This window comes from Cricetulus griseus, chromosome 3 (assembly GCF_003668045.3).
Source record: "Cricetulus griseus strain 17A/GY chromosome 3, alternate assembly CriGri-PICRH-1.0, whole genome shotgun sequence".
Classification (NCBI taxonomy): domain Eukaryota; kingdom Metazoa; phylum Chordata; class Mammalia; order Rodentia; family Cricetidae; genus Cricetulus; species Cricetulus griseus.
Genome location: NC_048596.1, coordinates 112,899,133 through 113,187,490, shown reverse-complemented (window position 1 = coordinate 113,187,490; position 288,358 = coordinate 112,899,133). Strand labels below are relative to the sequence as shown.

Genomic DNA, 288,358 nt, shown 5'->3' with positions numbered 1-288,358 from the left:
CCTCCTCCTCCTCCTCCTCTTCCTCCTCCTCTTCCTCCTCTTCCTCTTCCTCGCTCTTTCTTGCTCTCACTCTATGTGTATATGTGCCTGTGTGAGCAGGTACATATAGATGCCAGAGGTCCGTATCAGTGTCTTCATTCATTGTTCTTCACCTTATTTCTGAGAGTTTCCCACTGTATCTGAAGCTTGCTGATTCAGCTAAACTGGCTGGCCAGCAAGCCCTGGGAATCTTCCTATCTCCGCCTCCCCAGTCCTGGGGTTACAGGAGCAGACAGCCATTCCCAACTTTTAAATGTGGCTTCTAGGGAATCTGAACTTAGGAATTCATTCTTAGACAACTAGAAATTTACCAACCAAGCCATCTCCCCGGTCCCCCACTTCTTCTAAATGTAGCCATGTCAGAATGTGATAACACTATCTATTCCTTCAACAGCTGTGGTAGTCAATGTCATTGGCTATTACAAGCCCAAACCTTTGGCCCCATTGTCCCCAGTATGTGGAGCTGTAATGCTGTTCTAGGAAGCTGATAATTTCATTGCTTGGCCAAGTGACTTACTCTGGTAACAATTTTAGAAATCAGGCTATAGAAGACCACATTCTTTCCTGGTCGTCCCATGAGACTAAAACACTGAAGATATAAACTGCTTCTCCATCCTGGATTCCCAAATGATGTTACCCACATGAAGCCAATCCACAACCAACCCATCATGGACGTACAGCATGAGTCATGGGTGAATTTATTGGTTTGTTATACAGTACATGTAATTTATCCTAATTGCTGCTCTACCCAGTGGGCATATGCTCCAACCTGGCTTTGTAAAGCCCTCATATAGACATCTTTAAAGTGGAACCCAACAGAGTTAATTTATTAAGGTGATAGAGTCTGTTACACAAAGCTCTGGGGGCTTCCCATTTTCATAAATTGGAGAGGAATAAAAGTGTGGAATTATAAAAGAGAATAACTGATAATAGACAGGAGAAACAGGGAGTGGAGAGAGAAGCCTTAGAGTTGACAGGGACAGCAACACTTTAAACTAATGTCCGGCTTAACTCTCTGTCTTGTTTTCTGGAAAATGGAGGAGATAGCTGTATCTTCCTACTCATTGAGGAATTCTTTATTTTGTTTTGATGAGCAAATGCCCAGAAGGTGCTTAAAATCATACTGTATAACTTTAAAGTCTCAATATACACTATCATCTAATTTGCTTAGCTACATTTTGTATCTAGAGGCATTTAGATTGTTTTCAGTTTTTCACTATTATAAATTATTTTTTGTAAAATAATGAACATTTGTGGTATGAACATTGTGTTTCATCCAGTGGTCAATGATTTCTTCTTTGAATTATTCCATTTATATTTTATGCATGTGAGTATTTTGCCTGCATGTATACCATGTGCATGAAGGGCCCACAGAGGCCAGAAAAGGACATCACATCTGCTGGACCTGGAGCTGTTGACAGTTATGAGCCACCATATGGGTGCTGAGAACCAGGGTCCTCTTCAAGAGCAGTAACTGCTCTTAATCACTGAGCTATGTCTCTGGTCAATCAAATGATTTCCTTAGAAAAATACCTGAAAATGTATTTGCTTGGTTTACTGTTACAAATAATGAGTACTCAGTTTGGCATTTGTTCACAACCTGCTTTCTAGAAATACTGTACTTATTTACATTCTCATTAATGTGTGCTCATTTATCAAAACCCTTTATTAGCACTGAATGCTGCCAATAGTTTCAATTTTTCCAACGTTACTTAAAAAACACGTTTTCCTATTTGTATTTATTGCATCACCAGAAAGAATGGCGGTTTTAAGTCTTGTTACTTGAGTTCTTGTATTGTAAATTATCTCTGGCTCTCTTCTCCTCCTTGTTTTGGGTGTGGAGGTTAACCTACCTTTGTTTAATGATTATATGACCTTTGCAAATTGTGTTAAAATGGTGGCCTATTAGGGTTGCCAGAGAAGATACAGGATCACCACTTAACTTTGACATTTGGATACACAGTTTAATGAAACAGTTCACACTAAAAAGTAACTTGTGAGCCCAAACATGATGACTTGTGCCTGTAATCCTAGCAAGCTAGAAGCTGACACAGGGCGATCATGATTTCAAGGACAGTCTCAGATGGCCAACTAGTTCCAAGCCAGCCTGGGTCACCCAAATAAAAACCAATAAATTATGGTCTATCTGAAAATAAAAATTAACCAAAGGATTGCTTTTAAAATTAAAGTTAGCAACCCCCTGTATGTGTATAGTAAATATTTTTCCAGCTTATTTATTTTTCAATTTTGTTTACTATGTCTCTTTATATAAAAATCATTTGGAATTTTTATGCTGGCATCTATCAGCACTTTCCTTTATGGTTTTATGATGTATTAGAAAGGCTTTCAGAACCCCAACTTCACAGCAAATACCTATATATTCATGACTTGGCTTCGTAATTTTTACATTCATCATCTGAGTAATCTATAATCTATTTCTGGTCTAGGGAACTACATAGGAAGCATACTCCTGCCTCCTGGTTATAACTGCAGTCATTCCAATATAATTTACTTTAAAAGTTCACTTGGTCCACTCACTGAAGTACCACCTTCTACCCTGAATTTTTCCCTGTATTTCTACTTGGGGTAGGGGATCTTGCTCCAGAGGTGGTCCTCTGGGCTTTGCCATGACATTATAATCACTGTTGCTCTGTAGGCAGAACCAAGGACTGTGACAGAGATGTGTAGACTCCACAGGCATTACTTTCCTGACTCCTCTTTTCTAGCTGTGCAACCTTGGATACATACTTCCATTGCTTATCTGTGAGTGGCAACGATGCCATTGTCTGCTTCGTAAACTTGTAGTAAAGAATAAAATGCACTAATGCCTATAAGGCACTCCCGAGGCAGTAACACACACACATACCACTTCACTGTGATATCCTGCAGGACTGCTTTCCCGTCCTCTTCTTTGTCCCCAATTTGTTGATTGTTCACTTTTCCCAACTGAGCCCTAAAATCACCAGGTCAATTTACAAAAAAAAAAAAATCTTTTTGGAATTTGACAATAATTATGTTGGAAACACAAACACGGAGGATCTGATTGGGTGACAGGGTTTCTGTTTCTTGTCCAAGCATAAGGCTTGTGTTTTAATAGAGTCAAATTCCTCTGTTCCTCCAACCAAATATAAATGGGTCCCCAGTATGATGTACGCTCCCAGATAATGTTACCAAGGAAATTTGGGTCCTTTCTCAGGGTTCTTAGTTCCATTAATAAAAAAATTTTAAAAGCACTTAGAAGAAAGCTTGAGGACGGCTTTGTTCAAGTGTGAAAGAAAAACCCCAGAACAAGTAGGCTACAAATACCGGTAACTGCTTTAGAGAAGGAAGGTGGAGGACAGAAAGCCATGCTTTCTGTAAGAGGTCAAATGGTGGACAAGCAGCCATATGGCAAGGGGTTACATCATGCCCCAGCTTTGACCACCACCAAATACAAAGAGATAGAATGAAGAAATGATGGAAATTGGGTTTTCTGAGTTCTAACTCAGAAAAACAGACTTTAGCAGAGTCACAAGGCATAGCTATGACTCTGTGAGAAACTCCAGGGGACTACGCTCTTGAAAGGAAAGACATTCTATCTCATTAAAGGGATGAGTATTCCTACCATTTCTTTTGCATGCCTTAAATTAGTCTTGCTGAGTTGTGGTCTCTCTACCAGGCAACTGATTGGCACTGCCTCTAGATCAGCTCTCCTGTTTTGAATGGCTTGGAATGTCAGGTCTCACCCAAAGTCAGAGGTAGATTCCATTCTTACCAGAAGGAAATAGTTTTCATTTATTGGGCCTCAACAGAACCCTGAGCAAGACTACTGTAACCGTGAGTTTATATCCCCAGGTATTTATGATTACTCTATTAGTGAAAAGAGATTTTATCATCCATATTACAATAACACTATGAGTTTGTTGTGTTTATATCATCATGACCTACCAGTTCATTGGGGGTGGGGGACACTACAATGTAACTGTTGTCGTTACTTTGGATTTTCCTAACACAATCATATCTCTGCAAACTGCAATTATATTCCTCCTGGTTCCCAGTTTAAACTCATGGCACACACTAAGACAAACTCAGTAACTTATACTTCATTGCCTTCTTTCCTCTTCTTTTTCTTGCCTGATTGCATCCAGCAGACATTACAAACCAGTCTCCCAGTCTCATCCCTAACTTTAGCGGGCATGTCTGTATAGGTACTGAGCATAAGGCAGAGGGAAGCTTCATGGTTTGGGGGTCTGGTTTTTGCTTTTCTGTCTTACAGAGGGATCTTTGCAAAGCCGGTGCGCCCTCCCCGAGCCGGCGGCACAGCACTAGGGGCCGAAGTTTCTCCCTGCGTTTCCGCTTGAACAGCGTCCAAGCCTCGCCTTTAAAATGCCAGGGCGGCCTCGGCTCTGCTCACAGCCGCTCTCGGCGGCTGCCCGGGGCTCACCGCGCCGCCGCCGGGCGCTGACTCAACCGCAGTCGGGCTGCTCCGCTGAGCAGGACCTCCGCGCCCGGAGCCGCGGGGGAAGCACCGCAGCGCTTGAGCCTCAGGCTTCTGGACCTGGGGGGACTGACCCGTTTGGGTCCCCTAGCTCACGGGACTCGCCTGGCCAGGTAAGACTGCGGGAACATCACCCAGCGTGAGCATCCTTCCAGCGGGGAGGGGGAACAGCACCGTTCGCCCTGCGGGAGATCAGTTCCAGTCCCAGGTAGCAGGAGCGAGCGGGATCTGCTAATGCAGTGGGGCCTGGCCAAGCACTGGTCGCCAGGAAACCTGGCAGGACTAGACAACAGGACCCCTTGGCAGTCCAGTGCCAAATTACCTTAGCGGTCAACCTGGAGGGCCAGTCCAGAGAGGCCGGTAAATGCAGGACTTGGGATGGAATGGCTCAGGGCTATGCTTAGCAGCAGACAGCTGCCCTGCCCGCTTGGGTCTTAACACCAAGGGAGCTGGCAATGCTGGGTTCAGATTCATCACCTCCCAATGGGAGGTCCTCCACCCTCGCCCTTTAAGGAATCCAAAGAGTGTGTTGAAACTGAATCAAAGTTACCAATTCTCTCTTGTCAAGTTCAGCGCCTAAAATTCCAAGTGCTTGTGGCTGCCAGCAGCAGAGAACAGATTCTCATCAGTGTAGTTGATGAAGGTCATGATTGATGGGACTTCTGGGGAAAGTTCGGTTGGTGACAGTCTTTCTAAAGAAATGTCAAGTTGCACTCGGATTTTTCTCCTGATCTATGTGAAAAGCCTGGCCCAAGTTTTCAATATTTTCCCCCATGCCAGTGGAGAATGTTTCATGCCATGCTGTGAAAAGTGTGTTATCGGGCTACATTTGATAATAGTGTCTTGATTGCCCACGGGGAAAGTTCTGGAATGGGAACTGTCAATCCAAGGCTATGCATCTTCTCACTGGCTTCACCCTGGGGTTCCAGTGTCATATGGATCTGTCAAGACGTGGCTGTGTACCCAGAAAAGAAGCCTCACCCAGCCTCCCCGCTGCCTTTCTGGGAGAGGCTCCTCGTAACCTCTTCTGCATCAGCTTGGAGGTTCTGCCCCCACATCCTTTGAGATTTCTCTGGTCTCCCAAATCCCAGCCAGGGAATCTAATCTTCTGCCTGGGGAGTATAAACACAAGCAATCTTGCTATTTTCCCCAGAGTGTGTTGTCTAGTGAATCCTGGGTCCAGCAACGAAACCCCTTGATTTCCCTCAGCAAGCCGCTTCCTCAGCAGGGCTGTAATAATCTGATTCGTTGCAATTCACGGTCTCCTGCAAAGCGGGTTTAGGAGATCATAAAGCCAAACATTAAGTCTTTGGGTGTGATTTTTAAATTGGACTTTGGTTAAGGTTATATTTTTGGAGGTAGCTCCTGATATGATATTGCTCCAACTTTGAGAACACATGGGGAGGGGTTGTGCAAGCAATCCCCCCTCTTTAGGAAAGTACCCTGTAGCAAATGGTCTTACATTTACTCCAACAAGGAACTGTTAGTAAGTTATTCATTTATTCTCTGTACTGTTGCATTAAGATACTCTGGTTCCAGGGAGTTAATTCTCTAATCACTTTTCGAGCAATGCCATTTATTATTTCTGAACAAAGTGCAGATAATGAATGCATGAGGCATCATATGTTTCTGAATTCACCTACGTGTGGAAAATCATAGCAACTTAAAGGGCAAACATAAGTTTGCAATAAGCAAGGTTAGGGTGGAAAGAGGATATGCATACACTTTTGAAAAACACCCATGTGGGTGCCTGAAAAAAAAAACAAAACAAAACAGAAATTCAATGGCTGCTTACAAACTGATTTAGTGAATTGTATATCTTTCCAGCCTGTTTCCTTGCTGAGTTAATGAAAGATTCAGTCATTCTGAATATACTGCCTCACGAGTTAATCTTTCTTTGACAAATATTTACACTGTGCGGGCACAATATCACAGCACAGCCTCAGAATCAGCAGCCCTGTGGTGATCCACGTATGGTATGGCTCAAATTCAACACTATTTCCAAGACTTAAATGGAAACTGAAACAACATCAAGGAAAATGTCCTCACATTATCCTGCCTGGCCACAGTAGAGGGAGCGGTGTTTATGAAACTGACAGGGTTCCAAGTCTCTGAGGTTAATGCTTCTAATAAGTTCAAATATGAAAGGGAGACGTAATGGCTCTGAATTTGGGCATCGAAGGGCTCTGGAATTGCTCCATGTCTGTGAGTGTTTTAGGTGGCTAAAGTTTGTTCTTTGAAGTGACATTTTGGAGTATTTGCTTTGGAAGGAAATACTCCTGATGTGCCATGTTTGCCTTCTCCCATCAGGGTTAGCAAATGGGAATCTTGTTTCCTGCTTACTCAGGGTGGGAGCTGTGAAACTCAGTTATCCTGGGCCCCTTGGGGAGAAAGCTCAAGGGTATGTGTATGAGAGGCACTGGTCAGAGTTTTGTTTGGACTGTGTAGCTAATCATATGACCTCAAGCAAGTGATGTTTCTGGTTCCCTTATTTATTAAGCTCTCGGACAATCAATACCAAGTCAGTTACACTTACCTGCCACACACTAAGTATTTTGTATATGCATCCATGTAACTTTCACAGTCACATTTTATATCTGCATATGAGTAGTGTAGCATTTGTGTGTGTGTGTGTGTGTGTGTGTGTGTGTGTGTGTCCATTACATGTGCAGGCCTGCATGTATGTAATAAGTACATGTAGAGTCCAGAACTCTATATCAGGTGTCTTCCGCAACCACTCTTCACCTTATTTGTTAGAACAGGATCTCTCAATAACTCTGGAGCTCACTGATTCAGCTGGACCAGATGGTCGGTAAGACCCAGAGATACTCCCATGTCTGCCTTACTGCTAGGACTACAGGCATGAGTCACCGAGCCCAGCTCTTAGATGGATTCTTGTGTTTCTAAGCAGACACTTTACCAACTGATCCATCTCCTCGGCACTTGGTGTCAGATTTTTATCTCCATTTTCTGATGAGGAAACTGATAATTAAAGGAGCTACCTTCATTAATCAAGGTTGATCAAAGATAAGAAAACTTGGGGTCCAAATTGAGATGTCTGATTTTGAAGATGGCATCCTTCTTCCCTGAACTGTACTCATTGCATGACGTTGCTTAAAGAAAGAAAAAAAGCCAACTCTGATAGAGTCAGCACTCAAAAATCATGATGGTGCACTTAGTGGTGATAACCAGTTCGGTTTTCTGAAGACTCAACTGCATGAGTTTTTTCATGTTTGGGGCCTCTGGACTGGCCCCTTTGCCACTGGCTGTTCGTTACTGGCAGTGACTTACCCATTATCCTCTGAAAGCTTCTGTCTGCCTCTAGGACTCAGTGTCTTTATTTATAGCCTAGGGAAATATTGCCTTCCTTACTGGGGAAATGTGGGAACTGGAACTGGTAATTTATGTGAATAAGTCCAGCACACAGCAGGTGTTTAACACACAGTGCTTAGAACCAATCTTGCTAGCTGGTCCCTCCTATAGTCTGCTCCTATGGTTTCACAATGGACAATCGTGGCCAACAGATTTTTGTGGCATGTCCTTGAACACAGACTTGTGTAGCTAGACATTCCCTGAAGCGTTCCTTGATGTGTTCCCTTGATTACAATGCTTCAAGGCTTTCCATTCCTAGAGTAATGTAGGGAGGTGGTGTCACTGACCAGAAGAACTAAGGTTGGGATACCTACTCCCAGAATCCCCCTGGAGCCCCAAGTTAGAAGAGTCTCCCATAGCTCACAGAGACTGTACAAATGAACATCCTCCAAAGCTCATGTAACCTTGGACTGCATCCCCTCTCATGGGATCCTGCCTGGTTGCTTGACCAGGATGTCTTCTGAACTCACCCCAGTGTAGAGAGCAAAGCAAGCCCTGAGTGAGCGAATCCCTGAGTGTGTGTGTGTGTGTGTGTGTGTGTGTGTGTGTGTGTGTGTGTGTGTGTGATATTGACACAGACAGGGCATCAGACCTATGGGAAAATGTCATAGCTTCCCAAATACCAGGGTGAGGCCCAGAGGGAAATGGCAAAGATTTCCTCTGATCCATGTGTGGATGTTGCTAATGGGTGCAGAAAATGTCCACCATAGCTTCCCCTGCCTGGCCCTGGCTGGGTATTTATAGCCTGAAGACTGCTTTTCTACAGAGACTGCTCCTACCAAGATTAGTTAAACCTGTCTCCTTGATCCAATTGTATACCATAGACCCTGCCTCCTTGTTCAGCCCTATATCATAAACACACTGCTCTTGTGTAGTGCTGCAGTGTCTCTAGCAGAGAGCTGAGACCACCTCCGCTGTGGTCCCCATTTTCTGTCTCTGTGTCTGCCTGTCTTTTCTTCATTCTCTTGCCAACACAGTCAGGTCCATTCCTGGAGCAATGCTATACAAGGCACCCCAGGTCTAGATTAAGAACAGAGCAAGTACCTCCTTGGCCCTCTCCTCGGGGTCTAGCCCCAACCTTGGCACTCAAGACCTCTCAGGATTTTTAAAGTCTATTCTTTTGTTTTGTTTTTAAGTGACTCATAATAGCTTCGGGTATTTATAGAGAGACTTTCAAGTGTTTACCACTCACATGGCAAGGACAGGCCCAAGCAGAGGAGTAAAAAGAAAGGTTGCCTAGCCACTTAGACTTGAGCCTCACAGATGTCTCTTCTGAAACCTACTAGTGACAGGAGATGTAACCCTGGATAGTCAGAAAGTGGCCTCAACAGCATTTCGTTTTCATGTAGAGTTTTCACTCTGACATTTGGGGAATTTCGTATTCTGTCTCTAAAAGATCTGACTCCTGGGTCTTGGCCCCATTAGAATCCCAAGGACTTCATTCCTGCCCTTGGGACAGAATGATGGGAGGTTGGAACAGGTCAGAACCGTGCTGCTGCTCCTGCAATCCAGACTGGAGCAGACAAGCTGCATGAAGTTCATTGTCCTTTCCATGGGTGTGAATTTTCATGCTCTGCGGGCATGATGGCATGTGTTTGTCATCTGGAGACTGACAGCTGACAAATGACCTGATACTGCATGTAATCCTCACACCTCTTTCTTGGCTCAAGTGGAACCTCGTGTGTTCTAGAAGACTATATATAAAAAATGATATATGTTTGTCACACCTCCATATGCCCAGAGCAGACATTGCTAATTGATCATGGTGCTGGCATCCTCCTCAAGAGTTCCCTAGAGTTGACTTGAGAAATAATCCCTAGTGGGGTTCCATGGCTGATAGGAAGCTATGAGGAGTTTTAAGCCAGGGGAACAATATAAAAGTGAAATTTCTGAACGGGTTTGCCCTTCCTTCCTGACATCCTTGCCTCTCCCAAGCCAAATGAGCATCATACAAAATCTTCCCCTGCACAGTCCACCATGCCCCAAGTGTCCACAGACAGACACATCCCTCCTAGGTTATTTGATGCTCTTCGGCTTAGCTTGATAGGGGTGTGTCCGTTTCCACCCTGGGCTACTTTAAATTATGTGTGACTCATAGAGCTAAGACATCTGGGAGAAGGAGACTTAAGGTTCAGAATGTTTGCACTTCTGAGGAGGAAGACTGCATCCTGGCATAACAAGGAGGCTTCATGCATGAGAACAGGGACCTCTGGATCTCTGAAGGGCTAGATGGTCCTGCCAGCCAGACCCTCATTAACACCATAGCCTTCATCTTCCAAGATGACCCCACTCCTGAAAAACAGTGTTGACCTCTCTTATTAACTGAAGTCTCAGAGGGGCCCTTGTCTTCCCTGGACCAATTGATTTGACAAATAGATACTCTGGGCCCAACTCCCAGGAAGGGAGTTCCGTTCCACTGGCATCAACCCTATAGCAAAATTGTTCAGTTGCCAGCGAAGCCTATGTCCCCTTCCCCGTGTCCCAGTTACAATATTAACATATTCATTCTTAGCTCTGCAGAAGAATGGAGAGAAGCTGCCACTTTCAGCAAGCAGAGCAATGAAAGCCGAGCTCTCCCCGGCGGCCACATCTCCAAGTGAACAAGGACATTATTGTTAATCAATATACATGCCCACTGAAATCCAGCACTCTGAGAATTCATTTTCTTCTGCAGCAATTCCCCTGATTTCTGAGACTTCATCTGAGAGAGACAGAGGATTTTTACACGATTGTGGAGAGGGAGGATTTCAGTACTGCTACTCCCTCACTGTCCCCAGGACCCTTGTACTTCACAATCAGAGGTGGTGTTCCAACCCATGATGCCAAGGAGGGAACTTTTTCCTCCTTGAGAAACCAGCAGTCAAAGCCTTAGCCATAACTTAACCCTTTAAATCTTCCAAAAGAAATGAGGTGTGCTTCTTAGAGGTCCCTAAGAAGTTCTGATTGTGAGGGGATGGGGGCAGGGTCTAAGAGAGCTAGCTTCCTACATGTGCACTCTTCTAAGATGGGGTAAAGATGGAAAGAGGAAAGATCTAGTTGTCAAAGCCCAATTTGGCATATTGACCAATTTCAGAACCATGTGAGTAATTATCCTGGAGACGCACAGGAACCTCTGTTGTCAAACTTTTCTGCTATGGGTTCAAATCCCAACTCCACTTTCAAGTGATGACCACACACACATCCTGCTGCTGCTGCTGCTCTGAGCATCTTTTTCTCCAGGATGAAATGGAGGCAGGAACATGGTCTCTTAAGCTTTAATAGAAACTTTTAGAGGACAATGTGTGACTTACCCAGCACCATGCCCAGGGAAGTGTGTTTGGCAAACTAACTAACTTCATTGCTAGAGTGCATCCTATCATGCTGAAGGCAGGAAAGTGGTGCCTCACAACACACCCAGAAACCTCATTGTACAATACAGTGATGAGCCCAATCCCGATTCCCCAGACGAGAACTTCCTGGTATAGAAGCAGTAATACACTTTTTTTTGGGGGGGGGGGGAGTTCGAGACAGCGTATCACCGTCTTGTTTTGGAGCCTGTCCTGGAACTCTATAGACCAGTCTGGTCTCAAACTCTCAGAGATCCGCCTGTCTCTGCCTCCTGAGTGCTGGGATTAAAGGTGTGCACCACCAAGGCCCCATGTAATACACATTTTTAACAAACTGATAAAGTCAAGTATGAAAGTCACTGGACACATACATCAGAGTTTCACACTTGCTTGACCTAAACTCTACATTTCCCCATATCCTAAGCTCAACATCTGGAGAGATAATTAGGTGCCCTGTTTCTCCTTCTAATTGAAAAGGAATTTGTTAATTTTCTGTTTTCCACAAAAGTCCTGACACCATCCGTTGTCAGCTGTGCCGGGACTAAGAGCTTCTCAGTCCAGCTGATGCAGCCCAATCTTCTTTGCTCCTGCCTAGAAAGATCACAGGACAAAGACAAGACCTGGATCTGGAGAAAAACCACCAGGCTTCTAGCTTTGATGATATTGTCTCTTTTACCACTTGCTATTGTGTAGCAAAAGCCCAGGATTGCTCCAGTTTCAATGTAGAAGTAGGGAGTCTGTCTTCATTTTAGGACTGAGGGTGTGTGTGTGTGTGTGTGTGTGTGTGTGTGTGTGTGTGTGTGTTTCCATCTTTACAGAAAATGAATTTTGGAATTACAGACAATGGGCTCCTTTGTGGGAACAATAATTGAATAGCTGACTTCTGTGGATTCACACAGTAAGCATTTACCAGTGATATTTTGTGGCAGTTATGGTTCGATTATGATGCTGCAGATTGAGCCCAGAGTCTTGTGAGGTTAAATGTGTACTCTATCACTAAGTACATAATCAGTTCCCCACTAGAATATTTTCTGGAAACCTTTTTTGGATTATACAAGATGTGCTACGTGGTGCTTTCAAAATATTCTGGAGAATATATAAAAAGAAGAAATAACTATCTGTAATCACAGATCTATGATCAGTATATCAATATTTCCTCCAGTTTTTGCCTCCTTTCTGTATCTTTGTAGTGTTTCTATATTACAAGGATCATATGATTTCCTTATGTGAATAGGAAGCAGAGTAAATTGCTCATAAGTGCTGAGACCCATGTGTCCGGGAACAACATGGGGCATGGAAAGGCAGACCCTGGAGAAGGGTCTATGCAGGTGGTGTGGGTCCCAAAACTAGGCATAGTGTTTCAGGTGGAGAGAGCAGGAGTAGAAGGGATTAAGCTCAGGTGGCTTCTTTGCAGTCACTCACCATGATGTAGAGGAGTCTATCCCCCTCCCCCAGACATGGAGAGGACCACTGAGGCTGCCTCCATAGGTCTGAGGAGGCAGAGGCTTCGCTACTGTTTTCTGGTCTCTCTTTGGACAATATTCTATGACTTTTGATCAACCATATCAGCTGCCCTGAAGCCACCATGTGGGGCCACATAGAGAACATGACACCTGAAGGACCCTAGCTGTGAATCTCCCCAGGCCAGGGTTTGGAGCTGTGAGTAAAGGGCCTTCTCCAGGACCCTAGCCTCAACCACCAATATGGCAAAACACACAGAACCACCCCCAGAAGAGTCCAGTCACCTCCCAGATTCATGATCAAAGTAATGTCACTATTTAAAAAATAAACAAGTAGCCTGGACAACTTCTTGGGAAACTGCACTTATTTTAGACTTGAAGTAAACAGATTGCTTAGGGCAATGTGCCTGGTGAAGCTGTCTGGGGACAAAGTGGAGAAGCCTTGGTGTTGTAGAATAGCAGGGTGACAAAGGCTCACCTGTGGAGGGTGTTTGATGACAGCCCTGACTTTAGGAGGTGGGCACTCTGGTCATTGGCTATGAGCATCCTGGAATCTGGGGCCAAACATATAAAGGGAGTCATTCCTCTCCTGGTGCTAATAAATGGTGAGACCATTTCTTAAAGCCAAGGTTTGGTTCTGTCCCACTGTCCACCCTGATAGTTGTTTCAAGTTAGGTGGAAGCTTCTGGTACACTAATGGAACACCATGTGAGAGTCTCAGTCAAGTATGAGGTGTCTGGATGGTGGGAGGTACTGAACATTCCTCTTCCCTTTAGGGAAGATCCAGATGACAGGCTTTGGGACCCATGGCAATAGCATTGCCAGGAAACTTCGCAGAGAGCAATTTCTAGTCATTTGAGTTTCCTTGGCTCCAACCTCAGAGAGTAGTACCTGGTTTGAACTTATGCCTGCTGCCAGAACTATCCAAACCCTGGCTGCACATGTTAGATTTGGTCAGAACAGCTGACTCAGAGGGAAAGTCATTAGAGCGGTGCTTCACCATTCCTGAATCTAAGACCTCTGCAACTGCTGTGCACATGAGCAGTCTTGCTGGATTGCCTGGCCCGTGAGTTTCCCGACCCAGCCTCCTTCAGCCATCCTGGGTTTGCTGGGTCAAGAAGGCTGTAAGGACCACTGCATCTCCTGCTGATTCTGACATATCCTGCTGCTGCACAACCCTCACTGCCTTGAGCCTGGGTATCACACACATACATTCTGGCCTCTGAGACTTGTTTGCTGGGCTCAGAAGGAAGAAGGTATTGTTAGAGGCTGAGCATGATTGCTTTATGTTCATCCAAAACTAGGTAGGCTTTTTTCAAGGACTCCTAGCAGTGAAAGGTAATGTGTAGGTGCTAGACTGATCTTTCCGTTTCTCACACCCTTAGTGACTAGGAGGTGGAAACAGAGATGAATGAGGATCAGACACAGGGGAACCTTGGGAGCCACACTCCTTTACCCTCTGGATGTTTCTTAAGTGTCTACTAGCCACTGCTCTGCCCTGGACACTGACAAACGGCTCTTTCCACTTGGACAAAGCACTCATTGTTCTACCTACTCCCACCAGTCTGTCAGTCACAGAGATGGAGTGTCACAGTATTTATGAGAAGGTTTAAGAGGACTCACTGACTAGTGATGGGTGGGCCTGGCCTCCAGGCCCCAACCCCCAGTCCAATACAGAACAGTGTCAACAGCACAAGGAGAGGGGCTCTGTATCTAAATTTTATAGGAAAGCAGGTAAGGAAGATGAGAATGGCAAAGAACCCTACTGTGTTACTCCCATTATTAGCCCTGGAGGGTAACTCTGGCCACTTGTGTAAGGCATGTGTGCATCCTGTGTGTACCAGCCAGTGAAAGACATTGCCACTTCGGGACTCAGCTCCACCCCTCACAACTCACCCCAAATCGTCGCCCATATTCTCCTTCTAGAGTTCTTCAGCTGATCTAAGAGATTGTACTGAGATGACAGTTGCCAAAGGAATCCCCAGATGCCCTGATCCCCATTGGAATAGCCATCATCTGGTATGCACCTTAAACCCCAGGCTCAGGGGGCATAATTTCAGTTTGTTTATAACATCCCCCATTCTGTTGGGCACACAGAAGTCCCTGGGGCCCCTTTCCCATAGCCAGGCCTGGCTGGCAGTACTGACTGGCATCTCTGGGTGTCAGGTTAGGGGAAAACAGCAGGTACTCTTGGCCTCACCTTCCTGCAGGAGAGGACTCTGACAAGTGGCTGGTGGAAGCTACAGCTTATGTAGCTGTCCAACAAATCTCTTATGAATCCAAGATTCCTGAGTCTCAGAACCGAAAAGGTTGAAGGCTCTCATTCCAAGCTTGCTCCCTGAAATCTGCACAAATCAGATGCCCGTGGAAGCCAGGCAGGTGCCATGATGCCTGAAGCAGACAAGTCTGAGAGACAGGGGATAGGTGAACCTGGAAAACAGTCTTAAGGCTGCTGGTGACTCAACTTCAGCTTAGTGTTGCTCCAAACTACAGCCCCAGCATAGCCAGACAATCTTCCCAAAGCAACACATTTCATGTAAAATCTTCCAGTTGTCAATACCTTCAAATGAAAACATCATATAACTTTGTTCCAATCAACATAACAACCACCATGTTGTGACCTTTGGTTTAAGTGCTCTGTGGAAATTGATTAGTGATCTGCAGTTACTGCAGATTTTCAAACTTGGGGATACTCTAATACAGAGACAAACCAGAACTCAGATGGAGTTTTAGGTTGGCTTCTCTCTCTTGCCTCACCGTGTCCAAATCCTGAGGCCTCTCCATTAACCTCTGCTCTCAGACAAATGTGGTACATGCCTGTATTTGCAACACTTCAGAGGTAAAGGTAGGAAAAATGCATAGTTAAAGGCCAGCCTGGGATACCAATCAAGTTCAAAGCCACTCTAAACTGTATAGCAAGACCCAGCCTACCTTCAAAACTGAGAGCTGGGGATATAGTTCAGTTGTAGAATGAGTGCATAGCATGCACAAGGCCTGCATTCAATCCACATCACCAGGAGAAGGGAAAAGGAAATAAAGAAAAATCTTGTTGCCCTAGCTCACTGGGCCCTCTTCCCCACTGTGAACCAGGTGTTGCTGCAGAATTCAGAGATTTGAAATTGCTACCAAGTCCTGAAAGCACAATGAAGGACATCTGCGGTGCAGAAACTCCTCTTAGACAATCTCAGAGCTGCTACCACACAGGTACAGGTGCATTCCCTGTCTCTCTAGATGCCCCAGGTCTTCATAGTCTTCATAACATGAAACATAAATAAACACAGTGACCAGCCCCAGGTCTCATTCCTGCCCTGCCCATCTCACCAGGGTGATGCTGGAATGAAAAAGATGGATATGGACTATCTTAGATAGGGCCTCGATTGCTGAGGTGGAACACCATGACTAAAAAGTGAACTGGGGAGAAAAGAGTTTATTTGGCTTACACTTCCAAATTGCTATTCATCACTGAAGGTAGTCAGGACAGGAACTCAAACAGAAGGATCCTGGAGGCAGGATCTGATATAGAGTCCATGGAGGGGAGCTATTTACTGGCTTGCTCAGCTCCCTTTCTTATAGAACCCAGGACCACTAGCCCAGGGAAGTCAGCACCCACCATAGGCTGGGCCCTCCCCCATTGATCACTAACTGAGAAAATGCCTTGTAGCTGACTCTCTTGGATGCATTTTCTCAATGCAGGCTTCTTCCTCTCTGATGACTCTAGCTTGTGTCAAGTTGACACACAAAACCCACCAGTACATGGACATAACAATGTTTCCAACAGGGGAGCCTGGTAGGAGAAAGGGCATGCTATCATTCTGCACATCTGTCTTCCTTACTTGTGGGAAGAGAAGACAATGACTTTGACATTTCTGTGCCTCCTTCCAAAATGCTTTAGACAAATTTCCTGGAGGAGGCCTGGCCTTGTGGTGTTTGGAATCCAGTGACCATCAGAACTCACGGCTTTGGCTAACATTGTGTTACCATTGTGGTGTGATGGAGAGGGAAAGCCAACCACAAGCTCTCCTTGCAGACACATACACCCAGGACTAGCACCAATGGGCACCTATGACTCTGCAGCTTGTTCAACTCTGTCATATGGGGAGAGAGGAAGGCAGAATGGCTACTGTCCTCATCCCACATAGTTACAAGAGCTCACTAATACCAAAGCAGAGAGGACAAAATTCAGGGTCCCTGCCCTCACAGCCGCCAAAGCCTTTTCATGTTTAATCATAAGTAACCCAAAAGGGAGTCTTCCATTTAGTCTTCCATTCTTTAAGATTTGCTTGGGTCTTTAGGCAGAAGGGCCTGTTGAGCAAGACATAAACGTGTGAAAACACACATTGTGTTTAAGGATTTCTGGGATTAGAGAATAACGAGTGAGAAGAGGAGATGGAGAAAGGAGAAGAGGGGCAGAGGTGAGGCAGCTCTTCACACCTAGAGGCACACTGCTCTTAGGACATGGAAAATTGGGATGCATCTTCTTCCACCTCCTTCTGCCCAAGCCACACTCACAGAGTGAGGTCACTCCTTAGTGGGACACATCCTCCAGTGATGCCCTTCTGAGGTTCCTCCAGCCCTGACTCTGAGGAGAAGCCAAGGTTACCAGTTACCCTACAAGTACATTCAGCCCTAGCTCCATCTCCTAATGGTAGCAGGTACTGTCCTGCATCTCTCTTTGTATGAGGACCACACAGCTCTCATCCTAAGTCTTCGCTCGAAAGTCCTAGTAAGAGCAGTATACAGAAGATAAAGCACAGAGCTCACAGCCAGGTTTAGGGTTTCAACATCTTTGGGGGTATCTAGTGTATCTCTGTAGGATGTAGGCTCCTAGTGGACTACTTCAGGATCTGATAGAACAAGATGAGAAGAGAAAGGGAGACAAGGTTGTCCAGGGGAAGTTCTAGGCCTCTAGAGACCCAAGAGCCTGGAAGGAGAGTCACATTGCTGCCCTGTTATCTCCAAGTGACAGTAACTGCTGTGTGTGTTTTTATTCATTAGGTTTATTTTTCCCTTTAAGTGGCATTTGCTCCTGATCTTTGTATCTTGTACAGAGTGTCTCCAATAAGCAGATGCATCTTCAAGAGTGCTTATCAATGAATCTGTGAGACAAATTAGCTTCTAAGATCCTGTTCCCCTTAACAGCGTGTCTGGAAAGTTCTCAGGACTTCCAGATGGGAGAGACTCAACTTCACAGGATGAATTGGAACTGACACAGTGGCTAAGAGCTGGGGATTGGGGAGGGTCAGAGCTACCAGCAGTAATGAGATGAGTGTGTAACTGAACAAGTAGAGCATACTTGCACCGCAGTTTAATAGCAGAGGTGAGCCATGTCCCCAAACAGTACACTGATTAAGACAGGCAAATGAGAGATGAAGAGAGAGAGAGAGAGAGAGAGAGAGAGAGAGAGAGAGAGAGAGAAGGCATAAAAGACATGATCTCTATTACACACAAAGGACAGAAGGCAGATGCAGGGTTTATGGCTCCTGAAGGTTATGTGATTTAGGAAGTCCTTTGTAATAACAGAACAAAAGCAAGTAAAAAAGACCAAACATTTGGAATGAGAAAAGTCACCGCAAATTACAAATAATAAAATGGTTTATTTTTATTCTTTTTTTTGTAAAAGGAAAAGAATATCTATGAAAATGAACAGCCATAACAAAGTCTATGAAAGATGAATACCTTTTGGAATGTTTCATTATTTATGTGTGTGTGTCTGCATGTGTGTATACATACATGCATGTGAGTGGCTGTGGAAGCCAGAAGAGGGTTTCAGATATCCTGAAACTGGAGTTACAGATGGTTGTGCGCTGCCTGATGGGGGTTCTGAGAACTGAACTTGGGTCCTCTACAAAATCAGTACACACTCTTAACCACTGAGCCATCACTCCAGCACCTGAGAATGTTCTTTAAACAGTTTACTACTGAATCTACTTGCATGATATTCTCAGAAATTCAAGCTTTATCGACTGAGCTAGCCATACACTTCACTTCCACGGCATTTAAAAACATTTTTTGGCTGATCTTTGATCTATTTATATTTTAACTACTTTTATATAATCATTTCTATAGAAAATGTAAATACTGCCAGTCTTCTTGCATAGTTGATCATACTTTATTGGTTTCGCTAAGAAAAAAATTAAATTCATAGCTCACCATGCTATGAAGAAACCCTGTCAATGTTCTTTCATGACCAGGCTGTAAGCTTTTTAGGCATTTCCAATTTTCTCAGCCACCGTGAATCTTAATGACTCCATGAATTGATGGCATTCATTAGCCGGTCATCTTGAGTGTCCACACTCTGTGAGATTGGGTGAACTGCCTCTTGTCTTCCTGGGAGTGAGTATTTCATGTCAAATAAACACCAAGTTAATAAGAGTTTCATGGATGATTGAGCCACTTTAGCTCAAGGGAAGAGAGTGGAAAGAGGCAACAAGTCCATGTGGGGCATCCCAGCAAGTATGGGGGGATGCGCCAAAGAAAATACATGGGAACAGGTGAAGGGTAGAAAACAGCATTAGATACTGGCATGCCTCTAAACACAAACTAGTCCACCTTTAATTAAGGAATCAGGGCCTATCGATAAGTTGCTGAGCATACAACAGAAAAAAAAAAAACTGTGTTCCTAAAACAGCTGACTAACAGAAAAACCAGGGTTCAACTCCTCCTTGCCATTAAATACCCTTGGAAACCTTGCTACATGTGAGCTCATTGTGCAAAAGCCATCTTGAACTAAATAAATATGTGGCTTTAAATCAACATGAAGTGCAGCCCAAATTCAACTTCTCCACACCCCGATCCCCCAAATACTGTAGATCCTCAAGGATCTGCAAATAGGAGCCCAAAGTCTGAGTGCCAGCATAATTCCTATGGCTCTCATCAATTGCATCCACTGTCTCTAAGTTGTAGGAATTTGCTGAAACAGGGGACCATGTGACCATACTCTTCCAGTGTGTGGCTCCTCAGACTTTAGAAGAGGCTCTTGCAAGTAGGGAGGTTGGATCTTAAGCTCCACTACCCTAATAGTAAAATGTACCTCTGTAGTGGAGTCCAGAAAGGAAGGCTTTGGAAGGAAAGGGGAAACATAGCCAGGCCTGCAGCCCCTAACCAGCAATGAGGATGCATAGTCCAGACATGGAGACTGGTATGAGAAGAGTTCCATGGGGTCAGGGCAGTGACCTGCAGTGGGCTTCACATGGACAGAGTCAGAAGCAAGAGAGCCCTAGATGGAGCTCTATGAAGAAAGCTGCTAGTAATGTTGCCACTGGAGATACTTTGTCTGGTGGTGGACACACAATAGAGAAGTGGGTAGTAAGAGACCGGAGACAAAACCCAGGAACAGAGGACCCTGGGCTCAGGTGAGACCTGGAACACAAAAGCTGAGTAGGGAAGATCCAGAAGGCAGAGCTCAGAGCCAAAGGCAGAGGTGATATGGGTAAGTGAGAGATGAAGAAGGTCCCTCAGCAACTTTCCCTGGCATCACTGTCTGCTCAGGGTGCCAACTTATGACTTGGAAGACAAGAAAGATGTGCTCACTCATTTAAGAAATGCTTATTGTAAAACAGCTAAATTGGATCTTTCAGAACCTATAAGAAGAATCAACATGGTGTTCTATAAAGGGCCAAGATGGAAATCTTTCAGAACGTGTCAGCCCTTTGGTCTTTCACAGTTACTCAGCATCTGAAACAGCAGCCACAGATGTTTGTGGGTCAAGATGTATAACTGTATCCAACTACCTATGGACATAGAAATGGAATTCTGTAATATCCATACATTTTATGGCTTTCATTTTTTAATGATATCTAACCATTTTAAAATGCAGAAGTGGTTCCTACCTCCTGGACTGTAAACCAGATTTGTCCATGAGCTGCCAGCCATCGCCTTTCACATTACCATGTTTTGGGAATCCCCATTGCAGAGGGCATGATCTAAGTGACTCTCCGCTCTCCAGGGAGCAGCCCTCAGGGAGCTCTCCATGCTACACCATCCAGCATGACTGCTATTATGTGACATGTTGTGTAACAATCTGAACCTGTGGAATTCTGGATAGCTCCCAGGCAAAAGTGGGCCACTTCCTGAGTGCACAGTGCTATGTTCACTGGGAGCCGGGTATGAAGCTACTGTCCTGATAAACATCAGCCCAGCTTGCTCCAGCTCAGGAGCACATTACTGTGTGTCCCATTTTTCAGAAGAGCAAGCTGAGGTTTGAAGGGATAAGGGATGTGCTCCCAAGTTCCTGGTTGGCAAGGGACAGAGCTACACATGATGCTGAGGAGAGGAAATAGGACAGTTATGTCATGGTGAGAAGGCAAGGAAGGGTCCTTGTCTTGACCACACAGTGAGGACTTTGTGGTGTCAGGACAATATCCAGGAACACCCCAGTGAAGACCTTCAGCTGTTGAGCTTCCTCAGGAGAGAGGCCAGGCTGAAAATGGAAATTGGGACTTGATTTCCCCTGAAGCTTTCCACAGTCTTGTTAGGCCACTCCCAGCATGCCTTCTGCCCCAGTCAGTGAAACCCACAACTAGGTTATACAAATGAGTGCAATTTAGGGTAAGTTTCTTATGTGATGCTGAACCAAGGAGGCCAGAATCCTGACCAGTAACCACATCAGGGTCCAGGTGCACTATGGCTTTGGGCTCAGGATACCCCTTTCCTGTACACTTCCCATAGTTTGCCTTAAGTGGTGCTTTGCATACTTAGAGGAAGAAGCTTGTTCCCTGGGCTAGTGGGTCTTGGGAACCTTCCAGGTCCTTGCTAGCACCCAATGGGGTGTGGAAGCCCACACACTGGCTCTGTCTCTTTAGCTGAACTCAAAGAGGTACCTTGTGTCTATCTGGCCAAACCAGTTCAAGAGTTTTTTCCTTTGCTCCAGTTGAAATCCAAGATCAGCTGAGAACAGAGGGAGAGCCCTGGCTGAATAGCACAGAGAGATCAGGAAATCTATCCAAAGTCACACAGCCACCAAAGGGAAAAGCCATTACTCAAACCCTGAGGTCTGGCCCCAGCCTAAGGCTCTCAATCTCTCACTGCTGCCCCCTCTTGACCATAGCTAAAAAGTAAGGAAAGGATGGTAGCAGGTGTGTGCTCAGAAGTGGCCAGGGCAAAGGTGCACTGTTGAATACCGAGGATCAGCCCTGGCTGTATGTGACACAGAACTTGACATTGGGGATTTTCCAAGGCATCACAGGGTGGAATGCTTGTGTTTATTTTTTCATAGTGTGCATACACCACAGCCCCATCTCCCTCTATCCCTGACTCTTATCCTGCCCTGATTCTCTACACCCTTGACTCAACTGTCTCACTGACTTAATGCACTTCTTAGATTAAGACAATGCATGAGTAATTTGTTTTAAAAGTTTCATATTAAATGCTCCCATCTCAGAGGAGCAACCTCCAAAATGTCAGCTTTCCATAATCCATATATGTGTCCCCAAAGCCTCCCCACATGAGGTATGCAAGTGCACTCTAATAAGGTGACTGTTTTCTTTATTTCTTGGCTTCTGCCTCACACCCTCCATACAAGGACACTGTCCCCCATTATACCACAGCTGATACTCGGAAGGATCTGCCTCATGACTCAGGGTCACCCAGCTTGTCCCCAGCAAGACCACCCCTGTTCTGAAGATGCATTTCCTCTGTTGAAGGGGATGGAGGAAGCGGCAAGGAGTTGTGATGGTGATTCTATTCCTGGCCACTTAGAATCCATGGACAAGCCCTGTGGGTTCTCAAGGGTCATGGGTGTCCAGTGTGGGGGTGGGCTGTCTGTCCCTGCAAACATCTCTACAGATGCAATGAAACGTGTTTAATAGACGCACACAGCCTCTGTGGCTGCTGCTTTTAAAGGACCATTAATTTCAGGGAGATTAATCACTCATAAGGCAGCCAAGCTGGTGGCTTACAGCTCCCTACAGTTGGTGTGAGTCATTATGCTGGGTGTAGATTTGAGACATTTTCCCCAGAATCTTCACTTCCATCATCTGAGCTGGTGCAGTCTGGTTCTTACCACCTCCATGCAGCCCCAGCTCCAAGCTCACTTTGAACAGGGTGATTGTGTCTTAGAGGACTTGGTCCTTGTGAGATGCCCCCTTGCCAGAGGAGAGCAGTAGCCATGCTGTGAGTAAAACACCACTGACAATAAGGTGGCATCATAGCTTGGAGGATGGGGACATCTTGTATACCTACAACCTGATTGGAAGACTGGACATCTACAAAAGGAAACAGCAAAAACAAAAACACAAACTGTAGATTTATAGTGTTTCTTTCAGACACCACCTCATTCCTCCAGTTCAGTAGCTTGCTTTTATGATTTCTTTCTTGTTGAGAATACCTGTATTTTAAACACTTTAGATCTGTGTTCTCCTTTATTCTTCCTGAAGACCCAGTGATTCAGTGGGATGTTACTATCCTACTGTAAAGGTAAGGAGACTGAGACTTGGCATTGCATGGCTGATGTAAGCCACATTGATGGCAGTCAATCAGCCAGCCAGAGCTGAGATTTTTTGCATCACAGGACATGTCTGCAAGGGCCAGGTTTCCAGCTTCCCTTGAAAAGGCCTTTGGGTTTAAACTGTGGTGGTGAGACATTACTGCTGAGTGTCTTTGGCTGTCTTCAGGAAAAGAGAAACTTGCTGCTGGAGCATTGTCAGGGATGTTTCTTGGGAGCTCTATGCTTGAGGTATTTGTGAGGATTTGAAGGGTTTTTATGAAAGGAAACCTTGGTCAATCGCTGCTACATGGTGCTGCCAAGAGGACACTCACTGCCCATCCCTGCCATTCAACTCAGTTTCTTGGTTAGAAGAAGAAAGCCGATTTTTAACATTTAAAAAAAAAAATCCATCATGGCCAAGTATGGTCGCTCACACCTGTCATTCCAGCACTCTGAAGGCTGAGACAGGAGGATTACAAGTTAGAGTCCAGACTGGGCTGCCAAGTGAGACAGTCTCAAGAAGAAAAATCAATTGAGAGCTACTTGCCAGGGTTTAGCGATGCAAATGGTAAATAATCACATAAAGGGCAGCAGATTAAATGGCAATCAGATTAGAAATGAAAATCCAATTTCCTCAAGATGCTTTTGGCCACTGGTTCAACATATTTGGAGACTGCCAAGATTATGAGCAATCCCTCTGAGACTCAAAGGGGAGGCAGCCACAGAAGCCAGGGCTATCCCTGTGTTCATAGCAGTTACCTTCCCTGCAATACCTTGCTGCCCTGCCTGGTTCTCAGCCCCCTGTCTTTCCTGCCTTCAGTGCTCTCCACATCCAGGGTCCACCCTATTCTGGCAGCCATGCTCCTGCCCCCCATTCATCCATCTTCCTTTCCAGTCACAAACTGGAGCTATGACTGATCCCCACAGCTCTGGCCCATCCTGACCCCAGAAGCTCCATGCCACCCAAAGTACATGAGATCTCCACAGTTCTTTTGAAGACCCATGATTGAATATTCACAAGAGCCCACTGTTTGCTCATGTTTGGTGACGCCATGAATCGAAGTCCTCTTCCAAAATATCAGTTATGGGCAAATGGCAGCCGCTGCTGTTCTCCGTGTACATACAGTTTTCCTGTGTGCTAAGATAACATTACAAAAGCTAATGTGCTCTTTATCATTACATGATGTTAAGTGCAGGTCTTTCAGGGAGAGGAAGAGAATGTGACAGAAGGCATGCAGGGGGAAAAATGACACGGGATAGTCAGAGACCAACAATCAAAATGCAATGATGCAGCAGAAAAACAACCATGGCAGTCAGCTTTCTCCCAAGAATCAACCTTCCGAACTCCCCTATTTTGCATATCACAGAGCAATGTATAGAACTTGGCTCACAAATCTCTCCCATGGTGTTCACCATCTTCACGCTCTTAACAAGGTGGCTTGCATTCTGGAAGGGGAAATTAAATCTAACAGGGCAAAGCAAATATGCAGAGGGAATGGGGAGAGGAGGTCAGAGGACTGTCTTCCAATCTTTCTCATTAGTCAGATGGGGGAGGGCAAGATGCAGAAGAGAAGTTGGGAACAGTGAGTCATTTGGCCATTGGAACTGCTGGAAGAAACCTTAAAGGCCACCGCCCCCAATACGAACAAGGAGCAAGAGGAAGAAGCAGAAGTAGGAAGATAGTTAGAAAAGTTCTAACTGTTTTGGAATCAAGCAACACCTTTAGGAGAAAATAACTGAGGACAGAAAACATTTGGAGCTTGTGGGTTACAGCTAAGTCATTGCTTTGAGGAATGTTTACAACTCCAAATGAGGACTTGAAAAAAGAGAAAAGGTCAAAAATCAATAATGAAAGTTCCCAACTCAGCAAGGTAGAAAAAGAAAAGTAAATTAAACTCAAAGAAAATCAAAGGTGGGAGATAAAATAATGACTAGAGCTAAACCAATGAAACAGAAAGCAAACAGCTGGGAGTTGCTGATGCAGGGACTGGAAAAGTTATAAGCTGGTATGAGAGAAAGGAGGTTGTGAACTGCCAGGCTCAGGGATGCCAAAGGGGCATCACTGTAGATTTGACCAACATCTTAAAATAGCAAGAGGGTTGTGTGAATGACTCCACAACACTAAGTTTATTGGTTTAGAAAAAAATGGATACATTTTTTAAAGCACAAAATATTGAAAGCAATGGTTAGTTAGAATGACTGCAACCCAATTCTGTCTCCTCTAGCTAACTCTTACCAGAGATGGAGAGGAAGCCCATCACAGGGCCTGGGGTCAGCCATTGGATGTAGAAGAGACAAAGGCTCAGGTTCTACAGCACATAAGAGCTGCTGGGAATACACTTCAGTAGAGGAGCAGACAGCAGGGCCTGAGTTGCCATAGCCAGTGGAATGGAAGCCTACAGGGCAAAATTCAGACAGACTAGAACTGTATCCAGAACCCACATGGGAACAGGTCACAAGCACCCAAAGACACCTTCCCTGACTGTCACAAGACACCAAGCTCTCACTTTCTCCTGTTCTCATTGTTGGACCCCCATCTTCAAGGCTTCACAGGTTTTTAGGAGACCATGGAAGATGCCTTCAGGTACTGAGTATCATAAAATCACCTGCTTAGAGAGAGTCTACTTCCTTCCTTTACAGGCAAAATAAAGCCACTACTTTGTCTCTGTGCATGATTAAATGAGTCTCAATTTTGACAGTCATGTTTCCAGGGACACAATTTTTGAAGATCTTAAATTACAACTCACACAAGTATAGTTTGAGCAACTGACAATGATTAATTTAGTACATTAATGAGAAAACTAGCAAGACTGTAAAGCTGATGCTATGCTCTGCTCTGTGATATCTGGAGACTGACAGCTAATCTCAAACTCAATAGTATTAACTGTTGGGATGGATTAGACATAAGGTGAAACTAACAGAAATGGGATTAGTACCCCTTTAAAAGACTAGTATTAGTCTATCATCACAACTACTTAGGATGCCGAGGCAGGAGGATCACAAGTTAAAGGCCTGACTGAACTAAAAAGCAAGAGCAAGGTCAGCCCAGGCAGTGTAACAAGATAACAAGACTGTTTAAAAATGAGTTAAAAAAAAAAAAAAAGGTTTGGTGGGATTGCTCAGTGACTGGGATCTCTGGCTGTTCTTCCAGAGGACCCAGGCTAAATCCTGTCACCACAAGAGGCTCAAAACTGTCTGTGACTTCAGTCTCAGATGCCCTCTTTTGTCTCTCACAGGCATTGCATGCACATGGTAGCCAGACATAGTCAGATAAAACATACATACATAAATTAAATTATTTTATTAATTAAACTTTATTCATTTTACATCCTGACTGCAGTTTCCCCTCCTTCTTTTCCTCCCATCCCCTCCCTCCACCCCTGTCTGCCACTCCCCTATCCACTCCTCCTCCATTTCTGTTCAGAAAAGGGGCAGGCCTCCTATGGATATCAATAAAACATGCTATATCAAGTTTCAGTAGGACTAAGCACCTGCCCTCCCCTTGTATTAAGGTTGGACAAGGCATCTTAGTATGAGGAATAGGTTTTCAAAATCCAGCATTAGGGACAGCCCCTGCTCCCACTGTTAGAAGTCCCACAAGTAGACCAAGCTACACAACTGTGATATATATATATATATATATATATATATATATTATATATATATATATATAGTCTAGGCCAGTCCCATGCAGGCTCCCTAGTTGTCTGTTTAGACTCTGTGAGCTCCTGTGAGTTCAAGTTAGTTGTTTCTGTGGGTTTTACTTGTGATGTTCTTGACCCCTTTGGCTCCTACAATCCTTCTTCCCTCTCTTCAACAGGATTCCCAAGCTATACCCAATGCTTGGCTCTGGATCTTTGCTTCTGTTTCCCTCAGTTGCTGGATGAAGCCTCTTATGGGTCTCAGGCTAGACCAGTCCTTGGTTGGCCACTCCCACAATCTCTGCACCACCCTTAACCCAACATATCCCATAGGCAGGACAGAATGTAGGTCAAAGGTTATGTGGCTGGGTTGGTGTCCCAATCTCTCCCTCCGCTGGAAGACTTGCTTGGCCACAGGAGATGGTCAGTTCAGGCTATGTTTCCACTATTGCTAGGAGTCTTAGCTGGGTTCATTCTTGTAGATTCCCGGCAGTTTCTCATGTACAGGCTTTTTATCTGACTCCAAAATGCCCCCCCAACAAGATGTTTTTTATTTTTCATTGCTCTCCACCACCATCCATGCCATCAGCCCAATCCCTCCTGTTCTCATCCCCCTGTGGGCCCCAAGTCTACCCAGGAGATCTCTTCTATTTCCCCTTCCCAGGGAAATCCATTCATCCTGTCCCTCTTTGGGCCCTTCTTATTACCTGTCCTCTCTGGTAACATGGTTATCCTTTACTCTACAGCTAATATCCACTTAGAAGTGAGATCATACCATGTTTGTCTTTCTGGGTCTGGGTTACCGCACCTAGGATGATTTTTTTCTAGTTCCATCCATTTGCCTGCAAATTTCATTATGTCATTGTTTTTAACAGCTGAGTAGTACTCCATTGTGTAAATGTATCACATTTTCTTTATCCATTCTTTAGTTGAGGGACATCTAGGTTGTTTCCAGTTTCTGGCTAATATGAATAATGCTGCTATGAACATATATGCCACTCTTGGGCATATACCCTAAGGATGTCCAATCATCCATAGGGATACTTGCTCAACTATGTTCAGAGCTTGGTCCAGGTAGATCAATTCCCAATTTTCTGAGAAACCTCTGTATTGATTTCCAAAGTGGCTATACAATTTGCATTCCTACCAACAGTGAAGGAGTGTTCCTCTTACTCCACATCCTCTCCAGCATAAGCTGTCATTAGAGGGTTTTTGTGTATGTTTGATTGTTTGTTTTGTTTTTTTTTGTTTGTTTGTTTGTTTGTTTTTCGAGACAGGGTTTCTCTGTGTAGCTTTGGAGCCTATTCTGGCACTTGCTCTGGCGACCAGGCTGGCCTCAAACTCACGGAGATCAGCCTGCCTCTGCCTCTGCCTCCCGAGTGCTGGGATTAAAGGTGTGCGCCACCCACACCTGGCTCATTAGAGTTTTTTTTTATTTTAGCCATTCTGACAAATGTAAGATGGAACCTTAGAGTCATTTTGATTTGCATTTCCCTGATGGCTATGGGTGGTGAACATTTTTTAAAGTGTATCTTGGCCACTTGAGGTTCTCCAGTTGAGAATTCTCTGTTTAGATTTGAAACACAGACATGTACTTGCACAATGGTAACATGCACAATGGTACTAATCCTCATTTTTCTTTTTCTTTTTTTAAATTTATATTAGAAACAAGCTCCTTTTACTTGTCAATCCCAGTACCCTCTCCCTCTTCTCCTCCCCTGCCCCTCACTGACCCCCTTCCCATCCCCTTTCTCCTCCCCAGGGAGGGCAAGGCCTTCCATCGGGGATCTTCAAAGTCTATCATATCATTTGGAGAAGGGTCTAGGCCCTCTCCCGTGTGTCTAGGCTGAGAGAGTATCCCTTTATGTGGAATGGGCTCCCAAAGTCCATTTATATACTAGGGATAAATACTGATCCACTACCAGAGGCCCCATAGATTCCCCAGACCACCAAACTGACATCCACCTGGGATTATTTCTTTGGGGCTTTTGTTTTGTTTTTGTTTTTGTTTTTGTTTTCTTTTTTATGTCTAGTTTCTTGACTTCCTTATACACTTTGGAAATCAGCCCTTTGTCAGATGTGGGGTTGTGAAGATTTTTTCCCCTTCTGTAGGCTGCCCTTTTGTCCTGTTGATAGTGTCCTTTGCCTTAGAAGCTTCTCAGTTTCATTAGGTCCCATTTATTAATTGTTGATCTTAGTGCCTGTGGCGTTATTGGTGCTCTGCCCAGGAAGCTGTCTCCTGTGCCAACATGTTTGAGATTATTTCCCACTTTCTCTTCTTTTTATTTTTATTTATTTTTATATATTTGAATTACAAACAAGATTGAATTACATGACGATCTCAGTTCTCTTCTCCCTCCCTTCCTCCTCTACCTTTTTGTTGCTGTTTTTAGAGACAGGGTTTCCCTGTGTAGCTTTGGAGTCTGTCCTAGAACTTGATCTGTAGACCAGGCTAGCCGCAAACTCAGAGAGATCCACCTGTCTCTGCCTCCCAAGTGCTGTGACTAAAGACGTGTACCACCACCACCCAGCTAAAAGCTCTTACCTATGTTACATAGGTCCTAGGTTCAATCCCCAGGAAGCAAAGACAGACAGACAGACAGACAGACAGACAGACAGACAGAAAGTGAAAAAGAGTCCCAGAAAGCTTCGTTTCTCTTTTCCTTACACAACATCACAGGAAAAATTGCTGCCTATGAATAACAGGTCTCATCAGACAACAAACCTATCTTTGATCTTGGATTTCCCAACCTCCAGAACAGGAAGCAATACATAGTAGTTGCGCATACACCACCCACGATGCTGTTGTTCTAGTAATCCAAATTGACCAAGACAGTGGTCAACAAAAAGTGTAGAAAGTGAATCTGTACAAATGCTGAGAGGGAAGCCAATAAGGTCTGTAATTTATTTTGCTACTGCATTACTACCCCAAGGTTAATATTGATCAGACAAAATTCTTTGTGTTGCTATCAGGCAATAACCATGTGATGCCTTTCTGCATTCTTTTAAGTTACCACTTCCCTTTGGAGCTATGTAATATTCTAACCAATAATGAATAGCAAGTTAAACAAAGGAACAGGACAGAGAATCAAATGACCTCAAAGCCACTAATCACAGCTGCACCTCAATAGACACAAGAAGACCTGTAAGCACCCTTTGGTTCCATCAAAAGCTTGGACACTTTTTCTTAACAGAAGTATGTGAAGAAGTGTGCTCACGTCTGTGACATTTAGGAGGTTATGAATATTTAAGAAATAGGAACTGAAAGTCCTCCTGCTTGCTAATGGAGGCGACACCCACATCAAGAGAGGCTTTTAGCGACTCTCATCAGGTCTGCCAGCCCAGCAGGTTACAATCTGCAATTACTTCTCTGCAGATACGGAAACAGAATTGATTTTGCCTTATGTAATCCTACTGATGCTAGAGGTCTAGGAAGACATTTTGGAAATGAGTCAACAGATTCGGGGTCTATTCAGGAAATAACTCTCAAGCCTAAAAGTTTAAGTCCTTAAAACAATTGTAAATATGATCATGAATTTCTGTTCTAGCATGCTTAGGCTGGATTAAGAAGGTTGGCCTCACAAAATGACATAGAGTTCTTAAAATATCCACTTTCACTTATGTCAAACAAAAGTTCTATTTTTTTATTTTATTTTATTAGTTCAAGTTAGGAACAAGCGTGCTTCAGATTGTCAATCCCTTCTCCCTCTGCCTCCCCTCCCCTCCTCCCAACATCCCACCTGCCCCTAGCCATCCCCCCTCCACTCCCCAGGCAGGATAAGGCCCTCAAAAGGGGCTCCCCAAAGTCTACCACATCATCCTGGGCCAGGCCTAGGCCCTTCCCCACAAACAAAAGTTCTATATCTATGTCATCAGTGTTTTCCTACTATGTGGGGGTTTATAGTCAAGACAAAATATTGCCTTTAAAATCCCAAATAAAGGGGACCATGGATGTTTTTTTACAACCATAATAATGTCTAGATCACGGTTTCTTCATTCTGTGAGAGAGTGGATGTCTCCAAGCTATCACCCGATTGTGGCTGCCCTGGCTTGTAACTCTAGAGTAGAATGTCATGCATATTGATACATCTCAAGCTTGCCAGGGAATGAATGCTTACTGTTTTCACTAATTTCCCACCAGTTGTGGATTTATACATGGTTAATTTCTGTTATCAGGACCCAACAGGCACTATGTGCAACCCACACAATACTAATCTATGCCATGTTCAAAGAGAGAGTGTCCCTGCCATACAGTTAGATGTCACTACGACAGTGGACTTCTTTAAAGGTTTCTAGCCTTCTCCTGTGTTTACTTCAATGTGAGCCTGTAGCAAGAGATCAAGGAAAGATCAGGCAGAAGATCTAGAAATCCTAAAACCCTATCCACCCCCATCTGGGAGACTTAGAGATTGAAGGAGGAAACAAAGCAAGAAGGTATTAGACAACACAGTCTCCTTTTTCAGCTTCACTCCAGTCCACACTAGAGGCTTTCAAAATACCCAGGTTCACATGAAGCCTTCAAGGGCATAAGACCAGGGTTCACTTACTGAGCACAGCACAGAGGATTCTGCAGGACTCTGGGCATACCCAAACCATAGTTAGCATGCACAAGAAGAATGGAATGGAGGTGATGGGTCAAACACACCTGAGCTCATGTGTTTGGTTTCATCTGCCTATGCCTAGTAGTCAGGGCATCCTGATATCTCATACAGTCATCCTGGAACATGCGATGGGAAGATAGCAAACTTCGATGTTAGGACAAAGGAGGAGCCTTAGTGAGGACTTAGAAACAGGGGCAAATGTTCCTCTTCTCCCAAAAGGCCAGATGGACCAGGCACATCCAACAGTCACCCTACCAGGGAACAGAAGCCAGTATGGGTCCAGAACATTCTGTGTGGGTCTCAAAATACTCATCCCTACAGTACAGAGGCATAATGACCCTCCATACACCCACACATCAGCTGCAGGAGAAGTAAGAAGGGGAGGCGGGACCCAGAACACCTGAAAAATGGAGCACTGAACTCATCCTGAATAAAAAGTTTAAAAAAACCAATCCGTGACCATTTAATCTGAAAAGAGATTTTTAATTGTGGAAGATCATGGATGACTTGATAAGGTTCCCTCAACAACCCAGGTGGGTGCCTCTAAACCTGAGAAGGGCATTAAGTCTGCTGCAGGAAGTGCAGGTGCTTTTTCCTCGGGCTTACTCCTTGCATACCAGCTTCTTGCTTTTTTCTCCATAACATTAAAGAAACTAGAACTTGGGAGTCCAGAGAAACATGGAGGAAATGATGCATTTCCCCAAACAGAAGTAAAATTTTAAAAGCATCTGCTGTGTGCATGCAATGAAACTCAGCAAGTCACTAGCTCCATGAATAAGATATGAAGAGCAGACTAGTTAACATGCAGAAGAGCCAAGAGATGGGGGCATCATGTTCGTTGCAAAAGAGTAATTGATAACTTGTTCCTTTTTCTGTCTTTACATCCTGAGGAAATAGGCAAATTAAGAAAATAATAGATGCAAAAGCTGAAGCAATGTTGGCTAACAAGTTAGGATGCTCTCTGGGGAGCTGCAGAGTCAGAGGAGACAGGGTTGCACTGGTCATCAGAGGTGGACTCTAGACTCCCATGTCAAAGGGAGAACCCCATCAGGAGAGGCACAAAGTGCTGTCCCCAGTAGAAGAACCACAGAGCCTTGGGTCAGAGTGAAAGATGTTTCAGTAAAGAGGGCCTGGAGCACTCTGCCTGGTGACAGGAGCAACTGAGGCAGTCCAGTGTTGGGATTGGTGCCTCTCAGACACAAAGGTCTAAATTATCCACTGTAGGCTCATGTGTCATACCACTTCCTGTTTGAACTAATGAGCATGCTCTAGGAGTCTCCTAACACAGCCAGAAGAGCTGGAGGATATGAAGGACAGTGGCTTGAGTCACACAGAAAACATGGAGAGGGGAGACCATTATTCAAAAAGAAAATGTCCAGGTGTCTTTGCTAGCCTTCAATGGAGTTATTGTCTTATTTCCTGCTAAAACATATGTCCCACTTAATATTAAATCCCTCTCAGGACCTCAGCATCTGGGGAGAAGTAATGCACACCAGAAAACACTTAAGAAAGTTTATAAAGCTCTGCCCGAAGCCAACCAGGCTGCTAATGGCTCAAGAAGCCACTCTCATCTCTTTTCTAAAGTAATCTGTATTGCACATGTGCTCACATGCACATGCATACATGGGGCATGAGTGTACCCACGCCAAGGTGCATGCCTGGGAGTTAGAGGAAAGCTTATGAGAGCTGATTTTAACCTTCTATCATGTGGATTCTAGAGATTGAACTTGGGTTGTCAAGCTTGATGACAAGAACCCTTCCCTACTCAGCCCCATCTTTATAATATATAAATATGTATTGTTCTACATACAAAAAAACAGTCTGTAAAATGTAAAACGAAAAAAGATATTACTGATTATATCAATGCTAGAAAACAAAACACCTTGGAATAAACAGAAAAAATAGTTTTCTTACTAATAAAATTATAGAACACAATTCGTTGACATGATTGAGAGTGTAAATAACTTCTTACGGATACAAAGACTTGATATCGTGTACATAATAATTCAGCACAAATTCAATTATAATTTCAATGCAAATCCAGTCAACATCTCTATAGAGTTCTTCATTGACTTAACAAGATCCTCCTAGCCTGTATGCAGTGAGGAGTTAGGATATTCTTGAATGAAAATTACAAGGGGGACTAAGAGCAGCGTGCTGCAAGATGCATGATAATGCCATTTTAATGCAACTCCAGACAGTGTGGAATTGGCTCAGATATGGACAGTAAACAAATTCAAAGTGATAAAGCATCCAGAAATGGACGCCTGTGGAGATATGAGCTGGAAATGGCATTATAAATCATGAAGGAAAGACAGAGTAGTCAATAACCAGAAGAGGCAGTGGCTGATGTGCATAGGAAGATGCATAGCTAAAGTCCTACGTGGAAATCAATTTCAGATGCACTATAAGCCTGAATGTGAAAGCCCATGTTTCAAAATTCTAGAATATACAAGTAGAAAACACTTAAAATATCAGGACAAGAAAGAAGTTTAAGAGTCCCAAAAGGCATAAACAACAAAGGAATAGATTAATTAAGCTTGCTACATAAAAGCTGTGAATTAAAATGACCTTACCTTTACCAAAATAATTTGCAGAAACAGACACACAACATGGTTTTAACAAGGATTCTCCCTGGACTTTGTCTGGGCTAGATTCTTGGAAGACTTGTTTCAATTTCCTAGACTTTTCCTTTGTGGTGAAAGCTTAATTTGTTACTATTCTACCCATAATGATAGAGAGTCCCAGATTGTGACTGGTATACAAGGGAAAAGAGAGAGAGGGATGGAGGGAGGGAGAGAGGAAGGGAGGAAGGGAGGGAGGGAGGGAGGGAGGGAGGAGGGAGGAAGGGAGGGAGGGAGGGAGGGAGGGAAAAGAAGGACAAGTTTTGTCTCTTGCATCATAGTGGTAGAAACTACCTTCTGTGCAGCTGGAACCAAGTCAAGGAAACCAAACGACTGAGTTGTCAATGTTGTGGAGAGTTGCTGCATCAGCAACCAGAGTCCCAGGGTTCTGCTTCCCTGTGGGAACATATGGGGATCCTTTATCAAGTCTCTGGCCCTGCCTGAGCCTGGTTCTCTTAAACTCTAAAACAGCCTCACTAGGTTGAATCATCTTATGGCTTCCAGTTCTATATGAAAAGATGGATGATTCGTAATCAAGGTCCACATTACTTTTGCAATGACAGTGAAGGATTGCTCATCTGGTTTACCCTGCTGCCACTTACCAGTTGTAAAATTTTTAAGGAGGAATGGTGAAGAGCTCAATGCATGAAAACAAATAAAAGATCATCTTGAAGAAAGAAACACCTCTCCCTAATCTGCAAAACTTTCGGCTTTAGTCCATTTACAGGAATTCAGAATCTCAATTTAGTTCTGCAGAGGAGAATCTGCATTAGTTTAGGGGAGGTACTATTAAAAAGACAGTATGGTTTTGCCCTGTGTCTTTTACGAACAAAGCCAGAAAATACATGCTCTGTGTAGTGTGGTGGAACCCTGAAGAACAGAGACACTCTACTAAGAGTTTTTCAATGAAAGCTGAGACATAGACAGATTTTAAAACATATCAATCTTGGTTCTGTGTCGATGAATGTACAAAGATATAGAATTTACCATTTCTTTCTGAGACATATACTTTAATGATCAGATCTTGGAAGATGCCAGAAATATCCAGCCACATACACCAAAGGTGCGGAGAACCCTTGAACATGAAGACTTAACTAATAGTCCTCTCTTGTCTCTGAAGGAATAAAGACATAGAAGTTTGCTTCTGTATCTTTGGTAGCCCACAGTTCCCTAAACAAAAGTCCAAAGGGAGGAAAGAGTCATGAAACCCGAGAAAGAAATCACCACAGGGAGAAGAAGTATTGATTGCTTCTGGCTAAGGAGCTTTGTTCTGAATACTTAATGCTGTAGGTTCTGGGGCAGGTCTGAATTCAGCCATCCTGAAAGACAGCTACTGTTCCAGCAATGCAGCCCAACTGGGTAAGCAGATTGATAGTACCGTGGCAATAGGACTTGTGGAAGAGGGCTAAAGAAAAAGGAGAATCCCAATAACACACTGAAGGTCCACTCTGCAGAACTATGGGGATGAGCCTGCAGCCAGCTTTGTAGTTGTTTTGCGAGTTTTGTCAAGCCAACCTTTGTTCTTAAGAGTCACTTCTCCTGGAAATGAACAGACCTTTGTTTATAAATAAGCAATTTGTGGTGCTTTAAATCATAACCCAAATATTCAAAATAGGATCTCTAGCGGAGTAACTCAGTGGAGATTCTAGCAGGAAATACATTGCTGTTGCATTAGGACCCACAGTGATGAGGAGGAACTTATGGATAGACAACCCCAGTGTTACCAGAACAAGAATGAGTGACCTTGATCCAGGGTTGTTCCAAGGGCAGCCCATGATCCTTGAAGGATGATGGTCAGCTTTGTGGACTTAGACTTGACTCACCTGCTGGTACTCAACTCATTTCAAAAATATACTCAGGGCAAACATTCTATATAGTTGTTTAATTTGGGATTTTCATTCAAATTTGACATTTAAGTTTTTTATGGAAAAGCATCGTCATTGAAGTTTCCCTGTATCTTGGTAGAGTTTTATAGAGAATCATCCCATTAGGGTTTTCATCACCCTAGTTTCTACGATTCTAGCTTATTTCCTTCCTAGGGGTGTGTATTTGGTTTTTCTCTTCTAGAGTAAAGCATCACAAGTTTATTTAGGTCCAAACTTTAACAAAGAACCTGCTGTAGGGCTTATTTTTAATTCTTCTGATTTGCTTTGTCAGTTATTAACTATCACCCCTAACTCATCTTCCAGATGTCCTTAACGCTGAATATACAACTTCTTTGGCTGAGTCTTTGTTTCACTGTATTTGTTTCCTCTTGTTCTATGACAAACATCATGATTTTTCTTCTGAGTATAGTCAACAGCTGCCATCCATCGTACCCCATGGGTTTTTACTATATCCTATTCTCACAGAATGATTTTCTAAATATTCTGTAATTACACTTTACCATTAATGCAATAATTATTTTAATGTTATTTAAATCACAAAGCTATTGGTTTGTCCAGTTGTTTAAGCCTTTGTAGTTAGAACGGCTACCATAAAATCTCAACTTTTTAGAATTTATGGATATTCTTATTGACATTATTTTTTATTTATTTATTATGTATACAACACTCTGCTTCCATGTATATTTGCACATCAGAAGAGGGCACCAGATCTCATAATGGATGGTTGTGAGCTACCATGTGGTTGCTGGGAATTGAACTCAGGACCTTTGGAAGAGCAGTCGGTGCTCTTAACCTCTGAGCCATCTTTCCAGCCACTTATTGATATTCTTATATTAAGTCATTGTTCTGTGGGTATCTAAACAAAATGAGTAATATCTATAGGCAATGAGAATGCCCTTTAGCAGGGAGAAAAGATGGCACATTTCTCCATCTCTAAGAGACTAAAAGGAAAGTCAAAGATATAGACAGACAGGTAGGTGGTGTGGAAAGATGCTGGACAAAGACCAGGTGGAACCCAGAATAGATGTTCAAGTTTCCAAAGAAACAATGAACTCTAACATAGAGCACTTGGCAACACTGTAGGAAATGGATGAGATCCTCTCAATAGGGTGTAAGCAAAAGAGCTCCCTGAGGCGTACAGTCCCACACTCTGTAAAACTATAGTTTAATATGAGAGACCTGATATCTATACAGCAGGCAGATGCAAATGGGATAATTGACATTATCTTCTAGTTAGTTCAGCAGTGTTGGAGCAAAGAGCCATCCTAAGAGGGTCTTACCATCAAACCAAGTCTGCTTAAATGAGAAATGACCTCTATAGGCTCAGATATTTAAATACATAGTCCTCTGTTGGTGGTACAGTTTGGATAGGTTGTGGGAATTTTAGTCAGTGGAGCCTTGCTGAAGGAATGGGCCCCTGCACATAGGCTTGGGGAGTTTATATCCTTACCCACTTCCAGTTCACTTTCTCTGCTTCACATTTGTTGTTGAAGATGTGATCTCTCAGCTTCTGGCTCCAGCTGCCTGCTACCATTCCTCTTCCACTGTTATGAGCTCTCCCCCTGGAGTGTAACTAATACAACATAATAAAGATGGCATATAGCAAACTGACCAGTAGCATGAAATGGAGGAGAAGTGGACTGGGAGTTGGGAACAGAGGGAAGGATGGGGAGAGGGACTGGGAGAAGAGACAGGAGGGGAACTACATCCAGATGTAAAATTAATTAATTAATTAATTAAAAACATCATACTCAATAGGGACAAAACAGAAACCACTTCCTTTAAAATTGGGAATAATGCAAGGATGTTCACTGTCACCACAATTAGTAGTGATTGAAATCTTGAAGAGAGACAACTAAGCAGAGCACCATTAAGGAAGAGTAAGCCTAAGTATCCCAGTTGGCCTATTATATGATTCTATACCTTCCAGACCCCACCAGAAAACTCTAACATTTGAATGAAACTTTTCAGTCAAGTATCAGAATAAAAGTAAATATGATAGAATCAGTGGCTTTTCAATACCCCAAAACTGTTTTTACTAAAACAAAAATAAGTAAAACAATTGTATTCACAACAGCCACAACAAATAAGATGACTAGGAAATAATATTATCAGTAGTGTTAAAGACTTCTAGAACACTGGAAACTATAAAACACTGATTGAAGAAAGAATTTGATGAAGACTCTAGGATAGTGGCTCTCAACCTTCCTAATGCTTCCACTCTTTAATGTAGTTTAATGTCGTGACACCCCGATCATAAAATTATTTTTGTTTCTTCTTTATAATAAAATTTCACTATTGTTAAGAATTGTAATGTGCATATTTTTAGAGACAGAGGTTTGCCACAGGGGTTACAACCCATAGGCTGAGAACCACAGAGGACCTGAGTTGGGTTCCCAACACCCACTTCAGGTGGCTCACAACTACTGTAACTCCAGTTACAAGGAATCTGACACCCTCTTTTGGCCTCCCCAGACACCCAAACACACATAAACTCATGCAGGCACTCACATACACACATTAATAAAAAAAAAAAACAATGAACTTTTTAAGTTACAATGAAGTTCTTCAAGGAAATATGAAAAAAAATCTTAAAATTTACATGTAAATACAGAAGACCCCAAATATCCAAAAAACTCAGCAAAAAGCAGTGCTGGAGGTATATCTGACTTCAACAATGCTACAGTGCCACAGCAGCAAAAGCAGTATGGCAGAAACTTATAGCGGACATGTCGGCCATGGAAAGCAGTAGATTGGAGGACCCATAAGCAAATCTACACAGTTACAGTCATACAAGTCTTGTCAAAGGTGCTGAAAACTTACATTGGAGAAGAGACAGCCTTGTGTGTCAGTAAAACTGGATAGCCACATGCAAAAGAATGAGACTAGAGCCCCGACTCTGTCCCCATATGAAAGTAACTCAAAATGGACCTTAAAGTAACACCTGAAACCTTACAGCTATTAGCAAAAACTGCAGAGGAAATTCTTCAAGATGTTGGCATGGGGACTTTCTGAAAAGAACTCCAGGAGCTCAGGAAATCATTGCAGGAGCTGACAAATGGGGTTCTATTGATCTAAAAACTTCTACTCAGCAAAGGAAATCACATACCAACATAACGGGAGAAAATCTTTACCAGCTATTCATCTGACAGGCAATTAATATCCGCAATATATAAAGAACTAAAAAAAGTTGAACACCAAAAGAGTCATAATTATGAGTAAAAAAAACAAAAAAACAAAAAAAAAGTGGGCAAGTGAACTGATGGGAACTCTTCAAATGAAATAGGTATGATTGATTAGAAAAAAAGCAATGATTGATCAATGCATGAAAAAATGTTCATTATCCAATCATCACATAAATGCAAAGCAAAGCTACACTGAAATCTGGGCATGGTGGGGTACACCTGAAATCTTAGCACTTAGAGGCCGAGGCCAGAAAGATCACTATGAGTTTGAGGCCAGCCTAGGGTAATTATTAAGTTCCAGGCCATATTGGGCCACAGAGTAACTCTGTTAAAAAATAGAGTAAATAAATAAATCTTACATTGATATTCCATCTCATTCCTGTCAGGATGGCCATCATTGAGAAAACAGAAGCAACACATGTTTTCAAGGATGCATGGGAAAATGGAATCCTCATACACTACTTGGGATTGTAATTGGGTGGGAATGCAAATTGTCCAGTGGCCATGCAAATCAGTATAGAGGTTCCTCAAACTAAATGAAAACCTGAACTACTACATTGATCCAATTGTAACACTTCTGTTTACATGCCTGAAAGGGCTAACGTCAGCATGCAATAGATACACTTGAATATCTAAATGTTTACAATGGACAAGATGTGAATCAGCCTTGGTACTCACATTTTGTCTCTTGTAGTGATAAAGGAATACAGAAAATGTAGTGTTTACAGATAACTAGAGTTTTATTCAGTCATGAAGAATGAAATTACTATGTGTAAGAAAATGGATGGAGATCATTATATTAAACAAAATAAGCTAAATCCTAAGTATCATAAGGATTTTTTCATATGTAGAATATAAAGGCAGAAAGGTCATGACAGTAAAAGGGGACCATTAGGGATATGAAAAGGGATGAAGCATGCAGAGACCAGGAGGGCAGGAGAGAGTAATGGAGGAGGAATAAGATCAAAGTAGATTGTGTGAACATATAAAAATGTGGTTGTGAAACCCATGGCTTTGTACAGCTAATACATACAAATAGCAGCAATATTGTATGTTAGTTTATTGATCATATTATTCAAATCATTGCTATCATTTACCAATGTTATAGTTAAATGCCTAAATAACTTTCACAATTTACACTCTTATAATCACATTTTAAAAGTAATATTCACTAGTATTATCCAATTATAAAAATATACCTAATGTCCTGTCACTACTCTCCCATAAATTTTTGTTATAATAATATTAAATTGAAGAGGCAAATTATTATGAAGCATGTTCAAGAATTACTTTTCACACTTATAGTATTAAACTATTAAAATTCCTTGCATGGGTTATTGCTTTATTGATTTTTTTAATTCTCTGCATGTCTTTACCTCTTTTGAACTCTTCAATTTGTTATTGGTAGCAGAAGTACCACTTAACAGAATTTTTTGTTATTGTTGCTATGAGTGTTGTGTCTGTCTAGAATGCAGGAGTATTTAAGATCCTCCACTGTCTGAACAAACGGGGTTTTGTTGCTCTCACAGCTGCACAGTCCCATTCAGTATCAAATCTTGTCCCCCAGTACCCTGCAGATGCTCTCCTCATCTAAACTGTAGAGAATCTACACTAGCCTAGGAATGAGGTCCTCCCCGCCCCCCTTAGATTACCCATTTCCTCTTTACTCTTTATATCCTTTTTATATATGACAGGGTTATCTTTGGAAATCTGCTATTTTTAAGAAGAATGAGTTTCTTTCCCTCTAAAGTATCTTGTATTTGCTTCATCTTTCTAAGCTAATGATGTGAGGCTTTCTTTGGCTCAAGGAACCATTCATTTTTCTAAGGTTCCTTCTATTTTTCTCTCTTCTTTTACAAATATAATTGGATTCTTGGGTAGATGATGGCCTTTGTTGTCAGAAGATATGTTTGCATCAGGTTTTCTTAACCAGGAACAGAAAATCTCTCCTTGGTGTTAAAGGTTGAAGGCATCAGATAAGAGCCAGTCATGGACAGGAATCAGCCTTCTCCTGTGTCATCAAAGGCTAGATGTGGAGTGAAGCTTTGTGGGGTCCTCTCCCTTTCAGTGGGTAACACTGGTGGGAATCACCATGAGCTAGCTACCAGAAGGATGTTCTTAGTAGGGCAACATGTAGGCCACGCTGGATCCAAGACTGAGGATTGAATGAGGCAAAATGGCATAGACTGTGTCGCCAGAGCCAACAAGAAAATCCAGATCCCTAGTTACAAACCAGTTATGTGAGACCAGTAGAGCAGGGGCCTCACAGCAAGGTAAATCCCAGAAACATAAATCCATGCTTGGTATCAGCCCAGGTAACAAAGCTCAACAAGAAAGCAGGCTCAGAGGAGACCAGCATGGTTGTCAAGACCAAACTCACCATAACTTTCCAGTGGGCATTCTGTTCCAAGGCTAATGAGAGACTGTGAGAAGATGTAGGCCAGGGAAATGATAGCTCTTCCTTTTTGTCTACACAAAAACCCCTTAAGATAGGCTTTCCTTGTTTTACAGACAGGGAGACTCACATTTTCTCAAGGTCCTCTACCAATGCACATAAGATTCACCCCCACACAGGTGTGTCTGTGGTGTATGTTTTCCTCACATGACACTGTGGCAAAATTATGTAGAATTACTCATTTTGTTTGTTTATGCCTTTATAAATGATGACAAGGTAGTGTCCATCTGCAGGACTGTTCAGTGCACCACCAACTAAAAGTGAGTATGTTCTATGTGAGAGTGATTCTGTAAGGAACAAATGTGGTGATATATTATATATGATCTAATAAAGCTTGCCTAGGGATCAGAACACAAAGCTGGCCACAGCCATAGAAGCTGGGCAGTGGTGGCACATACCTTTAATCACAGGACTCAGGAGACAGAGGAAGATGGATTTCTGTGAGTTTAAGGCCACCCTAGGCTACATGAGAGTGAATCTGTCTAAAAGAGAAACGGAGCTCATGCCTTTAATTCCAGCACTAGAATATAAGGTGCTCATGCAGTCTCAGGAGCAGTCTGAGATTTGGTGAGGAGCAGTGCAGTCTGGAGATGCAATCTGAGGTTTGGTGGATTACCCCTTAGGTTTGAGCATAGGTAGAGGTGAGATCTCTCTGGTGTCTTGGTTACTTTGCTTCTCTGATCTTCACCTTGAACCCCAATATCTGTCTCTGGGTTTTTAATTATTAGTGCTACAGACAAGAGTTCCCCAAGGATTCTTGGAGGAGAGGGTTTTTAGTGCAGAGCCAAGTATGATCATCACCTAGCTCTTCGCTCATAGTATTTCAGGGTTGTTCCTGGTGTTCTTGCTCTGGCTTCCTAATGTAAGGTAGAGCCCCACAGCCTGAAGCACCAGCAGGTCGGAAGGAGGGCCATGTAAAGCTGCACTAGCAAGCATCCATACCTTCACTTGGATGCTACAACCTCTGTGATGCCATAGTTAATGCTTTCCTTGCCTTTGTGTGATTTCTTTCTCTCCCTCTCTCCTGTTCTATGACCAAAATTGCCTGGCACAGCTCATGCCCAAAGTGGTCCTTGGTTCAATTCTAAGGTGCAGTTTTTCTGACCACATGCCAGTGAGTCATATTTATCTACCTCATAGCAAACACCATGCTTTCATGTGCCCTTGTCTGGATATTTCCCATTTCTCTGAGCTTATGGGGACAGTGTATAAATAACTTGTGTATTTTATAGACTGGACATGGGGATCTAAAAGATTAACCAGGCTTAGCTGCACAGTGATACCCTGTCCCAAAACAAAGCAGAACCAAACAGACAGTGGCTCTTCTTGTAACCACATAGAAACAGTGACAAATGGGCAGGGCTGGCTTTAAAATGAATGACAAATGACTACCACTATAATAGGGAAAGACATCTCTAAGACAAATTATTAAAGGTTATGAGTAAATATGCACTATTCTGAAACTTTTCAAGACTTCCTTATGAGTTTCTCATTGGCCCTATGATAAGTTAGTATGAGTCTGATGACTTAAAATAATACAAAAGTATTTATTTATGGTTATGGGAGTGCTGCATCTAAAATGCATCTTAAGGGATAAAAATCAAGATATTAGATTACTTCTGGAGGCTCCAAGGAAAAATCCATTCCTTTTCTCTTCTACTACTAGAAGCTGCCAGAATTTATTGGCTCCTGGCCACATAAGTCCTGGCTTGTGATCACCTTGCCTTCTCCTCTACTATAGCCAAAACTCCCTCTGCCTCCTATATATCAGGATACTTGTGATTACTTAGAGCCAAGATAACTCAGAATAATATATCCTTGACATAATCAAATCTTCAAAATCCCTTAATCCTAAAACATCCACAGCTTCCAAGGATTATAGTGTGAATTTGTGGCAAATAATTTTCAGCCTTCCATAGTCCACTCTCTGGTCCAAAGACTCATGCTGTTCATATGTACATCCATCCCAACATCCCCCAAACTTTCAGCTCATTACAGCATAAAATCAAGATCCCAAATCTCATCATCTCTGTAAGACAAGGGTGAGGCGTAAGTATGAGTCACCCCAGGAGAAATTCTTCAATGTCTATGGACCTGGGAAATAAATTGTCTTCTCCAGAAATGCAGTGGTGTGACAGGCAACAAACAGCTGTTAAATGCTTCCTCTTTTCAAAAGAGGAGAAACAAATGGGGGAAGAAAGCGGTCATGAAATTTCAAACCCAATCACAAGCACTTGACCTGTTTCCAAAGCCTGAGAGTCTGTGTACTCCTGATTACTTAGGATGCTCCCCTTTGCACCCACCTTCTCTGCACTCTGTGCTCGGGGACCCATCCTTTTTCTCTTGGCGGTAGCATATCTTTCACCAGCATGACAATTCCAGGAGCCAGCAGCATCTTCTCATTTCGTTCTGTCCATTTTAGTCTAAGTGGGCTAGGCTTCTGTTGCCATGGCATCTCAAAAACATGGTAGCTCTCCTATGACTATCATGGGGATTCACTTCACTAGACCTAAGGGTCTTGCAAGCCTCTTTTCTGGACACTCTCCTCTCTAACCCTGACTCCTGCTGAGATGGCTGAGGGCCTCCCTGAGTGGCACATCTAATTGTTTCAATATTATCAAAAGGTGGTCTAATCCCATCTTTGGCTTTTTCTCTACAGCATGATTTCCTTGTGTATATGTCACAATTCTTACATTTCTTTTTGCCACTTGGTGTGGTAGGCTGAAATGTTTCAGGACAAGGACTAGGTCTGATTCAAACTTAGTATCACAAACACATTATGTTCCTACAACTAGTTTTCTGTGGGAGATAGACATCTCAGTATGGGACAAATACAAGGAACCAATGTCTGTCTGTTTAGGGTCAGACCATCAAAGCAGGCTCTGAGATAATGAATGATGTACAGAGTTTAATCTTAGAGTGCTCCAGGAGAAACCATCATGGAATTGGAGGAAGCTGAGCTTACCCAGTAAACATGCAGTTTCGGGGAAAAGACATCCTTGACTCCCCGTGACAAGGTACTCTGATATCTAAATTATAAACAAAATTTGTTTCCACCCAACACTAGTAATTTGGATTACCTGAATTTACAGCATCCATCTTTAGCTATGGGCCACCCCAGAGTGACAATTCCCAGGTATGTTCAGCTTTGCACATGTTGTATATTAGGGGCATGAGCCTTAGAAACCTAATGAGCTGTTAGGAGAGAACCACTCCATGGTGGGAGGTTGTGTATATTGAACATCAAGGAGGACTCTGGCAGAAAAACAGCACTAGCACAACATTACAAAACCACATGGTAGAACTGGTATCGTGGTGCACACCTTTAATCCCAGCCCTCAGGAGGCAGAGGCAGAGGCAGGTGGATTTCTGAGTTCGAGGCCACCCTGGTCTACAGAGTGAATTCCAGGAGAGCTGGGTGATCCTGTCTCAAACACACAGGCGTGTGAGAGCACACACACACACACACACACACACACACACACACACACACACACACACACACACACTGGTGTGGTGGTTAAAAGTGTGATACAATGACCACAGCAGAAATACTCTGCTCTTACCTGAAGCAGTGCTGTGACATGCTACTTTCTTGCTTGGGCAGCTTCTAAAAGACCAGAGATGTCCAGATAGTGAAGTTAAGCCCTGACCAAAGTACTGAATTCCACTAGCTCCTCCACCCATGCTCTTGTCAGCCCTAATGGTTGTCATAGTTTCCATCATCAGTTACCATCAGTTACCACCTTCCTCTGACAGTCCAACTAAGTGTTCTGATAGAGAGTGAAGTGACCAAATACACACCCATAGACAATGCGATTGGTTCCCTCTGACCTGGGAAAATGACATCCACTCAACCAATCTATCAGCTGGGGAGGTGATTCAGATAGGTCACCTTCTATAATGGTTCTGCTCCTATTTATAGAACAACCTGATTAATGCTCATTGTCAGCCCTGATTCTTGTTGCCCTGCATGAATTCTTGATGTTACTGCAGCCTGCTGCTCATTCCTTCAGAGGCAAGTGGCATGTCCTCTTAATACCTTCATTTTCTGCCCTTGGTTCCTGGAGGAAAGAGGCCAAATATGAGTTCTTATCTGGAGGCCAGAAGGAGTGGACCCAGTCCTGGTGTTATGTGATAGTGCCCTCAACCCGCTCACTGCCTTGTATTAAACTCTGTCCCCAAGATCCATGTGCTGACAGTGTTTAGAAGGTAGGGTTTTAGGAGTAATTAAGATTATGATAGCTGACAATAGAGGCTCAGAACTGGTCAGATATACACATGGTACATGATAAGAAAAAAGGTTATTGGGGGAGAAACTACAGGAGGGATCTGGAGTAGCAGAGGTGGGGAGATTGGAAGAGGAAAATCACTAAAACATCCTTGGTTTGAAAATATTATAATGACAACTAACACCTTATATGCTAATTTTAAAAATAAAAAATATACAAAAATATTAAGTATGTCATAGTAGTGGGATCTCAATCTAATAGCAATAGTGGTCTTGTGAGAAGGTACATATACACCAGCGGTGCTTGGTGCTTCATGCCTGTAATCCCAGAACTCTAGGGTAGATTTAGTAGGGCAGCCTGAGGTGGCGAGTGAGACCCTGCCCTGCAAAATAAAGAAAAGAAGAAACAAACAAGACACACAAAAATATTTATGGCTCATTGTGTCTGAGTGGAGTAGAAGGAAGTTGATGTGAGCTTCTCTTACAATACTTCCTGATACTAATATGTGCTGTCATCTCAAGTTAACGTAAATCAATCCTTAGTAGTAACCCTTAGTACACTGTCTGGAATAATCCTGGACTTGCCTTGTGACCACATGGCTCCCAGAAAACAAGAGCAATGGTTAGAGAGCAGATAGAAAACACAACCAAAGATGTTCAGCAAAGTGGGCCATGACAGACTTGTACTTATGTGACATAATGGAGATGAAATTCTAGAAATGTGTTCTAAGTTCTGAGGACATTTTAATGTATTTGCACAAACATATTTCTAGCCTCCCAGCAGCAGCAGCAGCAGCAGCAGAGAGAGAGAGAGAGAGAGAGAGAGAGAGAGAGAGAGAGAGAGAGTACTAATGCACAGGTGTGCTCATGTATAAAGAGGCCAGAGGCGTCATTTCTCAAGGTTTGTCTACCTTTTACTTCTCTTCTCTTTCATTGTTCTGGAATTCACTAAATAGGTACCAGGCTGGCATGCCAGCAACCTTCACATCCAGCCCTTCCTAAGGCGGGGTTCTGGAGATTGAACTCAGGTCTTTCCTTATTCTTGTTGGGTACTGTACTGACTAAGCCATATCTCTAGCCCCTCAGTCAAGCAGATTTTGACTCTACAACTTTTCACTGAGTTTGAATTCATACTTACATGATTAGAAGCAAACAAACAAATAAAGTCTTACTCTGTGAGATATAAATTGTTGTGGTTGGCATGTTAATAAATGTTACCAATGCTATAATGAGTCCAACTGAGGTTCCTCTAAGGAAATGTCATAAAGTGAAGAGGAGGAACTGAGAGCCTCCAACTTGGTCTGGCGCAGTACGCAAATTTGAACAAACCCTGTATCTATCTACTTTCTCAGTTGTGATCACCTTATCTCTAGGTTTTTCTACACCTCTGACTCAGACTTTGCTCCCAGATTCTGCATTTTGTACTCTTTATTTCACACCTTGGCTTTCCCTGGCATTTGGCAGGATGTTTTTCCGTCTTGGTCTTCTACAACCCAACCATGATACTACCAGCTTTGAGCAGTCTGCAGGATCAACCCAAAAGCCTATTCTTGCCTAAATGTCACTTGTTCACCAAGGTCAGAGTCACCAACATTGACCCTTCTACCTGCAGCCAGAGGATGGAGGATAAACACTGGCTTAAGCCACTCAGTGTGAGAAGAGGATGCAGTTAAGTTGGAGCCAACTAAGCAGGTGACTGTGAAAGCCTACAGCCCAGTTCCCAGGATATAGCAGCTGAGTTCCAAGTTGAGTTCCCTCTCAGGTGTCATGCCCTCACTTTAAAACAGAGCTGTCTGGGACTTGTGCCCTCATAGTAATTAAGGTTAACGAGCATTCCCCATTTGGAGGGTAGCATAGGGGAATCTGCTCTTTGAGATCACATTCTTGGCACTTGCCCCTGGGCCAGGAGACACTGATCATATTCCCCCAGGGTGAACCTCCAAGATCTGGAGCCAAGCAAGATAGGAAGGGTCACAAGGTGAGTGTGCTGAGGTCTCGCCTATACAGTGTACAAACTATCTGATACTCACCTGAGGCCACTTGCCTGGGACTTCAGTCGGCTCTTGAAAAACCAGAGGACTTAGCTCTGCTTTGCAACCCAGGAGCAGAAAGCTCAGCATTTCTTCCTCTCAGAAAGCCACTCGGTGGTCATGTGGAGACCATGATGGCTGCAGGGCCTAAAGCCTGGGGAGGAGTAACAGAATCCTAGGCTCACCCCAAGTGCCAGTGTGACATTACTCTGAGATCCCAAACCAGCCCCGTCATTTCTCTGCATCCAAGTCTCTTTGTCTATGAAATTCTCAATTTATAAAAACAGTATACTTTTTCAAAAGAAACTATAAAGATGCCCAGGGAGATGGCTGCCCAGCCTGATGATCTGAGATCAGTCACAAACTCACATGGCGGACAGAACAGACTCCCACAAGTTGTCCCGCAACACAAGCCATGGGATGTGTGTGAGTGAGTACACACACTCACACAGAAAGTGTAGTAAAAACAAAGGAAACAAGGAACAGGTAGTGAATTCCAGTTACTGATGCAAATGCTGCAGTGCTCTGGGGTGAGATGGACCCCTGTCTGCATCTTACCTAATGCACATTCAAGAGTGGGAAGGACAGATAGACAGGTAGCTCACTAACTCTGTGCGTTACAAGTCTTTCAGTTTTTCTGTACAATTGTGAATGTTGTGCCCAGATTGCTGAACCCCAAAAGAACCTGCCCCCCAAAAACAAAACCTTCAGTAGTTGGGGACTTGAGTGGTTTTGGGGTTCCCAGACAACACACCAAATATTGTGAACAGTGAATACTGAGAAAAATACCTCTAGAAGATTACCCCCCCCAAATTGGCAAAAATATAAGTTTAAAAAGTGCTGGTCATGTAAGGAAGGACTGTAAGTCAACAATATACCATTAGATGCTTGCACATCCATAATTATTGTTATGTCATTCACAATAGCTAAGAAATGTGACCAGCTTAGATGTCCATCAACAAATGAATGGACAAAGAAAATATGGGACGCAGATACAAAGGATTTTATTTGGCCATAAAGAAAGATGAGCTCATCATCTTTTCAGGAAAATGGATATGACTGGAAACCATTATGTTAAGTATGTCAGATGCAGAAAGATAAATACTATGTGTTTCCTCTACTATGAGGATTTTAGTTTCATATATATGCATATACATAGGGAGTTTGGGGTATAGGACATAAAACTAAAAAGGGGCAATGGAAAGGAGAGGAAAGAGACCATAAAGAAGGGCTGGGAGGAGGAAGAAAAAGAATGTAATAGAATAAATGTGACATGAAATCACAATAGGGCATCTCTCCAGGGACCAGGGAGTGGGAAAGATCAGATAAACACAACAAAGTGAAATTTCATTATGAAAATTCCATAATGAAACCCATTTCTTTGTATGCAATTTTTAAAGACCAAAACTAATTTGGAAAGGAAAAAAGAAAGAAAACCCACCATGAGCTAAGAAGCCTGAGATATTGGACAAACAGTTTATAATTACTATAAGCCTCTGTGTTTATTTTGGACTAAACAGCTGTGGGACCAGGCAGGATAGAAACCTTCGTCTCCAGGGGAGTGTGTGGAGGGGATGTAGGGCACCCTTTCTTCCTGTCCAGCCATGGTCTCACATGGGGTAGAAGTCTCCAGAAACATCCAGTCCTCTCTCCTTCTGTTCCAGCCACCTACAGCTCTGCTCTCTGAGAAACCACATTGACTCACTGGCCAAGCTGTGATGTTCAGCAGTCCATCGTGCTCCCTGGAACAGCTCAACTTGGGGTCTTCCTGAAGTACTGACCACTCCAGCTGGCAGGTCAGTGGTCCAAGGAGAGTTGAGGACACAGAAGGTCTAACGGGAAATGAGGATGCTTTGATGTTGGGGTGTGAGATGCTGGCTGTCATTTATCTGCTTTGTTTCCATATTTACTAAATGAGCCTGTAGGGAGGGCTAGGCAGGCTCTTCTTATCTTCATGCTTTCTGCCCTGCAACTGGCCTTGCTGGGAACTGAGCTAGCCCTCCTCTCCTGTCCCACCCCCACAGTCCTGTGTCAGCCCACCTATTTGTTAACCAGCCAATCTCAGGGCCAGAGGTTGTGCTGAATTTTTTAACACAGGATCAATTTTATGTAATGCACAGGTCCCTATAAAGCAGGTATGCACTCAGCAGGGAGAGTATTGGGCCTGAAAGTCTGTAAGGCACCCCAGGTGTTTGAGGGTTGCTGCCAGACCTATTATGGCAGCAGAACAGGGCCTGACTGTCCCAACCTTGCACCTTCTGTCCCTAACATATCTTTCTAGGCAGGCTGAACCCCTGGGGAGTCCCTGGAAGAATGTGGCTCCCCTGCCTCCCACTGCTCTACAGCAGCAGCTCTTTTCTGCCTTTTCCTACTGGCTGCTCAGCCCTCAGTTTCTTTAGAAATCCAGGTTCCACTGAATTCTCAAGAAACATTCTCCATCCATTTTTTCTCCAGTTTTTATTTAAATTAGAAACAAGATTGTTTTACATGTCAATCCCAGTTCCCTCTCCTTCCCCTGGCCCCCCTCCCACTAATACCCTGCCTATCCCATACCATTTCTGATCCCCAGGGAGGGTGAGGCCTTCCATGGAGAGTCTTCAGAGTCTGTCATATCCTTTGCAATAGGGTCTAGGCCCTCCCCATGTGTCTAGGCTGAGGGAGTATCCCTCTATGTGGAATGGGCTCCCAAAGTCCATTCCTATGCTATGGATATAAGTACTAATCTACTACAAGAGGCCCCCTAGATTTCCCAGGCTCTCCACCCATTTTTAAAAGTGCTTTGATCATGCTCTGCCACTGCGTTTGCTGAGTGGAGAGTGTTGCCCTCATGACTTTCTGAAGGGCTTCAGGATTGGAGATAGCTACAGAGCACTGCCCTCAAGATGGTCCCTCAGCCCATTCCACCTATGTCCTGCTGAGAGTCACTGTAATGCCACCACCACCACCACCACCAGGGGGTGCATATTGCTGAAAACAAAGATTGCCTATAAGGTACCAGGCTGCAACCATGATTGCCCCTAAGTGGGATGTCCTTAGCAGCAAACTCTTGATCTGGAGGGTAACTTAGACAAGTGACCCTGACTTCCTCACTGACTGGCTCTCTTTACAGGGGTAGAAAATGGTACCAGTCAGGTCAGAGCCCTGGGAGCCCACAGTCACTGCTGCAGGATGGAGGAACCCACTCCTGAGCCAGTCTATGTGGATGTGGACAAGGGGCTGACCTTGGCTTGCTTCGTTTTCCTCTGCCTGTTCCTCATAGTCATGATCATCCGCTGTGCCAAAGTCATCATGGACCCCTACAGTGCCATCCCCACATCCACCTGGGAGGAGCAGCACCTGGATGATTGAGACACAGAACAAGTCACAGTGTCCCAGGATACACCTCGGCATACCCTGGCCAACATCCTGCAAGCGCTTGGAGGCTGGGAGTGGCTATGGCCACCCAAAAGATGGAGAAGGTTCACTTTATTGTCTCTCACATGACCACCAGAGAGAAATGCCAGCATGCTGGAGGCAAGGCAGCTTGAGGAAGCCTGGGGAGAAGAATGCTAAGCCATGACTTGGGCAAGTGGGATCCATCCTGGGACTCCGCTGGGAAACTAAAGGGTGATGGTACCCGCTGAAAGCCCAGAACTCCTACCCACAGCCTAGCAATCGACGGACAGAAAGGATGGAAAATTCAGGGAGCTTCTCCTGCAAATTCTCACAAGGCACACAGCTACTTCCAAACTTTTTTTTTAAACCAAATTATAGAGGGATATATTTTTCCTGTTAAAACTGAGATGTGCATTTTAGACACTTGGGAAAATGTAGAAGAAATACAAATATAATAAAAGCAAACTATAAATAGGAGGAAGGGAGGTGAAAAGCACTTATAATCCAACTTCCCAGAAGCCATCATTTTGATATATTTCTTCAAGTCTTTTTTACAAGAAATTTTTTAGTCATTCACACCATATGCATGATGATGCATTGATAGCTTGAATACTTTCTGCCTGTCAAGACATCACGGCTGTTTTCAGTGACTGAGGGTATACTGTGTAGGGCATGACTGAATGTAGTCCTTTTCTTTCTCTATTTTATGCTTTCACAATGTTCTCACACAAATTACTTCACCCAGTAACCTTCAGAAGCTCTGCATTCCAGGAGCTCCAGGCAAGACCTGGGTTCTAGTCCTGCTTCAATCACTCAAAGGCTATATATCTTGAGAAAGTCACCTCACCTCTGGGTGTCTCAGTTTCCTCATTGTAAGATGGAGAGGGGAAGTCTATCTATCTATCAGTGAAAGCAGCCATGCTACAGTGGGAGCCAGACTAGGCTGCTGGTGATCACTCTTGTCTGGTCTTTCCTCCATCCTCTTCTCCCACACATTGTCACCTCCATCTATGGCCTTGCTGCAAGGATTTTGGGTCAGAGCCCACAAGCCACCCCCACCAGCCTCAACTCCTGTGTTCTTGTTATATGACCCCTATAAATTAGCACCTGTGAGCTCCAATTTCCTTGTCTATAAAATAGGGGAGTAACATCTACCTCACAAGGTTGCTGTGGAGTTCAAATGGGAGAACATGAGGAAACAGGAGCATCCTTCCCCGAATCTCTCACCCTAGGAATAGAACCCTGCCTTCTGAGAGCCAGAATTCCCAGCCAGTATCACTGGCCAGCAAAACATTCACAGTGACCTCTTTTACACATGACACCACTGCATACAGGGTCTACTGATTGACATCATTGTCACAATTGTCAGTTTTTTCACATATGTGAGGTGCATCTATTGTGTCCTTCCAGGGTGGGACCTGCTACCCTATCAAAAGAGACCTGTGCTGTGGACCTCAGACCTCCCCCATCATCCACACTCAAGCCATGGGTCCCCATGTGCCTCAGGCTACCCAGGAGAAAGGTTTGCAATGCATTGTAACTACTAGGTGACCCGTAAAAGTAGACAGATGCTGTTGAGGTGACTTTACAGGATATGCCCAGTCTCTGTCTCTGTCTGTCTGTCTCTGTCTCTATCTCTCTCTGTTTCTGTCTCTGTATCTCTCTCTGTCTGCTTCTATCTGTGTCTGTCTGTCTGTCTGTCTGTCTGTCTGTCTCTCTCTCTCACACACACACACACACACTCACACACACACACACACACACACACACACACACACACACACACACACACACACACACAGTGGGACACACAAAGGGACAGCTGGCACAGGCTCCAAGCATTCCTCAGAAACCTACCTCCCACTTCTGTGGGAATCTATTGGGATGGGTTTACAAAGGGCCTGTCCCCAGCTATTAATGACAGAGTACAGGAAGGAGAAGAGATCTGAAAAGCTATGAAGACTTCCTTTTGGAGCTCCCTGGAGGGTTGCCCCAGGCTGTGCTCCTCAAACTGTCGGCTGAGGGCAAACCGCACCTGCACACAGGAGCCTGGTAGATGCCCATCTTCTCCTCCCCAGACCTACAGACTAAACAGACTAGAGTCAGACTAGGCAGCCTGGGCCCAGGAACCCACATTAGCCAGATCCCTGGATGACAGTACATCCCTGTTTGAGAAGTACTGTCCAGGGTGCCTGGTCTCACATAACTTCCCAAAGCTAGACCCCTTAGTATTTTTCACCTTATCTCTTTGTGCTGTTTTTATGGCAAGGGGAAATAACATTTGAGGAAAAAGGTGACTTCAAAATCTACTCCACCGCTCCAGACTCAAGCTTCTGACAAAGCAGTGGTTTCTATTTTGTGTCCAACCCCTCCCTTCTCATGTTCATCCTCTTGCAAGCTGTCCATAAGTACTTTTGGTTGTGTAGCTTCAGATACTCGTTCAACTAGAATCACTTCACATTCCACTTTTCGCATTATTGCTTCTTCTTGTTTGTAACATTGTGTGTGTGTGTGTGTGTGTGTGTGTGTGTGTGTGTGTGTGTGTGTGTGTGTGTGGTGCATGTACATGCTCTGGTGGATGAATGTGAGCCTGCATTTGCCACAGTAAATGTGTAGAGGTCAGAGGACAAGCTTGAGTGTTGGTCCTCCCCTTCCTTGTTTGAGAGAGTCTCTTCTTTATTGTTCATCGTTTTGTAGTCCATGTTAGCTAGTCCACACACCTTCAGGGATTCTCCTTTCTCTGCCTGGCATCTCCCACAGGAGTACTGAAATTACAGATGCGCACCGCTGCACTCATGGGGATTCAAACTCAGGTCCTCACACTTGCACAGCAAGCACTTTGCCGTCTGAGCCCATTTCCCAGCTTCCCCCATGTTTCTCATGTTTAAGGCCTGTTTGAAAAAAAAGGGGGGGTCTCCTAGTACATAGCAATGCAGACCACTACAGCAAATACTTATGCGGCTTTCCATTTCCCATTCTACTTATGCTGAAAAGAAATAGATAAAAGTGGCTATGCTGAGCCTGGGGATGGCTCATGAGGGGGAGAAGGCAAATTGATAGCACACCTCTTCTAGCAAGAAGGGATGTCCCATCTCTGTCACTTGATCACGTGAAGGTGAGAAAGGTGGAAGGGTTTCAAGTTTTCCTTCTCTTGTGCTCTCTGCTCTGAGGGACGAAGGAAGTGGTCCCCTAGAGACTAGAACACCCTCCTAAGTTTCGGCTGGCTGAGAGAAAGTCTCTAGGCGTGCATAGAGGCGGAAACACTGCAGCAAAAATATTAGTGCTGAAGGCTGGAAGTTGGCAGAGAGGAAATGAAGAGAGGCTGGATGAAGAAGATAGCTAAAGAGTCAGCTACAAGCCAGAGAAGAGGGCAAACTCTCTATGGCAGAGAATGGATGACAAAGTCTCCAGGCAAAGGCATCTGGTGGCTGGGTTCAACTTGCTGCCAGGATGTGCTGTGTGGAAGTCCCATGTGTTACCTCAAGCTCTCAGCAAAGGTGAATGCACAGTCCTTTCACACCTGTGTAACTGCAACAGCGGGTCCCTCTGTGTGGCAAAGGGCCCAGGTGTCCCGGAAACAAATAGGGTAATAAAAATATTTAGAAACAGGAAAGCCAGATGATAGCCACCAGGAGGAAGGTGGTCCCTGGACATTCTCAGAGGCTGATTGATGTTGGGACCCAGCTGCCCCATTGTGGCATATAAATAGCCATCACAGCCATTTTCCTTTCCGAATTAGTTTTCAAATGTCCACATTTTGTCTTGTATTGGTGGAGCTATCACATTGTCGGGTATGGAACTCCATGGCCTTTTATATGTGAGGCCAGCATTCTGTCATTGATATTTGCCCCTAGCCCTACAATATCCTTGCTGGGATGAAAAACAAGTGGCTCTCCACCCACAAAATTGCCCCAAACCCCAGAGGTTTCCAAAAGAGGTCAGTCCTGCTTTCAAGCACCAAGTGGAAACAATTGTAAATCCTTTTGTCCTTAAGAACAGGTCCCTCTCCCATGGCCTTGCAGTTGAGGACTGGTCCTGCCATGTAGGATTGATAATATGCATAATAGTCTCTGTAGATGATGGTCCAGGCCACTGAGAAGTGATCACATTGAGTTTCCCACATCAGTTTTGGAATAGATATAGACAGACAGTTTCAATCATACTTGCTTCTGCCCATCTATGCTGACTCCATAAGTCCTTGACAGTCATCTACTAAGACTTTCCCTCCTTCTCCCCCCCCCCCACAACCCCACAGGGAAGGTTCTCTGCAACTGTCAGTGGCTAGCAGGAGAGAGAGGTGCACTTGAAATATTAATAGAGTTAAAGAAAGTACAGTCACAGAGTTCAGGGAAACAGAATGGCAGATACCAAGGACAGCCCTCAATGAGACATCAGACTTATCTAGGCCTGAAATGACAAGGAAGGACAACTAGATCCCAGCAGGGGTTGTTGCATGGTTGAGTCCAGCAAAAGTAGCTGTGCCACAGGTACATCTAATACTCTTGCCTTGGGCTGAACTACAGCTCTGTGGTAGGACATCTGTCCAAGATGCTTGGGATCCTGGGTTTAATCCCCAGAACCAGAAAAAAAAAGTCCTTGCACAATTCCAGGCCAGTACCTTTTGCCTCATTTCTCAGTCTCCCAATGACCAAAAGTAATAGGCACCAAAGGGTGGGTTTACTGAATAATATGTCAGCACACTGGAGTAACTAACAAATAACCAGCACAGCCCACCACAAGCAACACTGAGCATCCATCATGAACTCTGCTAAGATGGGGAAGCAAACACTAATTCTAAGGAAACAGTCCTGTAGACACCATATTGCCCCAGACAATGTCAATGTTGCCCCATTTTCACCCATACCTTACGCTGGAATGTAGCCAGCGTAAGGTAGAGAGGCTAGCACAACCGCCTCTGTAGTGGTCATAAGGCTAGGATGGACAGCATTCTTGGTCTCGACCCGCCACATCCCCTGCATAGTCCCTCAGCTGTGGGGGCATTTTACCTCATTCAGAGAGGAGACAAATTCTTGTCCTGTTTTTATTGAGTTAACACATACCCAAAGAACTTAGAAAGAGACTTTGCAGGTCTAGACGGAAGCACTTTAGAACTCCCAGAAGAGGACCACAAAAGCTCCTGGAACTGTAGTCCCAAGACAAAGAGCATCAGAGTCACCACAGAACTAAAGAATTTGAACTCTAGACTTCCAGAATAGACACACAGGGCACCAGATGTACCAAGTATCCCAGTGATCCTTTGGGCTCTAAAGCGAGTCTCCTTTTCCCCTGTGGGGTAGCAGTAATGGCTTCTAGGGTATGGGAAAAATTGCCTGACAGTGCAGCAATCCCCTTACCTGTACACTGGTTCACCTAATACACCCACATGGTGCAAATTCATCTTCCAATTTATCAGACTCCCACCATGCTCGCCAGTAGAAGCATTCATTGAGTCACCAGATTCCCAACCCAGAAAATCTATGGTTATTACAAGGGTGAAAAACTCAATTTCATGAGTCACACCATTATCTGGAAGATATGTTAACACAGTCATGATAGAAACACCATGGAGGTTCCTCACAAAATTAAGACTAGACATGCCATATGATCCCACATTAGGGATACATCTAAAGGAAATGAAACAAGTATTTCAAAAGATACCACTCCCATGTTGATTGCAGCACCATTCTCAAGAGCTAAGAGCTGGGAAGCTTATAAATATTCATCAGTGGATGAGTGGATGAAGAAAATGTGGTACCTAAGCACAGTGGGATCTGATTTATCTATAGAAAGAATGAAGTCTTGTCATTGGGACATGGATGGAACTGGAGGTCATTTTGTGAAATGAGCCAAGCACAGAAAAACAAGTACTCATGATGTCACATATGGAGTCAAAAAAACATTGCTTCCCCAGAAGCTGAGAGGAGAATGGTGGTTTACCAGAGACTGGAGGAAGGGGTAGGGGACCTGGTCACTGTGTCCTATGTTGCAGTTAAAGAAATAAGTTCTGTTGTATTACTGTGCTCCAGATTTAAATGTGCTGTCAGAAAGGATTTTGAATGCTTCTACCACAAAGAAGTAATATTTGAGGTGATCTTACAGGGTTACCTGGACTTGGCTCTGTACAATGTACACACATATCAAAACATCCTATGAAATGCTATAAATATGTACAATTTGTGTATCAATAAAAAAATAAAATAGAAATGGGGTAGATACTGTTTGTTTTAATATGGCAGTCACTGAAATTAAGCCTTCCAAAATCCATTCTATCAGCTTTGCCAGTTGTTTCTGGGGATGAGAGGCAAGACAGATGGAGAAACAGAGTGTCCCCTGGGGAAAAGGCTGCAGCTTCTGCACTCCCTACAAGTTGCTGGCCAGAGTGGTGACTAGGGCACCGTAACTCATAAAATCTATTGCCTCTGCTGTAGGTTGTATGCCCAAAGTAGATGTTAAGTCTTTATTGTTGAAAACACCACATGTGCCTGGTAATAGTGGTGCACACCTTTAATCCCAGCACTTGGGAGGCAGAGGCAGGCGGATCTCTGTGAGTTTGAGGCCAGCTTGGTCTACAATGAGAGTTTCAGGATTGGCTCCAAAGCTACACAGAGAAACCCTGTCTTGAAAAACTAGGAAAAAAGCACCACATGCTTTGGCTAAAGGACCTTGAGAAACCAAGATGTGACTGACCTGGAGGCTCCCCGTATGAATGGGTTTTGTAGAGCCTGTAAGAAGCAAGACAGGCCTCAGAGGGAAATTTTTGCTGATTGTCCTCCTTGGTTATTGACCTAGTGCCTAGCATACCATGCTATCAACATGTCAGGCAAGATGTGCCTACTGGTACCATAGTGGAATGACTATTAAAAATGCAATCAACCATGTTCTGAATAGATTTAAGGCCTATTCCACAAGAGGGAACCTATGTTTGAAACTGTAAGCCAGAACAAATCCCAGCAGTTGGGGGTGGTGGTGACTGCTATTGTTTGTTAAACAGAAACATGTGCCTAACAAATTGTATTCTAAACATTTGTGCATATCCTTAAATTACTACAACTACCAACTTATATCATGGAGGGACTTCTTTTTCTTTTTGTAGTGGACAAGCATTATTATAGAATTTCATGAGGGGTCAAACTGGAGAACAAGTGACTATTGCTATCCACACTGCCAGAGAAGCTAGTAAACAAGGAGAACCCTAAGAGAGACATACATGGTCCCCTGGAGAAGGGGAAAGGGACAAAATCTCCTGAGAAAATTGGAAGCATGGGAGTAGGGGGGAGGGGAAGGAGCTAGGAGAATGAGAAGGGAAGAAGATGAGGGGTGAGGAGGACATGAGGGAGCAGAAAGGTTGAGTTGGGGAAGAATAGAAGAAAACAAGGAAGGAGATGCCATAATAGAGGGAGACATTTTAGGTTTACAGAGAAATCAGGCACTAGGGAAATGTCTGGAGATCTACAAAGATGACACCAGCTAACAATCTAAGCAACAGAGGAGAGGCTACCTTAAATGCCCCCACCCCCGATAATGAGATTGATGATTGACTTATATGCTACCTGATAGCCCTCATCCAGCAACTGGTGGAAGTAGAAGCAGATACCCACAACTAATCATTGAACTGAACTGGAATCCAGTTGCAGAGAAGGGCGAGTGATGAGCAAAAGGGTCCAGACCAGGCTGGTGAAACCCACAGAAACAGCTGACCTGAACAAAGGGAAGCTCTTGGTCCCCAGACTGGTAGCTGGGATACCAGCATGGGACTGATCCAGACCCCAGGAACATGGGTTTCAATGAGGAGACCTCGGAAATCTATGGGACCTCCTGTAGAAGTTCAGTACTTATCCCTAGCATAGGTGTGGACTTTGGGAGCCCATTCCACATAGAGGGATACTCCCTGAGCCAAGACACAGGAGGATGGGCCTACGTCCTATCCCAAAGGATATGATAGACTCTGATGACCCCCTATGGAAGGCCTCACCCTCCCTGGGGAGCAGAAAGAGTATTTGATAGATAGGGTTTTAGTTGTGGGGGGTGGTAGGAGAGGAGGGGAGGGAGAGGGAACTGGGATTGACATGTAAAACAGTCTTATTTCTAATTCAAATTTAAAAATATCAAAAAAACCACAAGTGACTGTTACTGTGATATAGTGGCCCACTTCTAATATATAAATGGAAGAAAATAAGAAGACATATATGTCATCCTCTCTAAGGCTCAAGGACCATTTCAGAAGAAGGAGGGGAGAGCTGGGGGAAGGTGTAGAGTGTTGTGTAACTATTTCCTCCAAAAAGAAGGGAGGGGTGAGCATTATGAGACTCAGGACACAAAACAAGGAGCTCAGGAACTCCTAAGCTCAGGAGGGCCAGAAAGTTACAAAGCTCATGAATGAATAATGAATGGCATTAATCATTAGCATGCCTGAATTCCTATTCACCTAGCCCAAGAAGAGTCATAGGTATCTTGTCCCCTTTTATCACTCAGAAACTGGACCAGGGCTACTGTGTAGAGTGGGGACAGAGGAACTCAGGCAGGGTTGCTTCTAGGCTCCAATGGGTATGAGGGAGAAAGGTGAACACCAGGACCGTTGCTCATCCTATCCTTGGCTCAGGTATGCACCTAGGACTTGGTTACATGGTGACAGCCACAGGAGAAAAGAGAGTTTTGCCAGATAACCTCACTACAGATTTGGAGCTTTAAGTCTCTATAATAGTGCCCCCCACCCCCGTGTGTATGTGTGTGTGTGTGTGTGTGTGTGTGTGTGTGTGTGTGTATGTGTGTGTATGCTTCTCTCCATGCACACACATGCATACATACACATATGCATGCACGCATGCACACACATTGGTTGTATCTTTCTGGGGAGTGATTAATACTTCAGGGGCCACCCTCTTACCACATCTCAGGGAGTACTAAAGGCCTGAGGTGGCCTCACACCTGGAAGAGATGAATTAATGACTGCCTCCATGGGAGCAGCATACACTGACCCACTGGAGAGAACCAAGGACAGAGAACTCTGTGGCATTTCCCACAAGCGAAATGGATTTATTCATTCTTGAATGAAGGGCAGCAGCAGCATGGTCCCTGGCAGGCAAGGCTGTGGCTTGTGGTTTCTGGAGCCTCAGGCTGGTGTGAGGGCAGGCAGCACTTTCCCAGCACACTGGCCAAAACCAACACGGTAGCCGTCTCCCTGGCAGTGACCTGAAACACAGTAGGGCATGATCAGCCACAGAGATACAAACTTCCTGGACTGAGTTGCTTCAAAGGGTGGACTTGGGCAGCATAAAGACAAAAGTGGCATTACTCAGGTTGGAAGCCAACCCATGGCTTTGTCTTTCATTTAACTCACTGCACACCCCCCACTGTAGTAAGAAATCCATGTGAGTCTGTTAAGGGGTATCAAGGATTTATTAAGCTATGACAAGGGGAAAATACACTCACCAATACAGGATATGGTAAATCCAGTTGCAGAGTCTCTTGGAAAGCTGTAGACCAGTCACATGCTGCTGACCTGGTCTTCACCACCCAAGAGAATGTGAGTCCCTCCCCTTTTCCTTTTAAGAGATCATGTCAGCTCAATGTGAGAAGGAAAATATGGAGAGAAATGAGATCCCAGCAGCCAGTGGAAGAAAGCTCAAGCATGGTACTGAGAAGACAGGAGGCCAAGAAGCCCAATGGCTCCCTGGACCCAGATGGGCAGCAGATCTTTGTGGTGAAGAATAACAGACACAGCGGCAGGTATGAGAGGCGTCACTATCACATGATTCTAGGAAATGGGTTTGTGTAACATGTTTCAGATGCCAAGACAAATCTCAACTAACTGTGAGCTGAAGGGCAGTGGGCAGAGAAGCACGAATCTCCAGGAACAGGTCGTTGCAGGTCCAAAGCAGAATGTCGGGTGAGGACAGAAGGCAAGGCTGGGGATTGAGGTCTGAAGCCACATGCCCAAACAGATGGTATTTGGTTACTTTCTTCTCCTATGTGGTTCCCTGCAGTGGCCATACTGGGGCAGGGGCCCAGGTTCAAATCCTGCCATTGCCTGTGCCCATCTGTGCGACCCTGAGTAAGGATGTGGATTTCAATTGTGGAGGGTATATATGAAAAATGAGGACTGGGTGCCCATGGGCACCTTGTACACATGTCATATGAACCACATGAGAAGCTACCACATACTCAGTCATCAAGGAGTGACATGGAGACTTGCCTCCTCATTGAGAAAGCAGAAAACAGGGAAATGACAAGATAAAGTCAAAGGAAGCCAGTAGGAAAGACCCAAAGAGAACCAAAGTGGGTCAAGCTGGAAGGCAGTATACAGGCCCTGGTGCCCCATGCCCCATCCCCAATGGCCAAGGCAAGATAAACCAAGGTGCCTGTGGATCCTGCTTCCCACAATCACACAGAAAGGGACTCTCCATGCCCTGTATGGTACAAACGTCAAGGACATCATGTGGCTGTCTGCCTCAGCCCCTAGGTCCTTTTTTCCAGGCCTGATAGCTGCCCAGACAAAACTACATTGCTAGAGGCAGCTTACTGAGGCTCTGTCACAGTGGCATCAAGAGAGCCAATGTCACTTTTTCTCTCTCCTCTCTTTTCCACATCTGCACTTCAAAAAGCAATTAAACTCAATCCACAGAACCACAGCAAGAGCCCGGGGTTGGCTGGCTGGTACTGGAGCAATACCAGACACAAAACTGGCATATAGCAGTTGGAGTACTTGCTTGACAAGTATTAGCCTTGGAGAGAGCAGCTCACAACAGGAACTGTATCCTGACTTTGTCATCTGTGTGATCTGCCATGATTCACCTCCCTTACACTCTCCTAGGTTTTTGACTTTGCAAAACTGACACATTTCCACAGGCTCTGGAGAGTAAAAAATGAAATCATGGAAGTAGACATACCTCCAACACAACTGGATTCAGCAGACATTTAATAAGTACAGTTGGCCAGGGTTAAGCCCCTGGGCAGTTTGCATGTGACCTACACATGTGGTCCCTACACTTCAAATCATCTAAGGGTGGCTTACAATGCCTAAGACGATGCAAATGTGATGTCAAGAGTTACACTGCGTGGCTCAGGGAATAATGACAAGAAAACTGGGTATTTTCAGTACAGACACAACCTATCTTAATATTTTCCCTCTAACTGGTTGGATACATGGACACTCAAGCATAGAGACCACAAGGCTGTAGCCCAGGGCATACCACACAAACACAGAATCCAGAAATGCCAGTAAGTGCAAGGGAGACAGATGGGTACTCTTGGCCTGTGGGGATTGGTGGTTCACACCTGTTATGATGACTTCATCGCCATCCAGCAAGAAGGTCCTGGTCTGCCCCTGGCCCAGATCGATGGCCTTTGTTCCCCTCCAGGACAGTTCCAGCATAGAGCCAAAGCTTCCAGGTTCCTTTATAAGAGAAAAGGGGGAGGGTGACATGTATGTATATCTTGGTGACATGATAGGTCAGCTCTAGTGTGGACAATACAGTGAGACACAGGGGCCCATAAAACCTTTGAGGCTACTGTGAATATGTCCTAGTGGCTCAGTAGGGTGTGCCTTCATTCTTCCTGTAAGCATGTTGTCTATTAAGGGTCCTCTGACCATAGAATACCCAGAGACCTGATTCAGTATGCCTTCTCATTCCATAGACTGCAGCTCACAACCCCAGACAGTGCCATGCCTAACAGTATACCACTGGCAAGAGACTGTCTCCTCCTAGTCAACATAGCCAGGATTGCACAGAGTGAAGTCAACCTATTCACCCCACATCATCATTTCCAAAGTTGTGCACCCCTCTCCCCAGGCTCACAGTGCCTCAGGGGTAGATGAGAAGGATGCAGCTGTGAGGTCACCTCCTAGGAGGGAACGGAGGGTTAGATAGCATGGCTGCTGCTGTCTAGTGAGACAGCTCTGGTTCTCACACAGGTCTCTCTTGGTCATTGTGTATCAGGGAAGCATTCTACCCCCAACTTGCTCAATTTGCCTGTCTTCTGTTTGGTGACCCACATGAGTAGTTTGAGACTCACTGATCCACTGATGGTTCCAGAAGCCAGGAGGTCTCCAGGTCTCAGATTGCATCCATTAACAGAGTGGTGTGTGAGTTGCTGCAGCATGGTCCAGTACATATTCTGAGGGTAGCGACACAGTAGGACATGTGTAGGTATCCCACTTTCTGGGCAGGATGTAGTCTACTTGCTCCATACTTTCCCTGCCCTCCACACTCCAAGCATCCCTATAATTATGGCTGTCTAGTTTCAGTTGAGCTTTTGCCTTCCTCTAGTCTCTCTACAGATGACCTGTTGTCCACCTGCTAAGGTTCTGACCCACCTTGTCTACCAGCTCTAACTTTACTTCCTTTGGAACCTCAGCTCTCCCAACCTCCTTTTCTAAGATGTCTGAAAGCTGGGCCTTCTCAACCCGTTCTGTCTGCTCAGGCCTATATGTTCATGACCACCTCAGGCCTGGGAGTTCCCAGAGCCATTCCTGGTGGATTGGCCTTCCTGCAGTTCCAAGGCCTGGCTGACCCCATTCCCTGCAGGAATTGGAACTGATGCCACCCCCATAGGTGAAATGATTTTAACAGAATGTCAGAGCAGGATGGCAATGACAGGGTGGGGCATGAGACACTAGGAGGTCATGCATGCCCAAGCCTGCACAATGACATGGTTGCCTGTGTCTCCATTCTACAGCCATACTGGCAGGCAACAGATCCCTCAGAAGTGGATCCTTCCCTTGGTTCCTCCTCAAGCTCCTTACTTCTTTTAACTAGAAGGAAGGTTATGCAAAACAAATGCATCCATTCACAGAGTCTTTAAGTGTCCAAAGAACATATGAAGAGGTACCTAGCTGTGTTAGCCATTATGGAAATACAACTGAAGCCACCATCCCCCAATAGCTGAGCTGAAAAGGCAAACACTACATGTTCATACATGAAGTAGCAGAATTTCCTAGATGGCAGTAGTGGGAGTGTTCATGTAATGGCTAATCTCAGTTGCCAACTTGATGTAATCTAGAACCAAGTGGGTAAGAAAACACTGAGAAGGACTGTCCAGATTCAGCTGGTCTTTGGACATACCTGTGAGGGATTCTCTTGATTAGGTTAATGGAGCTGGAACATCTCAGAAAGCTATTCAAAAGTATTCCTAGTTATGCACTCTGCTTTGTGGTGTGTGTGTGTTTCTGAGTGTGAGTGTGCATTTTGTGTGTGTGTGTGTGTGTGTTTCTGAGTGTGAGTGTGCATTGTGTGTGTGTGTGTGTGTGTGTGTGTGTGTGTGTGTGTGTGTGTGTGTGTGTGTGTTAGTTATAACCCAGCAATTCTATTCCTGGATATGTACCCAACAGAAATGTGCACTCCTGTACGCCAAGAGATGTGTAATTCAACATGTGACCAAAATATGGAAGCAACCAAATGCCCATCATCCACTCTGGAGCTGGCACAATTGCACCCTTTATAGCAACAAGGCAAACAAGTTCCTACTGCAAACACTAATGTGGCTGAAGCTCACAAATCCAGCAATCTCAGAGATCCTGAGATTTCATTGCCACAATGAAACCCAGCAGAAAAGACACACACTATAACCAACCCATATAAAACTGACAATGTCTTTATAGCAAGAGAAGCAAGGAGAGGTAGCCTGCCTTGGGGAAGTGATGGTGTAGCTGCAAAGAGGCAACAGGCTGCTGAGGGCGGGGAATTCCCCTTTCTGACATGGGCGCTGAATGCACAGGGTTGCTTGTTTTGTGAAATCTCCTCAGTCTCCACACTTACATCTTTAGCATTGCTGTATCTGTACTGTATCTGTATATGTGTATGCTATTGTTTCAAACAAAACAAAACATCTCTGCTCTTTGGTGGCACTGCACTTAAGAACATATACTTCTCTAGCAGAGAACCTGAGGTGGTTTCTCCTTACCCATGTTGGGTGTCTCACAAGCCACCGTGTAACACCAGCTCCAGGGGAACTCCATAGGTGTTTATACATGTATGTGCATACATACATATATGCACACACAATTTTAAAATAATAATAAACATTTTTAAAGGTTTGACTAAAAAGTAAGTGGGCTGCTGAGCTGTCTCAGATGGCAGAGCTTGCTGCACAGTCCTGAGGGCCCAAGTTTGACTGAGTCTCTATGGCCCACATAAAAATCTGGGTGCAGTATGTGCCTGTAATCTCATCACTAAGGAGGGAAAGGCAGGAGGATCTCTGAGATTGCTGGCCAGCTGGCCTACCCACTCAGTAAGCTCCAGGTTCAGGGAGATACCGTGTCTCAAAAATAAAATGGAGATTGACTAAGGAAGACACCCCCCAGTCAACCTCAGGCCCCCACATGTGAGAACATATAGCACTTTCATCACTCCAGCCTGTGAGGACATGGGATACATAGGCTGGCCCTTACCGGATGTGAAATGTGCCCAGAAAACTTTGGCCACATCTATGTAGAAGCCTCCATGTTGACAGGACTCTGTGATGTCATGCATGTCTAGAAAGGAACAGGGTCATGGAGACTCCAGGCTTTCAGGTTGACCTGTCATCTAGGTGGATGCTACTCTCCTGTTTCTGTCACTTTCTTCCCTTCCACAAAGCAGTCTACTAGCCTCCAAACTCACCTTAAAATTGGACCTGCAGATGGTAGCCGCCTGGCTCATTCCTTCTCCTGTCAGAAATTGAAAAGTGAGACTTATGAAGATTCAGTCCCATTGGTCAGAAAGGAAATCTTCAAGTTGCTTCCACTTGTCTGCTATGATTTCACTTAAGTCTGTGGAATAATAAGCTTAGAGGGTATCAGAGCTGGGATATGCCCACCAAGGCCATCTAGTCCAGGAAGGGCAAATATGTGCACCTAAGCTATTTGTTTCTTCTCCCACATCCATAGCAAGCACCACTGAGAAGCCTGTATGCCGCTGAGTCTAGACATGACTTCAGAGTACCTCTTCCTACGATGCTCCTAATAGCCACCAGGCCACTGAAGACAATATAGGCTGAAACCTACATGTGAGCTTGATCAAGCACAGCCTGCTACTCTCTGGGTAACTGGTCTACCTGTTACACTTCTGTAATGACAGTGTAGTAGCTCACCCTTAACGCCAGTAGTCCTTACTAAGCATTTATTTCATGCCAGGGATCAGCTAGTGCTGCCATCTTCTGACGGTATGAACTACTAGAAAATGCTTCTGCCCTCAAAACCCAGCCCTTCCCTTGGTGCTCATTGCCCCTCTACAACAGGAGGTGTGCTCTGAAGCCCCAAAGCAGGTCAGGGTGCCCACATTGCTGCTTCCCAACCCTGCTATCCTGGTGTCAGCTTGGAAACTCAAAACTGAGTTGAGTTCTGTACGTCTGGATGCTGTGATTTCACTCCCATCAGTGCCCTTCACAGACACAGGGAAATGCCCAGAACAAGAGCAAGATAGGAAGGTGTTGCAAGGACATGTCTGTGAGTGAAAGCACTACCTTGGAATTTACAACTCTTCCACTTAGTTCAAGCTGGCCCTAGCCAGCCCCATGACTCAGGGTAATCTTCCTCTCTGAGTCTCAGTTTCCTGACTTGAAACATGAAAGGATAGGACCAGCAGTTTCTCAGGAGGTGCCGCTGTGGCTCTTAGATCTTTTCTTGATGGAGTATCAAGCTACTCAATCCTTAAGAAACTCACTCTTGAGGCTAGAGAGATGGATCATCGGTTAAGAGCACTGACTGCTGCTCTTGCAGAGGAATCGGGTTCAATTGCCAGCACTCACATGGCAGCACACAACTGTCTATAACTACAGTTCCAGGGGATCTGACACCTTCACACCAGTACATATAAAATAAATTTTAGATAAATTGTTAAAAAAGAAAGAAAGAAAAGTGCCAGGCAGTGGTGTCACACACCTTTAATCCCAGCACTTGGAAGGCAGGTGGATCTCTGTGAGTTCGAGGCAAGTCTGGTCTACAGAGCTAGTTCCAGGACAGCTAGAGGTATTACACAGAGAAACCCTGTCTCGAAAAAACAACAAACAACAGAGAGAGAGAGAGAGAGAGAGAGAGAGAGAGAGAGAGAGAGAGAGAGAGAGAGAGAGAGAGAGAGTTTCCTGCCACTCGTGAAGGCTGAAACCCAGGAACTGGCCATAAGGACACAGCACACCCTGTGTGTAATCACAGACAAAAGAAAGAAATCCAGGGAACAAGGAGCCAAGTAGAATTTGGCCTTTGGGAACTAAATGTGCCCTCCAGGCAAGCTCTCTTCCATCCTGGACATGAAGATGATACCTGTCCTTTCCTAGTTACAGGTTCTGTTCTAGGTCTAGACCTGGGTCTATGGATCAGTTTCCTTGGTCATCACCAGTGTATAATAAAACCAATGCTATGATTCCCCTTTCACAGATGACAGTCTAGGGCATTACTTGGTAACTTGCCCAAGCCTCAAAGCTGGACAAGGGTAGAGTTGAGACTGGACCTCCATCAGGGCTTGCATAACAGGCCCCTCACACCAAAGCTCAGTCCATGGTGAGGCTTGGTGGAAGCAGACCATCAACATGGATCTCTGGGCTATTCAATCTGTGGCTCAGGACTGAGCCCTACTTCTCACAGTCCCATGAGCCTCTGAGATGAGGCTTTCAAACAGGTACTTGATGAAATGTACCACACATCTGATGTGCAGTGTAAGGTAGGTGGCAGTGACAGATCTGAGCAGAGACTAGGTACGACCCTGGCTGGAAGAGCAGAGTCAAACAGAGTGGAGGACCAGGGTTCCCATGTAGGACAATACTTCTAAACTGGAGGATGGCCCTCAAATTCTTCTTTTTACAGGAGTCCCACACAGGATCCTGACTGGAGCAGGTGCCTCTAGAGTTACCCAGTCAAAGCTCGGGACCCAATGGGGACAATGGCCCGTGCCCATGCCTGCCTGCTGAGCATGGGCAACACCATTCACCCTGCAACATACCTTTCAAGGCAACAGACAAGTTGATATCAAATGTGTACGGCTGCTTGTGGCAGAGATATGGCAAGGGCTTGGGGTCCTGGAGGGAAGAGCATATCAGAGAGGTGGCTATGGGGAGGGCTGAGTTCCCAGCAGCCTCTGCTCTCCAGCACAGACTGCCACATGGCAGCAGCATTTCTTCTCCAGAGACCCAGTCCCTGTGCACTGTCCATGGTTGGGCAGTAAGAATCAGGAGGTCACATGTGCTAGACTGGAGAAAATAAGCTGAAGATGGGGTGCATGAGCAGTTTAGAGGTCACAGGGCCAAAGGAACAATGCTGCAGGAAGCTGGGGGAGGGTAGGTTTGGGAAGGGACCATGGGAGGCAAGACGGTCCATAGAACTTGTAAGGAAAGGTTAGGACAATAGAGAGGACCAGGTAGGTGCCCTGGAAGGCAGAGTGCCTGGAAACAGTGAGTCTGCAGCCCTACTGGGTGCTGGAATACCTGAAGAGGCAGCTGATGGCCAAGCAGAGATGCCATACTTTGGGGAGAGGGGAAAAGCATTTCCCCGAAATGCAATACAAAAATCATTTAGCAGGACAAAAGACTACTCTGGGTTATTTGAACAGCTGTGTGCTTCTAATGGTGACAATGTGACTAGTGATGCTAGAGGGATTACAGATCCTTCCCAGTGCATGAAGGGTTAAGCCCAAAGTAACTTTAGCGTTACTTTGGAAAACAATGCTGATTAGTTGGAAAGGAACAAGAGTGGCAGCTATCTTGGGAAGGACAGAGGCAGCTGGGGTCTAGACAGCCCTGTGAAGATGGACCTGGAGGAAGGATGCTGAGGGAAGGTGTGGGTTACTGAAGGCAAGTGGCCCAATAGGTCCTGTGAGGACAGAAAAGAGGGTAGGGGTAGAGGGAGACAGACAAAAGGGAAGGAGACCAGCAGAGGGGAGAGGAGTGTGTTATGATGGGTACAGCTACAGAAGATCTAAGGAGATGGAGTACAAGCCTTGCAGGGACTTTTATGAAGGACCAATTTGCAGGGAAAGTCACTAAGGTTGTTCAAACATAAAATTACAAGGGTGAGTGAGGGAGAAATGCAGCAGCACACAGGTTGTTGAGACAATGCCAGAGAAAGTGTGGGGAGGGAAAGCAGAGAGCCCTGAGCAGAACCCTCTGGAGGAGAGTTGGACCCCAAGACAGACACGGGAGGACCAGATAGGCCATCTGATAGAGCCACATCTGAGAGAACATCTATGAAAGTTAGGGCCTGCAAGGTGCTGGCCATAAGGCCATAAAGGCAGAGTGACTGCAGTGAAGGGTAGGGCAGAGTATATTGTGACAAACTGTGGAGTGAGAGTGAGGGCCACTAGCCCAGTCCTGGGCAAGGGGGCTGGGAACAGTATGGTGAGATAATAACTTTTCCCTATACCCTCTATCCCAGATGCATTCTACAAATTAGACTCCAGAGGGAGCCATTGTACAAACCAAAATTGCGCAATGGGTCACTGTGGGTTACAGAGCAAAGGGAAAAGGCAGAGTTGTATGCAGTTAGGGTTTTGCCAGGTAGTTCCCTGAACTCAGACAACTCTGAAGGCAAGAAAACCGTGTTTTTTTTTTTTTTCCTTATGAATTGTGTTAAAGGGGAAGGAACCCCTGGAGCCACAGCTGCCTGGCCATTGCACCACTGTCCTCCAAGCACCACCACAGTCTCTGTATTTGCTCAGAGGGCAGAAGGAAAGGGCAGAAGCAGGAACTTAAGAGCAGGGCTTTCAGCAGAGGGGTGCTTACCTGCTCGGGGTTGGACACCACAAAGGGCATGAGAGCATCCATGGGCACCACCCATGGGGAGATGGTGGTCCCAAAGCTCTTCCCCAGAAATGGTCCAAGGGGGACATATTCCCACTGCTGGATGTCTCGTGCTATGGGAGAAGAGTAAGCATAGGGCTTATAATGGCTTACAGACTCACTCCAAGCTACTTCCTGCCCTTGACCTACATGGACCTCTCTATAGGGCTCTGGCAAGTCAGACCTCTGGGGGAATGAAAAGAAGGGTGTTCAGTGTGAAGACGGGGTCCTTGGAGGCACTGTGCCAGGCTACAAAAAAAGGGTAATAAGACAATTCATGAGTAGGGGGAGGCCTTCTCCTAGGATGTGTGAACCCATGTCCTTTTACACATGGTATTGGGGTACAGAGCTGGGACCCAGATGCTAGGCTGCTGCACTTTAAATCTCAGCTCAGTCACTGGCAAAAATCCCTCCATACTCGGCTCATCAGCAGCAGAATGGGATGGTGGTGCTGGCGACAGTGAGTGGAGATAGGTTGGGCTTGACAAAGGCTTAGGTACCCCCAGTGCCATCCTTCTATGTATGAGGAAGAGACTTAGGGAGGCTGTAACTGGCCTGTATCCTCAGAAGTCTGTGTGGCACCTCTCTTGCAGTCCTTGTGCCTCCTGCCCCGTTCCCAACCCTGTGTATGCTTCTCAGAGCATAACACCAGCTGGGCCACCAGGCATTACCACTCCAGTCGTTCATGAGGACCATCCCGAAAATGTGCTCGTGGGCTTTGGAAATGGGGATTGGCTCTCCAAATCTGTTCCCGGGGCCGACAAAGAAAGCCTGTCATAGGGAAAGTTGGTTAGAATCAAGATGACCTGTCACTCTGGGTCACTGTGGGTTACAGAGCAAAGGGAAAATATTTCCAAAGTCTAACCAGGAAGCAGGGCTGCCTGAGGACCTGGTACTAATTCACTGGACATTTAAGAGAGGAATTGAACTCATGTGCCTGTTTTCCTGCCAGCCCCATAACAGTTTCCTCCTGACCCTCAGGGCACCACAGGCCATTCTGCTCCTTCCTTTGTTCCCAGTGCTCCATAAGCTAGTATCTGACAGCTCTGTGATGCTTGTGAGAAACAGAAGCATCAGGTGTGGCCACGCCAGAGCACCTGACATGGTGGCTCACAGTCCAACCTGTCCCCAGACGAATGGCATTGTGTGACAGCCATGAACCAACAGAACCACCAGTCATGTCATGGGGTGGGGGGTGGGGTGCCTTCAAAGCACAGACTCAGCTACCGTCATGAAGATCAGCTCTATTTGTTCTGTGACAGAGTTGAAACAATGCAAAGTTTTCGTCAAGATGAAAAGACAAAAGCCCGGAGGCACAGAGGCACAAAGCACACCACCACTTTCAAGTCCAGGGGATCACCACCTCATTTCTCGAAACTACAAGTGGGTCTTTAGCACTTTCATAATGAAGTACTCAATCTAAATAAAAAGTGGAGCCTTGCTGGGAGAAGGGGGGGAAGGGAGGCTTTGGGTAACAATGATTTTAAATTATAAATAAGCATTTTTTTCAAAAGTGGACCCTTGGTATAAACGTGTTTCTGAAATGGTGCAGGCCCTGCCACAGGTGTAATGAAGTGGCTCTGGCCATTTGATGCTTGTTATTCATGTGACATTCCATAAAACCACCATGAATGTGAACAGACAAGGTGAAACAGTGCTTCCACCAGGAGAAAAGAGCTGGGTTTTCACAGCCACTGGCTACGGCACTCACCAACTGAATATTAAGTCATTTTCTCTAACCACATTTTACCCTTTTTTTGTTAACGATATCTGGTATAGAGTACTGGCTCATCAACAGTGAACTTCCCATCAATAGCTACAACTCAGGTATGAAGGAGGCTTTCCCAACACATATCTCTAGAAGGCAAACCATCCCTCTTGCAGTTCGCTAGGAGAGTACAAGGGCCCTTAACTTAGAGGACATTATAAATAACAAAATCAGCTCAAAATATACAAGATTGTGGAAAATATGGGGGAAAAAAAACAGACTAGAAAAGTAACACGTGTTTATAGAATGAGACCTGAGACAAGAAGACAGGGAGCCTGCTGTGACCTCAACTGGGGACAAGTGTGTGCATCAGAAGACTCAAATTTTCCACTTCTCTGTGTGGTCATGAGTTGTGTTAATATTTGGGTTGCAAATAAGTTTAGCCAGTAGGTGAATTCACAAACACAGAATCTGAAGAAAAAGCATCAACTGCACTCAACGGTCAGATGGGTTCACAGGGCTGCTATTTGTGGCTGGATAGGTGTGAACCGCTCCCCCAGAAAGAGAGCTTGCCTGCTGCAGGCCTTTGTGGATCCCACTCAATAAAACTCTACACATAACGCACCATTTCCAACTCCATGTCCAGGAGCTTGCTGGCACCGTACACAGGAGGCTTTGCTGGAAAGACAGCAGATAAGAGGAACCATCAACACCAGATTACAGAGCTCATAGAGACAGGGCAGAGCTGGGCATTGAACTGGCAGTGCCTGGATACTGGAGTCACTTACAGTTATCAGGTCTCATCTGTCCCATGGGCCTTCGGATTGGGGTGCCAGATACCACGATGGAGGAAGCTCGGCCATGGTATCCCACAGGTAAGTGGAGCCTAACAAAGAGGGTAAGAGGCCATGGGTGCCAAAGCAGTTACATGGTGTAAATCAAACTTCAGAAAGAAAGAGAGTCAATATACACTCATTATTCAAAAGTTGAAACATGTCCCCAAGTGTCCATGGAAAGGTGTATGGAGAAAACAAACGTGGCATATCACACAGGGGGAAATGACTCGGCTTTAAGAAGAAAAGGGGGCAGGGCGTGCCTGCAATTCCAGCAGTCAGAAGGCAAGAGACAGGAAGCGTATCACAAGCTAGATGCAGCCTGGTGTACATAGTACGTTCTAGGCCAGCTAGGGCTAGCTATATAGTGAGGAGGACAAATAAAGAACCCAGGCTTCTGTGACCACAGACAGAGTTCCGCTGCTTCCTTTGGGGGCCCTGTCTATCTCCAATACAAAGGAACCCTAGGAATAAATCATAAAGCTCAGAACAAATAGCAATCCAAGGCTGGGGAACACTGTAGGAAGATGCTTGTAAAACAAGAATATGGAGAGGAAATAAAAGAGTTTTCCCAAATATCGAAACACTACCAAGCTAGGTGGGGCCGGGGGAGGGGGTTGCTCTTAGATGAACACACAGAGTTACGTGATGAGAAGAGAGATATGATAAACACCAACGCTTGTTTTGAATAAAGCAAGAGGTTATGCCTGCACTGCAGTGAGTGGCAGCTCCCCCCAAAGATCTGTCTATACCCCCACCCCCAGAAAATGTAATTAATAGCCCTGGATAATCTGAGGGTCCCTATTTCCCAGAGTGCCTCTGTACAAGGTAGAAGACACAGAGAAGAGGAGATAGCCATGTGAAGACATAGGCAGGGGAGAGAGAGAGATACAGCTACAAGGACTGTCCATGGCAACCAGAAAATGGAAAATAAGGGTCAGACTTGGAAGATATAGCAGGCTGGGCCAGGTCTCCAGGCTCCTGCTGAAGGTGGGTGGATATGACAGACTGCAACCCTGCAGAGCTCCAGGTTGTGTTTATCCTCAGCCAATCAGAAACTGTCTGTTCTCATGACCTTAGGGAAAATTATCCAGCAGACAGTTTAGCCTCAAAGGAGCTGCCTGTCACCAGGGTGCCAGAACTCCTCTATCCAAACGGCAGGGATGAGGAAGTGAGGGGCAAGGCTGGGTGAGGAAATGCATTCCTACCCTCATCTGAACCGAGCTGGGGGAGCCACAGCCTTTGGCCTGCATTTCCTTCCCAGAGTAGGAACAAGAGGCCTTCCTTTTCTTGTGATGTGATTCAGAGTGGTGCTCAGTGTTTGCCTAATCACATATTCTTTACAATAAAGATAATACAGGTTGAGCCTCCCCTCTAAAATGCTTGAGACTGGAAGTATTTTAGATTTCTGATTTTTTTTTTCCCAGCATGCTCATGGTTAGAACATTGGCAGTTTGCCAACCAAAGAATCTAGAGATCAAGCCTCACAGGGAATCGAATCCCATATCTGTTCTCCAGAGGGGAGATGAAGGGACCTACCCACAGGCTCTGCCTCCACCCCTAAAGTCATGCTGAGGGAACCAGAAGCAAGGTCGGCTGTTTCCAGAGGCTGTAACATCATCAGTTCTAGTTTTTTTCCTAGGCTGCTTTGACCAATGAGGGTCTTTGCAGCTCCTGGGAAAAAGCATACTGTATTTTTTGTTTGTTTGTTTGTTTTTCGAGACAGGGTTTCTCTGTGTAGCTTTGGAGCCTATCCTGGCACTTGCTCTGGAGACCAGGCTGGCCTCGAACTCACAGAGATCCGCCTGCCTCTGCCTCCCGAGTGCTGGGATTAAAGGCGTGCACCACCAATGCCTGGCTGAAAAGCATACTGTAAAGAGAAAGATGATACTGAATTTATCTCAACATCTGGTCTAGGACATACCAATTGGGCATCAGCGCATTCTCCTTGCCCCTGAACATAATGCCAACATTAGTGGCATGCGGCCGAGAGGAGTAGAAGTCCGTGTAGTCTCCTGAGGAAGGAAGACACAAAACAGCCAGTGACCTAGATGGAGGAAGTCCCATTCCAAGAGTAGGGACTCACACCCTTCTCAAGACTCAAGGATCCCTTCGGAAAAAAAGTAAGCCCACACTTTCTGAATTAGACAGTGAAATTTAAGTATGAAATGGCTGCTACCACTCTCTCCCAACTTGTACCACACATAACTGCTGTGACCCCCATATGGTCAACCCTTGACATGCCTTTGCTTGATATATGTCTGCTCCTTAGCCTCACTCCTTCCTTACCTCTGCTGGTTTAAATCCTGGCAAATCTAAGGCACCACTACTGAACCCTTCTTTGGAGTGGGCTTCACTGTGCTCCATACTTGCAGATCTTCAAGAAACTGTCACTATTCAAGCTGGTCCCAGCTCAGCCCTTATTTCATGTGACTGGCCCTCAGCACCAAGAACAAGGCATCTTGTCTCTGTATTTGAACTTGTATATCAGTGCCTGTTGATTGTGATGAGCTGAACATGGAGGTTCATGAATCCAGGTGCTCCTCTCTCATATGTGAATGAATTACTAAGATGTACTAGAAAAGCCACATAGGGTAGTTTGCTTACTCACCTTCCTAAACCATATACCCCCACCCACTCACCCAAAGCAAAGCTAAGTACCCCAATCCCAGCATCTTGGACTAGAAGTGGAGGTGAAAGATAAGGACAGGAAACACAGTCTGGGCACCAGCTAAGTAAGGGGTTGCCAGCCTGAACTGTACTCACGACTTCCCACATTCAGTCCTAGTAATAGTGAATGTATTTATTACAAAACATGACCATAAAAACAGGAAGTCACAGCATCAATTAGCTAGAAAGGATGAAGGACCCCTAGAAGACAACTAGTTTGCTGTAAAAGCCTAGCACAGTCCTAAAGGGAAGTAAGGGATGTGCCCATCTTCCAGTCCACCTTCCACCTAGCTGTGGGCACTAGCATCTCTGCAAGACTTTGCCGAATGGAGAAACTGGTTCAGGAAACCCCATCCTTCCAGGGCAGAACTGTACAGCTCTCACATCACAGGCATCCCACCAAGCCAAGAGCAGATGCTCCCTCTCATGGCTGACATACAAGGATACAGCTTATGCCTGGCCACAGGCTGAAGGCCCCATCTCAGCTTCAGGCTATCCGGCTGTACTGACAGCAACTTGCTGAGTCAGTCAAATTAGATGCTTGGCCAAATGCATACATGAGCCCTGCAGGGTCCTCTGGCTTTCCTCAAAACGCTCTCTCCTGATAGCTCAGAATGCTCGCCCAACAACCTTCTGGGAAGAAGGAGCAAATTGTTGTACAAGGAGCTATCGGGCCAGTTGTAAACTTAAGACAGGCTGCTGCTTCTTTGAGGGAAGCAGGCTTGAGACAACCTGAGCCAAGGCTAACTGCGTGCTGAGCTTGATCATGTTGGGATCAGCTGGTAATCCTAACACCTTTGTCTCTCCACCAAGATATGAGGATCCAGTGCACCTGTCCAGCCATCTAAACCTACTAAACTACTCTGCTTGATATAACAGGGAAACAAGACTCACCTATGGAAGCAGGAAGGTGCATCTTGGCAGAAGCCTGGGAGGTGAATGCACTGAAACAGAGAATCAGAGGCTCCATCCAGTCTTCCAGGCCCAGAGCCCTCCCACCAACATGCAGCCCAGAACAGGGCTGGATGATGTTGGCCTGACTATACCAGGCTAGTCAGTCAAGCAGAAATGTATAAGGGTACTGGCAACTAGGCCAGCCTCATCTCCCTTGACATGTTCCTCTTTTCTTATGTATTCCTCACCGCTGTCGAAGCTCCTTGTCATCTCTGAGCCTGGCTTGGCTGGCAGACAGCAAGTTCTGCAAGGATGCTCTTGCCTCCTTCCAGGCAGCTTGGCCCAGGCCCATGAAGCTGTTGAGAGTTGTCTAAGACCAAAACAGGATTTGAGATGGTTATGCCTGAGAAAATCCTTTAGCTATCCCTCCTGCCAGAGTCTAACATCTCTCCATGCATTCACAAGTTGGGACCTTTGTTCACATTTTTGTCCTCTCTGCATAGAGCTAGAGAAAGCTGGTCACTCTTCTTGATGCCCTGGATATGCACCCCACAATCAATGCTCAAGAGCTTTTATGTGGACAGCAACCCACAAACTGCACAAGTCCCACTTATCTGGTGACAATACTGACTCTGTGCCAGAGGGTGGCCAGGAGAACTGACAGAGAGGATGTGTGCAAAGCTCCTGCACAAAAGAGGTACTCAGTAAATACCTTACCATGTGTCAGGAAAAAGCAGATCCTAAGAGCTGACCTGTGATGAAGGAGGGAAGTTAGACCCACCTCACACAGACATGGAGGCCAAGCTGGCTGTTTCCAGGTGCTACTGAACACCTAGATGACAGGGGCAACCATCCTCCATCGACACAAACAAAGCTGGATGCTCCAGGACTGTACCCTTGAAAGACTGAGCAACCATTCCCCATGAACGCACGGAGGCCAGGATGACTGTCTCAAGTTGTACCCCAAATCTAGACTGTAAGGCTCATGGCCCCTTTTCTCAAAGTTTTCCTGGGCCTTGAAAGACCAAAGCCTGAACAACCCAGTATAAAGGGGAGCCATAGTTACATAATATCCTCACCTTATAGGCAACTTGGTAAGACTCACTGGACTTAGGAGCTCACATTCTACTGAGAAACCACCCTAAGGTGTCAAGGCTACCTCCTCTGTCACCTGTATGTCTCAGAATAGCTCTCTCTTATCCAGGGATAACCTGTGATTAAGAAAAATACTAACTCATTTGTAGTAGGCAGTGGAATGAAACAATCCACGACATAATGTCCTACCTCATCAAAGACATGCTGGTGTTTGGAGAGAACAGGGCCAGTGAAGAGGTGTTTAATGACACTGAGGTCCAAGATCTGGTCACCGATAGCCACACCAATCCGTGGCTTTGGCTAGGAGGAGAATGGCACAGTCAGTTCTTATAGACCCAGCTCATTCACTGTAACAGCCACCCAATATTTAGGGACCCATGGGTTCATTTGGGACAACCGCCATAAAGAGAGGACTGAGGACCAGGATCCAGGACAAGAAAGAAGCTCTTGATGGAAAATGAACAGGTAGCCTGTGGAGGCAAAGTTCCCAACTTTGCTTACATGCCTCTAGTGATGAGCTGCTCACCACCTTACCAAGAATCTGAATTCCTTTTCATACTGGGCCTAGGGCTTTGCTCAGGCCATTCTCCCATGAGGCAGAGCAGTAAGTGCTCCACATCCAGAAACTTGGGAGTAACAGCTCTGTGGTAGCTCGAACTCAGGTTGCAGGGTGGTGCAGAAGCCACGGCGATCCACCCACTCAATGAATCTCCTTTATATCCCCATAAAAGCTCTGCATGAGTTCAGATGAATACAGTGGCCCAAATATTTTGTCAAGGCTGGTCTCTGGGCCCACAACACCAAGCATGTTGGAAGACTTCACCTCCTGGAACTCTGTCCTAAGCCAGGCTTCCTTGACACCTGAACCAGCAGTTCTTCCATTCTAGGAAATTCATGGGAGCTGAGGGGCAGAATTCTTGGCTGGCCCTGTCTCTAGTACCTGCTTTTTTCAGTGGGCTGCCAGGTAGCCTCTAGGAGATGGCAATAGACTGAGGTCACACAAGCCTGAAAAGCTTTGCTGAAGAAACCTAATGTCCTCAGCTCTGTATCTCCATGGGACTCAGTCTCCCCAATCTGCTTCAAAGAACACATAGCTGAGCTACATGGATCCAGGTGATAGTCCATTCAGGTGATGTACAGAATAGACCCTGGAGCAATCATCCTATGTCTTGCTGAAATCAAGAAAGAACCTCTATCATTGAGTCAGCTCTGTGACCTAATCATAGGTATAACTGTCACCCATTATCAAAGAAGATTCTCTTTTCTGCAGATAGAAATCATTATAGAGATCCACAACTGGTCAAAATGGAGAGAACAACTCATCATGGGTATCCAACCCTGTGATACATCTGCAACGCAATCCCGTCTCAGGGAAAATCACCAGAGAAGAAGCAAAAAGACAGTTAAGAGCCAGTGGTCCAGGATACCTGTTGATAGAGTATTTTCTCTAGCCATGGCCAGAGAAATGCACCTAGGAATTATGAACAATATAGTTGTCTTAAGACCAGCACAATGACACCAGTTAGCCTACCAATACCTGATGGGAAATTCCACATAGTTCCACCCTCTAGATGAAGAGCTACAGAAGGTCAATAATTGCCTCCAGGTTCAAACTCCTACATAGAATGTTCAATTCCAACCCGTCAGCCCTGGACACATGTACATATGAGCAAAGCTAAATGCATTCTGTGGGTTATATATACATATGAATATACATGTAACAATAATAAAGAAGAGATCATGAATTTGGGAGGGGGAAGGGAGAAGTTGGAGGGAAGAGTGAGAGGAGCAGGAATGATATAGATGCAGGGCTCATATGTGAAACTCAAAAAACATTACATTTTAAAATTAAAAATTAAATTAAAATTGTATTACTAACAAAAGAAGCTGGGCATAGTGGCACACTCCTTTAATCCTATATTCAAGAAGCAGAGGCAGGCAGGTCTCTGAATTTGAGGCTAGCCTGGTTTACAGATCTAGTTCCCGAACAGGCAGAGCTACAGAGAAAAACCCTGTCTCAAAAAACTAAAATAACGATAATGATGATGACGATGATTATGATGATAAAGGTGGTAATGGTCATAAAGAAACCGCAGAGTATGGTGTCTGAAAAACCTCTAGCCACAGATAAAAGGGGACTCCAGATTCCCTTGGGAGAGCAAGTCAGAGCTCCTTACTACACAGTCAAGTACTGACAATGTGCTTGTCTGCACAAGCGTTCCTGCCTAACCCACTGGTTAGGCTGAGAGCATCTCTGCTGAGGGCAAAGTACCAGGGGAGGCCAGTGGGAGTAATCTGTTTCCAGAACGTGGTTGGCTGGCACAGGTTAAGGCTCCACACATCTCCTATGTGGAAAGGACGACACATAAACTTTGTGTCCTTGCAACATCTAGTCATGCTTGGTGGTTGTGAAACTACCAGTTGACTCTTCTGACCAAGACGTTCTGCACAGGCAGGATACAAAAGGGCAGCCATCTGGGCAACAGATGTGGGGAGGTGGACCAACTACCAGGAACCCCTTCCTTCCTTCTACTGGTGCTTGCTAGCAAGCACTCTACCTATGCTACCGAAAAATTCTGGCAAAGATATTCTGACTCCTTTTAGGTGCAAGCAGCTCCTATTGCTCTATGGCTTACACAGCTGAATCAACAGTGTAAGCAAAAAGCAAGCACAAAATACCACAAACATTTCGGAAGGATGTGCTTTTCCCACCCAAGGAATCCTTATGTATTCGCTGATAACTCAGCTCCACTAAAACCGTTTTCAAAGATTTCTTTCTAACCAGACTATGAATACAAGTCAAAGTTCGTTTCTCTTGCCCCACAGGGCTTGTGATCAGTTCAGGGAATGCCTAGCAGTTCACACTAGAGCAGAAAGAATTTAGGCCAGAGGTAAAAGAACCTGGTCTCACAGTTTCTAAGCCAGGAAGTGCTTGCATCCTCGGAGTTGCTCAAAAATACGAGAGGCAGCTGGTACTTTTCCAGGTTGTAAGGTCAAGGACTAGCATTGAAGTGAATGACCACCCAGTTTCTTGGAAGGAAAAGGCCTGAGGGACTACGCGTCCGTTTCTGGGTCACAATAGTCGCAGGGGACTGCTGTCCAGGTGAGGGGTGATAGCTCCCATTTCTCTTTGCATCTAGTTCTCGCACAACCCCACAGAAGCTGAGACTGAATTTCAATATTGTGCACAGCTATGGTAGGTCATAAGCGGTTTTCGAGCCACAGGCACCTTCCACCGAGGCTCAGGAGAAACCGACCGAAGCTCCCACCTCCCCGCGCCCGAGCCCAAGCGCCGAAGCTCACGTGGCTTTGAGTGGAGAAAACGCCATAGGGCAGGTTTTGGATGGGAAAGTCGGAGTCCTCGGCCACCGGAATATAGGACATGATGACAAGCACCCAGCAGGAAAGCCCGTGGCGGGCAGGGGTTGGCTAGCGGGATCGAGCTTAGGACGAGGATCAGTCTAGCCTAGCACTCTTAGACCCAGAGACCTCACCGAACCCTGCGACTGTTCTTGCCGGAGGCTCGTTCCCGGTACCGCCTGGCAACACCCCTACCCGCCCCTCGGGACCGCCTCCCCACCACAGGCACCATTTTAGCACCGGTCCCCGGACCGCCCCGCATTCTACGCGCCTCCCTTACCTCCGAGCCCACCCAGCACCCGCCCCGGGACCACCCCATTCCCATGCCCCTCGACCGCCCCGCCTCTTTTCCAGGCCCGCCCCCATTAAGGTTCCCTTCCACCCCGGAACCTGCTGACCGTCCTCCCGTCCCCCCACTTCCCCCAGGACGACCGCATTCTTCTTTCCTGAGACCTCCCAGCACCCGAGACCACCGCACCCATCCCGCCTCATAAGACAGCCCTCTTTATCCGCCCCTGAAATGGCCGGAACCCCGGTATCGCCCCGCCCCTGAATCCCTGCCTCATTCACGCCCCGCCTTGGTCCTGCCCCCTCTCCATCCCGGAACCCGGACCGTTCCGCCGCTAAGTCCATAGGGCGCCCTACCCGGTCCAACACCTGGGTCCAGGTATTCGTTCTCACCTACAACGCTCTCGCTCTAAGGCCCCGCCCCTGTTGGTGCTTCATTGCCACTATCTCTGAGGCCCCGCCATTCTTCAAAGCAGCCCCGCCTCCCTAGGAGCCGGGCTTTTTCCCGGGCCCCACCTCCAGTTTGCACTTGGGGATCCACCCGGTGACTCCCATTCTTCTGACCAGGGTTGCTTCCAGCTCCTCCTTTTATAACTCTCAAATATGTTCTCATTGGATACTGCAGACGCCTTTGTCCCCAGCTCACCTGCTTGCTCTGGGCCGCAAAGACGCTTCCAAGGCTGTTGCTGGTGAAGTGCCGAGTTGGAGCCAACATCCGGAAAAAGTGTGATGCGCCTGTGTTTAACCTCTCAGGGCTCTTCTGCCTCCGCTTTTTCCCGTAAAATACTAGTGGGAGGTCCGCTACTGAGTAAATACAAGAATTCAATTAGTTAATGTTGGTTGACTGCCTTGGATAGTACCTGGCATACACGCTCCGCGCACCCGTGTGTGTGTGTGTGTGTGTGTGTGTGTGTGTGTGTGTGTGTGTGTGTGTGTGTGTGTGTGTGTGTGTGTGTTGGTGCAAATGCTTCAGGGCGCAATCTGATAAAATACAAAGGATTATTTGAATTCTTTTTTTTATTTGCGGAGACGTGCTTAGGGCCTAAATTGTGATCTATTTCAGGGAAAGTTCTATGGGCTGCTGAGAATGTGCCTAGCTGTTGGAGGATGTATTGTTTAAAATTGTCTACTTGACTATTGGATTTAGAATCACAATGGAAACACACCTATGCCTGCCTGTGTGTTTTGAAATGGTTAACTGAATGTAGGCAGCACTACCCCTTGGGCTGGAGGCCTTCTATAAGTGAAAGGTGCCAGCATTGATCTTCCTCTGTTTCCTGGCTGTGGATGCAATGTGATCAGCCTCTTCCCTCACTCCTTGCCATGCCTTCCCAGGTTCCTTCCCTCCACTATGCGGCTGCATCTCTAAACCCTTCTACCCTTAAGTACCCTCTCGTCAAGTATCTAGTCACAGCAACGAGAAAAGTATACAGATGCAATATTCTGTAGATGTCTGTTAAATTGGCTTCATCTAGGTTGACCTCCTGAAGTTTTTCAATTTTTATTCTGTATGACCTACCTACCTACTGATGAGCAAGATATCAAAGTCACCCAAAATTATTATATCAGAATTTATCTGATCTTTTAAAATCCATTGGTGTTTGTTCTATGAAACAAGAGTTCCATCCAAACTTGAGTGCTTATGTATTTATGATTGCTATATCTCTTCAGCAGATTCTTTTTACTAGTATGTAGTGACTTTGTCTCCAAGTTTTGGTTTGATGTCTTTTTTTTTTTTTTTTTTTTTTTGTTGTCTGAATAGTCATGCTGGCTTCTATTCTCTTGGTAAATTGATGCCAGACAGGTATGTTTGTGGAGGCAAGAGACAGTTGAATCTTGTTTTTTAATCAACTAATGTGCTTCTTTGAATTGAGAGTTAAAGATAATTTACTTCAGGTCATTCATTGTCTTTATCATTACTTTTGTTTTAGTCAAGGTTCTCATTCTGGTGCTAAGGCTGATCTGGAACTCACTAAGTAGTCCAGGTTAGCCTCAAAGTTATGGCTACCTCAGCCTCTTGAGTACCTAGAGGATAGGCATCACCATGCCCAGCAATTCAGGCTGTTACTGAGAGAGCTGTGTCAATTCCTAGAAATTTTGTTGTTGGTTTTCTGATTGATTGGGATGTTCATTCTTTTCTTCCTTATTTGGATCAGGAGTTTGTTTATTGTGTTGGATACAATGGGTTGTTCCTTAGCTCTTCTTTGCTCATGAAATTTATTCTTTACTGTGTTCTCTTGGCTAAGCCTATTTCTCTCTCTCTCTAGGATTCTCCAAGTACACTCTGTAGTGCTGGCTTGTGATCATGAATTGCAATATTTTGTGCTAGTTTGAAATGGCCTTATTTCTTAAAAGATAGTTGTGATATGTTGGTGGTTATTTACCTCCAGAACTTGAAATCTATCATCCCATGCTTTCCTGATGACGTTCAGGATTTCTGTTGAAAGGTCTGATGTTATTCTGATATGTTTGCCTTTGTGACTTGTCACTTTTCTTTTACTTTTGATGTTCTTTTGTACTTTTGTACACTATATAATGAAGTTCATTATGTCTGGTCATGCCGATTGGGGTTTCTAAATGTCCCTTGCACTTGGATTCTTTCTGTAGCATCAATTTTTTTTTCTCCTCTAATTTCTTTAAGTGCATGTGTTTTTAGTTATTTCAGATCCTTCTACCCCATGGATTCCTCGATTTGGTCTCTTGCCTAAATCTTGGAAGTTGTGTTATGTTTTTACTTTTTTTTTAAAGCTTGTCTTTCATCACAGTACTTGGGAAGCAGAGGCAGATGGATCTCTGTGAGTTTGAAACCAGTTTGGTCTACCTAATGAGTTCCAGGCCAGCCATGGCTACACAGTGAGATTCTATCTCAAAACAAACAATTCTCTTGCTGAATTTGTCATCCATTTTGCTTACTTTCTCATTTGTGTTGCTGACTCTTCTCTGAGTCCTAAATGGATTTCCTTCCTTTATCTGGTTATTTGTATACTCTTTGAAGACATTAATCATTCTTTTTTTGTCTTTGTTTTTGGAGACAGGTTTTCTCTGTGGCTTTGGAGGTTGTCCTGGAACTTGCTTTGTAGACCAGGTTGGTCTCGAACTCACAGAGATCCACCTGCCTCTGCCTCCTGAGTTCTGAGATTAAAGGTGTGCACCACCACCATCTGTCAACATTAATTAGTCTTTACATATAAACTTTTCAATTATTTTTACCCAGTTTTTCTGTCCTCTCCTCACATGTCCTATCCTCCCCCCACCCCATCATCTCTCACTGCTGGTTAAGAAGGCTCATCAAAGGGTCTTTCTCTTTTGTGGTATCTGCTAATTTTATTTATGCTGGTTTATTTCTGAACTCATCTGTTGCAGATATATTATTCTGCCAATATCATTCTTCATTATGGGAGCAATGTAGTTAAATTTTGAAGTCTGTATCAACTTTCACCTTGTGGCTTAAAAAAAAAAATTGTAATGGCTATTCTGGACCTTTGTTGTCATGTTGATGTCCAAAATATAATTTGTTGGGATTATTGTATTAGACTGAATTTACTAGTCAGAGTGGAGAGCAGTCTCTCCATCAATGACTATGGACCAGCTCTCATGTTCCATCTATCTTTGATTTGTCATTAGTTTTAGTCTTTTCCTGACATAAATCTTATACTTTACTAGACTTACAACTTTTTTGAAGGTAATTCAAATGATTAATTTCTTATTCAAAGCATTCTGGCTGGTATGAACACTGACTTGTTCATATATTGCAAACAACGTACTTGCTTCTAGTTACCAGACTTATGCTAATTCTTTTAGGCTTTCTGTATAGAGGATGTGCCATTTGCAAATGAATACAGGTTCTCTCTCCCTTCTCAATCTGAGTAGCTTTTCCTATTACATTAGTGGAGCAATACGAAATAGGATGGAAATGGGGGAACATTTTTGCCTCATTCTACCTCAGAGGGAAAGTATCTATGTTCTCACTTAGTATATTAGGTAGGTTTGGGGTATATTTTTCCTTTTCTTTTAATCTATAAAGTTTCTCTATATTTGTAGTTTCATTTTTGTCATGAATGGGAGTTGGGTTTTGTTATATTTTTCCTGGATCTGTCAATATGACCATGATTTTTCTTACTTAGACTGAAGTGATCTCAGATGTACAACTAGTTCCATAGACCAAGAATAAGTCCTGCCTGATTGTGTAGTTTTTAAAATACACCTTTAGGTTCTACTGGCCAGGTTTTTGTTAAGGACTTTCACACTGACATTTATGAGAAGCACTATCTATTATATCATACTGTATTTGGTAGAATATATTAGGAAGCAGTTTGTCAGGACTGGAGAGATGGCTCAGTGGTTAAGAACACTTGCTGCTCTTACACAGAATCCAAATTACGTTCCTAGCACCCATATAGTGGCTCACAACCACCTGTAATTCCAGCTAGATGACATGATGCCTTTGCAAATACCAGGCAGGCACAAGGTGCACATACATATGTGCAGGCAAAATACACACATGAAATTTGTAAATCTTAAAAAAAAAAAGCAAGCATTCCCTCTGCCACTGCATTCTACATGAGATTGCAGAGAATTTGTCTAATTTTTTAAGTGTTTAGACTCACTAGTTTACCTACAAGGGGGTGATTATACAATCCACCAGGAAGGATTATGATTTATTAAAGATTTCCTGAGGATTCAGAAAGCAAAGCCAGACTCAAGCTATAGAAATCAGGCAGTGGTGATACACATCTTTAATCCCAGGATTGAGGATTAAGAGGTAGACATGGATCTCTGAGCTCAGGACCACCCTGGGCCACTGGAGAGTGAATCAGAGCTCACACCTTTAATCTCAGGATTTGAGAAGTATAAAAGGTAGAGACATTCAGTCTTAGATTAGTCTCTAGCCACGTTAAAGAGAGCAAAGCAGTCTGTGAATCTGAGGAGTGGTGAAATGGGGACCAGTTTGAGGATCACCCCTTTGGTCTGAGCTGAGGTAGAGACAAGAGCCAGTGGCTAGCTGCTTTGCTTATCTCATCTTCAGCTTGAACCCCAAAACCAGTCTCTGGGTCTTTTATTTTTGATGTTACAGGAACCTCAGTTGAGAAAATGCCTCCATCAGATTAGCCAGTAGGAAAGTTTGTGACATTTTCTTAATGATGTAGGAGAGCCCCGCACCTATCCAGTTGTGGGCAGTGCCACCCTTCGGCAGGTGATCTGGGTCTGTATAAGAAAAGTAAACCAAGCAACTCACAGGGAACAAGGCAGTAAGCTGCATCTCCATTGTTTCTGCTTCAGTTCCTGCACTGACTTCCCTCAACCACTGATACCCGGGGATCTGGGACTTAAAAGCTAAATAAACCTTTTCCTCCCAAGTTGCTATTGGTCATGGTGTTTATATCACAATAAGAACACAAAGTGAGTTCCAGGACAGTCAGGGTTACACAGAGAAACCCTATCTCAAAACAAAGTAACAAGCTGGTTCATGAGTCCTTTCATGCACCAGCCCCAATTTCAAAATGGGGTCATCAAACAGCTTTATAATTAATTTTCCTTTTTAATACTCATCTTCAGTTAAAGGAAACATGATTAATCATAATCCTTGGTTCAGGACACTCAGCATTGGCTTAGAAAGCCTTCTTTTGCTTATTGGAGTATCTTAACCTGCTACCCCAAAAGCTGTCAACAGTCACCAGCCTATGCTGCCTGTCATCTAAGGACACAGCTATTTTGGATCACTATCCTTCTCGTATTAACTTCACTACAATTTGTAAGAGGTTCATTTTCAGACCCCACTTCCCCGCATTGCAGAGTACTGAACAGAGCCCCGAGCATGTTCTTCACTCAGCTGCACCCTTGCTCCTGTTTTACACATTGTATGGACCTCATGTTCTAGCCACCATTCTTCAGTAAGGACCTTTTCATATGTGTGTGTAGGGAAACTTCTGAAGAACAGGGTGTATTAAAAGCAGCTTTAAAAGGTATCAACTTTGAGAGTCAAACCAATGTTCACTAACAGCAGAATAGAAACCCTCCAACACTGCTACTGCTAGGCTTCAATTTTTGGCAAGTGATAGGTTATCTCCTTGTCTTGATTTGCACTGTAGCTTCTCGCACTAAGTAACCTGTCTCCCCATGTTCTTCTCTAAAGGTAAGTATCTTAAGGTCTGTTAGATGGTCTAAGTATTAATCTTTTTAACATGTTCTCTATAGTGTGAAAGGATCAATTTCCTTTTTCTGAACAACCATTTCATCCAGCTATGTTTCCTTTCCCTGAAGCCACAAACTATCTTTACCTGACACCAGAGTTCACTTTGGTCTTTTGCTAGGCAATCTAGTGTGTTCCATTGCAACATCAAGGTAACCGGTACTGTTCAGACACTACTGTGGAAGGATGTCCTCTGGTTTTTTCGTTAACAGGTATAAAACTGTGAAAACTGGCATTCTATCTTGCCACCTAACTAAACCTTAATTGTGTCTAGTGTTTCTGGATTAAGGTTTGCCATTTAAAAAAAAAAAATCATAAAATGTTCAAACCTTGAGCGCTGCTTCTGGCTCATGGTGTCTTGCACCGGTGGCTAGGATGTGCAACAGCACCATTCCAATACACAAAGTAAAATGACACCTTGTCTGGCTCACTTTGAAACAGTTTGTATTTTTTGGTAGACACTTGGTTTTTCTGATTGATAGCTTTTACACAGACATTATCAGCTTAAAGAAAATCCCTTCTATAGTTTTTTATTGTTGTTTCTAAAGATAGGGTTTCCTCTGTGTAGCTCTGGCTGTCCTGGAACTCACTCTGTAGACCAGGCTGGCCTCAGACTCACAGAGATCCACCTGCTTCTGTCTCCCAAGTGCTGGGGTTACAGACATGCAACACCACTGCCAAACCTAGTTTTGTTTTTATAAATTTACTATTTTGTGTATGTGGTCCATGAGTGTGGTGAAGGTCTCTGGAGTTTGGTTCTGAAACAGACTTTTGTGGCAAGCACTTTCATGCACTTAGCTATTTCACTGGCCCCAAGAAATCCTTGCGTAGGATGTAGGTCTGTAGAGTGCTTGCCTAGCATGCAGTCTGGGCCCCATCCCCAGCATTATATACACTACCTTTTATACCTCTCAAATATGTTACATATTAAATCCAAGGCTGGGACATAGCAGACTCTTAACCAATCAATCAAGCCCTTTCTAGTCGTGTTATTTTATTGATTATGAAAAGGGGCTCTTTTTCCCTTCCTTTTCTAGATAAATTCTCACTTTATTATCCAGGTCTGAAGTTTATTATATAGACCAGACTGGCCTTGAACTTGTAGTGATCTGTCTGGTAAGTGCTGGAATTACAGGCATACACCACCATGCCTGGCTGACTTTATTCAAATCTATGGAGACAGTCACAGTGGCTAGTCCTCATTTAAATCTAAATAATTTTAATATTAAACAATCTTATATACATTAGTCAGTAATTAAAATTAAGAATTTTTTTTTTGGGGGGGGGGTTTCAAGACGGTTTCCCTGTGGCTTTGGAGGCTGTCCTGGAACTAGCTCTTGTAGACCAGACTGTTCTCCAACTCACAGAGATCTGCCTGCCTTTGCCTCCCGAGTGCTGGGATTAAAGGCATACGCCATCAATGCCTGGCAAAATTTTACACCAAAGAATTTGTATTGTAAAGTATAGCCATAGTTTTTTAAATAGGCTAACTTCCAGAAAAGTTTGGAAACCAGAGGATAAATAGGTCTCTGGAGAGTTTATAATTTCTAGTTTATAAATCTTCTACTGATGCACAGTTTGGATGTCTTTAATGCTACGGAATAAAGAAGCCCCCCACTGGATGTTAATTTGGTGTGCTAGAGTGCAGGACAGTCAGATGAGGGCCAGAATATATGACAGCTCAGTAACCTAGTTTTGAAAAAATGCTAAGGTCTTCAACTCATAGGAATATAATTTGTCATAACAAATTAGCATGAATAGATGTGAGACAAAAAGTGTACTCTTACCAAATTAGGAAAGCAAAACTTACTGTAAAAGATTTAAAAAGAGAAAATTAACTATCAAAAAGAAAAAAAAACAGCACTTTTTTCTTGGTTTTCTTTTTTTATTTAATCAAAGACTGGTGAATAAACATAAATACAGCACAATGACTTCAGATCATCCTTTATATTGTGCACACACAGACCAATGAACAATAATCTGAAAGAAACTTGCAGTCAGCAGTGAAATGCATTCAGCTTCTCTTTCCCTTGCTTAAAAAAAAAAAAAAAAAAGGAAATCCCATAAATTTAGAATCTCATCAGCACATATTCTCCTGTAACAAATGATTCAGACATAAATAATGGGTGCAAAGAAACTATATGCTAACATATGTATAACCTCTGTTAATGAAAAACAAAACAAAACAGAAGCAGCCATAGTGATTAAGATACATTCAGTTACTGATAACTAGTTGTGCCCAGAAGGGCATTATCAAAGGGGAATCGTGCTGCAGAGAAAAGCTATATATACATACACAATGAGAAATAAACTGCAAGATCAACACATGCATGTTTAATACTGGAAAAACCACAGCCCTCCAGAGAATTTCTCCACATTTGTTATAAAAGCCCTCTGCACTCAACTAAAATTAAAATGATCTTAAAAGGATAATACTTCTTTTCAGCCACAGAAACTGCAATGGAAATAAATGTTCAGAGTCATTTTCAAAACAAAAACAAAAATCTATTCTTCTGATGACATGCATGATTCAAAGGTCTATGCAAGATACGGTGCTCTACATTCCCAAGGACTAGGAAAAAAAACCTCAAGTCAATTTTTAGTTTGCAGATGGTCAAAGGATTTTGTATTCCAGCAGGAGTTCAAATCTTCTGGATCTTTTCGCCAACAACTACTGGATTTTCTTTTCTGATTTTCTCAGCAGCATCAGCTTTGTAATTGTAAGAGCAATTGTGTACATCTGAGTATCGGTGCACACCACAGTAAACATTTCCACACCGGCATTCAAACCCTGGAAATGGATGAATATGTGCACAGCATGGGTTAGACAGGAGGGTGAGATGGTAAGTTCTTCCCACAGTTCATGCTAAGAAACACTGTATTTAAGTCTATGCAGAATCACTGTCAAGTTCCAGAGCTACATTCTCAGCTCACTAGAAGAGAGTTTTCTTTCTTGTTCTTATCTACAAATACATGTTTGAACTAGGGCAAGCCTTGATTGCTTCTCTACACTGGCTTCATCTGTGATACAGCCACAATTTCTTCCTATGAAAAAGACTGCTAAATTGAAAATAGATTTTTTTTAAAAACTGAAAACGCATAATTTAAAAACAAGTCCTGGGGGCTGGAGAGATGTCTCAGAGGTTAAGAGCACTGGCTGCTCTTCCAGAGGTCCTGAGTTCAATTCCCAGCAACCACATGGTGGCTCACAACCACCTGTAATGAGATCAGATTCCTTCTTCTGGTGCACATGAAGCAGAGCACTCATATACATAAAATATATAAACAAATATTTGAAAAAAGAAAACTGAAGCAAGCAATAGCCAAATTAGATGAAAACTATAGTCAAGAAGTCTAAAACTCTATGAAACTTTTAAAGGATGTGTTTGATACTAAATATGTTTTAAATTAACTTTAACATCATACTTTAGTCTCCTTCCTCAGTGTCAACCTATTCTTTAGCATGAAGTGATCCTAAGGCATCATTTTCTTTTCTATTTTTGTGAGATAGGATCTGATGTAGCATATGCTGGCCTTGATCTTTCTGTGCCCACTTCCCAAGTGCTGGGATTACAGGCATATGCTAACCATGTCCCCATCTGAAGCATAATTTTCACTAAAAATCTTACTCATCTTTGTCCATATTTCTGATTTTTATACAAGTATTTGGTACAATGCCTAAGTAAACAATCAGCAAAACTCTTTGTAGCTGTATCAGTTTCCAGTGAAGCCCAGTACAAAGCTTGCCCTGGCCTTTAGCCCATAGCTCCCTCATCAGAGAGGATGTTGCACTTTGCTTGACAGGCCTCCAATCCCCTTTGTTTACGTAAACTGATCACAGACAGCCTGTCCCCAAATGCCCAGAGCAGTCTGACTGCACTCAACATACATTCTTTGCTAAATGCTTCTCAATAGTCCCCTTTAACAATCTTGACAATTGAGTTACAACACCAGGTATGCACCAGTAATGTTGTCTACACTACAGTATGCTACTTTTCTGACTGACCATACATGGTCCATGGTCAACACCATTTTACATACAGTACTTAACAGCTTACCAAAGCCCCTCCAAAATACCATCTCCTTGAAGGCAGGAGACACCTCTGCCCATCACCAGCATTCGCCACATTGTCTTTAACTGTCAAACCCAGTTGACATGAATTTGTAATGCTTAAAAAAAATACAGAAGCTGACAGGCTCGTATCCACCATCAATGCTCACAGAGGCAGCAGCAATCTTAACTGTCTAGTAACAGTTCATATAAGTTAATCAAAACATGATCTTAACTTTAACTCATCCAAGGAGGCCCTTACCAGTAAGTCCTACTTTCTTCCTGCACATGAAACAGCGATTCTTTTTTTGTTTTGGTTTTTCAAGAGACTTGCTTTGCTCTTCGGATGGCTGCTGTGTTGTATCTGATACTGAAGCTGACAAAAACAGAAAGGTAGCAAATTTAATTATTCAGTAACATTTGGTGTTTGGGTGATGGTTAGCCCTTAACCCATACCATCCCTTGGATTTTTAATTTAAACACTAGCCAAGGAACTGATTTATAGGTCAGGAAAGATATTCATAAATATGTGCTATTTATAAAACATGACCCTCTTTTCATTAAATATATATACACATAGGTAGAAGGTAATATATAACACACAAATAGTGATTCTAAACAGTGGCTTACAGATTTTCTTCCTTTGGAATCTAAAGTGGGGAAGGTGAGGAGACAGAAGAGACAGACACAGACACTGATTACTTAGGAAGTCTAAGGGAATGTACAAGAAGAAAACAGCCGTATGAAAACTTAACCCTGTTCACGACTGGTCTACATAGACTTCTCAGAAAGCAGGAATACCAATGTTCTCAGAATGTTTCACAAAAAACGACTTAAGCCAAGTATTGTGGCACATGTCTACAATCCAGAAGACTGCTGTTTGAACCTATTTACAAAATAAAAGGCCAGCCAAAGCAACAAAATGAGACTCTTTCTCAACCTTATCCTTACTCCCAAAGCACTTAAAATGCTAGGAAAAACAATCAGACACAAGAAAACCTTAAGATTAAAACTAACAACAAACAATGAATTTTCATACTAAAATCAAGAGCAGACGCACTGCAACTCAGTTTGGGTCACTGTTACTAAACCCTGTTAATGTGCCCTTTTCTGTTACTTGTCACCCTGGCCCTCCTGAGTGTCCCAGAGACAGTCTGCAACCTTGCTCAATACACATGGCATCTAGCTTGAAAACAGTAAGTAGCCGACTTGCCCATTTTGTCACAACCAGGGCCTTTCCCAGGAGTCACCACTTTTCTGGCGCATGTCTGTAAGCTACCCCAAAAGACTTTCCCATTTCAACCACGTGTGTTCATTATAGTCACAATCCAATAACTTTCTCTCATCAACACTCTGTAGCTTTCCACCCTAAAACCCTTGCTTCATCTGTTGTAGGTGAAAAGCACATAGGTTAAAACATTCTCATGGTTCCCTACTATTCCAGGGATCCATCTTCACCATTCCTGTCACCCTCTCTCCCTGGTCACATCACATCATTCCTTAAGCTGCCACATGCTTGAGCCACACTGCAGTGACTGACTTCCTTTTTCACATCTCTATCAGCTGTTAGGCTCTTTTGAGGTCCTTGCTGTGCCTGATCTTTAGCAACTAACTCCATCTTGTCTTACCTGTTTATACTGGTGTATCCCACCCCTACAGTCTCCTCTCTATTCTGTGCTCCTATGGTCCTTTCTAAGCTCCTGTAACTGTCTATTTAACCTGGCTTAAGTGAATTCTTTGAGGGCAGAAACCTGTCCCATCATCCAGTTACCAGAGCCTATCATGATTCCTCTGTCACTCAAGGAATAAATAAATGTCTGTGGATCTGCATTAAGTCATCCATTGTACCTATGTAGGGCATTTCCACAGCCAGCCACTTATAAGCAGATACTCAAATACTTGTTAGTGGATTATAACTTACTTATGTTATAACTCATCTAATAGTAAACAAAATATAATACCAGACAAAACACCATACATTATTAATGAGTGGTGAATGTATGGTAATGAAGAATTTTGCAGCACAACTTCTCCACTAAACAAACTAAACCCAGGCCAGAGAAACTTCTACTAACACACACCCTTATTTCTCACAGCATCTGAGACAGGGTCTTACTCTGTAGCCCAGGCTGACCTCAAACTCATTGTCTTCCTGCCTGGCCAAATGCTGGGATTACAGGTGTGAGCCACCACACCTGGCCACATTGTATTTAAAAAAAAACAAAAAACAAAAACAAAAAACAGGGACACAAACTTTTTTATTTTCTATAAAAAGCACCCTTAGTATGTGAGCTCACTGTGGACAAGGGGGTGAATGTCTTGTTTTAGTCTTTGTCTCTAAACAGAGCTCAAAATAATTTAAACTGTAATCAGAAATAAGCCTGTACATTTATTTTCTTTAAAATCTGTAAGCCATGCATCTATCTGTTCTCTAAAAAAAAAAGGCAGTCAAACAAACTAATGCTTTGTTTATGTCAGTAACACTATCACAGATTTCTAAATGAAATTGGTGTAAATACTGGGAAATTTTGACAAGTATCCAGAAATGGAGAAGAGTAAAAATTCATGTCCCTCCTCTGAACACAAGTTGTGTCACACATCTCAAGAGAGAAACTTGCTGATTAGCCCCGAAGACTAAGGCAAAGTACTGATGGTAGATGTAACTTTGAAGTTAAAGACTAGTCGGCTGTCTGAAAAAGCACATAAGCCAGAGGTGAGTATCAGATATAGCCCGAGAGATGATGGGAGTATCTGCTTATCCCAAACTATCAGCACAAACTTAACTCACAAGCAATACATGAGTACTCTGTCAAAGACTGAGTGCAAGAAATTACTGTTTCCCTGGTTTATATGTGAGATTTAAGAGCACAGAATGCCTTATCCAATTCTGTTTATATGAATCAATCCCGAATAGAGCTATCTAGTAGTAGAGAAGCCAAAGAACCATAACTGAGTTTAAAGTTAAGGACAGTTTGTTTAGAACTAGATAGGGAAATGAGAATTAGAAATATACTGCGTATTGTTAGTAATTAAGAACAGGTGGACTGTCTATGTCATACCCACTGGTCTCTGGTGAGGCCAATGTAACAACATAAAGGCAGCAAAATCAACAGTACTATGCTTGCCAGCTAAACTGATAACTGAACTCTGACTAGACATAGTCTACTGGCCACTGTTGTTAAGAGACTTCTAAAGCACTGGACAGGTAAGAGTGGTTTAACTACCCACATGGAGGATCACATTCAAGAGGAACAAGGCCCTCTGCTCTGGGTCCTGTAAACAGAAAAAGAATACAAATGTAATAGTAAGTACACAACATGATTTAAACACTATCTGGGGCATATTCATAAACACAGTGAAAATCCAAACTGAATTCAGGACGACATTAACAGGTAACCCAAAACACTATCTTAATATATATGCCCACTTTCTCTTGGTGGTGGATACACTATCTCTATATACTATGATATATATTTTTTTCTCTCGAACAGTCTTGACAATTCTCAAGAATCAGATAATGCTTTTTTGGTGTGCAGCATTTGCAGAGCCCAAGCACGTTAAGACAAGCACTCTACCACGGAGTTCCAGCCCAGCGAAGGGTCAAAACTGAGGAGTGCAGTTGTTCTGCTTACTTCACTCTGAACCCCGTGCTGACACAGAACAGACTTAATGCAGACGGCTAAAACCACCAACTGGGATAACTTTAGTTTTCCTTTCAAAAGAGACCTCATTTTCTTATAGGTGGGTCTAAATTGAATGCAATTTAAGCTCCTCCCAGTAAAAATTCTATGTAAAATGAGAAAAAAAAAAAACCTCCAAGAGAAAACCAGACTAGCTCTGATACTAGCAAACAAAAGAAAGAAGTCCTATTTTTATTATTTTCTAGGAATCATATTAAGTAGAAACAGGCCTGGCAAGATGGCTCAGCAGGTAAGGCTGGCTGCTTGCTGCCACACCTGACACCCTGAATCCAATCTCCAGAAGCCACACAGGTGGAAGGCAAGAACAACTCCAGTTATTGCTCCAGTGAGCTCCAGCACCAAGCAAGGACATGCTTTTATTCTCTTTAAGAGGGAAGATGCTAGTTCAGCTGGCAATTATCCTTAACTTTTGAGAAACTCCAGACTGCTTTCCAAAGTATCTACACTATTCTGAATTTCCATAATGTACAAGTGTTCCAGTTTACACACACCAAAAGAACTTGTTATTGCTACTGCTTGTAGTACTCTGCGGGGGGCCATGTGTTAATTCATTATGAGTATGCTTTTGAAGTTCCCTTGTGACTACTGATTGTCCTTTCACTGGCTGTCAGTTTGTACATCTTTGGAAAAATATCTACTCAGACCCTCTGTCTATTTTTTTTCCCCTTAAAAATATCATATTTTATTTTATGTGAGGGTGTTTGCCTGCACATACTTTTGTGCCTTTGGAGCTAGAACTGGAGTGATAGATGGTTACAAATCACCATGTGGGTCCTGGGAATTGAACCCAGTCCTCTACAAGAACATCAAATGCTCTTAGCCACTGAGCACTGTTCTACCTATTTTTCACTGGCTTGCCATATTCTGCTTTCTTTCACTCTCTCTTTCCTTATTTTCATAGCTACCACAGATTTAAGCTAGAATCCCATGCATGCTGCCCAAGTGCTCTACCTCTGAGCTACATCCCCCAGCAGGAAATTTTACTTCTTTAAGCATTCTACTAGATACATGATGTAAACCATTTTCTGTGATTTTCTATTCTTTTCATGAAAACAAAAGTCATTCATCCATCCTCTTTGGTTGCTATTACTTTAGGTGTCTTATAGAAGGAACTTTTAATCCAAAGCCACAAAAATTACACTTTAAGAGTTTTTACAGTCTTGGCTTATTTTCATGTAGATTTTGGCTACATTATGGGTGAATTTTTACATCTTTTATGAAACAGGGATCTAATTCATTCTTTTGGTCGGACTTTCATGTTCCCACTGGATGACTTTAGACCTTTGTTTAATATCAACTGCCCTTAAGCTTCTGAATGTATTCCTGGACTATCAATACTATTTCATTGATTTGTGTGTACCTTCATGACAGCACTTCAGTTTGAATTATTGTATCTTTTAATAAAGTTTGGAACTGGGAACTGTTAAGTCTTGTAATTTTTTCAAGACTGTCCTGGCTGTTTTCACACACTCTTCAAAATCTGTTGAAATCCCTAATTTCTACACTAAATCAGCTTTCCTAAATAATAGACTCAAGTTATCCCAACAGTTCCTCTGACTGCTATGAATTACTGATTTAACAGCTCTCCTTAAGAATTCTGGTTCCTTCTGCTTTGTTTCTGACAGCTCAGCCCTCCAAAAAGTTGACTCACTCTACACTGGAAAGCTTTACAGTCATATTTTATTCTAAGCCTTCAGTAACTCTCAAATCATTTGGGTAATACACAAAGCAAGAATATCCTTTGTTTGTACAGCTCATTTTAAATGCCTCTAAAGTCTGAGATTAAAACGTAATGAAAATACAGTGCTGAAATGTTGTCAGAGGAGCATAAGATACAAAACCAGAAGCTCTATATCAACACCTCACCTTCTTTTTAGTCTGTACCACTCAAGACCTGGAGGGCTGCAAGGGCAACCAAAGGTCAGCACTATCTTCAACAAGGCAGCCAATCTAGTAGTGTAGAATGCACCAAAATGCATATGTACTTTGTCTTTAAGCTACTTTTTGTGAATTGTATGTATGACTTAGATTTTTCAGAGCTTGAGATACCACCATCTTTTTTTTTAATTAAAAAGGGTAGTCAAACAGCAAACATACGGCAACAAGCTACATTTTCATTTAGGCCTGCCTGAGAAAAGTTCTTTAGAGCCATGATGCCAAAATGAAAGCAGCACCTACTTGGTGGCATCATACTTTAATTATAAGCATAATACCTGCAGAGGAAATGCTATTCTGAAAGCCCCAGTGACACTGGAATACACATGGATAGCAGGCAGGTTGCCTAACAAGTAGGTCCGACCTACGTGGGGAGCAAAGGGGGCTGGACATGCCAGCTAGATGCACACAGCAAGTCCCAGACCATAAGCACTACACTGTCTAGTGGAGAGAACCATAATGGATGCCAGGTTCCAGCTCCCCAAATCATGTGCCTGTGGTGCAGGGGCCTCTTTTTATTCATTCAATAGATGAAAACAACATTCTCTGATTAGTCAGCATGGAAATTATGTGTAGAGGAAGTATGTCTATAAGTATACAATGAAGCATATTATATGTGTGTTGACAAAAAAGGAGAATATTTTAAATTTAAAATAAATAAAAACTGTTTTAAAGGATGCTGTTCTAGATGAGGAGACAGGTGTTTGTAAAGTGCTTGTTCTGCAAACATAAGGACCTGCATTTTACTCCCCCACACCCTATGCTTATAAAACAACTGGATCCAGTGGCACGTGCTTGTAATCACTCCAGTCATTTTACATAACTTGGTCAATTCTGTCCAATTCTTCTGAACTAAGAAAAGTGGTGGCAACAGAGACATCTTATGCTCTAGCCTCCACATGCACACAAACACACACATACGTCAAAGGAGGCTGTTAAGGGGCTATGAGCTAAAGCCTAATCCCTTCCTAAATTTAGGTGAAAGTGAAGCTTTTATTTGATTTGTCAAAGATTGTGTTACGCTGAAGTTATGAGTGCTAAGTCTTTAAGAACTTAAATAATACTGATCTACATGTCATTCAAAGCACACTTGTAAAAAAGAAACTCTAACTTTTAAACACATCACCCCCAGCTGCATCTTTAATCCTTACGAATTCTTTTCAGACAACAATCTAAAAGGTGTTCTGTTCTAAGACACATATAATTAACTTCTTGGGTAAGAAAGAGGCAGCCCTGTTCTCTTTTTTCTCTGCTAGCCTCCCTCTTCAAACCATTTGCCCCTGAGAACTCCTCTTTGGGGTGTCTACGGCTTGAAACTAGTCAGGATTGAGATAGATAACCCTGTTTTCTGTTCCACTGCTGGCTCATCTTCTTGCTTTGCTTGCAAACTCTCATTTTAGCAGCCTATATCTGACCTTCTAAATTTCTAGTACAATCCTCATTGCTTTTCTTCTACCTACCTACATTATACAAATGAGCTCTCTAAATTTTTAAATTTATCACGTCTTCCTCACTCATTAACATTTTCTGTAACAGGCTGGAGAGATGGCTCAACATTTAAAAGAACATACTACTCTTGCAGGGGACCCAAGTTCAATTCCCAGGACCCATAATGAGAAGCTCACAACTACCTGCAGCCTCCAGGAGGATCAGAGGCCTCGGCGCCTGCCCTCACATGCACATGATCATATGCATAATTAAAAATAAATATTTAAAGCCTTCTTCTGGAACCAATACCTTTCTCAGATTCCCTGTCTAAAGTAATCACACTACTGTCACTATTATAAAACTAAGCTTTGATACCACTATATAACTAGTGGATAACTCAATATTTTTTCCTTTTATGCATTTAAAACACCTCACACCCCTACTTTTCCTTAAAATTTTCTGTTTACAAGAATACTGTCCACTAATTATACTTTATAAATTTATAGTACTATGAGGGGTAGGCTAAAATATTTATGCTAGCCAAATAGCATATTCACATCCTGCAGAAAAATCTGCACAAACAGGTAAATCTGGTCAAGCACAGACTGGTCAAGAAATAAACCAAAGATAACTATCTGTATTATTTAATCTAAAATTCAACAAACTTCAAATTCCAGATCACCTGTTACCAGCATGCCCACACCACACATGATCCAGAGGCTAGTGTGCTATCTTAAACTCTGTCAGTGTCACACACCCCTTAACTTATCTCTGCACAGTACACGCCTTTAGATGACAGGATAATACAGCCTAGCAGAAATTAAGAACCTCCTAAATACCTTCTCACTGAGAATGCCTTCAGATAAATTTCTAAGAGTTCTTGGCCCGCTTAAATCTAAGGAACAACTGTGTGAGAGCATGGGGTACTACACTATGAATGCAAGCAGCTGGATATGACTCCTGCACTGTAGGTCACATGGGGAGAGAAGTGCCTAGCAACCAAGAAGAAAAGCCACAAATAATTAGTCAAAGCCAAAGATAGCTGATTCCTGCAAGCCAGTAGCCCCAGTGCTTGGAGAAGAAACTTTTTTACACTTAAATGGCCAAAATAACAGAACATATTATATTCTTCAAACAGACCTGAATCTTCTCTTTATGTTGATCTAATTATGTAAGTGGGAAATGGATCCCAACATTCTAGTCAATTAAATATTTGAGAATATAAAGGATTCTTCTCAAAACTATCAAAGCATGTACTTATAAGCAGGTACTTTTCTAGCACCCAAGTCTATGCTAGCACCTGGCATACAGAATTCAAATGTTAATAAATAAACACAAGCTCTATCATATGCAAACCTTGCAGGTCTTCTGTCTCGGATACTGCTTTGTCCACAGATGTACTGTCCACTTGGGAAGGTGCTACAGATTCTGATAAAAGTGACTGATTTGATACAGGGCTAGAAAAGCAAAAGATATTTTCATTTTTTTAACATAAAAATTTTTAAATTAATTCTCTTCTTTGGTTTTGAGACAGGGGCTTACTCTTCCCAGGATGGTTTAAAAGCCCTGGGCTCAAGAGAACCTCCTGCTTCCTTCAGGTGAATGCCATTGGACCCAGTAATAATTCAATTTGAAAAGATCATCTTCGAAATATCCAAATAAACTGAAGGGACATAGTAAGTAGTACTTACTATAGAACACAGAGACACACTCATAACCTAACATAATCACCGGGCCTGGAAACCATAGGCTAATTTGGGCTTGAGGGTTATGTTTTAGAAACCATATATCTTTTTGTACATCCTGAGTACCACATGAATGCAGTAGATAGATGCAGTCTTGCTTCAGAAACTCTTAAACAGAGTTAAGTGAGTATCTACTATGGATTTTTAAAAAGAAACCATAATGCAAAAAATTCAATAGCTTGCTTTGTAACTAAAAATATGGCAACAGGTCTTCCCCCCCCCTGCTCTTTCTCTTTGTCTAGAAGAGTCTCAAATTGGCTGTGTAGTTGAGCCCCTGATCCTCTTGCCTCTATTTCTTAAAAGTTTGAGATTATAGGCATGCGCCATGACTTTCAGAGGTTAAAACAGACTTCTGTATGCATTCCTCTATCTCTGATTTCAGAGCTCAAAACAAAACAAAAGTATTACCTCGTGATAAAAACAAAAAGTCAGAGAAAAGGTTCTTCTGATTCAAGGCACTAATACTTGTAGACCAAGGACTGCAATGTGAAGAACTAACCCAATATGGGCTAGTTTAAAGGAACTTCAGCATCAGGTCAGGATGCAATGTGAAGAATAAAGGAAAAGTAACTAGTGAGTAGCAAGTAGTCAAATACAGTTTTAGACTAGATACATTACAGACTCTGCAATGGTTTTAAAGTTTTCCCTAATGAAATGATTAAAAACAAGCAAAAGGTCAAAACTCTTTAGTGAGTTACCTTTCAGAAGGTACCTTACCCTGGTTGAAGAGATGAGGACGTAGACTCTAGTGCTGACTGAGCGCCTGCGACACTGCCGTCTGTGCACTGTACTGGTAAGGATTCCGACAGACTGCTGACAGAAGCTGCTACAATATAAGCACATTGCACATTAGTGATTCAAGCAGCCTGGTCTGGATCAATCTCCCACAAAACATAGTATATAGGTTTTCTTTAATTTACAACTTTGCAGTAATTTGCAGATGGGGGAAAACATTTGTGGGTATGCTAGGGGTTAAACTCAGGGCCTTGCACATGCTCAGGATGTGCTCTACCACTGAGCAATATCTGTATCCCCTACCTCGCATTTTTTTCTCTTTTTCATGATATGAATGTAGCATTGTAAATATTACAGAAAGTGAAAGGAGGTACTGCATATACACCATGAGCTTGTCATGAACACTACTTTATCTGGATTACTTACCAGGTGGGCTTATTCTACCACTGCTACTGTTCTGTCTTTGAAGATGTTCTTTATAGCATACTGAACACATGCCATTTGTACGAGGGTTTCCATAAAATCCGCAACCAGTGGAGCAAAGCATAGGTGCTTGGCTGTGATTAGTTTCTTGAGCCATGTTCTTCTGTTGCACACCTGAAATTTAAAGAATTGGTAAAGAATTCAACCACAAGACGTCAGTCTTACATTATACAAATCTGCTTTTTTATAATGAAGAAAAACCATGTATGTGCCCTTTCCCTAACCACTCCATGGCTATCCCTAGAAACACGACAAAAGTAAAGAGCAAAGGACACTTGCTAACTCTTACTTCAAACTACCCTATGTAAGCAGATCTATGCTGGCTCAGAAAATATACAACTTCCCTAGAGCAAAGGGCCTCTTTCTGAAGATACTGTACCATTCAAAGATTAACTTCAGTTTGGACTCTTACAATAAAAAGAAATCACTAAGTTTTGCTATCAAGTTATACTACTTAATTTCTAGCTATTTATAGTTTTGTTCCAAATCCACATTACCTTGTGATTCATTCTGTTTAAAAATTACCACTGACTCAACAAAGTTGAGTCTGGGCAATAGAGGAGAGCAAGAAAAGAGGTATCACAATAGAGGGAGCCATTATAGGTTTAAGGAGAAATATTTCACTAGGGAAATGTCCAGAGATCTACAAAGATGACACCAACTAACAATCTAAGCAATAGTGGAGAGGCTATCTTAAATGCCCTTCTCCAATAAGGAGATTGATGACTACCTTATATGCCATCCTAGAGCCTTCATTCAGTAGCTGATGGAAGCAGAAGCAGACACAAATAGCTAAACACTGAGTCGAACTCCTGGAATCCAGTTGCAGAGAGGGAGGACTGGTAAGCTAAGGAGTTAAGACCAAGCTGGAGAGACCCACAGAAACAGCTGACCTGAGCAAGAAGGGGGAGCTCATGGACCCCAGACTGATAGCTAGGAAACCAGCATAGGACTGATCCAGATCCCCGATCAGTGAGGAGGCCTTGGCAATCTATGAGGCCTCGGGTAGTGGATCAATATTTACCCCTAGTACAAGAATGGACTTTGGGAGCCCACTCCTCATAGAGGGATACTCTCTCAGCCTAGAAACATGGGGGAGGGCCTAGGCCCTGCTCCAATTGATATGACAGACTTTGAAGACCCCACATGGAAGGGCCTAACCCTCCCTGGGGAGCAGAAAGGGAATAGGTAGGGGATTAGTGTGGGGCAGGGGAGGGAGAGGGAACTGGGATTGACATGTAAAACAAGCTTGTTTGTAATTTAAATTTAAAAAATCTCTATATCTATCCCCCGCCCAAAAAAAATTCCACTGAATGTAATATTCATTCTGGTGACAATATGGAGAACTGGGCAGAATGCTGTTGGAATGAGAAATGGATTCAATCACTTTGGAAAGCAATTTAGCCATTCACATCAAGAGCCCTAATGAACTGCTTTCTGAATCAGCCATTTTTTCCTTTGGAATCATCTATAGAACATCTACAGTATGATTTAAAAAGGAACAAAGAATATACAAAGAAGTGCTTCATGAGGTATTTCTGATGTTGACAAACTGAAAACACCCTGAATCTCCAACATTATTCTAAACTACTAATGACAATATTAATGACAAAAAAATTCCAGAATCAGTAAAATTTTAAATGACTTACTCAGAGAGAAAATGTTGATAGTGAAAATGTACACAGTGAACTGTATATACAATATGCTGCTAACCGGTGCTAAAGGAGTAGTTATTGATTATAAAATAGCAATAGAAAACATATGCAAGAATGGCAATACTAAGTCTTTTCTGTTATATTCTTTTTTTATTAAACTTCAAATGAAGACACTACTTGCCTAATTAGGGAAAACTGACTTTTTGAAGCATTAGTAATTTTAAAGAGTAAAATTAAAATCTAATGGGACAGGGGAACTCAGGAACTGTTTGGGAACCACATGAAAGTGATGATCAATCAAAGCAGATGGGAGAACTTCACATGCTATTTCTCCCAGAAAGCAACTGGTTATTTGGCACAAACAACCCATGACAGCAAACAAGTAATAGCAGCAGGCTTATCAAAGCACAAGCAAGGTTACTAGAAGTACATCCTTGTGTATTACAGACCAAGAAGAATAAGATACACAAAATAGGAAACGCTTTGTCACTGAAATTGCCTTGATCTGGTAAACACCTAAGAGAAGCATTCACTGTTCACAGAAACCAGATTTTCTCTGTCTGAATGTTTTAAAGATCGTTGAGGGTGGAGATGTACCAAATTTATGAGCCAAGAACCATAAAGCCCTTTGGACTACAAAAGGAAGCTGTAGGCTTATTAGCTACCATTAAAAGTAAAATGTCCTAGCTGGCATCCTGGAGTACTCCTGTAATGCCAGCACTTGGGTACAGAAGCAAACACATTTCTGTGAGTGCCAGTCCAGTCTTGTCTGCATAGCAAGTTTTTTTTTTTTTTTTCCCTTAAGATTTTATTATGTGCCTGCGTTGGTGGCACACGCCCTTAATCCCAGCACTCAGGAGGCAGAGGCAGGCGAATCTTTGTGAGTTCGAGGCCAGCCTGGTCTCTAGAGCGAGTGCCAGGATAGGCTCCAAAGCTACACAAAGAAACCCTGTCTCTAAAAACAAAACAAAAAACACAAAAGAACAACAACAAAAAAGATTTTATTATATAAACAACATTCTGCCTCCATGTATATTTGTACACCAAAGAGGGTACCAGATCTCATTACAGATGGCTTGAGGCGCCATGTGGTGGCTGGGAATTGAACTCAGGACCACTGGAAGAGTAGCCAGTGCTTTTAACCTCTGAGTCATCTCTCCAACCCTTACATAGCAAGTTCTAGGCCAGCCAGTTTTACACAGTGAAAATATGTCTCGAAACAAACAAACAAATGAAGAAAAGAAAGAAATGTCCTAGCTGTGTGTGGTAATGCTACCTATAATACAGCACTTGGAAGGCTGAATCAAGAGGATCCCTAGTCAGCAATCTGAACTACACAGAATTCCAGGCTAGCCTGGGCTACCTAGAGTGACTCTGCTTAAAAGCAGAAAAACAAAAATCCCAAACAACAAACCTAAGGATGGTTTTTAGGTCTTTAGCCAGGATCTGACAAGCTTCTTTTTCACTCCATGACAAGTTCCTTCAGAATGCCATACTTGTCAGAGTGTATGTGTGAAGCATGTGCTGTGCCAGTCATCTCTCTGTTGCAGTCCTGCAATTCATATGCAAATTAAAAGGCAATTATAATGTAGAGAAGCTAGCATTAAAGTCTGATGGCAAGAAGTTCCCGAGGGACACTTGTCTATTGAATTCTCTTTTGTATGTGTGCAGGTGCACGCTCATTTTGTGTGTACATCTGTGCTGAGGCCAGAGTTTAAAATAAAACAGGGTGTCTTCCTCAGTCACTTTCTACCTGGCACTTAGAAACAGTGGTCTCACTGAACCGGAGTTCACCAGTACAGCTAAGACCGTCTGTGTAGCCAGTGCCAGGGATCCTGTCTCCACTTTCCCAGCACTGAAATTACAGAAGTATGATGGATGCAGTGTTTTGGCTTTTTATGTGACTGTGGGGGATCTGAACTCAGATCCTCATGATTGTGCATCAAACAATTTATCCACTGAACCATCTCCCTGACCCTGTGCTCACTTTTCATGTTTGTCTAGTTTTGTTATCAAGATGACTGCTCATCATTATGAAGTTAACTATGTAATAGAGCTAGAATACATCCAGGTAGCCTAGCTATACCAATGTCCAGGTTTTAAGCTAGTAGTTTTAAAAGTATAGCCCAAGAGCCCCTATGGAGGGTGGAGCCCAAGAGCCTCACCCTCGGAATAACATTAATTAATAAGTTATCTGTCTTTAAAAACAAACAAACAAACAAACAAACAAACAAACGAAACATGATCCTTAGTGGTGCAAAAGCTTCGGTATATTAAACATCCAAATCCTTTCAAGGAGCCAAACAAGCATCATACTACACCCAGAGCAAAAAGTAATTTACCCATTCAATTTTGCCCAAGCACACATCTTATTTTCCTTGAGGCTGGGTTTTCTGAGGTCACGGGCATGTGACATTATATCTTTTTAATATTTTGTGTGACCAAACTCGGGGGTGGGGGGTCACCTAGGAAGCATTTCTACATTCTGGAGAAATATAATTGTCTGAAGAAAAAAATGGATGTTCAACTACTTGAATTGTGAGGTGACTGAATTATCCTTTTAGTGAACAACTTCATTTTACAGAATGATCGATAAACTGGTTATTCAGATTTGATTATATAGCAGATATTTTCTTTTTTAAGATTTATTTATTATATATAGTGTTCTACCTGTATGTATGGCTTCAGGCCAGAAGAGGGCACCACAGCTCATTATAGATGGTTGTGAACCACCATGTGGTTGCTGGAACTTGAACTCAGGACCCCTGGAAGATCAGTCAGTGCTCTTAACCATTGAGGCAACTCTGTAGCCCTGGCAGACATTTTCTTAAAAATGAAGGTAGTGACTTAATTTTTTTCCATTTGTACTAACACACTGTACTAAATATGTAAGGTCTTATCTACGTGGGTTTGTTTACAAAAACTAATAAAGTATTCTCTAAATTAAAAAAAGAGAAAAAAATGAAGGAAGTACACCTGTCACTTCAAAACAACCACATTCAAGCATTGGGACAGAAAAGGGCTTAACAGGTCTCCAATATTTTGAGTGTTTTAGTGAAATTAGTGGTGTCATTAGTAAAATGTGATTAAACGATACTGAAACAACCTTTAAAGACCTCCTTAAATCAGTGAATCAAGTACCCAATATATGACAGCACAAAACCATTCATGAACAAAAGATCCATTTAAACTAAAAGGCCAACAGAAGAGACTTTAGGGCCAGGTGTTGGTGGTGCATGCCTTTAATCCCAGCACTAGGGAGGCAGAGGCAGGTGGATCTCTGTGAGTTTGAGGCCAGCCTGGTCTCCAGAGCGAGTGCCAGGATAGGCTCCAAAGCTACACAGAGAAACCCTGTCTTGAAAAACCGAGAGAGAGGGGGGGGGATTTTATATGGTGTCAGGGTCTAAGCCGCAACCATCCCTGAAGAAACTTTGGTGTAATATTAAAGAACACTATCTTTTATCATCTAGAAAGGTCATTACAACATTCTTTTTTCAACTACAAGAGCTCAGGTTTTCTTTACAATACTGTATATGTTAAATTCTCATCAGCCATGAGAATCTTGTTCTATTAAGCCTCTTATCACTAAGAAAATGTATAAGGAGGGGCAGATGAAATTTCCATTAAAACTCATTTTGAGTTAGTATTAAATTTTCCCCTCAGTTTTACTTGTCATGATAAATAGCACAAAATATAATATTCATGAGAAAAGCTTTTCATGGTATTAATTTTAGAAAGCCTAAGATTCTGGAACCAACATTTTGAGAGAATTCACTGCTACAAAATGTACATTTCTCAACACAGGCCACAGCACTTCAGGGCTAAAAGAGATTCTTCTGGGAAAAGAGGAACAAAACTGACTCACTCTTTTTCTTTTTTTTAATTTAAATTAGAAACAAGCTTGTTTTACATGTCAATCCCAGTTCCCTCTCCCTCCTCTCCTCCCCAGTACTGCCAACCCCTATCCCATCTCCTTTCAGATCCCCAGGGAGGGTGAGGCCTTCAAAGTCAGCAGGGCCTAGGCCCTACCTACCCTGTGTGTCTAGGCTGAGAGAGTATCTATGGATAAATACTGATCCACTGCCAGAGGCCCCATAGATTGCCAGGACCTCCTAACTGACACCCATGATCAGGGAGGGGGTCTGGGTCAGTCCTATGCTGGTTTCTCAGCTATCAGTCTGGGGTCCATGAGCTCCCCCTTGTTCATGTCAACTGTTTCTGTGGGTCTCTCCAACTTGGTCTTGACCCATTTGCTCATCCTCCTCCCTCTCTGCAACTGGATTCCAGGAGTTTGGCTCAGTGTTTTAGCTGTTGGTCTGATTTACTCTTTATGTACAAAACATAGACAGATACACAGCATTATATCTGGACTTAAAATTTTATGTAAGGGGGTTGGAGAGATGGCTCAGAGGTTAAGAGCACTGACTGCTCTTCTAGAGGTCCTGAGTTCAATTCCCAGCAACCACATGGTGTCTCACAACCATCTGTTATGAGATCTGGTGCCCTCTTCTGGTGTGCAGATATACATGGAAGCAGAATGTTGTATACATATTAAATAAATAAATTAAAAATTTTTTTATGTAAGTAGAGACTACATGGGGTAGCAAGGATACCTAACAAGGCTCCTTGGGATAGGTAATGGAGAAAAGACAATATAGAAACACAGGTTCAAACTGTTACTATACCATGTTACTACGAAACAGATTAAAGTAAGATAAAATTAAAGGAGCTTTCAGTATAAGTGAAAAATCACAAAAACCTCAAGGGAGAGGGATCTATTTCTATTAACACTCAGGTAAACAGACACAGATAAAAGCAAAATATGACTATCAAGCTTTTCTACTACAACATTTAACTTCAAAACTAACATTAAAATGCAATACCATCTACCTCTAGCTATTTCCTAAGCCAAACTGCCCTTCCCTGAGGCAAACTGACAGCAGTTTTTCAGAATTCAAAAGACACAAGGGATTACACAAGAAACTATAAAAAGATTCAATCTTATTTCATTTTCAAAACACTGAGAAAGCCGGGCGTTGGTGGCACACCCCTTTAATCCCAGCTCTTGGGAGGCAGAGTTTGAGGCCAGTCTGGTCTAGAGTGAGTTCCAGGATAGCCTCCAAAACAATACAGAGAAACCCTGTCTCGAAAAACCAAACCAAACCAAACCAAAACACTGAAAAATTATCTATTGTAAAGATTCAAAATTATCAAAAAATTACAAAAGGTGACAATTTATATGAAGAATACCATGGGAAACCCCAGTTCTATAGCGCGGACCCCTTCCCCTTGCTTTTTTTGGTATGTGAACAACTTGCAGGACATCAATATGGCTCTGAAGCCATCGGGGGCACAATTCGTAAGGGAAAAGAAGGCAGATCAATTCTTCATGCTGCACTGTGGTAATGCACAGCTACAAATCTGAGGTGAAAATGCCAAGCATAAGCTCGAATACTGACTAGCACAGTAGTAAAAAAACAGCTCATGAATTGAATTCAAAGTGTTGAACTGACTCTTCACAGTTAAACATAACCTATCATTCCTCTGCGCTCTAATGCTTCAGTCATTCAGAATTTGCTGTGTGACTATTGTTTTATCCTCATGCCACTCATTTCTAAGCAACTCTCCAAGATGGTGCTATGAGACCCTAGTTTAACAATAAAATTATACTCAAAAAAAAAAAAAAAAACCACATCTGGTAAGCAGACAAATCAGCCTTTTTATATTAAAAAATGAGAATGGCACTGTGTTGTATCTAAAACAAGCCTAATTTTAAAGCATTCATGAATTTTTATTATTTGCAAATTAAAGACTAGTTTAGACTTTAAACAGTTCAGGCTCAAGACAACACTGTACCCAGCTGTACTCAAAAAAATTAACTTCTTCCTTTATGTCTTTTTCCTTAACAAAGTCCTTAAAAGTTAACTTCTTCCTTTATGTTTTTTTCCTTAACAAAGTCCTTATCTGTATAAAAATTCAAGACTAAATAAACTGAGCATGCAAGAAAATTCATTACTATTAAAATGCCAACAAAAATCAGCAATGAATGATTTTTGCAATTATAAGACATGCAATTATAAGGACATGCCTTTGTTTCACTTCCTATAGCCAAGTCACCACCAGTTCTAGTGATTCCATTTGGGAATATCTCATGCTATTTTACTTTTCATCCCAATGGCAATTTTATTCCCTTCATACTGGGGAGCAAGGGTGGGGGTAGTTTTAGGAGCCTTGAGACTGAGTTCCATGTCCACAACAGCTGCACTATTTTTAATTTTTCTGTTTTATTCCCCTGCCTCCAGTTCCACTGACTTCCTTTCTCCTAGAAAACTCAGTTAGTCTGTGTTACTGTATAGTAACTGCCCTTGAAGAGTACTCTCAAAAGCACTCATGTGCTACCTAATGTTCCTAGCTCAGTCCACTTTCCACAAAGTATACTGTGTGAAATGAGAACAGCCTAGGAGTCAGTCAGCAACAGTGCAGTTCCCAACTTTGCCATTTTGTGTGGAAGAGCTTGGAAAAGTCACTAACCTATCCTAGGGTTGATGCTCCATGAATGTATACATTACCTATCCAGCAGATTAAATCATGCATGAAGTGCCCACTACAAAGCTAAGGACTCACTCAATCTATACGAAATGTCCTCAAATCCCTCTTAAACCCACATGAATCCTACAAAAGATATCTGTTGACTAAGCACATCTCATCATTGTTGAAAATAACATGTCATTTAGAACAGATGACTAGCAGTTTAAAGCACTGATAAGATACATGCATCCCCTTTTGTTTTCCTGCTTTGATCTAAAGGAACCTAGATAGAAACAAGTTTACATAGAGTCACACAGAGAAGCTGTAAAATGCCAACTTAATTTTATTCAGTCATGTTTGGTTGGCCAGCACATATTAAAATTACCTAGACATTGGTCTTCAAAAATTGCAGAACGTCACATACAAATTTCACACTTCCAAGAAAAATAGGAAGACCTCACAGTGAGCTTATGCTCTCAAAGCTGAAGCTCAGCTGGGCAGGCTGGAACTCTAAGATGGCCTCTGTGTCTGCCCACTTGGTCCATCAGTCTTCTTGTTGTTTTCCAAATTTCAAAAAAAATATTTTTATTAGTTTCCCTGAGAATTTTGAACAACTCTTAAGTCCACCCCACTCAACTTTGAGTCACTCCCTCAACCCCATCAAGGCCAATTTGTGCTGGCCAAATATTCTTGGATGAATGGCCTTCCACCGGAGCCTGGTTAACCTATCAGAGGTATATACTCTTTGGGCCCTTTCTAGCAGTAGTTTAAACACACACACACACACACACACACACACACACACACACACACACACACACACACACACACACACACACACACGCATGTGTTTTGCCTGAATATATGTACACATACTAAATGTGTGTCTGGGGCTCAAAAGAAGTCACTGGATCACCTAGAACCGGGATTACAGATGGCTTTGAGCTGTCACATGAGTGCTTAGGGACCAAATCTGAAGCTTTTGAACCAGAGTCATCTCACCAGCACCTGATCCGAGTCTGCGACATTTACTAGTAAATGGGTATGTATATGTGTGCACACATAATGTAGCAAGTTAAATAAAGATTGTTATTTAACTTGCTGTGAATTATTGTTACAGTAGAAACTCCTAAAGTCCCTACAGTCTGCCTTTCTAACTTTTTGTTTTGTGTGACAGTCTCATTTTCTAGCTCTGGTTGGCCTGGAACTCACTATGTAGACTAGGCTGGCCTTAAACATAGAGAGATCATGTCCTTCTGCCTCCTGAGTGCATGCTCAGCTGTCTTTCATTAGTCACTAGAAAGCTTACCATCCACAGATGGCTAGTTTTCTATTACTGTATAAAAAGGGAATCTCAGAAGACAGCAAAGTAGAATCTAAGATACCCCCTACCATAAAATTTAATAGTAAGTGATCCAAAAATCAATTAATGCCCAATTTGACACATAGTAAATTCTCAGAGTTCTGAGCATCAGGATCTTTCAATCCCATGTGAGTGGAGATCACACACGAGAGAGAAAGAGAGAGACAGAGACATAAAGAGAGAGAGACAGAGACACACAGAGAGACAGAGAGACTGCAGAGATAACCAGGAAGGTCACAAAGAAAATAGAAAACACACCTTGAAAGCAAACACTTGGGAAGAAAGCTGCTCACTCTGATGAAAGAACAGGGACTCAGGTTAAAGTTCCTACTGTACTGTAGGCTTGATAACTCTCTGCATAGCAGTCCCCAGATCCCTATGTCGAGTTTTCTTTCCTGCTGTTGCTTGCACTGAAAGACAAAAAGGCCATTGAGTCTTCCTAAGATATGGGTAAGACCTCTGAAGATATTTTTCTAGAAAACATACAGTACATCATTCCTACATGCTAACTACATCAACATAAGAGGTGTTCTAGTAAACCCCACTTTCCTAGCTACTGCTATTGGAAGTTTCCACTGGCCTGGACCATAAATCTCATCAAAAGGGACCACAGCAGGTAGAACACATGCCTCTAGTCCCAGCTCTTCAAGTTCAAGGCCAACCTTGGACCAAGGTGGGAGGGGCCAGCGTATGTATGTGTGCACCCTGAGTACATGCTATACCTAAGCTTTTCTGGCTCTTAAACTTCTGTAAAGGAATTAATTATACAGCACCTAATGTTGTGGGATTCAACTATGCTCTTTATGTAATTGCAGTTTATATATTCATATTCCTACACAGAATGTTCCATGGTGTAAAGAATCATATTACATTGGTGAGAATTTTGGAACTTTCTCATGTAGGTCTTTTATTTAGGTTAACATGCATCCATATTTTGGCTGAGTAACACACCTAAGATTGGAAAAGCTGGGTCACAGGGTATGTGGATATTCAACTTCAGCAGAGACCACCAGTTTCCCAAAGCAGTTACAATGTTTATAGCCCCAGGCTATTCCTTGGCTTTCCTACCCTCAGTACTGGACTGGATGATGATGGCTCCAAAGATGTCTACAACCTAATCCCTGAACCCCTATGTATTTTCTCAAATAGAGTAAGAACCTGAGGAGATCTCATCTTGGATTCATCAGGTAAACCTTAAAAGACAGAGGCACAACAAGCTTTGAGATGTCCAGCAATACCTTCATTTGTGCTTTCTGTACTCTACAGTCAAGAGAATGATTTTTCTTTGCTTTTTACTACCTCCCTTCTATTTAAATATTCTTGTGCCTCCGTGTCTTATTATTTCACCATCACTGGCACTAGCACAGCAGAGGGCATCTGCATGCTCTGATTGGCTACTAGGCATTTACCTCTGTCTTCACTACCTGTTTTCTGTTGTATGATCTTTTTGTTTATTTTGTCTACTATGTGCTGTGTCTTTTCCATTTTTAATGGGGTTTGATTCCACAAGCGGATGCTTTGAATGTATGTTCCCTACCTAATGACACTGCTTTGGGATGCCTTGGAACCTTTAGGAAGTGGCGCCTAGCTAGAGAAATAGATCCTTGGGGACAGGTCTTTGAAAGAGACACAAAGCCCCTGGTTCTGTGCTTGCACTCTTTGCTTCCTGGTCCACTGTGAAATATGGGCCCTCTAACACCGTCTTCTAATACCATGGACTTCCCTACCATGACGAACTGAAACATCTGAAACTGTGAGCCCAAATAAATTTTGTTCCTGAAAGTTTTTCTGCCATATCTCATCACTGTGATGCTGAGTTATGTTAACAATGCCCTTGCATAGTTAGGTGTTATGTAATATGCCACTGTCTATTCCAAGATCATGAAGATACTCTATAATTTTCTTCTAGATTGTTATTTTATTTTTTATCAGTGATTTATATGTTAACTATTTTTAAAATGTGGAATAAAGCAGGATTAAGATTTATGTTTTCATTATACATAACCAACTCAAAGTCACTACTGAAAAGACAATTCTTTCCTTACTGCAAGGAACTATAGTTTGTCCACCTGCTTGTTACTTTGGGGAAGCTGGCTGCCACATCATAAAGAACGGCCCACGTGACAAGCAACTGAGACCTCTTTTCTTCAAAGTCAGTACTTATATACATAAAGTCACTCAATATCCCCTCTTATACAAAGGCAGAGCTCCATTCAGAGCTCCCCAGTGGCTGCTTAATTCATGGACTTTCATCTGCTTTTTAAAACAAAAGACACACACCCTACCCCCAATATAAAATATAATCTGTAATATAAAAGATCCATACCTATAAGCCCTCTCTTTTCTTCCTCTTTAACCTTAAAGTTTCCAAGCCACCCAGCTACCACTTCTAAGCAGCCATATAGCAAGGAGTACCTTCATCTCCTTCCTCCACATTCCTTAAAGGAAATAACTTCCCTTCCATCTCCCACATCCTTTGAAGCAAATGTCCAACTTAGTTCATTTGTGAATGAATGAATGTCTTGCTTAAGTTCTTCAGTTTAGTAATCTCTTTCTCTAAACTTCTTGAGATTTTGTACAATGTTTTTTATGTAAGTAAACTGACTTTATTACAGACATAGATACTTTAGGATTCAACCTAATCAGTCTGCCTACTGGCTATAGTCTACTACGGAAAGCCTACTTATAGAACACTGGGGATTTCCTGAGACTCTTTCTGAGTTTAAGGAGGTCAAAACTACTTTCATGATAACAATTTATAGCCCTGTGTGGTATCATGTACCTGTACTTCTAGTTACTGAAAAGTTGAAGCAATAGGATCACTTCCACTTAAATTCAAAGGCAGCCGACACCTATGGAGAGACACCATTTCAAAAAAAAAAAAAAAAACCAAGTGTGGTACTGGCAAGAAGATCAGACAGCAAATTCCAAGACAGGGTTATACAGTGAGACCTTGTCACAAAAAAATAAAATAAAATAAAAACAAAACAAAGAGCCTGTCTTTTTCAATTCATTGGCATCTATGTCAGCAGTATAAAGGAGGATAAAACAGCTGACACCTTAGCAGTGGCACTGAGATGTGTCAGAAGTTATTAAATGCTTTTTCCCTATACGGAAAAAATAGAAGTTCTTTTAAAAAAAAATATTGTTTTTAAGGCTCTCATATAGCTCAGTTTGGCCTATGTAGCTACTTAGCTAAACTTTTAATCTTACTACTCTCCACCTCCCAAGTGCTAGGATTTCAGGCATGTGCTGTACCACTCTAAAACTGTTGCTGAAGCTAGAACCCTGGGCTTCATGCATACTGGACAATCACTCTTCCAACTTTGATATATCCAAAACCCCTGGGAAGGTCTTTATCTCACCTTAAAGGTAATCTTGCAGTGGTTAAAGAGATGGTTAACTGTTTGGGCATGTTGTTCAGATGGAAACCATTACAGAAAACCATAACCAATCAAAATGCAGAGTCGTGGAGTCCTAGTGGATGCATCTAGAAAACATTACTGCATCTAAAGCTCAAGGAACATTGCAGAAGATGGAGCAGAAGAGCTGTAAGAACTAGAGCAGCGGTTCTCAACCCATGGGTTGTAAACCTGAAGAAGTCACACATCAGATATTTATATTACAATTCATAACAGCAGCAAAAGTACAGTCACAAAATAGCAACAAATTATTTTATGACTGGGGAGCCACCACAACTTGAGGAATTGTGTGTATTAAAGGGTCACAGCATTAGGAAGATGGAGGACCACTGAAATTAGAGGATTACAGAGTTTGTCATGTTTCCTAGTAATGTCAAAAACTAAACCCATAAAGTCTCACCAACATGACTGCCCAGACACAAGTTGAATAAGGATGACACCAATGGACACGCCAAAATGGAGGGAAAATAGCCCACAATGCTTCCACACTACAAAAAGAACTACAGGCAACTAACAAATGGTGAGAACAGGACATATAGTCTTCCCAAAGGAAAAACACCAATTAGTTACTGGATACAATATGGTCAGCTCTGAAACCATACATACAAGTAATATATACTCCAAGGAGGCTTTTTTAAGGAGAGGGAGGGGAGAGAGGGAGAGAGGGGGAGACACACAAACACACACACACACACAACACACACACAGAGAGAGAGAGAGAGAGAGAGAGAGAGAGAGAGAGAGAACTATTAATGAAGAGGCCATGAATTAAGGGAAAGGAGAAATGATTAAATTATATTAATCTAAAAAATAAAAGGGGAAAGTGTGTTGTTCCTTTTAAAAGGACATTTATTTTATGTATATAAGGGTATATATGTATGTAAGACATACTCCCTATAGACCACATGCATGCCCGGTGCTAGTAGAGCTCAGAAGAGGGTGTTGGATCTCCTTCCTGGAACTAGAGCTCAGGATGGTAGTGAGCCACTGCAGTGGTTTCAGTGAGAACGGCCCCACAGGGTCATATTTGAATGCTTAGTCACCAGGGAGTGTCACTCTTTGAAAAGATTATAAGGATTAGGAGGTGTGGCCTTATTGGAAGAAGTGTGTCATTGGGGACTTTAAAAGCCTATGCAAGGCCCAGTCTGTCTGTCTTTGTCTTTTTCAGCCTTTGGATCAGCTACTGCTTTAGTATCATGTGTGCTCTATGCTCCCCATTATGATGACAATGCACTAAATCTCAAAAACCGTAAGCAAGTCCCCACTTAAATGCTTTCTTTTATAAGAGTTGCCTTGGTCATGGTGTCTCTCATAGCAACAGAACAGACACTAGGTTAGCCACTATATGGGTGCTAGGAACTGAATTTGAATCTTTTGCAAAAGCAGCAAGTGCTCTTAACCACCGAGCCATCTCTCCATCCCTAAACAGCAGTTCCTAATGAAACAATAAAATTACTGACTTTATTAAATCTTGCTGCAGATTCTGCTTTAGTTTATTTCTCTTTGATCCTTTCTTTAATAAGAGTTCTGGAAGAACCTGAAGCAGAAACTGAAGGAGTGCTGCTTACTGTCTTACTTGGACTCCCACTCAGGTAGCTTTCTTATATAACCCAGGCCTACCTGTTCAGGGATGGCACTTGTACCAATTAGTGATCAAGAAATTGCCCCACAGACATGCCCAGGGGCCAGTCAGTTGGAAACAATTCTGTAATTGAGGTTCCCTCTTCTCCAAGGTCAGCCACCACAAAAGGCCAATGATCAGAGTAGTGACATTTGTTTCAGAAGTCACCCTTTGACAGAGTTAAGATTCATGGCTCCCTTTTCAGAGAACAGGCCTGCTGAGGAAGCAAACCCAGAAGCAGACAGTCATAGCTCCGGATGACCTATAATCAACAGCAGTACCCTTCAGGATAATTGATGGATGAATGATGGACAAATAACTGTCTGTGAGGGCAGAGAGAAGGAATGTGACAGAAAGGAAAAAATAAAATTCAATACCCTAAGCACTTTCCCCCAGAGTTGTATTTGTGAGTACACTAGACTGATGCTGGCAAACTTTTCCTCGAAACACTAATAATAAATATCAGGCTTTGTGGGTCATCCAGTCTCTATTGAGAATCTCCAGTTCTACCTTGGTAATGAAAAGAAAGCCACACACAAATGTTAATGAGTGTATTTACAATAAAAACTGACTGAGAAGTATTTGGTTAGTAGCCAGGGTCTGCCAATTCCTGTTCCAGGCTCAGCATAATTAGCAGGTACTCCTGTAAAAGTCAGATGAAGAATACATGAATGATTTCAAAAACTTGTTTGGCTAGAAATGTTATTAGGAAAGACACAGTAAGACTCTTTGACAGCAAACCAGTTTTTCTTTTGTTACAGTTTTATTCAAGGATGACATGCTGACCTGTGCTGCCTGTTTTATGTCACAGTTTCTGCTTGCAAGGATCAATGTAGAAAGATGAGAGTGTGGCTCTATGGTAGATCATTGGCTAGCATGGGTTCAGTCATGTGGGCACAAAGAAGGGCATAGATACTGATTTTCATGTACCTAAAGAGATACAATGTCTACCTTCAAAATCGAAATATCCACAAAATTACAAAATGCTAACAAGTACCCCCAAAATTTAGAAATATAACTACTAACTTCATAGAGGTATGCCTTTTTTAAAAAAATATTTTTTTAAGGACAGAAAGAAGATCACAGGGTGGGAAGAGTGGCAGAGCTCTTGTTAACATGCACAAGCTTTGGATTTGGTCCCTAGCACCACAAAATAATCAAGCAAATAACAAAGTGCATGGTAATTTTTCTTTCTGAAAAAAAAAAAAAAAAAAAGATGCAGTCACTTGAAGTAAGGGCTAACAAATTTCCTGACTAAAAGCATGACTACAATTCACTGCAGAACAATTATATATGTAGGGCCAAATTTATAAACAGGGCAACACAGTGAAAAGAACAGACTGGCTTAATTTTTTTTTAGCTAATTTTGATTATGACACTGTCTACTTAATGCTGAACCCAGGCCCCTTACATGGAGGTAGGTGTGACACTGTCTTTTCTACTTCAAGGGATTCTTAGGAAAAGCCATCAGATTATGACTATGAAAACCACACCACAACATAAAGTAGTGCAAAACTCACATCAGACCTGGATGACTTTTAAGTCAGTATGAGTTCATAATGAAATATGGGTACAGTCATTAATCCAAGATTCATTTGTCTGAAGCCTACAGTTCAGCAAAGATACTGTATAAAAGGCCTGCTTGCCATGTACTAGTTCACTTGTTAGGAATTAGTTGAAAATGTCTCACTTCTACCTGAGATGGTACCACTTCCTTAGTCAGAAGTGTCAGGGAATGGTTCATAAAACGACATATCAATTATTTGCTAACACAAACTTTCTAATAGCTTATACTTAGCATTTACCATTGCAGAGGGATAAAAACAAACAAGTACAGTCACACTCCATATAATGGCATTTCAATAAATGTCCAGTGGTTCCACAGGTTATATTATTGCCCAGTGATCCCATGGCTGTCTCAGTTTTCACTACTATATGTTCATGTGTGTCCACTGCTAACAAATGTGTGATTACATTCTTCCTGGGAAAACATTCTGTGCTTGGAATGGGGGAGAAACAGAGTAAGGTAATCTTGTGAAAAGCTTATCGATGCCAAGGAGGAATTTTGAAGTTAGACGATCACAACAGGAAATTATCCCAATTTAGAAAGGAGCCTTAACAAGCACTGCTCACTACATACTACCATTTCTCTTACATATTCCACATTGCTTTGAAGACAATGGGGAGGAGAAAGGAATACCCAAAAAAAAAAAAACAAAAAAACAAAACAAAACAAAAAACAAAACAAAAAAAACGGATGCTGCATGACACCAAAGGAGGTAAAAATGGTTATTAAAGAGAAAACAAGAAGCCAGAGGTGGTGTCTGTGGTAGCTAATTTTCATTGTCGACTGGATTTAGAATCACCATGGACATATACCTCTCAGTGTGTATGTATCTATTATGAAAGGAAGACCCACCCTGAAAGTGGGTGGAGCCTTTGCATGAGCTGGGATCCCGGACTGCACAAAGAGGAAAAAGAACTAAACTAGTTGGTATTATTCACTCTACCAGTTAGTAGGAATAATAAGAGTACTGAAGAGGCACAATATTCTAAGGAAAAACAAATCACTCAGAAGATAGCACATTCATCCAGATAACACAAGGGAATTCCACACTGCTTGTACGTAGAAAAGAATGATATGATCACCAATACCTGTTAAATAAAACACAGGACTCTATAGTCTTGTTTCCGGGTGTCATTTTCCCAATTACAAATCCATAGTATCATAACTAACTTCAGATAACAGGCTGTCTATCAAGAGTCAGAATTACAGACTAAAAAATTAAAAAGTACAACAATGTATATAGTTTTTCTAAGGTTTATGTGGTCAAAAAGTTTTGTACAATCAGATATGCAGCAGGAGGTAAGTGGGAGGAGGCAGAAAAATAATACTGAACAGTGGGGCACAGTGCACCACAAAACTGCTCCAAGTCCAACAGTTCCCTTTTGGTATTTATACAATGCCCAATTTCCATAAAAGATTTTATTTGAACAAGGAGTTCAAATGGCTAAAATGCATTTGGCAGCAGTATTCTATGTCCCTAAGAACCAACCCATAACAGCAGCAGGCCAAGCTAAGGGAAGGTCAATCACCATCAACATCTTAGAGCATATTAGTGCCATCAGACCAATTAGACAGTCACCTTAAATTTCTAAATTGAGATGTTTTCCATGTAACAGTTCACCAATTCATCCTAAGTTTTCTAAACTTTACATCTAGATTAAAAACTGGAGAAAGGCCTGGTTGTCCAAGCCTATAATCCCATCACTTCAGAGGCTAATAGGCTAACAGGAGGGTCAGTAGCCCACCCCTGGAAAAGAAGAAAATGACCAGGGACATATAAGTCCTGCCTAAAAGGCCCAAAGTCCAAGGTTCAAATCCTTTGTGTGCCAGGCTGAGATGGGACAGAGGTTATCAAATCCTAAAACTATTATCACCAAAAAAAAATACCGTGGGATAGAACAACATCACATATCCCTTTCTTAATCATGTAACAGTAAGTTACATGTGCTACTTATATGTTCCCAATAATTTTCTTGTCTGATAGTCTGCATCACTTACAGTGCTTAGCTCTTGCCAAACTTCTGAAAACAGGGGAAATACCTTCAGGCAAGCTAGCTAGACCTGTGGATCTACTTATAATCTAGGCAAAGGAGATATCAGACACACAAGAAGTAACATACACAACCTGTAAGTCTAGTTGACAATCTTTTTTTTTTTTTTTTGTGGTCTTCTTCATGGTAAACAGATTCCTGTTTCCATGTGTGTTCTAGTCCTCATTAACAGTCAGTAAATAAGTCATGATTTCCTTGAGAATGTAAGACCATGTTTCTACTCTTGGTATCTTCCCTAATACCTACAGTATTTACAAATATACAGTAAGTGTGATTATCAGTGTGGAAACCAATTATTCTGAGCTTTCAGTGGATCATCACAAACTCTCTTAAATCATTTTCTGACTTGCTCTTTCCTGAACCACTAATGCCCATCTATCAGTCTTCCAAGATGTTTTGGATTAGAAAATACTGTATCAGCACCTGGGTATGGTTAGTCCCTTCATTTGCATAGCATGAAGAAGTCAGATGGTGAACTTTAATCCAAAACGAAGTCACTGACAAACCTCAGTATCTTTACGACTGCTTGATCACCTACCAATTTCATATTTAGAAACATTATTTCATGGCTGGAGAGATGGCTCAGAAGTTAAAAGCACTAGTGTACTGCTGTTGCAGAAGACCCAAGTTCAATTTCCAACACCCACATCAGGCAAGACAAACAGAATGAAGCGATCAATAGAAATCACACTCATTGTTATCCTCTAAAACAGCACTGTCCAAAACACTAAGTCATTAATCCTCATGTAACTCTCAAAAGTGTGAAATGGAACCAGGCAGTAGTGGCACATGCCTTTAATACCAGCACTAGGGAGGCAGAGGCAGGCAGATGTCTGTGAGTTCCATGACAGTTTGGCCTACAGTGTAAGTTCCAGAACAGCCAGGGCTACACAGAAAAATTCTGTTTCAAAAAACAACAACAGAAAGAATGTGAAATGGATGGATATTGGCAGCTGGTTGAGAATGGGAAGACAGATGCATAAAGGTCATCACTCACTGTGCTTGGGATGTTTCTTATGGTACTTTAGCCCAATTATGTTCATGGTTTCTGAATTTTTAAGCTTGGGCTGAGGAGAGATGGCTCAGTGGTGGAAGGAGATAGCTGACTCCCTCCAGTCATCCTCCGAGCTCCAGACTCAACACTGGGGAGAGTGTGTGCATGCATAATGTCAACACACACAAATAAATGTAACTTTAAAGTCTATCATTTGGGGACTGAGAATGTAGCTGTGATAAGAGTACTTGCCTAGCATGAATGAGACCCCAGATTCAATCCTCAGCATGACAAAAACTAAAGAAAACTAAACTATTAGTTTGAGGATTTATATTTCCTAGTATTGTTCCTCTCAAAGAAGAAACAGACTTAATAGTATCAGTGACAATCATTTGCAAGTGCTATGCATCACTGAAACTTACTATTGCGTTAGATAGAAAGTTATCACTGCGTTTTACAGAGGCATAGGAGGACTAAGGGATTCCTCAGTATCATCTGGCTATTAATCGCATGGCCACTGGCTCTCATGTAGCTAGAATTCCATCTTAATCATGCTGCATAATAAATGCAGCAGCAAAGGAGGCCAAAATGAACGTGTAAATCCAGGTAAGAGAGAACTGGATCAACAAGCCTACACATCTCCCAGTGAGGTAACGGGCAGAGCAGACAGAACATGCACATCCTCCACACAGACCTTCTGTTGAAGTAGGCATTGCTTGATAGCACGCTTTTGACAAGAGTACTACAGAACAGAGACACCCTACAGAGTGTCAGAAGCCAGAGAGAAACCTGCTCCTGCTACCCACTTACCCACTCACTTGGCTCACACAAGCCTTCTAGTTATCAATCAGGCTTCCCTTTCCTATTGAGTCTTTTTTCTGCATAATTTGACCAAAAGTTTCATTAGTTCACCTGAAAGGCTTCGTTCACTTATAATTTTATTTTTGACTCTAAAAAGAGAGGAAAGAGTGGGGTGTGTGTGTGTGTGTGTGTGTGTGTGTGTGTGTGTGTGTGTGTGTACACGCTTGCGCACATGTGTGCGAGCGCTTAAAGAGCAATGCCAAAAAACTGGCTAAAGAGTAAAACTGCCTGTTCAATAAATAACCCAGAACACCAGTAAAGTGAGTCTTGTCATTCTTAACTAAAGGATCATAGTATCACCCCTCTGAGTTTCTTGGACATACACATCTGTGTAACACCTGACCACAGAGTGGGCAAACAAAAATCTTCACTGTCAAAGGAATATCGATATTCAATGTGTATTCTTCACTGCTTTCTGTATCTTCTTGTTCGATGTTCGTAAGTATAGTCTGTGATAATTGAGAGAAAGTGGCTCATCTTAAATGCAAATGCACCAAGCAAACAGCCTCTGTGGCTCTATGCCTCACTCACAGTTAAATGCCGAGTTTGGACAGGCTAACTACCCTGCTCCATCCCTCACACTTCCAAGAAGTCAGCCTTACAACCACACATTCTACTAAAGAGAAGGGAATCCAAGCTAGAGCCTCATTTCTAAAATCCATTAACAACAAATTGAAACAGAGAAAAAGGTGACTTCCTAAGAGGATTGTTGAGGTAGTAACTTTAGGAAAGAGAGAAAAATCCCTTTTCCTGTCACTATAAATTTATCTTGTCCAAGTATTTTAATAATAAAGTATGTTACATTTCAAACTGCATTTAAGAAATAAGCATTCCATGTTGGGTGGTAGTGGCGCACACCTTTAATCACAGTACCTGGGAAGAAGATGCAGGTGGATCTCTGTGAGTTTGAGGCCAGGCTGATCTACAAATCAAGTTCCAGGACAGGCTCCAAAGCTACACAGAGAAACCCTGCATCAAAACCAAACCAAGAAGTAAGGGAGGGAGGAGAGAGGGAGGGAAGGAAGGAAGGAAGGAAGGAAGGAGAGAAGGATGGAAGGGTAATGTAATGTTCTATTTAAAGTATTAAATTATCAGGGACAATTTTCCATACTAATACCACAAATTCCAAAATAAAATTTTTATTGTTGGCTGAAATTAAGTCTAAAACAAACAGCAATCTAAAAAATCACAATCTTTTTCTTCAGAAGAAAATGAGTCATGCAGATTCTAAGTCTTAGGATAATTTGTAAAGGTGTGTGGTTACCAGCATTGTGTTACTGTGAACAGTATCTTATGACTAAATACCTGCTACCCAGTCCACCCCTCAAATCCTACCACCAGAAAATGGGGCTTTAAAATATTATCATGACTTAGGTGTGTCTTCATGTACTTTGATTTTTTAAAAATTAAGTTCTATGTCCACTTACATAAGGTTACAGGCTTAAGTCTCTACTCACACAGTTGAGGTTGATGAGCAAACAGCTGTCCTGTGTCTTGAGACAGACATTAGCTTCCTGCCTTTCCTATCCTCATAAGCAGCTACTTAAAGTTTGTGTTTTATGCAAGAAAACATTTTAAAGCCTTCAGTGTTTTACTGCAGCAGACTTCAGATTCATTCCTGTAACACATTTAACATGAAACAGAGTTGAGACAGTTAAAACTTATCATGTAAACTTATCACATTTTAATTATCTAAATGTTAAAGGAATGTTTTCACTATATTAGTGACACAAAAAAAGGGCGCTGAGATGAATAATTGTAGTAATACATAATCATAACCTACCAATTATTCTACACAGGGCCATAGGCTATGTGAACAAGGGTTACTTTTTATAACCACTTGACCCAAAGTTAGTTAAACTAGGCATTCTTCAATGTTTCTGAAGCTTAACAATTAATTTAGAATAACTGCCACCTCTTTACAAGTGGTAGATGGAGCGCCTTCAGTTCACCAAGGACAGCTCTGTCCCAGCTTTTAGAGACAGAGGTCCCAGTCTTGTTCTGACAGCAGTAGGTGCTAGCTGTTCTGATGTATTCCTTAAAGACCTGCAGCACAGGTCCCCAGCTTCTGTCCCTATAGTACCACCTCTGCTGCACATTAATCAAAAGCAAGAAAGCTTCTCTGGAAAATAAGACTACATTTCTGTAAGAATTATATAATCCTACTCAAACTGAACTTTTAAAACAAAACACAAAACTGAAATGTTTAGAAATTAGGAATTACAGTTAAGATAAAATCCTATCCATTTTATTAATGTACACATAGGCAGCCAGGATAACATTTTGCACTGCAGAAACAGAAATATTTTAGTTAGAAGATTCCATTTATTTTAAAAAAAAATTTCTAGATAAAAATGACATACTACTTAAAATTTTAATGCAGGGACTAGTAAGATAAGTCAGCCGGAAAGGGATCTTGCAGCCAAGCCTGAGGACTTGAATTTGATTCCCAGAATCTACTGATGGAAAGAGAACTGACTCAAATTGTTCTCAGACCTCCACATACATGTTTTATGCACCCCTCGTCCAGCCATGCCTCCCACAATGTAAGAAATCTGATGCAGAGTACTCTTACTAGTATTATTGCCCATAATTTATCCAATCTATTTTTAAAATTCTGGCCTCATTGCTATGGGAGAGCGCTACATACAGGAACAGATTCTAGGCGCACTGTTTTTCTTTCTTATTGGCAATAAACTTCAGGCAAAATAAATTTCAGTGAAAACTGTCCTTGAAAATCCACATAACTATCTCCCTTCTATATATGCACACTGGCTTTATATATATATATTATCTATAGTAAAGTTTAAAATAAGCTTTACTATTTCATGAATATAGGATAAATATTTAACAGCTGCAGCATGACATTTAAAAGTACAATAAGTAACTTCCAAAGCTACCAACTTGACAAGTATTACATGATCTAATGCTAAAATGCTGCACATATGCTATACCATGTTATCAAGAGGAATAAATGACGAAATACACAAAAGAACTAAGACAGGGTTGGAGAGATGGCTCAGCGGTTAAGAGCACTGGCTCCTCTTCTGGTGGTCTTGAGTTCAATTCCCAGCAACCACATGGTAGCTCACAAACATCTCTAACGAGATCTAGTGTCCTCTCCTGGTGTGCAGGCATACATGCAGACAGTCTGCATATATAATAAATAAATCCTTAAAAAGTAAAATAAAGCACATGTGGGGGACACAAAATAATTTTAAAAAGGATCTAAGAAATAACTCAACATTTCACGAAGTTTGTAACCTTCTAGAAAACCTTCCACACAAGAGTTTTACAGACATGTTTCACCCTCCTTCCAACAAGCCTCTGTACATTAAATACTCTTCACATACTATGGAACTGAGGCTGGATCTTTCTCTCCCCTCCACTCAGTGCTCTTCAGCCTCAGGCTAGATTAGATGGCAGGCCACAGTGAGTATCATATAGTCAAGTACAATACTAGTAAATTAGCTGTATCAGGAACATGACAGAATGGCTATAAATGTAGGAAAGACATCTTCTTGGAGGAAACAATTATAAGAAACTGGAAGAAGCAACCTCCAGAAGGAAAAATAGGAACACAAATGTGAAGTGCTATTAAATGAGGGAAGAAGACACCTCATATGGTATAAAGTGTTGGAAACAATCTATACAAGTTCCTGCCCAACACAAGCTAAGGCACACAACATCTGCAACATTCCTTCTTGCAGTTCTGAGCTCACACTATTTACCTGAGTTACTACCATTGTAACAAGTGACTCAGGTAAAATTATCAGAGAGGGTTAAAGCTGGTGGACGACGTGGTGGCTTACAACCACCTTGAATGAGATCTGGTGCCCTCTGCTGGCATGCATGTAGAAGATGGCATAGACTGTATACATAATAAATAAATTAATAAAATCTTAAAAAAAAAAAAAAGCTGGTGGACGAAGGTGCACCCCACAGGTAACTCCATACAACTGGAAATTAATTGATGAGGAACATACGCTAATGTCCATATGCTAAAAGAATACAAGGTAACACAATATGATGCACACAAGTCAATTCTCAAAAGTCAGGGAAAACACTAATTGTTGGGGGAAAAAAAAAAAAAACTTACTGTGCAAGGACAGGACTTGAGTTAGACCCCCAGAACTCAAGTAAACAAACAGGGCAGTGGAACACAGTGCCGGGGAGTCGGACAGGAAGCTCCCTGGGATTCTCTGGCCAGGGAGAATTATTTAAATGTGCTGGCCCCAAGTCAGGGAAATCAACCTGCCTCAAAATAACAAGGTGTTTGTCTCCTAAGGAATGACATCTGAACTTGTCCCCTGGCTTCCACATATGTGGACACAACCATAAAACCCAGCAACAACAACCAAGGAATATTGTGATTAGAATAATACAATAATACTTTGGGTCAAATATTAAAGGAGGTCAGACTCTGTTAGGAAGCATACAGAAAATTATTTATATGGTTGCTGTAGCTTTCTATAAGCTTAATTTTCTGAATATTAAAAAATACTCGAAGCTGTTATTTTAATGATCCCAAACAAACCCAGATTTCCAAGCTTACAGCTGTATTCAAGCTGCAGTCTAAGCTGAGCTGACTTATGGTCAGCACCCACAATGAATTACAGGAAGTTGGGTCTGACAGAACACCACAGAGAAGTGCTCACTGACACATATCATGCAATGATGACAAGCTCTGATGAACAGATTTGAAATTCCCTCCCCTCCTTCCTTATTGCACTGGTACAACCTTCCGTATTTCACCACAGTTGAAGAAGCAAACCTTTCTACCAGAACACTGCCTTTCCTAATCTACAAGCATGCTTCCTTGCTAAAACTCTAAATTCAGCTAATTTCTGGTTATGCCAGGTAGCAAGGCAAAACCAAAGCAACAGCTAATGAGCAATTGAGCATCAACTGAAAATATCAAGACACATCTTCAACCTAATAATGTTCTGTGATGTCAACAAGGGCTGAGGAACATACATATTCACTACAGGGCATCCCACACAGAATGTTAAATCACTGCCATCAAAACACCAGAGACAAATCACAATCATTTTAGTGACATTTAAAAAAAAAAAGAAGTGAAAAATAAAGGAGGAGGGTAGGGTGGGTGGTGTGGCCCAGTGGTAGAATACTGCTTTTGCGGGTTATGGGTTCAGTCCTCAGTAAAGACATTATGACCACCTGCTCCTAATTCCTTTTTCTTAAAACCTGCTGAGGCCTAAAACAGCAGTCGCTGTACTAGAAGTCTCTCAGAACAGATGCAGTAGAAAGGAGAATGGTAAAACATGTAGTTGCTCTGTTTCACAGAGCAGGAGAGGCAAGAATTGGAACCCATGGGCTAACACAGATCGGGAGGCATTCAGCTTCCTGTTCTAAGCTGGATGAGGCTTTTACCAAATAGCGGCCATCAAGGGCACAGCATCTACCAGTACCTCAGTTGCTTCCAGGCCTTGCTTCTATACCTCTGCTATGTCTTTCAGAAGGCTCTGTAATAAGACTGGCCTGATCTCTGGGAAGTCCACAGCACACAATACTACCAGTTCTTACAGAACATTCAGCAGCAAAACTTTCTTACCCCCATCCCAGTTCTATCCCAAGCACTAAAAGCAGGTTAAACCCTCAATCTCTGCAGGACCTTTCTATTAGCCTTTTCCCTAAGATCTAAACTTAATGATCACTTCCTTGAATGCAGCAGGTAGATATACTATGAACAAAGCCAGACCAATTCAAACCTAAAATTTAATAATTTGAACCTGAAAGAATATATTTAAGAAATACAGGTATACAGAGGTAAGGAGGTGTGTGTGTGTGTGTGTGTGTGTGTGTGTGTGTGTGTGTGTGTGTGTAAGCACAGTTTTTTGTTTGTTTTTTTTTTTAATGTCCTCTCCAGGTATGAAAACCAATACCTATAACCACAGCACTGAGAGACTAAAGCAGGAGGATGGCAAATATCAGGCAGGCTCATATTAACAGTGAGTTTCAAGGTGGCCTGGTAAACAGAGATGTTCTATCTCAAGATACAACAGAATGGGGCCCAGTGGTTCATGCCAGTTCAGCTACTATATCATCTGGAGCCCATATGAGTGGCTTGTACATCTGCAGAGTAGCTCAAGTTGGGAGCTACCCTGGAGAAGATGAGGTCTCTCAGGGAGCTGCAGAGCTTAGAGTGCAGCATGCAGAATGCTGCAAGGAGGCCCTGCTGCATTCTAGTTTGTAACTAGCCCCAATCCCAACTTTACTCTGAAGACTACAGAGAAGAGGACCCCATTGAGGAATGCTTTAACTCATACAGAAGAATGTTTGCCTCCTGTCTCAAGAAAACTCTTCTCTAGCCAAATGAATGAGAGATATTTAGTGTTCTTCTGTGGCCTGTTCCAATGGCCAAAAATCTACAAAATTCTCATTTAAAATGAGGTATTTTAGTGAAGTGATCAGGTTTTTTAAGTAACAACAGCCTTAGTCGTTTTGCAGAAGTACTTTATAATAAAGGAAAACAACACACACACACACACACACACACACACACACACACACACACACACACCCCACCATCATAAATCTTAAGATGCATCTCCTTCACAAGTGAAATGATGGTGTTACTGTGTTGTATTTAATTGTTGGATGTCTGTATTTTAGGAACGAAATAATTTTATCAAAGTAAAACTGAGTACTTATAAACTGTTGTTTTTAAGATTTTATGCTATAACAAACTTCATCCTTATGAATTTACAATTATTTGATAAAGTATAAAATGGGGGAGGAGACAAGATTTCACTAATCATGTGTTTCATTTTCTAAAAGAGAACATCCTCATTTCTAAATAAGATTGTTTTATTTTTAATACTAGACTTTAAAAAAATAGGTGTTTTCCCAACGTGGATGGGAAAAAAAAAATCTCACAAATCTCCATCCTTACTTGAAAAAACTACAAGCAATTAAGAACTGATGGAGAGAACTCATCTGCTCAAGGGATGAGGCCCTATGGGGGAGGGGGGTCACACCCAAGCAGTCAGCCCAACACACACACACACACACATATATATGAGCAATATTAAAAGAACTCAGTAGGAGGCTGGGCGGTGGTGGTGCACGCCTTTAATCCCATCACTTGGGAGGCAGAGGCAGGCAGATCTCTGAGTTCAAGACCAGTCTGGTCTACAAGAACTAGTTCCAGGACAGCCTCCAAAGCCACAGAGAAACCCTATCTTGAAAAACCAATATATATATATATATATATATATATATATATATATATATATATATACGAACGAACGAACATGGCATTACTCAATAGGTCCAGCCCACATGGAGCTGCAGCTTCTGGTTGCCCTGCTGGAAAAAGGTGGCTTGTGGGGTGAGCCCAGGGCTTCAGTGCTACCTGCACACTGCAGGCACTTAGAGATGGTGCCTGGTGAATGCTGGGGCAGTCAAAACCAAAGGCAAGGTGTGCAGCAAACGAGCTCCCACAGAAACTTATCTTTATTGAATAGGGCCAGCCTGCACTGCAGCCCATGCTCCTTGACCCAATGGGAGTAGAGACCTGAAACACCACCCACAGGCTATAAGGAGAACATCCATGCCCTGTGAGCTTTGGGGTGACTGGCACTGAGGGCAAGAGGTGAGTGGCAGTCTGGAACTCTGTGGTGGATCCTGCCCCTACACATCCTAGCTAGCCTCAAGGTCACCCTGACTATGGGCAACAGCAGGATATCAGTGATAGCATAATGGCATAGTATTTATTTATGGTGCTTAAGAAACCAAAAACCTTGACCCAGACCAATGACTCGTTGCAATGAGCATTTGCATGTATAGCTGTTTGGGCAAAAAAAAATATACTATGTGATACACTACAGCTTGCAACACCACTTTGGCAAACAAATATACAATAGAGGAGTGGGAAAGATGGAGGGACAGAGGAGGGCGTGATGGTGGAGAGATGTGGAACTGGAGATCAATGGCAGTGACAGTTGTGGGAGGGGGCTGTGGTGGACTGGAGAGCATGTCGCTGACAGGGGTGGTGTGTAGTAGGTTGGAGCTTGTGCAGGCTCTGCCCCAGAAGACATTGCTCAGTCACATGATCTCCCTTGAAAGGATGCCCAAGATGGAAATGGTTCATTTTTTGGAATGGGACTCCTGGAAAGGCCATGTTAGTATTCACGATCCATTCTATAGTGTGTGTGTGTGAGTGTGTGTGGGAGTGCTGGCCACCCCAGGCCATGTTGGTGCCCAGACCCCACATGGATGGAATGTCATGGTCTGTACTACCTCCAAAGGCCATGTAGATGTCCATGACCCATGCTACCACTAGAGACAACATTGATGTGTTTGGCTTGTGCTGCTACCTGAGGCCACGACCATGGGACTCACTGTCACTGGGGGTCATGTTGATGTCTGAGGCCTGAGCTGCTACTAAGGGCCATACCATGTAAATGTCCGTGGTCTTGTACTGCCACCAGAGACTATGCTGAGGTCCTGAGGTCTGTGGTCCATGCTGATACTAGAGGCCATATGGATGTAGGAGGTCCGTGCTGTTGCCAGAAATTATGTGGAAGTCCATGATCTTTGCTACCTCTGACTATAAAGGGCAAGGAAGCTTCCTTTGCAGTGGTGTTGATGACTGCATACTTACAGTTGAGAATGAGATACATAGAAGGCTTCTGTGTCAGCTCCCCCACCCCCATCCCACAAAAAAACAAGTCTACATAGGAAGTCACTGAAGAGAACTCTTAAAAATTGTGATAGGGATCCGGTAGTGTAGCTCTGCACAATTGATGGGGGGGGGGGTCAGGAAGGACTCAATTTTCTCTTAAAAATTGTGATAGGGATCCGGTAGTGTAGCTCTGCACAATTGATGGCTTCTGGAGGGGGGGAGTGGGGTCAGGAAGGACTCAATTTTCTCTAAGGGTAGACCATGCTCCAGTAAGTATTCAGAAATTGGACTTGGCTTTTTTTTTTTTTTTTTTTTCTTCCTTTTCCTCAGGGAGGTCACAGGGTAGGGAGAGTGACTGGGAAATGAGTGTGACTGGGATGTATTGTATGAAACTCCCAAATAATATTATGTTTGTTAGAAACAGGGTTTTTCGCCGGGCGTTGTGGTCCATGCCTTTAATCCCAGCACTCGGGAGGCAGAGGCAGGCGGATCTCTGTGAGTTCCAGGCTAGCCTGGTCTCCAAAGCGAGTGCCAGGATAGGCTCCAAAGCTACACAGAGAAACCCTGTCTTGAAAAACAAAAACAACCAACCACAACAAAAAAGAAACAGGATGTTTCTTAGTAGTAATAGGTTTTCTGTCCCCTGATAAAGGATTAATGTTATATTTTCTATTAGGCTATTGCATCTTGTACATGAATCTGAATCTTGAGTTCCTTTTGTTTGTTTGTTTTGTTTTTTTGAGACAGAGTTTCTGTGTAGCCCTGGCTGTCCTCAAACTCAGGGATCCACTTGCTTCCTGAGTTCTGGGATTAAAGACATGCACACCACCACTGCCTGATGGAGTTCTTGTATTTTACAATTATGTTTGAATCTTTAAAAGTACATTATTTCACATCTTTTAAAAAGTTTAAAATATGACTTACATACCAAACACTGCAAACTGTTAAAAGCAAGTGATATGAAAATGTTACAGCAGATGTTTAAATGTTTAAAAGGCTGGCCCTTCAAGCTCAAAATTATTTCAACTCTACCAGAGTTAAGTATATTTGTACTGTCAGACACATACATATTCCAGGTTAATCACCTTCCTGAGCACAAATCACTCAGTAGGTATGATGTACAGTCTTGAATGAAATAAACTGCAAGACCAATCCAGCTGAGTAGACAATAAGCCCCTCTCCCAAGTCTTACCCAGTTAGGCTGTGTTCTATGCCACTCAACCCATTACAATTTGAGCCTGTCTTGTTCATGACTGCATGGCACTTCTAGTTTCTAGCCTACCTGTTTAAAACAGGGATTTTTAACATATACATTAAAGGATTTGTATGATGGGTTAATACCTGACTTGCATTTTCCATACCACAAAAATTTTGATCCCCTACACATGTCAAGTACACAAATACAAGCACTCTCACAAAACTCAAGTTACCAAAGTCTTTTCTACCATTAATTTTTGTAGTCAACAGAATGCTCTAACAGTAAAGCATTCACTAACCTGGTCTAAATTAGCTCTTTTCTTTCTTCTGGGTCATTATGTTAACCAGCAGGAAGTTAAGCCTTTTTAAAAAATGTATTTAACTATATTTTATGTGCATTGGTGTGAGAGTGTCAAGATTCCCTGGAAATGGAGTTACAGACAGTTGTGAGCTGCCATGTGGGTGCTGGAAAGTGGGTCCTTAGGAAGAGCAGCCAGTGCTCTGAACCACTGAGTCATCTCTCCAGACCCAGAAAGTTACTTTAAAACTATAACAGCCTAAATGTAGTACAGTAGATGACAAGTCTGTGGTTGGCAAGATTTTTGGATCTATACTATATTCTCTCTCTTTGAGAATTTAATGGTTACCAAAAGCCATTTAAGAAAAAGAAATAAAAAATTACAAGAGTGGGCAAGTAGTCTCCTTCCTACCCCATTACAACTCAAAATGTGTTCATTTTCACTATTTCTAATGCTAAAAAAAAAAAAAAAATCATTTCCACCTTTACCAATTTCAAAGCTTTCTTTAAACTCTGAAGCTAACAGTCAATTAGACTGATCTGTCCTGACCTGGCCTCAGCACTGCATGGCCATAACTTTGACAAGTTCCTGGTGGAGGAAGACCTGATAAGTGGAACTCTTGTCACCCAAAGACCAGGCTTTTCTGATTTTGCTTGTGGTTAGAAAAGCCACAAAATGAACTGCTAGGTACTAGGTTCTCTGAAGTCAGTTAGCACCCAATTTCCACTTCTCCAGCACAGAGCTCAGTAATTAGCTCTATAACTGGTCTGAAATCCACTAGACTCCAGCCTCAATACAAGGAAGTCTAAGTATCTAAGGCATACCTTTAAATTGGCTAGAACCAAAGATTAAAGAGATGGCTTAGCAGGTAACCGTGTTTGCTGTGCAAGCCTGAAGACCTGAGTTTAATTACCAAAACCCATTTTTAAAAATCTAGATGTGGTAGTTTACACACCTGTAATCCCAGCATTCCTATGGAAGTTCATGGGCCAGCCAGGCTGGAGTGGAGTGACAGAGACAAGAGACTGCTTCAAGAAGGTGAATAAGAACCAACTCCCCAAAAGGTGTCCTGACCTCTACACACAACTGTCCACCAATAAATAAATTAAAAACGAATGTCAAAAGTTGTTCATTATTATTACATAAAATAAAGGAGAATGGGAGTCAAAGTTTCAAGAGATAAAATTTAAAATACTGGAAATTTTCTCAAATGGTCACTGAACATCTTTTGCTATGTGAACTTGAGATGGGTGTCTCAAAGCTAGAATCACAAAATCATCAGAGATGCAAATCCCTTGACCTATTCTACTTCTAAAGAACTGGCAAGCCAGCACTTTCCAGGCTAGTTCTCAGGATTCTTAAGCTCTTCATGAATCAAAGGGAAAGGTAATGTTTAGCACAAAACACAGTAAAATACATATGTATGGTAGATACGAAAATGATTTTAAATTATTGCAAAGGTGGTAACTTGAAATTATTTCAGTCTACTAACAGTCCAAACTATACATCTCCAAAAGATATCCTTCAGCCTCATTAATCCTCAGTTTCAGAAACATTCAGACAGGACCAGAGAGATGGTGCACCGAGTAAAAGCACTTGCTGCAACAAGCCTGTGGATACAAGTTTAGTGGACAGAGAGAACTAACTACCTTCTGAGGGTTGTCCTGTTTCCACACATGGTACTCAGGCATCCACCCTCACAAACATCACACATAAAATAATGAATAACATAAAACGAGCATACTCATGCAGGTATTATTTACAGAAACTGGTGTTCACTGAATGTTGGCTCACACTATTAGGGAAGCTACGCTGAGTGAGGCAGAAAGGTTGCCAAAATTTGTGGCCAACTTGTGCTACATAGTGAAATTCTGTCTTAAAACACAGAAGGAATAGAGTTGAAGGAAAAAAAAAATCCACATTTATTGATTCAGTAAAACTCCAACTTTTCATTGTCATTATTTGCTTTTTGATGATGTCTCATTAAGTAGCATAGGGTAGCCTTGAACTACTAAACCTCAGCTTCTGGAGTGCTGAGACAGGTATGCAATCACCATGCCTGGCTAATGCTAGCTCTTAAAAACTGTCTCTTGTGAGTTACCTACATTCCCTAAATAATTATTTAAGGGTAAACAAAACAAAACCTCCATTGTAAACTTTAGAGAAACTATAAATAAATACCTTTGGTTAGCTAGACATAATGAAATGTGCTGGGGCTGGGATGTAGCTCAATTGGTAAAGTGTCTTCCCAGCATACATGAAGCCCCAAGCTCAACCTCAACCCAAGCACAACATAAACTGGGCGCAGTGGTACACACTTGGCAGGGAGGATCAGAAGCTCAAGGTCATTCTTGGGCTAGACAGCAAGTTCAAGGGCATCCACCTAAGGCCCTACTTTTAAAAAATGTGGTTATTATTAATCATAAATAGCTGGTAGAAGCCAAGTCGTATTTATCACCATCTTACTATTTAGAAGGACAACTAAATCCTTATGTAAATACTCACATTAATAATACTCAAATTTTGGGGGAAATTAGGTAGATATTTAAGGAGGTGGAGATTAAAGCATATATGGGGAAGTTATCTAAATGGTCTGTCTTGAACTAATGAAGTAGTACTCTCCGATAGGGTGATGATAATCAGTTTCATTGGCTTTGTTCTGAACTACTAGGCAGATGCTGTGATAGTAACATAAGGGGCACAGGGACTTCCAAATTAAACACTGCAGAGAAAAATGCTGCTCTCAAAACTGACAGAAAAGGTATAGGGGAGAATGGATATAATTTGTATTTTCATCTGAGACCTAATTTGTACAACTATGCACCACTAAAATGTTTTAATCTCCTGAAACAAGACAAAGATTTAAAAAGCATGAGAGCTATCGATCACTCAGCAAGTCAAGGTACTTACTAAAGAAGCCTGGGAGCCTGACTTTGATCGCCAGAACCCAAGGAAAGATGGACAAAGATCCTGGTAATCTATTTCTTTTTAAGGGACATTTGATTGTTCTAAGAAAACTACTCACATTGTTAGACTGAGATGTAAGCATGCCAGTCATTCAGCATCCTGCAAGTCATTCAGCATCCTGCAATGCCTTCTGCCCCAGCTCACAGGAGCATCTTTCCTTACCCTTTTCTGACATAAAATCATCTAACGTTTAGGATGACTAAAAAAACCAATAGAACGTTAATGAAATCTTTCTGAGCCCACCCTCCAACCCCTGAAATAGGATCTCACCAAACTGCCCAGCTCAGCCTTGAACTCCTGGGCTCAAGTAAATTCCCCTGCTTCACTTCCCAAGTCACTGGGCCTAAAAACCATTGATTAAATTCTTTTTGCAGTATTTCCTTTGGTGACTTCTGTTTGCCAAAGGACTCAGAGCTATGATGAGAACACCTTCTAACATCAAGGAATATTTCAGTGGAAACCGGGGAACTTTTGGTGGTGGGTTTGAGGCAGGGCAGAAGGAGAGGGGAAGTTATGGGGATATGGAAAAGAAAAGGAGTCACTCACTCTGCTGACAATGTGAAGCCAGCCAGTGTGAATCAAAAATTCCAGCACAAATAACAACTTGCAGTGAAGACATTTGTTTTACATGGAGGAATTTTCAAATGTTAAAACAGTAATCAGTGAGGTGGGCTTAAATCCTGAGAATTCAAGGTCTTGGGTGTGGTCTTACTCCACGCTTGGATATTTCTGAGACTCACACCAAGACAACTTTTGTTTATTGTGAAGATACCTGAATTTCTAGAATCTCTGTGACCTAGAGTTTGACCTTATCTACTGTAATTCTGTCTTTTACCTCAGGAATTTTCCTGTACCTTATTTACATTTTATAAAAAGTATTACATTTATTTGTGTGTAGACACACAAACTTTCCAACTTTCTAGTGGAAGCCAGGAGGGAGTCAGTTCACTCTCTAGCACGTGGGTCCTGGGAAGCAAACCCAGATCATCAGCTTTGGCAGGAAGCACCTTCACCATCTGGCCCCTCATTTACATTTCTCAGCAACCCTTTGAAGATCTTAGCTCTGAAACCCACAAAGTAACATATATGACTACTGTGAACACAATAAAGCACAGCTTTACCTTGGGAAGCTCATACATTTGGGCGTGCCTTATCCTTTCCCTGAGTGCCCCTTTTTCGAAACCCCTGAACTTAAAACCACATTTTAAAAAACATCCTTTTAATAAACTCCATGTTGGGTTCCTATTAGCTCACCCTGAAGTTTCTTACGGCAGTCAAGTCATAGGTCCAGCTTTACCTAACTGGAAGTATATGAAAAGAACTCAGACTGCTACTAAGCAGCAGCATAGAGCTGTCTCTATCTCTGCGACCACTGACAGGTCTAGCAAAAGAGCATTTCAATTTTCAGGTACATTGCCTTATAGCTTATGAATGCCAAAACTATAAATATTTCTAAATGTTCTAAAAAATTTTAAAAAAAAGAAAATTAAGACTGTATTAATTACTGCCTGGAGTTGGAGAGATGCTCAGATTAAGAGCATATGTTGCTCTTGCAAGGACCAAGTTCAATTCTCAGCACTCACATTGCTGATCTAGGGGATCTGAGCTCTCTTCTGATCTCAAAACAGATTTGCACAAAAACTCGGCTGCCCAAAGAGAGTAGCTCCTAGGACTAAAAATCACTATACCCTATCACCTGCTACTTATCATTTTATGTTCCCAAGCTCCTGTTCCAGAGTTCTAACTAGGAGTAGGGAACAAATATCTCTCCAAGACCCTTTTCTGGTTCTTTTTCATGGTGGTGGGGGGGAGGCTGAGAGAGGGCCTCTCACTACTTAACATCAACACTAGAATTAAAGGTATGTCTCCATGCCTGGCTGGCTGGGTTCTCTCTGCTAGACTGTCTACTGGAAATTCACTTAGGTATCTTCCTGCCTCTGCCAGTAAAAAGACAATGGGGTAAAACAGACTAAATAAGCTGCCAGTGAGATCATAGCAGAACAAGATAAGAACAGAAGGGGGCTTTCATGATAAACGTTTTGTCTGCATAATCCCCTCTAATCTTCACAATGTTGTTTGGAGGTAGAAACAGGTGAGAAAATTAGAGAAATCACTGAACTGGTTTAAATCACAATGCTGGCAAGTCACTGTTTTAGTCTGTTTTCTGTTCCTGTAACAAAATGCATGCATACTTATAAAGAGGCTACTCAGCTTGTTGTTTTGAGTCTGACAATCCAAGACTGGGTGGCCCCAGAGGTTTGACCGCTGGTGGGGGCCGCATGGCAGATGGCATAGCAATTGGCAGGAGCCATGAAGAAGGAATCACAGGATGAGCCAGCAAGCCAGATTAAGAAGCCATGCTTGCTCTTTTATAAATACCATTCTCTAAGGAATTCACTCCCATAGACCAATTCACTCTCTTCTGACCTAATTATGACCTCAGTGACCCAATTACTTTGTACAAACCCCTCACTTCTTAAAGAATTTAACACTTCTTAGTATTGATACACTCAAGCTTTCACCTCTGTAAGAGTCAAGCAATAGCCAATCCACCGAAGGGGTAAAGCAATGATCTGAACCCAGAGAGTCCATATAAAAAAACCAAGCAACTACAGAATGAGACACAGGTTCTAATATATGAGTCATGGTCACTAATCATCCATTTCAAGAGCCATTTCCCTGAAGATCAAGTATTAAATATATCTAGGTAGAATGTACAACACAGACACACACAGACACACAGACACACACAGACACACAGACACAGACACACAGACACACACACACACACACACACACACACACACACACACACACACGTACAAAAGCACCTGGTTTTAATTCTTGTTCTAAGAGTAATAGGCAAAAAAACCTGAAAAGGTTCCAGAGCTGTATAGAATAAGGAATGGCCACTGTAGTCAGAAAGATAACAAAGTTAACAAACCACAATACAATATGATAAACAAAAACAGACCAAACAAACCCACATAAACCTAACCAAAGAAGGGAAGCTGCAGAACAGTAACTTGCTATGTCATAGGAGACAATCGCTTTGTTTATAATGGATGTTGCCTGGTTAGTATTTGAAACCAGGATAGACATTCTGAGTTAAAGAAATTACAGATTCAACCTAGTGTGAGCAGAGCCTCGGTGACCTACTATCCCTGATGGATAAATGCCTACAAGCTGGATTCTGGATTAAGTTGCAGCATTTACAAAGATGTCAAGGTCTATAGCTCAAACTAGTCTAAAGGAGACTAGGTAGAAAGCAGAGCTCAGGCAGCTACAGAGAAGGCTAGTCATTGTCACAGACATGGGAAGCTACACAAATACAGTATTAACCCACAGGAACTATCTATAGGTAGAGATGAAATTCCAACTCAACATTTGTTTGAATATGAACTATGAGGAGACAAAAGTAAGTAAAGCATGGTCCCTACTGTGCCGTGCTTTAACATAAAGGCAAATACATTGAATTACTGCTCTCTTGTATGGTAAGTGAAAAAAAGAAGTTGGAAAACTGGAGGATCCTGTCAGGAATTTGTGGAAGGTCTATATACACACCAAGAACAATTTTGTAAAGGTGATCAAGGCAAGTCATAGGGTATTTGGAAAAAATGTATTTAATTCATTGACCAAAACATAATATACACACAACTATTTGACATATGAAGTCACATAGATGAAAACGTCCAAGGCAGCCGGGCAGTTGTGGTACACACCTTTAATCCCAGCACTCAGGAGGCAGAGGCAGGCGGATCTCTGTGAGTTTGAGACAGCCTGGTCTACAAGAGCTAGTTCCAGGACAGCCTCTAAAGATGCAGAGAAACCCTGTCTCAAAAAACCAAAAAAGAAAAAAAAAAAAAAAAAAAGTCTAAGACCAAGGTGGATGTCTTATAAAATCTTTCAAATGCTATGAAATAAAGGAATCTAGACATGTGCTGTCCAATACAGAATCAATGAGCCACATAGACTTTCCAAGCCTTTTAACTTCACTTTAAAAATCTACCATTACCTATCTGTTAAACAGTATTGGCCCGCTGTACATATAAGGAGAATTTCTGTATCCAGGAGGAATGTGTATTCCCATCACTAAAGGAATGAAGATGACAGTATAGGTGTATACAAATTAGGAGAGGCAGGGACAGGAAACAGAAAATCCTATGACAATCTAGATGGTAACTATGATTTATTTATTTATTTATTTATTTATTTATTTATTTATTTATTATACAGTGTTCTGTCTGCATGTATGCCTGCAGGCCAGAAGACAGCACCAGATCTCATTACAGATGGCTGTGAGCCACCATGTGGTTGCTGGGAATTGAACTCAGGACCTCTCAAAGAACAGCCTGTGCTCTTAACCTCTGAGCCATCTCTCCAGCCCCCTGGATGGTAACTATGAAATGAGATGGAATGGTATAGAAGTCAAAGTCCTATAAAGCAACAACAGTTTAAACCAACCACATAGTAAGATGGGAAGGCTATTACCCAAAGGACAGCCAAGACCAAGAATGAGTTGTAAATTATAAAGCTTATAGTGAAACTTTTATTTATTCTTTGGCCATTTCAGACATGTGTGTATTTTGGTTAGAGTGTCCCCGTTTGTCTCTCTGGTTCCTGTTTTGTTCCCCTATTTACATCTTTTCTTACTCCCAATACATCTCCCTACCACTTTCAGATCCATGGCTTAAAAAAATATATTATTATAAAAGATAATGTTGGGATATTTGACAAAGCTGAATACAGACAAAAGATTATATAAGATTATATTCAGAAACATTAACTCAATGGATTTTGATGGTTTAATCTCACTAAGAGAATATTATGTTCGAAGGAAGTACAAAGTACTCAGTGTACATGTCCACAGCTAGCTTGCTGAGAAACAATTCTCATGTACACACACACACACACACACACACACACAGAGTTATGACACAGCAAGCCAAACTGGAATGCAGCACAGAATGAAAAAGCAGAGTTGGCAAAGCTCCTGAATGTTTCACACAACTTCTGCATAAAAGCCTGAAATAAAGCTGGGTGATGGTGGCAGACAACTTTAATCCCAGCATGAGGGGGGCAGAGGCAGGTGGACCTATGTGAATTTGAGGCCAGTCTGATCTAGAGAATTAGTTCCATTGCTGAGCAGAGAAACCCTGTCTCAAAAAAAAAAAAAAAAAAAAAAAGAAACAACAAACAAACAAAAAAACAGTTTAAAGTAAAATCAAAACAAAGTTTTATTTTGAGTAAAATATGTTACAATTACAGAAAAATGATAGCTGTGTCAAAAATCATAAATATATGTGATTTTCCTCTGGTAGCTGAGGTTTAGAAGCAGAGTAGATGGCAGAACTGGTCACAGACCTCATAAGCTTTGAGTATTAGGAAGAAATGTGATTCAAGAGAGAATCAGAGGCTAAAGGAAAAGAGGCAAGAAAATTTTCTTTGTAAAATAAAAACTGGAAAGATGGAGAGACTATATCTAGTCAGAGGTAGAGTATCAGCACTCCGTATGAACACCTAAGTGTTATTAATAGTTAGGAAATGTGAATTCACATCACAGTGAGGTATCTATCTACTCTATATCCACGAGGATAATTAAAATTTTAAATCTGATCACATCAAGTGCTGATGAGGGGAAACAATTTCAATTCATTACTGATGCAAGTGAAAGACCGTTTAATAGTTTCTTACTGAGTCATCACACATATGACCAAGCAATTCCACTTGTAAAAAAAAAGAACAAGCCATTCTTATAAAGATTTATTTAAAACAAGTAGCTAGAGAGGTTTCTAGCTAACAAATAGATGTTGTTAATCCTTGAAGGGGATCTGGGCTGTGTTCCCTGCACAACATTGAGGCTCACAACCATGTGGAACTCCAGTTTCAGGGAATCTGATGCCCTCTTCTGACCTCCTCAGACAATAGACACACAAGTGGGTGCACATGCATACATGCAGGCAAAACTCTCACACATTAAACCAAATTAAATTTTAAAAAGAGATTCATATAGCTAGTGGCAGGGAACGCCCCTAGAAGGCTTTTCAAAATCCTCAGGCTAGGTTCGATTTCCCCTTTTTTTCTGATTTCCTGGTCATCTTGGCTTAAAAGCCATCATCTTCTCTGCTGAGGTGCTATAGCAGTAACTTAAAACCACATTTTGGCATGCATGTATCCAAACACATCAAAAAAGATGAGCTTCCTTTGGAAATCTCATTAGTTTCCAAACTAATCTGACCAGGTAAGTAGGGTGACAACCTAAGATCTCTACAAACAACTCAGTTAATCTGCTACTGAGTGCTGTGCATTGTGGGGCAGCCTGGAATCCAGGCACTCAACAGGAAAATGAGGCAGGAGAATTAAGTTTTCCTTTTAAGTACAATTCTGAAAATAATTTTCCTAATAAAATATGTATTTTATAAAATGCTACAGCTACTAAATATATGCTATGTACTTGAAGCAACTGGCTAAAACGTTTCTGCATTCTACTTATCTACCTAAAATTCTTTCCAAATTACATACATTATAACATGAAAATCTATTACAACATAAATTTTGTTACATTATTATAACATATATTGTTATTTTTCACTTTTCATTATTGAAAACTAAAAACTAGCTAAACACTATTTTGGATACTAAACATGCTATCTTAAAATTTTGGACAGTATAATATGGTAGTTTCTGTTTCAAAAATATTTAAGAGTTAAAAACAAAAACGGTCTAGTTTTCATCAATCTATGCATATTTACTGTAACTACCACTTCCAGACCAGTCTGGTCTACAGAGTGAGTTCCAAGACAGCCAAAGATACACAGAGAAACCCCATCTCAAAAAAAAAAAAAAAAAAAAAAAGAATCCACTCCCTTTAAAGAAATAAGTACTAGCCACTTACCTCTTCTTTTAAAACTAAGATGGACAAGCTATTTTTTTGTTGTTCCTTAATGAAGGATCTTTTGTTTTAAATACATCCATAGTAGAATAGATGACAGGATAGTAAAAGGAAAAGAAAGATTTGAAATGAAAACTATTCCAAATCAGTGATTTTTTAGTTCATTTTCATTCTTGAGTGATACTGTCTGTGGCAGTCTTACTTGACACTGAAGAACTAACTGGTAGGCAGCCTCATCTAGAGTGCAGTATATTACCCAGTAAGGTTGTTTGCCTTATGCTCCCAAGCAGACACTTCACACACTTGGATGCAGGATAGACCTTTACACAAGGCCCCAGTCTATCAACTACAGAAACAGTCATTAGCATTTCCACAGCTCAGATAAAGCGTTTTCACACTCTGCCTAATCTCCCTCCAACACAGCTAGGTCTCAGGCTTTTATTAAATGTGAGGAATTCAACAGTTTAGAAATTCAAAACAGGCCACATATAGAAAACTACCTTTACACTCTTCCTATGTCTCATTCTCTTTTCTTCTTGTATCATGGTGATGCTAAATTGTCATGTCTTTTTTTTGGAATGTTCCTCCAAAAAATATCAGAAAGTTGGGCCTTTCCGAAAGGGAAGAACTGTAAATAGCTAGTTAATAAATAAAGTGGAGTAGTGTGAGGGAAAAAAATAATAAAAATCTGGACAAGCACACTTACACTCAAGTCTAGAAAGAAATATTCAGCAAGGCAAGGCATCTGTAACCCCTGCTGCAAGTTCAAAGACACCCTGGGCTACAATGAGCTCCTATCTTAAAACAAGAGCACACAGATTAATTGTAGGAAAGGACTTTGGTTTCAATCCCACTGTGTTAGCTACTCACTTAGGCAATTTTGGACAAATTAGCTAGTCCCACGACTTTTAAGGTTTAAGACTACCAGAGAGAATATTTAGCTCAGAATTAGCAGGCATTATTATTATTCCTAGGTAGTTACAGTTCCAAAGGCAGGAATCCCTAGCTAGACAGGATTGCATGGTCAACAGTGCCTGTCCGCAAAGAATGGTGCAGAGGTCAGCTAGCTGGCTGTTCTAATAATTTAAGTGAAAATCAGTGTGGCTTGTACTAAGGAAGTAAAGAAAAGAAGTGGACAGATCCTACAGATAACTGATTTTTACAGTTAAAACTGTGACTACCTGTGATAAGAGAAATTATCAGAATGACACACATATTCTGTCAAGCATAGGTTGATACATTTGGTGAGCTGGATGACTATGAGTCTCAAGTGCCCCCCCCACCCCAAACACACACATGTACGTACATCTGTCTGGGATTAAGATTCTAGTCTTGGAACCATTAACAGTAAGGATATGTGGCTGGAATGAGAAAAGAATCCTATGAAGCTCCATTACTTACTTGATAGTTACAAGGAGACAAATGGTGCAAAGGACACAGGAGCACAGTGTGATTAAACTCATGGGAAGTTTTTCAAAGCTATCAAGAGTACTAAATGTTACTGAGGAAATCAGTACAGGACAAAAATCCTGGAGGAGAAGAGATCCAGGTGCCTGCTCAGGGCAAGCAGAAGGGAAATGTACAGAGAAGAGCAGATGGATCTTCTCTCATCTACTAAAATACCACTAACCACAAAACTGCTTCAAGTGAACTCTAATCACATCCACACCAAGAAAACCAAATTCATCCAACAGATTCAGATATCAGCTCATAAATGAGCACTTCCTATGTTACCAACAGAAGTTAACCTCCTAAAACACCAAAGGCCACACAGGAAAGACATTTCAGAACTCTAAAATCTGTTATTATACAGAACAAAGAAACCTCATAAATAACAAGCTTCTAGGTTGCCTCAAGTTTTATCAACATACTGCTCATTAAAACTTTTCCTTATATGATTTAGGGGGAAAAAATCATCACATCCCCTGAACTGCCCAACAGGAGGAACTTATACTGCATTTTTAATAGCTTTTTGCATCTTTCCCCAACACCTAGATAAATTTACAAATTCTCTTCTCCCTGTAGTCACTCACACACATTTACTCTTCCCCTGAAGCCACTGAACTAAGAAGGCAGTCCCTACTTGTCAACCAGAGTCCAACAGAGCAGAGATGCAGGAGAGAAAGTGTTCATGATAATAATTTCTTAAAGTTTCAGTGTTCCTCAGAGCACATGAACAGGTATATCCTTACCTTAGCAACTATTAAAATGTAATCAACAGGCATCGCTTAAGTGGCTACTACTAAAATGATTATGTATATAATTACCTTCATCTCTACTTTATGCAGTAAGGTTGAACTGTAAGAAAATCAAACATTTTCTATAACTCAGAATAAGGGAAATATTTATGACAGAAATATAAAAAAATTTAAATGTTTCCTTCTTTTCCAAACATGAAGAAATAAAAACACTTGGGAAAGAAAATCATTCATCAACCATAACAAAAAGTTGGTAAAGACACCCCACCCTGCACCCCCAAACCTCTACCTTCCTGGAAACAAACATCAAAACAAGCATAGCACTAGCAGCTGTGGAAATAATGATACTAAGTCACCAGTAAATTATATGAAAAATTTACAGAAAATAAATTGATTTACAATACAAAATGAGATGGACTGAATCAAGATTATATGTGCTCAACTACTATAGTCCATGCTTATCATTAGGCCTATTAAATAAGTAATTTTGAATTTTGCGTGAAAAAAACTTTGGAATTTATTCGGCAACATCAGTCCACCAGCTCCCAACTCGGTTACAGCCTATCACACCTAGAGACCAGCCACTGATAGCATGGATCAGCCCTCTTTGAAAACAAAGCCTGTCCCTAAGCACAGACATGTCTGGAAACACTGTGCAGGTACAGTTATCTTTTTTTACCTTTAACTGAAAACCTGTAAACACTGAAAAAGTGTTGATACTTAAAAACTTACAACTACACAGATTTTGCCTTTTAAGTATATATATTTTATAGTCTCCAAGTAGAAAAACACAGTTGACAAAGGGTATTTACTTATTACATGTTCAGAAACAGGTAACAATTGCTCTCATTGGGACTCTAAAAATGTTCCTGATGTATTTTCTTAGAAAAAGAGAAGACTGGGTATGGTATAAGCTTACAGGAGCAGCACATACTCAGGAGAGCTGGCACCAACAAAGCCAGTGTAAAATATTAAGCCCTGAACATGCTGAGAGCAATCTACATAATAAATAAATAAAACAGCCAGCAGAGATACACAATTGCTTACTAAAGTAGGTAAAACATTCCCAATTTCCTTCAGCTAATTTTAATATCCAGAAAATAGATTTAGATCTATCTATATCTTGGAAAATGGAGTTTAAAATAGGCTATTTGTTTAGACAAAAACCAACAAGCAACTCAGAGCTGTAAAGGCACAATGCAACAGAAAATTAAGGGCTTACTCCCAGGGAACTCTGAAGCTGTCCTGTGGGTGGCAACAGAAAAGGGCAAAATCTTTCTGGAAAGCAATTTGGCCAGTGAATGTTGACATCCTTTTATCTAACTAGGTAAGCATATTCCACAGGAGACTTTTTTCCTGAATAAATCAGTATTTTGCAAAAAGTATTGTGGTAAACACAAATATATAGTCATTGCAGTACCATTTAAAATAATGAAAAATTAGGAACAATCTAAAGGAAAATATAAGAAAAACCAGATTAGCTTCAGAGGACTACACAACTACCAGAACTAAAACAGTGTTAACATGAGATTTTCAGTACACAATTACTGAAAAATGCAGAAATACAAGCTACAGAGGTAGAGGGAAAAATGAGGCCATGTAATTGTACTGTGAGCACACATGTGACTTCCTGATTGTAGTACAGTATTGTTTAAGCAATAGCCACAGGAGAAAAACATTGATTTTTAAATGCTTCGAGTGATCTGGAATAAGCTGACAGCACACACACACACACACACACACACAACACACACTTTCTCTCTCTCTCTCTGGCTGGAGGACTGGGCTGGCACCTGTGCTGATATTAAAAGGAACTTTTTATCCCTTGATTCCAGAGAGCAAGGGGAACAAGAGAAAAAAAAATACTAAGTCATACTTCTACTTACTTAGGTAATAAATGTTAAGAGAACCATAGCTACTTTTATTAAGTTTGGTAGCCCACCTATAGCTGTTAGAAATATAAACCCATTTTTTACTGTTTTTAAAGGGATGTTAATCACTATCTTCACTTTTCAAAAGATGAATTCTAAAGAAAGCAGTTTTATTTTGTTATATGTAATTTCAATGACCTTTGTACAGACAAAGCTAAAACTACGAGATACTAAATGTCAGCATAGCCCTAAATTTAAAATATACTAGAGTTAAAGGGGGAGTGGTTTACTACGAGGAAAAAAAATCAGTTGGCATTTCTATTTTTTAAAAAGAACAAATTTCTCATTCTTTTAGCAAGTTAACAGTTTAGATTCAAGAAAAAAATGACATCAAGCAGACCTCCTTAAGATGTCATATATAAAAACTGACAAATGACTGCTTCAACATCGATTTTAAGAGAAAAGCCTGTTAGTGAAGATGATCTGATTCAAAGCTTTTTAATGGCACTCACATTGTAAACTAAAAATTATAAAGTCAAGTTTGATTCTTTAAGCACCTATTTCCTGTTCAAACAGCCCTTTTGTTCTGCTTCCCTGCTTAATTTTAATGTTCAGTTTGCATCAGAAAATAGAAACAATGACAAAGCCTAGTATATACAAAAGCATAAAGGAGCAAAAGTATAAAACATAAGATCATTAAAAGATTAGAACAAAAATCCTACCAACAAAACCTCCACAATTTTCTGTTTGCTTCACCTCAGATTAACTTCACTTGAAGCTGTACTCCAAAGCAACCAAACCTGAATACCAAGCTCCACCTCCCGCAATTCTAGTGGCCGAAGAGTCAAATCTCCTCCCTGTTAGTCAGGCTGATAACTGTGATTGGATGCGACTAATATCCATTATTTTAAAGAACTTTTCCTCGCTAGCAGGTTAGGTTAAACACACTAAACCCCTGGATAAGCTGGTTTCTTAAAGAAACAGGCTGTAATGTTTCAGTTTTCCCATCATAAGCGATTTGCTTTCTTTTGTCTGGCTTAAAGTACAATGAAAATTCACAGAAGCATCGGTCATTTACTCAGTGATAAGGTATGTAAGATACATGCTTTTAACATAAACAACGGGGCATTTTTACAAGCCACGAATGTGAAGTTATGCTTTAAACAGATTTTCTCTTTTAACAGAGTTCACATTTTATCTGAAAATTTCAAACAACTACACAAAATCCACAATAAAATCTGCTAGGAACAAAACAGTGTTCTCTAAGATTTAGTGAGAGGACCTTTAAGAAAAACAAACAAAAAAACAAAACCCCCAGCATTCAAACCCTAAATGCTAGAGATTCATTTCTAAGCTATATCCTAAATGCTAAGAGTCACTTCTAAGCTATCTATAAAGCTCACTGACATAGTCCTGGTATCACAACACACTAAAATCCTCAGTGAACCAAAGGTTGCTATTTCCAGTTAAAACTGCTTATTCACTGCAAAAGGAGATCTAAAGACACAAGGCAATTTGTTTAGTGGCACATTCAGGAACAAAGTTAATTTGTTTATTTTCACAGTGCAGAGGGATCTAACTCAGAGCCTCAACCACCCTGCCATGAGTCCCAGGTAGAAAGTTCAGGGAGGTTTACTGTCATTTTTGCCATGTTGTTTTATTTACTTTTTGTTTGTCTAAAACAATTTTGTTTGTCTAAAACAAGAGTCATTATTCTCTATAGCTGAGCCTGGCCTAGAATACACTATGTATTCTTATAGGCAGGAGGCTGCCTTAGACTCCCAAGTGCTGGGAATGAGGGAAATTATTAACAAATGGAGATTTAAAAAAGTGTATTTCCTTTAAGCTATCTAAGAAACTGTGCCTAATGGTATTTTTACTAGACTATGAAGACACCACAAAGGACTTTGACTTTTAAAGAAAAGGCCCACTTACACCTGGCTACATTTGCTGTATTTTATGTTTTGATTAGAACTGCTTACATTTTAGTAGCTTACCTGAAACTTTATTTTGACATCTTAGCATTACCTGATTGACTGGTATTTAAGATGTTTAGTAATACATACTTTTCACTTCTACCAATACTTTAAGCTGATAACAAAGGCAAATTAGGATAAGTTCTTATGTTTTTGTTTGTTTCTTTTATGAGACAAAGTGAAGCTGGTCTTGAACTCCTCCTACTTCTGCCTCCTAAGTTCTAAGACTTCAAACAAGTGGCATCATGCCTGCCATTTACAGTGGGTTCTTAAAATGTTTCCAATACACTTATGGATTAAAGAATTTTAAATTTAAATTTAGTTTTCAAAGTTCAAAATCTTGCAATAATTTCTTTCTCAAAGAAAAACTGTATTGTAGAACAAAAAGCCAACAAAATTGTGTTGAGTACAAAGTCTTTTTAACAAACTGAAAATCCACATAATTGCAACTAGACATGAATATGGAGCAATACCCTGTTGAAGCCCAAACAGCTGCATATTCTATTATGCCCTTTAAGTGGACAAACTGAAAGAGCCAATTCACAGAGGTCTGGTCCCAAGATCCTTTGCAACAACGCATTGCTTTGAATGCCCAGCACTTCTTGAGTCAAGTTCAGGTTTTCTTGCTCGTGTGTGATACCAGTGCAAAACAACATTGGAAGAGAAGTACCACAGCAATCAGCAAAAAGAATACATCTAATCTACAGTGCAGAGTTGAGGAAGACAAGATTGTAGATGACCAAAATGTTTACAAGTAAGTTAGAGAAAAAGAAAGCTAAAAACTGGCAAGCAGGATCAGATTAGTAAATGGCTCAGCAGGTAAAGGCACCTGCCCTAAGTGTGACCCACCAGAGCTCAACCCCATTCGGTTCCTGGGACCTGTGTGGTGGAAGGAAAGAACTGATTCATGCAAGGTGTCCTTTGCCTCCAGGGGTGCTCAAAGTGAGACATGCACTCACATGCACAAAAAAGAAATAAAAATTAATTTAATTAAAAATGACAATAATGGAATTAGTAGGCAGTTGTGAGCACAGAAGAAACTGCTGCTCTAGGGGCAACGTTCACTTCAAAGTGAATTATTTGTAAGGAATAGACACTCATCATGTCAGCATATTACTAACACCAGTCTACTACCAAGACAAAAGAGCCAAGATGTGAGTCAACTGTGTTGGTACATGCCTGTAATCCTAACACAGGGAGGCTGAGAGGCAAGAGGATGACACTTGTGTAAGGCTGGTCTTGACTATATAGCAAGAGGACAGCTTTGACTACACCTTTTGAGATCCTACCTCAAAAAACAAAAAACAAAAAAGGGAGCTGGGGACTTAGTGGCCAAGAAGTGAAAGAACTTCCAGGTGATGATGATCATTGTAGGTGGCACACATTAAAATTAAGGTATTTTATTCTATTTGTAATAGAAGAAGAGAACAACAAAATCAAGTGCAAAGGAGCAGTATCAAATCCAGAAATTACATGACAACAATATCGTGTGGTAAGAACAAGGGGCCTGCATGAAGCTCTAAGAAGCTCTCTGTGTGATACTACCACTTTCTAAACATCAAGTACTCAGAGAATATACTGCATTTTTTTTAATTGGAGCTTAGAGGTTTCCCCAAACCTTACCAGCTCAAAAACAATTCATAAAACAATAAGCCACCACTGAACAACTTGGTCAGCCCAGATTATGATTTAAAAAAAATCCTATATGGGGACAGGGTGGTGGGCAGGGTAACCCAATTAGAGAATGCTTATCCAATGCACAAGGCCCTGGGATTGATCCCAGAACCACATAGGTTTGACCTTCAGTACTATACACAAGGCATGCCAAAAAATCCTAGCACTCAGAAGATGCAAGCAGGAAGATCAGAAATTCAAGGTCATCCTTGGCTATTACTATATAGTGTTAGGCCTGCCCACACTACAGGAGACACTGTCACAAACAAAAAACCTAAAGAATAGCATCCATTGTTGTTCTTACAAAAGCAATTCATCCTAGCACTTTCCCAGAACAGAACTGGTGATGTGCAAAGTCACCAATGAAAAGACCACCCTGACTTCAGCACAACATGCTGGGATCTGTGAGAATAGAGTCTGAAATCAACTATCTATGGAATAAGGAAAACAATTTTCAAAACATATTTCCCTGGCAGACACACATTACCTCCAGTGGTGAGGGATGTGCTTTAGTTTGCAACCCCTGGTGTGGTTTATCTTCTTACTGAGGGTGGTGGAGAGCACAAATGCTCAGAGGTTGGCCATGGCCCATTCAACCACACACTGCACACAAAGGAGACATTAAGAAAATTAAGGCAAACTACAGATAGGAAAAGAACAAACCAAGCTGATAGGAATGAACTCTTTATACAATAGTCAGTAATCTGCTGTTTTAGGTGTGTAAAGAGATTAAACCAGGTCACCAATAAGCACTAATTAAATGGGGATCAAAACAAAAAATGTAAGGAGAAGAAAAGCATTCATAATCCTCATGTATTAAGATGTGTTGTTCTAGGCTACAGGCAAATAATATTGCTTAAAAAGAGGAGTGTGAACAAAACAAATATTCTGTGGGTCTAGATCAACCTGCTAGATGGAAAAAAGAATACCACAGACTGGTAGGTTTTTGTTTTCTCCCTAGATGAATGCCAAAACCAGAAAAAATAAAAGATTAAAAGATAAAGGCTAGTTATTAGATAGCTATCGAAAGAAGACTATCTTGGGTTTTTTGTTTCTGATTTTTTTGAGGCAGGGTTTCACTGTGTTAACAGTCCTGGCTGTTCTAGAACTAGATTTGTAGACCAGGCCTGGCCCTGAATTCAAAGATTCACCTGCCTCTGCCTCCCAAGTGCTGGGATTAAAGGAATGTGACACCACACCTGGCTGTTTTGTTTTTAAAAATAACTTCTGCAAACAAAGCAATCTTACAATTTCTTAAAGCAGAAATTGCACAGATAAATCTCCTGTCACATGTCCTGCTCCTGGAGAGCACCCATAACTGGATGGCTCACAACTGCCAGTAACTACAGCTCCGGGGTATCAGATCTGACAACCCCTCTTCAGGACTCAATGGGCACCTGCATTCACACACTTACAACCACCCTGCCACCCCCTCTTCCCCCATATACATACAGAATCAGACAATAAAATAAATCTTCAAAAGAGTCTCCTGTCATTTACGTTGATGGAGTTGACTTACTGCCTCACTACAGTAACTTCTGAACACCACCTGGACACCACCTTCAACTGTGTCAAGAGTGAGATCATGTCCAAATAAAAACACTGGGTGGTGGTGGTACATGCCTTTAATCCCAGGACTGGGAAGAAGAGGCAGGCGGTACAGAGATTCGTCTCCAGGACAGGCTCCAAAGCCACACAGAGGAAAACAAACATCAAAAAACAACTAGAGCATGAACTTCCAATTTTCTATGAGTCAGAGTAGAACATTAAAGTATTAAAATTGTAACTATGTAACATATACAAATATATATTTAAAGGTCTTTCTAAGTAGTCCTGGCTGTCCTGGAACTTACTGTGTAGATAAGGCTGGCCCAGTCTGCCACTGCCTTGAATGCTGGGATTAAAGTCACCTTTACACCTGGCTACATATTATTTTTAAACTTTCATTCTTGTTTTAAAACAAATGTCAAGTTTGTATTTAAATTCTCACTTGTTAGTCGTGGCTATTTTAATTTCAATAGCTAGGCATGGCTGTTTTTATTAAAGTAATACAGACATTTGCCACATTATTACAAATCAAGATTAATTTTTATTATTACAAAAGACTTCCTATCTCTCTGTCTAATACAAATTAGTAACCACACATGGCTACTGAGTAAATTGTGATTAATGTAAACAAGGAACTTCAGTTTAATATTATATTGTCATTTTAACTACTAAGACAAGGGAGGCTGGTAGTTAGCAGATCATCAAACATGGTACTGGTAGAAGAAAACAGACACTAGAACCATGCTTGATTATGAAAGAAATGCCTACTCTGGGTAAGCTATACAACCAACAGAAAGATAAGGCCTATTTTGTAGTAATAGGAAAGAGTTCTGGAGGAAATCACAACGGAGCAAAGACATTGGAGATAGGTCTGAGTAGGGGAAAAAAACCTAAAAGAAAAAAACAGACAATGAATTAGAAATGGAAAAGAAATGTACTCAGGGCAAAAGAACACCCTTGTTAACAGAGGTCTCCGAAATAAGGGTTGAGCTTATCCCATTCTCCCTCACTCAGCCAACCCCAGGTAATCAAATATGTGTTTTATGTGATGCACTAGCCACCATTCGGGGTGGGGGTGGGGGTAGAGGGGTGGGGGCGGTTTCTCTAACTCTTCAATCTCAGACCAGAATCACAAGACAAGCTTTAGAGCATGGCAGGATGAGAGTGGCTTCAAAAAAGTAAGTTTGTCAGTAGTTTAAAGTTTTGCCAGGCACAATGGCACACACTCAGCGCTTATGAGGGCGAGGCAGGGAGATCGTAAACTGGAGAGCAGCATGGGTTCCACAACAGGAAAGGAGTATCAAAAAGGAGAGAAAAAAAGTTCCATCAAGTTGGTAAAACCAATAAACTACCAAACCCAGGTTAGTACCATTGATTATCAACTGTCACCTCTTCAGAGTCACATGCATGCTAAAAGCACCCAGTTAGTGCCTATTATTTATTTCCAGCACTTTAAAATCTCAACAGTACTATCTGTTGCTTTACTAGCCTCCCTTTCTTATACTTACAAACACCATGAAAGCAAGAACCACAGCTTGGTTATAGTTGTACCCTCAACACTTAACACAGAGGCTGGTGTGAATCAGATGCTCAAAATATTTAAAGGTTTCTATACACGTATGTAGCAGGGTCCAATGCAAGCCTACAGAAAGCATTTGCCCATTGAGTCAGGTCTAGGGTCTGAGAGTGAAGATTCACTTTAGCATGTAAATAAAGGTGTTTTATTATGGAGAACACAAGGGGGTTTTAGCTAAATTTAAATTATTTAGCGCTTGTGTGCAAATGCAAAAGTATGCACAATGAGGTGAAGGTTGAGGGTGCATGTGCCAGGGTATGTCTGGAGGTCAGAGGACAGCTCAGTGGCATTAGTGATTTCCTTCTATCTTTGCATAGGAACTGATGATGAATTCAGGTCAGACTTCTATGGCCTGACCCCAGTCATATTTTTGATAGAATCTAACAACTGTCCAATCATCTAGTCATTTCAATTCACATTTATGTAAAAACACATCTCAGAAGAACACACAAATATGGATCTAAGAAAAAGGAAACTTTAAAGAACTAAAAGAGGCACCAGAGAGATGACTGAGAAATTAAGAAAGAGCCAGTATGGCTCTTAGAGATGATCTGAGTTCACTTTTCAGCATCCACACCCACACTGGGCAGCTCATAACCACCTGTAACTCCAGCTCCTCCAGGGAAATGCAATGCCTCTGGCCTCCAATGACACCTACACACTCATGTACACACTACCCCCATTAAAAAATAATAATAAATATTAGGAAAGAATTAAAAGTTATCTCAGAAGGAGACTACTTTAAATATAAAAGCAAAGTCAAGTCATAAAAATTTAACTGTTGTGCTGGCAAGATGGCTCAGTGGGAAAAGTTGTTTGCTATATAAGCCTGATAGCTTGAGTTTAATCCTGCAAATCCAAAGTCATATTCTGACTTCCATACATGTTTTGTTCCATGTATGCATGTATGCACTTGCCACCTACATCATACACACAATAGTAGTTTGTTTGTTTGTTTTAATGTTAAGTGTTGGGCTAGAGAGATGGATCAGTGACTAAGACTGACTACTGCTCTTATCTTTAAACGGTAAGCATTAACCAAGATATTTTAAAAATTCAAGGATGGAAACATGGGTTAGGGAGGAAGAAAAATGAGGAAGGCCTGTAAGCAAATACAAGGCAAATGAAGAGCCAGGAAAAATATTTGCAATACAGAGCAAAAGGCTGCTATCCTAGATAGATAAAAGGCCCAATAATAAAGATCTTACAAGTATAAACACCGAATCATGGACAACCTGAATTAGGACACAGTACAAGTGGATAGTGTACATCATCTCCAAAAGCACAAAATACCCTACATATAATCTTTCACATTCACAGTCATCTCATATTGAAAGCATCGGTTTTTGTTTGTTTTCTTTTCTAGACAGGATTTCTCTGTAGCCCTGGCACTCCCTTTGTAGAACAGACTGGCCTTGAATTCAGAGATCCGCCTGCCTCTGCCTCCCGAGTTCTGGGATTAAAGGCGTGTGCCAACTGCCCAGTTTGTGAAATATATTTTTATTTGATCTAATACATACATATATATCATATATATATATATATATATGATATATATACACACACATATATAAAAGTCTTTCTCTTGTTATATGGCTATAAGAAAATTTTAAATTACTTAACATGGTTCTGATTTGCAATTTGCATTGTACTTCTATTGAGATAGCCAGTGTGGGTTATATAAACCACAGTAAAACTGTGTCTGAATTTTATCTCATGGATTGAAAAGTCACTGAAGGACTTTGAGCCTGGGAGTACCATAATCTATAAACACATTCAGGGCTGGCAAGATGGCTCAAGTGGGTAAAAGTTCTTGCTATGCAAACCTGATGACCTGAGTTTGATCTCAAGAACCCATGTAAACATGAAAGGGGAGAACTGACTCTATGAATCCACCCTCTGACCTCCACACTCACATGCTCCCACTCATACCCATCTCACACACTCCTACACACAAAGGTTGTTTTTTTTTTTTTTTCTTAAATACAATACAGTCATATTACTCACACACACAATCTGAGAAATTCAGGAAATACTGCTCCTTAATTTATTTGGAGTACACCCTGGACCTTTTTGTTTGTTTGTTTGTTTGTTTGTTTGAGACAGGGTTTCTCTGTATTGTTTTGGAGCCTGTCCAGGAACTCCCTTGGTAGTCCAGTCTGGACTCGAACTCAAGGAGATCCGCCTGTCTCTGCCTCAGAGTGCTAGGATTAAAGATGTGAGCCACCATCGCCCAGCACCCTGGACCATTCTTAACCCTAAAAAATACTTCAGTGTGTGGCTGACAAGTCTTAAAATACCTACTGCAACAAGTACATATCCTTCTCAAAATTTGTGGAGTGACTCGGGGGTCCTATGTTTCCCTTACAGGCTTTGTCCTCTGGCAGATACTCCCCTCCACCAAAGCTTGTGCCAACTAGGTAGAGAAAGCTTAGTACAAGTTTCTTTTGCAAGAGTGTTTTAAGGCAACAAAGATTCCTCAATAATCTGCCAAAGGCTGCAAGGAGGGGAGGAGTGGTGAAGAACAGAAAGGGTGTATTTACAAAACAAGTGTTTTCTCCAACTTGCTAGTTTTGCACTGAAAGGGTACCAAACTGTTCCAGATTTCCCACAATCTGTTTGAAGGGATTCAGTGTAAAGAGATTAACAGGAATCTTAGTTCCTCATGCAAATATAACAACTAGGATCTGACCTCCAGGACAATGAGTCTTCCTGACTAAGGAAGCAGAATCTTGGCGTTTTCACTCACTTATTTCTTTCTGTTTTAATCCTGCCTGATTGCCTAAAACTTTCTCCTAGGATCTACAGTATTTACTTTAGACAGACAACTTGTGCAACTACAGCTGCAAGAAAAGTTCGCAGGGTACATTTGTTAGAAGCAAAACAAGAAACACTATCGCCAACACTGGGGTTAAGATGAACACATCATTAAAAAGCAATGAAATGTATGAACCACAACCATATACTGTCAAAAGTTCAAGGACCCTTGAACATGCATGACAAGGTTTGAAGAGATGAGTATGTGATAAAACTATTTTTAAAAAGGCCAGAGAATCATAAACAAAACCCACAAGTCTAGAATGTTTACCTCAGTCAGAAACAGTAAGCTGGAGAAGGTCAGATAAGAAACTCATGCATACATACAAGTTTGGATAATGTTCTAGTTCTTGCTTTGGGGTGAGGAGTCTGGAATTTTCATTGTTTTCCCTTTTTATAGTACATCATGTTTTGTACTCCCTTGGCCATTAACCATTACTTTTAAGACTTTGCGATATAACTCACATATCATAAACTACAGATTTAAAATCTAGAGTTTTGACTTAACACAGGAAAGTATGGCTGCAGTCAAAATAATGCACCTAACCTGAACTTCTCATATCGGTGCGTCTTACCCCTCTTTACATCTTTTTAGAAGAAAACTAAGACAACCTGCTTTGTACAACTAAATATTCATGGCTTACCAGAAAATTGCCCCAGTAGGCCTGGGGACAATACATAAAACAGCAATTGCCATAAAATACTACATAAATAATCTCAAAAGCCTGCGTGGCATTTCATATTAGGAAAAAAGATAAATTTCGAATCTAGTTTCCAAGTGGCGTTTCATTTTGTTTTTTTTTTTTTTCGGAGCCACCAGGTGCTGACGACTGAGCATGCACGGCTTGGAGGTGACCCCAAGGCCCCAACTCCCTCACACGGGTGACAAACTGGATGATGACGACAAATCCCAGAGCTTTGATAGAGTTAAAATGACTTCAGACGCCACACACCGCGGACCTTGTTTACGCATCAAACAGTGAGAAACTTGAAAATGCTCACCGAGGAGCAGAGAGATTGGAATCAAGGAGACTCCACCTGAGTCTTCCCCAGCCTCAGCCGACAAAAGGGACGTGGGGACACAGCTCAGCCGGCCGCAGCTGCTCCGAACCGGCCCCAGGCGCGCCCACCACGACCCCGGCGCGCGCCCGGGGAGCCCGGGACCGCGCCCCGCCGGGACCGCGCCCTCCGCTCGCCGCCGCGAGGCCACCTGCTGCGCCGCCCGCCGCTTCCGGCTCCCAAGCCACCCGGAGGCTGCGCCCGCCGCTGCCCGCGCTCCTCACCTGGCGGCGGCCCTCTCCGCCGGACGCGCTGCCGCCGCCGCCGCCGCCGCCTCTCGCCGCCGCTGAGTGAGGACAGGTGAGGCCGCCGATACCCCACTCGCTCCGGCCCGCCGCCGCCGGCCCTCCGTCCGCTGTTTATTAAACTTTTCTGTTTGGCTGCTCGGCCTGTGACGCGGCTTTCGGGGAGCGCCCGCGATTGGTTCGCTACGCGCGCTGACGCGGCAGTCCCAGCCCGCTGCCTAATTATGACCGGCCCGGGCGGGGCCGCGGGCCGGCGGCGGCGTGGGGGCGGGGCTGACACTCGGAGAGTGAGACTATTGGTCAAGGCATCGGAGGGGCGTGCCACAGAAACGCTACTCTTTTCTTGGCCACGCCCCTGCCTCCTGGGGTGTCTGCTAGCTGGGTTTGTTTTCCCGGTTGGCGCTACGGGGGTGGGAGTGTCCTGCGCAGTCTTGGGGAGGGGGGGGTCCGATGACGTAGGTCCGGACTCTGTAGCCCCTCAGGGAGTGGCTGCCCATGACTGAACTGGTGTCCACCTGAGTAGTATGAGAGGAAATCTTGAGGTTCTATTGCTCTGGCCCCCAGAGTAAAGTCCGAGGTCTGAACTCTGCCCTGCCCAAAGCGAAGGCTTACTGAGAGCGAGACTGGAGGCGTGCGTGTGGTATGTTGTGCAAAGCGCACCTGCAAACACGGGCTCTAGAAGCCCCCTGGACCCTTAGGGGAGCAAGTGTGATGTTGAGAGCGGCTCTCCCGAGATTCCCTAGCCCAAGCAGGAGTGCCAAGAACCCTGTCTTTATTTTGAAATTCTAGTTATTTTGATAATCTTGGGGTTGTGCGTTAATTTTGGTGTTTTAAAATGTTTATTTTGGTCATTGCCCCCTTACTTATGTTCCTGAAGTTTCTGCCCTACTTTTACAGTAGTAGGGCTCATGGCTGTAAGGATTAGGATACAGCTGATCATGTGCGGTTTGGCCGGCTTTCTGTGGTCTTGTAGAATGACAGGATAGTTGGAGTGGGGGACACGATGGAAGTCAGGAAGAGTTCTTCGAGGAAGAGGTAATTTTTGAAAAATTCTGACGACTTCTTGGAGGGCATGAGAGAAACACACAATGCTCTTGTGTGGTGACAGAGTGGGGCAGGGTATTCTAAAATAAACTGGTAATGCTAAGCATGGCCAGCCATGGTGGCCTATGCCTTTTGTATTCTGCCCTTGGGACAGGCATATCTCTGAGTTCGAGGTCATCCTGGAGTACCTAACAAGTTCCAGGAAGGCCGGAGCTACTTAGTGAAACGCAGCCCCAAATAAATACAAATAAAGCTAAGCCTACTGCATGAAGTCAGAGCAGAACTGAAGGTCCTTACCCAGCTCCTAAGGGTATTCTAGGGGTGTTATTGAGAAGCATTCAACTTCCAATCAGGATGTCTGTTTAGGGCTGGAGCAGTGGCTCAGCAGTTAAGAGCACTTGCTGCTTTTGTGGAAGACCTAGGTTCCAGCATCCACATAATGGCTCACAATTGCCAAAACACTTGAAAATAAATCTTTAAAGCCAGGTGTGGTGACTCATGCCTTTAATCCCATCACTAGAGAGGCAGAGGCAGGTGGATTTCTGTGATTTCAAGGCCAGTCTGGTCTATAGAGGGAATTCCTAGACAATGGAGAGAAACCTAGTCCAAAAACAAAACTAACTCACCCCCTCCCCAAATCACCAAGAGGATTTTGCACAAGAGGATGGTGGAGACAAGACTGTAAGGTAGACTGAGGGCTGTTTTTTGGTTCAATTATGGCAGGCCTAAAAAGCCAAAGTGAGTAGTTACTTTTTTTAGTGGGAAATGAAAAAAAAAAAAAGAAAAGAAAACCTCTTAGAACTGAGAAGGAACCAAAAGGTGCATCCTAACAACTGAAAGATGCTACAAATGTCAGGAGTCATTCTGCAGCCTGGAATCCTTTCAGGGTTCACTAGTTTCTGGCCATTGGGTAGAAATTCTATATGAAAAGAATGTAGAATTTGGGCTGGAGTTTAAACTGTTGCTCAGGCACATTTTGACTTACTGCATTGAGCCATGTCTAATCTTTCTAGGTCCTTGCTTTTCTACCCATTGGGAAACTGTCAATGAATGAAGTAAAGATTCCCCACCTCTATAAAGTTAATTCTAATGGAGGGCGTGCAAATAAACCTAACAGGAAACATCTGTGTGGTGTGAATTATAAGGTAATAGGTGACCTAGATGGAGAAGGTAACCATCTAACTGGAGGCTTCAAGGCTGTGGCACCAAGCACAGTAGTCAGGACAGGGAAGAGAAAGTTTGAACAAAATTATGAGTGGAGAGAGTGTCCTGGGGAGGATTCCAGTGTGTGTGGACTGAGAAGCACCATTCTCAAGCCAGGAACATCAAAAAGCCTTGTGTTGGTGGGTCCTGTGATCTGAAAGATGAAGAAATTGTGAACTAGGTGAACCTGTGAGGTTTGTTTCTTACTGTAAGCTAAATGGACCAGCACAGGATTTTGAACAGAAAAGTAACATGGAACACTTTAGAATTTAAAGGATAATTCTATGTTAAAAGCAGTCCCAAGTACACCAGTGTTATCAGCAGGATCTCTATATGAAGATTTTTGTCTGACTCCATGTAAGAGATGATAGTGATTTACACCAGGGTGGCAACAAGGAAGGTCACAGGAAGAGACCAAATTCTGGTTCTATTTTAAAAGTAGAGCCAACAGAGTTTCCTGGTAGGATGATACATTTTTACTCACATAGAATGTGGAGTGAAAGAGACGTGAATCAGGTGAGATAGAGTTTTGGCTTGTGCAACTGAGAGGTAGAGCAAGAGAGATTGGAGATTACAGCACATCAAAGCAGAAGGTAAGATCACTAGGTGGATATCTGGCATGTTTCTGGCTTTTGGAACCTATAGATGAAGGGACCCAGCTTGAAGAGGTAGTAGACCCTTGAGGGTACCCTACCCTCTAGCTCCCTTCATGCCTTTCTCTGATTCTCTGATTTTCATCCACACTGAGCTGAAGGTCAGTCATTCAGTCCTAGTGTATAGGTCCAATACCTCATGAATAGACCCTCTGAAACCGGGAGTCTAATTAAATCTTAAACTGTTTATGTCAAGTGTTTGGCCATCACAACAAAAAGTAATATAATCTTCCTTCTTTCCAAATCTTTCCCACACCCCAGCCCTAGGCAACTACTAATGGAATTATAACTTGATGCATGGCTACTTTCACCCAAGGTGATATTTGCAAGGTCCATTCATGCTTTACATCAGTGCTGTATGTCCTTTCTACTGCTGAGTAATATGTCATTGTATTTAACATACCATGTTTTATTTATCCGTTAGTTAACAAATGGACATTTGAGTTGCTTCTTTCCAGTTGGGAACAAAATAAATAATGCCATTGTGAATATTTCTAAGTTTTAGTGGTAACATATATTTGCATCTTCTCTCTTTCTCTCTCTCCCTCCTCCCCCCCCATTTTCTTTTTCTTTTTCTTTTTTCAAGACTTTCTTTCTGAAGCTCTGGCTTTCCTGAAACTCACTCTGTAGACCAGACTGGCCTTGAACTCAGAGATCGACCTGCCTCTCCTCCTCAGTGCTGGGATTAAAGGTATATGTCACCACTGCTTGGTTGTGCATTTCTCTTGAGTATATGAGCCAAATTCGTGGGTCATATGGTAAGATTATTTTTCCCTTTTATTGAAAATAGTTTTTTTCACATAATATATTCTCATTATGGGTTCCCCTCCCTCTGCTCCGTCTACTTACCCTCCACCTCCTCTCCCATCTGGATTCATCCTTTTCTGTCATTCATTAGAAAACAGTTACTGGACAGTGGTGGCACACGGACTTTAATCCCAGCACTTGGTAGGCAGAGGCAGGCAGATCTCAGTGCATTCAGGGCCAGTATGGTTCCAGGACAAGCAAGTTCCAGGCCTGCCAGGACTGTTATACAGAGAAACCCCAGGACCATCTCGAAAAAAAAATCAAAACAAAACAAAAACAAAAAACAAAAAAAAAAAAGAAAGAAAACAAACAGGTTTCTAAGGGATAATAAATATATAATAAAACAAAATGCTAGCATATTGGAATTTGGCTAAACAAAGAAACAGAAGGTAAAGAGCCCAAGAAAAGCTCACAAGCTGAGACCCACCCATTTCCACACTCGGGAATCCCATAAACACACTAAACTGGAAGCCACAATATATACGCAGAGGGTCTGAAACAGACCTGTGCAGGCTTTGTACATGCTGCTGCAATCTGAGTTCGTATGAGCTTTGTTAGAATGATGATTTAGTTCATGTGAGCTTTGTTTATTTTGATTTAAAGGACCCTGTTTTCTCCATACCTTCTGACTCTTACAGTCTTTTCCCCCTCCTCTTCCATACAGGTCCATGAGCTCTGAGGGGAGGGATTTGATAGAGACATCCCATGTAGGGCAGAATGTTCCCAAGTTCTTTGATTACCTGCAAACTATCTGTCTGTGGGTCTCTATTTGTTCCCATCTGCTTCAGGAGGCTTCTCTGATGATGGTTGAGCAAGGCACTGATCTATGAGTATAGCAGGGTGTCATCAGAAGTCATTTTATTGCTACAGTTTTTTGTTTGTTCATTTGTTTGAACAGTAGTATTTGGTTTTACCCTAGGTCCCTGTGCTGTCTAATCTCAGATTCATGGTCACCCAAACTGCATTGGGTATGGGTTCAATCTTGTGGAGTGGGCCTTCAGTCTAATCAGATATTGGTTGATCACTGTGCTGGTTTGAATAATAATGGCTCCTATAGTCTCATATTTGAATGTTTGGTCACAAAGGAGTGTTACTACTAGGAGGTTGAACCTTGTTGGGGTAGGTGTGGCCTTGTTGGAGGAAGTGTGTTACTGGGAGATGAGCTTTGTAGTTTCAAATGCTCAAGCTAAACTCAGTGTCTCTATCTTCCTGCTACCTGCCAATCCAGGTGTAGAACTCTAGGCTCTTTTTCCAGCAACATACTTCCTGCCATGATGATAATGAACTAAAGCTCTCAGCCTAAGCCAGCCCCATTTACATATTTTCCATTGAAAAGATGTCTCGGTGGTCATGGTGTCTTTACTCCCACACATTTTGTGCCACCCATTGCCCTAGCATGACAATCCTGCAGGCAGGACAGCATTGTAATCAAAGGGCTTTGGGCTGGCTTGGTGTTTATATTTCTCTTTTGCTAGCACTCAGAGCGATGAAGGCTCTATGTAGGTAACAACTCCATTTCTCCATGTTCAATGAGTAGGTGTTGGGTGTTATCTTTAGCAATGGAGCCTTGCTCTCAGTTTGTAGAGAAAAATTTATAAGTCGTAGACTGTTTGGTGATTCCCATAGGACCCCTTTGGCCAACAACTCAATTCCAATACTGGAAACTCCATTTGGTGGCAAGAGATAATCTAGTTGGGATTCAGACTCTCCCTTTATTTGGCAATTTCATTTAGATAACTTTCTTTTTATTTTGGTGGGGGGGAGTTGAGACAGGGTTTCTCTGTACAGCTTTGGAGCCTATCCTGGCACTCGCTCTGTAGACCAGGCTGGCTGTGAACTCACAGAGATCCGCCTGCCTCTGCCTCCCGAGTGCTAGGATCAAAGGCGTGTGCCACCAATACCTGGCCATTTAGATCACTTTCATATGTTTATATATTTTAGAAAATTTCTACTGTTTTAGGTTTCCCCCTCCCCCTCCCCTCTTGGTCTTCCCATCCAGCACTCCCAGTCTGTCCATATATAACTATCTATTTCCCTTTTCTAATGAGATCTATCCTCCTAGCCCCTTACTCTGTGGTTCTATGGATTGTATCTTGGTTATCATTGACTTAACAGCTAATATCCACATATAAGTGGATACATACCATATTTGTTTTTCTGTGTGTGAAATACCTCACTCAGGATGATTTTTTTTTAGTTGCATCCATTTATCTGCAAGCTTCATGATGTCATTTTTTTTCCTTTGTTTGTTTTTTCCAAGACAGGGCTTTTCTATATAGCTTTGGAGCATGTCATGCAACTCACTCTGTAGACCAGGCTGGCCTCAAACTCACAGAGATCCGCCTGCCTCTGCCTCTTGAGTGCTGGGATTAAAGTGAGTAACACCACCAACCAGTTTATGATGTCATTTTTTATTGACTGAGTCATACTCCACTGTATAAATGTACTACATTTTCTTCTTTTTTTCTTTCTTTCTTTCTTTCTTTCTTTTAATTTTTTGTGATTTTTTTTATTAGTTCAAATTAGGAACAAGCTTGTTTCACATGTCAATCCCTTCTTACTCTCCCTCCCCTCCCCCAACCCCTCTCCCCCTACCTCTGACCTAACCCCCACCCCATCCACCCTCCACTCCCCAGGCAGGGTAGGGCCCTCGATGGGGGCTCCCCAAAGTCCACCACATCATCCTGGGCCGGGCCTAGGCCCTCTCACATGTGTGCAGGCCGAGAGTGCATCCCTTCACATGGAATGGGCCCTTAAAGTCCCTTCTTACACCAGGGAAAAATACTAATCCACTACCAGGGCCTCCCTAGAGTGCAGAGCCCTCCTAGTTGATATCCATGTTCAGGGGTCTGGATCAGTCCTGTACTGGCCTCCCAGACAGCAGTCTGGGGTCCATGTGCTCCCCCTTGTACAGGCCAGCTGTTTCTGTGGGTTTCACCAGCCTGGTACTGACCCCTTTAATCTTCATTCCTCCCTCACTGCAACTAAGTTCCAGAGTTCAGTTCAGTGTATATCTGTGGGTGTCTGCCTCTGTTTCCATCAGCCACTGGATGAGGACTCTAGGATGGCATAAAAAGTAGTCCTCAGTCTCATTATAGGGGAAGGGCATTTAGGTTATCCTCTCTACCATTGCCTAGATTGTCAGTTCGTGTCATCCTTGTAGGTCTCTGGAAATCCCCGAGTGCCAGATCTCTCCTTGGACCTATAATGGCTCCCTCTAATATGGTATCTCTCATCCTGCTCTCCTCTATTCTTCCCCCAACTCAATATTTCTGCTCCTCCATTTCCTCCTCCCCCCTCCTCTTCTCCTCGTCTCATTCTGGCAGCTCCCTCTCCCCTACCCTCATGTTCCCAATTAGCTCAGGAGTTCCTGCCCCTTCCCATTCTCTGGGGATCATGCATTTTTCCCTTAAAGTCCTTCTTGTTTCCTAGTTTCTTTGGTGAAGAGGATTGTAGGCTGGTAATCCTTTGCTCTATGTCTAAAATTCATATATGAGTGAGTACATACCATGTTTGTCTTTTTGTGACTGGATTACCTCACTCAGGATGGTTTCTTCTAGTTCCATCCATTTGCCTTGGAATTTCAAGATTCCATTGCTTTTTTCTGCTGAGTAGTATTCCATTGTATAAATGATTGATTTTTGTTTGAAGTCTAATTTGTTGGATATTAGAATTGCTACTTCCACTTGTTTCTTGGGCCCATTTGATTGGAAAATCTTTTCCCAACCCTTTACCCTGAGGTAACACCTGTCTTTGAAGTTGAGGTGTGTTTCTTGTATACAGTAGAAGGATGGATTCTGTCTTCATATCCTCTGTGTTTCAGATCTTGCTGGTGTGGAGTCCCTAGATTCTGGTGGTGTCATATTGGTTTTTCTTTTGTTTAGTGTGTTCTTACTCTGTTTTCTTCCCATCCCTTTTTCCAGTGAGTGCAGGTGGGGGTCTCTCCCTCTCTGGTGGCAGGCTGAGGGCTCAGCCTCTGGTGGCAGCTGGATGGCAGAGGGCAGTGGGTGGACAAGGCAGGGGTGTTTCCGGACTCAGGGTGGGCATTCCTGGTCTGGGAAGGTCCACTTTTGCCTGGGTAGGCTCAGGTAGAAGCGAGCAGGGGTTGATGGGGGAGGTTCCGGGGACAGAGCAGCACCCAGACTCACCTGAGACTCATGTGCCTGCCACAGGACACAGGGCAGAATGTAGACAGTGGTGAGGTGTGCCCTACTGCATTTTCTTTATCTATTCATCTGTTGAAGGATATCTAGGCTGTTTCTAGTTCTGCTATTATGATGAACATGGATGATAAAGTATTTCTGTAGTAGATATAGAGTCCTTTGAATATATGTCCAAGAGTGGTACAGTTGAATGTCGACGTAGATTATTTTCAGGCTTTTGAGGAACCATCACACTGAATCCCATAGTAACTGGAGTAGTTTTCACTTCTAGCAGAAATTAATAACTGTTCCCCTTATCCCACATCCTCACCAACATAGCTTATGTTATTGATCTTGGCCATTCTGACTGGGTTAAGAAGACATCTCAATATAGTTTTGATTTGCATTTTCTCTAAGTGTTTCTCAGTCCTTTGGGTTTCTGCTTTCAATAATTCGGTTGAGATCTGTACTCCAGCTTTGCCATGGTGGCATATGCCTTTAATCCCAGCACTCAGGAGGCAGAGGCAGGCAGATCTCTGTGAGTTGGAGACCAGCCTGTCTCAACGCCCCCCCCCCAAATCTGTACTCCAGATTTTAATTGAGTTGCATATTTGTCTTGATATGTAGTTTCTTGAGGTGTTCATATATTTTGGATATTAGTCCTCTGTCAGATGTGTAGTTGATAAAAATCTTTCCCCATTCTGTAGCCTGCTGCTTTGTCCATTTGATGATGTCCTTTGCCTTACAGAAGCTTTTCAGTTTCATGAGGTTCCATTTATTAACTGTTGCTCTTACTGCCTGTACTAATGGTGTTCTGCTCAGAAAGTTTTCCTGTGCCAATGAGTTCAAGTCTACTTACCATATTCTTTCCTAACAGGCTCAGTGTGTCTGGTTTTATGTTTAGGTCTTTGATCCATTTGGAGCTGAGTTTTGTGCAGGGTGATGTGTATGAGTCTATTTGGATTCTTCTACATGCTGACATTCAGTTATGCCAGGACAATTTGTTGTTGTTGTTGGGTTTTTTTTTCTTTCTTTCTTTCTTTTGGTTTTTTGAGACAGGGTTTCTCTGTGTAGCTTTGGAGCCTATCTTGGCACTCGCTCTGGAGACCAGGCTGGCCTCGGAACTCACAGAGATCCTTCTGCCTCTGCCTCTGCCTCTCGAGTGCTGGGATTAAAGGCGTTCACCACCAACGCCCGGCCCAGCACAATTTGTTGAAGACGCTTTCTTTTCCCCATTGTATGATTTTTGCTTCTTTGTCAAAAATCAGGTGTCCTTATGAATGTCGATTTATGTCTGGGTCTTCATTTTTATTCTGTTGATCAGTGTGTCTGTTTTTGTACCAATACAATGCTGTTTTTATTACTATACCTCTGTAGTTCAGATTGAAATAAGAGATAGTTCTACATTCTGCAGTTTTTAGGTTTTTTGTTTTTATTGTTCAGGGTTGTTTCAGCTATCCTAGGTTTTTGTATTTGCATATGAAGCTGAAAATTGCCCTTTCAAGATCTGTGAAGAATTGTGTTGAAATTTTCATGGAGATTGCCCTGAATCTGTAGATTGCTTTTGGTAGAATGGTCATTTTCCCTATATTAATCCTAGTGATTTGTGAGCTTGAGAAATCTCTCCATCTTCTGATATTGCTGCAGTTTCTTTCTTTGGTGCCTTAAAGTTTTTTATCATATAAATCTTTCTCTTGCTTGGTTAGAGTTACTCCAAGATATTTTGTATTACTTTCTGCTATTGTGAAAGTTGGTGTTTCCCTGGTGTCTTTCTTAGTCTGTTTGTCATTTATGTATAAGAGGGCTACTGGTTTTTGTGATATAATTTTGTATGCTGCTACTGGAAGGACTAAATCAATACAAGGGATTAAGAGCACTTGATTCCTCTTCCAGAGGTCCTGAGTTCAATTTCCAGTACCCACACAGTGGTTAACACCCATCTATAATAGGGTCTGATGCCTTTTTCTTGTGTGCATTAAGAGAGAAGACACACAGATACATGAATATATAAATCTTAAAGTTTCCAGAAATATAGGCTTTTTATAAGTTAGCCTAGAAAAAGAAAAATATGTCTGCTATGGAAGGACATGCTCCAAATAAAATTATTAGAAGCAACTAGTAATTCAGAAAGAAGACAGTGACCAAGTTCTCAGCACAAAGGATATTTATTTGCCCCAGAGGAACAAAGGGCAGGGATAAGAGACAAAGACAGGGTACAGAGGACATGAGAGAAGGGAAAAGGAACAAGGGAGAGGAGGAAGGAATATTTGCCCCAGAGTGACAAAGAAGTGGCCCATACATAAATAACAGTTTCTAAGGGGAAAAAGGAAACCCAATGTTAGGATGAGTTGGTTTGTTTTGAATGGGCATGTTAATTTGGGTAGCCAAAAGGGGGCTTTTGGTTGCTTTACTTCAATACTTTGATAGCTAGACCTTGGTGGTCAGCCTCAGGAGGAAATGGCCACATAAGGGAATAGACCTTGGTGGCTAGTTTTAGGAATGTAATCTAACTTTTTTTTTTTTTTTTGCAAGGGAGAAAAGAGTTAGCTGGGTGATGGTGGCTCACACCTTTAATCCCAGCACTCCAGAGACAGAGGCAGGCTGATCTCTATGAGTTTGAGGCCAGCCTGGTCTACAGATCCAGTTTCAAGACAAGCAGGGCAACAAAGAGAAACCCTGTCTCAAAACAAAAACAAAAACACAACCCTTTAGGTACCATGTTTACCATGCTCAGGAATGCTAGAGTCCTTCAGCTACTTTGCTTAAAGTATTTTTTAGCTGTAGAAGTTTCCCAGGTGTATTTATCAGTTTACTTACATATTCTATCATATCATCTGCAAATAAAGATATTTTGACTTCTTTCTTTCCAATTTGTTTCCCTTTGATCTCTTGCTATTGCTAAGACTTAAAGTACTATATTGAATCATTATGGAGAGAGTGGACAAACTTGTCTTGATACTGGTATAAGTAGAATTGCTTTTTCTCCATTTAAGTTAATGTTGGCTATGGTTGTGCTGTAAACTGCCTTTATTATTTGAGGTATGTCCCTTGTATCTCCAATCTCTCCAGGACTTTTATCATGAAAGGGCGTTGGACTTTGTCACAGGTCTTTTCCGAAAATAATCAGACTCATCTGTTAGCATAACCACGATGGGTGAAACTTGGAAAAGCAGAGCCCCAAAGACTTAGTTTCCTGAGGACCTCATAGCTCTGCTTATTGCCCTCAGGCTCACCACGTCCCTCATAATATATGAGTTGTTTGAAAACTCTAAGGGGGTTTCCAGCCCCTTACTGGGCAGTGTCACCTGTACTTACAATAATAGTGATTGACTTTTTCTAAGCCTTGCTGCTGGAACAGATTAATAATTCAACCACCACCCTTAGAAAGAATTTAGAGACGCAGATTGTTAGTAAAGTTAGGTTAAGATGTTTTTTGTTAGTGGCTTTGGTGTAGAAATTTTTGAGAAACAATTTAAAGTTTAGAAAGACACACTTTTGTATAGGGAGCCATGTGGCCTGGTTTCAGACCAGTGTATGAGTGCTTGACTAACAGGTCTCCCATGGAGACAGTCTAACTCAGCAAGGACTAGTGGACTTCTTGGACAGTACAGAATACTGCTGGGACAGGGTGGCCTGCACACTCTCTTTTTTCTCAATGATGATTCTCTTGGTGGTTTTTAGTGTCATGTTGTCAGTCATGTATGGGACCGATGTGATCATTCCTGGGAATTCCATTTTTTTCTCAAATATTTTCCCCTAAAATTCTTTGGGAGGTGATGCTTCTCAGGTATCTCATCTGGGGATGGCAGCTGTCACTCCAGACCCTGGGAACTGTCCTGATTCAGTGCTGACAGGATCAGAGGCAATTCACCCCTATTTCTGTAAGTATGCTTTATTAAGTTTTGAAGAATATTATTGTTCTTAAAAATGTGTGCCTATGTTTATCACCTTTTACTTTTGTAAAGACAGGATGTACTTGGCTTGAAATTTGGCCAAGCCCAAAATGATAAATGTTGTTTTGCTTTAAAGATGTTCAACCCTGTCTTGAAAAACAAAACAAAACAAAACAAAACAAAAAACAAAACAAAAAAGAAAAAAAAAACCTAGAAAAAACTATTTGACATATTTGTTTTTGCCTGATGTTATGATCGAAGGATGGGGAAAACATTCTTGCTTCTGAAGTATAAATAAAGACTATTCAAACTACTCAGAGCTAGCAACTTGTGTGAAGATCATCTGGTGGCTGGACAGTTCATTTCTTCCTATCAGCATTCCTTCCAGGTCTCAGGATCTGAACTTGGCCTGCAGCAGCACTTTTAATAGTTGAGCAAGGGACTCAGGGGACAAGATCCATGGCAGCCTGGCAAGTGCTAGTTGACATACCTTTCATTCTAAAGGTAGTTGGGTGACCAAAGGCCATGATTAATTTCTTGTACCCATTTTTGCTCTTGGCTTCCTGATATGATTTAATAAAAGATTGTTGATGAGGCAGTATGTACTTTGAGGATTTAAAATAGAAATGACTGGTTGATATATATATATATATATATATATATATTATATAGTTTAAATTTATGATTCTTTTAAGATATTTTGATAGATTACTTTTTGTAATAAATAATAAAATGATTGATCCTTTCTTTTTAAACACAAACAGCCATCTGACAGTAAAAAAAGAGACTGGCTGAAATATACGCAGGCTTGCTTAAAACTTTGTTAATCCATTATAAAAGGAATCATTGCTTTGGGGTGAAGGTGTTATGATGGGAAAATTAATACAATTAAAAGATTTAACTACTAGTGGGCTTCTAAGGAAAACAAGTAACTTGTGATCATAATTCGATTTATTTGTGCATAAATCTTAATTTGGAGCCAGGCGTTGGTGGTGCACGCCTTAAATCCCAGCCCTCGGGAGGCAGAGGCAGGTGGATCTCTATGAGTTCGAGACCAGCCTGCCTGGTCTACAAGAGCTAGTTCCAGGACAGCCTCCAAAGCCACAGAGAAACCCTGTCTCGATAAACCAAAGGGGGGAAAATATTAATTTGTTTTTAGAAAATAATGTAACTTATAGTTTTGAGGAAAATTTTCTTCTTTGATTTTTGTTAAAATATTTTCTGTGTCTTGGACCTGTGTCTCCTTCTTCTATTCATATCTGAATGAAAAAAAAAAAATGAGGACATGATACTCCCAGGTATGGTTTCAGAGAAGGTTGATTGTAGATATGAAGGAGAAAATAGCCAGAGGCTCCTGAAGAGTCCACACTAAACTGGGCTAGCTGACTGAACCAGGCCATGAGAGGAGAGAGAAGGAGAGTCAGGAAGAGAAGGGGGGGGTGGCTAAGAGAGGAGCCAGGGACCAATGTCCAAGAGTGAGCCAAGAGGCCAAGAGAGCATGTAGCCAAAATAGCTGACTTATGAAAAGAGAAACTAGAGGAAGAGAAGTAAAGCTCAGGGGCTGGGGACATTTAGGATAGGGGACAGGGTATGCTAGGCAGGATGACTCTGTTACTGCTACTTGCAACACGGAGAGGTGATGGAAGAACTTGGTGTCCAGAGTTCACTTTGATATGTTAAATAGGCACCTCAGTTAGCCATTTGTCCAGGGTTTCTTTGAGACCTCACACTATTATTCTTAGATTTGATCTTTTCATAATGTTGCTTATATCCTGGATGATTTGTGGCAGGAGATTTTAGATTTAACCTTTTCTTTGAGTTTCTTTTTCAGATTCCTAAAATTTTCTTTTCTTTCTGTCTTCTTTTTTTTTTTTTTCTTTCTGAGACAGGGTCTCACTATGTAGCTCTGGCTGTCCTGGAACTCACTCTGTAGACCAGGCTGCCCTCACACTCACAGATATTGGCTTGCCTCTGCATGCACCACTAAGCCTAGCCTCAAATTCTTATGTTTTTTCATCTCTAGATTTCCAACAGTTTGGGTTTTCTTTATTAACTTTATTTCCACTTTAAGGTCTTGAAGTGTTTTATTCATTTCCTTCCACTGTTTTGTTTGTGTTTTCATGGATTTCTTTGGGGGGGTGGAGGGTGGGGGGTGTTCGAGGCAGGGCTTCTCTGTGGCTTTGGAGGCTGTCCTGGAACTAGCTCTTGTTCAGGCTGATCTTGAACTCACAGAGATCCTCCTGCCTCTGCCTCCCAAGTGCTAGGATTAAAAGTGTGAGCCACCACTGCTGTCTTTCATGGATTTCTTTAAGAGATTTTATTCCTTTCCTCTTTAATATTTTTTTAAAGATTTTATTTATTTATTATGCATACAACATTCTGCTTCCATGTATATCTGCACACCAGAAGAGGGCACCAGATCTTATAACAGATGGTTGTGAGCCACCATGTGGTTGCTGGGAATTGAACTCAGGACCTCTGGAAGAGCAGTCGGTGCTCTTAAACTCTGAGCCATCTCTCCAGCCCCTCTTTAAGAATTTTTATTGGCCAGGTCATTGGTGGTGCACCAGCACTGAGACAGAGGCAGTTGGACCTCTGTGAGTTCAAGGCCAACCTGGTCTACAGATTGAGTTCCAGGACAGCCAAGGCTACACAGAGAAACCCTGTCTCAAAAAAAGAAAGAAAGAAAGAAAAAGAACTTTTATCATATACATAAAGGATATTTTAAGGTCTTTGTCTTGTGCTTCAACTGTGATGTAGTTAGTACTTAAGGCCTTCTGTGGTAGGGTTACTGGGCTCTAGTAGAGTCATATCATTGTAGTTGTTACTTTTTTTTTTTATGCTGGCATCTGGGTTTGGGAAGATTGTAATTCTATGTGCTAGTATCTGGTGAGTGTTTTGTTCCTTGGTTTCTATTGCCCTCTCTGGTTCTTAGGAGCAGGTATTGCCTGGTAGAAAATTCCTTCTGGAACCAGAATGGTGTGGCCAGTGGGGATTCCAGGTAAAATGTGTGTCAAGGTATTGGGAACTGACACTTAAAAACAGGGATGGACTGGGGAAGAGGATGTGACTGAGAGGGTCCACAGGAGGGAGAAAAATGGTGTGTTCCCCTAGATTCTATTTAGTAACCCAGGAATGGGGACAGAGTGAGGAGAGACAGCAGCAGTGGGCTGCTGCAGAGCTGGGGATGAGACTGGAGGATTGGGTTAGGATGAGCTGAGGGAAAGATGAAGATCTGCAGTTAGCCTCCCTGCTTCCCTTTTTTTAAACCATTTTTTAACCTTTTTTTTTTTTTTTTTTTTGGTTTTTTGAGACAGGGTTTCTCTGTGTAGCTTTGGAGCCTATCCTGGCACACTCTCTGGAGACCAGGCTGGCCTCGAACTCACAGAGATCCGCCTGCCTCTGCCTCCCGAGTACTGGGATTAAAGGCGTGCACCACCCCGCAACATTGTTTTTAACCATGTTAAGAACTACCAGGATGATTTCCCTAAGGACCAAACCCCTTTACACTTTCAGTAAAACAATTCCAGTTTCTCTACATACTCACCAAAATGTTCTGTAATCTTTTTTAGCCATCCTGGGTGTATGAAATGATACCATATTATTGTAGCTTTCTCTAGTGGGTAATGTTGAGCATCTTCACATAGTTATGGACTACCTGTATAACTCCTTTGAAGAAATGTCTTTTCAGATCTTGCCTCCTTTTAAATTAGGTTATGTCAGGTTGTTTTGTTTTATTTTGAGAGAAGGCATCCAATATTGCAAGCTGGCCTTGTAGGCAAGTATTTCTTAAACGTCTGAACCTGATCCTTGAAGAGCCTGGATATTCATATCCATTTTATGTGATGCTGGGGGTCAAACCTAGGGCTCTGTGCATACTAGGTAAGTGGTAAGCAGTGGAGTTATATCCCCAGTCCTCAAGGTAATGTTTCTTTTGTTATTGAGTTTTTACATGTTCTGAAGACAAATTCCTTTTCAAAAATACAATTTTCAAATATCTTCCTTCATTTTGTGGGATGCCTTATCACTTACTTAACAGGATCATTTCAAGTTTGTAAACCTTGACTCATCCTTCTTTAAGATCCTTCACTGTCCACCATCCAATTAGTCACATTGGATGTAATTAGTCACATTGTAACTAAGGCTGGTTCCTTAAGATGCTTTAAGTGTCTGAAGTATACCCTCACCAACCCCCTCTGTAAACCTGCGGTATTATTTCTCACCTGCGGTAAGGTGGGCCTCTGGCTCCTATTTTCTATCCCTGACCCCTACATCTACACAACTACTACTTCAGCTCCTTCCACAAGGATATGTAGAACCACATCCTAGCAGGTCAAACGCCCTTAGCTTGTCCAAAAGGTAATAATATCTAGGATTCTTTTTTTAAGCTCTAAATTCCACATCCACAGTCTGGGTGCAGAAGGAGTCTCTCCTGGAAGTCAGCAGATTTTTTTCTAGTAACCTCCAGGGTATTCCTGTTCTCAAAGTAGGTTGCCCTAGGACAATGATTCTGAACTAAGGATGATTATGTCCCCATGAAACACTTGGCTATATATAGAAATAGTTTAAGTTGGTTGGGGAAGGAAGGGTTCTGTCACCTAATGTCAGAGGGAGGCTGTGAAACATGCCACAATGCATTGGGCAACCCTCTCACCCACCTCCAAAAAGGAATTACATGCCCAGCATATCAGTTCTGTCCAATTGAGAAAGCTTGACCTAGAAGATAAGGTACAAACTTCTGCATCGGAGTTCTGCTAGTTAGGCTGCAACACTATTCAATATCTACTGTTTTGCAAGAAACACCCCAAACCTCATGGGTTAAAACAAGAATTAAACCTGCCAGTGTGGTGTAGGGCTGTAATTCCAGCACTCAGGAAATGGAGGAAGGAGTATTGAAAGTTTGAGGCCAGTCAAAGTTATATAGATAGACCCCGTCTCAAACAAAACAAAATAAACAACCCTAAGATTTATTATATTTCATGATTCTATGGGTCGATGGTGTACTTCTTGTTTGTTTTGCCTGTGTTCTCTGTAGTCCTTTGATGGCTGTCCCCCTGGCCGAATATTCCCCTGTGATTTTTTTCCCAGCCTGGAGCCTTAGAGATACAGGGACACGGGCTTGGTCTATGTTGGAAGTCATTTCATGCCGGTTCTGTTGCATTCTGCAGATCAAAAGCACAAGACTGACCCAGATTCAAGAGGCAGTGAGATGAGCCCCTTCTTTTGAAGCCGAGAGCTTGCAGAGTTATGGGCATGTTAATCTGCGCTGCAGGTTCGGTCATCTCCAAGGGCATGGTCATTTTTAATGTAAATGGAGCCGGACAGGGAGGAGTATGGCCAGATCATAGTCTCAGACACTGTTGTCCTTGAGAAAAGCTTCCTGTAATGCTTTCTGCCACAGGTCACAAATTTTCTGGTCTTAGGATCTCCTCATATTCTTAAAAATTACTGAGAACTGAAAAAAGAAAACAAAACAAAAAATCCACTTTGTTTGGATTTCTATCAATTCTTTAAATATTAATTAATTTAAAAGTAGCAATAGCCTATTTACAATTTCACAGAAGGAACATATATTTTTTTTATTTTTTATTTTATTTTATTTTTTTTTGTTTTTTTGAGACAGGGTTTCTCTGTGGCTTTGGAGGCTGTCCTGGAACTAGCTCTTGTAGACTAGGCTGGTCTCAAACTCACAGAAATCTGCCTCTGCCTCCTGAGTGCTGGGATTAAAGGCATGCGCCATCAATGCCCGGCCCAGAAGGAACATTTTTAAATGCAAAATAACTATGATTTTCTAGATTATGCTATTAAGAAGAATGTCATTGTGTTACATTGTTTCTACCCCTCTTCCATATTCAGTTTAATGTAAGACAGCTTGGTTCTCATACTAGTTACTAATTAACTTTGAGCTGTTGTCTCTATTTGCTGCCCAGTCTGTTCTGGAACTCCTGGGCTCCAGTGACCATCCTGCTTCTCTCCAGGCACCATTTCCTGGTGTACTTTTCTTAAGGTCTCACATACCACGTAGCCTCTGGGAGTCACCACTAAATGTCTGGAGATAAAAAGATAGAAAAGACAAGGAATAGCCAGGCGTTGGTGGCGCACGCCTTTAATCCCAGCACTCGGGAGGCAGAGGTAGATGGATCTCTGTGAGTTTGAGGCCAGCCTGGTCTCCAGAGCTCCAGAGCTAGTGCCAGGTTAGGCTCCAAAGCTACGCAGAGAAACCCTGTCTCAAAAAACCAAAAAAAAAAAAAAAAAAAAAAGACAAGGAATGATTTAGAATTACAATGAAAATGACTGTGAACTTTTTTTATTTTTAATAGACTTCTCTGGGATTGAAGACATGGCTCCACCATTAAGAGCCATCTTATTGTACTTGCAGAGACCCTGGTTTGATTCCCAGCATCTACATGGCAGCTTACAACTGTCTAAAACTCCAGTTCCAGGGGATCTGATGTCCTCTTCTGACCTCCAAGGGTTCCACATACACACATTGTGCATAGCCATACATGGGAGCAAAATACTTACATAAAAAAAAAGACAGTAATAAAGACTTGAGCCCCATTTAACCTTTAATAGCTGATCCTTATGCTTCTGCCTCCCAAGTTTTGCAATTAAGCATGAGCCGCACACCCAGGTATTCATAGCTCACACTTTGAGGGCCACTGTTTTAAATTGCTGCCATGTGGACATTTTGCTTTGAAATAGTTGAAGGATAATTAACATACTTAAGTAAGGTGCTTATATGTACCCTTTGCCCCTCATCATATTCTAGATGTTGCTCCTTTTTGTGACTTTACTCTTGTTGTTGTTGTTGTTGTTTTGGTTTTTTGAGATAGGGTTTCTCTGTGGCTCTGGAGGCTGTCCTGGAACTAGCTCTTATAGACCAGGCTGGTCTGGAACTCACAGAGATCCTCCTGCCTCTGCCTCCCGAGTGCTGGGATTAAAGGATTAAAGTTTTTCCTTATCCTCATTAAACTCCTCACTCCTGGGCTGGAGAGATGGCTCAGAGGTTAAGAGCACTGGCTGCTCTTCCAGAGGTCCTGAGTTCAATTCCCAGCAACCACATGGTGGCTCACAACCATCCGTTATGAGATCTGGTGCCCTCTTCTGGTGTGCGGATATACATGGAAGCAGAATGTTGTATACTTAATAAATAAATAAAATCTTAAAAAAAAAACCTCCTCACTCCCTCTGAACTCAGTATAAACACATGTTCCTTAATGAAGACTTTCTTGACTTCTATAGACAAAACTAAAGCTCCTCACCTGTTTTCACACATTTTATCTTTATTTTCTTTCTTTTTATCTTTATTATATCAATCATAGATAATAATGGGCTTCAGTGTGATATTTGCATACACGTGTTTAATGTATTTCAGTCATAGTCACCCTCTCTCCTTACCCGTTGTTGTCCCCCTCCCACTCTTCCTGGTTTCCTTCCTTATTTCCCCAACTAAACCCCCTTCTACTTTCAGGCCAGTTCTTCATTTTATTTGTTTTTGTAATCTAGTGAGTTTCATTAGGGTTGGTTACAGACACATGGACACATTACCAGTGGCTGTTGTTGTGCCGGAGTCACAAGGATCCCTAAAGAGACTAGGGAGACAGACCACCCATGCAAATGCACGAGGTTTATTGATTGTTCTAGCCTACCGAGGGAGGCACCCCCATCTAGCAAGCTGTGGTTTCTATGGCTTTGTCTTTGTTACTTGCAGGTGGCCTGTTGTACATAGATACCAGTAGTTTTCAGAATGATATCCTGGAGACTATAGGGGAGGTTTTGGTCTCTCCTGGAGTTTCTTTTGTGGCCAAACAGTTCCCAGGAACCAAGTACCTAGGAAGCTGGGGGGTGGGACGTGGTGTCTGGAGTTTGTGTTCAGTTTTGGCCCTAGGCTCTGGGATGCCAGAAGATCTGGAGTTTCCTTGTGTCAGAGGCCTAGGTCCCTTTTCTGTAGCCTGTCATGGCTGAGTGAGGGTCTGGTCCCTTCATTCCTAGAAGTGAAACCTTTTAGTTTAGTTTACCCCTTTCAACTATATGATTGAAGAAAATATTTCTTTCTAGCCCTATGGCCAATGAAATGCCTCAGTGGATAAAAGTGCTTCCTATTGTGCAAGCCTGACACAAATTCAATCCCTGGAGCCCACATAAAGGTGGAAGGAGAGAACCAACTCCACAGAGTTGTCGTCTGATCTTCATGTGTGCATAGTGGCCCATGTGTACCCGGACAAGTCTCGTACCTGCACTCACACACAATAATAAAATAAATGCATTTTCAAATGAAAGTCTTTACCATCAATTATTCATGATGTGTAAGCATTCAAGTAAGGCTGTGGCCCCATGAGCCCCTACCGGCACCACGACAGGATATTGACAGACCAGATCTTGTCCATTGTGGTGAGTTTAAGAGTGCAACAGTCATATTGTACTGAGAAGCCATCCACCACGGGTCTCCTTCCCTCCAGTTAAGTTCTTAACCTTTATTCACTCCTCCTTTCAGGATATTCCCTGATCTTTGCAAAGGGTATGTATTAATTACTTTTTAAAATAGCTGATAACAAAATACCATATTTTGGCTTACGTATCTAGAGAGAGAGAGAGAGTCCATAAGAACAGGAGAGGCATGGCAGCAAGCAGTAGACATGACAGTGGGCACAGGAAACTGAGAGATCACATCTCAACAGAAAACACAGAAAAGGGAGATGGGATAGGAAGTGAAGTGAGGCCAAAAATGCAAAAGCCCATCTCCAATAACTCTACCAACTAGGGAACGCATGTTAAGCACCTGAGCCTATGGTGGACATTTCTCATTAAAGTCACCACGTAATACAGATGTCCCATTTATGTCCGAGCCTTCAAAAGTCACTTATTGTCACTTTGACCACTTATGAGTCTCTCCAGTTACCACTGACATGGTTAAAAGAAGCTTCTCTGACTAAAGTTAACAGCAGCACTAAATCTGTGGACATAAACACAGTTTTCTAGACAGCAAGTTGATGGGCACATCATGTCCATTAGCAAAACAACAGCAGTGGCTTCCTCACTAAGACTTGTGACCTCCCCAGTCATAGACTTGATCAGGTTTTCAGTACCAGCACAGATTCCCTCCTGTGAAGTGGTCATCAAATTCAACCAGGAAGTGGTTGGTTACCCCCATAACAGACTCCCCATTATTGTATCAGTGGACACAACTTTCCTGGTCAGTTAGTAATGTTGTCCTCATTGTCTACATCTGAGTAAGACTGTTGATGACAAATCTCCCCCAAGTAGCCTGTATAGCACCTTCCAGCATGGTGAGGGCTCGGCAGCAGGGCAGAAGCTTCTAGTGCAATTTTAGCTTGACCTATGCCATTAGCCAGGTTGTATCCTCACACTTTTATGTTTCTTGTGCAGTAGTGCTTACTGATTAAATGAAATTCATTAGTCTGTATATTTGTCACCTTCTTAATCAGACCAGAAATCGGTTTCTGAAGGTTGATGAGGTTTTTTTGTTTGTTTGGTATGAAGTAATGATACAAATTTGGTTCATTTCCAAGGTCTGTAGTCAACTATACTAACAAGTATGTCAGTTATCCCTCTCCAAGCTTTTGTGCAAGGCTTTATTTAGCATATGTTAACTTTTCTATATCATGAGCTCTAAAACTAAGCTACCTTGATAGTCTAGCCTTGGTATTCTGCTTCGGTGTCATGTTTCCCTTATCACCCGTGATATTTTAATATGTTCTTAGTACCTCTCCACCATCACCATCCATTGCTCTTCTGTATTTTATGTGACTGTTTGCCCTGTTTATGTCTCTAGGTTAACTTCAGAAAAATATTTTGAAAGCAAGAAATGATGACATAGGACTATTGTCTCAACACTTGGAAGATGGAGGCAAGAATGTCAGGAGAAACTATGTGGCAAGTTCGAGGCCAGCCTGGGCTATATGGAACCCTATGTTGTTCCTGCCAGAAAAACAAAAAATAAAAATAAAGAAGCCAAAACAAACAAAAGAAACCTAAATAAATGAATAATTTTGAGTTTTCTGAGATTGCATTTGGGGGGTACAGGGAGGAATAGTTACATCCCCACAGAAGGTGAATGACCTGTGTAGCATTCCTCTGTCACTGGGCATTGGTGGCGCACGCCTTTAATCCCAGCACTCAGGAGGCAGAGGCAGGTGGATCTCTGAGTTCAAGGTCAGCCTGATCTACAGACCAAGTTCCAGGACAGCTAGGGCTACACACAGAAACTCAGTCTCGAAAAACAGAACAAAAAATAGCAGTTCCTCTGTAAGCTGAGTGTGATGGCACACACCTTTAATCTCAGCACTCTGAAGGCACAGGCAGGTGGATCTATGTGAGTTAGAAGCCAGCCTGGTCTACAAAGGGAGTTCCAGGACCCAGGCCTATGTAAAGAGACTGTCTCAAAATAAATAAAACTTCATGGCCAGGCCTAAGTATGTACACCTGTAATCCCAGCATCCAGGAGGCAGAGGCAGGAAGATTATGAATGGAAAGGTCAAGTGGACTACATACATAGTGAAACCTGGCTCAACAAAAGAAGAAATCTGCTCTTTTTTTTTTCTCAGAAGTTATTCAAATTTTTATATAAAACATTTCTCAAGCATTTTTGTTGCCTTAATAATAATTCAGGGAAACATTAAAGACAACAATTGTGAACAGTATATTTTTTATTAATAATTCACTTACATTATACTTACTCTGTTTTGTTTTCGTGCTGGGTTTTAAGCAGAACTTTATACTCGCTAGGCACTCTGCTACTGAGCTACACCCCCAGCCCTCTTTTTAAAATAATGTATTATTTTAAAAATAATGTGTATTATTATTACACATGCCACTGTATATAATTGGAGGTCAGAGGACAATTTTATGGAGTTGTTGTTCTCCTACTTTGTGTGAGTTAATGTGATGGAATTCAGGTCATCAGCTTTGCACAGAGCAAACACCTGTACCCACTGAGCTAATCACCTTGCTGTCCCCTTTTTAATTGGGGGTGGTTAGGGAAGGTTTTGAGAATACTTGCAGAAATATCTGTGGCCTGGTGCAGGTACTCATAGATAATTTTTAAAATTAGTGTTTATCATTTTGATCCTTCCCAGGATACCTACTGTCTCCTTAATACTTATTTTGTTCCCTAATTTGTTTTCAGCAAACTAAATGTGGTTTCCAATATTATTCTTTATAAGTTTGTCAATCTCTATTTGATTGGGACTGGTCAGAAATTTTTAACTCTAGTTTTGTTTATTGTTTTATCAAGGTCAGCCTGATCTACAGATCAAGTTCCAGGACAGCTAAGACTATACACAGAAACCCCATCTAGAAAAACAGAACAAAAAATAACAGTTCCTCTGTCAGTTGAGTGTGATGGCACACACCTTTAATCTCAGCACTCTGGAGGCACAGGCAGGTGGATCTCTGTGAATTAGAAGCCTTTTCTGTTTGGTTGGTTTGGGGTTTTGGGGGAAAGAGTTTCATGTAGACCAGGCCACCTAAAACACACTATATAGTCAAAGTTGGCCATAAACTGGTGATCATCCAACCCCCGAGTGCTGAGATAATGAATAGACACCACCAACCCAGCTAGCTTCACTCTTGTGTTTATCAGTGTTTTTGTTGTTGTTAAGACAGAGTCTTCTTAGGAGTCCAGGCTGACTTTGAACTTATAATCGATCCTCTTGCCTCTGTCTCCCTAGTAGTATGGTTGTAGATATGAACCACCTCACCTGACTATCAAATGTTGATTATTTGGATATTTCTAAAAATACCACTAGTATCACAGATATTATAGAATAAGGTGGGTCTAACCTCCATTCTTTGGCATGAGTAGCTTTTTTTAATTTTTAAATGCATATGTTTAAGTGTGTTTTGTATTCTCAGCACTCCAGGCCTAGTGTGAGTTGATTCTCAACACTAAGATTTGAAAATGTCTGCCAAGACTTTGAGTTAAAACTAAACAGATAATGACAAGAATCACAAGTAAAATTTTACTTCTAGTTTAGAAATTCCTAGAACTTGTCCATGGGCTTTGAACCCATATCTTTGGTTTTTCGAGACAGGTTTCTCTGTGTAGCTTTGGAGCCTATCCTGGCACTCACTCTCGAGACCAAGCTGGCCTCGAACTCACAGAGATCCATCTGCCTCTACCTCACAAGTGCTGGGATTAAAGGCGTGCGCCACCAACGCCCAGCTTCAACACCATGAAACTGACTTAGAAAGAAAAAACAACATCAAACCAAAAACAGCCATGCTAAAGTACTGGTGTAAAGAGAGTAAGGGAGCTACCAAGCAGTCAACACAAGATTGATCCTTGAAGCCAGGCGTTGGTGGCGCACGCCTTTAATCTCCAGCACTCAGGAGGCAGAGGCAGGCGGATCTCTGTGAGTTCGAGGCCAGCCTGGTCTCCAGAGCAAATGCCTGGATAGGCTCCACAGCTACACAGAGAAACCCTGTCTCAAAAAAAAAAAAAAAAAAAAAATTGATCATTGGGACCCACGTCGTGGAAAGAGAGAACTGACTCCCAGACATTTATCTTTAGACCTCCCCATGCTTGCATAGCATATGCATGCCCTTCTAAATAAGTAAGTAAATGTAATAAAAGATAAAATTAAATAAGTATATGAAACAGAACAACCATGGCTACCACCACAGCAACAACTGAGATGGCATGGTGGCTCATACCTGGACTAACACGGGTGTGAGACCAACCAGTGATACAGAGTCCAGTGATACAGAGTGAGATCCTGTCTCAAACACATGTGTCCATATAAATACAAGGCCAGTCTGGTCTACAGAGCTAGTTCCAGGATATCTAGGACTATACAGAGAAACCCTGTCTTAAAAAACCAAAACCAAACAAACAAACAAAACACATAAATAAACATAAAATAACAATAAGCACTGCTGTGACCTGTTAGAATGACTAGAATGAGCTATAGGGAACTAGATTAGATTCAAGTTCGAAATTCAGTGTGGCCAGGTGTTGGTAGGCACATGCCTTTAATCCCAGCACTCAGGAGGCAGAGGCAGGTGGATCTCTGTGAATTCGAAGCTAGCCTGGTCTACAGAGCGAGTTCCAGGACAGCCTCCAAAGCAATACAGAGAAACCCTGTCTTGAAAAAAAAAAAAAAAAAAAAAAAAAAAAAAAAGATTCAGTGTATACTCATATTTAATATAGATACAGATGAGTATATAGGGATATTCATATATCTTTACATGCACACATATATGTGTATATAAGTATGTTCATTAGGATACACGTATATTTTCTTGCTCTCATACCTTAAAAGACCTAAAAGTCATGACGCCCTGATGATCACTCAGACAGCTAGCCCCAGAAATTAGATTCTATTGATTTTCCCAATAGGAAATAAACTCTTCCACGCTTGAGGCCAGAAGTCTACAAGTTGCTTCTACAGTATCTTGAATTGCCAGAGAGTAAAACTACGCACAAAACCGCAATCTTAGTGGAGTGTCAAAGGACCCCAGGGCCAACTGAAAGAGTCCTCCTCTCCCTACATCCTCCAGTAGTCAAGACTGGGACAATTTGAGTAACACAGTATTGAATTAGAACCAAAGTAAAACTACCCATGAGTCCCCACTAATAAAAATAAATGAATAAATAAATTAATGAGGGAAAACAGACAAATCTCCCATACCAAGCATTCCAAACCATTTTTATAGATATTTGGCCATCAATAAGATGGAATGGGATTCCCAAATCCTCCTGAGTGCCATGTCACAAAGTAAATGGAACTCAGAGAAAGAATAACCACACTGGGCAGCCTTGGGTAACATTAGTCAACCCCATGGACCAAGGTCCATAAGGAAAATCACTGTCGGGAGTCTGTCCTTTGAGATGGTCTGATGATAAGAGTGATTTGTGTTCTTAGTCTTCCTCCTAATCACTGGAAAACATTAAAATCAATCCCAACAAGAGATGTCCACCTGTTCAAATGACTGCAGAACCTGGAAAAGCTGTTGCTGCTATTGATGCATAACATACTGCCATTATTGGTCGTTTTATATAAATATAAAAATATATATATACATATATAATTTGAATTTTTGGAAACTTTAGCTGTGCTGTCAACTTTGGAAAAAAGTATCCCAGTTTACCGTGTTGAGTTGGCATTGTACAAAAATTAACAGCCATATTGGTCTAGAAGTGTTGAACTTAATTTTTTTCCATTTGTACAGGGGTAACGCACTGTATTAAATATGTAAGGTCTTATTAAAAAAAAAAAAAGAAGGGATTTTGAGAGCCCATCCCATATGAAGGAATGCTCTCTTGACCTGGACACATGGGGAAGGGCCTAAGCCTGGCCCAGGATGATGTGGTAGACTTTGGGGAGCCCCTTTTGAGGGCCTTACCCTGCCTGGGGAGTGGAGGGGGGAAGGCTAGGGGCAGGTGGGATGTTGGGGGGAGGGGAGGGAGAGGGAGAAGGGATTGACATCTGAAGCAAGCTTGTTCCTAATTTGAACTAATAAAATAAAATAAAAATTAAAAAAAAGAGATGCCCACCACATAACTGACTGATACTGAACATTGTCAGGGTCATGCAAGACAAGGAAAGCAAGAATCGTCACCCTCTGGGAGACCACGACGATGCACTGACAGTGAAATTTAGCAGGAACAGATGAAGGATGTTAAGTAGTCACTGAGGAAATCTGAATGGTGTGTAACTTCAGTTAATAATGTGCCAATGAGCCAGGCAGTGGTGGCACACACCTATAATCCCAGCTTTCAGCAGGTGGAGGCAGGGGAATCTCTGTGAGTCCGAGACCAGCCTGGTCTACAGAGTGAGTTCCAGGATAGTCAGGAATGTACACTGAGAAACACTGTGTCGAAAAACCAAATAATAATAATAATTATAATGTGTCAAATACTGGTTCATTAATTGTGACAAATGTACCACAAGATGCTAGTAAGTTAAATGATAATTTTCTATATAATCATTTTTTTATAAATCTAGAACTCTAAAATAAGTTTTAATGTATAAACTATTCTAAAATAAAATTTCATTTAAGAATACATTATCTTCACTTATTCAAGTGGCACCTTAGCCACCCCTCCCCTAACCCATTTCTTCTCCCACAGATGTGTATTGGTGATCTGCTTTGGCCAAGTCTCAAGTTAATGAATGATGCTGCACACCAAGCAAGATGAACGGATACCCAGCTAGTGCCAGTGCTGATGTGCAAACTACAGAATTTTCTGTCGTTTTTGATCATCTCTTTAGGTAACTTTTCCATGTTGTTTTTTTCCCAAAACTTCTCTGAGAGGCTGAGCCACATGGAGTTCCTCAGTGTGTACCCTTAACACCCCCCACCCCCATCCTTTGCCCTCCAGTTGTGCTTGGTCTATAGGAAAGTAGCCAGGAGGTGGGGTCAGGGAGTGAAATTGGCATGCTTGTTCTCATGTCTAACTCTGGTGCCTCACAGAAGGTTGGGGACATTCTCTTACCAAAGCCGCAGTATCTGTTAACTGTCCTTTCCATTCATCTGCCCCTTCCAGGTTCCACTAGCAACTCACTCCTGTAGTCTGGTGTACCTTATCAGTCTGAAGCACAGCCCCTGCTCAGCACCATGGGGAGAGCTTATCACTATCTCCTAGCAACCTCACCAGTACCCTGGGCACCAGGCAGATAGGTGCTTGCCCCATGGGCCTTCAATATTTACTCAATATTGAAGTGAATGAGTGAGTCAGCCAATGAAATGCAGACAGTTCACACTCTTAAGAACCTTGTAACTGTGTCGCTCAGTGGTTAGAGCAGTGGCCCGCCAGAGCTAGGCTAAAATGGTGGGCCTTTCAACCTCTCAGGTGAGGTTAAGTGATTTTAGTTCTCTGTGACTTAGTCCCTTATCTTTAAAGTGCAGATAGGAATATCTTCTTTTGGTTGATTAAATGTGAACAGTATATGCAAAGTGCTTAGTACCTGTGGGACAATTGAGCATTGCTTATCAGTCTTACTCAGTCCTAGCAAAATTAGCTTGTCTTTTGCAATAGATAACATAAATAAATAGTTGATGAGTAAACAAAACAATTGGTTTAGTGTATGTGAGGCCCAGGTACAACCTTAGTACCACCACAAAAAAAAAAAAAAAAAAAAAGTAAGTTGGCAAAGAAAGTTGTAAACTTACTCAACTTAGCTGGCTAGGCTAGCCAAGAAATAGGAACTAATAGTGTAAGGAGTCAGGCATTATTCTGGCTGGCCTGCCCCTGTCTCCTGGCAAAATGCACTCAGGCAGTACCCTGGTCATCACAAGTGCAAAGGACCCCTTTAAAAGAAAGACCTCCACCCACTTATGCTCTCCTCTCTTTTCTGCTATCCCTTTCCACTCTCTTGCCTACTGTTCCCCTGGTGCAGACAAGACTTTTCCTGTCTCCCTCTTCTCTTCTGTCCTCTCTCTGTCTTTGTGTCTTTTTAGTCTTTTCTCTTTCCTCTAGCCCTCCCTTTCTAATAAAACTTCTCACTTAAGCTGACAGCCTAGCATGTTTGTCCCTCTGTCTCAGTCACCCTCACCTACTATGGTGGGATCCACCAAGGTCCCCCACAAAGATTCCCCTTGAGCTTTATCATAACAAATAGAACAGTGTGCATGTTTCCCCGCCAAAACCAGAAGATTGTCCTCATAGTACTTAAAGCTGCTATAACATTGCCTTTCTTTTTTAATTAACTGACTTGGAGTTTTTTAACAAAAGACCATGGTTTTAAGCATGGGCATTAGTGAGAGAGACTTGCTTAGGGAAGGATGGCACACACCCCAGTGTAGGTGTCAGCTTCTCAAGAGGCAGCTACTAACAATGCTTGTTTTATTTTTCTCAATGCTGTTTTGTTGTTGTTGTTGTTGTTGTTGTTTTGTTTTGTTTTGCTTTTCGAGACAGGGTTTCTCTGGAGGCTGTCCTGGAACTTGCTCTGTAGACCAGGCTGGCCTGAACTCAGAGAGATCCTCCTGCCTCTGCCTTCGGAGTGCTGGGATTAAAGGCGTATGCCAGCAATGCCCAGCTTCAATGCTGTTTTTTAGTGAACATTTTTTTTATTTACTTGTTTGTGTGTGGTACATGTGAGTATACACAAATGTCCACACTTGTGCATTCACACATGGAAGTCAAAGCATGATGCAAGCTTTCCCTCTAGATCACTCTGCTTTATTGCCTCGAGTCAGGGCCCCTCACAGAACAGAAAGCCCACTCTTTGGGCTACGCTGGCTAGCCAGGGGGCTCCTAGGATCCAAGTTTCTTCACTCTCCAATGCTAGGGCTACAAGTATGTGAAATCACACCAAAACAATTGTTTTGTTTGGGGTCTTATTTTTTGTTTTGTTTTGTTTTTTGAGACAGGCTCTGGGTCTCTATAGCCTGGCTATCCTGGAACTAGCTCTGTAGACAAGGCTAGCCTCACTTTCACAGAGATCCACCTGCCTCTGCTCCAGAGTGCTGGGATTAAAGGTGTGTGCCACTACTCCTGGCATGCACATATTTTTATGGGAGTGCTGGAGATAAACTCAGGTCCCCATGCTTACAGAGTAAGCACTCTTATCCGATTAGCCATCTCCTCAGTCCCTCAATGCCTTTTGGTAAAAAAAGAAAATTTTACAGTTGCTGGGAGTATAGATCAATGGTAGATCATCTGCTTAGTGTGCATGAAGCCCTGAGTCAATTCCCAGCACATACCAAAAAATTGTTTTAAACTCCAGCAAGGTTCAACATCATGCTTCTGAAATCCCAGTGCCAGGAGATGGAGACAGCCAAGCTAGGAGAATCAGAAAGGGGCTGGGAAGGTGGCTCTGAGGTTAAAATCACTGACTGTTCTTCCAGAGGTCCTGAGGCAATTCCCAGCAACACATGGTGGCTCACAACCATCTATCGTGAGATCTGGTCCACTCTTCTGACCTGGAGGCATGCATGCAGGCAGAATACTGTATACATAATAAATAAATCTTCTTTAAAAATAAGTTAAGAAATCAGAAAACTCCTGGTTGTTGAGAAACACTCAAAACAAGGTGGAGCAACTGGGGAAGAACCCAGTATCAACCTCTGGTCGAAGGCACGCTCGTATAGATAGACAAATGGCTCCATGACAACAAATTATCAGGATAAAGCAGGGCATGATGGCACACCTTTAATCCTAGCACTGGGGAGTCAGAGGCAATTGGATCTCTATGAGTTTGAGACCAATCTGGTCTACAAAGTGAGTTCTATGATAGCCAGGACCACACAGAGAAACCCTGTTTCAAAAAACAAAACAAAACAAAAAAAATGGATAAAAGCTAAACTTTACTTTACTCAAGTATACATTTTGTTTTTGTTTTAGAGTTTTAAACTAAAAAGTATGAGTTTAAATGCCACAACAACAGTAATAGTAATAATAATAAAGCTACAAAGTACACAATAGGGATAACATTTGAGGTTCAAAATAATGGAATGTGAAAGGTTTCAACGTGTAAGCATGTGCTCTCTGGAAGAAAATGGGTCCTCAGCCTGGGGCAACAAAGAAATCTTGGAGAGTGACATGGCCAGACCACAGCTGAAGGTCAACTGTAGTAAGCCGCAGGCATTCCTCTTATAGGTAGGAGCCCTCCTAGGCTTCCTGTGCTCTCCATCTAGATTTCCTGCCCTGCCAGTCACATTTTGCATCATAAACCCTCAGATTTTTCACTTCCTTCATCCTACTCGGCTTTCATATCTGATGACAAAAACAGCCTCCCTGCTCCACAACCTCCAGCGCCCAGCTTGCACCCATGGTAGTTGCTCTAGGAAACTACTGGAAAGCCTTCCCCTGCCTTGGTCCACCTTAGCACTGGCTTCTGACTCTGGGTGGTAGGGTTGGTGGAGGGAGTGTATTTTTGAAAGCCCCTGGGTGGTCCTAATAGCCTACCCCCAGTACACTAACCCATTTTCTAGGCTTTGTAATCCTCCTCCTCCTCCTCTAGTTTTAGGGCCAAGTTTTAGATCTGCTACTTCAGGTAGGTCGCTCAGCTTTCATTTTATTCTGCCCTCAACTTGATCAGTAGTCATTTTGAAAATAAATCTGCCTGTGGTTGTTTGAATGAGAATGACCCTCATAGACTCATATATTTCAGTATTTGCTTCACAGTTGGTGGACTGTTTAGGAAGGATTGAGAGGTGTGGGCTTTTTGTAGGTGTGTCCGTGGTGGGGTTTCAAAGCCTACAGACCAAGTCTCTCACTCTCTCTGCCCAGTATTTGCAGACCAGAGTAAGCTCTGAGCTATGGCTCCAGCACCATACCTGCCTGCCTGCAACCATGCTTCCAGCCATGATGATCATGGACTCACCCTCTGAAACTGTAAAGCAAAGCCCCCAATTAAATGTGTTCCCAATTAAAAAGTTACCTTGCTTATGGCGTCTCTTCATAGCAATAGGATAATTACTAAGACACTGCCTCACATTGTCTTAGCATGAGTGGAGCATGTTGGGATACTGATTGGTACAGATAGGGATGGTTACAGCATGGAAGGCAGATGTCACCCCAACTCTCAATGGTGCCAGTAGGGTAGGCTTGCCAAAATCCAGCATTGGATTACAACACATACCACAAGATGCTGTCTCCCTACAAAGAGATGAATATGGAATGTGGGGGTTTCTCCAACTATCAGTTGGCCACAGGAAAAGAAAGGAACACCTATCCAGGCAGAACCGAGCAAAAGCTGAAGCCCCTTGCAGTGCATAGTATAGCAAGATTGCCATACAAATGAGAAGCAGGGTTCAGTGACCCACCCGGTTCCTCCAGGCTCTAAGGAAACAGCTCCTGCTCTTTCTTCTGCACCTTCCTATAGAGTATGTGCATGGGGAGTGGAGATGGGATGGAGGTGGGGTAACCAGTTAGCTGGTGGTAAATGTATTGATTAGGAAGAGGAAAGATTGGCACTTTCCTTGGTACCTCATTTTCAACTCTTCACCAGGCTAAGGGTGACTGGCCTTGAGGGTGCGGCTGAGTGGGGGTTGGGATATCCCTATAGATGATGCCAGCTCCGAGGTTCAGAAAAGTCAACATGCAGATTACTTAGAGACTGGAAAACAGATCCTCAAACCAAGAGTAAGTAAGCCTGCCATGCACTAGAGGTCTGACCAGGATGTGAAAATCCAGCCCTGGGCCACAGGAAATTTGGCTGACACAAGGCAAAGTTACTTCAGAGGTAAAGAGCAGTGGGATAATGTTGGGTACAGGTCAAAAGGGCCTGGGAAGAGCCTTGAAGAATCCCTATAGAGTATGCCAATGAGGGTGGCATGGGTTTTAGGGCACAGGGATTTTCTAGACTGACCCTTGAGGTAGGGATAGAAGAGAATTATGATGAGGTTTAATGCCGGAAGGAGAATTGAGGAAGTTGGCAGATGAGGCCAGGGTTCAGGGATTTACTCTAAGCCTCTGACTGGAGAGAAAGAAACTAGGATTACTCCTCACACGTTCCTTTCTGAGCTTGTCTCAGCAGTGGTCTGAGCTACAGTGAAGCACTCAGCAATAAACCAGAGCTGCAGGTCTGACTCTACTCTCCAAAGCTCAAAGCTGCTCTTCCTGTTGCTGCCAGGATGACTGACTTGGCAGCCCAGGTGTGGCTGAGTCAGCAGGCACCAAGTTTTGAGTGGCCTGGATCTAGGGAACTGGGGTTGGCTGAGGACCTGATCTGAGAGCCAGTTCCTTTGTGCAGTAGGTGCTGCTTCTCCCTCTCTGACAGGTCAAGCTGCCTGTTCTAGAATGTATTGCAACAAAGAACCTAGACTTGAGTTTGACCAGCTGTCTCGGTTTGCCCAGAATTGACTTGGTTTTATCACTATCCTTGGAAACCTCTGTAATATAAAATGATGAGGTCCAAGGATGCTTGACAAGAGTGAGGAGTGGCCATGTGCAGAATGAGCAAGGGATGGTACCAAGAGGAAGCCCTTAGGGCTTCATCATCACTGCAAATGGGGCCAAGTTGGTGTTTGTGTCTAGCTCTTCTTAAGGACTACATACATGGCTGGGCATTTTAGAAGCAATTAATTAGTGGCATCTCTGACCTAAATACCTTCAATTCTGGCTCATTAGTCATTCTCATTTATGAGGAAATACATTTAAGGAAAATAATGAGATTAAATAGTACAGGCAGGTTACAGTGGATCATACCTGTAACCTCAGCCTCAAGGGAAGCTAAGGTAGAAGGATGGTGAGTTTCATGCCAGCCTGGCCAAATAATGAGACCCTGCAAGTATAAATAAATAAATAAATAAATAAATAAATAAATAAATAAATAACTGTGTCATGAATATTTAGTAAATATTTACTAAACTGCACATGAAGAGTCAGTGTAGACTTTGCAGAAACAAGGAGCCAAAGGGGCAGAATGAAATGGGTGGGACTGATTATTTCAAAAGGCATTAAGTCAAAACCAGAGGAGCAGAATAAGCAGTGTAGGAAGTCAGATTTCTAGCAATCCAACAGGAATCGTTCAAACAAGTCACAACCCTCTGTGGGACCTGGTCTTGCCATCTTTCCCAGCAAGGTTCTGTTGCTCAAAGGGGTCTCTGCCAGCTGGGCTGGCCATTGGTCCAGAGCTCAGACTTCTCTAGTACATTCTTGCTGACTCTTCCAATAGGCCAGTCACTGGGCTGGGCAGTAGCAGCACAGGTTAAGAGGAACAGCACATTCATACATGGGTGTGGGGGGATTTTGGCCTGCACATATATGTGTGTACGTACATACACAATCTCGTCCCTCCTCCGTTTGTGTAGAAGGTTAAATGTCAAGAGCAAAGCTTCCTGAAGGCCATGGAATGACTTGAGAGCTATAAACCAGGCCCTGTAGAGCAGCCAGAAGATGCCATACCATGGATGGCGTGGGCCCACCCTGTGGCTCCTCCTTGAGTCTTTGCACCTGCTTCCTTGCTTGCCTGCAGGCTCTGGGCTTGTCTCCAGACATGAATGCTAAATGCCACTGGCATGTGTGTGCTCCACTTGGCTTTCAGCCCCTCCTGTGCTGGCAGCTGACTCCTGTTACTCACTCTCAACTCCACCCTCTCCTGCCCTCCTGACTTTGATGCCTACCAACTCGTTAAATATTTATATGCAATACTTCCTCTGTGCAGGCAATGAACTGGGTGCTGGGACTCTATTGGTAAACAAGACAAGGGCCTATGACACTCATTATAGGGGAAGAGGAAACAATAACCAGTCAATTATATACAATGTGATAAGTACCTGGGTGGCATAAGTGGCTGTATGGCTGGCTGTAAGGTAAGGTGGAGATTAGAGGTGGCAGACTAGCAGGGAGGCTGCATCTCTGCCTCTCAGTTGTAGGTTGTGCTGTACAACTTTATCCCTTTGTCCACATATTTCTATCATCCGTCCACCTATCTATCCATTTTCTCCTTCAGCAAACTATTGAAACCCCTATTGTATGCCAGGCATGCTGCCCAGTCCTGGAATTATAATACAAAGGATAGGCTCCTCTGTTATATCAAACTTTTGATTTCCTAAATGTGTCCTACTTTTTCCTATCTGACAGCATCTATACTCACTGTTTCGTTTGGTTAGAAGATCTTAGCCCCACCCACCTAAGTCAGGTTATATCTTCCATCATTTAACACTCCTCAAAGGTCATCTCTTTAGGGATAGCTTCCCTGGCCTCTTCACCAATGCAGGGCCCCATTGTGATGCTCTCATAGCACCCTGTAATTTTCTTTCATAGCACCTTTGATTATATATTTATTAGGGGAACTGTTTTATTAGTGTCCATCATGTCTGCCAGGGACTCATTTATTATAGTAGTTATGCTGTTTAGTACATAGCAATTCATTCAATAATCTAAGTTGAAATGGTAGATGAATGGATGGGTAGTGTTGCTGGGTGGGTGGGTAGTTTGCCGACTGGCTGGCTGCATAGAAAGATTGTTGTGTGTAGATGAATGGATGGATGCATGGATTGATGACTGGGTGGATGGAGAGTTGATGGAGGTATGGATGTGTGGAGTAGAGCTGAGGCGGAATGAAGGTCAGTTAAAAGACAGATGTAGTATCAAGGCAGAGTTAGTTGAGGATTGACAGAATAGGCCACCGTGGGAAAGAGGGAAAGCCAAGGAAAGGTTAGCTGGAGACAGTCTGCAGGATTTGGTCTGTGGTTGCAGATGTGGCCTGCTTTAGGAGTGAAGCAGAGAAAGGAATGAGTGACAGGTGACAACCAGGGTTCTGGCTGATGGATAGCAGACTGACAATAAGAGAGAATAATCTGAAGATATAGACTAAAAAAAGATTACCCAGTGAATTTGAGGTTTCTGTTGGAGCAAAAAACGTGGAAAATCAAATTGTTTTTGTTTTACTTTCTTTTGCTTTTGTGGTCCCCATGATGGTCTCTCAGTGTGCTCGATTAGCACATATTCTGACATGATGGCTTGATGGTCCCTGACTCCTTACATCTGTTGATACTACTGGAGCACTGTAGTCCCCAAATGCATTTAGCATTTAACTCCTTCCCTGAAACTGATGTTTCAGAGCCCACATTCTACCATAAATCTAAACATTTGAGATTCTCAAATTTCCTGAAGTCCAAGGCTTGGACCTGTATTATTTAGTTGCTTTTCCTTCTAACTTTGGTTTGGAAACTAATGACATAAAGAATCAATAGGCTCTGAGAATCCAGTCAGCTGAGGGAGGCAGTGACAATGTAGAGGCTGGAGTGACAGCTGCATGGATTGCAGCTTATCATGGCAGTGATGTTAATAGCCTGGGATTCTACAATTTTGTCCACTGGTCCCAGTTCTGTGGAATGATCTTACACGTGGTTCTTTGCTGCTCTTGATCATCTCTCGGATTCTTTGAACCACTCAAAATATATATATATATATATATATATATATATATATATATATACATTTTTTTTTCTCTTTTTCCTGCACAGACTCATCAGGGATGTCTTCTGCTTTAACTAGACGCTTGGTCCCATATAGACCTTCAAGTATAGATCCCACTTGGATTGACAGGAACAGGGCTTAGGAGATTCTAGGCCACAGTGATCATGGAAGAAGACTGACACCAGGGGAGTAGATAAGTTTGTTCTGCAAATTGGTATCATGCAAGGCAGGAGGCAAGGTAGATAGAAACTCTCCACATGGAGAGTAGACCTCTAGTTCCAGCCAATGAAGGTCCTGAGTAAGGTTTGCTGTTTGGGAAACCAACTGCTAGTCCAACAAAGTAAGTCCCTTGCTTCTTCAAGTCACTTTCTTCTTGGGCTGCTATCCTGTTGCTTCTTCAGTGAGTTGGCCTTGTGTTTTTAAGGCTGCTGCAGATGACGTCTGACTTTATGATGATAATTACAACACGTACCTGTGGAGAAGAGTAATGCCAAATATGTGATAGCAGTGGCACCCTCCTTAGTAATCAATGCCCTTCTGATGCCAACAACTTTTCGTAATCGAAACAGGCATTTCTACTCAACAATTGTTTTTTCTCAGTGAACCCAGTATCCTTCTCAACCCAGTTTGTAAACACTCCTGATATCTTCATGACAATTAACTCATGAGATGTTGCCTCAGTCTTGATAGATCATGAGTTAACTAATGAAGTTTATCCTACTCACTGACGCAGGCCAGTGGGCTCCAGTTTACACAACTTTTTATTTCTGTGCTTGTGATATTGAGGATTGAACTCAGGTTCTTGCCCATTCTAACAAGCATCTACCATTGACTTACCTCTCCAGATTTCTTTCTACTTTTTGTAAAATTAGGGTTTTTTTTTTTCAAAATTAAAATATCATTACATCATTCCCCATTTTTTGCTTCTTAATTTGATCAAAGTTTTATTAAAATATCCAGGTCCACCTCAGACTCATTCAGCAGACCTTAACTTATGTCCTAGCTTGCTCTTTGTTTCTGATAAACACCATGACTAAAACAACTTCAGGAGGAAAGGGTTTGTTTCATATTACAGGTTACAGCCCATCACTGAAGGAAGTCAGGGAAGGAGTGTCAGCAGGGCAGGAACTTAAAGCAGAAAACACAGAGGATGGCACTGCCTTACTCTCAGGCTTACTGTGTAGGCTAGGCCCACCCCTCTATGGATGATGATGCTCCACAGTGGCCTGGGCCCTCCTGTGTCAATTAGCAATCAAGAAAATGCCCCGTAGGTACCCCTACAGGTCAATCTCATGGATACAGTTCTTTAGCTGAGGTTTATTCTTCACAGGTATGTCAAGTTGACAACAAATATTAGTCATGAAAATTTATAATCCTGCTACCACAGCTTACTGTTAGTTAGGATTCCAGGCTTGTGCCACTAGATCCAGTTTATACAAAATTTCAGTGTGTTGCCTTTGCTTTTCTTGCTAGTTTTGTGAAATATAGTCTTTCCTCAGTATTCTTAGTGGCCTGGGTTTGGGACCCTTAAAGTTGGCCAGACCTGTAGATTTTTAGTCCCTTCTATAAAATTGCATTGTGTTTGCATTTGGTCTATGCACGTCCCTCATATCCTGGAACTTATCTCTAGATTACGAGTAATACCAGATATGATGTAAATGCTTTGTAAATAGTTGTTATGCTATAATTTAGAGAAGAATGGCAAGCTAAGAAACCTGAACGTGTTTATTACTTTTATTTATTTTAGTTACTTGAAACCCGATCTTGCTTTGTAGCCCAGATTGGCCATTCACAGTAATCCTCTGTCTCACCTCCTCAGTGCTGAGATTATGGGTATATATCACCACACCAGACCTACATGTTTTTACTTTTAAGTCTGTGATTGACTAAATCAGTAGATGTAGAATCCACAGACAGGGAGGGTTGGTAGTGTTTAGTAGCGGGATTATTTTAGGAATGAGAAAACTAATGTCTCAAAGAGTTAAGTGAATGAGTTGATCAAAATTACCACTTAAGTAAATTATCAGAGAGTTAGGACTTGAACTCAGGCCTCTTGATTATAAATCCAAGGTCTTTATCTCTGCCTATAAGATATTCTGCACCCCTGTGTCTTAGAGATTATGAGAGCTACTTAATGAATTTCAAGGAACAGAAGAAGTCAGACCAGTTAGTTGTTGAATCTCCTGAGCTGGCCTGTCTGAGAGGAGTGGTTCCTGTAGCTGGGGAATTGTTGTGCTCTAGGTTAAATGGATGCACCTGGAAATCTCTCATTGGAGTTAGGACAGATGTCTTGTGTGATAGCCTAAGAAGCTATGACAGTGTCCCTACAAAAGGCCTTCAGCCTCTGAGAAGTTGGCCTGTGGGAATCAGTGCCATGGAGTTTTGTTGTTTTGTTTTGATCAAGGATAGTTTTGCTAGAATTTAGAAGAAAAATCCCGGGTCAAGCAAGCTATAAATCTCAGTAGCTGCCTAGAGGAGGAGAATGGAGACTTGGAGGAAAAGAAAAATGTCATTCTTGTGCTCAGCTACAAATAGGACATTTATACCACCCCCCCACTCCCCCAGAAAGGCTCAGAGACCATCTTAGAAGGGAGAACAGGAAGACTGTAAGAGCCAAAGGTCAGGGAGAGCCTTAACAAAACAGTGTCTTCTGCACATGGCAGGGCTTCTGCACTCATAGCAGCTGTGGCTACCTGCACAAGCTCATCAGCATTTTAGATAACGATCCCCATCCCTATCCACCAACTATCAGTTCTTCAGTTTCCTTTAAGGATGTGGCCACTGGTAGGCCAGTTGTCCTCCAGTGGATACATAGCCCCACACTCATGAGTATATGGGCAGCACAAACTTAACTTAGTGAGTTATTAAAAAAAGTTCGAAAGTGGTGGTGATACAGTCTAGGGGACCCTGATCTGATTCATTTTCCCTACCAGTTGAAGAATTTAAAGGCAGGAAAAATCTGGAGCAAAACAGGTGGCAGCAGAGAAATCTCAAACAGATAGAATTAACCGTTAAAGAAAGATGTGTTGGGGGACAAGGAAACACAGGTATGCAGTGGACACTGGGGGAAAAAACCCTCTGCAAAACTGGGGTGGGGGATGGGCAGTGGGGTTAGTGGGCTTCAGAGAGCCTAAAAATCCAACCAGTCTTTCCTTGGGGGCTGGAGCTTTTAATGCCTTTGAAGAATTTCCTCCCCTAGCTTAGGGTTGGTCATTTTGAAGAAAGCTAGATCGGTTGTATAGCCAAGAACTGTTGTTTGACATGTCCTCAGCAGGCCTTGAACTTGTTGAGCTAGTCTATAAGCAGAGAACCTGCTGGTGGGAGACAAAAGTCTACAAAGCCTTTGTTTTAAGCTATTAGGCTTTTGTCTCAAGTCAGGAGGGTGAGGAAGAAGCTAGAAATCTTGGAAAACCACCATCTTTAGTACGTAGCCATGGGCCCCACTTCCTGTCTGTCTATTTCCTAGGGAGGCTGTCTAACTCCTAGTGTCTCAGTGGTAAGGGGGAAAAATGGTCTACAGCTCCCCATGGGAAGAGTTGAGGGAGGAGTTACAGGCGAATGTGATCAAAATACATTGTATGAAAGTCTCAGAATTAATAAAATATGATATCAAGGAAGACAAGGCAAAGAAGAAAGGAAAGCCATGTTGAGTTAATCCTCATGGAGGTCAGCAAGCCACATGGAGGACAAGCATCCCATGGAAGGGAGGGGAGCTTCAGAGAACCAGTTAGATAGCCCCAAATACTAAAGGAAGCATGCTTAGAACAAAGATGGAAGAAGGGAAATAATACACTTTTCTGAATAATACTGAAAAGTGCACATACTTGCCACTGTGGCCTGTAAACTTTGCAATAGCCATGTAGTTTTTGAGACAGAAAAAATTTCAGCAATTCACAATGTCCAAAAAAAAAAAAGAAGAAGAAGAAGAAGAAGAAGAAGAAGAAGAAGAAGAAGAAGAAGAAGAAGAAGAAGAAGAAGAAGCAGCAGCAAATATAAACAGGCTGATTGTGGTGGTATACACCTTTAATTCCAGTGCTCAGGAGGCAGAGGCAGGCAGATCTCTGTGAGTTCCAAGCCTGCCTGGCTTATGTACCAATTCTAGGTCAGCCAGGCCTATGTAGTGAGGGCCTGTCTCAAAAATACATAAAGTTGTTTTAGTCTTCTAGGGTCCAGTAAAAATAGAGGATGTATAGATTGGTATGTTTACCTTCTGTTCTAAGAGATGGTTACAAATGGTATTTCCCAGATTCCTGTGTGGCTAGAGAAGAGGAGAATAAGTTTTGTGTCATGGTGTGTGCGTGTGTGTGTGTGCTTGTTTGTGCATATCTTGACTTGGGAGATGTCTTCCTGGAGGTGTCAGGGGTAACTGCTTCCTGCTTCTGAAGCTTCCTGACCGCACTGAAGCAGAAGGTGACTTGAATACATAGGTCTCTGTTGTGGTTTTGAGAGTCCTTCTGGGAGGCTCCTTCCAGTGTTTGCTTCCTATGTGCCTCCAGCAGTTCTGTGATCTGTCTTTAACCCTTAATAGGTACCTTTCTGTTTACACCAGCTGGGGTGGATCCTATAGTCCAAAGCCAAGAAATCTGACTAATACCTCATGTCTGGGGTTGGGCTCTTTCTGGTAACTCACATAGTGGTGGAAGTTGGCTTGCTGCCCTCTACTGGGATCAGGATACACCACTATTCTGGTGCTAGAGCAATACTCTTCTGACACAGGCCCAAGTCCAGCTGCTGGGGGCTAACTGTTCCTGTTCCTAATAATCTGGGAAGAAAGGAAAAAGGAGGGAAGAACTGTCCACTTTGCTCCTGGAAAGTGGAGAACTGCCTTTGAACACCTCTCTCACCATTGTTGAAATGGCTTCGTTCTCTGATTCGAAGTTCTTTGGTTGAGTACAGTTCAGTATTGTGTGTGTGTGTGTGTGTGTGTGTGTGTGTACTCTTAGGGAATGTTATAGCTTAAACACTGAGTCTCAAGCTGGGGAGTGGTGGCACATGCCTTTAATCCTAGCACTTGGGAGGTAGAAACAGGCAGATCTCTGTATTTTGAGGTCAGCCTGGTCTACAGAGCTAGTTTCAGGACATCCAAGGCTACACAGAGAAACCCTGTCTCAAAAAACCAGACTCTCACCACTTGTGCTTATTAGTCATAGTTTTTTGTTTTCTACATTCTGATAATTAGACATCTTGAAGCTTTGCTGGACTTGGAGTGACTGTCCTCTCAGAGTTATATAAATACAACCCAGCCAATTCAGAACCTAGATCTTCAACTCCCCCCTTTCCTGGCTTCTTCCATTTCCTGCCATAAAGGACCCATACAAGGGTAGGAAAATCAAAATTGTAACTGAAGAATTTTTATAGACTCAGAGTAGATAGATCTAATGGTTAAAACCATTGGATTCAATCACAGGGGATCCCTATACTCCTAGTTACCCAACTTGATTAAAATATGTCAACACAAAACTCTTCACATTTGGGCTGGGGTGTGTAGTAGGGTGCTTGCCTACCATTTGTGAGAGTGTGACTTTGATACCCAGCACCACGAAAAAGAAAACCAAGCCCCCTAATAATAATGAAATAACCCACATAACCACAAAACCCTGCACACGGATATTTGCAGCTTTATTCATACTGCCAAAACTTTGAAACAACCAAGATACCTAAGATACCTTTTTTTTTTTTTTTTTTTGGTTTTTCAAGACAGGGTTTCTCTGTGTTGCTTTGGAGCCTATCCTGGCACTCTCTCTGGAGACCAGGCTGGCCTCGAAATCATAGAGATCCACCTGCCTCTGCCTCCCAAGTGCTGGGATTAAAGGCGTGTGCCACCAATGCCTGGCCCAAGATACCTTTTAATAGAAGTGATGGTTCATTGTCATTGGACTCAGAATCATCTAGGAGACACTCCCCTGAGAATTTCCATGAAGGTGTTCCCAGGAAGCTTCAACTAAGGGGGCAGCACTGACTCTGAATATGGGCATCACTTTTTCATGGGCTGAGCCCCCAGACTTAATTAAGGGGAGGAAACACCAGGAGACCTGTATTTATCTCTCTTTGCTTCCAGACTGCAGACATGATGTAACCAGCTGCCTCATGTTCCTGCCATCAAGTCTTTCCTGCCACTGGTGGGAGAGCCAAATAAACCTTTCTCACCTCTGGAGAGCCAAAATAAGCCATTCTATAAATTACTTTTGTGAGGTACAAAAATAATAAGTAATACAGAAGGTGAGTAGGTAAATGCAGTAGTAAGTGGATAAACGATGTAACTATATAGTATATCTAGGTAAGTTGACACTTAAGCAATGAAAAAAAAAAGATCTACCAGCCTATGAAAAGATGAGACACTGGGGCTGGAGAGATGGCTCAGAGGTTAAGAGCACTGGCTGCTCTTTCAGAGGTCCTGAGTTCAATTCCCAGCACCCACATGGTGGCTCACAACCATCTGTTATGAGATCTGGTGCCCTCTTCTGGTGTGCAGATATACATGGAAGCAGAATGTTGTATACATAATAAATAAATAAAATATTTTTAAAAAAAGTTGAAGTATGGTTTCTATTGAACATGTATTTTTTATGTCATCACAAAACTAAAAAGAATGTCTTCTTTGTTTACTTTGTTGTTGGAACAAGTACTTACTATGTCACCCAGGCAGTCAAGTTCACTATCCTCCTGTCTTAATCCTCCAAATGCTATGATTAATATATATGTACCATTGGGCTGGAGAGATGGCTCAGAGGTTAAGAGCACTGACTGCTCTTCCAGAGGTCCTGAGTTCAATTCCCAGCAACCACATGGTGGCTCACAACCATCTGTAATGAGATCTGGTGCCCTCTTCTGGTGTGCAGATATACATGGAAGCAGAATGTTGAATACATAATAAGTAAATAAAATCTTAAAAAAGAAAAGATGAGGCACTGCAACTATGACTATGAGAAAGAATCCAGTATGCTGTATGATTTCTACTGTGTGATATCTTGAGAAGGGAAAGCATGCATCTGTGGGCTCCTGGGGGATTGGAGTTGTAAGGGGTAAATAGAGGTGGATAGAACAAAGCAGAGAGGGATTTTAGAGCAGTGGACACTCTGAATGATGCCATAATGTTCTAGGTACATGTGACTGTACGTTTGTCCAAATCTATAAAGTGTCCAATACCAGCAGTGAACTTGGTGTAGACTGTGGTCTTCAGGTGACAGTGACATTTCCATGCCAATTCATCAGTTTTCACAAGCAGAGCACTCGATGTTGGGTGATGATAGTGAGGGGGTACATATTTGTGGGGTACAGAGATTAAACTGGAAATATCTTTATCTCCTGCTCACTGAACCCACAACTTCTCTAAAGAATGAAGTTTATTTGTAAATGAAATAGCTAACTCTCCTCAAGGCTTCTTCTTATTTTGGGGGACTTTGTCCCATGCCACACATGCTCACTATTCCTTTCTTGGTACCAAATTGTCCCTTCTTCAAAGATTAAATAACTAATTTTTCTCTTGAAAAACAAAGGGCACTGGTTGTTTCTAAAAATAATTTTGTTGGGGTAAAGTTTGTACCCATTTTAAATACACCATCTCATAAGGGGTTTTTTGGTTGTTTTCTGTTCAATGAGTTTTTGTAGTTGAAAACCCCCTCTGTAACCGCAAGCCAGCACATTGAAGATGAAGAATTTTCCTACCCCCTGAACACACACCTCCTGCCCTGTACAGCACTTTCCAGACTCCAGCCCCGGAAGCCACTGATTCTTTTTTTCTGCTCTTCCAAGACTGGCTTTGCCTTTTTAAGAATTTCACATAAACATGTCATGAGGTAAGGACTGTTCTTTTTTTAAAGCTATTTATTAACTTTATTTTATTGGCATTGGTATAGAAGGTATCAGATCCCCTGAAACCATTGTGAACTGCCATATGGGTGCTGGGAATTGAACCCGGGTCCTCTGGAAGATCAGCCAGTGCTCTTAACCTCTGAGCCATCTCTCCAGCCCCCAGGACTGTTTTTGTGTCTGGCTTCTTTTACATGGTGTAATATTTTATAGTTTCCCGTGCTGTTTCCCATCTTCACAATTCCTCCCTTTCATTACAGATTGGGGTTCCACTTGTGGATGTTGGGGGTGTTTATCCATTCCCCTCTGACAAGGCGTTTGAGTTCTTTTCATCATTGAATTATTATGAATGAACCTGCTACGAAATTTGAGTTATACCTCCTTAGAGAGACTATCTGTATTTACCTTGAGTACGGTGCTGATACTCGAAGTGTGAACTATATGGGGATTTTTATACTTATATTTATGAGAACCCTTGGGTTATTCCAAAGTGACCATGCCATTCCACTTTCTGCCAGTACAGGTGAGAGTTCCAGTTGCTCTGTCTTCTTTGGAGTTGGTGGTGTCAGTGGATTTAACTTCTGCCACTATGGAGGGCACAGAGAAGTAGTCTTTGGGTGTGGTTTAGTTTCATGTTTCCTTACAGGTTCATGATGGTAAGCTTTGCTAATTGACTTATTTGGTGATAAGATTTAAAATGATATTTGAATCCTTTGCCCATTCGTAAAAGTTGGGTTTAAATCATTACTGAATTTTAAGAGTTCATTATGTATTCCATCCAGAAATCCTTTGTCTTATATGCTATGATTTTTTCTTACAATCCATGTCTCATCTATTTTTGACTGTTTTCTGTATTTTAATTTTTATGAAGCCCAATTATTCTTTTGTTTTCATTAATAGTTTATGAAGTTGGCTGATGTTTTGAGGGGGGTTCAAAGTGAACACAGTCCTCGTTTTATGAACTCCTGGGCTCTTGTGAGATAAAATTGAGAATTTGTATATTTGTTCTCCAGAAATGAAGAATTCTGGGTTGGAATATTTCTATGTCTGCTAGGACCCTCCCTCAGTCCTGGTTGTAGCACATTTGTGTCTCCTGCCTCCAGCTCCACATCCAGCTCTTTAATGGCATTTTGGCCCCTTGGCCTTTGTTTTTCATCCAGTTCTAGGAAACCTTCTTGGGGCCTTTCAACCCATTATTCACTGCCTGAGACTGAGAGCTGGGATGAGCAAGAGGATGCCAGATAGATTTTGTATTTCCATTTCAACATGCTAAGTTGCTGGCTACCCTTTATAGAGTTTATTTTTGAGACTATGTCTCATGTAGCCCAGGTTGGCCTCCAAGTTGATAGGCAGTGAAGAATGAGCCAGTTTTTATGAAGTTAGAAACCCAACCCAGGACTTTGTTTTTGCTGGGTAAGCACTGAAACAAATGAGCTAAGCCCCCAACCTTTCTTTATAAAGACTGAAATGTGAGAGCTAGTGAACACATTTCAAAAGATCACAGGAGGAAACAACAAAACTCTTTTTTATCAATCTTAGGGTCTCGTGCATGTTATGCACATACCATGATCAATACCCTGAACTCTGTTAGCTTTTAAGCTATGAGAAAAACATGTAGCTTCTGAGATCACTCATCCTTCAGTGTGTCCACATGGGGAGCTGGCTGCTGAGTGGCTAAGCATTTGCAGACACTTTAACTGGGTCTAAGCCTCAAGAGCTCAAATGAGAGCAACGAGTTATGGAAAGTATTAGTAAATCAAAGAGTTGACATAACTTGGTTGAACTTTTAATGGAACTCACCTTTGATGAGGTTTGAGCAAAACCCCCAAGGTCACTGTAACCCATATGTTTCAAGAGGGTTTATCTTAATTGGAAGATCCTTAACTTTCAAATATGGTCAATTTTTACATATTTAATGTTTTGAATTATATTTTTTTCATTACATGGTGATTATACTCGACTGAGTTCCGTTTTGAGCCACTTAGGAGTCATTTTTGCTCAGTGTTATGCAAAATGCATTAGTGCATCAAATTAGCAAGGCCTAGCTTTTGTGCTACAATAACAACCACCTCTGGTTTTCTTGTGACATGATTGAGTAGGGAGCAATTAACTCCAGCTAAGTGGAGCAGGTCAAAAGCATAGAGAGTCTGCAATTAGAAAGGCTCATTGGATACCTGGCTGTGAAACCTCAGAGGTTATTTCCAAATGTGTATCCATGGGTAGCTCCAGATGAGTGGTGGTCCTCTGGGATGAGTGGAATGGCAGGGACAGACTTCACACATCCTCATACACATGATAACATGGATTTCTCAGTAGTTCTGATTAATCTGCTCGTGTCACACCAATATCCTGACTTACAGAGCAGACATTAAATATGATATAACATGGTATCTCGTCATGCAGCTGGATGATGGCGTTACCTACAGTGTAAATGATCCAATTTTGGAGAGAGAGAGAGAGAGAGAGAGAGAGAGAGAGAGAGAGAGAACACCATACCATGCATGTGGATGCCAGAGTGCAACTTGATGAAGCTGATTATTTCCACCATATGGGTTTTCCCAGTATTGAACTGGAGTCATGAGGCTTAACATCTTTCCCACTTCCCTACTGGGTCATCTCACTGGTTCCAATTTCTGTTGGTTTTTTGTTTGTTTGTTTGTTTGTTTGTTTGTTTGTTTTTCGAGACAGAGTTTTTCTGTATAATAACTCTGGCTGTCCTGGAACTCATTCTGTAGACCAGGCAGGCCTGGAACTCACAGAGATCTGCCTGCCTCTGCTTCTTGAGTGCTGGGATTAAAGGTGTGCATCACCAACACCTGGCTCCAATTTCTGTTTTAACTTCAGTTATGATGAAAACTAAAAGCAGAGATAAGCTCTGGATATCATCATTTGCCAAGGAGAACCTATAAGAAACAGCAGGAATTCTGTACCAGTGACTCACACAGGAATGGGAAAGTCAGATTAGCTCTATCAGGAAAGCCAGGCAGGCCATCAGGGCAGAGAACCAGACAAAAGGATCAGAAAAAGGGATCTGTAACCTAGGGATCAAGAATCAGGCATTCATGTTACTGAAGTTCCTCTGTTCTCAGTGGCTATCTGCCTTCCCTTGCCCTGGAGCATAGATTGGAGAAAAGTCTGCAGACTGGAGCCAGAGAACAGTTATCATAAGAAAGGAGTAAGGGGACAGGGAGGATTGAGGCCGGATGTTCTCTATCCCTGCGATAGAGAGTCTTGTAGCCTCTTGCTACATGCTCCTGTATTAGCTCACCTGGCAGCCTGTTTGAGTGGTGTTTGTTTTTCTTATTTTGCTTTTATTACATCTTACTGAGTAGGAGAAGATTTTCCAAGATTGCCAGGCAGTCCAAGAACTTAGTTGTAAAGAGTTAGGAAGCAAGGGTGTGGAATGGGAGGACAGATGAAGAAAAGCCACCTGGCCTGCCAGAGGCATTTGTCATCTTGTTTGACACCCATCACAGAGCCTAAGGGAAACCTCTGTAAACAGTCTGACATTTCTATATTTTGAAGCAGCTGGAACCTGCCTTATCTGTAAGATCGCCTCATCTTGCTAATGATCATAATTGCTGGGTCCTTTGCCAGCCATGACCTAGCCTTGTTAATGGTGCTAAAAACAGGCCTGGAGCCAGGCAGTCTGCAGTGCTTAAGGAGCCCTCACAGGCACAAAGTGCACCAGGCAACTGCAAGGATGGCAGACAAGCCAGAGGTTTAGAGGTGTTTTCCTATAATGAGAGCCGATCTGTTGTTTGTATGGTTAAGATATCTTTATTCAGATAAACACCAGCCAAACGCAAGCCAGAGTGTGCCAGGGCAGCAAGGCAGCCAGGCCAGAGAGAAGGGCACCCATGTGCTTTGCCACCCCCTTAAGAACCCATCACGAGTCATCCTGACCTCACCTTGACCACACCCTGACAGGCGGGGTCAGGCACACCTGTAGCCAGCCTCTAATAGGCATGCCTTACTGTCCCCTACATCTTCCTTTCAGTGCTTTCTAGTGTGGGTTAGACGGAAACACTGCACATACTGAAGAAGTCTACTTTGAGGGACTACTTGGTATACATTATTGTTTAGCAGTGCTCCCAGGAAAAAAAAAGGGGGGGAGGGCTCACATCCTTACAATGTTACTGGAAAAAAAAGCTTGCAAAATACTGGAAAAACAAAACAAAATCATGCTGACCGAGAATGTAGCTTAGTTGGTAGGAAACTTCTAGCATGCTCAAAGCCTCAGGTCTGATCCCCAGGACCTCTCATAAAATAGGTGGTGCATTCCTGTAATTCTAGAACTCAGGAAGTGGAAGTGATGGGAGGATCAGTTCAAGGTCATTCTCAGCTACACAGCAAGTTTGAGGCCAGCCTGGGCTACACAAGACCGAGTCTCAAAAAACTCCCATAAGAAGATGCGTCATTTCCAGGACATGGATCTTTGTACAAGAGTGGCAGGGGTGACACAGCTAAGTGCTCTCTTGATAGATGCAAAACCAGATGGGCGAATGCTAATTTACAATGAATTTACAAAGGAATAAAAACATTTAAATGATCAAAACTGCTCTTGCACCGGTTATGTCATCCTTTGGGAAGCAGGAAGATCAGGAGTTCAAGGGCATTCTCAGTTACATAGCTAGTTCAAGGCTAGACTGGGCTCTAGAAGATGTTTCAAGAGACTAAAAAACAGACCAAAAAATGCTCTTGAGAGTAGATGTGGACAACTGGACAACGCCCAACTTCACATTTTCAAAGACCACTAGTCCTGAAAATGACAAGGAAGCCCAGTTACCACCATGCTGTGGGTGAAACTCAACCCTAGTAACACCCCACCAGAGGGTAGGTTGGTTGCCATAGAGACCCCATGGATAGTCCTGGCTCTAGATTTGGCCTGGTGTTGTATATTTGGAGGTCCCTCAGGCAAACAGCAATTGAACAAGGAGCTCATCTGCTGTTACCAGTGGAGGAATGAATGGGATGAAAAGAGAAGGAAGTAAAAAGGCTGTGGATAAGAGAGATAGGGGCAGGAAGAGGAACTGGAAAAAGCCAGAAACCTGCACTCTCAACAATCAGGGCAGTGAAGAACTGGGAAGAAGACAGTGGTCTGTTTGGGGTAGCCATCCTGTCCTCAGTGATGTGGAGATGTAAGGAGAGAGTGGCAATCAGTGCTGTGGGACAGACCTCCATAGCTCCTGTCCTGTGCCTGGTGACTCACTGCTGCTGTGTCTCATCTCTGTCCCAAGGCAGGCTGGAGTGGAGCAGGAAAGTTGGAACAACCTGCTGTCAGCATTCAGATAACTGATTCACTTCCCGGGTAATGCTGCTGTTTCTGTCCTGTACAAACAGGCAGCTGGCTTCTCAGAACTCTGCCCCTGCTTCCCTTGCCCTTTCCCCCAGCTCTGAGTCACCTCAAGTTTGGACTAATACCCTGAGGGTGTGGGCTCACAAGAAAATCCTTGAAATACCTGGCATCAACATTCCTGTAATAATAATTCACTGATATATATATATATATATATATATATATATATATATATATGAGGAGTGCAATAAGAGGGCTCAGCAGGTAAAGTACACCTTGCAAGCCTGATGATCTGAAGTCTATTCTCAGAACTCACATAAGGGTGGAAGGAGAGAACTAACTCCCACAGTTTAAATACTCGCTCACCTCTGTGTGTGCACTGTGGTGGTGTTCATATGCTTGCACTTGTGGGCACACAAACACACTCACAATGAGCAATATTTTCTTTTGGGTTTCTTACAATTGTTCTCAGTGTACAAAATACTATAAATATATTTATAAATCTTACTATAAAATGCATATTTATTGGAAATACATCTCTTTGTGAGATAGGTGGAACATAAATAGTTAATAATATCCCATCTATTTATATATGTCCTTTTTTTATTTTTTTAGGTTTTTTGAGACAGGATTTCTGTCCTGGAACTAGCTCTTGTAGACCAGGCTTGTCTCAAACTCACAGAGATCTGCCTGCCTCTGCCTCCTGAGTGCTGGGATTATATGTCCATGGGTGAAGTTTTCTTGTTAGGGTTCAGCATCAATTATCATTTTATGTTTTTTATAATAAGTAATGAGAAAAAATTAAAACTAAGGAAACAGAATGGAAGTTTTGTTATATAAATGTCATTCAATTGATGATGTGCCCAAAACAAAACCCTGAAAATCTTATAAGTGACAGAGTTGCTTTTGATGATTATCATGTGAATATTTGACTGGTTCCTAGAGATGCTCTCAGTGTCTGCTCTAACACTGAGCTGTCCTTAGTCACCCAGAGAGTCAAGAGAAGACTTGAGAGATTCAGTGAGATTCAGTGATGTGGAATAAGGCATGGGAAAGAAAGCTACCCAGTGAACACTTCTCATACTGCTCCTCCACAGCCAAGTCTCATTTAGAAAAGACAACACACGTTAGTTATGTGGGACCTTCTAGAGCTCAGTGGGGGTCTCTTTGGAAAGTCTCAGTACCTTTATAAGCATAGATTACATCTGCACATGGCTTTTATTCCAACCTCCTTTGACCTTCCTCAAGGTATTACAGGGTCCACTTCTAAAAGCTTGGAGACAAAATCTGGGATTTGAATGGGACTGTCCAGTGTCATTTACTCTTCCATCTACTGCTTCCCACCTCCAGGGACTGAGTTCATACTCTTCCAAAACTTCCAGGGCCATAAATACATTCATGATTCCCTATCCCCAGCCAAAATCTCTCCCATGCTCCTGCCCCAGTTCACTGCCTCCCTGGAATATATCTCAAACTCTGCAGAATCCTCTCCTCTCTATGTGGCATCTATCACGCCATTCTTGGGTTTCTAACCTAAGCCACTGTGTCTTTCACCTACTTGCTTCTGAGTTTCACCATTCTTGTGCCACTTGTTACTGTGGGGGATTCTTTTCTCCTTCATTTCCCCATTCTCCCTCCCTCTTTTCATTCCTCCTAGCTCTCATCCCCTCTCCCTATCTGTCTCCCTTTCCTTTTCCTCCTTTTATTTTTCTACCTTATTTCCCATAGGAAAGGACGTCATTTATTGAAACAAAAAACCAAAAACGGAAGCAAATGAGTTTGGAAATATGCCGCAGGTGAACCAATGGAGGTTATTGGTCCATCCTTTTCTAAAGTGTGGTGCCTTGCCTCAAGTCCCGCTGTCCACAGGCTGAGGTCCTCTGTGTGTGGCTGGATGATGCTTAGTGACCTGCCCCTGTATGTCTTCTTCTCCTCCCTCTTCCGGTGCTTGTTGATTACACCGAGCTCAAGTTGAAACAGGACAGTTTTTCCTAGCTTCTGTTTGCTTCCCTCCCTCATCCGTATGCCTGGATCATTTATCTGTGCCTGCTTCCAGCCTGGAGAACTCCTACACACACTGAAGCGTCAGCTCCCTGTAATCTCATCCGGGAGGCTTTCCAATTCTCCTGGTGTTCCTGGCTATCAGCTAACTTGGCACGCGCGGGATAGGATTTTCATACATTTTCCTGTCTCCCTCACGAGATGAGTAATTCAAGGGCTGTGTCTTCTCTCCCCAAACTCCAGTGAAACAGTTCTTCATAACGCTTAGGACATTTGTGGTAGACACAGCTCTCTGACATGCAGGTGTTTTCTTGTTTCAGCTAATCATTCCGTATTAGGGCCTGCAGCACTTCCGGTTTTGGTATTCAGGAATTCATACTGAAATGTTCCAGGGACTCTGATCTACAAAGGCTCCGTTCCTCGAATGCAGTGCCATTTGAGAACACGAGGTGGCACCCGTGGAGGGCTGTTAGATTGGCCCTAGACCAACACCCGCCCCCTCATTAGCCTACATGTAAGTAGTTGGAGATGACAAGAACTGCAATTTATCCTGACACCTTCCCTTCCCTCTCCCTAAACTCACTTTCAGTCCTCTTCCTGGGCCACAGGAAAGCTGAGCTATCCAAGTCTAAGGGGGTATTTTTGTTTAAAAGCTAAAACTCTGTGTTGTAAAATGCTGTTCTCTAAGCATGGCACGGATGACTATTGCAGTCTTGATGTCAGAACATCTGTGATTACCTACACCAGAATCTCAGCTTTATTTTAGGTTGTTCCCATAATCTTAAAGTTTACTGTTACATTCATTGTTCTCTGCATTTTCTCAATTAAGAAAGTACATGGTTGTGCAGAGTTTAGACTATTACTTCCAGCTTGATTTTATAAATTTGCTGCCAGACTTGGGACAGCAGTGGCCCCAATAGACACCAAACACTAGATCCACTAATCTTCCTTCATGGAGGACAAGGAGGGCTTAAAAGACCCTGCCTCTCCCTGAGGATGCATAAACCAGTAGAGGCATGGGTGGATTGTTAGTGTTCCTATAGATAATCCCTCACCCTTTAAATACCCCCCCCTTAAGCTCAGTGGCTCCTCAAACTAGGCTGGAATGGGATAATTTCTTTGGTCTGTTGTTGGCACCCTGTTTGGAATGAATAGGTATTTGTTCATGGCTTCCCTCAAAAAGTGAATGCTACTTAATAAAACAAAATAAATATATTCTTCCCAAAAATGGGGAAGAAACCAAACCAAACCAAAAAACAAAAAAAAAAAAAAAACAAAAAAAAAACCCACCTGGTGTGGTGGTATATGCCTTTCTAGTTCCAGCACTCAGAAGGCAGGTAGATCTCTGAGTTCAAGTCCAGCCTGCTCTACAAAGAATTCCAGGAAAACCAGGGCTGCAACCCACTCCACCTTCCTCTCCCCTCTCCCTGCAAAAATAAATAAAATAAATAAATAAAATAAAGAGAAATGAAAGAGTTAACACATCACCCTGATAGAACCCGTAGTGACTCTGTCTACTTATTTTTCTCAGTGTTGTGCCAAAATACTTGTGAAAAATCAGCTTGAGGAAGGAAAGGTTTGTTTTGCTCACAGAGATCTTCATCAAGACAGGGAAGTCATGTCTTCAGGAGCAAGAGGTCACACAGGAGGCACAGTCAGAAATCAGAGGTAATTGCTGGTGCTTACCAGCAGATCTGCTCAGGAAATCTTCAGTGTGGATTGTGCCCAAGGAGCTGCATGTCATGTATGAAGAGTGCTTTGCACACTTGGAGTCACTACATTGGGCCCCTCCACTTCTGCATAATTCCCCTAACAGAATGGGAGAATCTGGGCCTAGGGATGTAGAGTAGCCAGCCCATAGAGTGCTTGCCTGCTGGCGAGAAGCCCTGGGTTTGATACCTAGTACTGTGTAAACCGATACAGCAGTGCATGTCTGTAATCTCATCACTCAGGAGGTAGAGACAGGAGGATCAGAAGTTTGTTTGAGGTCAGTTTCAGCTATATAGGCAGTTGAAGGACAGCTTGGGTTACACTAGGCCCTATTTGAAAATTAAGGGGGAGAGGAGGGTGTTACGATAAATCTTTCTGCCAAAAGCCACCTGAGCCCCACTGCCACGTGTGTGCTTTATGCCAGCCACCCGCCCGAGTTAGGCCCAAATGAATACACAGAAACTTGTATTAGGTTCAAAGCTGCTTGGCCAATGACTAGGATTCCTCATCTGTTAGCTCAGTCTTAATTATCATAAATCTATATATTTTATAAGACTTATCTTATCAGACGCCTTATTGGCGTCCCTCCTTGCCGATGGCTCACATTGTGCCGCTGGAGCAGGAGCAGAGGGGAAAAGAGGGCCCTTCCTGTTTCTCCTTCGCTTAAATATGAGTCTCCTTGCTATGTCACTTCCTGCCTGGATCACCACTTCCCTGAATCCTCTTTGACTCCTAGTCCTGTCTAACTTGCTGTCTCATTGGCCAAACAGTATTTTATTTAACAATCAATAAGATAAACACAGTGCATTCCCCATTATCTCCTCTTTTCTGTCTAAATAAAAGAAGGATAACTCATCTTTTATAATAATTGAAGAAAACTATAACCATAACTGTCTGTCTTCAACTCTATCAAAGACCACAGAAGGATAATCTATAAACTCTAGAATTGACAGAGACTTCTGCTACCTGGACAGTCACCCAAAGTTCCTCTGCAACATTGGGGCATCCATCTTCAGACCATAGGCCACAGTGTGTCTGTCACATTTCTCCATTTTAACAGGAACCCTTCAGTATTGTCTTGTTTTGTAAGTTCAGCAGTCATTTTCTTGTGGGTCCTGTATGCCTAGTTTATACAGCAACAAACAGTCCAGGCAAGAGCAGTTTCTTGCCCAAATGGCTAATCTTGCCATGTTGAAAGCAAACTCCATAACAAGTTTCTTCAATGCCCATCCTCCTTTCTGATGTAATTGGTGTGCCAGGAGCAGTTGTGTCTCACTGCCAAGAAAAACCCTAAACCATTTAAATGCCAATTTCTGTAGGTCTTTGAAAGGTTTGAAGAATAGGTATTCTTCATTGAGATGGTTAGGTACCATCTCAAATACATCTCTGTAAATCTAGAAAACCTAACTAACCTAATTATAAGTTCTGACTATTATAGGTAAAAGATCTGTATAAACACAATACCTAAACAAGAGGAGACATATACCTATCACAAAATTGACCTTAAAGTTGTATCAATAAATGAAAATCTATACCAATTTAAAGTATTCATTCCTATATCCTATTCCCCTTTTCTTTCTTTAAAAAGAGATTGACTATGCTCATTATCGTTTATAACTAACCCCATTTAAATGAAAACAAACATTTATAAACAATATTTGGGTATTTGGGTGTCGTTCCTTCTAAACTGTTTCCTGCTGATTGGGGGCAATGTTCATATACCATGGGGATCACGATAAAACGTAGAAACTTGACCAAGTCCTTGTTTTTGTAGTCTGTAAGGCTGTATCGTCTCAGCTTCAGGGGGGTCTTGCTTGATCAAACCATATTAGTCTGGAAGGAATCCACAGCTTTTCATTTTCTGTGGAAATACAAGCATTAACACTAAACTTTCTTAATGCCAATGAGAAAGGACAAACAGCTGCAGAAAGACACTGGACTATGGAGAAAACTGCTGAACTGAATCAGCCGGTATACTTCAAAGATGTACTAACCTCTGTATGGAAACCAGAACATGTGTTACATTGGGGTAAGGGTTTTGCATTGGTTTCTACAGGAGAAGAAAAACTTTGGATACCATCAAAGTTGATCAAGATTCGAGTGGAAAAGGAAAAACCTCTTGACGAGGACAAATGACAGGTATTCTACTAAGGTATATCTCATAAACTAAATAGAAACCCCCCAAAGGAAAGGGAAGTGTTTTGCTTTTATCTTCACAGGAAAACTCATCTCCAGAAGGCAAAGGACACTGCATGGGTAGATACTTAAGAAGAAAAGGTAGCTATAACCATTAAACAAAAGGAACGTGCCATACGGTAAACTTTACAGCTGTCTCTCAGAGAACTCTATTTCTCTTCATTTCCTAGTCCCTATTCAATTAAATCAATGCTGTATTTAGAGGTGATTTGGCTTTCCTCCTCTAAAATCCAAGCACATTATTTAACTAAACTTTAGAGTTTCTGTTTTGTATCAAGAAGCCAATTGATGTAATACAGAATAAAAGAAGAATTTGGGGACTGTCATTGTCTTTTCTTGGATCTTTCTCTCAAGGTGTACACCCTCTCATAATTGTTATGCTTTCATGGTTGCATTCCCCAGCATGTGTACATACACAAGCAAACATTTCTCTGCTGTTTACGTTTGAATCCCACACAGCCAATGAAGACCTGCCTGCCAGCAATCCCTGGACACCCTGCAAAGAAAATGGGCCACACCTCCTCGACTGCACTGGATCCAACTTGCTCCATTTCAACTGACACTCTGGCCAAAGCTTCGGATACTGACTTCAATCAAGTTGAGGATTTCAAGCGAGATCTTCTATCAAGAGAATTCCATCTAACATGGACTGGATACAATCCATTCAAGACTTTTACTACACTAACATTTTCTTCCTACAGGACCCCACATGACTATCATCGTCCCATTTCAGCAGGAAGTAACTTGGAGGATGCTACGCCCCCTTTCCCCATTGTTGTCACTTAGGATAGTGTATATACCTAGTTAGGGATAGCTTCCTATTGTTTATGGTTGGGATTGGAAGGAGGTGTTCAGGCTTGGACACCTCTTTCAGATGACTTTAGGGTTTAGTTAAAATAGATAGTTAGGATGTGACATAAGCAGTTTGTTGTATCTTCTTATATTTTACCTTTATGATTGTTAATTTTGGATACTTTACACTGTTAAGGTTTAATCCTCTTTTAGACTAAAAGGGGAATTGTAGGGGAAGCTGTAGCCATGCCTACTTAGGGCTGGCTACAGGTGTGCCTGACCACGCTTGCGAGGGCGTGGTCAGGGTGACATAGAGTGAGACTTTCAGGGGACTGCGTTTTCTCTTTCGGTTTCACTTTTGTACTTGCGGTACAGACTGCTGCCACGCCGGCTGGCTAGGTTGCTCTGTAAGTAAGGCTTTTTCCTATTAAATATCCTTATGTTTCTACCTGACTCCGTATTGGTAACTTCCCACTATAGGAAGGAGATGAAGGAGGCAGAGAAAGAGGGGTGCATGAAGGGGGCAGAGCATATCAGCCTTTGACCAACTCCTCTGTCTTAAATGGCAAGGGTGACTCCTGCAAGATTCCACAGATGGGGCTCTGCCCACTATGGGAAGCCTTTTACAGTTCCCAGCAAGGCAAGCAAAGTTGGAATTTTCTGTGCTCCAAATGATGTTTGTTACTATATATGTGAGAGCCGAAGTCTGAGAAGGTGAGGTAGAAAGCAGCTTTTAAAACCCAGGGTTTTAGAATAGTGCAGGTGTTGAAGTTGTTTCCAGGACAGAGCAGGGATATCAAAGATCACAAAGGAAGGGGATTTCCCTTGGAAGTGACATGTTACTAGACAAATGAGGCTTCCCAATGCCACTGAAGAACAAAGACTCTAAAGGCATTTGAATTCAAAGAAGATTCTGTGTCTTTGGAGATATTTTAAAAAGACTTTTATCATGGAAAAATTGTAACATGCTCAAAATAGAATAAATGGTGTGTCAGCTCCTGCGCTCCTCACCTCCTTCATCAGTTGCCAATATTTTGACCCATTCTTTTTTTCTTTCTCACCTTTTGTATTTTTTTCTAGATCATAAGCAACTCTCTGCTTGACTTAGAAGGCTGCAAAGCCCTTACAGAAATCTAAAGCAAGCACCAAAGTAGTAATGCTGGGAGAGAATTTGGAGCTGCCCCATGCCAGTTTTCAGGTCACCGTACTGGGGCTAGGAAGGACCTCTGGCTCCATGTTTCTGGGCTTCTCCTGTCCAAGGTATCTAGGAGCCACCTACAAATTGAAAAATTTACTCTCAGCAGAAAGAAGAGTGTCCTAAGAACCAGCAATCCCCTGAAATGCTTAGAACATGCTGAAGCAGCTCTTAGAGAGCCACAGCCACAGCTCAAAAGCCATCTCCATTTTCATGAGTATATTTGATGCTGTATTCTTTAGGCAGACCAGGAAAAGACAGCCACCATGCCAGGACTAATATCCAAGGTCATAGAATGTCTTTTTCAGCCCTGGGTCTTCTCTTCCCTGTGTTCCATTTGGAAGTTGCATTATTCTATACCAGGTTCCTTGATTTCAGGAACCCAATTGCCTTGGGATGCTAATCATCTCTTGTATCTCTTGCAGTTTTATCCTGAAGAAGAAAACAAACAAACAAACAAAACCCTCACTGCGGGTTTTTTTTTTTAAATGGGTGAGACCTAAGTCACTGAGACATTATAGCCTTCTAAGTCAAGCAAATAGTTGCTTATGATCTAGAAAAAATACAAAAGGTGGGAGAGAAAAGTCTTTAAAAATTGTAGGGGTTGGAGAGATGGCTCAGCAGTTAAGAGAATTTGCTTCTCTTTCAGAGGACCTAAGATTTGTTCCTAGTACTCACATCAGGTGGCTCTCAACTCCCTGTAACTCCAGCTGCATAGGTTCTGATATCCTCTTCTGGCTTCCTCAGATACCCATACATACATGGCGCACATATATATACATATAAATTTAGAGAGAGGATGATATAGTGGACACACTTTGAAGTCAGCTTTGTAGAAATTATATTAACCTCTTCCAGTTTTTTTTTAATTCAAATTTGATTTTTTAAAAAAATCTGCCAAGTAGTAACCAAGTATTTATTTAGTCCTTACACTGAGGCCTGATTAAAATAGCTGTGGATCTCCCCTTGTGTAATCAAGACTGATGTCAGCAAAGTTACAAATAGTCATTACCAGCCACAATCATTCGTAGAGGTGCATGAAAACATAACCAACTCACCTTTCACACTGTGTTGGTTTTGAGGTAGTTTCAATGATGCCGGTAAAGCACATTTTCCCTATTATACCCTCAGATAGAGGTCTACCTTTAATATGGTTAAGGTAGACCCTGTCTCTGTCTCTCTGTCTCTCTGTCTCTCTGTCTCTCTGTCTCTCTGTCTCTCTGTCTCTCTGTCTCTCTCTCTCTCTCTCTCTCTCTCTCTCTCTCTCTCTTTTCTCCCTTGATTATATCATGCTGGGGCATCAAACCTAGGTCTTCCTGAATACCAGGCAAGCCACTTCTACACATAGGCCACTTCACAAATTCAGTGGGTATAATCCAGTTTACTTTTCATACCTAATGTTTGCATAGCAGGTGTTGAAATCTTTGTCAAGTAGAGTCTCAATATAAACCTCATGTCTGTCAGTAATGTCAATGACAAAAGACAAAGGATTTCCCAGGCAGAAATCCTTATTCCTTGACATGGAATGTTAGTACAAAACTCTAGAGGAGGTTTTTCTTTATGTCATTGGTTCTCATCCCTCCTAATGCTGTGAGTCTTTAATACAGTTCCTAATGTTGTGGTGACCTCAACCTTACAATTATTTTGTTGCTTCTTCATGACTGTAATTTTGTCACTGTTATGAATTGCAATGTAAATATCTTACATGCAGCAAATCTGATATACAACTCCGTGAAAGGGTAGTTTGACCCTCAAAGGAGTTGTGACCCACAAATGGAGAACCACTACTCTATATACTAGACAGGCAGAGAGAGGAAGTCAGACAGCCAGAACTCACTAGAGCATGTTTTCCGTTATTTACAATTTGTTAAAATATTTTGTGCATATAGGTATGTGGGTACATTTGTTCTATGGCACATGTATGGAGGTCAGAAAGCAATTTTAGGTGTTAGGTCTGTTCTTCTATAATGTGGGTCCTGAGGATTAAGATCAAGGTGTCAATCTCATTGTAAGCTTCCTTACCTGCTGACCCATCTCACTGGCACCTGTCTTGAGTTATTTAAAAAGGCAAAAGAGTCAAAAGAGTTATCTATGGAACTAGATATTCTTTCTATCTTCTCATAGTTTCCTCCTTCTTCAAAAGGTTAGTCTTCTCTTCCAGTAAAACATCCTTCATGGCCGGGCGTTGGTGGCACACGCCTTTAATCCCAGCACTTGGGAGGCAGAGGCAGGCAGATCTCTGTGAGTTTGAGGCCAGCCTGGTCTATAGAGTGAGTGCCAGCATAGGCTCCAAAGCTACACAGAGAAACCCTGTCTCGAAAAAACAAAAAAACAAAAAACACAAAACAAAACAAAACTAAAAAACCAAAAATAAAAACCATCCTTCATAAATTCAAATGGGTTTCATTTCATAATTCACTTGCTCACCGCTCAAAGGAATCAAAAGCTGCATATCCAACAGTTGAGGATGGATGCCTGGGCTCACACTTGCAAATGAAAATACAGGCGTAGATGTACCCAGTACTTGCACCAGCACTAATCATACAGCCTAAATGTATAGGGAACCCAAGCATCCATAAGAAAATGGATAAATTACAGAATGTGGTGTGTACCTGTACCAGGATACATTGAGCTTAAAAAAGGACATGCCACAATATGCATAAACCTAGAGGACATTTTCGTAGGTGAAATATGCCAAAGAGGCGAGTATTGTATTACTCCATGTTTAAGAACTACCTGAAGTAGTTGAACCAGAGACATAAAACAGAAACATGATTACAGTGGAAAAGTGTAGTCAGTGTGTGGAAGTTTTATTTAATAGGCACAGAATTTTAGTCTAGCATTATAGCGATTTCTGAAAAGAGATGGTGGTGATTGTTCCACAACTCTGTGTGTGTGTGTGTGTGTGTGTGTGTGTGTGTGCGTGTGTATGTATGTGTGTGTGTGTGTGTACTTAATGCCACAGGATTACATGAAAATGGCTGAAGTGTTTTCTATTATAGTGCTGGGGCAGGGGAATCAAACCTTGTCTCTTGCACTTCACAGGCAGGCACTGTATCTCTGAATTACACTGCTAACTTCCTAAAGTGAGAAATTTTGTATTTTGTATGTTTCACCACAGAAAGCTTTTCTACTTTAAAAGCTTGCTGATACCCGGTCCTTGCATGCCTGTTTGTCATGTAACACCTCAAAGTGTGAATCATGCTGCTAACCTCAAGTCATGCTTCTGTTAGGAACTTTTTTCTTAGCCTAAAGCACACATTATCTTGTTTACTTTTCACACCTTAACTTTGCATAGCATCTTTTCAAATATTAGTCAGACAGAGTCTCAATGGAAACCTCATATCCGCCAATAGATGTATATAACCGTAAATGTTCTCTGCATTTTGACCAGTTGTGACTTTCTGTAATAGTTTTCATCTACTGCTTAAAGAAGTTTGCTTGACGAGGGCTGAGAGCTATACTTATGTAGGTCTCCACTGGTAAATAGTGGCTACAGGTCCCCAGTGGCAGGCAGGGACTGGTATCAGGCCAAAACAAAAATCTTGAGGGAGGAACAATCAGATGTAATCAGAGTGTTACATGGTTTCTGGCAAATCTGATCCATCCAGTGGAATCTATTGTTAGAATTAGCGAGTGTGAAGTTTATCACAAAAACAGAAGTGCTGAGTTTAAATAAAGGGAAAGCACAGGGAAGACAAGCAAAAGCTGTGTACACAATAGCCAGACAGGGAAGGCCCATTTATTTACCAAGGGAAGGACTTGCCAGAAAATCCAGTTCCACCACTTTGGCCAAATTTAAGCAAGCTTTTCTTTTTCTTTCTTCTTTCTTTCTTTCTTCTTTCTTCTTTCTTTCTTTCTTTCTTTCTTTCTTTCTTTCTTTCTTTCTTTCTTTCTTTCTTCTTTCTTTCTTTCTCTCTTTCTTTCTTTCTTTTTTTTTGTTAGGTACTTAAAATTTTATTTATTTTTTTTACATGTGTGTCTGTGTGTGTGAGTCTCCATTCATGTGTGCAGGTCCATAGTTGACATGGGGTATCTTCCTTGATCTCCACTTTATTTTCTGACACAGGGTCTTGTGCTGAGCTCTGAGCATACTGAGTCACTTAATCTAGCCACTCTGCTTGCCCTGGGAATCCCCGTCTCTTCCTCCTGAGCTCTGGGATCATGGTGAGCATCACACCCATCTGCTTTTTTACAAGGGTTCTAGGGTTCGACATGGCTGCTCCTCATACCTGAACAGCAAGTGTTTTATTTACTGAGCCACCTACCCAGTTCTTGAGCTATTTAAAAAAAAATGTTTTAAGCAATTTTTAATTAAATTTTAAATAGTGATCAAGATGGAATTTGGTCAGGACCGCCACCTGGAAACTTTCCAGCTCAAGACACATTATTGGTGGGACTTAAATGAACAAAAACTGTGGGCCACCATACTTTCCCACAAGGCTTTGTTATTTTTCAAGAACTACAACTCCCAGAATCCCAGGGAATTTATCTGGTCTTTGGGCAGGTGGGGCTTTCCTTGGTGGCTAGCAAAATAATTTGGATTATTAGACAAATATTCACTCCTCTCTGCTTAGTTTGATAGTGTAACTGCTTCATGCAAGGAGGACATTAATGGGTAGGATTCAATTGGAGACCCGAGTGATTTTCTGTCGCTGGGCTTTTGATCTTTTGTCTTCGTTGTCTTCATGAATGAAGCATTTCCTTAGCAGGATGCTAGTACCCTAGGAATGAAAGACACATGAAACAGCTAGGCAAGCTGACACACAGCCCTGGAGCTTGAAGCAGGACTGCCCCAATGGAACTGCAAACTGGTAGATGTGACATTGAATTATTGTTATATGGTGCTGGGCTCTGAGGAAATCATGGCATAGCATCATTATAGCACAGTTTCTATAGTTTGCATGTAAAATGTCCCACAAGCTATGCATTTGAACGCCTAGTCCCTAGCTTGTGGAACTGTTTTGGGGGGTTGTGGAACGTTTGGGAGGAAGGGACTAGCTGGAGAAAGTGAATTGAAGGCTGTAGACTGACCCCACTTCTTATCTGGTCTTTGTTTCCTGGTCCTCTGAGATGTGAACAAGAATCTGCCTCATGCTCCTGCCACCATTGAGTTTCAGATGTCATGCTTTCCTGCCCTCATTGGACTTCTTAAATAATGAGCAAAAAGAAGCCCCTTCTGTAACTCATCTCTTGTTGGGTATTTACATAGACAGTGTCTTAGTGAGAGTTTCTACTGCTGTGATGAGACACCATGAGCACAGTAACTCTTATAAAGGAAAACATTTAATTGGGTGGCTTACAGTTCAGAGGTTCAGTCCATTATCACCATGGCAGCATACAGAAAGACATGGTGCTGCAGAAGGAACAGAGTTTTACATCTTGATATGCAGGCAACAGGAAGTGAACTGAGATACTAGGTATAGCTTGAGCATATAGGAGACCTCAAAGCCCACCTCCACAGTGGCACATTTCCTCCAACAAGGCCATACTTACTCCAACAAAGACACACTTCCCAATGGTGCCATTCCCTATGACCTCATGCAGGCCAATTACATTCTAACTACCACATTCTACTCTGTGGCAACCTAAGCTTGTAACAATACCATAATGCATAATGTATTTAGTCCAACTTCAAAACTCCCTATAGTCTATCATAGTCCAAACAGTGTTTCAAAGTTTCTTCTGAGATTAATGAAATTTCTTAACTAACCTATAAAATCAAAATAAAAAAAGCAGATCACATACTTCCAACATACAACAGCACATGATATACATTGCCATTCCAAAAATGTAGGGAAGGGATCATTGCTGGACCAAAGCAAGATATAAAATCATCTGGGCAAACTCCAACTCTGCATCACCATGTCTGATGTCAAAATGCTCTTGAGATCTCCAACTCCTTTCAGCTTTCTTGACTGAAACATACTTCTTTCTCTTGGGCTGTTTCTACTCTCTGTTAGCAGTTTTCCTCAGCAGGTATCCCACTGCTCTGGCATCTCCAACATCTTGGGGTCTCTAAGGCAATCTAGGTTTCAACTTCACAGTTTCACTCAATGGTCTCTCTGGGCCCCCATTCAGGGACACTTCTGACATATGCCTGTCTTTCCTTAGAGGCAAAGGCAAATTCTATAGCCCATTTCTTCTGTCCTTAACTCCAGAATCATGTGGCCAAAGCTGTCGAGTTCTGCTGCTTACCAGAACTGGAACATGGTTACCTAATTCAATTACATCTTCACAATCTTTATGTTTTCCTTCACTGCCTAAGCTTAGCTATCCTGAAATTGGATCTGTAGACCAGTCTGGCTTCAAACTTAGAGATCCAGACTTTGCCTCTGGAGTTTTGGGATTAAAGGTATGCACTACCACCTATGAGTGTAAACTTTTCTTTAATTATTTTTCACATGTTGAAAACTTATCTGGGTGGGATCTTGTCCTGAGGTTACCATTCCCTTTATTCCACTCCTTAATCTGTTTATCTTCTTGAACACAGGACTTAGTTCCATTCTATTTTCTGGTCCCCCTTTTCTCCTCAAATTGTATATTTTATATTTTTCCTTTCCCAGCTTGATCCTTTCATTTTAAATATTCATTGGAGTTAACACTAATAACCATGTGACAAAGTCTATACTAGACTGCTTTGAGATTTACTCTGCCAACAGAATTAATCTAAAACTCTTCACTTTAGACTCAGGCAGACTTTCTGGGCAAAAAGAAGCTCCATTCTTCACCAATATATCATAAAATCAGTCTCCAGGCCACATTTACTAACATTCTTCTCTTTTAAAACCTCTTGATCCAAGCAGCCAACAATTCAAATCACACTCAGCACCATTGTCTTCATACTCCTGCTAGTATGACCTATTAAATGGCACTTAAAGCATTCAATTGCTTTTCTTTTCCTTCCTTCATTTTCCTTCCTTCCTTCCTTCCTTCCTTCTCCTTCCTTCCTTCCTTCCTTTCTTCCTTCCTTTTCCTTTCTTCCTTCCTTTTCCTTACTTCCTTTTCAAAACTTCCTTCCTTCCTTCCCTCCTTCCTTCCTTCCTTCCTTCCTTCCTTTTCCTTTCTTCCTTCCTTTTCCTTTCTTCCTTCCTTTTCCTTACTCCCTTTTCCCTCCCTCCCTCCCTCCCTCCCTCCCTCCTTCCTTCCTTCCTTTTTGAGACAGACCTTCTCTGTGTAGCTTTGGAACCTGTCCTGGAACTTGCTCTGTAGACCAGGATGGCCTCAAACTCACAGAGATCCACCTGCCTCTGCCTCCCAAGTGCTGGAATTAAAGGCATGTGCCAACACTGCCTAACTCAATTGCTTTTCTAATCCATAACCCCAAGGTCCATATTCCTTTAAACAAAAATGTTGGGGGATATTTAATCACACTTGAACCGAGTTGCATTTGAATTATTTAAATAAAATTAACTTTGGGTCAGGAGGCTGTGTTAGCAACTAGTTGACAGAAAGTAATGATAGAAACTTGGAGGACATCCTGGAGTGATAGAGAGACACAAAAAGTACTAGTGAGGTTTGGAATGGCATAGGTTTTTCTGGTTTGGCAAAGCAGAAGCAGGGATCTTCCACAGATATGAATGCCAGCAAATAGAGAGGGTTAACTCATTGCTACTCAGCCTCCCTGAGCTCGAAGGTTTTTACTTTAGTCTTTGGATCTTGAGTCTTATTCATAATTAGTTATAGCTACCTTTAGAGGCAGTGACAAGGCCAGTACCTGCAGGAGCAGCACTCCCACCAGTCTGAGGTCTAAGTAGCCAAGCTGCTGCTAGAAGCAAGCGAGTAACTGTAGAGCTGCAATTTCTGGCTGAGGTAGCAGTAGATTAAGGTGCAGCCACTGTGCCCAAGATAAAACACCATGTAGCACCCCATGTTGGGTGCTAAATGTAGTAGGATTTCTTGGACTGTGATTCCCTCCTAATCATGACATGGAGACTTACTATTAATTATGATTGCTTAGCCTTAGCTTAAGCTTGTTTCTAGATGACTTTTTTTTTTAAAGTTAACCAAGTTTTATTAATCTGTGGTCTGGCTGGTCCCCAGATGACTGACCCTTGCCTCCCTATCTTGTTTTCTTTTTTCCCCTGAGCCTAAATTCCTCCTCCTATTTACTCTGCCTACTCAGAAGTCCTGCTTATATCTTCTCCCTGCTATTGGGCATTCAGTTTTTTATTAGACCAATCAGGTGCCTTAGGCAAGCAATATTAAACAGCAACACATCTTTACATAATTAAACAAATACAATGCATCTTTACATAGTGAAACAAATATTCTGCAACACAAAACATGGATAGTCCTATCACAGTAATACCCCAGTCTCTGGTACCAATGTCTGTCTTAGTGTTTGTAGACCATGCCAACTCTTATAAAGGAAACCATTTAATTGGGTGGTTTACAATTCAAACTGTATCATCATGTTTCAGTCCTGTATCATCATGGTGGGACATGGTTGTATGAATGAAGACATGGTGCCAGAGAAGGAGCTGAAGAGTTTTACATCTTGATATGTAGGAAATAGGAAGTGAACTGAGATACTGGTTGTGGCTTGAGCTTATAGGAGACCCCAAAGCCCACCTCCACAGAGACACACTTCCTCCAACAAGGTCATACATACTCCAACAAAGCCACACTTCCCAGTAGAGCCATTCACTATGAGCTTATGGAGGCCAATTACATTCAAACTATCACACACAACATATAAATACCCATGTTTATTAAAAAATCTATATGTGAACAGTTATAGTAACTATTGATAAGAAAACAAACCTGTGGACAATCCATATCCCATCAGTGTGAGAATGAATATATAAACTATGGAAGAGCCATACACTGAGAGATACCACTCAGTTATAAAGAGACACAAATGTAAGCAGAGGCATGAATGGATCTCAAAAAGCTATGCTAAGTAAAAGTGAGAAGAGGTTATGCTGGTGGGTTTCATTAATATCAAATTCTAGTATAGAAAAAAAGAAACTGATGGATTATGATCCTTGGCAGATCATTGGCTGCTTATGGCCAGGTGCTGGGAAAGACTGACTATAACTGAGCATAAGAGAACATTTTTAGGTTGTGGAAATAGTTTACATTTTGGTAAAGATGTTTAAATATATGTTTGCATTTGTCAAAACTCCTTGATGTATACCCCTCACTGGATTTTAGCTTTGAAAATTATGCCTCAATAATATTGATTAAAAAATATTCCTGATTCCAGTTTCCCCAGTTGTGCTTTGAATGTGAAATGTCCTCCATTGGCTTGCGTTTTCGGTTCCCCGCTGGTGGCTCTGTTTTGAAAGATTGTGGAACCTTTAGGAGGTGGGAGTCTTACTGGAGTAAGTAAATCACTTCTGCATGGGCCTTGAGGTTTCCTGTGGCGCTTCTTGTTCACTCTGCTTGCTGACTGTAGATGGAATGTGATGACTACCATGCCTTCCTCAGTGTGATGGAGGATATCTTCCTGGAACTGTAAGCCAAAACCAACATTTTCTTCCTTAAATTGCTTCTTGTCAGTTACTTGGTCACAGAAACAAGAAAAACAATGCGTATACCCAGGAATCAATCCCCTACAGATAGTACAACCCATCCTTTGTTAAATTCGGAACTAGCCGTATCGAATTATCCTGCTTTAAACCCTCAGCTGCTCTCCTTGTGTTTCATCCAGTCTTAAGCTTCTAACCTGGTTCTTAAACCCACTGAAATCCGAATTCTGTTCAGTTCTTGAAATGCATGAACACCCCGGAGTCTTCACTTGAGCTCCTCAGTCAGGCCCAAGCTGCTCAGTCATGGCAGTGCATCCATGCATGGAGTCCATGCTTCAGCTCACCAGAAGCATGCTTCTTGACACACACCTGTGCGTTCAACAGTGCTTGCTGCTCTTTGTCCATGGTGATGTCTTCTTCCTCTGAGCTATTATTCATGTCATTCGTATGATAGACTTTAACATTCTGCAGTTAAACTTTCCATTGGTTTCCATGACACCCTATTACACCGAGAGCACTGTTAGTGAAACAATACTCTGGTATGCAGATTACTGGAACTCAGCTCAAGGCCTCCTCGCATGTGGCAAGCATTCAGGAGTGTTGGCTGAGCAGTTGGTTGAATTTGTATCTGTCAGTTCTGAGGCCTTGGCTTTTGCTGAGAACTGTACTCTAGGGGCTTGATTTATTTTGCTGTCACTGAGTACTGCTGCTTCTCTGGTATTCAGGGCACTGCAAAGTTCAATCTCCTCTGCCCCAGTTGTTTAAAAGGTCCCAGTCAAACAGATCTTTCTTTTGTGTGCTCCCTGATATGACATTTTGGGAAAAAGAAAATGTTGCTTTTGCCTGACTAAGAGTTTTGGCCACTCTATCAGCCTGAATAAGAAGCAAGACATCTGTAAAACAGTATAACTGGCAACAATCACAATGAAATTCACTTATCTTTTCTTTGCTTAGCCAGTCCTTGCTGGGCCTTCTGGAGGAATCCAAGGTTAGCAAGACAGTTCCTCTTAGGATGTAGCACAAAAGCTTTAGTGAGGGACACAGAGTGACAATTTCTGCCCAGAACCACTCATTCTCATCTTCTACAGAGGAAGAGAACTTTCCTCACTGGGGACAGTGGGGAAGGCTTTATTTGACTAGGAATTAAGACAGGAGATCTGGAAATACAGAAACAAAAGAGGAATATAATTTTAGGTAGAAAACAGGAAGAGTACATTTCAAGGGACAACAAAGCATCTGATATTGTTGAAGAGTCTTCAATGGACTTGGGTTCCAATTGCCAGAAATTGAGGATATGGGAGGTTCCTGAGCTGTGAACAGAATGTATGATGACATGAAAGTAAGATCTAGAGAGGAAACGAAAATATGGCTCCCATCCTCTCTCCTCCATGTGCCTCTTTGCTCTCTTGGCTCACTACTAGTCCCTCTTTCCAGAATCCTCTTAAAATGGTTATTATTGTTTTATTCTTTGTGTATGGGTGTTTTTGCTTGCACATCTTTGAACCACCTGCATGCCTAGTGCCCTCAGAGTCTTGAAGAGGGCATTGGATCCCCCTGGTTCTGGATCTATGAATGGTTGTGAACTACCCTGTAGGTGTGGGGAACCTAAGTCCTGTAGAAGAACATCCAGTGTACTTAACCTCAGAACCATCTTTCCAGCCCTGCGAGTACTTTTTGTTTTTCAAGATAGGATTCTTCTGTGTAGCCCTGGGTGTCCTAGAACTCTCTCTCTGTAGACCAGGTTGGCTTCAAACTCAGAGATTTGCCTGCCTAAAGACAAGTGCCAGTATCTCCCAGCTTGCCAGTCCCCTCTTAAACTCTGTTCTTGAACACAGCAGGACAACAGAGATACTCCTACTTGCTTGTTGTGCACGTAATACATCTTTGAGATTAGTATCCTGAGGTAAAAGTCAAGCTCCTTCTGATTACTGATCCTGTCACACCAGATCTTAGGCTTTTTCTTAAGGTGGTTTTCTGGACAGTCTTGCTCCACAGGACTAAGGGAGATTATGGGGGTGGGCATTCAGGTGGTTTCTTGTGCATATTTACCGTGACCATTCCTTTTTACATGTGTCACAAGTGAAGAATACTCTTTCCTACAGAGAATTTGCCCTAACTGGGATGTGGAATAGGGATGTAGTCATGCTAAGAAAGACCAGAAGAAGATGGGAGTTCCCCTGGAATCATTTCAAGTGAAACAATGAAAAGCCCAGGAGACTTCAGCTTCCGCCTTTGGGGCAAGGACAAAATTGTATCAGTAGTCCTTGCCCTCATTGGTCAGAAGGACCTTAGGGTCCGGCCTTGTCATTATCCAATGGAGCTTCCCCTTGGTTACTGTTTACCTTTAGTTCACTGGTCAGAGCCAACAGAGACCCAACTGTTGGAGTAGTTTCAACTGAGTTCCAGGAATCAGGGACCAGGTATTAGCCTCTCTCATTGAGTCCTGCCCAGATGTTAAGGCAGTAGGAAAGTACATGATTGTTTGGTGCCCTTGAGTTCTGAGAAGGCACTTTGTAACAGTCAATACATGTGGCCGTTTATGAAAGAATGGTGACTTGCAAATCATTTCACAAATGGAAGAAGTGCTACTCATATTTTTCATGAGGGTGATGTATATGTTTGTTCCCATGACAGACACCAGCAGCTCTTTCAGTCCTGTCATGACCTCATCCTTCTGTATAGACACTTCAGTATGACATAACATGGAGAAAACTTTGGTTTGACCACTGTTATATTTCTTTTTTTCTTATTCCAGAAAATTGCTCTCTACTGGTTTTAAAATGTGTTCAGTGCATTCTCTCATGGGAAAATGGATTTGTAAAGAAGTCTGAGCCTAAGTCTGACTGTCTTTGCTGGAAGTCACAGGACAGATCTGGAAATACTTTCATCCTTAAGCAATACTACTAGCCACAAAGGACCCTATTCCTATGAGAACTATTGCAACACACACTCCTAGTTTTAAATAACTTTGATGATGAAACTTGACTTTACAGAATTACAGACATGTGACATCATTTAAAAACTATTTTTTGTTTTTATTTTATGTGTACTGATGTTTTGCCTGCATGTATGCATAAATGAAGATGTCAAATACCCTGGAGCTGGAGTTTACAGACATTTATGAACTGCCATGTGGGTCCTGGGAATTGAACCAGGGTCCAGTGCTCTTAACTGCTTAGTCATCTCTCCAGTACTGTTGGCCTCCACTTTAATGGATAAATTCTACATATTTATTTCTGTCTGTGATTTGTTCTGTGATAAGTTTTTGAGTCTTTTTAGAATTTCAAAGATACCAAGGTCAATACAGAAGTCAGGTACTGACGAGAGGGGTGTTGACCTTTAGGGTGGTCTTTTCTACCTGCTCTCTAGTTGACTCTTTCTTATTTTATTATTTATTCATTTTTGGTGTTTGGACATAGGGTTTCTCTGTAGCTTTGGAGCCTGTCCTGGAACTCACTCTGTAGACCAGGCTAGCCTCGAACTCACAGAGATCTGCCTGTCTCTGCCTCTTGAGTGCTGTGATTAAAGGCGTGTGCCAACAGCACCCAACTTTATTTTTTTGCATACTAATCTCACTTCCCCCTTTCTCCCCTCCTCCTGCTCCTCCATCTTCCCCTCACTCCCCCTTTTACCTCTCAGAGAGAGTAGGGCCTTCCATGGGAGTCAATGAAGTCTATCCCATCACCACATTGAGGCCCCCCCCCATGTAGGCAGTGCAAGGTATTTCTCCCTAGGAAATGGGCTCTGAAATGCCAGTTCTTACACTAGGGATAGATCCTTATTCTACTGCCAGTGGGCCCAGTAACTGCCCAAAGCCATCAATTGTCACCTGCATTCTACTTCAGTCCTATGCAGGTTTCCCCAGCTGTCAGTCCAGAGTCAGTGAGCTTCCACTTGCTCAGGTCAGCTGTTTCTGTGGGTTTCCCCATTCTGGTCTTGACCTCTTTGCTCATATTATTTCTCCTTCCTCTCTTCAACTGGATTACAGGAGCTTTGCCCAGTGCTTAGCTGCAGATCTCTGCATCTGCTTCCATCAGCTACTGGATGAAGGTTCCATGCTGACAATTATAGTAGTCTTCAGTCTGACTACAGGGGAAGGCCAGTTCAGGTACCCTCTCCACTATTGCTTAGTTTTATCTGGGATCATCATTGTGGATTCCTGGATGTTTTCCTAGTGCCAGGTTTCTTGATAAGCCCATAATGGCTCCCTCTATCTAACTAATTCTTTCCTTGCTCTCCCTCTGTCCTTCCAACTCAACCATCCTGTTCCCTCATGTTCACCTCCCAACTCCCCTTTCTTCCTCCACTCTTCCCTTCCACCCTCCCCCTTCCCTCTCATTCTCCCAATGTACTCCAGAGATCTTGTTTATTTCCCCTTCCTGTGCGGATCAATGTGTGTCTAGTTCAGGGTCCTCTTTGTTACCTAGCTTCTCTGGGGTTGTGAATTGTAGTCTGGATATCCTTTGCTCTATGTCTAATATCCACTTTGAGTGCATACATACCATCTTTGTCATTCTGTATCTGGGTTACCTCATTCAGGATGGTTTCTTCTAGTTCCATCCATTTTTACAGGTTCTTTCTAAAGGGTGTATGCATCATCTAAGAGTTGGTCTGTATTGATAGTCTAGACCATCAAAGGACCAAGACCTGTCTTTAGTCACCCAGCTGAGGCCTCTGCTTGCTGTATTCCCAGTGTCCTGGCTGCTTACAATTTTCTTTCTTTTTTTTTTTACTTTCTTTTATTTTTCTTTTTGTTTTTCGAGACAGGGTTTCTCTATAGCTTTGGAGGCTGTCCTGGAACTAGCTCTTGTAGACTAGGCTGGTCTCAAACTCACAGAGATCTGTCTATCTCTGCTTCCCAAGTGCTGGGTGTGTGCCACCACTGCCCGGTTCTGCTTACAATTTCTTATTCTCTCCAACTCATTTGTTGGCCTTCCACACACTATTGGGGCTCAGAAACTGACATTCCAAAGTGAAGTTCTCACTTGTAGTTTGTATCTGACAGAAGGCTCTCCTGTAGCTCATCCTTCACTTATAACTTAGAATATAGATGATAGAGTCCATTTCTCCAAGGAGTAGAAACCAGGATCTCCTTTTCCCAGACCCAGTGATTAAACCTCACTAACTTTCCTATCTTTTACAAGTTCTCCATGAATTCTGTGACTCACCTCATTTCATTGTGAGTCACAAGATTCTCATTCTGGAAGGTTCTGTTGCATACCTGGAAGGAGGAAAAGCTGCAGAGCAGCCAAGGGACAGACAGGGCTTTCTCTCATTGTGTTAGTATTAGATCACATACTTTTTTGTTCAATGTGTTTCTATATGGATGTCCATTCTTTGTTGAACCTAAGCTTCAAAATGGATAGTTCACTCTGGGTCCTTGTGTCTTCAACCTGAATGTTCCTGTGTCATGTAAAACGATGATCAAATAAATTTGCTGTATTGTTTTTCTGGCTAATCTGTCTTTTGTTATAGTGGTGTCTAACACAGTCCTTTGTTATAGGCTATAAAGGTTTTCCCACTTGCTGCTCCAACAGCAGAAAGCTCTAGGTACTTTAGACATTAATAGGTAAATGATGCAATGCTGAAACAGGCAAGCTTGATTTTTTTAAAAAAAGATTTATTTATTTATTATGAATACAGTGTTCTGTCTGCATGTGTCCCTGCAGGCCAGAAGAGGGCACCAGATCTCATTACGGATGGTTGTGAGCCATCATGAACTCAGGACCTCTGGAAGAGCAGCTAGTGCTCTTAACCTCTGAGCCATCTCTCCAGCCCCTGTAAGCTTAGTTTTTTTGTTTTTTTGTTTTTTAAATTTATTTATTTATTTGTAACGTGAGACTTAGTGAAATGGAACACCATGCTTTCAGTAACAGCATGGATGAGAGTGTTGTTTCTTGTGTGCTAGGAATCTGTTAACTGTTATCTTCCTTTATTTTTGACGCTGGGCCTTACACACACTGAGACTTGGTTCATAATATTTCCTTTCATCCTTATGCCAACGAAGTGGGTATTACCATGTTTCTGTCAAAGACACGGGCTTCTAGTTAGTAAGAAACCTGCCCTCAGTCTCATTTGAGTGAGTGGGTCAGAGGTAGCCTGGAGCCTCACTGAGCCCAGGCTGTTCCTTGTGCTAGTGGGTGTTCTCCCACAGCATTGAGCTTCTTTCTACTTCCTGGTTGTGGTCAGGTGCCTCTCTTTTTTCCATACATGTATCACACTTGGAGCTGTGTGAAGGCCAGCTGCTGGAAACTGGTTTTCTGTCACCTGGGTGAGTGTCTTCAGACCCCATTCACTGTCGTCACCTCTCATTCTTTTGTGTGTAGCCTGCTGTAGGACAGCCCCTCCAACTTAAACTGATCTCACTGTGTGAGGAAAGGGAACTTTCTCAGAGTGTGGGAAGTTGCTGGTCTGGAAGCCTTGCTTTGTAGCACAGTGTGAAAGTAAAGCAGGCCTTTTATCATTGGCAACTCTCCATGGTTATTTCTGCTAGATGTTACTAGGGCCACAGTGTTGGGATGGAGCATGGCCAAATCATCTTTCCACAGAGTTGGCGTGTTTTCTGGGATTCGTTGGCCTCATGACCACAGGCAGGATTTTCAAGGGTGAAGGCTGAGCTACAGGCTATTACCCCAACAGAGAAAATCTAAACCAGTTCATGAGATCTGTACTGTTGACCCATGTTCCCTTAAGCTGTTACGAGATATAAGGTGGATGACTGCCATCTCAGCAGCAGAATAATATATATACACACAAAGTTTAGTGTTATGCATCCTTGCCACGGAACTGTTTGACACAATTTCATTGATCTGAGCTTGCCTCTTATTTCACTAAGAACATCTGTACAGTCTCTAACATCTGTCTACTCCCTTCTACAATGGCATATTTCCCTTTCTGAGACCACTGTGACTCAATTGCTAGGACAACCTCTGCACTGTGTACACTTTAGACCTTGCTCCTTATTTATTCTCTCTAGGACATCACTTCAGCCTCATTCTTCCCATCTGTCTTAGAATTTCTATTGTTGCGAAAAGACATCATGACCATGGCAACTCTTATAAAGGAAAACATTTAATTGGACTGGCTTGCAGTTTCTAAGGTTTAGTCCATTGTCATCAAGGTGGGACATGGCGGTGTACAGGCAGATGGTGCTGGAGAAGGAGCTGAGAGTTCTACATCTTGATTTGCAAGCAGTAGAAGGAGATTCTGTGCCACACTGGGTGTAGCTTGAGCACATAAGACCTAAAAGCTGCGCCGCCACAGTGACACACGTCTTCCAACAAGGCCACACCTCCTAATAGTGCCATTCCTTATGTACTAAGCATTCAAACACATGATTCTATGGGGGCTTTTCCTATGTGAACCACCACACCATTATATAACCCCCTCTTTGCTGGATCAGTTCTGCTAGCTCAGACTTGTCATAATTTCTGCTTGTTAAAAATAAAAATAAACGGTTTCTCAAAGACTACTATATTTTTTGTTTTATTATTATCGTAAGTTTAGAAAAGCTGCTTATGAGAAGACTGTTGTCTCTAAATCTTTTGTCATTCAGATTACTTTGATAGTGCTGAATTCAATGCTGAGTCCCCAGTACTTAGGCATTTTAGACTCTTTACCTGTATTTTTCCTTCCCAGATTCTCTCCAGTCTGACTGTTACTGTCTTCTTCAGTGAAGCTCCTTAATTCCCAAATTTGGGCTGGTTTGGCTAGTCCATGACTTTTTTCCTCTTCCTTATTTACACTCATATTCTAGATGAATCATTCAGTACCAGGACCTTATGGATCAACAGCCTGCTTATGACCTTCCAATTCATATCTCTAGGTAAGACCTCCCTTCTGAACTGCATACTCATCCATGAAGACTACCACATCCAACTCACCATTCCAAATCTGAACATATGATTTCCATTGGTCTCCACCAAATGTCCAGCCTCCAAAGGCTTAGGCATTACATTTGTACTCTCCAAACTTGTATCGTCTTCTAAAACAACATTGTAATTAATAGACTCTGCCCACCCCAACCCCGAGACTGGCAGGTTCTACTATGTAGCTTAGTCTGGCACTGAATTTGTGGCAATCCCACTGTCTCTGCTTCCTGCATGCTGCGGTGATAAGCACTGAACATCACATCCAGCTCATAATTTGCTTTGAAGAATGTTTGAAGCATTTAACATGGTCCCTGGCAAGGAAAAAATTGGTAACTGTACCTCTTATCACAGTATGTTTCCTGTCTAGTTCTTAGTAATTCTTGTCTCTTTCTATTTTTTTTAATCTTACAATAAAAACCCTAAAGTTCACTCCAAAGAACCTCTAGTTATCCCGAAAGCATCTCTGAGTCTGTCTGGCAATGGGTTCAAGATACAAAGCTGCACCGACCCTTCTCTAAGACATATTTGGCACTTTTGTTCTTCCTAGTGCTTCTCCTGGCAGTGTTGTCTCCAGGGACTTTCTTTTCTTATCCCTCCTCTGCAGAGGAAACTGCTTCCACAGTTCTCCAAGCCACTCCCCTTCTTCAAGTCTTTTGAGAAGCCTAGTATTTTAGGGATCATCTTTAATCATTTTGACTGTCATATTGTCCCCTAACTGGCTTTGGAAAGAACTTCTTATAAAAAATTTCATGTATGTGCTATTTTTCTAGAAAAAAATCTGGTGAATAACTTTCTCCATTCTAGAAGGTTATAGATAGCAATAAAATCAGCCTTGCACTGGGGCTGCTGTGGAGTCAGGATAAGGAAGAGCTACAGAAGCCATTGTGGATACCAGGGAGGAGATTCATGGTCCAGCATAAAAAGTTTTTACTGCATGCATTTTTTTTGAGACAGGTATTATGTAGCTTATATTGACTTTGAACTCACTGTGTAGCCAAGATTAAACTGAACATCTAATCATCTGCTTTGCAAGGGGCATGTGCCAGCACACTTGATTTATGTTATGGTAGAGTTTGAATAAAGGCTTTTGCATGCCAGACAAACACTTTACCAACTGAGCTACATTCTCAAGTTCTTGAATGCAATTAATTTTTTTTAAAGAATTACCTTTATTTATTTTGTGTGTGCGTGGGCTCCATGGTGCACTTGTGGATGTTGGAGGAAAGCTTTTGAGAATCAATGGTCTCCTTCCACCACATGTGTTCCAGGGCTCAAACTTAATTACATTTAGAGCTAATGCCTTTACCTGATGAGCCATTTGACAGCCCCTGAATGCAAAGACAGAGTAATTGCATTAAAATGTTCTGCTTGTAGAGGAGCCAGGTGCAGCCATGGTAAGGCCAGGAAGCAGGAGAATTTATAGCAGAGAGTCTGATGAGCAATCTACTGTGATAGAGTTCAAACCTTTGCTGACTTAAACTTTGGGGTCAACAAAAATGCCCAGGTTTTTCACAAAATGAGCCCTTGAACTTCACACATTTATAGATTTATTCTTAATATATGTTTTCATAGTTTGAACACATTTTGGCTTTACAGAAATTTCAAAAATGGTAGTGTTCTCCATACTGTTATCCAAATAAGGGATTAACATACGGAGTATGTAAAATTAGCATAACACCTGGCAAGTAGAAAGTACTAGGTGATACTATTTGATATGCCATAATTATATATGATAGTAGATGATGGTACATTATATAGTACAATATACTATAAGCTGTATATCATTAAGCATGGTAATTATATTAATTTCAAAATGTTAGTATATTGTAATGTGTCCCTCATGTGGGTTTGATTATTTTTCGTGGAAAGCATACATTTCAAAAGTCACATCCTTTCCCACGCATCCTATCAGGAGTGTGTAACTTGTTGGTTTCTGATAGTTTTCTAAATTATTTAGTATTCTGGGAGGCATTTTTGAGATAGAAAATATCCTGCTTCTGTGTTTCACCATCCTTCCACCCAGGACTTTTAGCATCCCCCAATGGTATTGTCTATAACAGTTAGTACTGTAGTGTTTGCCTAATGGCAATTCTCTATTATTCCTTTCACAATTGTTCACTGGAATTATTTGACAAAGAAAGTATGTCCCTTCTACCCTGTTCTAGTTTGCTTTTCTGTTGCTTCAATAAACACTATGACCACAAACTTCTTGGGCAAGAGTTTATTTGGCTTACAGGCTATTGCCCATCTTGGTGGTAAGGCAAGGCGAGAACTCAAGGCAGGAGCCTGGAGGAAAGGAACTGAATCAGATACTAGAGAGGAACAACGATTATTGGCTTGCTTTCTCTATCTTGCTCAGCTACCTTTCTTATGAAGTCCACTCCCATCTGCCCAGGGATGGCACACCTGCCTACATCAATTAGCAATCAGGAAAACTCTCCATAGTCATGCCCACAGGCTAATCTGATAGAGGCAAAATTCTTCAGTTGAGATCCTCTCTTTCCAGGTGTGTCTAGGTTTGTATCAAGCTGATAGAAACTAAACAGCACCTATCTTATATATCTCATCTGCTTACTCATAATCAATACTGATTAATGACTATCCATTTGATTGGGATATAAAGTGAGATTATCATTATTCTCTTACTCAAAATTTCCCAGGATGGGCTTCTGGGACTCTAAGTTGGCTTGTAGCTCCCTCTCTCTGCTCCTTTCCTTTCCTTTTCCCCTCTTTTGTATTCTTTGTGCCTTTACAGATTATTCAAGTTATTTTCTTTTTATTTTCCCAGCCCCAAATTCTGAATGAACACTTTCTTCAAGAAGTTCTGATTTTTGGTTGTTTTTTGTTGTTGTGTTTTCAGTGTAGAATAACATTTAGAAACTAAGATCTAGATGTTAGACTCCATTGCACTGACTGGGTTGTTGTCATTGCTCTAAGTCCTCTTACAATGAAACCCAGTTTGTGTGTGTTAGCTTATCTCTACCTCGGTATCTATTTTTGTTGTTCTTTTTCCAACATGGAACAAACATGTCATTATTCTAAATAAATTTACTTATTTGTTCAGTCCTAAAATACAGATAAAATCCCCTCACACTTGATAATTTATACTCCCGTGAAAAACAAATACACTAACCAGAGCACAACATCTGCATATGATTCTTTTCCCTTTAGCCTGTACCATATACAATCAAAATACTGTTTTCCAGGGTTAAATGAGTATGTTCTTTGACACTCAGCTTGTTTAATCATGTTAATAATTCATAATGCAATTCCCCTAGTTTGTTCCTGCTTGTATGTAAGGGAAACTATATAATGGTTCTAAGAGTTAGTACTGTGTACAAGTTATCATCAAAGAAATGTCACTCTCTTCTTACCACCATTACTCTCTCCCATTCCATACCTTCTCATTCATTCATTTTTAGGTTTTGTTTACTGAGTTTTCTTTTGAGAAAGGGTCTTTCCTTTTTCCTTTCCCCCTCTTTTTTATTTAAATTAGAAACAAGCTTGTTTTACATGTCAATCCCAGTTCTCTCTCCCTCCTTCTCCCCTGGCCCCCACCAACCTCCTATCCCATCCCCTTTCTGCTCCCCAGGGAGAGTGAGGCCTTCCATGGGGGTATCTTCATAGTCTATCATATCATTTGGAGCAGGGCCTAGGCCCTACCTACCCCGTGTGTCTAGGCTGAGAGAGTATCCCTCTATATGGAGTGGGCTCCCAAAGTCCATTCATGTTTTAGAGAAAGGGTTTTTCTAAATAGGCCAGGCTGGCCTTGAACTAGTGACCCTTCATTTCAGCCTTCTGAATTCTGGGAGTATATGTGTGTGCTACCACACCTGGCTTAGTATATTATTTTCAAGGTCCATCCATGTTTTAGCATATGTCAGTACTTCATTCCTTTTTTATGGCTTAATAATATCCCAGTGTATAGATATACCATTGTTTTGTTGTACATTCAATATGTCACTAGACTGTAGATGCTGCTGCCCTCAACACTCACATACAAGCATTTTTTTTTTTGTGAACATGAATTCATTTCTCTTAGATATACATCCAATAGTGTGTATAATTTACTAGGTCACATAGTAACTCCATATTTAACATTTTCAGGAACTGTCAAAATATTTTTCCAAGTGTATCATTTTACAGTCCCATGGGTATGAGTATTTCAGTTTTCTTAATATTCTTTCCAATCCTTGTGATTTATCGTAAGAAAAAGTTACTATAGTCATCCTACTGGGAATAAAGCGGGATCTTTTTGTGGTTTTGGCTTGCATTTTTCTAATGATTTATGTCACTGAGGATCCTTTTATTGTGGCTTTTGGCCACTTATGCAACTTGTGTGTGTGTGTGTGTGTGTGTGTGTGTGTGTGTATGTGTGTGTGTGTGTGTAGAAATGTCTATTCAAATCCTTTGCCCATTTGGAAAGCTTGATTATTTGTTGCTTAGTTTTTAGTTCTTTACATAATCTGGGTATAAGTTCCCTGTCTGACATTATTTGCAAATATTTCATCCCATTCTTTAAGTTGTCCTTTTGATTGTCCTTTGATACATAAACTTTAAACTTTGAAGTTCACATTACCCATTATTTTCTTTTGTTGCTTGTATTTTATGTCTTGCCTGATTCAACTTTAAAAATTTATGCTTTTTTCCTTTTAGATGTTTTGTTATTTTCTTATCTTTATTCCTGTCATTTATTTTGAGTTAAAATGCAATACAGTGTCAGGAAGATATTCAACTTTCTTCTTTAGCATGTGAACACTTAGTTGTCTTGGCACCACTTGTTGAAAAAACTACTTACAGAATTATCTTGAGGTCTAGAGAAATGGCTCAGTGGTTAAGAGCACTGGTTGTTCTTCCTAAGGACTGGGGTTGAATTTTCAATACCAACATGACAGTTCACACACATCTGTGACTCCAATTCCAGAAGTTATGATGCCCTCTTCTGGCCTCGGTGGGCACTGCATGTCAGTGGTACACCTTAATGCAGACAAAACACTCATCTGTCTGTCTGTCTGTCTATCATCTATCATCTGTCTGTCTATCATCTATCATCATCATCATCTATATCTATATAGCATATATGTGTATATGAAGAATTGTCTTGAAGAGTCTTGTCATAAAAATGATTACCCAGAAATGTGAAGGAAGAACTCTTAATTGTCAGTCCCTATGGGCCAACATACTTTTTTTTTATTGTAAATTGCCATTTATAAATTTATTATAAACAATTATTCCGTTATGGAGACTGGGAGATGAGTCTTTACAGTGTATCCTGCTGATATTTTTTTCATAGTTTGTTAGATGACTTTTTGTTCTTTGTTTAAAATATTTTGTTAGGAAAATCTATTGACCTTTTGTTTCTCTGCCTCTGTTTTTGAGAAAACAGTTTCCTACTTTGAGGTTATTGTCTTATTTTCTTTTGGAAGTTTTAGAGTAGGTTTTTACACTAGATCGTTAATCGGTTTGGATTTTTTCCTTATGCATGTTGTTTCAACATTATTAAAAAACATTTCAGTCTGAGTGATTTGAGATGACTTTAAATTTATTATGTGCTTTCTTTTCTAGTCTACTGGTCCCTTTGTATATTAAAGCACCAGCCCTGCCTTGTTTGAAGCAGAGGCTTTATAGTATGAATTAACGTCTGGAAGCCATAATCTCCACCCATGCTCTTTATTTCCACCGTTTTGTTTTTCTGTATGCTTGAATCCCCATATGAACTTTTATAAAGCTCACTGCTAACATGGGTCCACCAAACTTTCCATTACTTTGTAAGGTTTTAAGATCCAGCTTTAGTTATTTAAAAGGTTAAGAGCTTTATCCGCTGAAAAATTAACTCCTAAAAATCCACTAAGGAGTTCCTGGGTATTCACGTGATTCTCTTCTCTACACGGGTTACAGCATTGATACCATACCCTCCAAGCACACAGAGAGTATCCACAAGGCCTCCATTTGCCAACCAGCTGTCTGTGAAGACCTCTTCCAGCAGGACCAAGCTCTAGGTATTTTACGGTGACATGACTGACGAACTGTGAGGCAATAAAGAGCAGGTGGCTTACTTTGAATTCCAAGTTCTCCAGAGGTAAGAGAACAGCCTCTTTTAGGAAGGGCCCACCATTCTTGTATCAATGGCCTGTGTGGTCACCACCAAGGCACCCACTCATATGGAGGAAGGTGCTTTTTCAGAACAAAGGGAGTCTTCTGCCCTTTAGCCCGTAGGAATCAGTACCTGGAGGTAGCAGGTCTTTTCCTAATTGCTACCTCACTCTAGCAGTCATCAAAGGGCCAGCACAGGGTCACAGTCCCTGGGCTGCGGCCATCTCCCAGTGGCCAACACTAGGCCACTGAGCGCCACCTGCTGGAGGCAGCGTGTGCCTCAGGCGCAGCGGGGAAGAGTGGGTCCCGAGCTCTGTTCTCCCGGAGTCGAAGGACCGGGTTGAGCTGAGGGCCTAGATGAAGTGGCATCTGCAGTCCCCCATGGTCCGAGGTCCCAAATCCTGAGGCGAGTGTATGAGGCCTGCGTGCCTCGCGTCACAGAAACTAGCGCTTTGAGAGGCTGAGAAACCGGGCTTCCTATCTGCGCAGGCGCAGCCCCGGCGCGCACCCAGCCTCTCAGGAGCGCGCTACCGGGTAGGGGCGTGCCCTCCCGCGATGCGCTGGTCTCCGGAACGCGCGGCCATTCCAGGAGCGCGCACGCGCGCTGAGGGTAGCTCTGGCCACTTGGGGGCGCACACACCTCTAGTCCGCTCCTCTGAGCGCAGTGGCAGGTCTCCTGAAGTGGATTTAGTCATTCAGGATGAATTGTTTGTCCCATTACGAGGAAGACATTGTGGGTGCTTTAAATAGAGCATGGCGAATTTAGGTGACACATTTAACGCGAGGGAAGAAAAAGATGATTTCCACTCCCCGAAGCAACAGAGAATCGAAAAGAGGAGGCATATACATCAATAACTGCCTTGCACCCCAAATAAGATAGGTGCCGACTTGGAAACCTAGACAGGAGAGCTGAAACAGGAAGATGATCAGGTGAGTTTACATGAGGAATTTGGGTAGGTGAAGGAAAGCAGAGTGAGAACTTGAGAAAACATCTGGATTTAATCTGTCTTCTCTGCTTTTGCATTGGCTTTAGCCTTGGACAGGTCTAATCTGAACCTCAGTTTCTTTATCTGGATAATAGATAATAACATCATCTGGCAAACCTATAGTGAGTTAAATCTGAGTTGTGTTACTTTTCTGGGATGGCCAATTTCCTCAGCTTATGGGTCCCTGGATACTTGCTTCTTGTGCCAAGCTGCTTCTGGATCTCCTCACCTTTTCTCACCCATAAACAATTCCTTAAACTTAAAAATGCTCTTCTTTCTGCCTTAGCCCTCCACCTCCCAGATCTATGCAGACCTTTCCATTTTTACACTTCTGAAACACAAAGTTATGCCCTTGGGGTCTTGGGACACTTTCTTGGGCCATCCTTTGCCCCTGTCAACTACCTCTCCAAAATTCTGGACAACACCACACTGTCTTCAGCTGGCCCCCTTGCCTACTTACCCTTATCACAGCCTTACTTATCTCTGAATCCAAAAACTAACTCTGGGTCCCATTTCACAATCTATTCCCACCTCTCTCTCAACTCCTTACTTATAAAGGACTCCAGTTCTTCCCACCATCTAGAATTCTGTCCCTCCAAATGTCTCCCAATGAAAATACATCACTCACATTTCTTGCCGGTCCTCCACTTAACCCATCCACACTTGTCCATTTGCCCCAACATTTCTCAGACCCTCTTCATTTTTGTAATGAGATGCTTGAAGTCCTCTGACCTCCTCCCTATCCCTCTTATATACAAGAAGGTCCTCTAGCTACTTCTGACTATACTTTCTATACAGATGGCAGTTACTACCTGTCAGAGGGCCACTGTGTTGCAGGATGTGCAGTGGTCTCACACAATGTCATTGTTGAGGTGGCTTCCTTACCCCCACCCCCATAACAACAGGCAGAACTGGTAGTCCTCACCAGAGCCTTCCAGATTGCCAAAAGTACATTATTAATGGTGTATAAGACTCCAAATATAGCCGGGCATTGGTGGGCATGCCGTTAATCCCAGCACTCAGGAGGCAGAGGCAGGCGGATCTCTGTGAGTTCGAGACCAGCCTGGTCTACAAGAGCGAGTGCCAGGACAGTCTCCAAAGCCACAGAGAAACCCTGCCTTGAAAAACAAACAAAACAAAACAAAACAAAACAAAAGACTCCAAATATGCTTTCCAAATAACAAACTTGATTATCTGGAAGGAATGAGGCTTTCTAAACACAAAAAGCAATTCAATTACTAACTCTTCACATATTTGTATCCTCCCTGAGGCTTCTTTCTTACCTTCAGATTGGCTTGGTTTATTGCACAGCATACTAAATTGACTCCTCCATTGTCAGTAAAGCCCACCATGCAGCTCTTTCATCCATATGACTCACCCAGCTCCAGCCAAGATACTCTCCTGCATGACCCAGAATACAACATACCTAGCCATCCTTCAACATAGGCCATCATTTGCTACATAAAGCACACATTTCACTCTAATACCAAATCCCTTCTATCCTTTCTCCAAACCCACATGTCTCTCACATAGTTGGCAGATAAAACCTTTCTACCTAATCTAACTCAAACTTGTATATGTCAACATACTAACCCCACCTCCACCATGTGACCTGACCCATGCACCAGGCCTGAAGACTGCTTCCTGGCTGCGATTGGCAGATTGACTTCACTCATATACCCACTGTAAAATGCTTTAAGTGTCTATGGTCTGCATCAATACATTCTCCAGTTGGGTTGAGGCCTATGCAACCACAAATAAAAGGGCATTGACCATCACCACCCCTCTGTTCTCCAACACAGTCTCTTGCTTTAAACTGGATATGCCCCTCCTTATAATTCCAGAATTCATTTCTAAAGTTACCCAGGACTTGGTTCAGGTGCTACAAATACCCTGGCATTTTCACACTCCATACCATCCACAGTTCTCTGGTAAGGTAGAGGACCCTCAAAGAAATACTAACCAAATTTGCCCTGGAGCTTCATCTCAATTGGATTAAACTTTTCCCTATAGCTCATTAATCTCCACATATGCCTTGCAAACCCTTCAATCTTTTTCCCTTTGAGTTGATGTTTGGGAGATCCCTTCCTCCACTGGTCCTATGTTACTCCCCTTCTCCCTCCCTGATAAATGTCTTCCCTCTCCTTTACAGGCAATCTGATCACTCATCTGGACATATTCTGACTGCCTTCTTCCCAGGCCACTTACAAATACTCCAAGTAGTCCTATACAGGCTCTCTTTGCACTCCTCAACCAACCAACTCTGCCATTCCAACCCAAGTGGCAAGGGCCCTATACCATGGTACTTATGACCTGGAGTGTAGTTAGGATCCAGGAAATCCCACATTGCATCCATCTGTCTCATCTAAAACCTTTTTTTATCACCCCTCTTTCCCCATTCCTCAGTCCTCTCCTAACCCCCACCTTACATATTTTTCCATACCCTCCAGCCCCCCATTTCCTTAAAATTACCCATTCTCCACTGAACTAAAGGAATCTTATCCCTCTCCTTTCACTCCTGCTTCTCCTCTGCCCACATAACTGCTAGTATGCCTGGCAATTTTAGGTTAGGGAAACCCCAATAACTCAAAAAGTCTCTACCTAGATTATTGGTATGGCTTCCTGCAATGCTCCTATTACAATCACTACAGTCTTGTTCAATCACTGTTCTGTCTCAGCAAACCACAACTAATCACATTTCATCTGCTTCACCTTTGATGAATTCCTCCCAAAGTGCCAACACTCTTCCCAAATACAGGGGGTGGGCCTGCAAAATTCACTAGACAAGTACTAGCAACACCCAATGGACAGATGGCACTGGATAGTCGTTGAGACTTGTACTCCTCCCAACCACCAAGGTCAACACCCTCCAAATATACATAAAAAACCCATAGGAAGACAGATGGGCCACTGGGGTCCAAATTCTTTTTATAATGGAAAGCAGGTTAACCCCTTTAAATCTGGGACACCTATGGCCACAATTAGTGTTCATTGCCAACTGGTTCCCCTAACTACATTGGCTGTCCAGATGTCCTTGATCATCAAGAACTCTGAACAAATCCTACATACCCAATTACTAGACTTAACCAAACCCAACCCCACCTCACCTACTTCCTCTTTGATACCAACACTCTCATGGCCCAACCCTCACTCAGGTTGAGACCCACACACTCATGGCCCAGCCCTCACTCAGATTCAACAAATGCTTCTCCTTCCCAACTGCATTGATCCCTCCTTTAATATTTACCACCACTTTCTTTTCGCTTGTCTTCTCTAGCCTTAGTCTCTCTCAGTAGAGATGCCTCAGTTACCAATCCCCCACCATCCATGACTGACTGCTTATCCCTAACCATCCAAGCTCCCATTTGGAAAGCAGAGATGGGTTCTCTCAGTTTCTCTACATCACCCCCAAAGACTTATTACCTATTATCCCTTTCATCGTTTGTCAAAAGCTTCCCCATTCATCCATAGTTCCCAAATGTCTCAATCACAGAGTCCACTTAGGCACCCCAGGAAAGGCTATTCTTGGGTAACAGACCGGACCCTGTTTTCTGATGATAGCCAATCTAGATTTTTCTGGCTCCTCTCAAGAACTCATCACCCAGGGCTGCCTTCTTGCTTATTATGGTGGGTGTGTTTTGTCGGATATTTGTACACTGTGTGAAGATATTTTGCTGTGATTGGTGTAATAAAAAACTAAGTGGCCAATAGCTAGATAGACGAGTATAGGCGGGACTTGTGGGCAGAGTGAGAACTCTAGGAAGAAGAAAGGCAGAGTCGCCAGCTAGACATGGAAGAAGCAGGATTGGCGATATGGAGATGAAGTTACAAACCTCATGAGAAAGTGTAGATTAAAAATATGGGTTAATTTAAAAGAACTAGTTACCAGCAAGTCTAAGCTAAGTCTCTATAATTATTGGGAGTTGGTGGTATAAAAAAAGATTCATTACAAACGTGAGTCTGGCTACTGCCTTAAGTGGAATAGGTGGCCTGGGGAACTTTGGGTCAATCTGTCCTCACTGCTTTGGACTTCGAGGCCAAATTACAACTCTTTTTTGGATTCCATGGCTGAGTCTAGTGACAGCTTACCTCTCTGTCCTGAGTCTCCCTCCAGAAACACCAAGCCTTAGATCTCTTACTAGCAGAAAAAAAAAGGTGGGGGGGGGGGATAACTTGCCTGTTCCTCATGGAGGAATGTTGCTATTACATCAATTTATACAATGTTTATAAACTAGCTCATCTTTCTGAGGGGCTGCTGAAAGCAACTTCCTTGATCGACTCTAGTTCTACAAGCTGCTTCTAGTCCTCCCTAATGAGATGAGTCTGGCCTTTGATGGCCCCACTTGTCATCATTATTTTTCTATTAATTTTTGTCCCTCTACTCCCTTTCTGTCTTCCTCTTTCTTGACTAAACAAATTCGACAGATAAATAACCAAACATTTCATCATCTCCTCATTTCTGTTATCAACTGCTCATTTCTGAAGATGATATCATTTCCTCATTTGGCCCATGGACATCTTATCTGGACTTGGACTGGTCCCTGATGGTCTCCAGGAGGACTTCTAGCTTCTGCAAATGCCTTTCTGTGAGCCAGGGTACCTGTATGAGGCAATTACTGAACTAAGGAACTCATCCTAGCAAGGACATCCCCTTTGTCTCCTGAACAATCACACCTACAGTGTCATCTGCTGCTGTCTTTGCCAGATCAGAGGCAGCCCACTTACCTTTCTGCAGTAGACAAATCTTTGTGCTGAGAATTTGGTGTCTGGGTGTGTTCTGTGCCAATTTCAAGGAACCTTAAATACCTATATGCTACTGGCTCATTTTATATTCAATACAGATGAAACGAATAAAGCTATGAACTCCTAAGACTGCATTTTGCAGTCTTATCCCCACTTCTGTCCCTTCCAAAATGATGCTATAACCTATAAAACCAGTAGATGGCGTGAGAGGAACAAACTTAAGGAATTATTTACTTTGCTACTTACATTTTCTTTCTTCTTCCTTTTTTTTTTTCTTTAGATGGAATTTTCTGGATGTTTAGGAACCAAAAGTACACTCAGATATAACCAATTCATGCCTTATATCAGCAGACTAAGCATATGCCGACAGTATGAAATTCTTGTATATTCAAGCATTTCACTTCAGTGCAACAGTGAAAAAGTGGCCTGTTTTGAAAGTGGGAAGAGGTGAGATTTGGGAATAAGGAATAGAGGAAGCTGTAGGCTTTAGCATTGCTTAAACATAATGTATTTCTCTTAGACTCCCTGGCTTGGGGGAAGAGCACAGATTATGTTTCTCATTGAATCCATGCTCACACAATTCTACAATGTTTATTAATTAAAATTCCTTTGGTCAGCTACCTCTAGGACATTTCTACTTAGCTGTCACACAGGTACCTTGCACACACACACACACACACACACACACACACACACACACACACACACACACACGCACGCACGCACGCACGCACGCACGCACACGCACACCACATTACAGATTGAACCATTATGTCAATCAACTCTGAATACCATGCACTTCGCCACCAGACAGAGATTTTTAGGGAATCCTTGTTTTCTTTCTAAGCAGTTATTTCAGAGAGAGAGAGCTCAATCTTTCAGAACATCTCTGCTTCAGTACAGCACCCTCCTGGGTTATGCAAATACAAGACCCTTTGCCCTTCCATGCATTTGCTTTGCTCCAAGCCCATCAGGCTGAAGAATGGGAAGAACTCAATCTTTCATCATAGCAAGGCTTCTACCTGATTTAAACCCAGTCCAAGTCGATGAGATATCATCTATGTGAGGTCATTAGGACATCACTTGCCACACAGGAGATGATCGGTAGATGGTTAACTACTGTGTTTAAGCAAGGAAGGCAGAATTATTATTATAAACTCTTTGATCACTGAATATTTGGTATTTTGGTAAATATTTTCTCACCTACCCCTTTTGGGGGGTAAGGTCTGATCTATTTATATCCCAGGTTGTCTTCAAAGTCTTGGTTCTTATGCCTCTGCCTCAGGTGTTTTCTGAGCTTCAATTTCATTTTAGAAACTATTAATATAAACATTAATATAATACAATATAAACCAGGTTGCTGAGTGTGCCACTTACATTAAGGAATTCAAATAGCTCACTGGGACTTTTGACACTGCCTGACCAGGCATCTATATCATCCTAATCATTGGTTGCACATGCAAGAGGTCTGTTGTAACCCAGTTACAGTCTGTGCAGGCTCCATTGTTGTGTCTTAGGTGCAGTATATAAACTGATGGCATGACCACTTCATAGTATGGATAAGGGGAAGGGTTTGATTTTTTGATATGAGAGAGAGAACAGCCAGGGGCATCTGGAAGAATCCAGGGCAGAGAGAGAAAGTAGTACATGAATATGGCTAGCAGATTAGACCTGGCAGAAGAGAAGCAGGAGCAGATCAGAAAGAGAGAGAGAAACAGAGAGGCAGAGAGACACACACACAGTGAACACAGGAAGGCAGAGAGAAAGAGGGAGGAGGGAGATGGAGAGGAAGACAAAGAGAGAGGAGCATAGATGAAGTAGCAGCATTATAAGAATAAGTAGCTGGGGGGATGAAGCCTGTGAACTGGGGAAGTTTCTGGTGGGGGAGGAGGTGGGAAGAGACAGGATGCTAGCTAGCATGGACTTTGAAATGTGTAGCAGGTACTTGTGGTACTGAGGGAGCCTGGTGGCCAGCATGTGCTTTACTTTGCTACCAGGCACTGCAGATAGCCACTTGTTGCTCTGCCTTTTGGTGTTTGTGGAAATGGGATCTGATGAGATGGAACTCTGATGTGCCTCTCAGGCCATTGATATAGAAAATCACAGTGGGAAGGATCTATTGAGACTATATAGTAATTGGTCTATTATTATATAAGACTGCTATTAGTGATAACTATAACAAGCATGGGGTCTAACATAGGAAGCTTCTGAAAACTCTGCTCTCTTTTCGTCTAGGTTAATGGAATCATTTTCAAGTATGCTGAGCTGGATCCTGAGAGTTAAGAAGACTGAGCCATTTTGGCTGTGTGTTTTATAAGCCATACGTATCTACAGATGCCAGAAAAAAGTTCAAAAATCATATTAGGAACCCTAGACTGCTTTTTCTACTTCACTAGGTACAATTTTCAAGGTCTTTATAAGCCAGGAGAACCCCTTCCTCCCCACAAAGCCAATAAAAGACCAAACTGGAGGGCTAAAGGGAAAAACAGCAAGTTCAAGACTATAACCCCCTACCTAGCCTTTGTCTGTTTTAGAACAACCTAGAGCTCCATCTAGTGGCCACCTATGGCCACTAACCTAGAGCTAAGAGAATGCTACATAAAAAGAGGGAGGAAGGGAGAGAGAGAGAGAGAGAGAGAGAGAGAGAGAGAGAGAGAGAGAGAGAGAGAGAGAGGGAGGGAGGATATGCGATGGGAGGAGTTAATGGGAGGGGGGGTGGAAATGATGTAAATATAACATTCATGTATGCAACTCTCAAAAATTAAAAAAATTAAACAAGACATAAAGGAATGGAGAAAGTGGGATTGCGTGCTTTATTCCGTAATTTGAGGAAATTCTTTTAAGTGTTCCCCACTTGGAATAGTGCTGGCTATTGGTGTGTCTATATAGTGTTTATTATATTGCATGCCACTATTCCTTCTGTTCATAGTTTCTGCAAGCCTTTTTTATTACAAAGGAATGCTGAATTTTGTTTAAGGCCATTTATGCTTTGATTGATATGATATATAGCTGCTTTCTTTATGTACTGAATTACACATACTGATTTAAGTATGTTGAAGCAACTTTGCATCCTTTGGGAAAAAACTGAGTCTCATGGTATGTGATCTTTATGTGTTCTTGAATTTTATTTGTTCACCTTATACACTGTTGGTGGGAGTGTACACTAGTGTTCTTAAAGAAAAAAACAGCCTCAAAATAGACCTATCATGCCCTTTCTGCCGACCCATCAGCAACTAGGTGAGTGACCCCCTGCTTTTACCCAACTCCTGTCCAAAGCGCCATTCACCCAGATCTCCCCAGGCTTGTCCCTGCTTGAAATAGACACGCTCAGGCAGGAGGAGCTCCCTGAATCTGGGTACAGGCCACTCTTCCTTCCCTTCCCGCCGACTGATCCGCCAGGAGGTGAGTGATCCACCACCGCTCTTACCCAACTCTCTTTCAAAGCCCCATCCACCCCGATCTCCCCGATCTAAAAAAAGTAGACCTGCCCAGGCAGTGAGGAACCCCCAGAGCCTGGAAACACCCCACTCTTACTTCCTGTCCCGCCCCCACACACCCGATCCCTATGGAGGCCTAACTCCTTCAGAGTGAGGAGACTACCAGGAGAGGTAAGACCATCCAGAGTTTCAGACATTGAATTCCTGGCCCCCACACACTACTGCTTAATAAGAGGAGATAGAGAGACCCCACCTGCACTCACTGGAAAAAGATATGGGAAGAAGACAGAATAAGAACTCGATCAACAACAGAAAGACCAATATGACACCACCAGAATCTAGGGACTCCACTCCAGCAAGACCTGAAAAGCCCAACATAGTGCGTGAAGAAGAGATGGACCTCAAAAATTATCTCGGCAAGATGATAGAGACCTTCAAAGAGGAAACAAGAAAATCCCTTAAGAAATAGAAGAAAAAGCAAGCAAAAAATTACAGGAAATAGAGGAAAAGACAAACCAAAAAATTCAAGAAATAAACAAATCTCTTAAAGAATCTAAAGAAACCCAAGATAAAACAAGCAAACAAGTGAAGGAAGCTCTTGAAACAGTTCAAAGCATGAAATCTGAATTAGAAACAATAAAGAAAACACAGAATGAGGTGATGCTGGAAATGGAAAGACTGGATAAATGATCAGGAACTAAAGACGTGAGTATAACTAATAGAATCCAAGAGACAGAAGAGAGAATCTCAGCTATTGAAGACTCGCTAGAGGATATACATTCATCAACCAAAGAAAACCTCAAGTCCAACAAATCCCTAACACAAAATATCCAGGAAATATGGGACACCGTGAAAAGACCAAACCTAAGAATAATAGGTGTAGAAGAAGGTGAAGAAACACTGCTCAAAGGTACAGAAAACATATTCAACAAAATCATAGAAGAAAACTTCCCCAACCTAAGGAAGGATATGCCTATGAAAGTACAAGAAGCCTACAGGACGCCAAACAGACTGGACCACAAAAGAAGTCCCCCGACACATAATAATCAAAACTCCAAATCTACAGAATAAAGAGAAAATATTAAGAGCAGCAAAGGAAAAAGGCCAAGTAACATATAAAGGCAAACCAATTAGAATCACAACCGACTTCTCAATGGAAACTCTGAAAGCCAGAAGGTCTTGGATAGATACCCTACAAGCACTAAGGGAGCATGGGTGTCAACCCAGACTACTGTACCCAGCAATACTTTCAATCATTATAGATGGAGAAAACAAGATATTCCATGACAAAAAGAGATTTAAACAATACATATCCACAAATCCAGCACTACAGAAGGTCCTGGAAGGAAAACTCCAACCCAAGGAACATAACTACATGCACAAGAACACAGGCAATAGATAATCTAATTTTTCCAAACACAAAAAGAAGCAGGAGGGCAAAATCCACACACAATGACACCACCAACAATAAATCCAAAACAAACAAGAACCAACGAACAATGGACATTAATATCCCTAAATGTCAATGGTCTTAACTTACCCATAAAAAGATATAGGCTAACAGAATGGATACGAAGACAGAATCCATCCTTCTGCTGTTTACAAGAAACACACCTCAACTTCAAAGACAGGCGATACCTCAGAGTAAAAGGATGGGAAAAGGTTTTCCAGTCAAATGGCCTCAAGAAACAAGCTGGTGTAGCAATCCTAATATCTAACAAATTGGACTTTAAACTAAAATCAATCAAAAGATATGAAGAAGGGCATTTCATACTCATCACAGGAAAAGTCCATCAAGATGAAATCTCAATCCTGAACATCTATGCTCCAAATACGAAGGCACCCACATTTGTGAAAGAAACATTACTAAAGCTCAAACCACACATAAAACCACACACACTTATAGTAGGAGACTTCAACACCCCCCTTACGCCACTAGACAGGACCACCAGACAGAAACTTAACAAAGAAACAAAGGATCTGAAAGAAGTTATGACCCAACTGGGGTTAACGGATATCTATAGAGCATTCCATCCAAACTCAAAAGAATATACCTTCTTCTCAGCACCACATGGCACCTTCTCTAAAATTGACCACATAGTAGGCAACAAAGCAAACCTCCATAGTTACAAAAGAATTGAAATAACCCCCTGTATCTTATCAAACCACCATGCATTAAAGCTAGAATTCAGCAACAATACAAATGGCAGAAAACCTGCAAACTCTTGGAAAATGAATAACACCCAATTACACCATTCCTGGGTTGAGGAAGAAATAAAAAAAACAAATTAAAGACTTCCTAGAATCTAATGAGAATGTGAACACAACATACCCGAACTTATGGGACACCCTGAAAGCAGTGCTAAGAGGGAAGTTCATAGCACTAAGTGCCCACATGAAGAAACTAGAGAAAAGTCACATTAGAGAATTGACAGAACAACTGAAAGCACTAGAGCAAAAAGAAGCAAACTCACCAAGGAGGAGTAGACGCCAGGAAATAATCAACCTGAGAGCTGAAATCAATAAAGTAGAAACTAGGAAAACATTACAAAGAATCAATGAAACAAAGAGTTGGTTCTTTGAGAAGATCAACAAGATAGACAAACCTCTAGCCAAACTAACCAAAAGGCAGAGAGAGAGCATGCTAATTAACAAAATCAGAAACGAAAAGGGGGATATAACAACGGACACTGTGGAAATCTGGAGAATCTTCAGGTCATACTTTGAAAACCTGTACTCCACAAAATTGGAAAATCTAATGGAAATGGACAGTTTCCTGGATAAATTATCAAAATTAAACCAAGATCAGATAAACAGTTTAAATCGACCCATAACCCCTAATGAAATAGAAGCAGTCATCAAAAGCCTCCGAACCAAAAAAAGCCCAGGGCCAGATGACTTCACTGCAGAATTCTACCAGAAATTCAAACAAGAGCTGATACCAGTACTCCTCAAACTGTTCCACACAATAGAAGCAGATGAGATATTGCCAAACTCTTTCTACGAGGCTACAATCACTTTGATACCCAAGCCACACAAAGATAAGACTAAGAAAGAGAACTACAGACCTATATCCCTCATGAACATTGATGCTAAAATACTCAATAAAATATTGGCAAATCGAATCCAAGAACATATCAGAAAAATCATCCACCACAATCAAGTAGGCTTCATCCCAGGGCTGCAAGGATGGTTCAACATACAAAAAACCATCAATGTAATCCACCATATAAACAAACTGAAAAAGAAAAACCACATGATCATCTCACTAGATGCTGAAAAAGCCTTTGACAAAATCCAACATCCCTTCATGATAAAGATCTTGGAGAGAACAGGAATAACAGGAACATACCTAAACATGATGAACGCAATATACACCAAACCAATAGCCAACATCAAACTAAATGGAGAGAAACTCGAAGTGTTTCCTCTAAAATCAGGAACAAGACAAGGATGTCCACTCTCTCCATACCTCTTCAATATTGTACTTGAAGTTCTAGCTAGAGCAATAAGACAAGAACAGGAGATCAAAGGGATACAAATTGGAAAGGACGAAGTCAAACTTTCACTATTTGCAGATGACATGATAGTCTACATAAATGACCCGAAAAACTCTACCAGGAAACTCCTACAGCTGATAAACACCTTCAGCAAGGTAGCAGGATACAAAATTAACTCAAAAAAATCTGTAGCCCTACTATATACAGATGATAAATCCAATGAGAAAGAAATCAGGGAAACATCACCTTTCACAATATCCACAAGCAACATAAAATATCTTGGGGTAACACTAACCAAAAAAGTGAAAGACCTGTACAATAAGAACTTTGAGACTTTAAAGAAAGAAATTAAAGAAGATACCAGAAAATGGAAAGATCTCCCATGCTCTTGGATAGGTAGAATGAACATAGTAAAAATGGCAATCCTACCAAAAGCAATCTACAGATTCAACGAAATCCCCATCAAAATCCCAACACAGTTTTTCACAGACATTGAAAGAACAATACTCAACTTTACATGGAAAAATAAACAACCCAGTATAGCCAAAACAACTCTTTACAATAAAAGATCTTTTGGAGGCACAACCATCCCTGACTTTAAGCTCTACTATAGAGCCAAAGTTCTGAAAACAGCTTGGTATTGGCACAAGAATAGACAGATAGACCAATGGAATCGCATTGAAGACCCAGATATTAATCCACTCACCTACGAACACCTTATTTTTGACAAAGGTGCTAAATCTATACAATGGAAAAAAGATAGCATCTTCAACAAATGGTGCTGGCACAATTGTATTCGGACATGCAGAAGATTGCAGATTGATCCATACCTGTCACCATGCACGAATCTTAAGTGCAAATGATCAAAGATCTCTACATAAATCCAGCCACACCGAATCTTCTAGAAGAGAAAGTGGGAATAACCCTTGAACAAATTGGCACAGGAGACCGATTCCTGAACATCACGCCAGAAGCACAGACACTGAGGTCTGCAATCAATAAATGGGACCTCCTGAAACTGAGAAGCTTCTGTAAGGCAAAGGACACAGTCAGTAAGACAAAACGACCACCCACAGAATGGGAAAAGATCTTCACCAACCCCACATCTGACAGAAGACTGATTTCCAAAATATACAAGGAGCTCAAGAAGCTAGACACCAAAACACCAAACAATGAAATTAAAAAGTGGGGTGCAGAACTAAACAGAGATTTTTCAACAGAGGAATCTGAAATGGCTGAAAGACACGTAAGAAAGTGTTCAAAATCCTTAGCCATCAGAGAAATGCAACTCAAAACAACTCTGAGATACCACCTCACACATGTCAGAATGGCTAAAATCAAAAATACCAATGACAACCTATGCTGGAGAGGATGCGGAGAAGAAGGAACACTCCTCCATTGCTGGTGGGAGTGTGAACTTTAAGACCATTCTGGAAATCAGTATGGCGGTTGCTCAGAAAAATGGAAATCCATCTACCTTAAGATCCAGCCATTCCTCTCTTGGGTATATACCCAAATAGTGCATGTTCATACAAGAAGGACATATGTTCAACCATGTTCATAGCAGCATTGTTTGTAATAGCCAGATTCTGGAAGCAACCGAGATGCCCCTCAACTGAAGAATGGAAAGAGAAAATGTGGTACATTTATACAATAGAGTACTACTCAGCAGAAAAAAAGCAATGGAATCTTGAAATTCGCAGGCAAATGGATGGAACTAGAAGAAACCATCCTGAGTGAGGTAACCCAATCACAAAAAGACAAACATGGTATGTACTCACTCATATATGGTTTTTAGACATAGAGCAAAGGTTTACCAGTCTATAATCCTCTTCACCAAAGAAACTAGAAATCATGAAGGACTCTAAGGGATAAATTCCCAGGAATGGGAAGTGGCATGAACTCCTGAGCTAATTGAGAGCATGAAGGTAGGGGAGAGTGTGCTGCCACAATAACAGCACAAGAAGAAGAGTAGAGGAGAGGGAATGGAGGAGCAGAGATATTGAGTAGGGGGAAGAATAGAGGAGAGAGATCAGGATGAGAGATACCATATCAGAGGGAGCCACTATAGGTCCGAGAAGAGATCTGGAACTAGGGAGATCTCCAGAGACCTACAAGGATGACACGATCTGACAATCCGGGCAGTGGAGGAGAGGATAGCCTAGAAGCCCTTCCCCTAGAATGAGATTGATGATTACTCTCTATGCTATCCTAGACCCTTATCCAGTGGCTGATGGAAGCAGTGACAGACATCCACAGAAATACACTGAGCTGAAATCTAGAACCTAGTTGAAGAGAAGGAGGAATGAAGATCGAAGGGGTCTGTACCAGGTTGGAGAAACCCACAGAAAAAGTTGGCCTGAAAAAGGGAAAGCAAATCGACCACAGACGCTGTTTGGGAGGCCAGTGCGGGACTGATCCAGCCCCCTGATCATGGATGCCAATGGGGAGTCCCCTGCACTCCGGGGAGCCTCCGGAGGTGGACTGGCGTTTTCCCCTGGTGTGTGTGGGGACTTTGAGAGCCCATTCCATGTGAAGGGATGCGCTCTGTCTCTGGACACATGGGGAGGGTCCTAGGCCCAGCAAGGAAGATTTGGTGGACTTTGTGGAGCCCCTGTTGGGGGCCCTACCCTGCCTGGGGAGTGGTGGATGGATGGGGTGGGGGGTAGGTTGGAGGTGGGGGAGGAGGGATGGGGGTGAGGGGAGGGAGAGGGAGGGGACTTACATGTGAAACAAGCCTGTTCCCTAACTTGAATTAATAATAAAATAAAAAAAATAAAATAAAAAAATAGACCTATCATATAACCCAACTCTTAGGTATATACTCAAAAGACTTTTTTTATCACAGAGATGATATAGAAATCAATACCTTTACATTGGTATGGATTTTGGTATATTGATACAAATTTAAGGTCAATTTTCTTTATATATATATATATATATATATATATATATTGTTTAAGGTATGCTCATGCATCTCATTTAAAAATGTAATCCAGGCAGCCAGATATCTCTGCCATTTCTAGAGTTTGAAGTAGCTTACAATGCACTTCCAGTTTACTTAGGTGATATTATATCCTCTGGGGTCATTGATGGAGTTGAAGACAGTTATAAAAATTAGAATAGTTATAGTTATATATTAGATAGTGATAGTTATATATAGTTTTCCTTAGTTATGATAAAAGATATATTAGTTATAAAACTTTAAACTTACAAAGATAGGATAGATTATAGAGTAGTTTTGCCAAATGCAAATAGACTAAATATTGTAACTATAATTCTTGCTTGATAACTGTTTTGCTATATATAATTTTACTATGTTAAATTTAAAACCTTCCTTTTTAATTAGACAAAAAGGGGATATGATGTGAGATGTCCTCTTGTATGCTGAGAATATGTGTTGCTTTTATTGGTTGATGAATAAAGCTGTTTTGGCCTATGACAGGGCAGAATATAGCTAGGTAGGAAATTCAAACAAAGATAGAGAAAGAAAGAAGGCAGAGTCAAGGAGACGCCATGTAGCTGCCATGGAAGTAAGATGCCAGAACATTACCGGCAAGCCACAGCCATGTGGTGATACACAGATTATTAGAAATGGATTAATTTAAGAAGTAAGAGCTAGCCAATAAGAAGCCTGGGCCATCTGTCAAGCAATTATATTTAATATTAGCCTCTGAGTGATTATTTCATAAGTGCTTCAGGGACTAATGGGTGGGAGAGAAACCAGTCCAGCAGGGTCAGGCAACACACACAAAAACTTCCAACTACACAGAGATATTTGCATATCTGTGTTCACTGATGCTTTATTCATAATAGTCAGGAAATGAGATCAACTTGGATGTCCATCAACTGAGAAACTGATAAGGAAAGTGGAGGTGTGTACACACTAAGGACTATTACTCAGCTGAAAAGAAAATGTAACCATGAAATTTGCAGGTAAATGGAGAGAATTGCAAAAAGTGTGTTTCAGTTCTGAATGGGATGTGTGATCTTAGTCAAAGAAGGGCAGCGTCATGTGAAGTTCATTTTCAGTGATTGCTTTTCTTCATAAGAATAACATTTCTCTCTTCTAATAACAATGTCTTGTGTTCTCCCATCTTTCTGAGGGAATTAAGTCATTTACTCTAATGCTTACAAAATTCATCGATGTAATTCTTAATCAATAAAAATTTTAGGAAAAGTTTAAGCTGTGGATTCAAATTATTTAGTAGACATGACACTAAATGTTTTTCATATTTGTCAGGATATTTTAAAAACTTATTTTCTTGCCAATTTGTGTATTTTATCCACATTTTCAAATGTCTTATATTTTCTCATGGGTTTTCTGTGTCTCTACATAAATAACCCCGTTTAAGAACTGATATTCACTGGTCTTCCAATAGTTCTATTCTTGGCATATCTTACTGAATACTAATGAGTCTATTAGTTTTTAAAAGAATTTACTTAATCTCATTTATCTCATATCCGTTTGTCTTTTATTTTCTTGAAATTTCTTGCCATTGTATTTCCTAACTTCAATTTTCATTGTGGATTATTTTTCCTTTTTTAGTTTGTAATGAATCCCTCTAACATGGAAATCCAGTCCTTTAAATTCTCTATATAAATACATTTGATATATACTTGAATATAAAGTAATTTTAGGTTAAACCCACATTTCAGTTGTAGATTGTGTAACTTTTCCTCTCCATCTCTGCAGTAACCTTAAGGTTTTTGAGAAATATATTTCTATAACCATAAGCATGTAGTATAGAGTTGATGTTGCTGGGCCAGGCAAACTCTTCTCTGTAAATGGGTCATATGGGTTACATACATGTCAGTATATGAAATCTATATAAAGTAGATATAGTAAATACATGGAAAGTTATATTGTCAGTGTTAATGAATTTCAAAACAAAATCTAAATATGACTGAGTATTCTGTGGAGTTAAGCTATATGCCAACCATAAGAAACAAGTTAGAAATTCTGCAGTAGAGATGTGAATAAAATATTAAAATTTTATGCTATAAATTGAAGTATTTCCAAACTAGTAACCATGGTATACAAAATTCATCAGTACAGGTTTTCTGTACTATGATCCAAACTTTATCTCAATGTTATCTGTTTTTATAATAATTCTCGTTTTTAGTTACTTGAGTATTATACAAAGTAAAAATGTGCTATTTTTATACTTATCCTGGCTGAATTTATACCATACCCCACTCATCTGATCAAGTTCCAGCACTCTTTTCTTTGTGAGGAATTGTAGGAAATTCTTTTAAGAACTATAAATATTACCTCATATGGAATTTCAAGACCATGAGTACATCACTGAACCCACAAAATCTATAGCATTAACTTTAGTTCATGCTGTTTTTGTCTCCCCTGCAATACTGCCCATTCTATATCATGGAGTGAAAGCTACTAATTAAGGCTGTCTTGAAAACTGGATGAAAGAAAGATATTTTCTTGAGGAAACCACATTTTAATTGTGTATAGAGAAGTGAATTAAAGACTATTTGAAGAGATAGAGCACATGCTTTTTCAAGGTAAAAAACACGGTGTAACTAAAATAAGAATCTATTCTACTTCTGTTCTTTCTTAGGGCCTTTTATGCCTCCTGGATGGATTGAGGAACATGGGACAACCATGGAGAGTTTTATCCACAAGGCACGTACTTACCCATCTGATTGGCAATCTCATTCACTGAACATGGAATACAATCAAAACAGCAGTCATCTGGGTGGTGGTGGCACACGCCTTTAATCCCAACACTTGGGAGGCAGAGACAAGTGGATCTCTCTGGGTTTGAGGCCAGCCTGGTCTACAGAGTCAGTACCAGGACAGGCTCCAAAGTTATACAGAGAAACTCTGTCTCAAAAAACCAAACCAACACACACACACACACACACACACACACACACACACACACACACACACACACACACACAACAAAAGCAATCAAACAAAACAGTAGTCAGCATTTCCTTCCTGGGGTGTTTTTCCAAACCTAGAATCACAACTCTTACTGCATACAAAGTGGTAAGGTCTGGGAAAAAAACATACTATTTACTGTTGGTAACTTCTTTTACTTTATTCTTTATAACTGTGGTGTAACAAAACTTTTCCTGGGGAGATGAAACACATGTCTACTTACCCCAGATAGTGAAAGACCCCCAGACCCCTAAGGGCCTCAGGATCCCGAGGAGCCCCTGAGACTGAGAAACCAGACCAAGAGCTGCAAAAGTAAGAGGGTTTATTGAACAAATGCGCATTCGGGTGGGGAATCTGCACACTCCAGCACAGGGTGCAATCTCCTTATATAGGAAAAAACCGCAGATCAGCATATAGGCAAGGGGCACAAAGTGATTGATTACTAAGTATGATCTCATGTTAGAGTGGCCACCCAGGTGTGACCTGCTTTTCTACAAAGGAAAAACCACAGAACGTACCCTGAAAAGTCCCAAAAAGGATTGTTTGTCTGCCCTCGGGTTGGGGCTAACTTCCTTGTCCTGGGCCTGTGGGAAAATTTTTCTCTGTGAACTAAAATCTTTCAAAACTTTTTCTCTCAGCAAACTAAAATCTTTCAATAGGAAGCTCAGGACATTACAAAGTATAGACACCACTGAAGTACAACTTGGTAAATGAATGAGTTTTATTAGGGTTTCCTACAGGAGTGCGGGTGAGGGATTACTTACAGGAGCAGAAATAATTAAAAGACAGCTGCATCAACAAAGCCTATCCCAGCATGGGTGGCATGATTACAAAAGCTGGGATGCTGGGGTACATTGAGCAGCCTGCAGACAGCTCAACAGGTTGAAGAGTGTCCTTTTCAAGTGACTCAGTTTAAACCTCTTCCAGGAAGCCTGGCTGGTTTCTGCTTCTTTCAAGAAGCTGGTCTGTTCTCAATCTTCGTGGCAGCTTGACTTGTCTGAGAGTGATGCTCAGTGTCTTGGCTTGTTGACTCTGGCAGGGAGGGGCCTAGTGAATCTGGTCAGTTTCAGGGATTTCCTAAATCTGTTTGAGTTGTTTACCTTCCTTTCCTATAAGATTCCCTGTAGGCTAGAATGAATAAATCTCAGAGGAATCTGTTACACACAATAACTCAAGCAAAAAACATGATTTCTCTATGTATTTGATGCCAATTAAAGTGGATGCTATGCTTGTTAAGTTATGTGAAACTATTAGTATTTATTTAAAAAATGGGTAAATTTGTTCCTTTGCCATTAATCAAAGCACATCAATAAAAAATTGTAAATTAGAAGACAAATTATCAATTATAAAATTTTCTTATATTGGAAATAAATCTTTTATACAATATAATCTGAATATGCTTTCCTCCAAGTTTCTTCACATCCTTCTTCCTATCTCTCAATCAAAAACAAATAGGTGGTTTGAGACCAGCCTGGTCTACAGATTGAAAAACCAAAAAAATCTGCCTAAAAACAAAAAACAGTGTACATTGAAGTATCAGTTAAACAGACGGCTTCACATGTGCCTTTAGAATTTCCTTTATTTACTGGATCCAGTCATGAGCAATATATGGCCACCAGGGGGCATCAGTAGAAAGGGATGAGAAATACTATTTACTGTCTTTCAGAGAAGATTCAAGGATGTTGCAGATATCAGACAGCAGTTTCCATCACTAGGAGGAGATATCAAGTTTCCAATATTCTTTGAAGAGGAGCAGTTCTTTTCCAGTGTTTTTCAAATGAGTTCACCTGGATTGCAACTCTGGACTCACTATGATGTAACGGATAACTTTTTAATACAAGTGACAGGAAAGAAGCGAGTTACACTGTTCAATCCTCGAGATGCACACTATTTATATTTATCAGGTTCTAAATCAGAAGTGCTGGATATTGACAGCCCTGACCTGGATAAATACCCACTCTTCCCTGAGGTGAGGAGGTATGAGTGTTCCCTTGAAGCTGTTGATGTTCTGTTCTTACCTCCTTTATGGTTCCATAATGCAATTTCTTAAGAGTTTGGAGTGGGAGTGAATGTCTTTTGGAAGCACCTTCCATCATAATGCTATGACTAAATAGATACCTATGGCAAACAAAGACCCTGTATCAGCATCCAGAGTTTTGCAAATCTTGGACAGAGCTTTGAAAACACTGGCTAAACTACCAGAGGAATACAGGAACTTCTATGGATGCCAAATGGTCTTGCACATTCAAGACAAAGCCTACAGTAGGAACTTTAAGTAAAAAATGAACTAAATGTAGTAAAAATTTAAAAATAAATAAAAATCAGCTCTTGTATGTGAAAATTATACAAGATATAAGCATTTAAAGATGCCTTTTAAAAGTAGGATAAATCAGTCTCAGATTTATAGTACAAAGTAGATTCATATCAGATTTCTACTTGGAACAGACAGAATACTTAGTGGAACAATTCTTTAGCTCTAAGATGTAAATAACTTAATATGTATTTAATCACAGTACATAAAGTCTACTGATGGAATATTACAAAAAAATCAAACCAAAAAAATAGGCACTTAAGGGCAGTGGTAGAGCATTCCTTTTATCTCAGCACTCCAGAGGCAGAGGCCCGTGGATCTCCGAGTTTGAAGCCAGCCATGTCTACAGAGAGAGTTCCAGGATGGCCAGGGCTACCCAGAGAAGCCCTGTCTCAAAAAAATGAAACCAGCAACAACAGCAAGAAAACAAACAAAAACAAAACAAAAAGTAAAACACAAAAGTAAAACTAATCAACCAGCCAACCAACCAACCGACATCTGATGCATGATAAAGTAAAATAAGTGAAAACAACAACACATAACCTTCAACATATGATTGGTTCTGTCTCCAAAATATTCTGCGGGTAAAGTAGCACAAAGATTTTGGGAGTTGCCAACTTGAAAGGACACCAACTTACCCAAGCATGTAGCTCTGGCAGGCCTTGCCCTTCTTTCCTCATTCCTTCTGCCTTGCAACAAACAAACAAACAAACAAAAAAAAAACAAAAACAGATTATATGCCTAATTGGCCATTTCCTCCTAAGGCTGACTACTGAAGTCCAGCAATCAGAAGCCCCCTTTAGTTCACCTAGTTAACATGCCCAATTAAAATTAAACACTTAACACAAGTTTTCCCCTTTTACCTTTATAAATTTCTATTTGCTTAATGCCACATATTCCTCTTCTCTATCCAGCAGCAGTCCTTTGTCCCTCCAGGATAAATACCCCTTCCTCCTTTTCCTTGTCTCCTTCCCCTTCTCCCTTAGTCCCTATCTCCTAGCCCATTATAACACAGACCTGCTCTTTTCCCTCTCTGAAAACTTACACCTGCAAGGTCATTTGCTGCTATTTTCTGCCATAGTCAGAAAGCAGCCACCTTAGCTTTTCTTCCCCACTTTCCTTGGACTGAATTAGAGTTGTGTTTACTGTGACATTTTCCCATTTCCTTGGTGAAGTCTACCACTGTGGTTTTTGCATCTGGGATTGTTGCTCCAGGGGGAAGGATGAGGAATCTTTTGGTATCAGGAGTACTTTAACTTGTGTTAAGTGCACTATCTGCTACAACTGAATCATTTTGGAATTTACTAATATAGATGAGCAGTCTGAACATGATTATATAACCGTTGTATGCTACAAGGAGGCACTCATTGTCATATGTTGTATGTTGGGCTCTGTGGAGTCCCAGGATCTGGGAAGCATCATTGTGTTTTTTTGTAGTCTGTAATCTTTTTGGTACATTTCATGAAGACAAGATGTTGCTACTTAGTATGGTAGTATCCCATAGGGATCTGGACCACCTTTCTCTTCACCTATCTACCATGAAGGGGACAGTATTCCTGCTACTATTCCATCTCACTTTTAGGGCTGCACCTTTGACACCAAGTGCTACATGATTTTGTTAAGTCCATGTAGGAACTCTCTACACATATAATCTGGGATAAAACTTTCTGGGAAAAAGAATACTTCTTAAGCTTCAGTTTAAAGTTTTTTTTTTTTAAAAAGGAAGAAACAAGATGTTTGAAAATAAAGCTAAAATATTCTAGTAGTCAATATTCACCTGCTAAGTGAGATTTCAATCACCGACTGACTCTCACTCCTTTTTGTAGTAGTGCCTGAGTCAATATAACCTGTATCCATTAATATTTCATACTTGATTTTCTTTCTTCATGTCTCATGTTGAACCTACTGTTAATCCCGTGATTTCATAGTTGTGCCATTATCATCCACAACTCTTCTGTCTTTCAATGATCTTTTTTCACTTATTTTCCTCCATATACCTGATAGGTACTTTTAAAGCCTGGAATGTGTAGCTTGTGTGTGTGTGTGTGTGTGTGTGTGTGTGTGTGTGTGTGTGTGTGTGTGTGTGTGTGTGTGTGTTTAATCCCAGCACTTGGATTGCTGACCAATCCAGCAACCAGCCATGCCCATTGAGTTAGCTCACTTCAACATCTACCCCATCTATGATCTGCTGGAGCAAATGAAGGGGAACGTCTTGCAGACCTAAAGCTGCAGGATCTCCATGACACAGGAAAACAACAGGCTATCTAGGAGGGGTCCCAGTGAGGGCCCATCATCAATAGGGTAGCAGAAACCAGACGTCTCAAACCAGCCCAATGACTCATTGCAAAGGACACATGCAAGTAAAGATCTATGGATAAAAGGGTTTACAGTGTGACTCACTGTGTCACACACTACAGCTTCCATGACAGAGATTTTTCTTTTCTTTAAAAATTTATTTTGTTTCATTTGAGGGAGTTGTTGCAGGGGTGGAGGGCAGATGTAGGGGGAAGGGGAATGAATGAGATGGAGATGCATGATGTGAAATCCACAAAGAATCAATAAAAAGTTGAATTAGAAAATAAAGCATCAAAATAACAAAAAAGCAACCACAAAGCAAAGTTTATACAAATGTGACGCAAAGGGGCCAGGTGTCATACCAAGCAGTAGAACTTGGTGGTGTCATCCACATGTCATGAAGGACGCATGAGTAAAGGAGTTGTGGAACTTCCCTTAGTGATTAAGGAGAGCATCAGAGGTGTGTAGCAGGGGAGTTCCAGCGTGGAATCCCCAGAAGACCATTGTGTGATGCTGTGAAAGTGAAACCTGGATTGAGTTTGACATCCCAAGATGTTTGAGATGCCAGAGCTATGAGGCAAATGACAAGGAGAGCTATGGACAGGGAATAGAACTAGACCAAGAGAGAGAGAAGTGTGTTGCAAGCAGCAATCCTGAAGTGGGGAGCCATCTAAACTCTTTGACATCAGACACCTAACTGGAGATTTCCCTGTTGAGTTTCACTCTTGCTTTGGCTAAGCAAGACTTATTATTTCCTCACTATGTCTCCATTCTTCCCATTTGCAATGATAATATATATTCTGTCCCGCCATATGTTGTAATTGTGATATTTTCTTCTTATTTTGATTTTATGGGTGTTTGTAGTTAAGATATTGCCTTGAATCTCAAAAAAGACTGTAGTTAAGATATTGCCTTGAATCTTGAAAAAGACTCCATACTTTTAAGCAGTATTAAGCAGGCTGTAAAAGACTATGAGGATTTTTGAAGTTGCACTAAATGCATTTTGCATATGATATGGCCATAAGCCAATAGGGCCTGGGGAATGGAATGTGGTAGTTTGATTGAGAATAGTTTCCATACGCTCATATATTTGAATTCATGATCCCAGGTTGGTGGAACTGCTTGGAGGGGATTAGGCAGTATAATCTTTATCGACAAAGGAGCATCACTGGGGGTGTGCTTTAAGGTTTCAAAAGTATTGAATCAATTAGTTAGCTTTTTTCTGCCTCATGCTGGTGGATCAAGATGTGAACTCTCAGCTACTATCTGAGCACCATATCTACCTGCCTGATGTTATGTTCCTTCCATGATGGCCATGGCCTCTAACCCTCTGGAACTTTAAGCCTCAAATAAACTGTTTCTTCCATGAAGTGTGTTGCTCATGATGTCTTATCACAATAATAGAAAAGTAACTAAAGCACACCACAAACTCTGGTGCATTCAGTTTTATTAAAAGCATTCTAAAGAAATGAAAGATACTGATGAACTCCAACTCAGTAATCAAAGGCTATTTCATACTCCCCTCTCTCTAATACACAAGTCAGTTGGACAAAAGATAGCAGAGAAACATTGGAATTAAAGGACATTATACATAAAATGCACCTAGCAGATATCTGTTGCGTCTATCTCGACCAGCAAGAGAAACACGAACACGACTCTTCTTCAAGCAGTTTATTCAGGAACCTTGTACATCAGCTTCTCGCTTCTCCCAGCCCCCGCAAGCTACTTAAGTAGATACTCAGTGCCCAATCAGCTCATGCCATCTGGCAATCCCGGATAGGCCACAGAAGGAGGAAGCATGCCAGATGCCTCAAGCACTTCCAAATAAGGCTTGTTTACAGCTAAGCTCGGACTACCTGGCATCCAGCCAGGCACCATCCTAGGGCTGTGGCTCTCCACAGTTCCCCCTTTTTTATTTTATAGCACAACAGGTAAGGGTAGGGGTCTGATCTCTGAAAACAAGAGACAATGTAATGGCCCCATGCCTAGGTATCAGCCAAGCTGGTGCCACACCAGTCCGGTATCTTTTGTCAGAGATGGGATTACGATACCAACCCATATGCAATCAGACTTGCCCTTCATGAAGTTCACACTTCATGTGCAGTACTACGTCTCACAACCTGTGTGGAGGAAGTAATTACTTAGCTTTTGAGTACCGTTAACCAAGCCTGAGGAGACTGCCCTGCCTCCAAGGCTGCGAAGGCTTGTGCAATCATGGCATTACTTCTCCTCTGTGAAACCCTCATCCTGCAGATACACCATAAAGCAATGATACTGACAAGGATAAGCATTCCTCCCAGGGCACCCATCATTATTCTGACTAATATTACTAACTATAAAAAAGCACAAATTCCCTGGCAAACCAAAACTAACATTACCCTCCACAGGACTAATATCCTTATCTAAAGGCAAAAAAGGTAAATTTAAACTCAAATTGCTACTAAAAAAATCTAGGGAAAACTTGAGCAGAATGTCTGATTGGCAGTGGTTTCGGGAACACTGACAGAATCCCCCATCGGGGTTCTGCTGTCATCTTGTTGATCAGCATCACCGTCATGATCGTCAGCATCAGGTACATTGGTCTGCTTATGATTTTCGCCATCCTCAGAGGCAGGGACTCTTCTTGTCAGCCTTTCTGGAACCCATACCGGCTCTGATTGATCCTGCGGGAAAACACAAACAGACCCTCTCGCCCATGATAGCACAGGGTCAGGACCCTTCCACAGTCCAGTAATGACATCCTTCCATTTTACCAATCCCTTAGTACAGGGAAGGGCACTATGATGGTGACCAGCAGCCGAACACCCATCCACATCCAGTTGAAAAAAATTAAGAGTCAATAAAGCTAAAGATATTCTTTCCTTGGGGTGCGGCCTTGGCCTATTCCCCCTTTTTGTTTTATTAGACATTCCTTCAAGGTTCGATGAGCTCGTTCAACAATACCTTGATCTTGAGGATTATAAGGAAGTCCATGCTTCAAATCTATATGCATTTGCTTGCAAAAGGCAGAAAAGGATACAGCGGTATACCCTGGTCCGTTATCTGTTTTCAGTTGTTATGACATGCCCCATGCAGCCCAAGCTTCCAAGCAGTGGGCAATTACATTCCTTGCTTTTTCCCCACTTAAGGGGGTAGCATGTAACACTCCAGAACAGGTATCCACAGATACATGCACATATTTTAATGTCCCAAATTCAGGAATATGAGTAACATCCATTTGCCATAACTTAAGATGAGTCAATCCTCTAGGATTTACTCCCCAAGCTGGAGGATGTAGGAAAGTAACACAATCCTTACAAACCTTAACTATATCACGAGCAGCAACACGGGATATACCAAAGTGGCATTGCAAAGTTTTAGAATTAACATGGAATTGTGAATGAAATTGTTGAGCTCTATCCAATGGAAGGGAGGCGAATGCAAACTTCATTCTGGTACATTTATCCACTAAATCATTCTTTTCACTAATTGCTCCAGGCAGACCAGTATGCGCTCTAATATGCTGAATATAAGAGGGTTTCGAGTGCTTCCAAATAATTTCTTGTAGCTGGTTCACATAATTTTGAATGGGACTATTTACCTTTATTTTTCCAGCGACTTCTAAATTCTTAACTAGATTAACCACATAATTAGAATCTGAGATCAAATTGAAGGCCTCAGGGACCCTTTTAAACACTTCAAGAACTATTTGGAATTGCACTATTTGAGGTGATCCTGGTATAAATTGACAAACAACTGGGGTGCTGTCCCCAATTACATAAGCACCACACCCAGTCTTGGATCCATCAGTAAAAATATTCACAGCACCCTTAATAGGTTCTTTATGAGTCACTCTTGGGAAAATTACTGGGTGCTCTTTAAAGAAATTTAACATAGGATGTTTAGGATAATGATTATCTATATCCCCATCAAAGCTGCACTTTAGAATTGCCCACTCATCCAAAGATGCGACTAAAACTTTTATTTGAGCAGCAGAATAAGGAGTAACGAGCACATCAGGTTGACATCCAAAATACTGTAAACACTGTTGAATCCCCATCAAGGCGAGCATAGCCACACTGGTGGGGTAATGCTCTACTGATTTATTCACTGAGCTTCTGGGATGGATCCACAACAGTGGTGTTCCCTGCCATAGCACTCCTGTAGGCTGTCAAACGGTTGCCAGAATACACAGCCAAATGGGCTGATTTGGAATGCACTGCATTAAGGAAGCTGTGCTCAAGCTCTGGTCCACCTTTTGCAGGGCTACTCAGGCTGCATCAGTTAACACCCGAGAGGAATTCAAATCAGGATTGCCAATTAAGATATCATATAAAGGCCTTAATTCTTGATTAGAAAGCTTCAAAAATGGTTGGATCCAATTTATATCTCCTAATAATTTTTGAAAAATCATTCAAAGTTTGTAATATATCTACCCTAAGTGTTATCTTTTGTGGAACAATTCGGTCCTCATTTATTATAGCTCCCAAATAATTAATGACTCTATCCTGCTGGACCTTTTCTGGTGCTATATATAATCCCTTTCTTTCTGGTATTTTAATCAGATCTCCATATGCCAGATGTAATATTTTAGGATCTTTGCAAGTTAAAAGGATGTCATCCATATAATGGACGCATCTTAAGAAGGATATTTCTCTCTGACGGGAGCAATAGCATGACTCACAAAAAGCTGACACATAGAAGGGCTATTAGCCATGCCCTGGGGAAGCACTACCCACTCATAGTGCAAATCAGGTTCTTCATGATTGATGGAGGGCAAAGTAAAAGCAAACCTAACACTATCCTGCACACATAATGGTATGGAGAAAAAACAATCTTTTATATCCACTGCAATAATGAGCCAATCCTTGGGTAGGGCTGACAGCAACGGTAAACCAAGCTGCACAGGCCCCATGACTTGCTTCTGTTTATTTATAGCCCTTAAATCATGTAATAACCTCCATTTCCCTGACTTTTTCTTTATCACAAAAATAGGTGTATTCCAGGGAGAAACAGAGGGTTTTATATGCCCTAACCTTAACTGTTCTTGAATTAGAGATTTGGCCGTGGCAAGCTTTTCAGAGGAGAGAGGCCACTGAGGAACCCAAACTGGCTCCTCTGTATTCCAGGTAATCCTTTTGAAATCAAGGGGCTCATGATAGCGCTGCCCGAGTTATTCTGTGACAGGATAACACAACTCATGTCTCACTTCCTTCCATACCTCCAGGCAAAAGGACTGCCCCCCAGAGCTGCCGGGAGAGGAAGTTATGTTATACGGAGGAGGAGGCGGTCCTGGAGCAGTTGGCTCCACCTCTCGGGACCCTGAACGCTTCCGCAAAGATGCCCTCTCCATTTTTTCTGCTAGCATTTCTAGTTCCTCTTCTGCGTCTGAGCTACTCCCCTCTGAACTTTCCTCAATACTTTCCTTTTCTGACTTAGTGGACCGCTCCTCTTTCAGCTGTTCTAGCACTTCCTGGCCCTTCTCAACGGCTCTGCAACATCTCTGATCTTCCAAACAACTGCAAACAAGCCTCCAAATTGGTCTTGTCCCGGGCTTCACTGTCCCCTGACCCCAAGCAAAGTCTAGGTCTTTCCCAAGCTTATCCCAGCAGCTGGTGGTTAAATTACTGGAATCAGCAAACCAGGGGGCTACCACATCAACCTCTTGGATAAATCTCTCTAAAGTACTTTTCTTTAATTTCCAACCCTTAGACTGTAACAGCTCTTGAAGAGCAATGAAAATTGGTTGCAACATTGTAGTTCCCATACTTTCACTTTTGGTTACCTCTGCTTTGTCTGAATCCCAGAACTTTGTTGCTCCTCACCAGAGACCTTATTGCCTCTTTACCGAGGTCCTTAGCTTGGTCCCAACTTACCTGGGACTTACCAGTCGACTGCCCTGACTTCAGGAAGTTCTGAGCCGTTCATCCTCGAAGGTTCCCTGTACGGGCCACCACTTGTCGCGTCTATCTCTATCAGCGAGAGAAACATGACCACGACTCTTCTTCAAGCAGTTTATTCAGGAACCTTGTACATCAGCTTCTCGCTTCTCCCAGCCCCCGCAAGCCCTTAAGTAGATGCTCAGTGCCCAATCAGCTCATGCCATCTGGCAATCCCGGATAGGCCACAGAAGGAGGAAGCGTGCCAGATGCCTCAAGCACTTCCAAATAAGGCTTGTTTACAGCTAAGCTCGGACTACCTGGCATCCAGCCAGGCACCATCTTAGGGTTGTGGCTCTCCACAGATATCTATAGAAGATCCTACTCAAACATGAAGAATATATGTTTGGAATTTATAGAAGCCTCTCTAAAATAGCCCACATGCTGAAACACAAAATCAATAGAGAGAAACCAAATTATATCATCTGACTAAAATATAGTAAGCTTACAGTCAACAGCAAAAGAATCTCTGGTAATTACACAAACTCCTGGAGATTAAACACATCACTGATGATAAATGGGGCAAAAGATAGATCAAAAAAGAAATTAAAAAACACTTTCAATTAAATGAAAACACAACAAAACCCCCTATGGGACACATTAAAAGCTGTCCTAAGAGGGCAATTTATAGTTGAATACACCTACATCTAAAAATTCACAAAGAGCACAAATGGCTGAATGATTTAACTCAAGAATTTGGAAAAACAGCAAATCAAACCTAAGTAAAGTAGTTTTCAAGACATAATAAAAATTAGAACATAACAATAAGACAAATTAAGAAATTGAAAACTTTAAGAACTGTATATTTTTGAAAAGATAATTAATAGACCCTTAGCCCAATTAATCAAAAGGAAGAAGACTCATAATAACAATCTGAGATGAACAGAGAAACGTTACAACAGATATAAAAAGTTCAGAATATTATAAAATAATACTTAATTGGGCACACTCCTTTAATTTCAGCACTCTATGAATTGTAGGCTAGCTTGGTCTACAGAGTAAGTTCCAGGACAGGCTCCAAAGTTACACACAAAAACCCTGTTTCTAAAAACCAACCAATCAAGCCAAACCAAACAAAACCCTTAAAGAAACTATACTTCATTGTCTTAGGGTTTCTATTGCTGTGAAGAGACACCATGACCACAGCCACTGTCAAAGGAAAACATTTAATTGGGGTTGGCTTACAGTTTCAGAGGTTTAGTTCATTATTGTTATGGTGGGAAGAATGGCAGTATGCAGGCAGTGCTGGAGAAGGAGCTGAGAGTTACACATCTTGATCTGCAGGCAGCAGCAGGAAACTGTGTGAAATAGTTTGAGGCATATGAGACCCCCAAAACCCACCCCATCAGTGATATATTTCCTCCAACAAGGCCACACCTACTCCAATGAACTTACACCTACTAATAGTGCCACTCCCTATGATCAAGAATTCAAACACATGAGTTTATGGGCACCATTCCAATTCAAATCACAACACTGATTGTCATAATATCCCAAAGAAAATTTCTTTATTCATATGAATATATATTATAGAATCATCTGAGCCATTAAAGCTTGACCAAGAGGAAATCAACAGCTTAAAAGGGTGAGTAATAAATAAGAAGCTGAAACAGTAATACAAGAATTCTGACTAAAAAAGCCAAGGTGCAGATAGATTCATAATGAAATTCTAACAGCCTCTTAAAGAACTACAATCAAGGGATGAAGATATGGTTCAGAGGAAAGAGCACTGGCTGTTCTGCCAGAGGTCCCAAGTTCAATTCCCAGCAACCACATAATGGCTTACAACCGTCTATAATGAGATCTTGTGCCCTCTTCTGGCATAAAAGCAGAATATGTACAGGAAGAATGCTGTATACATAATAAATAAATATTAAAAGAAGTATAATCAATGCCTTTTAAAGTATTAAAAAAGCACAGAAGGCATACTTCCAAACTCTTTGTACACTATCACTCTAATATTCAACCAGGTAAAGATACACCAAAAAGAGAAGCACAGGCCAATATCTGTATGCAAAAACATAAAAAAATCCACAATAAAATGCTTTCAAGCCAAAATCAGGCATACATACAAAAGATTATCCACCACAATAAGGTTGGCTTTATCATGGAAATGTAGGGATAGTTCAACACATTTAAGTTGGTAACTATAATAAACCATATAAATGGACTTAATAAGAAAATCCCATTACCTTAATAGATACAGTATAGACCTTTGACAAAATCCAACATCTCCACTCCATTTTATTTATTTATTTATTTATTTATTTATTTATTTATTTGCTGAAGGAAGGCTTTGTACTTCTTTCTTTCTTTTTTTCCCCCTCTCTTTTTATTATTATTAATTCAAGTTAGGGAACAGGCTTGTTTCACATGTAATTCCCCTCTCCCTCTCCCTCTCCCTCTCCCTACCCTTACCCCCATTCCTTCTCCCCCACCTCCAACCTACCCCCCACCCCATCCACCCACCACTCCCCAGGCAGGGTAGGGCCCCCAACCGGGGCTCCACCAAGTCCACCAAATCTTCCTGTGCTGGGCCTGGGTCCCTCCCCATGTGTTCAGAGACAGAGTGCATCCCTTCAAGTGGATGGGCTCTCGAAGTCCCCCACATACACCAGGGCAAAAAGCCAGTCCACCTCCGGAGGCTCCCAGGAGTGCAGGGGCCTTCCCGATGGCATTCATGATCAGGGGGCTGGATTAGTCCCGTACTGGCCTCCCAAAGCGTTGATATGCTTTCCCTTTTTCAGGCCAACTGTTTATGTGGGTTTCTCCAACCTGGTACAGACCCCTTCGTTCTTCATTCCTCCCTCTCTTCAACTAGGTTCCAGAATTCAGCTCAGTGTATTTCTGTGTATGTCTGTCTCTGCTTCCATCAGCCACTGGATGAGGACTCTAGGATAGCATAGAGAGTAGTCATCACTCTCATTCTAGGGGAGGGGCTTCTAGGCCATCCTCTCCTCCACTGCCCGGACTGTCAGATCGTGTCATCCTTATAGGTCTCTGGAGATCTTTCTAGTTCCAGATCTCTTCTCGGACCTATAGTGGCTCCCTCTGATATGATATCTCTCATCCTGCTCTCTCTCCTCTATTCTTCCCCCAACTCAATATATCTGCTCATCCATTTCTTCTCCTCTCCTCTTCTTCTTGTACTCTTATTGTGGCAGCACCCACTCCCCTACCCTCATGCTCTCAATTAACTCGGGAGTTTATGCCACTTCCCATTCCTGGGGTCCATTTATCCCTTAGAGTCACTTCATGATTTCTAGTTTCTTTGGGGAAGAGGATTATAGGCTGGTAAACCTTTGCTCTATGTCTAAAAATCATATATGAGTGAGTACATACCATGTTTGTCTTTTTGTGATTGGGTTACCTCACTCAGGATGGTTTCTTCTAGTTCCATCCATTTGCCTGCAAATTTCAAGATTCCATTGCATTTTTCTGCTGAGTAGTACTCCATTGTATAAATGTACCACATTTTCTCTTTCCATTCTTCAGTTGAGGGGCATCTAGGTTGCTTCCAGGTTCTGGCTATTACAAACAATGCTGCTATGAACATGGTTGAACATATGTCCTTGTTGTATGGACATGCAGTATTTGGGTATATACCCAAGAGAGGAATGGCTGGATCTTGAGGTAGATTGATTCCCATTTTTCTGAGCAACCACCATACTGATTTCCAAAGTGGTCTTACAAGTTCACACTCCCACCAGCAATGGAGGAATGTTCCTTCTTCTCCTCAACCTCTCCAGCATAGGTTGTCATTGGTATTTTTGATTTTAGCCATTCTGACAGGTGTGAGGTGGTATCTCAGAGTTGTTTTGAGTTGCATTTCTCTGATGGCCAAGGATTTTGAGCACTTTCTTAAGTGTCTTTCAGCCATTTCAGATTCCTCTGTTGAAAAATCTCTGTTTAGTTCTGCACCCCACTTTTTAATTTCATTGTATGGTGTTTTGGTGGCTAGCTTCTTGAGCTCCTTGTATATTTTGGAAATCAGTCCTCTGTCAGATGTGGGGCTGGTGAAGATCTTTTCCCATTCTGTGGGTGGTCGTTTTGTCTTACTGACTGTGTCCTTTGCCTTACAGAAGCTTCTCAGTTTCAGGAGGTCCCATTTATTGATTGCAGACCTCAGTGTCTGTGCTTCTGGTGTGATGTTCAGGAATCGTTCTCCTGTGCCAATTTGTTCAAGGGTTGTTCCCACTTTCTCTTCTAGAAGATTCAGTGTGGCTGGATTTATGGAGAGATCTTTGATCCATTTGCACTTAAGTTTTGTGCATGGTGACAGGTATGGATCAATCTGCAATTTTCTGCATGTCCGAATCCAATTGTGCCAGCACCATTTGTTGAAGATGCTATCTTTTTTCCATTGTATGGATTTAGCACCTTTGTCAAAAATAAGGTGTTCGTAGGTGAGTGGATTAATATCTGGGTCTTCAATGCGATTCCATTGGTCTATCTGTCTATTCTTGTGCCAATACCAAGCTGTTTTCAGAACTATGGCTCTATAGTAGAGCTTGAAGTCAGGGATGGTGATGCCTCCAGAAGATCTTTTATTGTAAAGAGTTGTTTTGGCTATCCTGGGTTTTTTATTTTTCCATATAAAGTTGAGTATTGTTCTTTCAATGTCTGTGAAAAACTGTGTTGGGATTTTGATGGGGATTGCGTTGAATCTGTAGATTGCTTTTGGTAGGATTGCCATTTTTACTATGTTAATTCTGCCTATCCAAGAGCATGGGAGATCTTTCCACTTTCTGGTATCTTCTTTAATTTCTTTCTTTAAAGTCTCAAAGTTCTTATTGTACAGGTCTTTCACTTTTTTGGTTAGTGTTACCCCAGATATTTTATGTTGCTTGTGGATATTGTGAAAGGTGATGTTTCCATGATTTCTTTCTCATTGAGTTTATCATCTGTATACAGTAGGGCTACAGATTTTTTTGAGTTAATTTTGTATCCTGCTACCTTGCTGAAGGTGCTTATCAGTTGTAGGAGTTTCCTGGTAGAGTTTTTCAGGTCACTTATGTAGACTATCATGTCATCTGCAAATAGTGAAAGTTTGACTTCGTTCTTTCCAATTTGTATCCCTTTGATCTCCTGTTCTTGTCTTATTGCTCTAGCTAGAACTTCAAGTACAATATTGAAGAGGTATGGAGAGAGTGGACATCCTTGTCTTGTTCCTGATTTTAGAGGAAAAGCTTCGAGTTTCTCTCCAGTTAGTTTGATGTTGGCTATTGGTTTGGTGTATATCTAGTTTATCATGTTTAGATATGTTCCTGTTATTCCTGTTCTCTCCAAGATCTTTATCATGAAGGGATGTTGGATTTTGTCAAAGGCTTTTTAAGCATATAGTGAGATGATCATGTGGTTTTTCTTTTTCAGTTTGTTTATATGGTGGATTACATTAATGGTTTTTCGGATGTTGAACCATCCTTGCATTCCTGGGATGAAGCCTACTTGATCGTGGTGGATGATTTTTCTGTTATGTTCTTGGATTCGATTCGCCAATATTTTATTGAGTATTTTAGCATCAATGTTCATGAGGGATATAGGTCTGTAGTTCTCTTTCTTAGTCTTATCTTTGTGTAGCTTGGGTATCAAAGGGATTGTAGCCTCGTAGAAAGAGTTTGGCAATATCCCATCTGCTTCTATTGTGCGGAACAGTTTGAGGAGTACTGGAATTAGCTCTTCTTTGAATTTCTGGTAGAATTCTGCAGTGAAGCCATCTGGCCCTGGGCTTTTTTTGGTTGGGAGGCTTTTGATTACTGCTTCTATCTCATTAGGGGTTATAGGTCGATTTAAACTGTTTATCTGATCTTGATTTAATTTTGGTAAGTGATATTTATCCAGAAAGCTGTCCATTTCCTTTAGATTTTCCAATTTTGTGGAATACAAGTTTTCAAAGTATGACCTAAAGATTTCTCTGGATTTCCTCAGTGTCCGTTGATATATCCCCCTTTTCATTTCTGATTTTGTTAATTAGCATGCTCTCTCTCTGCCTTTTGATTAGTTTGGCTAGAGGTTTGTCTATCTTGTTGATCTTCTCAAAGAACCAACTCTTTGTTTCATTGATTCTTTGTACTGTTTTCCTAGTTTCTACTTTGTTGATTTCGGCTCTCAGGTTGATTATTTCTGGCGTCTACTCCTCCTTGGTGTGTTTGCTTCTTTTTGCTCTAAAGCTTTCAGTTGTTCTGTCAATTCTCTAATGTGACTTTCCTCCAGTTTCTTCATGTGAGCACTTAGTGCTATGAACTTCCCTCTTAGCACTGCTTTCAGGGTGTCCCATAAGTTCGGGTATGTTGTGTTCACATTCTCATTAAATTCTAGGAAGTCTTTAATTTCTTTTTTTATTTCTTCCTCAACCCAGGAATGGTGCAATTGGGTGTTATTCATTTTCCATGCAAATGTAGGTTTTCTGCAATTCGTATTGCTGTTGAATTCCAGCTTTAATGCATGGTGGTCTGATAAGATACAGGGGGTTATTTCAATACTTTTGTAACTGTGGAGGTTTTCTTTGCTGCCAACTATGTGGTCAATTTTTGAGAAGGTTCCATGTGGCGCTGAGAAGAAGGTATATTCTTTTGTGTTTGGATGGAATGTTCTATAGATATCTGTTAAACCCAGTTGTGTCATAACTTCTTTCAGATCCTTTGTTTCTTTGTTAAGTTTCTGTCTAGTGGTTCTGTCCAATGGTGTAAGAGGGGTGTTGAAGTCTCCTACTATAAGTGTGTGTGGTTTTATGTGTGGTTTGAGCTTTAGTAATGTTTCTTTCACAAATGTGGGTGCCTTCGTATTTGGAGCATAGATGTTCAGGATTGAGATTTCATCTTGATGGACTTTTCCTGTGATGAGTATGAAATGCCCTTCTTCATCTCTTTTGATTGATTTTAGTTTAAAGTCCAATTTGTTAGATATTAGGATTGCTACACCAGCTTGTTTCTTGAGGCCATTTGATTGGAAAATCTTTTCCCATCCTTTTACTCTGAGGTATCGCCTGTCTTTGAAGTTGAGGTGTGTTTCTTGTAAACAGCAGAAGGATGGATTCTGTCTTCGTATCCATTCTGTTAGCCTATATCTTTTTATGGGTAAGTTAAGACCATTGACATTTAGGGATATTAATGTCCATTGTTCGTTGGTTCTTGTTTGTTTTGGATTTATTGTTGGTGGTGTCATTGTGTGTGGATTTTGCCCTCCTGCTTCTTTTTGTGTTTGGAAAAATTAGATTATCTATTGCCTGTGTTCTTGTGCATGTAGTTATGTTCCTTGGGTTGGAGTTTTCCTTCCAGGACCTTCTGTAGTGCTGGATTTGTTGATATGTATTGTTTAAATCTCTTTTTGTCATGGAATATCTTGTTTTCTCCATCTATAATGATTGAAAGTTTTGCTGGGTACAGTAGTCTGGGTTGACATCCATGCTCCCTTAGTTCTTGTAGGGTATCTATCCAAGACCTTCTGGCTTTCAGAGTTTCCATTGAAAAGTCAGGTGTGATTCTAATTGGTTTGCCTTTATATGTTACTTGGCCTTTTTCCTTTGCAGCTCTTAATATTTTCTCTTTATTCTGTAGATTTGGAGTTTTGATTATTATGTGTCGGGGGGACTTCTTTTTGTGGTCCAGTCTGTTTGGTGTCCTATAAGCTTCTTGTACTTTCATAGGCATATCTTTCTGTAGGTTGGGGAAGTTTTCTTCTATGATTTTGTTGAATATGTTTTCTGTACCTTTGAGCAGTGTTTCTTCACCTTCTTCTACACCTATTATTCTTAGGTTTGGTCTTTTCATGGTGTTCCATATTTCCTGGATATTTTGTGTTAGGGATTTGTTGGACTTGAGGTTTTCTTTGGTTGATGAATGTATATCCTCTAGCGAGTCTTCAATAGCTGAGATTCTCTCTTCTGTCTCTTGGATTCTATTAGTTATACTCACTCTTTCCATTTCCAGCATCGCCTCATTCTGTGTTTTCTTTATTGTGTCTAATTCAGCTTTCATGCTTTGAACTGTTTCAAGAGCTTCCTTCACTTGTTTGGTTGTTTTATCTTGGGTTTCTTTAGCTTCTTTAAGAGATTTGTTTATTTCTTGAATTTTTTGGTTTGTCTTTTCCTCTATTTCCTGTAATTTTTTGCTTGCTTTTTCTTCTATTTCTTTAAGGGATTTTCTTGTTTCCTCTTTGAAGGTCTCTATCATCTTGCTGAGATAATTTTTGAGGTCCATCTCATCATCATGCACTATGTTTGGCTTTTCAGGTCTTGCTGGAGTGGAGTCCCTAGATTCTGGTGGTGTCATATTGGTCTTTCTGTTGTTGAGCGAGTTCTTATTCTGTCTTCTTCCCATATCTTTTTCTTGTGAGTGCAGGAAGTATCTCTCTATCTCCTCTTGTTACTCTGTAGTGTGTGTGGGCCAGGAATTCAATGTCCGAAGCTCTGGATGGTCTTGCCTCTCCTCGTAGTCTGCTCACTCTGCAGGACTTAGGCCTCCATAGGGATCTCCAGGCAGATCGGTCGCCGGGAACGGAAGGAAGTGTGTCCTGTACCCAGATTCAGGGAGCTCCTCCCTGCCTGGGCGTGTCTGTTTCAAGCAGGGACAAGCCTGGAGGGATCTGGTCTGGTCTGTGATGAGTCGGCGGAAGGGGAAGGAAGAGTGTCCTGTACCCAGATTTAGGGAGCTCCTCCCTGCCTGGGTGTGTCTGTTTCAAGCCGGGACAAGCCTGGAGGGATCTGGGTGGATGGCGCTTAGGAAAGAAGTTGGGTAAAAGCAGGGGATTGCTCACCTGGTCTGGTCTGTCCCATTTTATTTTTTTAAATCATTTTCTTGTTTGAATTAGAAACAAGATTGTTTTACATGACAATCCCAGTTCCCTTCTCGCTCCCACCCTCCCTCAGCCCCTCCAACTAAAACCCTACCTATCACATATCCTTTGTTCTATTCTTCCCCTACTCAACCTTTCTGCTCCCTCATGACCTCTGCATCCTTCCTCTTCTTCCCTTCTCATTCTCCTACCTCCCTCTCCCCTCTCCCCATGCCCCCAATTTGCTCAGGAGATCTTGACCCTTTCCCCTTATCTAGGTGAACATGTATGTCTTCACTTAGGGTCCTCCTTGTTTGCTAGCTTCTGTGGCAATGTGGATTATAGGCTGGTAATCCTTTACTCTATATCTAAAATCCACATATGAGTGATTGCATACTATGTTTGTCCCTTTGTGATTGGGTTACCTCGCTCAGAATGGTTTCTTCTAGTTCCATCCATTTTCCTGCAAATTTCAAAATTCCATTTTTTTTCCCGTGGAGTAGTACTCCATTGTGTAAGTGTACCACATTTTCTCTATCCATTCTTCAGTTGAGGGGAATCTAGGCTGCTTCCAGTTTCTGGCTATTACAAATAGTGCTTCTATGAACATCACTGAACAGATGTCTTTGGTGTATGAATGTGCTTCTTTTGGGTATATGCCTAAGAGTGAAATTGCTGGATTTTGTGGTAGACTGATTCCTATTTTCTTGAGGAGTCGCCATACTGATTTCCATAGTGGCTGTACAAGTTGGCACTCCCAGTAGCAGTGGAAAAATGTTCCCCTTTCTCCACACCCTCTGCAGCATAAACTGTTATTGGTGTTTTTGATTGTGTCCATTCTGACAGGAGTAAGATGGTATCTCAGAGTTGCTTTGATTTGCATTTCCCTGATGGCTAACGATGTTGAACACTTTGTTATGTGTCTTTCAGCCATTTTAGATTCCTCTATTGAGAATTGTCTGTTTAGTTCTGTACCCCACTTTTTAATTGGATTGTTTGGTGTTTTGGAGACTAGCTTCTTGAGTTGTTTGTCTATTTTGGAGATCAGCCCTCTGTCAGATGTGGGGTTGGTGAATATCTTTTCCCAGTCTGTGGGCTGCTGTTTTGTCTTGCTGACTGTGTACTTACAAAAGCTTCTCAGTTTCAGGAGGTCCCATTTATCAATTGTTGATCTCAGTGTCTGTGCTCCTGGTGTACTGTTCAGGAAGCAGTCTCCTGTACCAATTAATTCAAGGGTGTTTCCCACTTTGTCTTCTAATAGGGTTAGTGTGGCTGGGTTTATGTTGAGGTCTTTGATCCATTTTGACGTAAGTTTTGTGCTTGGTGATTGGCTTGGGTCTATCTGTATTCTTCTACATGTCCGCATCCAGTTATGCCAGCACCATTTGTTGAAGATGTTCTCCTTGTTCCAGTGTATAAATTTGGATTGTTTGTCAAAAATCAGGTGTTCATAGGTGTGTGGGTTAATATCAGGGTTTTCAATCTATTCCCTTGATCTACCTGCCTATTTTTTGTGCCAATACCAAGTTGTTTTCAGCACTATATCTCTATAATAGAACTCTAAGTGGGAACTGCAAGGCAAAGGACACAGTTAACAAGACAAAACAGCAGCCCACAGACTGGGAAAAGATATTCACCAACCCCACATCTGACAGAGGGCTGATCTCCAAAATAGACAAACAACTCAAGAAGCTAGTCTCCAAAACACCAAACAATCCAATTAAAAAGTGGGGTACAGAACTAAATAGACAATTCTCAATAGAGGAATCTAAAATGGCTGAAAGACACATAACAAAGTGTTCAACATTGTTAGCCATCAGGGAAATGCAAATCAAAGCAACTCTGAGATACCATCTTACTCCTGTCAGAATGGACACAATCAAAAACACCAATAACAGTTTATGCTGGAGAGGGTGTGGAGAAAGGGGAACATTTTTCCACTGCTTGTGGGAGTGCCAACTTGGAATACATACATACAGCCACTATGGAAATCAGTATGGCAACTCCTCAAGAAAATGAGAATCAGTCTACCACAAGATTCAGCAATTCCACTCTTAGGCATATACTCAAAAGAAGCACATTCATACACCAAGGACATTTGTTCAACGATGTTTTTAGAAGCACTTTTTGTAATAGCCAGAAACTGGAAGCAGCCTAGATTCCCCTCAACTGAAGAATGGATAGAGAAAATGTGGTACACTTACACAATGGAGTACTACTCCACGGAGAAAAAAAAATCAATGGAATTTTGAAATTTGCAGGAAAATTCAAAATTGCGAGGTAACCCAATCACAAAAAGACAAACATGATATGTACTCACCCATATATGGATTTTAGACATAGAATAAAGGATTACCAGCCTACAATCCACACTGCCAGAGAAGCTAGCAAACAAGGAGGACCCTAAGAGAGACATACATGGTCCCCTGGAGAAGGAGAAAGGGTCAAGATCCCCTGAGCAAATTGGGAGCCCAGGAAGAGAAGGGAGGGAGCTAGGAGAATGAGAAGGGGAGAAGAGGAGGGATGCGGAGGACACGAGCGAGCAGAAAGGTTCAGTCAGGGGAAGAAAAGAAGATAACAAGAATGGAGATACCATAATAGAGGGAGACATTTTAGGTTTACAGAGAAATCAGGCACTAGCTAGGGAAATGTCTGGAGATCTACAAAGATGATGCCACCTAACAATCTAAGCAACAGAGGAGAGGCTAACTTAAATGCCCTCCCTTGATAATGAGATTGATGACTGACTTATATGCCACCCAGTAGCCCTCATCCAGCAGCTGGTGGGAGTAGAAGCAGACACCCACAACTAACCCCTGAACTGAACTGGAATCCAGATGCAGAGAGGCAGGAGCAAAAGAGCAAAGGGGTCCAAACCAGGCTGGTGAAACCCACAGAAACAGATGACCTGGACATCGGGGAACTCTGCTCCCCAGACTGATAGCTGGGATACCAGCATGGGACTGATCCAGACCCCAGGAACATGGCTTTTGGTAAGGAAACCTTGGAAATCTACAGGACCTCCTGTAGTAGTTTAGTACTTCTCCCTAGCATAGGTGTGGACTTTCAGAGCCCATTTCACATAGAGGAATACTCCCTGAGCCAAGACACACGGGGGTGGGTCTAGGCCCTATCCCAAAGGACACAATAGACTCTAATGACCCACTATTGAAGGCCTTACCCTCCCTTGGGAGCAGAAAGGATATGTGATAGGGTTTTAGTTGTGAAGGTGTGGTAGGGGAGAAGGGGAGGGAGAAGGGAACTGGGATTGTCATATAAAACAATCTTGTTTCTAATTCAAATAAAAAAATCTGCAAAAAAAGAAAGTAGCACTCTGGGATTTTTAGCTGCTATAACTTTTATAGTAAAGTAACAGACCAGCTTATTTGGAGAACTAAAATTTAAAACTGAACATTACCTAAGTAGAAAGCAGAAAATAGGAAACAGTACATCAATAAATATTTCTGAGAAAAATGGGAAATATTCAAAATTCAGTAATAAAATACTGCATAAGATAAACCAGTTATTCAAGCTTGAGGGACTGAAAGGTAAAAGGTACAGAGACTGTTCAATGAGATATGTTCACAGATGGATAGGTTCTATCCAGTCTGTGAACTGACTTGACTATGTAATGCAATCTTACAATTATTTAAGGACTATTTTTAAAATGATAAAAACCAAAATACTAAAACAAAACAGCAGAACATATTATTGCTAAATAAGGAGCCATAAAACTGGAGATGAAAATATAAATAGAACTCTATCCTGATAAAAAAGATTCATTAAAAATATAAATTCCAACTCATGATACTGCAGTGTGAAGAACTAGTTATTAATTGCAAATAACCAAAATAAATAAAAATTCAGTAAAACAAATTAAAATAAAGAAAATGCATTATTCGGAATTGTACTGACTGGTTTTATGTCAACTTGACACAAGTTAGAGTCATCAGAGAGGATGGGGCATCAACTGACAAAATGCCCACATAAGATCAGACTGTAGGAATTCTTTCAATTATTGATTGATTGGGGAGGGTCCAGCCCATTGTGGGTGGTTCCATCCCTGGGCTGGTGGTCCTAGGTTCTATAAAAAAGCAGGCTGAACAAGTCATGAGGAACAAGCCAGTAATCAGCGACTCTCCATGGCCCCTCACTGTTTCTGATTATGAACTGTTATATGGAACTATGAGTGAGATAAACCCTTTCCTTCCCAAGTTGTTTTTGATCATGTTTTTTTTTTTTATCACAGCAATAAGATTCCTAACTAAGACAGGAATATAGAAGTGACTGAACATTTACTTCTCACAAAGAAGCAGTCATTATTATCTTAATTTAGGTTCATGCTTTATGTCATCTATTTACATTGTCTCTATGGCAAGTGGACATTTATTGAATAAGTTTATAATCAAGCTGATTGTCACAACCATCAGAAACTGTGAAAGTGATTGATAGGTGTGGTGCTAGGGTAGCTGTGACTGAAAGGATGGTTTGTCCTGGTCAAGCAGATCAGAAAATCCAGTATGTCATGATGAATTACAGAATGAAAATATGACTGGATAGAACAAAGCCATCTTTCTGGGTGGTAAACAAGAGCCAGGTGAGGACCAGTTCTGTTTGGAACTCTACTCTCCCAGAAAAGTGATAGAAGCTTTAGAGAATTATGACAGCGTCAATGAACAAGACCTTTCTGCTCTCCATGTGTGAGTCAAGTGTCACCTTGACCATGCTGTTCAGGCAATAACAATTTGATTAGATGATGATCCACAGTTAAGATGGCTTTAGCAGGTGACCTGTATGAGATGTTTGTAAGTTAGAAGCTTGAAGCAGTACTAAATCCCTAGGATGCCATCCTGATTTCTGGTTTTATTCAAGTAAAATAAGTCACCCAGAGAGCTCTAATACACAGGAGGAATCTCTTAACTCAGCCCATGGCTTCTTCAGACTCTTGGCTCTTGTTCAGAGCCCTTGATATTGTATTGAGTGTTTTCTGAATAAAGCTACTTATTTTTCATGTTGAAGATGATGACTGTGTCCAGGACATAGTACCTTGTAGTTATTGTTTCTTTTAATTCAGAATTCCTTCCTTTTAGATACTTCACAATTGTATTAGGTATGTACTTGTATTTATATGCAGGTCTATATATGTATGTGCCCATATATGCATACATAAAAATACTGTACTGTGTAATGAGGAATTACATGTGTATGAAAAATTATAATAGTAATAAGTAATATATTATTATACTATATTGAGATGATAACTAGTTTACTTTTTTCTCCATTTTTAAATTTAAACTAGAAATGAGATTGTTTTACATGACAATCCCAGTTCCCTCTCCCTCCCCTCCTCCTCTGCTCCCCACTAACTCCCAATCCCATACCCTTTCTGCTCCCCAGGGAGGATGAGACCTTCCATGGGGGATCTTCAGAGTCTGTCATATCCTTTGGAGTAGGGCCTAGGCTCTCCTCCCCACACCCTTGTGTCTAGGCTGAGAGAGTATCCCTCTATGTGGAATGGGTTTCCAAAGTCCATTACTATGTTAGGGATAAATACTGATCTACTACCAGAAGTCCCATAGATTTCCGAGGCCTCCTCACTGACACCCATGTTCAGGGGATCTGGATCAGTCCTATGCTGGTTTCCCAGCTATCAGTCTGGGGACCACGAGCTCCTCTTTGTTCAGCTCACCTGTTTCTGTGGGTTTCACCAACCTGGTCTTGACTCTCTTGCTCATCACTCCTCCCTCTGTGTAACTGGATTCCAGTTTAGTTCAGTGTTTACTTGTGGGTTTCTGCTTCTACTTCCATCAGCTGCTGATGAAGGCTCTGGGATGGCATATAAGGTAGTCATCAATCTCATTATCAGGGAAGGGCATTTAAGGTAGCCTGTCCACTATTGCTTATATTGTTATTTGGGGTCAACCTTGTAGATCTCTGGACATTTCCCTAGTGCCATATTTCTCTTTAAACCTATAATGGCTCCCTCTATTATGATATCTGTTATCTTGCTATCCTCTAAGAGAATTAGTTTACCTTTTTTACATCAAACTTTTGTATCCTCACAAAACAGTGTCATGAATCATCAATGTGTATCCTTTTGCATATCATCACCTCCATGGCATAGTGCCAAGTTGCTTCTTGTGCCAGAATATTTATAGCTGTCTCTTTAAACCAACCCTTCTATTGAAGCTATACATATATTTTATAATTTGTGTTCTATATTTTTATATCTTCACAATCTTAGTAAGGTTATTTATTATTCAATACAATTTTCAAGTTTAAATACATTTTGATCATCTTCTTCCCCTTTCCCAAGTTCATCCAGATCCTCTATTCCTGTCTACCCTGCCTACCCACTAAACTTATTTTTTAATTAGTTCAAGTTAGGGAATAAGCTTGTCTCACATGTAAGTCCCTTCTCCCTCTCCCTCCCCTCAACTCCATCCCTCCTCCCCACCCCCAACCTACCCCCACCCCATCACCCACCCCTTCCCAGACAGGGTAGGGCCCTCAACAGGGGCTCTGCAAAGTCCACCAAATCTTCCTGTGCTGGGCCTGGGTTCTTCCCCATGTGTCCAGGGCCAGAGTGTATCCCTTCATGTGGGATGGGCTCTTCAAAGTCCCTTCTTACAACAGGGAAAAATACTAATCCACTACCAGAGGCTTCCTGGAGTTCAGAGGCCTCCTTTACCCACCAAACTTTTAAGTTCTTAAAAAACAACCCCAAACTCAAATAAAAACAAAATGCTCAAAACCTAGAATACAATATCACCCTAAAAGAAACAAAACAAAACAAAACCCACATCAGCTTGTAACCAAATAAAAGCACACACACACACACACACACACACACACACACACACACACACACCTGTGGAGACCATTGTTTTTTGGTTAACTACCCCTCAGCATGAGATCTGCCCTGTAGTAGTTGTTATACCCAGTGTCATTCCATTGGAGAAAACTGATTTTCCCTCTCCCAGGAGGTATGACAGTTCCATTGTTAACTTTTACCATGGTGGCTAGGTTATGTTCATTCATTCAGAAAATATATGAACCTTATGCCATTCAGGATTGTACAGCCTCAAAGAGAAATAGATAGAACAAGGAAATGAAACAGAGGAGGAAGTATATAAAAATTCTATTATTTAGATTACCTATAAATTCATTATCCTTGTATGAGCTCTTTCCATAGATATATTTAATTATGCATACTTTATTAATTAAGTCATAGTCTTAGCCAGTGAAGGCAGCTGTGGGGAAAAATATGAACTAGGTAACTTAAGAAAGCAATTCAAGGGCTTAAGTAGAAGTGACTTAAGTTATACTCATCATAAATCAACAGTTATTATTATATTAAATCTAATATAATTAAGTACTATATAACATAAACTAGAAAACTAGGAGGAGAATGAGGTCATGAAGTAGATGTAAAAATAGTTATTTGCATTACCTGTAAACTTAATGGCCATCTAAGGACTGTTGACTCAAATAGTAAGATTGAGGCCAGGCCTGGGCTACGGTGTAGACTTTGTCTCAAACAAACAAAAAAACTAGAAAATGGTTGATGTGATTGTTCTTCCAAAGGACCCAGATTCAGTTTCTAACACCCACATGCTGGAACACAAACATAGCTCCAGTACCAGGAATCTGATGCCCTCTTCTGTACTCTGCTGGCATGAGTCACCCATGGTACACATACCTATAGCAGTCAAAATACTCATAAACATAAACAGATAAAACTTAAAATAAAGGAGCAAGACTTGAGACCATATAAAATTGTATTTCTTTCCAAAGAAGAGGAAAGAATCTCATTTTAGCAGTTTTGAGTGATGACAATACTATATGTAAAGAAAGATTGGAGGATATAGTTTTCATTTTCTACTTGTTCAGCTGGGATGTGTGTTCCAGTTACCTACTAAGAAGCATTCAATAGAGTTTGTAATGCCTGAAGAAGGCAACCAACCTGGAGAGAAAGATAGGAATGCCATTCTACATAGAATTTCATAGGATTGTATTTATGCACCCCAAAATCATGGAAATAATATATTAGGCTTTTTCAAGGAGGATTATTGGGTCTAACATGTATTTTGTGTGGTACAATGTTCTAATAATGCTATCTATCCTATGTCAGATTATTCCTGTATGTAAGCCACTGCATGATAATATGTTGCAATAAAGAATTATACTTTGTCTTTTGACTTAGTTTTACCAGACTATTAAAATATACTCTGTAATTAGTGATTTCTCTCTTGGACATAGACATATGAAGTCTGTTAGGGAACATACGTCTTAGCCAATGGTAGGCACAAACCACTACACATATGAAGAAAGCTTTCCCAAATGATCCAGTCTTAAAGAATCAGATGATTAATGTAATATTAGCACAGGAAATGTCAAGATGAACACACTATAAAGCATAGGTCTATAGAATGTTGCACCAGTAAAATGTCCTACATAAGCCAGGAAGCTTTGGTTGACTATTTATATGACTAATGAAAACAGTATCTAACTACCACATTTCAGTATTTTTACTAAAAGTATGTTAGGGGAAAAGTTCTAAATGACATGTCAGGTACAATCAATAGAAGGTCTCAAGCACATATAGGGTTTTTGTGTTGTAGATTATTATTTTAACTGGGCAGTGATGTGTTGCATTTGTTTATGCTGCAGAATATTAATTTAATTGTGTAAAGTGTGTTATTTTTGTTTCTGATGCATTTGTTTAATGATGTAAGGATGTGTGTTTAATTATGCAAAATGTGTTGCATCTGTTTCACCTTGCCTGCCAGGGCACCTGATTGGTCTAATAAAAAGCTGAACAGTCAATAGCTAGGCAGAGAAAGGATAGGTAGGTTTAACAGGCAGAGAGAATAAATAGGAGGAGAAATATAAGCTCTAGAGGAAGAACAAGAGGGAGAAAAAAGAGGAGAGAATAAGGGATAAGCCAGAGGCCAGAAACCAAGCAGCCATCAGCCAGCCGGGCATAGAGGCAGAAAGAAAGTAGAAAAGGTAAAAAAAAAAAAAACCCTAAGGCAAAAGGTAGATAAAAAGAAACAGGTTGATGTAAGTTAAAAGAGCTAGCCAGAAATTAGCTAACCCTAGACTAAGCATTCAAAACTAGTAATAAGTCTCCATGTCAAGATTTGGGAACTGGCTAGTGGCTTAAAAGAAAAAGCCTTGGGAGGCAGGGGAGGAAGAGGGAACTGGGATTGACATGTAAAACAAGCTTGTTTCTAATGTAAAGAAAAAAGGGGAAAAAGCCTTGTACAGTTTTGTAAATCATGATGAATACTAACTGAATAGAACTCTGTGAGGTTTCTATTGCAAACAGAGGCTATGTTAGCCATGAAAATAGCATATCTACAAATCAAACTTTAGTTTTATAATAGATCTGTTGACACCTGTGAGGAAAAAAAGGTTATGAAACCCATGAGCATATTACTATATTATATTCATGTTTTAATAAAGTGATTCTGATTTGATGCATGAGACAAAGTTTCTAATTTTAAATCATATAAAATAGAACATTATTACTTGTTCTATTGGTTGGTGACATCGGGGAAGTGTTTGTGATATTTTCCCTAGAAATTCATAATGTACAGAGAGTTTTGGGGTTGAAGAGTATGGTGGTTTGAATAAGAATGGCTCCTGTTGACTGATTTGAATGCTCAGTCACCAGGGAGTGACACTAGTTGAGAAGGATTGCAAGGTATGGTCTTTTTGGAGGAATTGTGTCACTGGGAAGGGCTTTGAGGTTTCAAAAACCTATGCCAGACTTGGTCTGTCTCTGTTGACCGCCTATGGATCTGGATGTAAAACTTTCAGCTGCTGCTCAAGTGACATGTCTGACTGTGTGCTGCCATGCTCCCCACTGTAACAATAAATTTTTCCTCCTTGAGTCCTAGTCCCACATAACTTGTGCCCCTATTGGCCAACAGTGCTTTATTCAACAACAAATAAAATAAACATATACAGAAGGACCTCACTCATCACCCCACCATGATAATGGACTAACTCTAAAACTGTAAGCAAGCCCTAGTTAAATGCTTTCTATTATAAGCATTGCCATGGTCATTGTGTCTCTTCACAACCATATCTACAAATTTGTAGAACACTGAACAAGATAAAGAGTATTTTGAAATTTCAAGGTAAGTCAATTTAAAATACATGTCTGTTCTATGTAAACTTTAATGTTCTAAAACACTGAAGAGTAAACACAGACATTTTGGCTAAGTGGAAAAATACATAACACTACCACAAGACTCGTTGCTCTTTGAGTAGATTTTTCTGATTGTATAAATGCCTTGGCAAAGCACTCTGTGAAAATCACGGGGCATGATTTTAAGAGAGCTTAGACACTAAATATTTGGAAAGATGGAAGAAAACAATGCGATTGGAGAGTACTGTGGGCAGGTATGCCAGGTTATTTCTCTCTGTACCGTACCACAACTTCAAGCCCCTCTAATGAGAACTAACAACTTCCAGACCAACACCTATTATTTTCGTCTCATCTCATCTCTCCCCTCTCAAAGGGTACAGTCTCCCAACATCACAAGGTCTCTCAACATTGTTAGAGGAGGTTCTATCACTCTTTTTTTTTATTTGAATTAGAAACAAGATTGATTTACATGACAATCCCAGTTCCCTTCTCCCTCCCGTCCTCCCCTACCATCCCCCCCAACTAAAACCCTACCTATCACATATCCTTTCTTCTATTCTTCCCCTGACTCAACCTTTCTGCTCCCTCATGACCACTCTTAATATTTATTACTCTGGAGAGCAGTATCAGTACAATTGGTTGAAATACACAGGTTAGGATTTCCCTATTTCTGGGTCCTTTTGCTGCTATGTGGAAATTTTAGAGTGAGAATTCAGGCCTGAGGGATGTTTGTGGGAAGTTCCTATTCAATGGAAGGCCTCTTTCAAACGTTTTAGAAATATTTATTGTATGTAGGGAGGAGTGTGTGCATGTGTGGAGGTCAGAAGATACATAGCCTGAGTTGGTTCTCTCTTTCATGTAGGTTCTGTGAATTAAATTCAGGTCACCAGGCTTGGCAATAAGTACCTTTACTCACCTAACCCATCTCACCAACTCCCTCCTTCCACTTTTAAACCATTATTTTATTTCAAAGAAAATGGAACTATCTCCTCAAACACCAATCCCTCACAAAATTCAGTCCTAGGAAACTGCATATTCTAGAAACTCAACCCAAATTATGAGTACTTTTCAAGGTATAAAGTCGAGGAAGGAACCTGGAAACTCTACTTGCTTAAATTATACCAAGAAATACCACAAGTGCAACATCTATGTGAGACTGGTCTACATACTTTTGTCTAGACTAGTAAATATTATGTGAGCCAGTAATGTGATCCTACCATGGCAGAACTGTAGTGAAAACACACACCACCCCCCCCCCCAGGCTCAGGGTGTCCACAGACCCAGCTTACTTCATAGCCATCTTAAACTGGTCTAAGGCGTTACTGGAGTCAGTTTTTACATACAGGGAAACACAAAGCAGGCCTTTCTGAAGCATACCATATTGTGACCGAATCATTTAAACGACATACCCAATTGTGATTGGGTTCTGACACTACTGTAGGCTTCTTACCAGACTAGGTCTATGGCAAGCTCCCACAGGTCAGGTCCCAACTGCCTCACATCCCCTCATAATTTTGTTTTCAATGTTGGGACAGCCCTTCCACTCACCAAAGTCTCTAGGGCCCGCAGGGCTTCTCTTTCATCCCTTACCAACCTTTATAAATAGAAAATACAAACTCGAGCCCACTGCACGTTTTTTAGCCTATCAGAGCACCTAAGGTCTCCGGAAGACAATGAAGTGGGTGGATCAGCAAATGTACCGAGGAACTGAAGACTTGTTTCTTGGATCTTTGCTTGTGACGTCACAGTAGGCAAGACTACCTTTCCTCTAAATCCTTGGGATGGAGCTTTAGATAATTCCTGGCTTCAGCCCTACTGTCTCAAGATTAGGATGTAATAAATAGTTCATAGTTAATCACCCAACAGAGAATTATGCTGCCTTTTCAGTTGAAAAGGATTGAAAACATGGATGCTTGAAACAGATGCCGTAGCTGGGCCTCATGATGCCTGTCAGTAACCCTAGGTACTGGGAAGCATTGGCTAGGATTGAAGTTTCCTGAACTATTGAATGAGTTCAAGCTCAGACTGCATGATTACTGATTATATGCATATATATGTGTATCATATATGTGTGTGGGTGGCTAGGAATATTGCTCAGTGGTAAGACATTTGCTGAGTATGCAGACAGCCCTTTTAAGGAAAAACATTATTACCACAATAATGTATGACCAAAGATAGATCATATTCCACAGTTAGGAAAATATACACAGTTAGGAAAGTATACACTGGAATAAAATAGTTGGGAGTTGACTCACCAAGATAGGATAGATAATGGAGTATTTTCTCTGAATTTGTCAAATGCAAATGTACTAGACATTGTTGATGTATTTATTGCTACACATTCCTAGGATGTCCTTGTGGTTGGGGCTTTAGGTAGACTATAGAGTCTTTAGGTAGGTTGGGGGCATCTTAGGATGTCATATATTCCCTGGTATCTGGGTTGGGCGGCTGGAGGATAGAGGGTTAACCTGGCTTTGGGAGTCCCTATATGGGGAAAATATTCTATAACTCTTTTGATTATTTCCACTTGCTTATACACTTGGGTGTATTATTATTCTTTTGCCCACTGTAGATGTGGCTTGTATTCACAAATTGCTTTAATATTTTTAATCATGAAAAGGTTTTCTCCCTCCTTTAATTTTTATATCACATTTTAAAATTTGAGGGTTACATACATGCATATAATATATCTTGTTCAGATTGATCCCCTATTTTGTCTTTTCCAGGTTCTCTTCTATCACCAACACCATTTCATGTTCTCTCTTTTTAAAGCCACTGAGTCCAGTTAGTGCTTCTAGTACATATATATGTATAGGACCATCTATGGGGTCAATTTCAGGAGCCACATCCTAGAAGAAAACATTTTCTCCTACATTTAGTAGCTATCAGTTGCCAATAGCTTCTAAGCTCAATTGGGACTTCATGAGCTCTCACCCATCCATGCTGGTTATCTTGGCTGGATTGATCTTGGGTAGGTCTTGTGCATGCAGTCACAGCTGCATTAAATTCATGTGTGCATCAGCTCTGTCATGCCTATTAAATACCACTTCTCTGAAGATGTTCACTACTTTTATCTCTTATAGTTAGTCTTTCTTCCCTTCTTCCACTGATAATCTCTGAGCCTTGGTTGGAGGGGATTGATATAATTTTATAACTCAACACTCCAAGCCTCTCTCTTTCTAACCCCCTTCCTCTTTTGATATATTTGAGAAATTGTCTCACTTTGTAGATCCAGCTGTTCTCAAACTCATCATGTAACTCAGGTTAGCCTTCAATCTTGAACTCTCCTTAGAGATCCATCTACCTCTGCTTTCCGAGTGATTGGATTACTACCTAACTATGGCACTCCACAGTCTTTTTTTTCCCTGCATGTTTACTGTGTATCACTGTGTTAATTCCCATTCACTGAAAAACAAAGTTCTCTGATGAAGAGTGGAAGGTGCTCTAATCAATGGGTAGAAAGATAATAACTTAGGGTACAGTTGAACACTATGTCAATTTAGCATAATCAAAACATTAGATTCTCCCTGCAGGACTATAATTTATCCAGTCTTGGCATCTGAGTCAGTAAACAGTGACAGGCATGAGTTTCATCTTGTGAAGTGGGTTTTAAATTCAAGCAGAAAGTTTATGGTTACTCCTATAATGTCTGTGCCACTGTGGCACAAGTGGACATATCTTTGTAGGTCAATTGTTATAGTTCACATCTGAGTAATACTGATAATTACTATTATCTCCCAGTTTGTAAATAGGACCTTCTGTGATCCTGCTTATAGAAAGCTAGAATAGGGATGAAGTTTTCAAGTAAGTATCAGCTTGATGTTCCATGATTCAAATATGTGATGTCTTCATCAACAGGGTCTTACCATCAAATTCTAGAGAGAAACCAAGATTAATGGAAATTGCCTGCAAAGTTTGAGCAAGAGTATCTATGAATTATGGGAGAGGTGTTCCTCCAACTGTAAGTGTCATTCCATTGAAACTTCTTTTATATTTGGTTACATACATATTTTAGGAAGCTTCTGAAAGATTAGATTTTCATATAGAATTTTCAAAGGCCTGTAGTGTTAGTTATACTTAATTCTGTATTCTATATTAATCTCCCATCCCCTATCCCACTTATCCCTTCCCATTCCATTACTTTTCTTTGACCCATCCTATTACACTATCCCCAATGTCCTTTAAATCTACCCTAGACATGACCCTAATTGTTTCCCCAAATCCATGGAAACTCCAATTTACACACACATATCCAAAAATTCAAAGCTAGCACACATATGTGAGAAA

At 41.8% G+C, this 288,358-nt stretch overlaps 3 protein-coding genes, 3 long non-coding RNA genes and 1 pseudogene across 15 annotated transcripts; 4 read left to right on the top strand and 3 right to left on the bottom strand.

The window, feature by feature from the left end:
* The first annotated feature begins 50,918 nt into the window (after positions 1 to 50,918).
* Ctxnd1 (cortexin domain containing 1) lies at positions 50,919 to 51,098 on the top strand. Its single transcript, XM_035443049.1, has one exon. The coding sequence runs from the start codon at positions 50,919 to 50,921 to the stop codon at positions 51,096 to 51,098; it is 180 nt and encodes a 59-aa protein (XP_035298940.1).
* Positions 51,099 to 60,129: 9,031 nt separating this feature from the next.
* On the bottom strand, positions 60,130 to 80,622 carry Fah (fumarylacetoacetate hydrolase). Of its 3 annotated transcripts, none has more exons than XM_027407573.2 (14): positions 80,370 to 80,622; positions 77,256 to 77,366; positions 76,220 to 76,341; positions 75,972 to 76,021; positions 74,332 to 74,422; positions 72,363 to 72,460; positions 72,200 to 72,252; positions 70,538 to 70,637; positions 69,810 to 69,940; positions 68,036 to 68,111; positions 65,723 to 65,769; positions 63,095 to 63,239; positions 62,400 to 62,517; positions 60,130 to 60,314 (listed from the first exon to the last, which is right to left on the bottom strand). In XM_027407573.2, the coding sequence occupies exons 1-13, from the start codon at positions 80,448 to 80,450 to the stop codon at positions 62,414 to 62,416; spliced, it is 1,209 nt and encodes a 402-aa protein (XP_027263374.1). In that variant the 5' UTR covers positions 80,451 to 80,622; the 3' UTR covers positions 60,130 to 60,314; positions 62,400 to 62,413. The 3 variants fall into 3 exon arrangements, with proteins under 3 accessions (XP_027263374.1, XP_027263373.1, XP_035298300.1); XM_027407572.2 differs by having other exon boundaries at positions 60,133 to 60,314; positions 63,138 to 63,239; positions 80,370 to 80,621; XM_035442409.1 differs by lacking the exon at positions 77,256 to 77,366 and having other exon boundaries at positions 60,133 to 60,314; positions 63,138 to 63,239.
* An 8,316-nt stretch (positions 80,623 to 88,938) lies between these two features.
* Positions 88,939 to 156,144, bottom strand: Zfand6 (zinc finger AN1-type containing 6). 8 transcript variants are annotated; one of them, XM_035442407.1, is made up of 8 exons: positions 155,993 to 156,124; positions 122,502 to 122,662; positions 100,926 to 101,096; positions 100,482 to 100,590; positions 99,376 to 99,476; positions 94,184 to 94,228; positions 91,218 to 91,331; positions 88,939 to 89,695 (listed from the first exon to the last, which is right to left on the bottom strand). In XM_035442407.1, exons 3-8 carry the CDS (start codon positions 101,077 to 101,079, stop codon positions 89,547 to 89,549), a joined length of 672 nt encoding a protein of 223 aa, XP_035298298.1. In that variant the 5' UTR covers positions 101,080 to 101,096; positions 122,502 to 122,662; positions 155,993 to 156,124; the 3' UTR covers positions 88,939 to 89,546. The 8 variants fall into 8 exon arrangements, with proteins under 8 accessions (XP_035298298.1, XP_027263377.1, XP_027263380.1 ...); XM_027407576.2 differs by lacking the exon at positions 155,993 to 156,124 and adding an exon at positions 145,841 to 145,917; XM_027407579.2 differs by lacking the exon at positions 122,502 to 122,662 and having other exon boundaries at positions 100,482 to 100,587; positions 155,993 to 156,144.
* A 337-nt stretch (positions 156,145 to 156,481) lies between these two features.
* Positions 156,482 to 210,527, top strand: LOC103163126. Its single transcript, XR_003483806.2, has 5 exons — positions 156,482 to 156,653; positions 182,853 to 182,994; positions 207,024 to 207,217; positions 208,235 to 208,371; positions 210,470 to 210,527. It is a non-coding gene; the product is annotated as an uncharacterized LOC103163126 (long non-coding RNA).
* A 25,324-nt stretch (positions 210,528 to 235,851) lies between these two features.
* Positions 235,852 to 244,403, top strand: LOC113831968. Its single transcript, XR_003483868.2, has 3 exons — positions 235,852 to 236,022; positions 242,046 to 242,212; positions 244,001 to 244,403. It is a non-coding gene; the product is annotated as an uncharacterized LOC113831968 (long non-coding RNA).
* Positions 244,404 to 250,624: 6,221 nt separating this feature from the next.
* Positions 250,625 to 256,892, top strand: LOC100751516 (annotated as a pseudogene).
* Positions 256,893 to 260,875: 3,983 nt separating this feature from the next.
* LOC118238454 lies at positions 260,876 to 265,223 on the bottom strand. The gene is made up of 2 exons (XR_004768875.1): positions 265,075 to 265,223; positions 260,876 to 261,882 (listed from the first exon to the last, which is right to left on the bottom strand). It is a non-coding gene; the product is annotated as an uncharacterized LOC118238454 (long non-coding RNA).
* Between the last annotated feature and the right edge of the window lie 23,135 nt (positions 265,224 to 288,358).

Bases quoted from the DNA above. Each gene is read 5' to 3' on its own strand.
- Ctxnd1 (XM_035443049.1), top strand. From the start codon at position 50,919: ATGGAGGAACCCACTCCTGAGCCAGTCTATGTGGATGTGGACAAGGGG.
- Fah (XM_027407572.2), bottom strand. From the start codon at position 80,450: ATGTCCTATATTCCGGTGGCCGAGGACTCCGACTTTCCCATCCAAAAC. The intron at 69,941-70,537 runs GTAATGCCTGGT...CTTCTCCCATAG, and splicing joins CCTCATGAACGACTGGAGTG to CACGAGACATCCAGCAGTGG. The intron at 68,112-69,809 runs GTAAGCACCCCT...TCTTCCCTCCAG, and splicing joins TGGTGTCCAACCCCGAGCAG to GACCCCAAGCCCTTGCCATA.
- Zfand6 (XM_027407574.2), bottom strand. From the start codon at position 101,079: ATGGCTCAAGAAACTAATCACAGCCAAGCACCTATGCTTTGCTCCACT. The intron at 100,591-100,925 runs GTAAGTAATCCA...CTTATATTGTAG, and splicing joins TGGTAGAATAAGCCCACCTG to CAGCTTCTGTCAGCAGTCTG. The intron at 89,696-91,217 runs GTAAGGGCCTCC...ATCCATTTCCAG, and splicing joins GAAGAAAGTAGGACTTACTG to GGTTTGAATGCCGGTGTGGA.